The sequence below is a fragment of the Aquarana catesbeiana genome, linkage group LG02 (genome assembly GCF_042186555.1).
Source record: "Aquarana catesbeiana isolate 2022-GZ linkage group LG02, ASM4218655v1, whole genome shotgun sequence".
In the NCBI taxonomy this organism is placed as follows: domain Eukaryota; kingdom Metazoa; phylum Chordata; class Amphibia; order Anura; family Ranidae; genus Aquarana; species Aquarana catesbeiana.
In genome coordinates this window covers 774,172,864-774,437,714 of record NC_133325.1, presented here as the reverse complement: position 1 = coordinate 774,437,714, position 264,851 = coordinate 774,172,864, and the positions used below count along the sequence as shown (strand labels likewise).

The 264,851-nt window shown below is 43.8% G+C and overlaps 2 protein-coding genes across 11 annotated transcripts; both read left to right on the top strand.

Annotated features, from left to right (window-relative positions):
- Window positions 1–102,501: 102,501 nt before the first annotated feature.
- On the top strand, window positions 102,502–233,492 carry LOC141129359 (nectin-1-like). 9 transcript variants are annotated; one of them, XM_073617346.1, is made up of 7 exons: window positions 102,502–102,659; window positions 119,487–119,831; window positions 126,730–127,035; window positions 159,662–159,770; window positions 174,200–174,308; window positions 204,077–204,189; window positions 232,694–233,492. In XM_073617346.1, the coding sequence occupies exons 1-7, from the start codon at window positions 102,602–102,604 to the stop codon at window positions 232,743–232,745; spliced, it is 1,092 nt and encodes a 363-aa protein (XP_073473447.1). In that variant the 5' UTR covers window positions 102,502–102,601; the 3' UTR covers window positions 232,746–233,492. The 9 variants fall into 9 exon arrangements, with proteins under 9 accessions (XP_073473447.1, XP_073473448.1, XP_073473442.1 ...); XM_073617347.1 differs by lacking the exon at window positions 159,662–159,770 and adding an exon at window positions 189,292–189,434 and having other exon boundaries at window positions 232,694–233,491; XM_073617341.1 differs by lacking the exon at window positions 232,694–233,492 and adding an exon at window positions 222,571–223,179.
- Window positions 136,120–142,973, top strand: LOC141129360 (E3 SUMO-protein ligase ZBED1-like). 2 transcript variants are annotated; one of them, XM_073617352.1, is made up of 4 exons: window positions 136,120–136,665; window positions 136,756–136,794; window positions 136,899–137,156; window positions 138,586–142,955. In XM_073617352.1, exons 1-3 carry the CDS (start codon window positions 136,483–136,485, stop codon window positions 137,034–137,036), a joined length of 360 nt encoding a protein of 119 aa, XP_073473453.1. In that variant the 5' UTR covers window positions 136,120–136,482; the 3' UTR covers window positions 137,037–137,156; window positions 138,586–142,955. The 2 variants fall into 2 exon arrangements, with proteins under 2 accessions (XP_073473453.1, XP_073473452.1); XM_073617351.1 differs by having other exon boundaries at window positions 136,140–136,665; window positions 138,586–142,973.
- Window positions 233,493–264,851: the final 31,359 nt, after the last annotated feature.

The window sequence follows — 264,851 nt, the reverse complement described above, 5'->3', positions numbered from 1 at the left end:
CTCCTTTACATCTGTGTTGTGCAGCAGAGCCCTCCTTTACATCCCTGTCCCCAGTGCAGCAGAGCCCTCCTTTACATCCGTGTCCCCAGTGCAGCAGAGCCCTCCTTTACATCCGTGTCCCCAGTGCAGCAGAGCCCTTCTTTACATCTGTGTCCCCAGTGCAGCAGAGCCCTCCTTTACATCTGTGTTGTGCAGCAGAGCCCTCCTTTACATCCATGTCCCCAGTGCAGCAGAGCCCTCCTTTACATCTGCAGAGGTGATCATCTCCTTCATGTGCAACGGCAGCTACACAGTTCCCGGCTTCCACGTGTGTTCAGTGGAGAGAGGAGGGGCCTCCGATCGATCCGTGCAGCCAATAGGCTTCCGTGTACAAGAGAATACTTGTACACTGAAGATAGAAGACTATTGGCTGCCCCTCCTCTCTAAACTGAAAACAAGGGGAAATGTACTGGCAGAGGTGACGGCGGGCATTTTTTTTGTAGTCCGGCGGCCGTTTTTTCCCTAAAACATTCCCGATTTTCCCGGGACAAAAGCAAAATCCTGGGAAATGAATCGGGACGAACTCCGATCGGGACGAGGGTCCCAAAATCGGGATTGTCCCGGGAAAATCGGGACTGTTGGCAAGTATGCATTTAGGCATCTAGAGGTGGTGAAGACACCTTGCTGAAGTTCAAACTGAGCATCAGAATGGGGAAGAAAGGGGATTTAAGTGACTTTGAACGTGGCATGGTTGTTGGTGCCAGACGAGCTGGTCTGAGTATTTCTGGGATTTTCAAACACAAACATCTCTGAAAAAGAGAAAATATCCAGTGAGCGGCAGTTGTGTGGAGGAAAATGCCTTGTTGATGTCAGAGGTCAGAGAAGAATGGGCAGACTGGTTTGAGATGATAGAAAGGCAACAGTAACTCAAATAACCACTCGTTACAACCAAGGTATGCAGAATACCATCTCTGAATGCACAACACATCAAGCCGTGGAGCAGATGGGCTACAGCAGCAGAAGACCACACCGGGTTGCACTCCGGACAGCTAAGAACAGGAAACTGAGGCTGCAATTTGCACAGGATCACCAAAATTGGACAATAGAAGATTGGAAAAACATTTCCTGGTCTGATGAGTCTCGATTTCAGTTGCAACATTCAGATGGAGGGTCAGAATTTGGAGTAAACAACATGAAATCATGGATCCATCCTGCCTTGTATCACCGGTTCAGGCTGGTGGTGGTGTAATGGTGTGGGGGATATTTTCTTGGCACACTTTGGGCCCCTTAGTATCAATTGAGCATCGTTTAAACCCCACGGCCTACCTGAGTATTGTTGCTGAACATGTCCATCCCTTTATGACCACAGTGTACACATCTTCTTATGGCTCCTTCCAGCAGGATAATGCACCATGTCACAAAGCTCTAATCATCTCACCACTGGACAATGAGGTCACTGTATTCCAATGGCCTCCACACTCACCAGATCTCAATCCAATAGAGCACCTTTGGGATGTGGTGGAATGGGAGATTGGCATCATGGATGTGCAGCCTACAAATCTGCAGCAACTGTGTATTGCTATCATGTTACTATGGACCAATATTTCTGAGGAATGTTTCCAACACATTGTTGAATCTATGCCACGAAGAACGAAGGCAGTTCTGAATGCAAAAGGGGGTCCAACCCAGTACTAGCAAGGTGTACCTAATAAAGTTGCCGGTGAGTGTAGATTTGTACTGGGAAATGTCTGCTGATCCAGTGGACTGATAGAGAGTGTAGTTTCAATATGTTTGTATTGGTAGTCAGTTGCCAAAGCCACAGGTGTAGGGGCCAGTCATGGCGACCAGGTGGTCCTCACATCCTCCATGTTTCCCTCCCTGCCCCTGCATAGGAAAGGTCCATCTTTGGCAGAGTCCAGAAATTGGCATCTTCAGGTAGGATTGCAGGTTCCAGCAATCTCTCTCCCTCTCCCTCTCCCTTTCCCTCTCCCTCCCTCTCCCCAGCCTGGGCCTTTCTCCTCGTCTCAAGGCTGCTCCACGCTTCCGGTGTCACTCGGTAAGTGAACAATGGAGTTTGGCACTCAAAAAAGACCAAGAAGACTCCACATAGTGTAAAAATCCTTTGGGTCTAATAAATATAAAACGTAGCACTCATAAATTAAATAGCGCCTATTGTTTGGTGTGTCGGCCGTACACAACCAAAATACGCGTCCATCGGGGACAGGAGAGTGGTTAGAGCGTCACTCCGCCCTTACGTGTTTTGTCACAAATTACGTCGCCCTGGGGCATCGGTGTGCGCACTGCATCACCACCTTAAACACATTACCAACAACCAAGCCTCGTCCTGAGTCCAGACCTGCTTGAACCGCAGCTCAGATAAGAAATGCCTGGTCTAAGCATATATCCAAATATAAGGTTAAACATATCTTCACCTGCATCAAAAATATTTAGAATTGACCAGTGACAGAACCACTAATCATTAGATGAATTAAAAGTGCTTTGTTAATAGTACCACATGAGTCTCGGGCTGCCGGGTCTAAAAGGACATTTAGGTTATGTGGTACTATTAGGAAAAGCACTTTTAATTCATCTAATGATTAGTGGTTCTATCACTGGTCAATTCTAAATATTTTTGATGCAGGAAAAGATATGTTTAACCTTTATAATTGGATATATGCTTAGACCAGGCATTTCTTAGTTTAGCTGCGGCTCAGGGTGGCCAGTACTCAGATTGAGGCTTGGTTGTTGTTATCGCATTTAAAGTGGTGACGCAGTGCGTCAGCACAACGTCATTTGTGACGAAAAGCGTAGGGTGGAGCGACGAGCTGACGTCACCACCACTCTCGTGTCCCGACGGACGGGTGTTTTGGTTGTGTACGGCCAACACACCAAACAATAGGCGCTATTTAATTCTTAATTTATGAGTGCTACGTTTTATATTTAATAAATCCAAAGGATTTTTACACTATGTGATGCCTTCTTGGTCTTTTTTGAGTGCCAAACTCAATCGTTCCCCTACTGAGTGACACTGGAAGCGTGGAGCAGCCTTAAGAAGAGGAGAAAGGCCCAGGCTGGGTGATAAGCCACAGGCGGTACTTCACCCCCTATAACAAGGGGTCCACAGGAGCTGGTAAGCGGTTTCTTCAGCTGGTGTTGGATTCACAATGGTTTTGGTGATGGAAGATAAATTTGTTCATTAATAGATCATCTTTATAGATCACCTGTTCATGGACTTTTTGCACATATTATTATTCAATACTGTTTATGGATTGATGCATTTTGGCACTTTATTTAATCTTTTCTACATTTATATATTTCATGCATATATGAACTTTTCACCAATTAGCGCAGTTCCGTTTTTTTTAAATGTATTACTGTTGGTGTTTGTGTTGCACACAGAATTGCTGCTTTGATTTATATTATTAGTTTAGGGGTTTAGTGTTACTTACCAGTGCAGTTTTTTCTTTTTTTTTCTTTGTAATAACCTCTACCTGCCTACATGCACCTTCCATGGATAAGTGTACAGGTGCAGTAGGGTGTCAGTGTTGAATGTATGAATACAGTAGGGGCTTGGTAGTTAAGTGTACTGGCGTAGTAGAAGGTCAACAGTAAAGTGTACAGGTGCACTAGAGAGTCAGCGGTTAGATGTGGGGGCGAAGAAGAAGGTCAGTGGTAAAGTGTACAGGTGTAGTAAGGGCTCAGTAGTAAAGAGTACGGGTTCAGTAGGGTCAGTGGTAAAGTGTGCACTTGCCATGGAGAAGTGTACGGGTTTAGTAGAGGGTCAGTGTTAAAGTGTACGGGTTTTGTAGAGGGTCAGTGGTAAAGTGTACGGGTTTTGTAGAGGGTCAGTGGTAAAGTGTACGGGTTTTGTAGAGGGTCAGTGGTAAAGTGTACGGGTTTTGTAGAGGGTCAGTGGTAAAGTGTACGGGTTTTGTAGAGGGTCAGTGGTAAAGTGTATGGGTTTAGTAGAGGGTCGGTGGTAAAATTTATTAGCACAGTAGGGGGTCAGCGGTAAAGGGTATAGGTGCAGTAGGGTATGAGTAGTAAAAAGCACCACTGCAGTAGAATGAAAGTGGTAAAGTATACCGGTGCAGAAGGGGCTTAGCAAAAAAGTTTTTAGGGGTGCAGTAGGGGTCAATGGCAAAGTGTATGGGTTATGTAGAGGGTTAGTGGTAAAATAGACCTGTTTAGTAGGTGGTCAGTGGTAAAGTGTACAGTAGGGGCTCAGGGGTAAAGTGTATAGGCGCTGTAGGGGGTCAGTAGAAAAGTATAGGAGGGCAGTAGAGGGTTAGTGGTATAGTGCACACGGGCAGTAGCGGGTCAGTTTTAAAGGGTGTATGTGCTTTAGGGGATCAGTGGTAAAGTGTACATGTGAATTGGGTATTCCGCAGTAAAGTGTACAATTGCAGTAGGGGCTCGGTGGTAAAGTATACAGGTGCAGTAGGGGTTAGTGGTAAAGTATACAGGTGCAGTAGGGCTTAGTGGTGAAGTGTACATGTGCAGTAGGGGGTCAGCAGTAAAGGGTATGGGTGCAGTAAGGGCTCAGTGTTAACATGTGCAGGCACAATAGGAGTTCAGTGGTAAAGTGTACAGGTATAGTAGTCTACCATAGAATTAAAGCCCAACTCTGGGCACAAAAAAAATACCCTTTTTGTAGGTCCCGCCCCCTTTTCGATACCTAAAAGGCTTCCCAAAGCTAAACACTTTCTGCCTTAAAGTGTCTTCTGCTGTTGCCTGGGCACCCTCAAGGCCTGACTGCCCGTACCCCCAGGTTCCCTTCTTCTATTTTAGTATTCCTGGTACTCTTTTTAAAGGAAGAAACTGCAGCTTTTTTTTTTTTTTTTTACTCCATCATCTCATCGGGCCATCAGGAGCTTCACAAACAATTCTGCACCATTTATAATACACACATGGTAATACACAATAGACATGCGCAGTTCCGAATTAGTTTTTTAACAAATTTTGTTAATTCCGCAAATTGCAAATTTCCGAAATTTTTGAATTTCTGAAATTTCGGATTTTCGGAACTCGGAAATTCAAAAATCTGAAAAAAAAGAAAGAAAATCAGTAAAATTCGAAATAATAACTAACTATTAACTCTGAACGTAACGAATACAAATTTATCTGAAGTTACGAATTATCCGAAACAACGAATGCCGTTTCTAAACAAATGGAATGGAACAAATTAATAATAGGTTTTATTATTATTGTTATTTATTATTATTAGATTGTTACGTTCCATTAGTTTAGATACGGCATTCGTTATTTCAGATAATTCATAACTTTGGATAAATTAGTATGTGTTACGTTCGCTAACAGCAAATTTGAAAGGAAATTCCAATACTTATAATTTAATAGTTATTATTTCGGATTTTACTGATTTTCTAACTATTAAATTATAGGTATTGGAATTTCCTTTCAAATTTGGCTGTTAGTGAACGTAACAAGTACTAATTTATCCAAAGTTATGAATTATCTGACATAACAAATGCCGTATCTAAATGAATGGAACGTAACGATCTAATAATAATAAATAACAATAATAATAAAACCTATTATTAATTTGTTCCATTCCATTTGTTTAGATACAACATTCGTTATATCGGATAATTCGTAATGAGAACGAATTTATCTGAAGTTACGAACTATCTGAAATAACGAATGCCGTATCTAAACGAATGGAACGTAACGATCTAATAATAAAAAATAATAATAATAAAACCTTTTTATTATTAATTTGTTCTATTCCATTCGTTTAGATGCAACATTCGTTATTTCGGGTAATTCGTAACTTCAGATAAATTCGTTACGTTCACTAACAGCCAAATTTGAAAGGAAATTCCAATACCTATAATTTAATAGTTAAGTTATTATTTCGAATTTTACTGATTTTCTTTCTTTTCTTTTTTTTTATTGGTGTTTTTATTCTTTGTATATTTATTTATAATTATGTTTAATTTGTATGTAGCACCGTGGCCCTGTGAGATACGACATTTTCGTTCTACTGTATGTTCTTACGTGTAGTAGAATGACAATAATGCTTGACTTGACTTTTCAGATTTTAGCATTTTTGAATTTCCAAATTTTCAATTTACGAAAATTCTGAAATTTGGAATTCGAAAATCCGAAATTCGGAAATTTGAAAATCCGAATTTTCGGATTTCCGAATTCCAAATTTTCAAAAAAAGCAAAAAAACGAATTAAACGAAGATAAACACACTTTTTTGTCAGTGCACATGTCTAATACACCATGTTTTTGGAGCCTGCTTTGGATTTCATTTGACTCTAATGGGACTTCTAATCTGGAAGGTTTGGCCGAACCATAATTCATTAAACTTTTTAAAAGTTAGCTCATAGTGGTCAGTGGCCAAGTGCATGGGAGCAGTGGTGGTTAGTAGCAGAGTACCAGCGTAGTGGCAAAGAGCAGTGTATGTGTATGTGGTGGCAGTAGTGGTCAGTGGTGAAAAAAAAAAAAAACAACAATATTTTGTACTTTCTGCTATAAAACATCCAATAAAAAAAAAAAAAATGTCTTCAAAAATTTAGGCCAAAATGTATTCTGCTACGTGTGAAAGTCATAGCATCTACATGTGTGTGTGTGTATATGTGTGTATATATATATATATATATATATATATATATATATATACACAGTGGGGACGGAAAGTATTCAGACCCCCTTACATTTTTCACTTTGTTATTTTGCAGCCATTATTTGCTAAAATTATTTAAGTTCATTTTTTTCCTCATTAATGTACACACAGCACCCCATATTGACAGGAAAACACAGAATTGTTGACATTTTTGCAGATTTATTAAAAAAGAAAAACTGAAATATCACATGGTCCTAAGTATTCAGACCCTTTGCTCAGTATTTAGTAGAAGCCCCTTTTGATCTAATACAGCCATGAGTCTTTTTGGGAAAGATGCAACAAGTTTTTCACACCTGGATTTGGGGATCCTCTGCCATTCCTCCTTGCAGATCCTCTCCAGTTCTGTCAGGTTGGATGGTAAACGTTGGAGGACAGACATTTTTAGGTCTCTCCAGAGATGCTCAATTGGGTTTAAGTCAGGGCTCTGGCTGGGCCATTCAAGAACAGTCACGGAGTTGTTGTGAAGCCACTCCTTCGTTATTTTAGCTGTGTGCTTAGGGTCATTGTCTTGTTGGAAGGTAAACCTTCGGCCCAGTCTGAGGTCCTGAGCACTCTGGAGAAGGTTTTCGTCCAGGATATCCCTGTACTTGGCCGCATTCATCTTTCCCTCGATTACAACCAGTCGTCCTGTCCCTGCAGCTGAAAAACACCCCACAGCATGATGCTGCCACACCTTAACTGCTTGCCGCAAAAAAATAACATACCTGGTTGTCGTTTTGAGGAAGTAGTTGTACCGGGGCTCGGCCATTACCACGAGCAGCGGAAGGGGCTGTGTGTCCCCCCCTCTTCCGCCGCTCCGCCCAGTTCTCCCGTCCCATTGGGAGACCCGAGCGACCAGCCATCATGTCCGCCGGCTGGCCAGAGTCCCAAACAAAGCTGGAATCGGCTTCGATCGGGTCTCTGATGTAGTAACCCCTGGATCGACGCCACAACGTCACTTCCGGTTTACTCGGCTGCCACTTTGCGCTGATTTGAAAAAAATCCACAGTATTTCAAAATGGCGATTATGGTGTTTTTAATAATTTTAAGTGCAAAGGAGGGATTTTGGGTCTTTTAGATCCTCTATCCCTCCATAAAGAGTACCTGTTACTGCCTATTACTGTCACAAGGGATGTTAACATCCCTTATGACGGGGGGCGTGGCCTAGCGCGGCATGTGAACAGACCTGTTCACCGGAGCTCCCGCTGTTGATCCTCCTAACGATCCTATCCTCGCTGTTCCCGGCGCCTGAAAACCGCAGTGTTCGGTAGCTACAGCCTCCCTGACACCCCAGGACACAGATACAGCTGCAGTGTGGGGGTATGATGACCCGTGGAAACCGCGGTGAAGCCGCGGCCTCGGCCGCTCCGGACTTCCAAGATGGCGCCTGGACATCTCAGCCGCAGAGAACGCCACGAGGCCAGGACAAGAAAGCAGACCAGGGGGGTAAGTCACAGAAACCCCCTAAGGCCAAAGACCAACCCAGGGATATGCTATACTATGCACAGAAACTGACAGGCTCTGCAGACTCCACACAGACTAGCACACAGACCCCAGCAGTGTCCATGGAGCAGGCAAGCAGGGATGACACAGACAGGCCAGAAGACACAAACATCATGGAATCTGTTCCGGATCCTATGCCAGGCCTGTTTGATTTACAAGTGGAAGACAGTCCCCAGCCTACACTCAGTGAAATCTTACATGCAGTCCATAGATGCACTGCCTCAGTAGATGATCTTAAGGAAAAATTTGGGGGACTGAAGGAGACCGTCTCTCTCCTCCGCCAGGACATTCAAAAAATCAGGGAGAGAACCACAGCGGTGGAGGGGAGAGTAAGTGACATAGAAGATCAGATGCCTCATTTAACCAGAGATGTACGGGGGGCTGCACAACACGCACACCAGGCCTTTGAAAAGACTGACGACATCGAGAACCGCCTGAGACGCAATAACGTTCGCATAGTGGGGCTCCCGGAGAAGGTGGAGGGCAGAGACCCCACAGTGTTCGTCGAAGAGTGGCTGCAGGAAATATTTGGTAAAGAGGCCTTCTCTCCCCTGTATGCGGTGGAACGGGCGCATCGAGTGCCGCCACGACCTCTACCACCTGGAAATCCCCCTAGAGCGATGCTGGCCAGGCTCCTTAATTATCGTGACCGTGAAGTAGTGCTACGACTAGCCAGAGAAAAAGGGGCTGTGCAGTTTAACGGAACCAAAATCTCCTTTTACCCCGACTTCTCAGCCGAAGTGCAGCGCAGGAGATCCAAATTTGCGGACGTCAAGAAACGGCTGCAACGCCTACAGCTCAAATATGCAATGTTATTCCCTGCCAAGTTGTGAATTACAGCTGGGGATCAAAATCACTTTTTTGAAAACGCGCAAGATGCTGCAGGATGGCTAGACCGAAATGAGCAAGACCTGCGTCGCCGCAGACGCGACAATGAAGATGGATGACTTCACTTGTTCCATTCGCCACAGGGATAAAGGGCGCCCACACTACACCGTCACTGTTACTCCTTACACAGAGGACTTTTCCTTACCACCTAGCACCAGCGAGGAAATTTCAATGTTATGAGCTCACTGCAAGTGTCGAATAACCACTTGGGTGGATGGCGGATATGCTCCGCGACTGAACTTCACGTGTTGCCACTGTTGTTATGGCTTAAGATGTTGTGCCCTGTTGGCACGGTTGGGGCCTATCGAGCCTCGCACAATCTGATACCCCTCCGCGTGGCACAACCAGCGTGGATTGTTTCACAAGTCCTTTTTCTTTTTCTTTTTCTTTTTTCCTGGACCTACTACTTGGTTCACTTTACTCTGCAATTGAGTATACAGTTTTTCTGTGACATTTTGTTGCTTCTCCAGTGTCTGAACTGCATCACCGACATGCCCTGTGACCCAGGTGGCCGGCTGGCCACTTTAGTTTATGAAGGCACTGCTGACTGGAGATCCCCGGAACTGCTGCAAGACAATATGAGACCTTGCTACACAGATAGGAACTGGACTGAACTTCTGCAATGTCTGATACACCCATAGTGACCTGGAATGTTCGGGGAGTGAACGATCCATTGAAAAGGTCCATGATCTCAACCGGACTGCGGAAATTCCATCCGGCTGTGATTGGCCTGCAGGAAACCCACCTGCGGGATGATACGGTTGGCTTCTTGCAATATGCATGGGTCGGCAAGGCCTATCACTCCACTTACTCCGCTTTTTCGCGCGGAGTAAGTGTACTGATACACAAAGCCCTAGTGTACCAGGAGCTAGACTCCTTAGTAGACATATCTGGTAGATTTGTGTTTTTGCACTGTAAATTGTATACGATTACCTTGATATTAGCTTTTGTATATGTGCCCCCTCCATTCTCCAGAGAGGTATTGCATTTGTTAATTTCCTATTTAGCTAACAAACCGGATATTCCGGTATTAATAATGGGTGACTTCAATTGTTACTTAGACCCTAAACTAGACTGGCATCCACCTGTACAGCCCCCTGGGGGTGGACGGGGCACTGCTCTCAGTCGTTTACTTGCAGAAGTAGGATGGATAGATATTTGGCGCAATCGTAACCCAGAACGCAAGCAATTTTCCTGTTTTTCCAAGACACATGGGTCGCTATCATGTATTGACTTATGCATAGGTACCCCAAATCTGGTAAGCAACATATCCAAAGTGGAATATTTTCCACGAGGAGTGTCGGATCACTCCCCACTGACTTTGTGGTTAACTACTAGACCCCCCAGCAACCTACCTAAAGCCCCGTGGAAGCTGAATGCTTTCTGGTTAAAACTCTTTGTCTCACAGGAGGGAATAGCAACTCAGATTGAGGTTTTCTTCAAAACACACAGATATCTACACGATGCCCATTTGAAATGGGAGACTTTTAAGGCACATCTGAGAGGGATTTTTATCCAGGAAATACAACAGGTTAAACACAACTCCTCGGTCCTGCTAGAACAGGCTGGGGACTTGGTAAAGCAACTAGAAATTGCCTACATAACTGACCCTACCGACTCCACCAGGGAGGCATGGATGTCGGCCCAGGACTCCCTGGACCGACTGAGATCCTCCACTGCGGAACGTAAAAGGTTCTTCACGAAGTTAGCATTTTATGAGGGGGAGAAGATGGGCCGCCTACTGGCAATCACCAGCCATCGGAGCCATTCGGGCTGCCAATGGGAAAGTAGTCAATTCCCCGGAACTTGTCATATCCGAGCTGGCATCCTTCTATGAAGACCTATATAGGCCGGGGGATGCCTACTCGGATGCAGAACTAGCAGAAAATATGTCCAAGATTGATTTGCCTTCATTATCGGCAGCAGTACAGAAACAATTGGATGCCCCAATAACCTTGGAAGAGCTTCAGGTGGTGGCCTGCTCTTTTCCCACGTGTAAGGCACCGGGTGGGGATGGCCTCCCTATGGAGGTATATACTCAGTATGGCGAACAGATACTTCCTGAACTATTAAAAGTATTTAACGCCTGCCTGGACACAGGCAGACTTCCCGAATCTATGGCAAGGGCAAATGTGATTTTACTTCTTAAACAGGGGAAGGATCCGGTTGACCCCGGCTCCTATAGACCTATTTCATTGCTCCAGAGTGATGTAAAGATTCTTGCAAAGGTCCTGGCGCTTCGGGTCAATGGGGTCATCTCCTCCATTATACACCAAGACCAGGCGGGCTTCATGACCCAAAAGTCCACAGCCACCAATTTGAGAAGACTGTTCCTTAATATGCAACTGCAGGCAGATAATGTGGGTCAGAGAGCACTGCTATCCCTAGACGCCAACAAGGCTTTTGACAGCGTTAGCTGGACATATCTCTGGGCAGTATTAGACAAATTTGGATTTGGGGAACGGTTTATAACATGGGTTAAGCTGCTGTATGCGTCCCCTCAGGCCAATATTCGAATGACAGATAGGGTCTCGCATGCCTTTGCTCTGGGCAGGGGGACGAGGCAAGGTTGTCCTCTGTCCCCACTGCTCTTTGCGATCGCGATAGAGCCCCTAGCAGCCCTTATAAGAGACAGCGACCGGATTCAAGGGTTCCATTATGGAACTCTGCATGAAAAAATAATGTTGTACGCAGACGACATGTTACTCTTTCTGGGGGACCCGAGCAACTCACTGTCAGAGGCAATGTCTATAATAAAACTGTTTGGTCACTACTCCGGGCTAACCATAAACTGGTCCAAGTCAGCCCTGATGATGCTGGACGGAGATCATGGGGTCGCGCTTCCTGACCATTGCCCCATCCCTCTAGTTGCTAGTTTCAAATATCTGGGCATACAAATAGCGCCCAGGATTGGAGACTACTGCTCCCTAAACATATACCCCCTGCTTTCACGTTTTCGAGATAAAATAAACACATGGAATAACTTAAAAATGTCCCTGGCAGGTAAAGCCAACTTAATTAAGATGATTCTAATGCCCCAATTATTATACTTCCTGCACAATACACCGGTAGTAATCCCCCTAAAAATTTTCAGAATAGTAAATACCCTTTTTCGTAAATTACTATGGAATACCAAACATCCCAGAATCAAGCTAGAACAGTTGCAGCAGTCTAAGGACAACGGGGGGCTGGCGGTTCCCAACCCCTGGTTGTACTACATAGCGTCCCAATTGCAGCAGTTGGTTGGCTCTATGGCTCCAGAACCACAGGGCTCAGCAGCGCGGTTGATGCTGATTGCTTCTGGAGCAGAGACCATCCCTATGGGTCTTGAGGCCCAGCTGTTTGCGAAATCCAACAAAAAGGCCCCAACCCTGTCACTGGTACAGAAAATATGGAATAAGGTCAGACAAATCCAGGGGGTGCAAGGGTTCACGGATTTCAGTCCAATATGGGACAACCGCTCCTATAGTGAACTGGGAAAACTAAAGCAAAAGTCTAGATGGTGTAAGCACGGGGTAAAACTACTTTCTCATATATTTGGGGACGGTAAACTGCTCCCTTTCACAGAACTGCAAGCCAATTTTAACCTACCGAATAATATGCTTTACTCGTACCTTCAGTTGCGACACGCGGTTGCTGCGCAGGGGAATGCCGTTGAGTGGACATTGTCACCCACTCCGGTATTTCATGTGCTACAGTCTAGTAGGGAAACCAAAGGAATCATATCCCAATGCTACCAGATGCTGCTGGTGAGACACTTGCGGGCTTATCCATGCAAGGCGGCTCCTGCCTGGGAGAGGGATCTTGGCCAAATCACAGATGAACAGTGGGAGGAGGCTCTTCAGTCCATATCTAATTGCTCCCTTAATGTAGCACAAAAGGTTTCCCAACTATTCATAGTTTTGAGGGTACATTACACCCCTAAGAAGTTGCACAAGATGGGCAGGGCGACAACCCCTTTATGTTCCTGCTGTCAGCTGCATGATGGAGACCTTATTCACCTTCTATGGCGCTGCCCGAAGCTCCATCGGTACTGGAATGGGGTGCTGGGCACGCTCAATGAAGTATTTCAGACAAAGGTTCCCACTGATCCTAAGTGTTGCTTGCTGGGAGTCCTGGAGGAGGAGATCCCGGAGGAGATGGATAGGGTCGCTTTCTCTAGGGCTCTATTTCAGGCCAGGAAACTTATCCTAATGGGGTGGAAATCCACACTGCCACCCACCAGGGGCTCCTGGGTGGAACACATGGGACAAACCCTTATCAGGGAAAAACTAATATACCAACACAGGGGATGCCCAAGTAGGTTTGAACGTATCTGGTCAAAATGGCTAGACACACCGGGACTGAGCCCAAGAGAGTTGGTGTTGTCTAGACTCCTGCAATCTCTTTAATCTAGATGAGGGGGAGCGAAACAGACTGTATAACAATAACAATGTGGGCGGTGATAGCCAAAACAGGGAAAGCTGTATTGTAGATGTCTGGAGAAATGCAACAGATTGGGCGGCACAGTGGTGCAGTGGTTAGCACTCTCACCTAGCAGTAAAAAAGGGTCGCTGGTTCGATTCCCAACCACGACACTACCTGCCTGGAGTTTGCATGTTCTCCCTGTGCCTGCGTGGGTTTCCTCCGGGTACTCCGGTTTCCTCCCACACTCCAAAGACATGCTGGTAGGTTAATTGGCTTCTGTCCAAAATTGGCCCTAGTATATGAATGGGGACCTTGGATTGAGGGTAGGGATTGATGTGAGTGTGCGATGTTCAGGGTTAGGGACAAGGGTCAGGGTTGTAGACCCACACTCACTCAGGTTGAACTGGATGGACTGGTGTCTTTATTCAACCTTACTAACTATGTAACTATGTAACTATGACAAAATAGATGGAAAAATTACTGTATACATGGACGTGAACCTAATTGGTATTAATGATGTAACTGTAAATGCAACATGAACAGTGATTATTGCTGGACTACATGTGAACGTTCAATAAAACCTTCTTTGATTTAAAAAAAAACATCCCTTATGACAGCAATAAAAGTAATCAGATTATTATTATTTTTTAACAATTTTAGCCCCGGAAGAATTTGCCCCCTTCCTGACCAGGCCATTTTTTGTGATACCGCACTGCGACAGTCGTGCGACGCTGCACACAAACAAAATTGACGTCCTTTTTTTCCTACAAATAGAGCTTTCTTTTGGTGGTATTTGATCACCTCTGCGGTTTTTATTTTTTGGGCTATAAACAAAAAAAGAGCGACAATTTTGGAAAAAAAAAAAATATTTTTTATTTTCTGTTATAAAACACACCCAAAAAAATAAAATACAATTTAAAAAAATCTAATTTCTTCATCAATTTACCCCAATATGTATTCTGATACATATTTTTGGTAAAAAATCCCCCAATAAGCGTATATTGATTGGTTTGAGCAATTCCCGTTTTTAAACTTAAAAATCATCTTTTGAACAATAAACTCTTAATTTTAAACGGACTTACAGTATGAGGATTCCTTGTTTCTCCATACATATTTTGTTCCGTTGGATACTTATGTAAAGAACAACGTGGATCCAGTGGGAAGGGGCTCGCTGAACCTGAGACGGGGATCCCGGGACTCCAGTATTCCGGCCACAGGATTGATTCATGCCCTTCACCCCTGCAGGGGTTGGGCTTTCTGGTGAGTGAGGGCACAAGAGGGGGCCTGCCAGACACGGACACACTAACACTGAAATTCGTTGGGGATCACATACCTGTCTGATATACCTTCATTGGACAATTTATATTGGACGTTTTTGATTGCATGACATACATTAATTTATTTTTATACTTGTTTGATTGCACTTATTTATTAATTATTATTCTCATTTTTTGATTAATTCACCCTTAATATACATTTTTACACTTTCACATTTTTATTTACATTTTTTATTATTCAATTCAGGAAGATCACGGATGTCTATTTGGCTCACTTACATTTATTTTATGTATTGTTTATGATATTGGGCACGTGAGTGGGAATTTTAATGTTGTTACCACTTTTTATGTCACTTTTATCCATCTTGTACTATGTATGATTTTGCATTTTTTCACTTATGGTAGTGACTTGCATATTCACACCTTATGTTATTAACTTAAGGGATTCATTTATAGGATTTTAGTTTAATTCTTTCACATACTTTGGTGCACACCGCACATTTATTGTTTATTATTTTTCATAATTTATATATTTTTTATTTTTTATTCATATTTTCTTTTTTCCCATTTTCTGGTGGGTTGTGCTTTGCGTTTTTTGATTTTTTCATTATCTGTGAACAGCGCCATTCCCCTATTAGAACATTTTGGTTATGTGGATTTCACTTCGGTGTTTTCATTTTGCTTGGGGGGCTGCAGTTCCTTGTTATTATTGATCCTAAGCGCAGAATATTTGATTTCTAATTTACACCAATATGTATTCTGCTACATATTTTTTGGTATAAAATCCCCCAATAAGCGTATATTGATTGGTTTGCGCAAAAGTTATAACGTCTACAAAATAGGGGATAGTTTTATGGCATTTTTATTTTTACATATATATATATATATATATATATATATATATATATATATATATATATATATATATATATATATATATATATATATATAGGTTGAAGTGTAGAGGAGAACCGCACACAGCTTTCAATCTAGTGCCAGCAAACAGGTCCTCCCACCGACCTTGTATATATAAGAATGAAGTTACAAAGGTTGCTGCACTTAAAAATGTGATGCTTTATTCCATCAAATCTTTGGGGAAAGATTACAAAGCAAGTAGAGTCATTCCAAACAAAATAGTTACAGTCATCTGTTCAGACAAAGATCACGTTTTGGGCTGATTTGTTCACTACCTTCCTTAGATCAGTCAGAACACATCTGAAGGTTTTCACCACAATCTACTTTATATGTGTTTCACAAGCATCATCACACATGGAATCAATATGGTTAATCATTCTCAGTTTCTATCCAGTCAATGTTGCTGAATACTAATCTTATACCATGGACACAGAAAATAGCTAATCGCACGGCCGATAATCTCAATATCTCATTGTCATCCTGCAATTCATCCTATTTTCAGATCTGAAAGACATATATGTACATAAAAAAATATATATCTTCAATAAATAGATGTAAAAATCTGTTCAATCACAACACAGAACCAATAGCCTTTTAAATAAACAGATAAAGATCTAAATCTACGTTTAAACCGTGTAGGGCAATTGTATTCAAAAAATCGATCCAGTGTACCTCTTTTTTTCTGAGGGTTAATTCACGATCACCCCCTCTTCTGTTTCTTTCAATCCCCTCCAGGACCAAATATTTCAATTGTGACACACTATGTCCAAATTCAACAAAATGTCTAGCAAGTGGTAGCGGTGTCAATTTATCCCTAATGGAATATTTGTGTCTTGTGATTCTATCCTTCACTTTCTGTGTAGTTTCACCAATGTAGACTAATCCATATGGACATTTGATGGCATATACTACAAATGATGACTGACATGTATAGTGTCCCCTAATATAGGAATATTGAAACCTTTATGGGGGTGTGTGAAAAATTTACCCTTGATCATGGAGTTACATTGAATACATGATAGACAGGGATATGAACCTAGATTTTTTGGTCCCAAAAACGTTGTTTTTGGTGTTGATGAAAATTGATCAGATCTAATTAATCGATCGCGTATTGTTCTACCCTTCCTGTAGGATGACATAGGAGGACACCAGAACTCCTGAACCATGGAATAACTGGTTCTGAGTAGGTTCCAATGTTTGTTAATTATTTTAGAATTTAGGAATTTGTTCAGTCGATTTTTTTTTGGGGTCCTAATACTATCCACACTGGACCGTTCCTTTTTAACCAAGGCTTCAGGATATTTTCTATCAATCAATTTCGTCTCCATCTCATCAAGCCTCTGCTGAACCCTCATCAGCTGACTCCTTGGGATGGAGGCAAAGACATTGGGGGGATGAAAACGATTGAAATGCAATAGTTGATTGCGATCAGTAGTTTTCACATAAAGGTCACTTGTAATTGTCATGTTTTCAAGTTTTAACATGGTATCGAGAATGTGTGATGATGCTTGTGAAACATATACAAAGTAAATGATTGTGGTGAAAACCTTCAGATGTGTTCTGACTGATCTAAGGAAGGGTGTGAACAAACCAGCCCGAAACGTAATCTTTGTCTGAACAGATGATCGTAACAATTTTGTTTGGAATGACTTCGTTTGCTTTGTAATCTTTCTCCAAAGATATAGATAGATAGATAGATCTATATACACACACATATATTATATATATATATATATATATATATATATATATATATATATATATATATATATAGATCTCTCTCGATAGAGAGAGAGAGAGAGAGAGATCTATATATATAGAGAGATACAGTATCTATCTATCTAGATCTATCTAGATCTATCTATCTATCTATCTATCTATCTATCTATCTATCTATCTATCTATCTATCTATCTATCTATCTATCTATCTAGAGATATATCTATCTATCTATCTAGAGATATATCTATATATATACATATATATATATTTTTTACTAGTAATGGCGGTGATCTGCGACTTTTAGTGGGACTGCGACATTTTGGCGGATAGATCGGACACCTAACTGACATGTCTGATACTTTTTTGGGAACCAGTGACATTATTACAGTAATCAGTGCTAAAAAATATGGACATTGTACTAATGACACTGGCAGGGAAGGGGTTAACACCAGGGGCGATCAAGGGGTTAAATGTGTTCCCTCACTGTGTGTTTTAACTGTATGGGGGATGGGCTGCCTGGAACAACACACAGATCCATATTCCTGCATAGCAGAAAGACAGGACCTCTGTGATCTCCCCTGTCAGAATGGAGATCTGCCTTGTTTACTATGGCAGAACCCTGTTCTGTCACTGTGGGGAACGATCGCCGGACCCGCTGATTGGCTCCCCCGCTGGCCAGTGGGCGCTTAAGCACATGTCCACAAATCGCCGTGTATGAGCCTGACGTACACCTACGACAATTTGCACAGCCGAGCCAACCTGCCGCAGTATAACTGCGGCGGCTGGTTGGCAAGTGGTTAAAGAGACAGTGTAAAATTAAAAAAAAAATTTCTTATTTATTTTATTTTATAAGCGCCGCCTTTCCCGCGTGTTCGCGCACCGAAGAAAACGCATACGTAAGGCTTGCCCGAAAATGTAAACTGGGTTCAAATCGGAAATCACACATGTGAGGTATTGCCGTGATTGTCAGAGCAAGAGCAATAATTCTAGCTTAAGACCTCCTCTGTAACTCTAAACTGGTAACTGTTAAACATTTTTAAAGTGTCACCTATGGAGATTTTTAAGTACCATAGTTAGTTGACATTCCACAAGTGTGCGCAATTTTATACCATAACATATTGTTGGGTATCTATTTACTCTGCGTAACATCATCTTTCACATTATACAAAAAAATTGGGCTAACTTTACTGTTTAGCTTTTTTTAAATTCAGTGAAGTGTATAATCTCAAAAAAAAAAAAAAAAAAAATGCGTTTGAAAGACCACTACGCAAATACTGTGTGACATAAAATATTGCAACGATCGCTATTTTATTCTCCAGAGTCTTTGCTAAAAATATACATACGGCTTGGGGGGTTCTAAGTAATTTTCTAGCAAGAAAAAAAAATGTTTTAACTTGTCTAAGTGTCAAAAGTAGGCTTGGTCTAGAAGTGGTTAAAGAAGAATTCCAGGTACATAGGTACATTGTTCCAGCCAGGACCCAAATCCGCTTCTAATTTGCATACTTTTAGATGGATGACTCCAAAGCACTGAAGCTTTTGGATCAACATGCCAGCCAGGCAATCAGCATTTTTAAAAAGATGGGGTCAGCAGTGGCAGCCTCCATACTATGCCAGCACAGGTTTTCCTAAGCATAGTTTGATACTGACTGCATTACTGCAAATTCACCACAAGATGGCAGCAGAGAGTCAAGCAGGAAAGCTGAAACCAATGAATGTGGAAATTATTTTTACCATTAATACCTCTTATGCAGCGTATACACAAGTGGACTTTTCGACCGGACTGGTCCGACGGTCTATCCGACAGACTTTGGATGGACTTGCATACACACGATCACACCAAAGTCCGACGGATTCATATGTGATTACGTACGACCGGACTAAAATAAGGAAGTTGATAGCCAGTAGCCAATAGCTGCCCTAGCGTCAGTTTTCGTCCGTCGGACTAGCACACAGACGAGTGGATTTTGACAAGATTCAAGTCTGTCGGAAAGATTTGAAACATGTTCCAAATCTAAAGTTCGTCAGATTTTCTACCGAAAAAGTCAGCTGCAGGTCCGATGAAGCCCACACACGGTCGAATTTTCCGCCGGACTCGGTCCGTCGGACCAGTCCGGTCGAAAAGTCCGCCCGTGTGTATGCGGCATTAGGGCTCAAAGAAACAGATGCTAAAAACACTATGGGGCAGTTTTTTATATGGATCTGAAATCAGCTTTATGATAGCCAATGTATGCATACACAAAACAGGATTCTGCAGCGTATTTTAGCACTGCCTTCAGATCATAAAATCCCAAATCTTTAAAAATGTGCACACATATATATGTACATAAGTGTAAATGAATTCTAGTGGCTGGAATAAATTATTACCCTAGCCACTATGGCTACTTGAATGAACTTATACGTGTATGCTTCCAAAACACTGCACATAAACACAGGTAGCAATGCCTTTTGTTGCAGGTGCAGCAAATTTAACTTGGCTTGTCAAGCTGATAGGTGACATGGCTGATATTGGCCATTCAAATCAACAGGGCGGTGCCACAATCGTGGGCCAAAAATTTACCTCACAGTCATGGTGCTAGAGTTACATTGATAATTGGTGTTTGGCAAAAAAAAGTATGTACCGCATAGAACCCAGGGGTCAGGAGTGCCCATCTCACAGAGCACAAGGGTCAGGAATGCCCATCTCACAAGGCACAGGGGTCAGGAATGCCCATCTCACAAGGCACAGGGGTCAGGAATGCCCATCTCACAAGGCACAGGGGTCAGGAATGCCCATCTCACAAGGCACAGGGGTCAGAAATGCCCATCTCACAAGACACAGGGGTCAGGAATGCCCATCTCACAAGACACAGGTGTCAGGATTGTCCATCTTACAGGACACAGGGATCAGGAGTGCCCATATCACAAGGCACAGGGGTCAGGAGTGCCCATCTCACAAGGCACAGGGGTCAGGAGTGTCCATCTCACAAGACACAGGGGTCAGGAATGCCCATCTCACAAGGCACAGGGGTCAGGAGTGCCCATCTCACAAGGCACAGGGGTCAGGAGTGTCCATCTCACAAGACACCGGGGTCAGGAATGCCCATCTTACAAGGCACAGGGGTCAGGAGTGCCCATCTCACAAGGCACAGGGGTCAGGAGGGCCCATCTCGCAGGACACAGGCGTCAGGAATGCCCATCTCACAAGACACAGGGGTCAGGAATGCCCATCTCACAAGGCACAGGGGTCAGGAATGCCCATCTCACAAGACACAGGGGTCAGGAATGCCCATCTCACAAGGCACAGGGGTCAGGAATGCCCATCTCACAAGACATAGGGGTCAGGAATGCCCATCTCAAAAGACAAAGGTGTCAGGAGTGTCCATCTTACAGGACACAGAGATCAGGAGTGCCCATATCACAAGGCACAGGGGTCAGGAGTGCCCATCTCACAAGGCACAGGGGTCAGGAGTGTCCATCTCACAACACACAGGGGTCAGGAATGCCCATCTCACAAGACACAGGGGTCAGGAATGCCCACCTCACAAGACACAGGGGTCAGAAGTGTCCATCTCACAGGACACAGGGGTCAGGAGTGCCTATCTCACAGAGCACAGGGGTCAGGAGTGCCTATCTCACAGAGCACAGGGGTCAGGAGTGCTCACCTCACAGGACACAGGGATCAGGAGTGCCCATCTCACAGGACACAGGGGTCAGGAGTGCCCACCTCACAAGACACAGGGATCAGGAGTGCCCACCTCACAGGGGTCAGGAGTGCCCACCTCACAAGACACAGGGGGTCAGGAGTGCCCATCTCACAGCACACAGGGGGTCAGGAGTGCCCACCTCACAGGGGTCAGGAGTGCCCACCTCACAAGGCACAGGGGTCAGGAGTGCCCATCTCACAAGGCACAGGGGTCAGGAGTGCCCATCTCACAAGGCACAGGGGTCAGGAGTGTCCATCTCACAAGACACAGGGGTCAGGAATGCCCATCTCACAAGACACAGGGGTCAGGAATGCCCACCTCACAAGACACAGGGGTCAGGAGTGCCTATCTCACAGAGCACAGGGGTCAGGAGTGCCTATCTCACAGAGCACAGGGGTCAGGAGTGCTCACCTCACAGGACACAGGGGTCAGGAGTGCCCACCTCACAAGACACAGGGATCAGGAGTGCCCATCTCACAGGAGTCAGGAGTGCCCACCTCACAAGACACAGGGGTCAGGAGTGCCCATCTCACAGCACACAGGGGGTCAGAAGTGCCCATCTCACAGCACACAGGGGGTCAGGAGTGCCCATCTCACAAGGCACAGGGGTCTGGAGTTCCCATCTCACAAGGCACAGGGGTCTGGAGTGCCCATCTTACAGGACAGAGGGGTCAGGAGTGCCCATCTCACAAGGCACAGGGGTTAGGAGAACACATCTTACAGACGTCAGAAGTGCCCACCTCACAGAGCACTAGCGTCAGGAGTGCCCATCTCACAGAGCATAGTGGTCAGGAGTGCCCATATCACAGGGGTCAGCAGTGCCCATCTCATAGAGCACAGGGGTCAGGAGTGCCCATCTCACAAGGCACAGGGGGTTAGAAGTGCCCATCTCACATGGCACGGGGATCTGAAGTGCCCATCTCACAAGGCACGAGGGTCTGGAGTGCCCATCTCACAAGGCACAGGGGTCTGGAGTGCCCATCTAACAGGATACAGGGGTCAGGAGTGCTCATCTCACAAGGCACAGGGGTCAGGAGTGCCCATCTCACAAGGCACAGGGGTTAGGAGAACACATCTTACAGAGGTGAGAAGTGCCCACCTCACAGAGCACTAGCGTCAGGAGTGCTCATCTCACAGGGGTCAGCAGTGCCAGTCTCACAAGGCACAGGGGGTTAGGAGTGCCCATCTCACAAGGCACAGGGGTCAGGAATACCCATCTCACGGGGCACAGGGGTCAGGAGTGCCCATCTACCAGGACACAGGGGTCAGGAGTGCCCATCTCACAGTACACAGGGGTCAGGAGTGCCCATCTCACAGAGCACAGAGGTCAGGGGTGCCCATCTCACAGAGCACAGGGGGTTTAGGAGTTCTTAACACAAAGCACAGGGTTCAGGAGAGCATAAGGCAGGACAGAGGACAATACAGCAGGAAAATAGAATGCATTAAGGTGAAAAACCTTGACGGTTTACAAGGGTCAGCAGTGGCAGCCTCCATACTATGCCAGCACAGGTTTTCCTAAACATAGTTTGATACTGACTGCATTACTGCAAATTCATCACAAGATGGCAGCAGGTAGTCAAGCAGGAAAGCTGAAACCAATGAATGTGGAAATTATTTTTACCATCAAAGGGGGTTCCGGCCGCAATATTTTTTTTTTTTAAGTCAGCAGCTACAAACACTGTAGCTGCTGACTTTTAATAAGGACACTTACCTGTTCAGCGAGCCCGTGATGTTGGCCCCCCGAGGCCGTCTATCTGATCGGCCGCCGGCGCCTCCATCTTAACGAAGGGTAACAGGCAGTGGAGCCTTGTGGCTTCACTGCCCATTTCCTACTGCGCATACGCGAGCGGCGCGGCGCTTTGTGAATGGCCCTGTGATTTTCTGGGACACCTACAGAGGAGGAAGTGCCGCGGAATAGGAAGAGGCAAATTAGGAAGACTGCCTAGCAACAAGGGTTTCAGGTAAGTTAAAAAAAGTTTATTTTATAAAGATTTTTAATGCAATTTTTTATTTTAGGTTGGCCCTCCACTTTAATACCTCTTAGGGCTCATAGAAACAGACGCTAAAAACACTATGGGGCAGTTTTTTATATGGATCTGAAATCAGCTTTATGATAGCCAATGTATGCATACACAAAACAGGATTCTGCAGCGTATTTTAGCACTGCCTTCAGATCATAAAATCCCAAATCTTTAAAAATGTGCACACATATATATGTACATAAGTGTAAATGAATTCTAGTGGCTGGAATAAATTATTACCCTAGCCACTATAGCTACTTGAATGAACTTACACATGTACGCTTCCAAAACACTGCACATAAACACAGGTAGCAATGCCTTTTGTTGCAGGTGCAGCAAATTTAACTTGGCTTGTCAAGCTGATAGGTGACATGGCCTATCAATATTGGCCATTCAAATCAACAGGGCGGTGCCACAATCATGGGCCAAAAATTTGCCTCGCAGTCATGGTGCTAGAGTTACATTGATAATTGGTGTTTGGCAAAAAAAGTATGTACCGCATAGAACCCAGGGGTCAGGAGTGCCCATCTCACAGGACACAGGGGTCTGGAAATAGCTCCCAACTGTCCCTGATTTCGGGGGACTGTCCCTGATTTGGAGCAATGTCCCTCTGTCCCTCATGCCTCCTCATTTGTCCCTCATTTTGGTCTGATCTATAGAGTTGTATATAAAATGCACTTTTTATCTTTCAAAAAGTGTTTTCCAGTGCTAAACTTTTCATCTGATTTCTAAATTGCTGTATTTGTAAATTCCAAAAGCCAATATAAAGGAATAATAGTGGTTAAAAAAAAAGCACTTGTGGGTTTAACCAATCCTGTTTTTTTGTACAATTCTCCTTTAAGGGGCGTGGTAAGGGGCTTGTCCTATGCCTGCATACTTTTGCTGATAGGTGTCCCTCATTCCCATCTCAAAAAGTTGGGAGGTATGCATACCTTCCAACATTTTGAGATGGGAATGAGGGACACCTACTAGCAAACGTATGTAGGCATAGGACACACCCCCTGCCACACCCCCTTAAAGGAGGCTTAACTGATAAAAGGTTAATTAAATCCACAAGGGCTTTTTTTACCACTACTATTTCTTTATATTCTCTTTTAAGATTTACAAATGCAGCAATTTAGAATTGGATGAAAGGTTTGGCACTGGAAAACACTTTTTGAAAGATAAAAAGTGCATTTTATATACAACTATATAGATCAGACCAAAATGAGGGACAAATGAGGGGGGAGAGGGACAGAGGGACATTGGTCCAAATCAGGGACAGTCCCTCAAAATCAGGGACAGTTGGGAGCTATGACATACATAAACGCATATAAACACACATGCATACATACAGAAAGCCTTTTAAAAATCAGCAGTGCTTTACCTTACCTCTTCCTGACGGGTACTGCACTGTAGGGGGAGACAAAGAGCACAGCACACACTGTGCTTTCACTTTAGATGTAATCAGTGTGAAGAGCTCCCTGCACAGTGCCGATTACAGTTCGGTTGGGGATTGGGGAGCCCGGTCTCAGCCGCCCTTGCCGCTCCTCCTATCAAGGTATACAGGGGGCCCAGCATAGGGCCTGGTTGCTATAGTTCCACCACTGAGCTGGCCCCCCTTTTAAACTGGGCCCAGTACAGGAGGGCTGACTGTATTGCCTTATCAGCGGCCCTGGGTGTTCTGACAGTGTGGACTGACTCACTTTTAAAAAAATGAACCAGTCTTAGATCATTACTGACTATGAAACCCCTGCTGCTAAAGCCGCAGACTAAACTTTCACTGTAAAAAAAAAAAAAAGATACAAGCCACCTGCCTCCTAGCCTACTCCACTGCTTTGTCAATGTAAAGGCGCCACACAATTTCTAATGCTTGCTGCAGGGTAAACCTCGCATTCAGCCCTGAAGTCTGTAGTCTATTCCTGTGCTCTAGCAATAAAAATATATTTGTGGCTCTGTCTTTTCTATGTTATCATTTTCTGACTGTAATCTTGCTAAATGTAAAATAATTTTAAAAATATTGAACGAAAAAAAAGAAAATTGTGTCTATTGTATCTCAGAAAATATACTTTTTATTTAAAGATAAAACTTGCCTCACCTCTCCCTTTCGTATTGCAGCCTAACTAAGATGGGAGTAGGCCATCCTCTCTCAGGTCCCCCCCCCCAGTTGGTCGGTCGGCCCCCGCACTTACCCCGTCTAGGTTGAGGGCTACCCCTGAGCGGCAGCTTCACCCCACGTCTCCTCCTTGCTCGGCTTCATGGCGGCGCGGATTGCCCCTCGTCACCTACCCTCCTTGGTCTTGGCGTCCAATAGAATCGCTTTTCCTCTCGGCCAATTGGGTCTCAGGACCCGCTTCCTGAGCCAGGATTGGCCGGGAGGAGAATCAGGAAGACAATAGCGATTAATAATTCACTATGTTGGTATAAAATAAAGCACTTAGCAATTTTGCACAGCATCTTTAGCGTGTTTTTTTTTTTTTTTTTTGCACAGTCGCATTTTTTTTAGCAATTTTTGAACAGATTATCGCACAGTGCTAAATCATCTACATATATTTATAGTATGAGCGTTCATTGGCATTGTTTTATTTGAGCACAAGCTCATATTTGCACCTAGCAATTTTGCACGGCATCTTTAGCGGTTTTTTTGCACAGTCGCATTTTTTAGCAATTTTTGCACAGATTATTGCACAGTGCTAAATCATCTATATTTATAATATTAAGTTGCGCTGATCACTTATTTATTTTATACCAATTTAGTGCACTCATACACTTTAGATCTAGCTGCAATTTATCAGAGTACTATATTATACATTCACTTTGATAGCGTAAAGGACCTTACTTACAATGATTCACTATGGTCATACAACTGGGTGAAGCCAATTAGAGCCTCAGGCTCTAATCACATGCTTCTAAGAAAAAAAAAAACCCCATTGGAATCCATGTGTCCGGCGCCCAGCATGTAGATTAGGGGCAAGGCGCATAGATTACGGGGGCCGCGCGCCCTATATGGATGGGCCGCTACTGATATTGTCACTCAAATATTACACTTTAATTTCTATCTAACTTTGTGCAGACCAATGTGTGTGTGTGCCGGGGGGGGATACAGGGTGGAGGTTTGTAAAAGGGCACAATACGGGGGAAAGACCATTGTCAGTGCTGAGGAAGGATCTCCCTCATACATCATACTCTATTCAGCCAATTTCGTTACCGGAGATGGAATCCTCCGATAGAGAGACAGGATTTTTTTTTTTTTTTTTTTTAGAAGCGACCCTAGAGAATAAAATGGCGGTTGTTTCAATTTTTTTATGTCACACGTTCAATAAGCGTATATTGATTGGTTTGCGCAAAAGTTAGAGGGTCTACAAAACAGGGGATAGTTTTATGGCACTTTTCTTATTCATTTTTTTTATTAATAATGGCGGCGATCTGCGATTTTTATTGTGACTGCAACATTATGGCGGACACATCGGACACTTTTAACACTCTTTTGGGACCATTGTCATTTATACAGCGATCAGTGCTATAAAAAAGATTACTGTGTAAATGACACTGGCAGGGAAGGGGTTTAATACTAGGGGGCGATCAAGGGGTTAAGTGTGTCTTAGGGAGTGATTCTAACTGTGGGGGGGGATGGGCTACAACTCACAAGACAGCGATCACTGCTCCCGATGACAGAGAGCGGTGATCTCTGTCATGTCACAAGGCAAAACGGGGAAAAGCCTTGTTTACATAGGCATCTCCCTGTTCTACGGCTCCGTGACACGATCGCCGAGAGACCGGCGGAAATGGAGTCCACAGGTCTCGCGGGCACGGTCACGCTGTACGCGGCGTGCGCCCGCTAGCCCCGCCATTTAAAGGGGATGTACAGGTACGCCCATTTGCCCATTGTGCCGACGTATATCAGAGTACGGCGGTCGGCAAGTGGTTAAATATATATATATATATATATATATATATATATATATATATATATATATATATATATTTTATTACATTTTTTTCAATTTTACACTGTTTAAAAAAATTAAAAATTTGATCACTTTTAGACTCCGTTTCCACTTGTGCAACTTGGCCTGCGACTTGGGACTGCAAAGTCGTACCCCGTGATTTTCAATGAGCACCGTTCATATTTGTGCGACTTCAAGGTAGTCCCTGCACTACTTTGGTCCGACTTTGATGCAACTTGAGGTCCGTATACCTCAAGAATACACAGGCATTGCTTCAAATCGCGGCAAAAAAAACCAAAAACCTAGTGGAAACCTAGGCTGAATGCTATCGCAAGGATTGTAAACATCCCTTGCAATAATAATAATAAGAAAGCAAGCTAAGTGTTGTATGAGAGCTGAGAACTGACTGCCACATCCCAAAAATTCTGTAACAAAAGGAAAGAAGGACCCCCAGCCCCCTCCCCCCCCCGGGACTTTATAGTCAAACCAGACAAGGAGAGAGTAAAATCAAAAACTTTTATTTTGACACATCAAAATAGTGATAGCGGTCACCAAGATACAAAAATTAAGAACTTAAAGCGGAGTTCCACACAAAAATGGAACTTCCGCTTTTCGGAACCCTCCCCCCCTCCGGTGTCACATTTGGCACCTTTCAGGGGGGATGGGGGTGCAGATACCTGTCTAAGACAGGTATTTGCACCCACTTCCGGCATAGACTCCCATGGGAGTCTACGCCTCTTCCCGTCCCCACCGCGCTGTCTGCTGGGAACACACACGGGTCCCAGAGACAGCGGGGACAAGTTAGGAAGCGCAGCGCGACTCGCGCATGCGCAGTAGGGAACCGGGAAGTGAAGCCGCAACGCTTCACTTCCTGATTCCCTCACCTAGAATGGCGGCGGCAGCTGCCGAGAACCGAGCGGGTTCTCGGCGTCGCCTGCCGCCATCGCTGGACCCTGGGACAGGTAAGTGGCCATCTATTAAAAGTCAGCAGCTGCAGTATTTGTAGCTGCTGGCTTTTAATTTTTTTTTTTTTTGGGCGGTTTAGGTGGACCCCCGCTTTAATATCTATACAAAACTTTAATATATTAAGCTTAGAATCTGGAACATACAGTTGGTTTCAAAGACCCCAAATCTCTCCTCTACCCTTAAAAACAAAAGATTAAAAAAAAGTGACGTCATGACGTTGCTCTGGTCCTCCAAGGGCATGAAGACATTGCCGACGTCGGATGGTTCCCGGGCTCGGCGATCGCCAACGTAAGCCCGGGAAGTGGCGAGAGGGGGGGTACGCTGCTTCTAAAAGTGATCCTACGGGGAATCCGCCACAGGGATCACTTTTATCTGATGCCTAAGAGAAAAGAAAACACCCGCATCTGACTGCAGCCATAACTCCTCCATCAAAAAAGATTTTTTTTTTTACAGGTGTACACTTTAGCATTTACAATGCATGATGTCTTCCTTGGGGTTGCAGCCTCTGGCTTTTTTTATTTCACATTGAAGTTTTGGCCTTCCTAATTTCCATCTTGAGGGTGGCTGCACCGCCTTGCAGAGAAGCAATGTTGATGCAGGAAGCAATGAGTGGCTTTTATCATAACAGAATGTAAGGGGTGTCATTTAAAAAAAAAAATAATGCATAGTTATTCATCAATTGAAACTGTATGTAAGTTCATTCTGTATGAATGGGGCAAAATCAAATGTTTCTAAGGCTACATTATCTGCAGTTTAATGTGTAACTAGGGAAAATACCACACTTTGGCCACTAGATGGAGCTGAGGTAGCATATTTACTTCTTATGATATTCAGCACCATCTATTGGCTTTAAAGTGGAGGGCCACCCTGAAAAAAAAAAAAAAAAATCATCAAAAATCCTAAAAAAAAATAAAAAAATAAAAATTTGAAAAAAAAAAATTTAAACTTACCTAAACCCTTGTTGCTAGGCAGTCTTTCTAATCTGCCTCTTCCTTTTCCACGGCGTGTTCTTCTCCTCGGTGAGCGGCCCCGTTGTCTTCTGGGAACTGTGTGTGTCCCCAGAACACCCAAGAGCCGAGGGACGGGTCGGCCTCGGGCGACCGACATCGCGGGCACCCAAGACAGGTAAGTACTTATTTAAAGTCAGCAGCTACAGTGTTTGTAGCTGCTAACTTTTACATTTTTTTTTTAAGGCCGGAATCCCGTTTTAAAGGGGTTGTAAACCTTCGTGTTTTTTCACCTTAATGCATCCTATGCATTAACCACCTCAACACCGGGCATTTTCACCCCCTTCCTGCCCAGGCCATTTTTCAGCTTTCAGTGCTGTCACATTTTGAATGACAATTGCGCGGTCATGCAACACTGTACCCAAATGAAATTGTTATCATTTTTTCCCCACAAATAGAGCTTTCTTTTGGTGGTATTTGATCACCTCTGCGGTTTTTATTTTTTGCACTATAAACAAAAGAAGAGTGACAATTTTGAAAAAAAAACAATATTTTTTACTTTTGGCTATAATAAATATCCAATTTTTTTTTTCTTTAAAACAAATTTTTTCCTCAGGTTAGGCCGATACGTATTCTTCTACATATTTTTGGTAAAAAAAAAAAAAAAATCGCAATAAGCGTATATTTATTGGTTTGCGCAAAAGTTATAGCATCTACAAAATAGGGGATAGATTTATGGCATTTTTATTTATTTATTTATTTTTTTACTAGTAATGGCGGCGATCTGCGATTTTTATCGTGATTGCGATATTGCGGCGGTCATATCGGACACTTTTGACACATTTTTGGGACCATTCACATTTATACAGAGATCCGTGCTATAAAAATGCACCGATTACTGTGTAAATGTGACTGGCAGGGAAGGGGTTAACACTAGGGGGCGATCGAGGGGTTAATTATGTTTCTAGGGAGTGTTTCTAACTGTAGGGGGAGGGGACTCACAAAGGGAGGAGACCGATCGGTGTTCCTCTGTACTGGGAGCATACCATCGGTCTCCTCTCCTGACAGGACCGGGGATCTGTGTGTTTACACCTACAGATCCCCGGTCCTGCTGTGTTACCGGGCAATCGCGGGTGCCCGGCAGACATCTAGGCCACCGGGCATGAGCACCGGGTGCCCAGTGACACGGCGGGCGCGCGCGATTGCCGTTGGCGGCGCGCGCCCCCTGGAGGGCCGGGAAAGCATATGACGCCCTCCCGCAACGAGAGCTGCGCCGCCTGGCCGCCAATTGACAGCCGGCGGTCGGCAGGCAGTTAAAGTGAAAAAACACCTGGCAGTGACTGGTCCCCCAGCCCCCCTCCGTAGTTGATTGGATAGATTGATGGCAGCGAAGACATTGGCTCCCGCTGCTGTCAATCAAATCCAGTGACGCGGGCGCCGGGGCCGAGTTCTGCACTCAGCCTCTATAGATGCCAAATGCTGGACTGGGAAGCGCGCCCGCAAGGTAATCCCCCGGGAGAGCGCTCCTCCTAGGGGGTTGTCTGATGTGGGGAGGAGCTGTGAGAGCCGCCGAGGGACCCCAGAAGAGCAGGTTCGGGGCCACTCTGTGCACAACGAGCTGCACAGTTGAGGTAAGTATGATATGTTTGTTATTTATTTATTTTTTTTAAACGAACGCTTGCAATCACTTTAATGTGTTAGTAACCAGATTTAACCAGTACAGTGCGACGTTTCCTGAACATCAGCCAATATCACAATCTCATGTGCATATTGGTTGATGTTTAGGAAGCGCTGCACTAGATTGGTTAAAATTAGTTACTAAACGCACATACACTATATTGCCAAAAGTATTGGGACACCCCTCCAAATCATTGAATGCGGTGGTTTAAAGCACGCCCCCCACTGGACTCTAGAGCAATGGACACGTGTCCTCTGGAGTGACGAATCACATTTCTCTGTCCGGCAATCCGATGGACGTGTCTGGGTTTGGCGGTTGCCGGGAGTATACTTGCCTGACTGCATTGTGCCAAGTGTAATGTTTGGTGGAGATTATGGTGTGGGATTGGGCTTGGCCACATAGGTGTGCGCACAGGGTGTGCCTGAGCACACCCCAATCACCCCGTGTGGTGCAGATTGCCCCTGTTTTGACCCCTGATATTTCATCAAAGCTCCCTAACGGGGCTCCTAAAAGTATTGTAAAAAAAAAAAAAATGTAAAAAATTATAAAAAATAAAATCTACTGACACCAATCTCTGCTCTGTTGACACCATCAGTATATATACACGTGCACACACATATGTGTTTGAGCTTTGGGGTGCACACCCTAATGCAACAGGCTGTGCACACCTATGATGTCACCCCCTAGTTCCAGTGAAGGGAACTCTTAAGGCGTCAGAATACCAAGACATTTTGGACAATTTCATGGTCCCAACATTGTGGGAACAGTTTGGGGATGGCCCCTTTCTGTTCCAACATGACTGCACACCAGTGCACAAAGCAAGGTCCATAAAGACATGGATGAGGGAGTTTGGGGTGGAGTCCTGACCTCAACCCCATAGAACGCCTTTGGGATTAATTAGAGCGAAGACTGCGAACCAGGCCTTCTCGTCCAACATCAGTGCCTGACCTCACAAATGTGCTTCTGGAAGAATGGTCAAACATTTCCATAGACACACTCCTAAACCTTGTGAACAGCCTTCCCAGAAGAGTTGAAGCTGTTATAGCTGCAAAGGGTGGGCCAACTCAATATTGAACCCTACGGACTAAGACCGGGATGCCATTATAGTTCATGTGCGTGTAAAGACAGGCGTCCTAATACTTTTGGTAATATAGTGTATATGGAGAACAAGTTTTGAGCCATAATATAGTGGTGATGGCTTTCATGTACTGAAGAGCTGGAGGACGATTCACTGGGAAGCTGGAGCTGCATGAGTTTGGACCTGTGTGTAACATGCTAGAAAAATTTCAGCAGCCGCCATATTATTCTCCCGGACCTCTGCCTATAGAAAATACATAATGTTTCGAGGTTCTAAGTAATTTTTAAAAGCAAAAAAAAAAATACAGATTTTAACATGTTGGTGAAAAATGTCAAAATTGCCGTAGTGGTCAAGTGGTTAACAAAAAACTTTACTAACTGTATAAGAAGTGGAAGTCTGGCTCAGAGTGATTGTAGAAACAAATGACTCAAACTATCCCAGACCTCTTCTTCAGAGATGTAAACAAGCGACAGCCTCATATAGAGTCACATAAAACCTCCAGACAAAAAATATATCCATAAAAGGGTAAGTGTATTATATCTGAAAATGCAGCAAGCTATTAGACGTGCAGATCGAAAAAATACGTTTCATTTCAATTTGTTATTTAAATAATTTAGTTTAGTTAAATTAGTATAATTCATGTTATTCGTTTTCTAATTAGATTCAAATTGCCATTCAAAATTGGAATTTCGGTGGTGGTTATATTTTTTTCTATTTTATTCTATTCTATTCTGTTTCTATGCAATTATTTTCTATTCCATTCTATTCTCTTTCCTTCTGTTCTATTCTAATCTATTCTATTCAAAATTATTCTATTTCGAAATTGACATTTCGGAAGATAGTTACATTCTTTCTATTTTTATTCTATTCTATTGTTTTTTTCTATTCTCTTATTTTCTATTTTGTTATATTTCATTTTCTTCTATTGTTCATTCTATTCCTTTATATTCTCTTATTTTCTATTCTATTATGTTTCATTCTATTCTTTTCTGTTCCTTTCTATTCAAATTCAAATTTATTCTCTTTGAAATTAGAATTTCAGAAGATGGTTATATTCTTTCTGTTCTATTCTTTTTTTTTTCTATTCTTTACTATTCTCTTATTTTCTATTTCAATATATTTCATTTTATTCTATTGTTTATTCTATTCCTTTATATTTTCTTATTTTCTATTCTATTATTTTCTATTCTATGCGAATTGGCATTTAAATTTAAATTTATTCTATTTCAAATTTCAGATTTCGCAACACCGATCTAGGTAAAGAGTCTCTGACGGAGACTCTTTACCACGTGATCAGCCGTGTGCAATCATGGCTGATCACGATGTAAATAGGAAGAGTCGTTGATCGCGAGTAGAGGAGAGCCGATCGGCTGCTCTCCTGATAGGGGGGGGTCTGTGCTGATTGTTTATCAGCACATGCCCCCGACAAATCGAGGAAAGTTGGAAGCCACACACCGGTATAATGATGAATGCTTTATTTAAAAAGCTGAATCATGAAGAAACATAACAGCAGAAGCGTACAAAAGCAGCTGACGCGTTTCACACTACAATGAGTGCTTATTCATAGCTCATGCCCCCCCTCGGATCCCACCCAGGACCACCAGGGAAGCCGCCCAGGACCACCAGGATGGCCATCCACACTAGACCACCAGGTATGCCCCCTAGACCCCCAGGGAAATACCAATCAGTGCCCACTCCAATGCCTACCACTGTCTGATGTAAGGGGGGACTCCGCCGGCAATACCTGATGTAAGGGGGGACTCTGCTGGCAATGCCTGATGTAAGGTAAGAGTCAGCTGAAAATGCCTGATGTAAGGGGGGGACTCCGCTGGGGACACCTGATGGCATCTGGTGGCAGGCGACGCGGCAGGTGACACACTCAGGGCTTTCACTGATTCTGCATTATGGTGAGTTAAATAATTTCATTCTATATTACAATGTAATAATAGAAATAATGCACTTCAATCATCCTGACACCATAACAACCATGGTGCCGGGATGATTGAAGCGCCAACACCAGGTGTTTGGAGTATCTTTATCTGCTGATTGTTAAACTTTCTGGAATACGCATATTTCTACTGTTGTGTAGGATCTGGGGCTGCTGTCCCTCCATCCCTCTTTCTTTTTCTCTTTCTTTTTCTTTCTCTCCCTCTTTCTTTCTTTCTGTCTTTCTTTCTCTCCCTCTTTCTTTCTTTCTCCCTCCATCACTCATTCATCTCATACCACGCCCCTTCCAAGCCACGCCCATTTAAGACCCGCCGCCGAAACCATGCCCGTTTTTCACCGCATCACGCTTTGCCGCATCTTTCTGTTACTGTATGCCCCGCCTACAAAAGAATGCCACGCCCCCTAATTATAGCAAGGCTCCGCCTACATGCAAAAAAGTGTCCCAAATTTTTTTTTGCAATGTTGGCAACTATGCCACCACTGCCACCCATGAGTGCCCATCAGTGCCACCTATCAATGCCCATCAGTGCTGCATATCAGTGCCACCCATCAGTGCTGCCTACCAGTGCCCGGTGCCGCATATCAGTGCCCATCGTCAGTGCCCGCTCATTGGTGCCACCTCATCGGTGCTGCCTTATCAGTGCCCATCAGTGCCGCCTTATCAGTGCCCATCAGTGAAAGAAAACTTACTTATTTACAAATTTTTTTAACAGAAACAAAAGCAAAAATTTTTGTTTTTTTCTAAATTTTCGGCCTTTTTTTATTTGTTTAGCAAAAAATAAAAACCGCAGAGGTGATCAAATACCACCAAAAGAAAGCTCTATTTGTGGGAAAAAAAATGATAAAAATTTAGTTTGGGTACAGTGTAGCACGTCCGCGCAATTGTCATTCAAACTGCGACAGCGCTCTAAGCTGAAAATTGGTCTGGGCAGGAAGGTGTATAAGTGCCCGGTATTGGAGTGGTTAAATTTGTTACTATTGTAATAACAAAAAATTTGTCCGAACTTTAATTCGGAACGAACCGAACCGCACATGTCTACAAGTTATGAATGTGTCACAGACAGCAGAGGAGCAGCCGCCATATGTATAGGATGCAATTTTTGGTATAACGTGAAAGATGTTACTCCGAGTTAATAGATACCTAACATGTCACGCTTTAAAATTGCGCACACTCGTAGAATGGCGCCAAACCTGGGTATTTAAAAATCTCCATAGGCGACGCTTTAAAACTTTTAACAGGTTACTAGTTTAGAGTTACAGAGGAGGTCTAGTGCTAGACTTATTGCTCTCGCTCTAACGTTCGTGGCGATACCCCACATGTGTGGTTTGAACGCCGTTTACATATGCAGGCGCGACGTACGTATGTGTTCGCTTCTGCACGCAGGGACAGGGCAGGGGTGCTTTAATTTTTGTTTTTGTTTTTAATTGTTCATTTTATTTTTATTTCTCTTATTTTTACACTTTCTCTTTAATTTTTTTTTTGCTTTGATCACTTTTATTCCTATAACAAGGAATGTAAACATCCCTTGTAATATGAATAGTGCATGACAGGTACTCGTTACAGAGAGATCTGGGGTCTATAAGCCCCCACATGTCTCCTCTAGGCTAAAAAGACTAAGATCAAAAAAAAAAAAAAAAAAAAAAGGTCTCAGCCTTTTCAGCTAAAAACACGTCCGTGTTTACATCTGCTGAGGCCGAAAGTGACGTCATAACGTTGCGCCCGGCCTCCGAAGGTCATAGAGATGGCTGGGGACTATCTGGTCCTCGGTCAGCTCTATGGTAAATGGCCGCCACTGGCTGATTCATTCTCCGGCTCGCCGAACGCACGGGCGAGCTGGTAGAAGCAGCGGAGGGGCAGCGGTTTTAACGCCTGTAAAAACAATCAAGCGACTGAACAGCCACTATGATTGTTTGTTTTTATTTGCAGGGAATCGCCGGCAGAAAAGAATATCTGAATGATGTCTGTAGCTGCACCCATCATTCAGATATCTCCACTCAAAGTCCAGGACGTCATATGGCGGCCTTGGGCGGGAAGTGGTTAAGGGCATTTGGCGCACACACATGTGGATTTACATCCTTTATGGCTATTAAGTGCTTTTTAGTCCTCATCCATTATTTTTAACATTAAAAATGAAAGTTTTTGTGCCTGGAATTCAGCTTTAACCACTTCAGCCCCCCCGAAGATTTTACCCCCTTCCTGACCAAAGCAGTTTTTGCGATTCGGCACTGCGTCGCTTTAACTGAAAATTGCGCGGTCGTGCGACGTTGTACCAAAACTAAATTGACGTCCTTTTTTCCCCACAAATAGAGCTTTCTTTTGGTGGTATTTGATCGCCTCTGCGGTTTTTATTTTTTGTGCTATAAACAAAAAAAGAGCGACAATTTTGAAAAAAAACGCAATTTTTTTTTACTTTTTGCTATAATAAATATCCCCCAAAAATATATAAAAAAACGATTTTTTTTCCTCAATTTAGACCGATATATATTCTTCTACATATTTTTGGTAAAAAAAAACAAAAAAACGCCCCTTCCAAGCCACGCCCATTTAAGACCCGCCGCCGAAACCATGCCCGTTTTTCACCGCATCACGCTTTGCCGCATCTTTCTGTTACTGTATGCCCCGCCTACAAAAGAATGCCACGCCCCCTAATTATAGCAAGGCTCCGCCTACATGCAAAAAAGTGTCCCAAATTTTTTTTTGCAATGTTGGCAACTATGCCACCACTGCCACCCATGAGTGCCCATCAGTGCCACCTATCAATGCCCATCAGTGCTGCATATCAGTGCCACCCATCAGTGCTGCCTACCAGTGCCCGGTGCCGCATATCAGTGCCCATCGTCAGTGCCCGCTCATTGGTGCCACCTCATCGGTGCTGCCTTATCAGTGCCCATCAGTGCCGCCTTATCAGTGCCCATCAGTGAAAGAAAACTTACTTATTTACAAATTTTTTTAACAGAAACAAAAGCAAAAATTTTTGTTTTTTTCTAAATTTTCGGCCTTTTTTTATTTGTTTAGCAAAAAATAAAAACCGCAGAGGTGATCAAATACCACCAAAAGAAAGCTCTATTTGTGGGAAAAAAAATGATAAAAATTTAGTTTGGGTACAGTGTAGCACGTCCGCGCAATTGTCATTCAAACTGCGACAGCGCTCTAAGCTGAAAATTGGTCTGGGCAGGAAGGTGTATAAGTGCCCGGTATTGAAGTGGTTAAATTTGTTACTATTGTAATAACAAAAAATTTGTCCGAACTTTAATTCGGAACGAACCGAACCGCACATGTCTACAAGTTATGAATGTGTCACAGACAGCAGAGGAGCAGCCGCCATATGTATAGGATGCAATTTTTGGTATAACGTGAAAGATGTTACTCCGAGTTAATAGATACCTAACATGTCACGCTTTAAAATTGCGCACACTCGTAGAATGGCGCCAAACCTGGGTATTTAAAAATCTCCATAGGCGACGCTTTAAAACTTTTAACAGGTTACTAGTTTAGAGTTACAGAGGAGGTCTAGTGCTAGACTTATTGCTCTCGCTCTAACGTTCGTGGCGATACCCCACATGTGTGGTTTGAACGCCGTTTACATATGCAGGCGCGACGTACGTATGTGTTCGCTTCTGCACGCAGGGACAGGGCAGGGGTGCTTTAATTTTTGTTTTTGTTTTTAATTGTTCATTTTATTTTTATTTCTCTTATTTTTACACTTTCTCTTTAATTTTTTTTTTGCTTTGATCACTTTTATTCCTATAACAAGGAATGTAAACATCCCTTGTAATATGAATAGTGCATGACAGGTACTCGTTACAGAGAGATCTGGGGTCTATAAGCCCCCACATGTCTCCTCTAGGCTAAAAAGACTAAGATCAAAAAAAAAAAAAAAAAAAAAAGGTCTCAGCCTTTTCAGCTAAAAACACGTCCGTGTTTACATCTGCTGAGGCCGAAAGTGACGTCATAACGTTGCGCCCGGCCTCCGAAGGTCATAGAGATGGCTGGGGACTATCTGGTCCTCGGTCAGCTCTATGGTAAATGGCCGCCACTGGCTGATTCATTCTCCGGCTCGCCGAACGCACGGGCGAGCTGGTAGAAGCAGCGGAGGGGCAGCGGTTTTAACGCCTGTAAAAACAATCAAGCGACTGAACAGCCACTATGATTGTTTGTTTTTATTTGCAGGGAATCGCCGGCAGAAAAGAATATCTGAATGATGTCTGTAGCTGCACCCATCATTCAGATATCTCCACTCAAAGTCCAGGACGTCATATGGCGGCCTTGGGCGGGAAGTGGTTAAGGGCATTTGGCGCACACACATGTGGATTTACATCCTTTATGGCTATTAAGTGCTTTTTAGTCCTCATCCATTATTTTTAACATTAAAAATGAAAGTTTTTGTGCCTGGAATTCAGCTTTAACCACTTCAGCCCCCCCGAAGATTTTACCCCCTTCCTGACCAAAGCAGTTTTTGCGATTCGGCACTGCGTCGCTTTAACTGAAAATTGCGCGGTCGTGCGACGTTGTACCAAAACTAAATTGACGTCCTTTTTTCCCCACAAATAGAGCTTTCTTTTGGTGGTATTTGATCGCCTCTGCGGTTTTTATTTTTTGTGCTATAAACAAAAAAAGAGCGACAATTTTGAAAAAAAACGCAATTTTTTTTTACTTTTTGCTATAATAAATATCCCCCAAAAATATATAAAAAAACGATTTTTTTCCTCAATTTAGACCGATATATATTCTTCTACATATTTTTGGTAAAAAAAAACAAAAAAACGCAATAAGCGTATATTGGTTGGTTTGCGCAAAAGTTATAGCGTCTACAAAATAGGGGATAGTTTTATGGCTTTTTTATTATTATTATTTTTTTTTTACTAGTAATGGCGGCGATCTGCAATTTTTATCGGGACTGCGACATTATAGCGGACACGTCGGACAATTTTGACACATTTTTGGGACCATTGACATTTTTACAGCGATCAGTGCTATGAAAATGCATTGACTACTTTAAAAATATCACTGGAGCGTGAAGGGGTTAACACTAGGGGGCTGTGAAGGGCTTAATGTGTTTCCTAGTGTGTGTTCTAACTGAAGAGGGGAGGGGACTGTGCAGGGGAGATGACAGATCGCTGTTCATACTCTGTATGAACAGACGATCAGTCTGCTCTCCCCTCAGAGAACCGGAAACTGTGTGTTTACACACACACAGATCCTGGTTCTCCCCGAGCGATCGCGGGAGCCCGGCGGTGATCGCGACCGCCGGGCACTCGCATCGGCTCCGTGGGCGAGCAGGGGGCGCGCGCCCGCACCACCGGCGGCGCGCACGCGCCCCCTAGAGGCCGTCTACGTTACCAACGTAGCATGACGGCGATTCGCACAACCGGGCCATGTTGACACAGTATAGCGGCGGCTGGTTGGCAAGCGGTTAAATGATGTATTATTATTATTACAGAGTTACATTAATTTGCATCTTTTATAACTGCCTGGAGTTCAGCTTTAACCACTTGCCGACCACTACACGTCGATATACGTCGGCACAAGGGCAGCAGTGGGCAAATGGGCGTACCTGTACGTCCCCTTTAATTGGCGGGGCTAGCGAGCGCGCACGCCGCGTACAACGTGACTGTGCCCGCGGGAGCTGCGGATTCGATGTCCGCTGGTCTCCCTGCGATCTTGTCACTGAGCCGCAGAACGGGGAGATGCCTATATAAACAAGGCATTTTACTGTTCTGCCTTGTGTCATGACAGGGATCTTCTGCACTCTGTCATCGAGAGCATTGATCGCTGTCATGTGAGTGGTAGCCCATCCCTCCCCCCACAGTTAGAATCACTCCCTAGGACACACTTAACCCCTTGATCGTCCCCTAGTGTTTAACCCCTTCCCTGCCAGTGTCATTTACACAGTAATCAGTACATTTTTATAGCACTGATCGCTGTATAAATGACAATGGTCCCAAAATAGTGTCAAAAATGTCCGATATGTCCGCCATAATGTCGCAGTCACGATAAAAAACGCAGATCGCCGCCATATTAATACTAATAAAAAAAAAAAAACTAATAATAAAAATACCATAAAACTATCCCCTATTTTGTAGATGCTATAACTTTTCCACAAATCAATCAATATATGCTTATTGCGATTTTTTTTTTGTAGGAAGAATACATATACAATGATAAATGGTTTTCAAATTTTTTTTACAAATAAATATGTGTGTGTGAGGCGTGAATTTGTATTCAGCCCCCTTTACTCTGATACACATAACTAAAATCTAGTGGAACCGATTGTCTTCAGAAGTCACCTAATTAGTAAATAGAGACCACCTGTGTGTAATTTAATCTCAGTATAAATGCAGCTGTTCTGTGAAGCCCTCAGAGGTTTGTTAAAGAACCTTAGTGAACAAACAGCATCAGAAGGCCAAGGAACACACCAGAGAGGTCAGGTGTATATATAAAAATATCCCAAGCTGTGAACAACATCTCACGGAGCACTGTTCAATCCATCATCCGAAAATGGAAAGAGTATGGCACAACTGCAAACCTACCAAGACAATGGTGGGTGCTGCATTCCTGGCAATGGGGGTGCTGCATTTCTGTCAATGGGGGTGCTGCATTTCTGTCAATGGGGGTGCTGCATTCCTGGCAATGGTGGGTGCTGCATTCCTGGCAATGGGGGTGCTGCATTCCTGGCAATGGTGGGTGCTGCATTCCTGGCAATTGGGGTGCTGCACTGATGGCAATGGGGGTGCTGCATTCATGGCACTTGTGAGGCTGCAGATGGGCACTGACCCTTATTTTGCTTCACCGTTCTTTATTTAAAATTTAAGGGTTTTTTCCTGAAACTTCCCTCTTAAAGTGAATATATATGTGGTTATATGCCAATAAATACGGTATATCCAAATAACATGCCCGAGCTCATCTCTTTACTCACACACAGCCACAAAGGCGAGAGAATTCTTGTTGGGCCGTGTATTAGTGCCCTCACGCATGTTCACTTCATCAAATTTGGCCCTCTTGGAAAAAAGTTTGGACACCCCTGGTTTAGATTAAAGCATATTCATGTGCAAAGCCTTGTACACACGGTCAGATTATTGGACGAATTTTCATCAGTTTTTTGTTGGATGCTAGTCTCAAATCAAAAATGAAGAGGGTACTCACCATCAGAAAATTTTTCGGACGACAGAATTCAACGTCAGAAGCGACGTAATGTGTTGAATTGTTTTGTATGTGTTCTTTCATTTCTGAGAATGCCCAGTCTTGCTCTTCAGATTTTTTTTGGCAGATAACCGTACTAATGAAAAGAAAATCTGACGTTGTGGTCACATCAAATGTCACAACATTTTTGGAGCCTGCACATCCAGTTTTTGTCTGACGAAAATTCGTAATCTGCTGTCAAAAGCAGCATACTAACGATCAGAAAATCGGCAGATCGTTCAACAGATGAAATGTAACTTCAGATTTTCTGACGTGTGTACGGCTTTAGAAAGGGCCAAGTCAAAGTCCAGACCTAAATCCAATTGAGAATCTGTGGCAAGATTTGAAAATTGCTGTTCACAGACACTCTCCATCCAATCTGACAGAGCTTGAGATATTTTGCAAAGAAGAATGGGCAAAAAATGTCACTCTCTAGATGTGCAAAGCTGGTAGAGACATCCCCAAAAAGACTTGCAGCTGTAATTGCAGTGAAAGGCGGTTCTACAAAGTATTGACTCAGAGGGGCTGAATACAAATGTACACCACACTTTTCACATATTTATTTGCACCAAATGTTGAAAACCATTTATCATTTTCCTTCCACTTTACAATTATGTGATAGACCAACTTTGTGTTGGTCTATCACATAAAATCCCAATAAAATACATTTATGTTTTTGGTTGTAACATAACAAAATGTGGAAAATTTCAAGGGGTATGAATACTTTTTCAAGGCACTGTATCAACCCAACACACATAGGTGTACACAGCCTATTGCATTTAACGTGTGCACCCCAAAGCTCAAACACATACTACCGATCACTCTTGATGAAAGGGAAGGGGCCGGTAAGTTACATATTTACCGGCACCTTCCCCCACTCATCCTAAAACCTCCCTGCAGCAAGATCCGGAGAGAGAGGAAAATAGGGAAGCCGGCAGCGCTGCTGGGGAAGGAGGGGGGAGCCAGGGCAGCATGGGGGAATTTGTGCTGCACAGGTGATTAGGGTGTGCCTGGGTACGCCTGGCACACCCTGTGCGCGCGCCTATGCCAACACCTCATATTCCTGATATGTGGTTGCTGTGCCATGTGCGTGTATGAGAAAGAACCCTGTTCTCTTTGTATTGCTTCCTTTATGTGAATTTCCTGGTGTTCCTGCCAGTCCCTCTGCTTTTCTAAGAAAAACTGACCACACTAAGCATGAGAGTACAGCGAGGTCAGTTTTCTGGCTTGTAATGGAGCCGCCTGGCACCCCGACTAGATGCTTCCTTCCGCCAACCAGATGGAGAGCTAATACCAGCCTTTACACAGACAAGATGGCAGGTAAAAACCAAAGGAATGACTCTTTATTGAAACTCGGACACATACTTTATACACCACAGGAGGACATCCCCTCCTGATCATATTAACCTAATAATACAAACTGTAAACAAAAATATAATTAACACAACTAAGGAACGACCAACATATACTATAAACATTAAGTTAATTAAACAACTTGCCACCTGGGTGACTAAGTACCCACCCAGACTATTTGGCACCGAGCCCCTCACCCTGGATACAAAGTACAATACACAATATCAGAAGAATAAACTTCCCACAATGGTTTGCTATCAGACAGACAAAACAATAGGACAATGGGAAGACACAGCACCTTAATAAAACCGACTATAGCAGGAGACCTACTTACAATAAACAAATTCAGAGAGAGACCCCATGATGAGATTAACCTCTTCTATGAGTCTCACAGTATGAAGCAGTCACTATTGGTAATAGGCAGTAAACAGGGACCCCAGGCCTAGAGTCCTAGAGGTTGTGTGTCTTGGGGAGACATGGACTTGGATCCAAAATAACATTACTCCAAGGGTCCCCCCAGGCACACACCTCACAAAGAGTAGTGTTCCTTTAAAAGCCAGGGCCCATAGTCAGTAAGCAAGAGATCACCCTGCAGTTAGGGTTGCCACCTGTCCGGGATTTACCCGGACAGTTCGGGCTTGGAATCATGTGTCCGGATTTCAGACTGCCTGAAACCCGGACACATTATTCAGACTGGACTATGGCTTCCCAGCAGGGTTGCTGGCTGCAGTTGTCTAAGCCGAGATTGTCTGCTAAACTCTCTTTCATGCTGCCCAAAGCCATCACTAACAATCCCCCCCCCCCCAAACATACACAGAGGGGAGAGGAGAGAGGGTTCGTTCTGCACCTCTTTACCCCTCTGTGTCTGCCCACACTCCAATCCCCGGTGCGGCGCCTCGGAAAAGGAAAGTGGGGGCTGCAAATTTGAAGTCCAGCAGCCTCAGATACATCTGGATGAGAGGTGATGACTGCCAAGGGGTGAGTGAGCTCACCATCCATCTCTGTCTGTGATTTGAAATCTCCCCCTTCTCTCTCCTGCCTCTGAGTGAGTACACTAAGGTAAATCAGGGTTCTCAGAGCACCCCTTACATCAGAGTTCCTCTTTACATCAGAGGCCACAGTGTTCCCCCCCTTACATCAGAGTCCTCTCCGTACATCAGAGTTCTCAGTGTTCCCCCTTAAATCAGAGTTCCCAGAGCATCCCTTATGTCAGAGTCCCCAGAGTTCTTCCTTACATCAGAGTCTGCAGAGTCCCCCCTAACAGTGAAAGAGAACTCTGCGAGTTCAGATGTAAAGGGGAACTCTGTGGACTCTGATATAAAGGGGGACTCTTGTTATTAACTTCATAGGATTAGAAATGTTATTATATTAGCAAAATACATGTATAAAAAAAAAAAATTGCTCCACTAAAGTGTTCGGGTTTGACTTGAAGAAAAGGTGGCAACCCTACCTACAGTCCCTTCCAAAAGCCTGTGTCCCGGGTGAGTCTGTCACATGGCTGTGCTGAGAAGTCAGCCTGCTCTCCTCCAATGATCACACTTGTCCTGACACCCCCCCACCCCCCCCCATTGCATAGCCATTCATTGGGAAGGCCAAAGTGTGCTGCTGTTTCTTTTTCTCTCTAATCCTTATGCAGCTGAGAATAGAGGGAATGTGATCAGTTAAAAAAAAAAAAAAAAAAAGGGAAAAAGAGGTATTTATAATGTTTTTATATATCTAAACACAAATGTTTTATCTTTCATTTCAAGGTGAGGGTTCACATATATTTTAATCATCACAGATACCAGTTATACTATTGTGTATTCATTTTGATTGAGCCATCTGAGGATCTGCTGCCATCTGTGAGTTTTCACAGATGGCACCATGACTCACGGTTTACATTTTGTTTTTGTTTTTTTCATACAAACCTGTTGTCTATGTTGGCCAGTCACATGACAGTGCTGTTTTTCTATGACCCATATGACCGGTCACATGACAGTGCTGTTTTTCTATGACCCATATGACCGGTCACATGACAGTGCTGTTTTTCTATGACCCATATGACCGGTCACATGACAGTGCTGTTTTTCCATGACCCATATGACCGGTCACATGATATTCAAATTATTATCTTTGTTACTGGCTGTTGGGATAATTTTCATCTTTTTTACATTAAATATAAGTGTTGCCTGTCCCCCTGCTCAAGGGCTACCGTCCTCTTGGCATGTTGATACCAGCCCACAGGTTCTTCAGCATTAGAATTTGCTTAAACCAGATGTTGTCAATAGCCCATGCCGTAAAAAAGCGTTAAAATGACGTTCTAGGTGAGAACTAGGAGTGCGCTCTTGTGCACATTCCTAGATCTGAGACCTCTGGTCTCCCCTAGTGATCGGGAACCAATTTGTGTGTTCCTATTCAGGATTGTAGCCTAGAGTTGCCACCTCATCCCTTTAAACCTGAACACATATGAATTACACAGGTTCTGAAGGCTAATTAAATGCAGATAAGGCACCAAGTGAGTTTATTTACCACCTTAATCAGCCACAGAACCTGTGTAATTAATATGTGTTCGGGTTTAAAGGGATGAGGTTGCAACCATATTGTAGCCTGACTGTGCGATGTATACAACCTACTACAGCAACACTGACATTAGGGGCTCATTCACTTTGGGGAGTAGTAAAACGCAGCGGTTGGGACGCATTTTTACTGCCACCTAACTGCTCCTCCTTTAGATGCAGAGGCAGTGGCCGGGGGCGGTGTACACATGCCACAGCTGCAATGCTCTCTGTTATATTACCTTTTATTTATTTTTTTTAAACAATAAGCTTTTATTGATGCTTAGAGATAACAATTGTACAATCATACTAACATTTGTACAGAAATATCATATAAAAATATAACAATGTATAATTGAATTCAGTGGTTGAGTATTTTATTGGTAAAGCCAACAAGGTGGCTTCGTCATCAGCCGATCATTACCACGATAATCTATTTAGAAATACTCTGAGATATATAAAAATCTACTCCTTAATATGGAAAAAGAATGAGATTTAATTATAGGTCTTCAAGGAATACTCAAATGCCGCGTACACACGGGCGGACTTTTCGACCGGACTGGTCCGACAGACTTTCCAGCGTACTTTCGATGGACTTTTGACGGACTTTCTAACGAACGGACTTGCCTACACACGATCACACCAAAGTCTGACGGATTCGTACGTGATGACGTACACCGGACTAAAATAAGGAAGTTGATAGCCAGTAGCCAATAGCTGCCCTAGCGTCGGTTTTTGTCCGTCGGACTAGCATACAGACGAGCGGATTTCTGGGTCCAGCGTAGTTACGACGTAAAGATTTGAAGCAAGTTCCAAATCTAAAGTCCGTCAGATTTGCGACTGAAAAAGTCCGCTGAAGGTCCGGTGAAGCCCACACACGATCGGATTGTCCGCCGGCTATGGTCCGTCGGCGTCCGTCAGACCAGTCCGGTCGAAAAGTCCGACCGTGTGTACGCGGCATTAGAAATAAGTATAGTAACAGAAATGAAAAGAAAGAGGAAAGGAAGGATAGGTAAAAAATAGGAGAGAGATATTAACTATTCACGTTTCTTTATGTATTCAAGGTCTATCTCTATGTGAAAGAGGCATAAGAGTCAGAGTATTTAAAGATGGTCCATGGCTGCCATATTTTATTAAAGTTTTCTGTATTCCCCTGTGCTGTTGCCCTGATCTCCTCCATATCTCTTCCAGCCATTCCTTAATTGTGGGGGCGGCGGTACTTCTCCAGTGCCTCGATATCACTGTTTTTGCTGCTGTGATTAATATTATATTACCTTTTATACCACCTGCTGATTTTGGCGGGCACAGTTCCTGCTGAATGCAACCCAGTCAAGTGAATGAGGCCACTCTACAAGCGTTCCGCAACCGTGTGCAATGCACAATCTAGTGCAGGGGTTAAAGCAGGCGGTGAGGCGGTGATACAACACCTCTTTGCCACCTATCAAATGCTCTCTGAATGGGTATCACTCTTCAGAGGCCAAAGCTATTATGAACAAGCCTTTGCAAAGAAAAAAAGTGGGTTTAGCTGGTTCCCGACCAGCCACCGTCATTGTACGTCGGGCGCGTACATGGCGATCTGTGGGTGCGCGCCCATTCGCTAGCGGGGGAGCCAATCAGCGGGTCTGGCAGACTCGACGTTCACCGGCCACCCAGGATCGCTCCACAGAGAGGCAGAACGGGAATCTGCCAGTGTAAACAAACAGATCCCCGTTCTGTCAGGGTAGTACAGTGAGATTGTCTGTTCCTAGTGATTAGAAACAGCAATCTCACTCTACTTCCATTCAGTCCTGTCCCCTCACAGTTAGGAAACGCCTCCCTAGGGAACATTTAACCCTTTGATCGCCCCTATTGTTAACCCCTTCCCTGCCAGTGCCATTTATACAGTAATCAGTGCATCGGTCTGTTTATAAATAAAAGCAGCTGGGGATTCCATTCATCTATACCGGGCCCTTATCCTGGATAAGGGTCTGCTATAGATGGTAATGGTGTAGTCCAAAAAATAAAAATGCATGTGGTTCCTCCTCTCAATCCACAGGCAATTCTTAGGCCCTTTACATCTGGTATGAATTTTAAAGGGGATCCCACATCCCAGACTCTGGTCTGATGAGGGTTTTAAGGGGAACCACCATGCAAAAATCAAGAAAAGGAAAGAGTGATGCCCTCCAAATATCAATAGCAGACCATTATCCAACCAAACAGCCTGGCAGGCCAGAAAAGGGGGAGGACAAGCATGTCGCCCTTGCCCTCCTGAACTGTACCAGGCCACATGCCCTCAACATGGGGGGCTCCGTCCTTGTAAAGCACCTTGTCCCTATGTTGATGAGGACAAGAGCCTTTTCCCCACAACCCAGGCCTGGTAGTTGTTGGGGTCTGGAGGTGGGGACTTATCTCTTATAACAATTATGGGGAACCCAGATACCAGGCCCTCCATGTAATGAGTAATGGGTACAGTACACCTACAGTCAGTGGCAGCTGGTGAAGTTTTAGGATGGGGGGGTGCCAGACCCCGCCCTTCCTTTTTGACCCCTCCCACTTGGTGAAAACGAGCGTGGTTTCAGTGAAATAGTGGGCATGGCTTAAAGGGTGTGGCTCTAAGGGGGTGTGGTTAGCATGTGAGATGAATGAGGGATGGAAGGAGAGGGAGGGACAGCAGGCCCAGATCCTACACAACAATAAAAATGTGTGTATTCTAGAAAGTTTAACAATCAGCAGATAAAGATTCTCCAAACACCTGGTGTTAGCACTTCAATCATCCCGGCACCACGGTTGTTATGGTGTCAGGATGATTGAAGCGCATTTTTTCTATTATTACATTGTAATATAAAATGAAATCATCAACTCACCATAATGCAGAATCAGTGGGAGCCCTGAGCGTGTCACCTGCCACGTCGCCTGCCACCAGATGCCATCAGGTGTCCCCAGCGGAGTCCGCCCTTACATCAGGTTCCCCCAGCAGAGTCCCTCCTTACATCAGGTGCCCCCAGCATAGTCCCTTCTGACATCAGGTGCCCCCAGCAGAGTCCCTCTTTACATCAGGTGCCCCCAGCAGAGTCCCTCTTTACATCAGGTGCCCCCATTGCGGCATGGGCCGCCACTGCCTACAGTAATCATTCATAACAAAATATAAACTGTAAATAAAAACACAAACACGATTTTTGGCAAAACTTCATTTGAAAAAAATATTCCATGATGTAGATTTATGTTAATAACAATGCCTGATGCCCACTAATCACTTGGCCCCCGGAAGATTTACCCCCTTTCATGACCCGGTCATTTTTTGCATTATGGCACTGCGTTACCTTAACTGACAATTGCAAAGTCGTGTGACACTGTACCCAGATAAAATATATGTACTTTTTTTCCCCACAAATAGAGCTTTCTTTTGGTGGTATTTGATCACCTCTGTGTTTTTTGGGGGTTTTTTTGCGCTATAAACAAAAAAAAAGGCCGACAATTTTGAAAAAAAAAATATTTTTTTACTTTCTGCTAACACATTCAATAACATTTTTTTTAAAAAAAATCGAATTTCTTCATCAATTTAGGCCAATATGTATTCTGCTACATATTTTTGGTAAAAAAAAAAAATCCCAATAAGCGTTTATTGATTCATTTACGCAAACATAGCATCTACAAACTATGGGATAGATTTAAGAAATTTAGTCCGGTGTACGTCATCACGTACGAATCCGTCGGACTTTTGTGTGATCGTGTGTAGGCAAGTCAGGTCGTTAGAAAGTCTTTTGAAAGTCTGCCAAAAGTCCGTCGAAAGTCCGTCGGACAGGCTGTCGGACTTTTGTAGCTGAAAAGTCCGACCGTGTGTACGCGGCATTAGGGACATCATTCTCCCAAGAACAGAAGAATAGATTTTAGTATTTAATCAAAAGGCATCAGTAGTAAGCAGATATCAGGAGGGGGGATACAAAATCCTTACCAGATGGTATAGGACGCCAAATGTGCTACATCGGATTTACCCCCAGGTGTCAGAGGTATGTTGGAGATGTCATGAAGAAGAAGGGACAATTCTACATATCTTCTGGGAATGTATGAGAATAAGAGAGTTCTGGGAAGTGGTTGCAGAAACGACTAAAACAATAACAGGATTCTCCTTGGGAAATAATCCGGCAACTTTTTTATTGCTAGATTTCAAGTTATCAGCGGAAACATTTTAAAACTGGCTGCTAAGACACCTTTTAACAGCAGCTAGGGCATGTATCCATGTTCTGTGGAAAAAAGACAGCTCTCCAACTAGGGCGCAATGGCTGGCCAGAATTGCAGAAATACAACAAATGGAAAATCCTACTTTGACAATGAAAGACCAAGATGAGAAGTACCGGACAACATGGGACCCCATATTTGAACTACAGGGAGAGAATGGACTGAAGTGGGGAGAGATGGAGGGGAGAGAGGGAGAGGTCGAGAGGAGTTCTTTTTTTTTTTTCTTTTTTTCTTTTTTATTACTCCGGGTTAGGGAGGGGGTAAAAGGGGATTTTTTTTTTTTTTTTTTTTTTTTTTTGGAGCAATGGGTTAATAGTAGAAAAAGGGAATTCACAGGGAATTAAAGTGTCAATTAAAGGTAGCATATGATGTGCAGATGAATAGATTTACTTAAGACGTATTAAGCTGGCACTATATGAGTGCAATGAATTGTATTGTGAAACCCATGAAAAATAAAGAAAAAAAAAAATAGATGCAATGCATGAATCTATCTATTGGTGCTAGAGGGGGTGGCAGGAGAGAGGGTAGCGGCGCCTGTGCGCCCTTATGGACGCATCGCCACTATTGTTCACCCTGTATTATCATGCTGCATTTCAACAGTAAAGTTATGTTAACTGTTCTAAACCTGATCTGAAGTTATTCAAATGACAGTGTAAAGAAGGAGAGAAGCACCAGGCCAATCCTAGTGCAGCATCGTTTTAATATAAAGTTGCAAAGTAAAAACTATATAAAATGCACTCACATAGTGCTCGATGGGTGAGGGCTTGCCAGGTGCAGCAGTGGAAGAGGAACAGGGGAGTGCCAGACTGAGTGCAGTATTAATCATGAATTTTAATAAAAACAAGTAGCAACTCATAAATGAGATGACTGAGATCAGCATGTGGTTAAGTTGCCAGTCCCGGAAGCTCAAGAGAATGTCCTTTTCGCCTTGTCTGCCTGGGGTGCTGATGGTATTGTTGCAAGGGTCCAAAAGTAACTGGGAACCAGGAAGCAGGAAGCAGCAGGCAGCTGATCATGGCCATGACCAGTGACTCGGTTGAATTGATGATAGGCAACTCCTATCCTTATATTGATTAGTGGTTCCAAATTAATAATAACTACTGCAGTAGGGAACAGACGCAAAAGATACACTCAGCATCTTTCCAAATTACTGTTCTGCTTTATTATGACGCAATTGAAGGTTTTTATGCACATGATTACGTAGGTATCACATTAATATTACAATTGTACGTTTATGGTAACAAGGGGCGTTACATAGGCAGGCTTATTCTAATCAGGACTCAAAAGAATTTAAACATTTACTGAAAACATTATTAGTGCCGTGTGCACAGTGAGGGCAGAGTGCAATACATACAAAATACAATACAATTATATACAGAACTTACAAATTTCCATTACAGTCTCCCCTCTTTTGATCAATATTTTGATCACTAACCATACCTGCTATCACCTTTAACCTGGAACCTCCACACGCTTAGGTGGAGGTAGTCCTGGCCAAAGAGGCAAAAAACTCCATTGTGGAGAAAATAATAGCTGAGCAACTTTTTCATTACCAAATGACTTTTCATTGTGAAAAACAAATGATTGATAAGACATATTTACAGAGTACTGGCTGTACACTCCTGTGGCCAGAATGGCCTTCTAGCCTAATTGTTGGCATGCTGACTTATCAGCATATGTAAACACAGACAATTCTACATAAAATGGAAGACGTACAAAAGACAAATATGACTTCAACATGGCTAAACTATTTTTCAAATATATATATCCCTTACAATTAAAGTAACTGAATCAAAAAGTACCCTAGACTGTGATCACAAGAGGGAAACAAATCAAACAGAGATTTCTTTAATTTAGTCATTTTTGCAGTGTCTGGTGTGGATCCAGGTGACTTTTCCTTCAAGTTTTGCAAAAACTGTACATGAAATAGATGCTGTATTGAGTCTCCAAACATTTCCTTATATATAAATGTCTCTTAAAAATCCACAAGTCACCTGGCTTTAGTTTTAGATCCTTCCAAACTTTTAGGATCTGGAATTGGGGAGAAAACACATAAATGAGTTTGTCAAAAACCTTAAAAGATCAGCAACATTCTCTATGAGATCCGAATGAAGGACTTCAGCTGCTGAGACAAAATATAAGCAAGTGAGTAACACACTCCCAAACAAAATCCCATAGGGAGAGAGTCCAACATCCCCCTTAGGGGCTTCATAAAATATAAGAAAACATTCAGGCAAAAGTTTTCTAGTTTCTTACTCTACTTTGTCTGATACATTGTAGACAGTAGGGGGTGTAAAAATAAAACCTCAAAACTTCTAGTAAGGACTCTCCTCTAAAAAATGATTTCCTCTGTTACTCTCTGTACTCCCTGGCACTCTGTACTTACAAACTACTTCTGATAACACTTTTTACTGTGGCCTTTGCAGTAGCATTTGCCACTGGACATCCAGAAAACATGTCCATACAGACAAAATGCATACTTGTAAGATCCTAACTTGGGCATCTGGATATATCTTTTATGTAATCTCTGGGAGGGATGTTCAGCTTTTGGTAACACCTTTGGTAACAGGTAAAACAAGAAGTGGTATGTTATAAAAACAACTGTGGAGAACCCTGGCTCTATCCCATGCTCATTTACTAAGGCAGCCATAACTGCTTGTGACTGATGACACGGTCCATGTGTCAAGCTGAAGGGAAAAGAGTGGTTGGCAGACATAAATAATCACCTTTTCCAAAGTCCTGTTTCATAAGAAGTTGCCCCCTGTGGACCACTTGTTCTTCTCGTTCTGGGGTCCTTAAAGTTGAATTATTAATCCCAGCTATACTGGGCCAGAACTAGGGTGGAATCTGTGAGTTGCACAGACCCATCAAGTGTCCGGGGCTGTAAATGCAGCATCCTTAGTCACCTGGTCTGCTTCCATGTGTGAAAGTTAATATGGCTACCTCAGCAAGAACCTGGAAGGCTGAAAACAGCCGATCAAATTAACTTAGCATGCTTTATTGGTTTACCTGCCGAAGTAAACACAAACTTCTGGCCCTTTAAATGGAACCAAAAGCTCTCTATATCTTGACTATCTATATAAATATACACTCTTTTTACAGCTCACAGGCTTTGCTAAAACATGGAGCTCTGTTTCTTGAGCTGGGGAAAAAGGATCCAATGACTTTGAAATACAGAGTATCCTTCTGGGTGATAAACTGCATCCTCAAATCTACAAAAAATGTAATATCTGGGTCTTCAGGGAGTGTGTCCTGCACTGGGCTCACAGCAGCTGATTTCTACACCATCAATTTAACACATGTGTCTTTTCCTTTCTTTTGAATAAATGTACGCATTTGTCATGGTTAGATTTGTACATAAACAAACTCATATTTTAAACCTTTCATTAAACAAACATTTAGTTAGCTGTATATTTGCTGCACAGAATGTCGGACCATTAAAAATTAAATGTTTGACCAAAACAATATCTAACTTTGTCTAATAGCACCTTTGCATAAAAGCTACAGCTCTGATATATCGGGGTGAACCCTTCATTACTGGGTCCAGCTTGCATAAATATATTACAATGTCTTGTTTTCTATCACGCTATTTGTGTAAGAACTCCAGTCTCATGTTTCAAAAGACAACTTTTTCCTGGCAATATTATAATAAATGATAACAATACCCTGCGGTCATGGAGAGATGCCCATAAATCCAAAATATTCTTCTGCTTATACCACTGTATTTACAAGAAAAAGGGGCACATCATTTCACAATCCACACATTCTGCTTTGGATTTCAAAAATAAAAATAAATAAAAACAAAAGGACCAACAATCTGTATGATGGACCAGAAAGCATCAAAAACTATAAAACAACTGGCTGCAGGTGACGTCTATCCTAACAGGGTGTGTGGACTTGATGTGATGGGTCTGTTATATTTAAATTTTATTTATAACAACTCTCACATCATGGACCGCACATCAAGTTATTATCAAGAACCTTGAAATTTCATTTTTGTAGAAAAACTTTTTATGTATCCCATTCATCTTGGCTTTGTTAAATATTATGTCAGCTGTATTCCAAATAACAACCTCATCTTAATCTTTTTTTTCTCTCAATAAGGGCTTATTGAATAAATGTAAAATTACAAAATTGTTATCTTAATCTAAACTAATCTCATTCATTACAAATTTCCCCATTAACCTCGACTTCATTTCCAACCAAAGGTTGTCTAAACCAGTTTCAATATATCTATATTATTAATAAAATTGTTAAACTCATATTAGAAATTAATACTCATTATTACTTAATTTTACTTAATTTCCCTTTTTTAAATGCACTGTTTCCACTATCAAAGGATATTCAATTTGTGTAATACACGGTTAAATGTAACCTTCATTTTACCATGTTTGGAAAACAGATTCAAAATAATTGTGATCACATTGTTTACCATTAGATTCGTTAACCCGGCACATTTTGTTATAAATGTTTTGTCTAAAAAACAGAAATTGGCAATGGTGTCCTTCCAGCTTATCACTGACCACATTCTTTCAGGAGAGCACAAAGGAGGGGGTCACATCTGCGTACATGACACACACAAGCAATAGAACTAAAGGTCCCAGCATTCGCACACATACACCAATATCTCTCTAAAATAACTTACATTTTTCCCATTTGTACACAACACATGCATATCATTCTCTCACTTTCTTTTAACTCTTTAATATTTCCCTGCCTAAATTCTGCTTTCCTTATTTTGTTTAAATAACTTTTATATCTAGCTTCTATGATCAGATGGGGAGCCACAGTGCTCATCCCATCTTCCCTCTCTGACAACATATAAAGTATTCTGTTTTACCTCTCATTTCTCTGTTTCTGACTTTAATAGTTGTAGTGCCTGACCCCAAATTCATCCCACAACTTAACATGAAAATGTCCCTTTCTGTCTAGTGTTAATTGTCACCCTTGATCCATCCTGCTCACATAGATAGCTGTTTCTCTAGCTGTTTACTCTGCATGATTCTTAGTCCCTGTGGACCTTGGTAACCCAGTTACCCATTGTGGATCCCTGTCCACTTTAGCCATAAATCTAGGGGCTCAGTATAGGCGGAACCGCACCTTTGGTTCATATATAGCGCTCCTCTTGCGCTGGGCATTTTTGAGGGTCTCTTACCCTTCATTCCCTTACTTAATTTAATGCCCATAATGACTGGCCAGTCTTCTCTCTTCTCTACTTGTGCCTATACCCTCTTGCCTCTAAACTACTTTATCTAGCAGATGTACTACATATACCTGTGAACAGTACTATTCTTCCCTTTCTTATTTATAACACTCCGATGGACAGTAGACAGGGACAACATAACATATAACCACCAATCAATACAGTTCGATTAAGGGGAGTAAAATAGGTACCCTTTGTCCCGAAAATGCCTTACCGATCAAGGAAGTCTGATAACTCAAATGTAAGCAAAAGGCTTACCTCAGCCGGCTGATTATCAGAAATTCCCGGATCGTCTCAAGCTCCTCGTTTCGGATACTCAGGGTCACCTGGAATCCCCTCCTAAGGCAAAGCTCGCCATGCTGACTCGGTTGAATTGATGATAGGCAACTCCTATCCTCATATTGATTAGTGGTTCCAAATTAATAATAACTACTGCAGTAGGGAACAGACGCAAAAGATACGCTCAGCATCTTTCCAAATTACTGTTCTGCTTTATTATGACGCAATTTAAGGTTTTTATGCACATGATTACGTAGGTATCACATTAATATTACAATTGTACGTTTATGGTAACAAGGGGCGTTACATAGGCAGGCTTATTCTAATCAGGACTCAAAAGAATTTAAACATTTACTGAAAACATTATTAGTGCCGTGTGCACAGTGAGGGCAGAGTGCAATACATACAAAATACAATACAATTATATACAGAACTTACAAATTTCCATTACACCAGCGTGAACCGCAAGATGGCGCCGGGCCGGATGTGACATCACAGGAACAGGAAATTCAACTATTCACAAGTACAAGGGGCGGTAGTGCATTTTGAAGCATTAGCTTCTTCATCAGACCGTGATTGGCCAACATATACAAGTTAAAGAAATAGATCTATCTATCTATCTAGCTATTTCTTTAACTTGTCTCTTTGATTGATGGGTCTGCTGACCTATTAGATCCTTTTCTTCCTGGTCTTCCTGTATTTAAGACTGTCAGATATGTTGGCCATCGCGGTCTGAGGAAGAAGCTGATGCTTCGAAATGCATTACCGCCCCTTGTACTTGTGAATAGTTGAATTTCCTGTTCCTGTGACGTCACGTCCGGCCCGGCGCCCTCCTGCGGTTCACGCAGGTGAAGGCCGTAATCAGCTGCATGTTGCTTCCCAGTTCCTTCTGGACCCTTGCAGGAATACCATCAGCGCCCTTTGGGCTCCTTCTGCTAATGTCGTGTTCGGTGAGCATTGATTCCGAGCATGCGCATTTGTACTTGGACTTTTGTCCGACGGACTTGTGTACACAGAAGGTGTGTGATTAGAAAGTCCGACAACACACATTTGTTGGCCGAAAATTTGAGAACATGCTAGCCAACATTTGTTGGTGGAAAGTCCGACAACAATTGTCCGATGGATCATACACACGGTCGGACTTACCGCCAACAAGCTCACATCCAACATTTCCTGTCGGAAAATCCGATCATGTGTACATGACATAAGGGTGCCGTCTCCACCGGGATCACACAAGAGAATGGACTATCCATGGACTATGTATTTTAACATAGGTTTTAATATATTCATGTTTGTATGTTCACACACATGATTTATGCATACACAAGTGTATATATCTAGCGCCGCTGTTCACCTTTTTTTTTTTTTTTGCAGCAGTGAAAGAGGCCGCCGATGGATCCCTGGATGTTCGCCATGAGCGCCGTGTGTCAGCGGGAGCTGAAGCCTCGAGGAGACTCAGGGAGACTTCCAGAGTGTCCTTGAGGCTTCAGCTCCTGCTGACACAATGGCGCTCATGGCGAACATCCAGGGATCCATCGGTGGCCTCTTTTACTGCGGCACCTGGCAAGCCCTCACCCATTGAGCACTATGTGAGTGCATTTTATATTGTTTTTACTTTGCAACTTGATATTAAAACGATGCTGCGCTAGGATTGGCCTGGCGCTTCTCTACTTTTCCCTGTCCTCTTGTTTTCACAGTCTCCGGGTCCCCAGCCCGCGCCTAAAGCATCGCCATCACTAGCAGCGCCAACACCAGAAACCTTCTGATCGGGTTTACCCCTTATGCCACGTACACACGATCAGATTTTCCAATGGGAAATGTTGGATGTGAGCTTGTTGGCCGTAAGTCCGATCGTGTGTATGATCCATGGGACAATTGTTGTTGGACTTTCCGCCAACAAATGTTGGCTAGCATGTTCTCAAATTTTCCATCAACAAATGTCTGTTGTCGGATTTTCCGAGCGTGTGTACACAAGTCTGTCGGACAAAAGTCTAAAGTACAAACACGCATGCTCGGAAGCAAGGACAAGCCAGAAGCGGTCGGTCTTGTAAACTAGCGTTCGTAATGGAGAATTAACATTCGTGACGTGGAAAATGATGAAATCTTGAAATGCAGCGCACAATTCTCTTCTTCTTTAATGGGATAATAATGAAGCTGCTTTGCTGGTGATACTGATAGAGTTTTTGCAAACAAATTTTCAAAGGCTTTTTTTTTCTAGTGATATCAAGAATAATATTATTATGTTTGTTTTTTTTTATTATTATTTGTGCAAGTTACCACAACACCATTATCCCGTAGTTTTTAAGATCAAAGATACAACTATGTTGGTGTCCCTTGTTAATTTTACATTGTATTTTTTTAAATGTAACTGCCGACTCCCAAACTGTCATTTGAAGTAAAACACATAGCCAAGTATTATTCTCCACAATTTTTATTGTGCATTAAATAAAAAAAAAAATTGGACATGATATCTGCCAATAGAAAATAACGAAAAAGTGCATTCTATGCATCCAAAAATATAGAAAATTTACCAAATCAAATCATTATTATTCAACCAAAAAATAACGTCAAAGCAATAACTCCAAGGCCAATAATAAATAACACGTAATCTCCTCCGATTCTGCAACATGGCTGGTTGATGAACGGCCGTTCAGAAACGAACTGAAAAGCACGAAATGAAAAGCGATAAATGAAAAACGCAAAAAGAAAAGCGCAAATCAACACTCACCAAACCTCTACTAACACGAAATTAGCAGAAGGAACCCAAAGGGTGGCGCTAAAGAGCTGAAAAACCACGTAGAACGTCTAGTACCTCACTACGTTTGTAATTGTTGGCCAACATTTGTGTGACCGTGTGTATGCAGGACAAGTTTGAGCCAACACCCTTCGGACAAAATTTCACGGTTTTGTTGTCTTGAGACTTTTTTTTTACCAGGAGTGACTTTCATTCATCTTTTATTCATTCATCTTTTAAAGATTGATAGTTTCATACATAATTAACACTATTTATGGGCTCTATACACCACTCTGTAGTTCCTAGGTTCTAGCGCTGAGTTTCACACTGGCTTTGTGTTTTTTTCCTCTTTAAGTGACAATGTGCATGAGGTCTGCACTAGGTGCTCGGCAGAACACCATTCTGTTACTGGGAGTGAGGTAACAGAGGTACGCTGAACTGGTGGAGTGGGTGCAGGCTCAGCGTCCCCCCCCCCCCAATGCAAAACAATACAAAACAATACTATGCCAAACTATGCTGAGGCACCTATGTTGTGAGTTTAATCAATCTTCATATGGCATAGTATTGGTTTGCTCTGTTCCCCGCACAGCCTGCAGACCGCTTTTGCCCAATGAAACGACAGTGATGCACTGTGTCATCTGTTGCAGGGCGGATTTAAGTGGCTAGCTGGGCTGGGTTAAGGATATTTGACCCCTCCCAGCCTGTAGACCGTTTTTGCCCAATGAAATGACGGTGACACACTGCGTCATCTGTTGCTGGGCAGATTTGAGTGGTTAGCTGGGCAGGATTAAAGCGGGGTTCCACCCAAATTTTGAACAATATCTGTATGTATTCTCTTCCTTGCCTAGATGCTGACATGCCGTTTAAAAAAATTTAAATCGCCGTAATTACCTTTTATTTTTCTATTCTTCTTTGCACTTCCTGGTTCTCCTCCCGTGGGTGTAGGCGTGTTTCTAGCCTCTCCCAGACTCCTGGGAGCTAGTCTCAGGCTTCCCAGGATGCCACTGAGCATGTGCGGGAACGAGCGGTGAATGCTGGGAGCACAGCATTCACCACATCCAGGAAATAAATGCTTGTGGGCTTCAAATGCCCACAATGAAGATGGAAACCGCCTGCAGTGAATAATATAAGTTATTCTTTCCGACGAAATCTGACACAGGCGGACACACAATATTACACACAATATGTGAGTATGTAATGCTGAGAAGAAAAGTTTGTGAATGAACTAAAAAAAAAAAAAAACGATAGATAGGTGGACCCCCGCTTTAAGGATATTTAAGCTCATTGCTTTGTTGTGTGGCCACGCCCTCTGTGGAAGTCCGTAATGACAAAACCGTTCAGGGCGTGACCAACACGACATCCCGGAAGTGACGCTGTGCGCTCCACTGCTCTCCACCGCCCACCCAGAAGTGTTCACAGCCATCTGCAAGGAAACGCTGGTTCTGTCCTGGACGGCTGATAACGGTGATAGCGCCCTCTGGGTCACACACTTTACCTTGCTTGTGTTTTTAATCTTGACGTACGCAGTTTTACTAAGGGATCCGCTTGTTTATGGGGGGTTTTGACTTCAATAAACGAGGTTACGCTATGTGCCGACTTTCTTGTATTTTATGACACAAACTCTGGAGCCCCTATACTGGTGGACCTTGATGGTGATTTGGACTTAGAATCTGAGTGGCTGTAATTCATTCTACCATAACGCTGACTTATTTTGAGATTCTGGTGAGACTGACCCCCTGGGGGAGAGTGCTACACAAGGTGGAACTTGCTCACGTTTTTTGGTGAAAGGTGCACCTTCTGACCACTTACATTCTACAATCAATCAAAAAAACTTTCTATGAACTGTCTGCTTTACCATCTACTGCTTATAGACTTCTACGTGTGGGGAAAACCACACGCTGTGATATTGCGTTCTTATCACGTTTAATTTCTAGCGCTGTTTTGGTATTTTAATAATTTAGCGTTTGAACTGCTTATTGTTATACTACTGTTTGGCATTTTTCTCTGCTCTTTTTAACAGCTGCTTATTACCGTGCAAATATTAGGATTGCTATATTTCAGGGATTTTACGTATTTCTGCTAACAGATTTGTGGGATTGATCTGGCGCTGAGCAGGTGCTTATTTTAGGCCTTGTTTAGGCACCTCTCCTTTTTAGATAATATATTGTGCTTTTTGTGGCCTTTAATGTATTGTTTGATGACATTTTGCAATTAATAAACCATAGCGCTAATATCGTGCGGCATTTAAAAATTGAGACAACCACCGTTTTATTTTTCAGCATCTACATAATGTTTGACCTAAAATGATTTAAAAAAAAAAAGTTTTGGCAGTGAAAGGGTTAAAAAAATACAAATAGACGCTTTTTATTCCATTAGTAATGGAAGAAATTACAGGATTAGTTTGGAAGGGCTTGGCAGGTGTTTTTCTAATAGAATACAGATTAAAGTTAAAGAAGGACGTTAAACCAAAATGTATATAGGGGTCTGGGCGGGAAGATCTCCCTGTGTATGGCTGATATGGGTGCTCTTATGACCAGGGGTGTAACTAGAAATAGCAGGGCCCCATAGCAAAATGTTGTATGGGGCCCCCCTGCAAACCCCCCCCCCCCCCACAGCTGCCCTAGTTTTAATGCAGCGTGACCTGTGCCACATACAGCGTGCCCTGTGCCCAATACAGCGTGACCTGTGCCCCATACAGCGTGACCTGTGCCCCATACAGCGTGACCTGTGCCCAATACAGCCTGGTCTGCCTGTGCCCCATACAGCCCCACCTATGCAGAGGAAGAGGCAAGCCGCCCGGATCAGCAGAGAGCGGGATTGCCCGCTGTAATAGCTTTCATTTAAATTTCCTGTCTTCCCGGGGCTGATCGTCACATAGCCCCACCTCTTGGCCCGACGCCTTTGATGACGTCACATGTCCCGCATTGGATCGGCGTTCTGTCTATCAAAGGCACCGGGCCAAAAGGTGGAGCTATGTGACGATGAGCCCCGGGAACACTGGAAGTTCTAATGAAAGCTCTTACATCGGGCAATTCAGCTCTCTGCTGATATGGACAGCTCGCCTCTTCCTTTCCTCTCTCTTCCCCTGGCTGTGAGACTGTGCCGGCGGTGCTTTCATCCTCACTGGGCCCCACTCGGCTGCGGGCCCCATGGCGCCCGCATGGATGGTAGTTACGCCCCTGATTATGACATCACTATTAATAGAAATATACACGGGTACAATAAGTATTGAACACGTCACCATTTTTCTAGGTAAATATATTTCTAAAGGTGCTATTGACATGACATTTTCACCACATGTCGGTAACAACCCATGTAATCCATACATACAAAGACACCAAAACAGATAAGTTCAGAAATTAAGTTATGTGTAATAAAATGGAATGACACAGGGAAAAAGTATTGAACACATGAAGAAAGGGAGGTGCAAAAGGGCATGGAAAGCCAAGGCACCAGCTTAAATCTATCAGTAATTAGAAAGAAATCCTGCCCCTTGTCAGTGCAAATTAATATCAGCTGGTTCAGTGTCAACTGATGGCCTAAAAAAGGTGTCTCATCACCAAGGTGTCACACAAGAAACATCTCATGATGGGTAAAAGCAAAGAGCTCTCGCAAGACCTTCGCGACCTTATTGTTGCAAAACATACTGATGCCAGTGGTTAAAGAAGGATTTCCAAACTTCTGAATGTTCCAGTGAGCACGGTTGGGGCCATAATCCGGAAGTAGAAAGAACATAATTTCGCCATAAACCGGCAACAACCAGGTGCTCCTCACAAGATTTCTGAGAGGAGTGAAAAGAATTATCAGAAGAGTTGTCTAAGAGACAAGGACCACTTGTGGAGAGCTTCAGAAAGACCTGGAATTAGCAGGTACAATTGTTTCAAAGATGCATGCTCACCACGCAAGACTCCATTGTGGAAGAAGAAGCATGTTGAAGCTCGTTTAAAGTTTGCTGCACAACATCTAGACAAGCCTGTGAAATACGGGGAGAATACAGTCTGGTCAGATGAGACCAAAATTGAACGCTTTGGATGCCATAATACACACCACGTTTGGAGGTCAAATGGCGCATCACCCCAAAAACACCCCCCATACCAACAGTGAGGTTTGGAGGTGGGAACATCATGGTGTGGACATTTCAGGAAGACAACGATCCCAAACACAATGCCAAGGAAACTCCCAATTGGTTTCCAAGAAAGAAAATAAAGCTGCTAGAATGGCCCAGCCAATCACCTGACTTGAATCCAATAGAAAATCTATGGAAAGAACTAAAGATCAGCGTTCATAGAAGAGGCCCACGGAACTTTCAAGATTTGAAGACTGTTTGTGTAGAAGAATGGGCCAAAATCACACCTGAGCAATGCATGCGACTAGTTTCTCCATACAGGAGGCATCTTGAAGCTGTCATTACCAAGAAAGGATTTTGTATGAAGTATTAAATATATTTCAGTTAGCATGTTCAATACATTTTCCCTGTGTCCTTCCATTTTATTACACAGAACTTTATTTCTGAACTTATTAGTTTTGGTGTCCTTGTATGTATGGATTGCATGGGTTGTTACCGACATGAGGTGAAAATTTCATGTTAATACCACCTTTAGAAATATATTTACATAGAAAAATGGTGACGTGTTCAATATTTCTTTTATCCGCTGTGTATACTTTATCATTATTATGTAACAAAGTCTTCTGTTGGTTACGATAGTTCCTCTATGATAAGATCTTATAAAAACAAAAAGATCAGACTATTATTAACTGCTTCAGCCCTGCAAGATTCTAGCCCCTTCCTGACCAGGGCACTTTTTTGCGATTCGGCACTGCGACGCTTTAACTGACAATTGCGCGGTCGTGCGACGTTGCACCCAAACAAAATTGACGTTCTTTTTTTCCCCACAAATAGAGCTTTCTTTTGGTGGTATTTGATCACATCTGCGGTTTTTATTTTTTAAACAAAAAAAGAGCGACAATTTTGAAAAAAGCAATATTTTTTACTTTTTGCTATAATAAATATCCCCCAAAAATATATAAAAAAAATATTTTTTTCCTCAGTTTAGGCCGATACGTATTCTTCTACATATTTTAGGTAAAAAAAAAATTGCAATAAGCGTATATTGATTGGTTTTTGCAAAAGTTATAGCGTCTTCAAAATAGGGGATAGTTTTATGGCATTTTTATTATAATTTTTTTTTTTTTTACTAGTAATGGCGGCGATCTGCGATTTTTATCGTGACTGCAACATTATGGCGGACACATCGGACACTTTTGACACTATTTTGGGACCATTGTCATTTATACAGCGATCAGTGCTATAAAAATACACTGATTACTGTTTAAATGAAACTGGTAGGGAAGGGGTTAAACACTAGGGGGCAATCAAGAGGTTAAGTGTGTCCAAGGGAGTGATTCTAACTGTGGGGGGGGGCTTCGACTCACATGACAGCGATCACTGCTCCCGATGACAGGGAGCGGTGATCTCTGTCATGTCACTAGAACGGGGAAATGCCTTGTTTATCTCCCAGTTCTGTGGCTCTGTGACACGATCGCCGGGAGACCGGCGGACATCGAGTCCACGGGTCCTGCGGGCGTGGTCACGCTGTACGCGGCGGGCGCGTGCTAGCCCCGCCAATTAAAGGGGACGTACAGGTACGCCCATTTGCCCACCGCTGCCATTGTGCCGACGTATATCGGCGTGCGGCGGTCAGCAAGTGGTTAATCTTGATGTCACCTGGAGCTTTCAGTAAATTTTGAATAATAATCTTTATATGGAATTAATTAAATATAGGAAATAAAAGAGCAGTTCCTTATAAACACAAAGGGGACGTTGATGGGTGACAACTATATCTGGCCATTTATGGAGTTGCGGTGGACAGGATGCTCATTGTTTGCTCACCAGGGTACTTCCAGGCTTGTTTTTAATAATATAAATGGGAAATTTTACAACCTTTGGACCATTATAGTCCATTGTAATAAACTACTCATTAATCACTAGAAGAGATCCATCACTACATTACTGGCAAATGGCTTTCTCCCCAAATAATGAAGAAAGTCCCTTTTTATGACAATGGCAGGTCTAATATTACCCTATGGAAGAACGCTCACGTTGCAATCACATCCAGTGCTATGAGATTTGGGAATTCTAGTGGTCCCATAAAAGTCTAAATAACTATTTAAAGTGAATCAATTTAGAGCTGTAATAGACAGGAATACTTAAGTGGTGTTCCGGCCGAAATTATACCTTTTAAATAAGAATACCCCTATAATACACAAGCTTAATGTATTCTAGTAAAGTTAGTCTGTAAACTAAGGTCTGTTTTGTTAGTTTATAGCAGTAGTTTGTTATTTTATAAACTTACAGCAGGCCGTGGCCATATTAAGTGTGGGCATCTGAAGCCAGACTGTATTTCTTCCTGGATCTCATCCTTACAGATCTCGCACATGCTCAGTGCAGCACAAGCAGTGTAATAGGTTTCAGGTCAGGTTTCCATAGCAACGGCAGTGTCAGAGGAAGTTGCCGCCCCTTCCCAGAAGGCATTGCAAAGAGGAAATTATGTGATGGGCCACAGCTTGGGAGGAGGAAGTGAAAAATGAATACAGCAGATATACAGTAGGTGCTGAGAAAAAAAATTAAAAAATATCCAATTCGTTTACAGTGCAGTTTAGTGAGGGATGCTGAAGAGTTGTAAAAGTGGGTGGAACTCCACTTTAGTTGCGTTTGTAAAAAAAAAGATTTAACTGCAAAAGCGGGCAAAAATAAACTCAATTAGAGTGATTTCTCTCCAGGCCAAACGTTATATAGCCATCGTCAAAAGTTTTGAGAATGACACAAATAACAATTTTCACAAAGTCTGTTGCCTCAGTTTTTATGATGGCAATTTGCATATACTCCAGAATGTTATGAAGAGAGATCCGATGAATTGCAATTAATTGCAAAGTCCCTCTTTACTGTGAAAATGAACCTCATCCTATAAAAAAAACATTTCCACTGCATTTATGAAGAAGGCTTCAGGGTGCCAAAGAAAGTCCAGCAAGCTCCAGGACCGTCTCCTACAGTTGATTCAGCTGTGGGATCGGGGCACCACCAGTGCAGAGCTTGCTCAGGAATGGCAGCAGCCAGGTGTACATTGGCACAAACAGTGAGGAGAAGACTTTTGGAGGATGGCCTGGAGTCAAGAAGGGCAGCAAAGAAAACACTTCTCTCAAGGTAAAAAATCAGGGACAGGCTGATATTCTGCAAAAGGTACAGGGATTGGACTGCTGAAAACTGGGGTAAAGTAATTTTCTCAGAAAAATCGCCTTTCTGATTGTTTGGGGCGTCCAGAAAAAACCTTGTCTGGAAAAGAAAAGGTGAGCGCTACCATCAGTCCTGTGTCATGCCAATAGTAAAGCATCCTGAGACTATTCATGAGTGGGGTTGTTTCCTAGCTAAGGAAGTGGAGTCACTCACAATTTTGCCTTAGAGCACAACCATGAATAGAATGATACAAAAACAGAACACAGAGGAAGCTGAGGGGAGTGGGATGTGATGTGCACAGGTGTAGGGGAGGGGCCTTCCAGCGGGGCAGAGGAGAAAGCGTCGGACCCGACTGGCTGCAATGAAAGACGGCGAGGCAGCGAGGGGTGAGAGCCAGCGCTGTCTCAGGTAATGCTACATACCAGACCGAAGCCAGAGACGGGCGACGCAATCCTGAAGGGAAAGAGCCGTGAGCATCAACAGACTGGGCGGTAGGAAGCTGTTTTACCCCCGCCCAGAACGAGTGCAGCTGCTTACGGAAGTAGCGGCTTGCGGGAGTAGCGGCTTACGGTGATGGAGATGGTCCCCCGGAGCTTGGTCTTTTGAAGAACCCCCCCCGGCCTGCGCCCCCCCCCCTCTAGTGATCCTCCCTACACGAGATTCATCTTTTCCCCCTCACCGGCAGTATATGTGACGGACACAACCGAACACAGAGATAACAGCCTGGCTACCAGAAGGACGGCCAGAGGAGGAAGCGCTGGGAAAACACAGCACCTGAAGCAGCATTTAGAACACCTCATACCAGCAGGTACAAGTAACCCCACAACAGAAGTGCGGCAAAAACTGGGAGCTATTCCAGAGTAAAGACACCCCTTAAGCCTCAAACCAAATCAGCAGGAGTGACCCCACGGATATTCTGATGACCCCCGACCAGAATGTGGACTAAGGTAGGACTATTTTTGGTCTGAATAAATATAATCTGTATGATACGGTGGGGGTCTCAGGAGGAGTAATAACAGAGAGGCTGAAAAGGAGCAGAAGTATTAAATAATAGGTATAAGAAGCAGGTGAAGCAGAGGAGAGCCGAGGAGAGGGGGAGGAGAATATGAAAAGCCGCTCCAATAAGGTAACGGAACCAAAAAAGTCAAGAGACAGTTTAAACACCAGCACCATTCAAAAATATTTAAAAGACCCCCAAGTGAAAAGCCCAGTTATGGATAATAAACAACAAAGTACCAAAGACAAAAAGAAAGACCCTCTGAAAAACAAAGGAGCAGTAGGGAGGACACCGAGAGGTAATATCTCCCCGGAACATGACCTGGACTTAAGTTCGGAACCATGTGTAGAGGTATTACCAACGAAAATGGAGATCCAGGAGATGTTCGTGAAACTAGAAAAAGTGTTAAAGGCAGAGGTCCTTAATTTAAGGACAGATATGGGGCATCTTTTAAAAAGGGTGGAAGTGGTGGAGGAAGTTACTGAACAACACACGGTTAAGATAGAAGATCTAAAAACCCAAATCCAAGATCTCCAGGCGGGTCAGCGGGAGCTACTGCTGAAATTGGAAGAACAAGAGAACCAGAATAGAAGACAGAATCTTAGGATTAGAGCACTACCAGAGAGAAGAGGGGAAGATCTATTCGCTATAATGAAGGAATTGTTCAATCCACTGTTGGGCAGAGATAAAAATGAGGACTTAAAAGTCGATCGGGTTCATAGGGTGAGGAAACCCCCAAATATGAAAGAGGAGATACCAAGAGACATCATAGTAAGATTCCATCAGTACGAGGATAAGGAGAAAATTTGGAAAAGTTTGAGAGGAGCCCAACCAGTGAAATACAACAATAGCGATATACAGATATTTGCAGATCTTTCTCCCAGAACTCTAGCAAGAAGAAGACATCTAAAACCATTGCTGGAGGTCTTGAGGAGGGCAAACCTGAAATATAGTTGGGGACACCCGCTGGCGTTGGTAGTAGTGAAAGAGGGAAGAAGCTGGAGACTAAATCAACTTAAGAACTAACAGGACTTTTGTAGGAATCTGAATATTGAGGTTCCCCTAATTACAGGCGAGGTTTTCGGTTGATGGGGGGGGGGGGTGGGGGGCGGGAGGGAGAGAGTAAAGTAGGAAAGGGGGCAACAAGCAATAAGCTCCTAAAAAAAAGGAACAGATGACATTCTCCTCCCGCCCTGGTCCTTAATAGTGGAGGGGAAAGAGGAGAAATAATAATCTGCGCCCACTGGAAGAGCCAAACCCTAGTGCACAGGGAGCCGGAGGCAAGGTGAAAAACAGGTTAGACGCCACGGTCCCAAGGTCTGGAGACGCTGAGGGGGGTGGAGAGGGGAGGGAGGGGAGGGTGGGGAGAGGGGTGTGGAAGGGGGGGGCGGGAGTGGGGGGAGGGGGGAAGGGGTGGAGGAGGGAGAGTAGGGGGGGGAACCACTGCAGATAATACTTTTGTTATTGGCTTTCCTATACTCGGTAGTTTCTGCCCTCCTCGATTGGTTGATTGTGGACAACAGTATGGGAAGGGTATTTTGGATAATGGGGAAAGAGAGTGGTGGGGGAGTGGAGAGAAGGGAGGAAGCACACAGAGTAAATAATAATGGAAGTTAAATGTCTATCGTACAACGTAAAAGGTTTAAACTCTCCTGGGAAGAGAAATATGGTGTTAAAAGAGATGCAAAGTTATGGTGCAGACATAGTTTTCTTACAGGAGACACATCTGGTTCAAGAGGAAGGAATTAAACTTGAGACAAGGATGTACCCTACCTGGATATATTGTGATTCACCAACCAAGAGGGCGAAGGGAGTAGCTATCGGGTTCGCACAACGGATAAAAAGTACAGTCATAGATAGGAGGGTGGATATAGAGGGGCGATTTCTGTTCATTAAGGTACAACTGGGGGGTAAGATATATACGATGGCCAACATTTATTGCCCAAATAAAGACCCAGCCAGATATCTCTCCCGGACCCTGAACAGGTTGGTGGAATTCAGTGAGGGGGCAGTGATACTGGCAGGAGATTTTAATTTGTGTATGGATCCGGCCTGGGATAGGTCATCTGGAACAGGTGGAGAGGCTTATTGGGTCTCGGGCGGAAACTATATGATATTCACTTGGTGGATGTCTGGAGAGTCCAACACCCTAAGGAGAGAGAATATACTTTCTTCTCCCCTGTCCATAGGACCTACTCTCGGCTGGATTACTGGTTTGTGGATCATGCTTTGTTAGATGCAATAGTAGGATCGAGGATAGAAATTATGACCTTATCGGATCACGCTCCCGTAACAATGATAATAAAGCTAGAAGGTCTACAGAAGATCCCCTTTTCATGGAGGTTAAACGAAAAGTTACTTGAGAAGGAGAGTATTGTGGAAAGAATCCAGTCAGAAATTGACGAATTCTTTCACAATAACGATTCAGAGGAGATACCCGGGATAATAGTATGGGAAACTTTTAAAGCTTATATAAGGGGGGTCCTAATTTCGATTGGTGCAGGGGAGAAGAGAGGAAGAAGGAAAAAGATAGAAGATCTCATAGCAAAAATACACCAACTTGAGCAAATTCACAAAAACAGGGGCAAGGAGGAAAAAGAGGTACTTACAGAAATAATTATAAAGCGAGATGAATTAAGGGAAGTTGTATCAGAAGACTCCTGGAGAAGTAGAAATAGACATCTTAAAAATATGTACCAGAAGGGGAATAAAGTAGGGAAACATCTTGCAAATACAATTAGGAAAAAAAAGGAGGAGAATTATATAGAAAAAAATCAGAGATAGAAAGGGTGAAAGTAGACACACTTCTAGAGAAATAGGGGAGGAGTTTAGACAATATTTTACGTCACTCTACTCTGTGGGGAAGAAGGGAAAATATAGGAATAAGGAAGTAAAGATGCGGGAGTTTATTAAAGAAGCAGATCTACCATCACTCTCAGAGGCAGAGACAACGGAATTAGAGAGACCAATAACACAGGAAGAGATAATGCAGGCGTTAAAATCAACCCCTTCATGGAAGAGTCCAGGGCCGGACGGCTTTACTGTGAGTTTTTTTTAATAAGTTTAAGGAGTCCCTGATCCCGCGGCTGTGTCAGTTGTGGAATGAGATAGGGAAGCAGGGGGATTTGGGTAGAGACGCCTTACTAGCGTCAGTGACATTGATTCCCAAGGAGGGCAAGGACCGTACCTTGTGTTCAAGTTACAGGCCAATAGCATTATTAAATGCCGACACAAAATTGTACGCCAAGGTGCTTGCCCTCCGATTAAAAAAGAAAATGCCCTACCTGATCCATCCAGATCAGGTGGGATTTGTTCCGGGGAGAGAGGGCAGAGACAATGGGGTGAGATCCCTATTGATAATGGAAGCGTGCAGGGCGGGAAGATCCCCAGCCATTCTCTTGTCAATAGACGCCGAAAAGGCATTTGACAGAGTCGACTGGGGATTTATGTTTACTGTGCTGGAGATGATAGGAGTAGGTCCAATAATGTTAAAGTGGATCAAAATACTCTATAAACAGCCGACAGCATATGTAAAAGTGAATAACCTGCCGTCAGCCCAGTTTACCATGGAAAATGGGACTAGACAGGGCTGCCCTCTCTCCCCGCTTTTATTTGTCCTCGCGTTGGAGCCCCTTCTCGCCCGGATTCAGAGGAGTCCGGACATGAGCGGGTGCAAGGTAAGTGGGGAAGAACACAAGCTGGCCGCTTTCGCGGATGACTTACTACTCTATATTTCAAACCCTAGAATCTCCATTCCTAATCTGTTAGTAATACTGAGGCAATATAGTGAGCTCTCAAATTTTAAAATCAACTTAGAAAAGTCAGAAGCCCTAAAAATAAACATTAGTAAACAAGAAGCCAGTAAATTAGCGGAAGTGTTTCATTTCCCATGGAAAGATCATATAAAATACTTGGGGGTAATCTTGACAAAATCCAGAGAGAATCTTTACAATTTAAATTTTATACCCCTCCTGAATGAAATCAGAACAGAAATAAAAAGAATAAGCTACTGCCCTGTCTCATGGTTAGGACGGGTGAATGTGGTGAAGATGGTTTTAGCGCCAAAGATATTATATAAGATGCAGATGCTCCCAATTCCCCTAGCAAAAAATATTTTTAGAAAATTATCAGAAATAATAAGTAAATATGTCTGGGATAAGAAAAAACCTAGAGTAGCATATAAAGTATTGAGTAGAGGAAAAGCACAAGGGGGGTTAGCGATCCCCGACTTTAGAATGTATTACAAAGCAATTATTTTAGCACGGGCACTAGAATGGGAGAAAAGTAGAAAAAGTAAAAGATGGGTTAGTTTGGAGATGGGGTTAAGCAACACGCAGTTAAATCACATGGTTTGGAACCCTCCCGGTCAGAGGAGACTAGGGATAGGAACGCACTTTATTACACACCTTACACTGCAAGTATGGGACCAGATTCACCAAAGTAACAAATGGGAATATAATTCACCCTTGATTTTTCTAAAAAAACAATATACTTTTCCCTCCCGGGATGGAAGAGGTGGGGGGAAATTGGATATTAAAGAAGGAAGCACAAGTAAGAGATATCATCACAGGGGGGGAATTTGTACACAACAGGAATTAGAGTCACAAAGGGATTTAATGATATTAAATGGGTGGAGTTATAGGCAACTCAAGCACTTTATTCAAGGCCTGCCGGGACCTTTAAGGGGAAGAGAGGACCTCAGAGAGATCGAGAAACTATTCTGTAAGGAGTGGGTGAAGAGGAAGATTTCTGCATTTTATAGAATCTTGAAGAGTAAAGAGGCGTTGGAACCACCACCATATTTGAAGAAATGGGAGGAGGAATTGGGTTTTGGGTGTAGTACAGAAACAGCGAAAAATATTCTGGAGGCCACATATGGATCCGCATCAGATACGAAAACAATAGAAAGCAACTATAAGTGTCTGTCTAAGTGGTACTTGACCCCAATAAAACTGAGTACATTTTCATCGGAAAATTCACCAAATTGTTGGAGAGGGTGTGGGGAAGTAGGTGGCATGGCACACATTTGGTGGAACTGCCCCAAAATTAAACTATTTTGGAAATAAGTGATTAAAATATGCGAAGAAATAACGGGAAAAGGTATAGCATATAACCCATGGGATTGCTTATTCCACGGGTCGGAAGGAGGGAAAAAAGGGTATAGGTCCTCGCTAACTCCAATATTGTTAAACGCGGCAAAAAATGTGATCCCTAAGAAATGGCAAGAAACAGAGGGCCCGAAACCCAGAGACTGGTTCAATAGAGTAAATGAAATGTACCTAATGGAAAAAATAGAACTAGAAGCCCAAGTGGAAAGACAACAGGAGGAGGACAAGGGCAAATGGGGTCCCTGGGTTGCATTCAGGAAATCTAAACGTTACGTGGAAATAATGTTACTGTAACAACCAGACTTTTGATAGAAAAGGAGAGTATGAGAAAGAAAAGAAGGAGAGAAGAGGGGTAATGTCTGCAGAGGTGGGGAGGGGGGGGGGGGGGGTAGGAGGGGTAAGGGTGGGATGGGGGAGCAAAAGAGATGGTAGCACTATGTAATTAAATTTGATGGTATGTAAAAAAATAAATGTTGTTGTAAACTTTAAAAAAAAAAAAAAAAGAATGGTACAAAAACATCCTCCGAGAGCAACTTCTCCCAACCATCCAAGAACAGTTTGGTGAGGAACAATGCCTGTACCAGCACGATGGAGCACCTTGCCATAAGGCAAAAGTGATAACTAAGTGGTTTGGTGAACAAAACATTGAAATTTTGGGCTCATGGCCAGGAAACTCCCCAGACTTTAATCCCATCGAGAACTTGTGGTCAATCCTCAAGAGGCGGGGGAACAAATTCTGACACCCTCCAAGCATTAATCATGCAAGAATAGGTGGCCATCAGTCAGGATGTTACCCAGAAGTTGATTGACAGCATGTCAGGGCTAATTGCAGAGGTCTTGAAAAAAAAGAAGGGTCAACACTGCAAATATTGACTCTTTGCATAAACTTAATGTAATTGTCAATAAAAGCCTTTGACGCTCATGAAATGCTTGTAATTATAGTTCAGTATACCATAAGAACATCTAACAAAAAAAGATCTAAAAACACTGAAGCAGCAGACTTTGTGAAAATTAATACCGGGCACTTATACACCTTCCTGCCCAGACCAATTTTCAGCTTTCAGCGCTGTCGCAGTTTGAATGACGATTGCACGGTCATGCTACACTGTACCCAAACTAAATTTTTATCATTTTGTTCCCACAAATAGAGCTTTCTTTTGGTGGTATTTGATCACCTCTGCGGTTTTTATTTTTTGCTAAACAAATAAAAAAAGGCCAAAAATTTTGAAAAAAATAAAAGTTTTGCTTTTGTTTCTGTTAAAAATTTTTGTAAATAAGTAAGTTTTCTCTTTCACTGATGGGCACTGATAAGGCGGCACTGACAGGCACTGATAAGGCGACACCAATGAGCAGGCACTGGCAGGCACTGACGATGGGCACTGATATGCAGCACTGATGGGCACTGGTAAGTGGCACTGATGGGTTGCACTGATATGCAGCGCTGATGGGCATTGATAGGCGGCACTGATGGGCACTCATGGGTGGCACTGGTGGGCACTGATAGGCGACACTGATGGGCACTGAAAGGCTGCAAAGATGGGTTCTTATGTGTGGCACTGATGGGCACTGATAGGTGGCACTGCTGGGCACTGATAGGTGGCACTGCTGGGCACTGCTGGCCACTGATACGTGGCACTGATGGGCACTGATACCTGGCACTGATAGGCATCCCTGGTGGCACTGGCAGTGGTAGGCATTGTGATTGGGCACTGACTGGCAGCTGCCTGGGCATTGATTGGCAGCTGCCTGGGCACAGATCAGTATTTCCCTGGGGGTCTAGGGGGCATACCTGGTGGTCCAGTGTGGATGGCTTCCCTGGTGGTCCTGGGTAGGATCCGAGGGGGGCCGTGCTGATAAACAATCAGCACAGCCCCCCGTCAGGAGAGCAGCCAATCGGCTCTCCTCTACTCGCGTCTGTCAGACGTGAGTGAGGAAAAGCCGATCACCGGCTCTTCCTATTTACATCGTGATCAGCCGTGATTGGACACGGCTGATCACGTGGTAAAGAGTCTCCGTCAGAGACTCTTTACCTAGATCAGTGTTGACACCCCGCAACAACGATCGCTGCGATGCGCGCCCCCGGGGGCGCGCAGCGGCTCAATATCCTGGCAATGTCATATGACGCCCAGTCAGGATATTGAAACCACTTTACCGCCGTCATTCTGCTATATGGCGGGCGGCAAGTGGTTAAAAAAGGGGGAAATAAAAAATGAAGATGACCTCTGATGTCGGTGTAAAAATGTATGTGATAGCCACGCATGGTAGCCCAGAGAACACCAGTCCAAACAGAGAATGCCCGTTCAAACAGTAAGGAGTGTGGATACTCCCCTGTAGCCACCGTTTGCCACCAACGTCACGCCAGGAGATGTGGGAGAGAGGGCAGGTGTCAACCTGAGCAATAACCGCCCGGCGAATGGCGCCAAACACATTCACTCATCCATAACGCCGGATATATATCCCAGAAAGCCCGCGCACCAATGTCAGCCAGATCGACGTCACATGCCCGGAACTGGGGGTGTGGTGTTGACTCGCAGAAGAACACCCACCCAACTCCTCCACTAATAGGTAGGGAGGGGAGGGGGGATCCACAATATGCGTAACAACGCCACGCCGGCAGATATGGAAGAGAGGGGAGGCGTCAACCTGAGCGATAACCGCCCAGCAAATGGCGCCAAACACACTCACCTGTCCATAGCGCCAAAACACTCAGAAAGCCGGCGCCCTGACGTAAGCCGGATCGACGTCACGTGCCCGGGACTGGGGGCGTGGCATCGACGCGCAGCGGGACATTCACCCGACGCCTCCACTAGAGAGTAGGGAGGGAAAGGGGGGACCCACTGTGCGCGTCGCAGCTCCCGGGGCACGACCAGCCACATCAGCACTAAGCAATCTACTCAGCCCACACGCCAAGGCACCGCGCCATGAATGCATGAGTATATACTGCATATATGTATACAACATATTAACCACTTAAGGACCAGCCTCGTTTTGGATTTTAGGTGTTTACATGTTTAAAACAGGTTTTTTTGCTAGAAAATTACTTAGAACCCCCAAACATTATATATTGTTTTTTTTCTAACACCCTAGAGAATAAAATGGCAGTTAATGCAATACTTTTTTTTTGCACCGTATTTGCGCAGCGGTCTTATAAGCGCACTTTTTTTGGAAAAAATTCACTTTTTTGAATAAAAAAATGAGACAACAGTAAAGTTAGCCCAATTTTTTTTTATATTGTGAAATATAATGTTAAGCCAAGTAAACTGATACCCAACATGTCACTCTTCAAAATTGCGCCCGCTCGCGGAATGGCGTCAAACTTTTACCCTCAAAAATCTCCATAGGCGACGTTTAAAAAATTCTACAGGTTGCATGTTTTGCATTACAGAGGAGGTCTAGGGCTAGAATTATTGCTCTCGCTCTACTGGTCGCAGCGATACCACACGTGTGTGGTTTGACCACCATTTTCATATGCGGGCACTACTCACGTATGCATTCGCTTCTGCGCGCAAACTCGTCGGGACGGGGTTTTTTTTTTTTTTTATTATTATTTATTTTACATGATTTTATTTATTTTTACACTTTTTATTTTTTATTTTTTTAATTGTGTCACTTTTATTTCTATTACAAGGAATGTAAACATCCCTTGTAATAGAAAAAAGTATGACAGGACCTCTTAAATATGAGATCTGGGGTCAAAAAGACCTCAGAGCTCATATTTACACTAAAATGCAATAAAAAAAAAAAAAAAAAAGTAATTTAAAAAAAATGACATTGAAAAAAATGTGCCTTTAAGACGTATGGGCGGAAGTGAAGTTTTGACGTCGCTTCTGCCCAGCAGTGTCATGGAGACGAGTGGGCGCCATCTTAGCCTCTCTCGTCTCCAGGCACAGAAGGGAGACAGACGCGGTCGCCTCCGCCGCTACCGACGGCTCCGGTAAGCGGGGGAGGGCACCGGATCGCGACGGGAGAGGGGGAAGGAAAGAGGAAGGAAAATGATAAATGGTTTTCAATATGTTTTACAAATAAATAAGTGAAAAGTGTGGGGTACATTTGTATGGCGCCCCCCGGAGTCAATACTTTGTAGAACCGCCTTTCTCTGCAATTACAGCTGCAAGTCTTTTTGGGGATGTCTCTACCAGCTTTGCACATCTAGAGGGTGACATTTTTGCTCATTCTTCTTTGCAAAATAGCTCAAGCTCTGTCAGATTGGATAAAGAGCGTCTGTGAACAACAATTTTTTTTAGTCTTGCCACAGATTCTCAACTGAATTTAGGTCTGGACTTTGACTGGGCCATTCTAACACATGAATATGCTTTGATCTAAACCATTCCTTTGTAGCTCTGGCTGAATGTTTAGGGTCGTTGCTGGAAGGTGAACCTCTGCCCCAGTCTCAAGTCTTTTGCAGACTTCCCATCTTCCCATCAACTCTGACCAGCTTCCCTGTCCCTGCTGAAGAAAAGCATCCCCACAACAGGATGCTGCCACCACCATGTTTCACAGTGTGGATGGTGTGTTCAGGGTGATGTGCAGTGTTAGTTTTCCGCCACACACAGCGTTTTGCTTTTAGGCCACAAAGTTCAATTTTGGTCTCATCTGATCAGAGCACCTTCTTCCACATGTTTGCTGTTCACGTTTTTGGTTGTAACATGACAAAATGTGGAAAATTTCAAGGGGTATGAATACTTTTTCAAGGTATTGTATATTTAAACAGATCAGAAAGAAGCAATAGGGGAAGTTTATCGTTGGGGTGGGGGTTACATACACTACTTAAGATGACATGAAACAATTCTGTAGAAGTTGATAAGAGAATGTGACCTCATTGTTCCAAAACCTCAGACTTACTGATAATGAGCAGGAAATAGGCAAGAAAGGGGGGTTAATCTATTTCTTTTGCCACTGGAACAAGGAGTATATTGGATACTTTTTTTACGTTTAATCATAAGGAATCATTTTGGGTGATTATTTAGGCTGAAGGTCAATTAGTCAGAAATACACTATATTGCCAAAAGTATTAAGACGCTTGCCTTTACACGCACATAAACTTTAATGGCATCCCAGTCTTACATAGTTACATAGTTACATAGTTAGTCAGGTTGAAAAAAGACACAAGTCCATCCAGTCCAACCATAAAAAAAAACAAAAAAAACAAAAAAACAATATACCCAATACTATACCCACAGTTGATCCAGAGGAAGGCAAAAAACCCCAGCAGAGCATGCTCCAATTTGCTACAGCAGGGGAAAAAATTCCTTCCTGATCCCAGAGAGGCAATCGGATTATCCCTGGATCAACTTTACCTATAAATGTCAGTACCCAGTTATATTATGTACATTTAGGAAAGTATCCAGGCCTTTCTTAAAGCAATCTACTGAGCTGGCCAGAACCACCTCTGGAGGGAGTCTATTCCACATTTTCACAGCTCTTACTGTGAAGAAACCTTTCCGTATTTGGAGATGAAATCTCTTTTCCTCCAGTCGTAAAGAGTGCCCCCTTGTCCTCTGTGTTGACCGTAAAGTGAATAACTCAACACCAAGTTCACTATATGGACCCCTTATATATTTAAACATGTTGATCATATCCCCCCTTATTCTCCTCTTCTCAAGAGTGAACAAATTCAGTTCCTCTAATCTTTCCTCATAGCTGAGCTCCCCCATGCCTCTTATCAGTTTGGTTGCCCTTCTCTGCACTTTCTCCAGTTCCCCGATATCCTTTTTGAGAACTGGTGCCCAAAACTGAACGGCATATTCCAGATGAGGTCTTACTAATGATTTGTACAGGGGGGCAAAATGATATCTCTCTCTCTGGAGTCCATACCTCTCTTAATACAAGAAAGAACTTTGCTCCGTAGTCCGTAGGGTTCAATATTGAGTTGGCCCACCACTTTGCAGCTATAACAGCTTCAACTTTTCTGGGAAGGCTGTCCACAAGGTTTAGGAGTGTGTCTATGGGAATGTTTGACCATTCTTCCATAAGCGCATTTGTGAGAACAGGCACTGATGTTGGACGAGAAGGCCTGGGTCACAGTATCCGCTGTGCAGGCCAGTCAAGTTCCTCCACCTCAAACTCGCTCATCCATGTCTTTATGGACTTTGATTTGTGCACTGGTCCAGATCATTTGCACAAATTGTCAACTGCCTGTGAACTCCTCGCTCCTTTTGAGGGTCAGGGTGCATCCACTGTCCTTGCCCCTCTCCTGCGCGTGTTGACACAGGGACCAGGTGTCTTCCTCAGGGGGATTTCCTGATTTACTGATGGCCTATCTTATTTCTTGAGTCCCTAAAATGCCAGGACAGTACAAATACCCCCAAAGGAACTCGGACTAAGGGGAAACTCTAATGTGATGGAGGGATGTCTGACATGAAGGGGGACATCCGATGTGAAAAAGGGTTTCTGTTGTGAAGTTAATTTCATCAAGGTGGTTGTGTGCATCGCCCCAGGTTCAGATTTCCCACAGGTCAAATTGATTTTTTTTCATTAAAGCTTCCTTTGGAAGCTTTAATTAGACCAGTTGTTAATTTCTTGCTATTCTGCAATAAAAGCAATTCATTCTCTTGTACCGCAGGGAGACATTAATGACTTCTATTGTCAGCACAGAGGGGAAGATGTGATGATCTTGGATCTTTTTGTTATTTTAAAGCTACCTTTGCATTTTTAGTAATGATACTGTACTTTACTTTAGGCATTTATATAGCGCCAACAGTTTTTACGCAGCCCTGTATCACTCCCTGCCCTTAAGAGCTTACAATATAAAGTCCCCACATCACATACATACATACAGTGGTGTATTTTGGTTTTGTGCTGCCCTAGGCAAGACTAAAATCGGGCGCCGCCCCAGCTAAATTTGACCCACCCCAGCCACGTATACCGTGTCAGGGTCTGATAAGGAAGCTGCAGCCGTTCACAGTGCATAGCTGTGGCTTCCTCGCCAGACCCTGAGACATTATTCCTACAAGTGCCACATATGTGATCAATGGGGCAGGTCAGCAAGGCAGAGGATGAGGAGGCACTGATGGGCACTGATGAGGAGGCACTGATAAAGAGGCACTGATGGGCTCTAATAGGCAGCACTGATGAGGAGGCACTGATGGGCTCTAATAGGCAGCACCGATGAAGCTGCATGGATATGCGGCACTGATGGGCACTAATAGGCAGCACTGATGAGGAGGCACTGATGAAGCTGCATGGATATGCGGCACTGAAGGGCACTGATGGGCACTAATAAGCGGCACTGATGGGCAATATTACGGTGCACTGATGAAGCTGCACTGATATGCGGCACTGATGGGCATTAATAGGCGGCACTGATGGGCACTATTATGCCCCGTACACACGGTCGGATTTACCAACGGAAAATGTTCGATGGGAGCCCTTTGTCAGAAATTCCGACCGTGCGTAGGCGCCATCGGACAGTTTCCATCGGAATTTCCGTCGCACAAAATTTTGAGATCTGGTTCTCAAATTTTCCGACAACAAAATCCGTTTGCGTAAATTCCGATCGTGTGTACACAATTCCGACGCACAAAGTGGCACGCATGCTCAGAATAAATTACGAGACGGAAGCGCTCGGTCTGGTAAAACTACCGTTCGTAATGGAAATAGCACACGCTGCAATTTTTAACCACTTCAGAATTTACCCCCTTCCTGACCAGAGCACTTTTTGCGATTCGGCACTGCGTTGCTTTAACTGACAATTGCGCGGCCGTGCGACGTGGCTCCCAAACAAAATTGACGTCCTTTTTTTCCCACGAATAGAGCCTTCTTTTGGTGGTATTTGGTCGCCTCTGCGGTTTTTATTTTTTGCGCTATAATCAAAAATAGAGCGACAATTTTGAAAAAAATGCATTATTTTTTACTTTTTGCTGTAATAAATATCCCCCAAAAATATATAAAAAAACAATTTTTTTCCTCAGTTTAGGCTGATACGTATTCTTCTACATATTTTTGGTAAAAAAAAATCACAATAAGCGATTATTGATCGGTTTGCGCAAAAGTTATAGCGTTTACAAAATAGGGGATAGTTTTATGACATTTTTATTAATAATATATATATATTTTTGTTAATGGTGGCGATCAGCGATTTTTATCGTGACTGTGACATTATGGCAGACACATCGGACATTTTTTATACATTTTTGGGACCATTGTCATTTATACAGCAATCAGTGCTATAAAAATGCACGGATTCCTGTGTAAATGACACTGGCAGTGAAGGGGTTAACCACTAGGGGGCGGGGAGGGGTTAAATCAGTACTAGGGAGTGTTTTATAACTGTCAGGGGGATGGGCTGTGTGTGTGATGTCACTGATCTCTGCTCCGATGACAGGGAGCAGAGATCCAGTGACACTGTCACTAGGCAGAACGGGGAGATGCTGTTTACATCACCATCTCCCCATTCTTCCTCCCTGTGAGGCGATCACGGGTATCCCCACGGAGATCGAGTCCGCGGGACCCGCGACCCGACTCACGTAGCTTGCCGCGGGCGCGCGCGCGTGTGTTAAATTTGGTGTTATCGCTCTCACTCTCTCATACTGGTCACTGGAAGTTCAACATGGCACCTCATGGCAAAGAAGAGGATCTGAAAAAAAGAATTGTTGCTCTACATAAAGATGGCCTAGGCTATAAGAAGATTACCAAGACCCTGAAACTAAGCTGCAGCACGGTGGCCAAGACCATACAGCGGTTTAACAGGACAGGTTCCACTCAGAACAGGCCTCGTCATGGTCAACCAAAGAGGTTGAGTGCACGTGCTAAGCGTCATATCCAGAGGTTGTCTTTGGGAAATAGACGTATGAGTGCTGCCAGCATTGCTGCAGAGGTTGAAGGGGTGGGGGGTCAGCCTGTCAGTGCTCAGACCATACGCTGCACACTGCATCTAATTGGTCTGCATGGCTGTCGTCTCAGAAGAAAGCCTCTTCTAAAGATGATACACAAGAAAGTCCGCAAACAGTTTGCTTAAGACAAGCAGACTAAGGACGTGGATTACTGGAACCATGCCCTGTGGTCTGATGAGACCAAGATAAACTTATTTGGTTCAGATGGTGTCAAGCGTGTGGGGCGGCAACCAGGTGAGGAGTACAAAGACAAGTGTGTCTTGCCTGCAGTCAAACATGGTGGTGGAAGTGTCATGGTCTGGGGCTGCATGAGTGCTGCCGGCACTGGGGAGCTACAGTTTATTGAGGGAACCATGAATGCCAACATGTACTGTGACATACTGAAGCAGAGCATCATCCCCTCCCTTCGGAGACTGGGGTCGCTGGGCAGTATTCCAACATGCTAAGGACCCCAAACACACCTCCAAGACGACCACTGGCTTGCTAAAGAAGCTGAGGGTAAAGGTGATGGACTGGTCAAGTATGTCTCCAGAACTAAACCCTATTGAGTATCTGTGGGGCATCCTCAGATGGAGGGTGGAGGAGTGTAAGGTCTCTAACATTCACCAGCCCTGTGATGGAGGAGTGGAAGAGGACTCCAGTGGCAACCTGTGAAGCTCTGGTGAACTCCATGCCCAAGAGGGTTAAGGCAGTGCTGGAAAATAATGGTGGCCACACAAAATATTGACATTTGGGCCCAATTCGGACATTTTTACTTAGGGGTGTACTCACTTTTGTTGCCAGTGGTTTAGACATTAATGGCTGTGTGTTGAGTTATTTTGAGGGGACAGAAAATTTACACTGTTATACAAGCTGTACACTCACTACTTTACATTGTAGCAAATTGTCATTTCTTCAGTGTCACATGAAAAGATATAATTTATTTAGGCCTCTTTCACACTAACGATCCGTATGTCCATTTTTCATCCTTCCGTTTTCGGATGAAAAACGGACATACATGAATCTCTATGGAGCGTCGGATGTCAGCGGTGACATGTCCGCTGACATCCGACCCGCTCCGATCCGAAAAGTGTAACGGAGGAAAAACCTACTTTTCCATCCGTTTTCGGATCGGATCGGGTGACACTACGGTCCGTCATCATCCGATCCCCCCATAGGGGAGAGGGGCGCTCTGACAGGTCCGTCGCTGCACAGTGTGCAGCGATGCACCTGTCATCTTCCTGCTCAGCGGGGATTGGCGCAGTCATCCCCACTGAGCAAGCGGATATTCAAATTTTTGTGCAGATTCACCCATGATATTTTTTTTAAAACTCAAATTGCACTGCATTGCCTTTGAACGATGGCCGGCAAACTTAGAATGACTAATGAAGGGGCATTTGGATAAGCGAGCCCCTGCACTATGAAGAGGAGCACAGAGCAGTCAAAAGGGTCGGTATACTGGAAACTGCTGCAGACAAATAGTACAGGGAGTAAGTAGGGGCATTTAGAAAACTGTACTTTAATTTAAAGCTAGTGCTTTGATTAACCAACCCCTTTGTTGCCTTTTGTTTTGTTCCTAATATTGGGGCTTTTTTGACTTTCCTTTTATTATGTGGATGAGTTGTGGTCAGCCGCCATTTTTGTTGTTCTGCAAGGCTTCCTTTCTTTCATTTACAAAATATGGACCTCTAATGCTCCAGGGCTGCCCACTATCTCTCCAGAGAGAGAGAGAGAAAAGGAGATAGAGCACATATGTCAAACAGAAGGCCCACGGGCTGAATGCGGCCCACCAGGACTTGTCGTGTGGCCCGCACACCCAGTTTTTGGGTGTTTCCATTATGAAAGTGGCCCATACAACAGAACCGTACCGCTATATTCAGGGTCCTGCTTCAGATGTGGGACCATAGAAAATGGAACGGTTCGGTTAGGGCGGAGCTACGATACATTCCACTGATTGGCTGACAGAAAACCCTCTGCTGTGCTATGCTGAGGTATTTTTTCTAAACCCTGTATGGCCCCTTGTGGTCAAAGGAGATAGAGCACATATGTCAAACAGAAGGCCCACGGGCTGAATGCGGCCCACCAGGACTTGTCGTGTGGCCCGCACACCCAGTTTTGCCGCCAGAACATGGCGGAACTCCATTCCACTACCTCTGGCTCTGACTTTTCCCTGTCACTTATAAACACAGGGGTTGGGGGTTGCACACTGTGCATAGTGCACCCCTAAACCCTGCACTCTGTACACAGCAACCCCCTGAACACTGCACTCTGTACATATCATACTCCTGAACTCTGCACTTCTAAACCCTGCACTCTGTACACAGCAACCCCCTGAACTGTGCACCCCCTTTGATGGTGGATGTCTCTTGGACGCCCATGCATCACCGCCCGTACATGAAGCTGGGGGCGTAGCTTTTCGGGCCCTTGTGGGTATATCTCGACGTTCAGCATGGCTGGGATTCTGATTCACAACTTGACGATTGGATAGAGCGGTCGCATCTCTAAGAACAAACTGACAACCATTGGATATTTTTCACTCCCTTGAGGTACAACTTTTTTACTTTCCTGACACCTATTGGGTTTGTTACATTGTTTTTACACACATGTAATACTTATAGCATTTCTATATTGCCCCGTAGTCTCTCTGCCCATACCAGCTTTATAACCATGTTGGTCTGCATTCATGCATTTACCATATTCCATATCTCAGATAGTCCTTCATACCAACATACTCTAATAAGCTTAATTCACTTTTATGCCTCGTTTCCACTGAGCGGATCGGTTCGGTACGGTACGCTATTTTGGGTGTTTCCATTATGAAAGCGGCCCATACAACAGAACCGTACCGCTCCATTCAGGGTCCTGCTTCAGATGTAGGACCATAGAAAATGGAACGGTTCGGTTAGGGCGGAGCTACGATACATTCCACTGATTGGCTGACAGAAAACCCTCTGCTGTGCTATGCTGAGGTATTTTTTCTAAACCCTGTATGGCCCCTTGTGGTCCCACTTGCAGTGGAAACGCTCACCAGAATAGACTGGACCATTCTAGGCCATTCAAACTGTACCGACCCGAACCGATCCGCTCAGTGGAAACGAGGCATTATTTACATCTTTATGTATATATAAATTAAATGCTAGAACCTTACCTTCCCGCCGACCGAACGCACATATGCGTCCTCGGCTTTCCGGGGTTATACCGGGATGATGCCCGCAGCTGCAGGCATCATCCCGGTACCGTTGTTTTCAGCGGGCGATCGGCTACCCGAATATAACAACCGATGCGGCTAAAAGCCGCTCGGCTGTTATACCGGAGGAGCGGGAGGGGACATCCCCCCCCTCCCGCCGCCTCCCGCCGCTGTTACCGGGCCTCCCGTGCGATCGGGAGGCCCGGTGTCCATTCGGGAATCTCCGGCGGCTGGGGGCGGGCTGGAACGAAGCTGTGAGCGGCTTCGTTCCAGCCTTCTAATTGTAAACGCGGAAGCGACGTCATGACGTCACTTCCCGTTTACTCGGCTGCCAATGGCGCCGAATTTAAAAAAGTACACAGTATTCAGAATCGCCGTTTTTGGCGATCTGAATACTTTGAAGTGTAAAGGAGGGATGGGGGGTCTTTTAGACCCCCCATCCCTCCATAAAGAGTACCTGTCACCACATATTACTGTCACAAGGGATGTTTACATTGCTTGTGACAGCAATAAAAGTAAAAAAAAAAAAAAATTTTTTAAACACAATTTATAAAAGTACAAAAATAAATAAAATAAATAAATAAAAAAAAAAAAAAATTTTTAAAGCGCCCCCGTCCCCGCGAGCGCGCGCAGCAAAGAAAACGCATACGGAAGTCGCGCCCGCATATGTAAACGGTGTTCAAACCACACATGTGAGGTATCGCCGCGATCGTCAGAGCGAGAGCAATAGACTCTTCTAGCCCTAGACCTCCTCTGTAGCTCAAACCTGGTAACCGTAAAAAATTTTTAAATCGTCGCCTATGGAAATTCATAGGTACCATAGTTCGTTGCCATTCCACGAGTGCGTGCAATTATAAAGGGTGACATGTTTGGTATCTATTTACTCGGCGTAACATCATCTTTCACATTATACAAAAAAATTGGGGTAACTTTACTGTTTGGATTTTTTAAAATTCATGAAAGTGTCACTTTTCCAAAAATTTGCGTTTAAAACACCGCTGCACAAATACCGTGTGATAAAAAATATTGCAACAATCCCCATTTTATTCTTTAGACTCTCTTCTAAAAAAATATATATAATGTTTGGGGGTTCTAAGTAATTTTCTAGCAAAAAATACGGATTTTAACTTGTAAACACCAAATTTCAAAAATAGGCTTAGTCATGAAAGGGTTAAGCTCATTTTGCAATTATGATGCCCTCTGATATATGTGCATCCTTGCAGACATTTTCCAGACACGATTATAAGAGGCTAAGTGGAGACCGTAGTGAGAAATACCCCTATCCAGACCGTGCTGATCCTCCGGATGTTCCCCTGTTGTGACCTTTGTTTGTTCCGCCTCCTCAGCTCCCGAGCTGGATGCACTACACTGCTGCCATCTTGATATCCAGAGTTTGGTGATTTATCTCAGACCTTCGGTAAGTAGGAGTTCTCTGTTTCAGACCTCTCTTGCCAATTATTCCGCCTGTCCCCACTTATCAACAACATACATTTATTGATCTTATTACTTACATTGCAGATACAACATTCATGCATCCGCCCCTGAAGAAACGAACAGGGTCTGCCGGTACATGCTGGGTATTATTGATGTCTGCATTATGTTTACATACTTCCCTGTCCACATGTATGTACATTTTATTTTCTTATTCTGTATGTGTATTTACTGACCCAGCAACTTTCAAGTTTTATTGTTGCTCATTGATGTATAACATTTGTAATAAATCTTTGTATATTTACTTTCATCTGTGTTGTGTACATTGGCTATTATGCCGGGTAACTCACAATCATTGTTGTTGCCGCTCCGTTACATAACATTTTGAAACAAATAAATTGATTTTGTCTTAGTGTTCGCTGTGGACATTGGCTAAACCTCTCTCACCTCATCTAAAGTCCCAGGGCTATTTTTCTTGTTTTTTTTTGTGCACTATTAGGGATGGAGGTGTCAGAGGGGTCACACCAGACCTTAATCTCCTTTCTTTTTATGTCAAACAGAAGGCCCATGGGCTGAATGCGGCCCGCCAGGACTTGTCGTGTGGCCCGCACACCCAGTTTTGCCGCTAGAACATGGCAAAACTCCATTCCACCACCTCTGGCTCTGACTTCTCCCTGTCACTTATAAACACAGGGGTTGGGAGTTGCACACTGTGCATAGTGCACCCCTAAACCCTGCACTCTGTACACAGCAACCCCCTGAACTCAGCACTCTGTACGTATCATACTCCTGAACTCTGCACTTTGTATATAACAAGCTCCTGAAGTCTGCACTATGTACATACCGCACTCCTGAACCCTGCACTCTCTACGTAGTGCACCCCTGAACTCTGCACTCTGTACATAATGTAATCCTGAACTCTGCATAAGGCACCTCTGGAACTGCACTCTGTACATAGAGTATCCCTGAATCCTACACTCTGTATTATAATGCACACCTGCACTCTGCACTCTGTATGTAGAGCACTCTGTACATAATGTAATCCTGAACTGTGTACATAGAGCACCCCTGAACCCTGCACTATGTACATACTGCACTCCTGAACCCTGTTTTTTTCAGTTTCATACTTACCTAAGTGGATGCAGCATTGGTCCGATGCTGCATCTGTCCACCGGCGCCTCTGCACTGAGAACTGAGCAGTCGAACATCAGCAATGGCTCGGTTCTTGCAGCTTCCCAAGCAGAGAGCTGCAGACAATCAGCAGCTCTCCACTCTGCTCCTCCTCGCTCACTGGAGCACTGAGCTGTGGAGGGTCTGGGAGGGGTGGTCTCAAGCTCTCAGTGGCTCACTGACAGGCTGAGACGGGTATCAGTCCAGGCAACGCCCACAGATATCTCCAGCCTACACTATTGAACGCCTTATTGGCGTCCAGGGATGGTAGGGCCCTACTACCCCTGTTGTCTGCCTGTAGTTGCACGTTGAGAAAAAAGGCGTCTGAGATTGGTGGCCGTGGATTTTTGCGGCATAAAACCTGCCTGGTCTGGGTGTATGATGGAAGCTATGATCCAATTGACCCGGATTGCCAAAACCTTGGCTAGGATCTTGACATCACTTTGGAGGTGGGAGTTGGGCCTATAGGAGCCCAAGTCAACTGGATTATTCCCAGGTTTAAGTAGTAATATCACATTTGCTCTAGCCATTGATGGCGGGAGGTGCCCCCTCTCAATGGAGGCGTTGAACACTTCCAGCAATTGTGGCAGTACCTGTTCCCCATATTGGGTAAGGACCTCCATGGGGAGACCATCCTCCCCTGGGGCCTTGCACGTGGAGAAGGAGCACGCCGCCTTCTGCAGCTCCTCCAAAGTCAGCGGTGCCTCCAATAATTGTTTGGCTCCCTCTGATTAAGGAGGGTAAATCAATGCTGGACATATAATTTTTCAGATCAGCATCTGAGTAGTCATCCCTCGCCCCATAGAGGTCTTTATAGAAGGATGCCAACTCCGAGATGACCATCTCTGGGTCATTAACCACCCTGCCATTAGAGGAGCGGATAGCCGGGGACTGTTGCTGAGATCTAGCTATCCTCGCCAGTAGGCGCCCTGTCTTTTCCCCTTCTTCGTAAAAAGCAAGTTTGGTGAAGAATCTCTTACATTCTGCAGCGGAGGATCTCAAGCGATCCAGGGATTCCTGGGCCGACATCCATGTCTCCCTTGCAGAGTCCTTAGGGTCTGTAATATATGCAAGTTCCAGTTGCCGTACCTGGTCTCCCACCTGCTCCAACAGAGCCGAGGAGTTCTGTTTAATGCGTGTAATTTCAGTAAGAAAACATCCCTCTAAGGTAGAGAAAGACTCCCATTTTTTAATCTTATCAGGGTACTTACTATGGGATTGGAAAAGGCTATAGATTAGTGTTGTTATTCGGTCTGGTGAGGTGAATAATTTAAACCAGAAGGTGATGAGTTTCCAGGGGGCCTTGGGTAGCAAGGTAGGGGGCTGGGTAATCAGCCACAGGGCCAGGGAAGAGTGATCAGATACTCCACACGGGAAATATTCAACCTTGGAGGTACGATCAATTATGTTGGGTGTGCCCACACAGGGATCTATATGTGACAGGGAACTGTGGGTTTTAGAGAAGCATGAAAATTGTTTTGTGTCAGGGTTGCGTATGCGCCATATTTCCATCCATCCTACCTCAGACAGCAGGCGGTTAAGAGCCGTACCTCTGCTGCCCTTGGGGGGGGGGAGCCTATCCATTCTGGGATCTAGATAACAATTAAAATCCCCCATAATCAGTAATGGAACCTCAGGTTGGCTCGCAAGGTACGACAACAACACTGCAGCATGTCCCTCAAACGGTGGTGGGATATACACAAAAGCTAAAAGCATGGTTAGGGTGTACAGTTTACAGTATAAAAATACATATCTACCAGAGATGTCCACCAGCGAGTCAAGCTCCTGATAGACCAGCGCTTTGTGTATCAATACACTCACCCCCCGCGAATGGGCCGAGTGAGTGGAATGATATGCTTTACCCACCCATGCATATTGTAGAAACCCCACATTGTCCCCCAGGAGAGGAGTCCCCTGTAGGCCAATAATGGCTGGGTGGAATTTGCGCAAGCAGGAGGAGATCATGGTCCTTTTTGGGGGATCATTCACCCCACGGACATTCCACATTACTATACGTGTGGATACCATTGCAGACATATAGTTACATACTGATCAGGAGGCCTAGAGGAGGTCACTGGTACGTTTGTTACCCAACTGATCCGGGCACAGTGATAACCTGCATTGGTCAACAAGAGCAGATGCATTAGGCATAACATTGCCCACAAGGGGGTTGTGCATTGGAAGAACATTTTGTGCAAGAAGCAGTCAATCTCGCGCAAACGGCAAAAGGGTAAGGGAAAAAACAACCACATGCGGTGAAATAACGGATACCCTGGGTTATGGCCATACTTAACCGTTCATAGCTAAAACCTCCCAGGGATTGTAGGGTGAAAGTTCCAGTTTGTCTATTTGCGCCAACCGGGCGCCGACACAACTGCCATGTATCCCATGACTTCTGGTGGCTGACATGCAGCCAACACGGCAACATCACCCGCGTGGGCCTGTGTCAGCAGTAAAACTAGCAAAAAAGATGGAAAGGCGGTTAGTCGCTCACTGTGTATAAACCATAGAAATAGTTCCTCTGTAAAGAAGCAAACTGTGTAGGGAACTTCGTGCCCAACTTTCTCCTATTTCGCTTGTGTCAGAGCATGAGTCATCTTCACGCCGTCGTCAACAAAGATCCTGCTCGCTTTGATCCAGCCAGACCGCCACGTCTTGTGCGTTTTCAAAAAACTGGTTCTGGCCCCCAGCTGTCACTCTCAACTTGGCCGGGAATAGCATCGCATAGGATAATTGCAGCCTTTGTAGCCTTTTCTTGACATCTGCAAATTTCGATCGTCTACGTTGTACTTCTGTGGAAAAGTCCGGGTAGAATGAAATTTTGGTGCCATTATATTGTACGGTGCCCTTCTCTTTGGCCAGACGCAGCACCACCTCCCTATCCTTGTAATTCAAAAGTTTGGCTAGGATCGATCGTGGATGGTTGCCAGGTGGGAGGGGTCTTGGGGGTACCCTGTGTGCCCTTTCCACAGTGTAAATTGGAGAAAAGGCTTCTTTGCCAAATATATCTTGCAGCCATCCTTCAACAAATGTTGTGGGGTCCCTGCCCTCCACCTTTTCTGGGAGCCCCACTATGTGAACGTTATTGCGTCTCAGACGGTTCTCGATGTCGTCCGTTTTGTTAAGGACTTGGAATGCTTGCTGAGTAGCCACTCTAACATCCCTGTTCAGGGGGGGCAGCTGGTCTTCCACATCACTCACCCTGCCTTCCATTGCTGTGGTTCTCTCCCTGATCTTCTGGAGGTCCTGCTGCAGGAGGCTCACTGTTTCCCTCAGCCCTCCAAACTTTTCTTTCAGATCATCCACAGAGGTAGTGCATTTATGAACTGCGTGCAGGATTTCACTAAGCGTGGGCTGGGCACTGTCCTCTGAAGGGGGATCAAATATTCATGTGCTCTGCCTGAGAATCTAGTGGCACTGTGTCATCAAGCATGCCTGCTTCCTCCCTATCTTCCTGCATTGCCAGACAGTTTCTGTGCATAATAATTTGTACTTCAGGGGCTTGTTGCTCTTACCCCCCTGCTCTGGTTTCTTCTCCAGGCCCCGTTGTGCCTTAGGAGGCTGTGACTACCTTGGCCAGCTTGGGGCGCTGCAGCGTCTCCTCGGTTCCCCCGGGGTCATCTTCGGCTCAGTTCTGGAATCCAATGGTTCCCGGCAGCTCAGGGTTCTGGGCGAAAATGTGTGTGAGGAAAGGATCATTGAGAGGTTCACCAGCGGGAGCTCCGTGCAGCACGTCTGCTCACATGCCTCGTCAGGCCACGCCCCAACCCTCTTCCTTTCCTTAGTGTCATCGGGAGTTGAAGTTCAAGAACAAAGCTGTAGTGCAGACTAAGTCTCTTTTTGGATAACGCCTCCCACAATCCTCCGCATTTCTCCTCAGAGTCTCTAGCAGTCCATGTCTTCAGTTCGCCCCCTAGTGGATGGAGGGTGGCTTAACACTTGCTGCTCTGTGATCTGTGTCAGCAGCCAGACCTGCAACCATGACTGTAAACTGTCTCTGAATCCCTTCCCCAAAAATGAGCAAAAGCAGCTTTGCGCACAGCAAACTGGCAGTTAGGTCCATGCTGTTACTCCTCCCCTGCCAATTCTGCAGACCAGGCTAGGCTTAAATAAAAGCTTGAATTCCTTTTTGCACATTTACTAATGCACATAGTTTGAAGATAATGAAACAAGGGACACTGAATGTGAACTTTTCTGTTGTAATGGATCCAAGCCCATTGTGATAATGTCACCTGGGCTCCGCCCTATGCGTTGTGTCCATTTACATCCTCAGGGACACGAATTAAAGTGGTTCTAAAACCTTAAGGTTTTTCACCTTAATGCATTCTATGCATTAAGGTGAAAAACCTTCTGTGTTGCCCCCCCTTTTCTTACCCAATCCAATCCAGTGATGTGCATGAGAGCAGTGGCTCCAGCAGCTGTTTCTATCCTCATTGGACAGATTGATTGCAGCAGGAGCCATTGGCTCCCGCTGCTGTCAATCAATCAAATCCTGTGACATGATAGTAGGGGACAGGTCCGAGTTCCTGTCTGTGTCAATGGACGCAGCAGCAGGACTCGGGAGGAAGAGGAGGGGCTTGGAGTGCCATTGGTGGACCCCAGAAGCAGAGGACTGGGGCTGCTCTGTGCAAAACTATTGCGCAGAGGACCGGGGCTACTCTGTGCAAAACTATTGCACAGAGCAGGTAAGTATAACATGTTTTTTATTTTTAGGAATACTGAGAAAAAACATAGAGTGTACCATAGAGCAGCTACAAACTTATAAACACTGCCATCTGCTGGTTGAAGAATATCTCTCTACTAAATACTAATGTATAGTAGTTGTTGCACAAGATACAATTCTGTATTTCAACAGGAGGCCCCATCCACATGTTACTAGCTAACGTCGCCTCAGTTGCAGGATCCTTGACGCATATCTACCTTGACAAAGGGGTTGTTTGACACAGAGACTTTGCTTCCATATATTTCAGTAATTCTCAAGACAGGGAGTGCTGGCTGTCTTTCTTACATGTTGCTCCATTTTTACACAATAATTACATATCACCCTTGCCAAAACATGAAAACTATCATCTGCTAGTACATCTGTATTTTCTTAACACAACCAAAGTTTAGTCTAACTGCCTGGTAATCAGACTTCTGAGGCCCCAGCGGTTATGGGCAGAAGGGTTCTTTTAAATGGTCATCTGTTTGTGACGTTCCACAGAGCAGGCTGCTATTAGAAATCATTGAACCCTGTACAGCTTACCCGACAGGGCCCCCTCCAAAGTTTAGAGGCACCTTTTGGGTTATAGGAGTTTTACAGAGCAGAGACATGTTGCTACAACTTACTGACCATACATTATCTGAATTGTAGATATAATAATTTTTAGCAGGGGTTCCGTGAAGCCTGAAAATTATTTTATGGGTTCCTCAATGGCAAACCATTAAAAAAGGCCAATTTAGGTCCAGTTCACACCAGCCACATGCAAAAACGCTCAGTTTTAGCGCGTGCGATGGAGTCTGTTTTGCCAGTTGGTGTGATGCTCTGTTTCAGCAAACTGAGTTTTTTTTTAAATTTTGTAAGTATTATAGAGAGTGTACAAAGCTACATTCCATTCAATACTCCGCATTGCGGCTTCTTGCGCTTCCATAACCAGTAGTGCCATTTGATGCGCCATAGAAAAATGCTGCATCACACCAGCGTTGTGCCCCATCGTTGGTGTCAGTGGGAGGAATAGTGTCCCATCATTACTATTAGTAGGAGGAATGGTGCCTCAGCATTGGTGTCAGTGGGGGGAATATTGCACCATCTTTGGTGTCAGTGGGGGGAATAGTGCCCCATTGTTGGTATCAGTGGAAAGAATAGTGGCCCATCATTGGTGTCAGTGGGAGGAATAGTGCCCCATAGTTGGTATCAGTGTGAGGAATAGTACCTCATCATTGTTGTCAGTGGGAAGAATAGTTCCCCTTTGTTAGTATGTGTGGGGAGAATAGGTTCCCATCATTGGTATCAGTGGGAGCAATTGTGCCCCATTGTTGGTGTCACTGAATGAATAGTACCTCATCATTGCTGTCAGTGGGAAGAATAGTTGCCCATTGTTGGTATCAGTGGGAGGAATGGTGTCCCATCATTGGTGTCAGTGGGAAGAGTAGTGCCCCGTCATTGATGTTAGTGGGAGAAATAGTGTCCCATCATTGGTGGGACAAATTTTTCCCTATTGTTGGTATCTGTGGGAGGAATAGCGCCCCTTCATTGGTGTTAGTGGGAGGAATACAGTAGCGCCCCATCATTGGTATCAGTGGGAGGAATAGTGTCCCATCATTGGTATCAGTGGGAGGAATAGTGTCCTATCATTGGTGTCAGTGGGAGGAATAGTGTCCCATCATTGGTATAAGTGGGAGGAATAGTGTCCCATCATTGGTATCAGTGGGAGGAATAGTGTCCTATCATTGGTGTCAGTGGGAGGAATAGTGTCCCATCATTGGTATCAGTGGGAGGAATAGTGTCCTATCATTGGTGTCAGTGGGAGGAATAGTGTCCCATCATTGGTATAAGTGGGAGGAATAGTGTCCCATCATTGGTGTCAGTGGGAGGAATAGTGTCCCATCATTGGTATAAGTGGGAGGAATAGTGTCCCATCATTGGTATCAGTGGGAGGAATAGTGTCCCATCATTGGTGTCAGTGGGAGGAATAGTGTCCCATCATTGGTATAAGTGGGAGGAATAGTGTCCCATCATTGGTATCAGTGGGAGGAATAGTGTCCTATCATTGGTGTCAGTGGGAGGAATAGTGTCCCATCATTGGTATCAGTGGGAGGAATAGTGTCCTATCATTGGTGTCAGTGGGAGGAATAGTGTCCCATCATTGGTATCAGTGGGAGGAATAGTGTCCTATCATTGGTGTCAATGAAAATAATTTTTCCCCATTGTTGGTATCAGTGGGAGGAGTAATTCCACATTGTTGCTATTAGTGGGAGGAATTGTTTGCCATTGTTGGTGTCAGTGGCTGGATAAAGGCAAGCAAAGGGCCACATCTGCCCCCCAGCCACAGTTTGGAGACCACTGATTTAGAGGAAGACAACAAACCCTGATAAAGCATGATCCAACTTGCTCCAATGGGGAAAGCTTCCCTCTAGAATCCTGTAAGCCAATCTATTACTCCCTGGATCAACAATATACAGTGTTATTTCCTATAAACTGTAGCTGGTTATGATTTGTGCATTTTGAAACCATCCAGCATTATTTATGATGAAACAATACTCCTATTTATCTGGAGTCATCACGGACAGTGCCATTCTTGCATCAGGCTGGGTTTCTGTCCAAGGCTACACAGAAGCCAACGGACGCTTCTAGAATGTCTGTCTTATCCTAGCAGAATCCAGGGAGTTGCGATGCAGAAATTTCCTCCTTCTGTAAGTGACCAGTACATTAACCCCTTCACTTCCTCCTTCATATGTGTATGACCTGTACATTAACCGCTTGCCGGCCGGCTCACGCCGATATACGTCGTCAGAAGGGCACGTACAGGCAGATTAACATACCTGTACGTTGCCCTTTAAGAAACGGTTCGCCGCAACCTCTGAGTGTGATCGCGGGTCCCACGGACTCGATCTCCGCGGGGATACCCGCGATTGTCTCACGGAGAGGAAGAACGGGGAAATGCTGATGTAAACAAGCATTTCCCCGTTCTGCCTAGTGACAGGACACTGATCACCGCTCCCTGTAATCGGGAGCGGTGATCAGTGTCGTGTCACACATAGCCACGCCCCCCCACAGTTAGAATCACTCGCTAGGACACACTTAACCCCTACACTGCCCCCTAGTGGTTAACCCCTTCACTACCAGTGTCATTTACACAGTAATCAATGCATTTGTATAGCAGCGATTGCTGCATGAATGACAATGGTCCCAAAAATGTGTCGAAAATGTCCAATGTGTCTGTCATAATGTCGCAGTCCCAATAAAAATCGCAGATCGACGCCATTACTAGTAAAAAAAATAAATAAATAAAAATGCCATAAAACTATCCCCTATTTTGTAGACACTATAACTTTTGCGCAAACCAAACGTTTATTGCGATTTTTAAAAAATTTTTATTGCGATTTTTTATTTTTTACCAAAAATATATAGAAGAATACGTATCTGTCTAAACTGAGGGAAAAAAAACTTTTTTTTATATATTTTTTGGGTATATTTATTATTGCAAAAAGTAAAAAAAATAATGCTTTTTTTCAAAATTGTTGCTAATTTTTTTGTTTATAGCACAAAAATTGAAAACCGCAGAGGTGATCAAATACCACCAAAAGAAAGCTCTATTTGTGGGAAAAAAAGGACGTCAATTTTGTTTTGGAGCCACATCGCACGACTGCGCAATTGTCAGTTAAAGCGATGCAGTGCCGAATCGCAAAAAGTGCTCTGGTCTTTAGCCAGCCAAATGGTCCGGGGCTTAAGTGGTAAATGTATCTAGTGCCGCTTTTCCAAGATCTCTTTGTAACCTACTCAGCACCGCCCGTTTTATTCATTTACAAAAATTGTGACAAAAAATTAGGATTATTAATAGACACTAGAAGCTGTTAAGAGTTCCTGGAAGCTAGTGGGTGGTAGCGGCGGCCCATCCATTAGGGGCGAAGGGGCACGGCCCCCCTAATCCATGCATCCGGCCCCTAATCTCCATGCAGGGCACCGGACGCATGGATTTCAATGTTTTTTTTCTTTCTTTGAAGCACATGATTAGAGCCTGAGGATTTAATTGGCTTCACAATAGGGTGGGTTCAGGGCACAGAGAACTTCACCCTGAGCCCACCCAGTTATGTGACAATAGCGAATTAATATTCACTATTGTCTTCCTGATTCTCCTCCCGGCCAATCAGGAAGCAGGTCCTGAGACCCAATTGGCGAGGGAGTCTTAGGACTCCTGGCCAATCGGGTCTCAGGACGCACTTCCTGATCGGCCGGGAAGAGAAGCAACAGCCCCAGCTCTTCCCTGGAGCAGGGAGCAGTATCAGCTTCCTAAAGGTAAGGCCACTGATCGCCACCGTCTGTCTCCCACGGGGGGGGGGGGGGTAACGCTGCTGTCAATCATATCCAATGACGCGGCGCGCCGGGGCCGAGTGATACAGTGAACGGCTATGGCCGCTGGCTGTATCATGGGAGCGCGCCCCTGCAAGCACTCAACACCATGTGAGGGAGCTCGCATGTAGGTGTTGAGTCCTTGCGGGGGGAGGCGAGACAGCCGCCGAGGGACCCCAGAAGACCAGGTTCGGGGCCACTCTGTGCAAAATGAGCTGCACAGTGGAGGCAAGTATGACATGTTTGTTATTTAAAAAAAAAATAAATTATCTCTAGCGATCCTTTAAGCACATAGACACAGTAACTGAATAAAGACCCGGTGGACAGAACATTTGGAACTGTCTAACTGACACTGACATCACTAGTAACACTAATACAGTGATCAATGATAATAATATACACTAGTGATCAATGATAATAATATACACTGTCACTGTACTAATGGCACTGGCTGGGAAGGGCTTAACATTTGGGGCAATGAAAGGGTTTACTGTGTGCCTAACAATGTGTAAAGTGCGCAATATGTGCTGCTTTGACTAATAGATGTGGCTGATTTTTCTCCCTCTTTGCAGGGAGAAAAAATATACAGCCACATCGCTGCTCTCTGTAGAGCCCTGTGTTGTTAGTAAACACAGAGCTCTGTGCTGTGATTCACTAAGCCAATCAGCATGTCTTGGCCATAAATCATTGGCGGAGACCTGCTGACCGATTTATGCTGTACTGAATGACATCACAGATGTGGCGGTGGGCACGTGTGCGCACCCCCTACCCAGAGGTGCTGGATCCTGTACAGGTACATGAGCCGCCGCAGAGCGGACCCACGCACTGCCACAATATATATACATGGGGCGGTCCACATGTGGTCAATGACATTGGCTGTATGTTTTGGGGTCGTTGTCCTGCCTCAGAATATATTTGGGGCCAATCACACGCCTCCCTGATGGTATGGCATGATGGTTAAGTATCTGCCTGTATTTCTCAGCATTGAGGACACCATTGATCAGGCAATGTTGAGGACCATAGACGCAGTGGTTGGCCAAGTAAACTTAATGCAGCAGATGAAAGACACATCATGCTTATTTCCCTTCCACATTGGAAGATGTCCAGCAGTGCCATCAGCACAGAACTGGTGGAAACCAGTGGGACCCAGGTACACCCATCTACTGTCCAAGATGTTGGGAACAACCTACCTGCCAAGTTCCTTCAAAAACTGTGTGTAAGTGTACCTATAAGACAGGGGCGGCCTGTCCATTAAGCGTGCACGGGCGCCGCCCCCTCTCTCCAGCCACCCCCTTTATGCCGCCGCCACCCCTATTCATGTGTCCGGCCCCTTTTAGGAAGCCGGGCGCCTGAATTACAGTGGCGGGGGTGTTTTTTTTCCGCACCTGATTAGAGCCATAGACTCTAATAGGCTTCAAAAAGGGTGGACTCGGAGAGCAGAGCATTGCACTCGGAGCCCATCCAGGTGTGTTAGAAAAGCAAATGAATATTTGCTTTCTAACACGCTTTCTAGCGCGGGTCTGATACCCGTCACCTGATTGGCTGAAAAGACAGGCACTGCTATTGGATGCCTAGCAGGAAGCAAGAAGTGACACACGGAGGACACAGCTCGCCGCTGCCTGCCCCGCCACCAAGATGGGGTAAGTGCCGGTCAGACAGCGGCCGGGGGTCATAGTGGCTGCATTTGTTAGGGCACAACCCTCAATGAGGCGATTGCGGGTATCCCCGCGGCGATCGAGTCCGCAGGATCTGCGACCCAACTCACGCGGCGCAGACGGTGCGCACGCAATGGCACGGCGGCAAATTAAAAGGGACGTATGGGTACACCCATTTGCCCAGCCGTGCCATTCTGCCGACGTACATCGGCGTGCGCCGGTCAGGAAGTGGTTAAAAAAGATACATTTAAGTGTTCTTGCATAGCAAGGCCACTTACTGTTATCTCACATATATATTATTATTCTTATTATAGCCAAATTTACCACCCAACTCCTCCCACAGTTTTTACACTACATAGACAAGTAATATACCGAAACGTGCGGATTGTTCCCGATTGGTGTACTATTACTTTGTGGAACGTTTTGCCGTATCGTCGTTTTTGCGGCGAAATTGGTCACATAGGAATGAATGGCGAAATGTTCAAAACTAGAGTGGGAGGTGACAAAAGCTGACAACCCCATGATCAGCCAAAACATTATGACCACCCCATGATCAGCCAAAACATTATGACCACCCCATTATCAGCCAAAACATTATGACCACCCCATGAAAAAAATAATAATAATTTAAAATTAATTTAAATTAATTTGAAAAAAAATCATTTTTAACCACTTAAGGACCGCCTCACGCCGATGTACGTCGGCAAGGCGGCACGGGCAGGCAAAATCACGTACATATACGTGATTTGCCTCCCGCGGGTGGGGGGTCCGATCGGACCCCCCCCCCGGTGCCCGAGGCGGTCCTGTTTTGTCCCCCGGCGATCGGAGGTGAGGGGGAGGCCATCCGTTCGTGGCCCCCCCCTCGCGATCGCCGCCGGCCAATGGGAACATTCCTTTGCTGCTGTATGCTAAACAGCAGCAAAGGAAATTATGTCATCTCTCCTCGGCTCGGTATTTTCCGTTCCGGCGCCGAGGAGAGAAGACTGTAATGTGAGTGTAACACTACACACACACAGTAGAACATGCCAGGCACACAAAACACCCCGATTCCCCCCCCGATTGCCCCCCGATCCCCCCCCCAATCACCCCCCCCCCTGTCACAAACACCAAGCAGTTTTTTTTTTTTTTTTTCTGATTACTGCATGGTGTCAGTTTGTGACAGTTACAGTGTTGGGACAGTTAGTGGTAGCCCCCTTTAGGTCTAGGATACCCCCCTAACCCCCCCTAATAAAGTTTTAACCCCTTGATCACCCCCCGTCACCAGTGTCACTAAGCGATCATTTTTCTGATCGCTGTATTAGTGTCGCTGGTGACGCTAGTTAGGGAGGTAAATATTTAGGTTCGCCGTCAGCGTTTTATAGCGACAGGGACCCCCATATACTACCTAATAAATGTTTTAACCCCTTGATTGCTCCCTAGTTAACCCTTTCACCACTGATCACCGTATAAGCGTTACGGGTGACGCTGGTTAGTTAGTTTATTTTTTATAGTGTTAGGGCACCCGCCGTTTATTACCGAATAAAGGTTTGGCCCCCTGATCATCCGGCAGTGATATGCGTCACCCCAGGCAGCATCAGATTAGCGCCAGTACCGCTAACACCCACGCACGCAGCATACGCCTCCCTTAGTGGTATAGTATCTGAATGGATCAATATCTGATCCGATCAGATCTATACTAGCGTCCCCAGCAGTTTAGGGTTCCCAAAAACGCAGTGTTAGCGGGATCAGCCCAGATACCTGCTAGCACCTGCGTTTTGCCCCTCCGCCCAGCCCACCCAAGTGCAGTATCGATCGATCACTGACACTTACAAAACACTAAACTCATAACTGCAGCGTTCGCAGAGTCAGGCCTGATCCCTGCGATCGCTAACAGTTTTTTTGGTAGCATTTTGGTGAACTGGCAAGCACCAGCCCCAGGCAGCGTCAGGTTAGCGCCAGTACCGCTAACACCCACGCACGCAGCGTACACCTCCCTTAGTGGTATAGTATCTGAACGGATCAATATCTGGTCCGATCAGATCTATACTAGTGTCCCCAGCAGTTTAGGGTTCCCAAAAACACAGTGTTAGTGGGATCAGCCCAGATACCTGCTAGCACCTGCGTTTTGCCCCTCCGCCCGGCTCGGCCCAGCCCACCCAAGTGCAGTATCGATCGATCACTGTCACTTACAAAACACTAAACGCATAACTGCAGCGTTCGCAGAGTCAGGCCTGATCCCTGCGATCGCTAACAGTTTTTTTTTGTAGCGTTTTGGTGAACTGGCAAGCGCCAGCGGCCTAGTACACCCCGGTCGTAGTCAAACCAGCACTGCAGTAACACTTGGTGACGTGGCGAGTCCCATAAGTGCAGTTCAAGCTGGTGAGGTGGCAAGCACAAGTAGTGTCCCGCTGCCACCAAGAAGACAAACACAGGCCCGTCATGCCCATAGTGCCCTTCCTGCTGCATTCGCCAATCCTAATTGGGAACCCACCGCTTCTGCAGCGCCCGTACTTCCCCCATTCACATCCCCAACCAAATGCAGTCGGCTGCATGAGAGGCATTTTCTTTATGTCCTCCCGAGTACCCCTACCCAGCGAACCCCCAAAAAAGATGTCGTGTCTGCAGCAAGCGCGGATATAGGCGTGACACCCGCTATTATTGTCCCTCCTGTCCTGACAATCCTGGTCTTTGCATTGGTGAATGTTTTGAACGCTACCATGCACTAGTTGAGTATTAGCGTAGGGTACAGCATTGCACAGACTAGGCACACTTTCACAGGGTCTCCCAAGATGCCATCGCATTTTGAGAGACCCGAACCTGGAACCGGTTACCGTTATAAAAGTTACAGTTACAAAAAAAAGTGTAAAAAAAAAAAAAAAACACAAAAAAAAAAAAAAAAAAAAAAATAGTTGTTTTATTGTTCTCTCTCTCTCTATTCTCTCTCTCTATTGTTCTGCTCTTTTTTACTGTATTCTATTCTGCAATGTTTTATTGTTATTATGTTTTATCATGTATGCTTTTCAGGTATGCAATTTTTTATACTTTACTGTTTACTGTGCTTTATTGTTAACCATTTTTTTGTCTTCAGGTACGCCATTCACGACTTTGAGTGGTTATACCAGAATGATGCCTGCAGGTTTAGGTATCATTTTGGTATCATTCTTTTCAGCCAGCGGTCGGCTTTCATGTAAAAGCAATCCTAGCGGCTAATTAGCCTCTAGACTGCTTTTACAAGCAGTGGGAGGGAATGCCCCCCCCCCACCGTCTTCCGTGTTTTTCTCTGGCTCTCCTGTCTCAACAGGGAACCTGAGAATGCAGCCGGTGATTCAGCCAGCTGACCATAGAGCTGATCAGAGACCAGAGTGGCTCCAAACATCTCTATGGCCTAAGAAACCGGAAGCTACGAGCATTTTATGACTTAGATTTCGCCGGATGTAAACAGCGCCATTGGGAAATTGGGGAAGCATTTTTTCACACCGATCTTGGTGTGGTCAGATGCTTTGAGGGCAGAGGAGAGATCTAGGGTCTAATAGACCCCAATTTTTTCAAAAAAGAGTACCTGTCACTACCTATTGCTATCATAGGGGATATTTACATTCCCTGAGATAACAATAAAAATGATTAAAAAAAAAATATGAAAGGAACAGTTTAAAAATAAGATAAAAAAGCAAAAAAATAAGAAAAAAAAAAAAAAAAAAAAAAAAAAGCACCCCTGTCCCCCCTGCTCTCGCGCTAAGGCGAACGCAAGCGTCGGTCTGGCGTCAAATGTAAACAGCAATTGCACCATGCATGTGAGGTGTCACCGCGAACGTCAGATCGAGGGCAGTAATTTTAGCAGTAGACCTCCTCTGTAAATCTAAAGTGGTAACCTGTAAAGGCTTTTAAAGGCTTTTAAAAATGTATTAATTTTGTTGCCACTGAACGTTTGTGCGCAATTTTAAAGCATGTCATGTTTGGTATCCATGTACTCGGCCTAAGATCATCTTTTTTATTTCATCAAACATTTGGGCAATATAGTGTGTTTTAGTGCATTAAAATTTAAAAAAGTGTGTTTTTTCCCCAAAAAATGCGTTTGAAAAATCGCTGCGCAAATACTGTGTGAAAAAAAAAAATGAAACACCCACCATTTTAATCTGTAGGGCATTTGCTTTAAAAAAAATATATAATGTTTGGGGGTTCAAAGTAATTTTCTTGCAAAAAAAAATAATTTTTTCATGTAATCAAAAAGTGTCAGAAAGGGCTTTGTCTTCAAGTGGTTAGAAGAGTGGGTGATGTGTGACATAAGCTTCTAAATGTTGTGCATAAAATGCCAGGACAGTTCAAACCCCCCCAAATGACTCCATTTTGGAAAGTAGACACCCCAAGCTATTTGCTGAGAGGCATGTCGAGTCCATGGAATATTTTATATTGTGACACAAGTTGCAGGAAAGAGACAAATTTTTTTTTTTTTTTTTTTTTTCTTTGCACAAAGTTGTCACTAAATGATATATTGCTCAAACATGCCATGGGAATATGTGAAATTACACCCCAAAATAAATTCTGTTGCTTCTCCTGAGTATGGAGATACCACATGTGTGAGACTTTTTGGGAGCCTAGCCGCGCACGGGACCCCGAAAACCAATCACTGCCTTCAGGCTTTCTAAGGGCGTAAATTTTTGAATTCACTCTTCACTGCCTATCACAGTTTCAGAGGCCATGGAATGCCCAGGTGGCACAAAACCCCCCAAATGACCCCATTTTGGAAAGTAGACACCCAAAGCTATTTGCTGAGAGGTATAGTGAGTATTTTGCAGACCTCACTTTTTGTCACAAAGTTTTGAAGATTGAAAAAAGAAAAAAAAAAATTTTTTTCTGGTCTTTCTTCATTTTCAAAAACAAATGAGAGCTGCAAAATACTCAATACTCAATATATTCAAATGGAGCCACTTGTGTCCATCATATGCAGCCACTTGTGCCCAGTATATGCAGCCATTTGTGCCCATTAAATATTCATGTTCGTGTCCCATAGACTTTAACGGTGTTCGCACTAATTTTTTGCCTGTTCGCATGTTCTGGATGCGAACCAAACCGGGGGGTGTTCGGCTCATCCCTAGCCATGAGGTGCCATGTTGAACTTCCAGTGACCAGAATGAGAAAGTAACAGCGATAACACCAAATTTAACACACAGTCAGCTTGCTATCAGAATCCGTTTCACCTGGACAGAAAGGGTCTGGGGTAAGAAGGAAGAGTGAGGATGATTTATACAAAGAGTAGAGCAGTCAGAGAAGCCATATACAAGTGTTTTTAACCCCTGAAATGCCGTGCAAGCTGTTTTGGGAGGGGGAACCAGATCCGATAGCAAGAGTCAACTCGCTATCAAAATCCGCTTCCCCTGGATAGAAAGAGTCTGGGGTAAGAAGGAAGAATGGGGATGATTGATACAAAGAGTAGAGCAGTTAGAGAAGCCATATACAAGTGTTTTTAACCCTTGAAATGCTGTGGAAGCTATATTGGGAGGGGGAACCAGATTCGATAGCAATAGTCAGCTTGCTATCAAAATCCGCTTCCCCTGGACAGAAAGGGTCTGGGGTAAGAAGGAAGAGTGAGGATGATTGATACAAAGAGTAGAGTAGTCAGAGAAACAGATGTGCACAGTGGCTGCGTTTAAAGATTTTTTTTTTCAGATTTTTTCAGTTTGTTTGCGCCCCCCCAAAAAATTTTCAGCACCATCTGCCACTGGGAGGGGGTAATAATAAATTAGATGAAATGAATAGAAGGTGTAACAATAATATAAAATAATAGAAGGATTAACAATGAATATAAAATAATAGGAGGTGTAATAATAAATAAAATAATAGGAGGGGCAATAAAAAAATTAGATAAAATAATAGGAAGAGATGATAATGATGACGTGTATACTGATAGATATATAATAGGTGGTAGGAATAATAATAATAATAATAATAATAATAATAATAATAGGGACTGTGGGGAGAATTTCCAGTGTTCAATAAATAATATTAAATAATAGGCAGGGATAATAATGAAGACGTAGAAGGGGTAAGAATAAATTAGACACATTAATATGAAGGGATAATAATGATGATGTGTGTATAGTTTATATATATATATATATATATATATACATATAGATATATATATATATATATATATATATATATAGATATTATATTATATATATATATAATATCTATATGTATATATATATATATATATATATATATCTATATAGATATATATCTATATAGATATATATATACACACATATAGATATGTTAGAAATATATATATATATATATATATATATATATATATATATATATATATATATATATATATATATATATATATATATATATATGGTAGGAGTAATAATATTGTACCAGATATATATTTTATAAGGAGTGATAATATATACATACATATATAGGAGTGATAATATATACATATATATTTGTGTGGATGGACTAATAATATTGTACAGGGGACGCGCACGGGGGAAGGGACGGTAGAAGGATGATTAGCATTCGGGGAAGAGTAGGAGGAGCGGCAGTGCAGAGGGCTGGAGAGGCGGAGTTCCGATCTCCGCCGAGAGACAGGGGGAACAGACTTCGACGGGGAACCATTCTCGGCACAACACCGGCGGCATTAATGTTCAATATGTCGGTCCTCCGACATAAGATCTCCGCTCAGAGCCGTGTGTGAAGAGCAACCCCCCCCCACATAGATTTATTCTTTCCCCATCAGTCACCAAGTTCTTCCCCATCCCGCTCTCTACTCCCCCCTCTGTCTGATCCTAAGTGGAGGAGAGGACGTTCCGTTGCCGCCCAGTAGGTGGCGCTGTGTACACCTGTCTCATAGGGTTGTACAGTGGTGGAGTTGCTCCGAGTTGTTCGGTCCGCTCTCTCCGCTCCGCTATGATCGGGCTCCGCGCTCTGCTGGCTCTGGGGATCCTCTGCTTGGTGCGGGGACGAGGTAAGGAAGGAAGGGGGGATACAGGCGGTGGGAGGGGGGACTTCATAGGTATAAAGGCTGCATGGTCTGTGGCTGGAGAGGGCTTCCTGGGGGTCCTATCATGGGGAGAGGGGGGGCCCCTGTACTGGGATATACTGGTATAAAGTACTATGAAAGGGGGATCAGTCTATGGCCATATACAGAAGGTTTTCATGCCATCTCCCAGCAAGCTGGCCAGTCCGCTCTACCTGCAGTCCAATCCTGAACGTTCGTTAAAGTAGCGATCGCGAGACGCTTGTACGGAGCGCGGAGCTTGCGCCCACCGAACTGCTTAGGGGACGGGTTTCCGCACTCACGGACCTGAAGGCTTGCAGCCTCCCCTTACACTTACCCCCGAAGGGGTGAGTTGAATAGTAAAGGAAAGTTAATTAGGGGTGAATGGCGCTACCTTACCAGGGTACCTTGATTTATAATATAATGAACCTCAAAGGGGAAATAAATACAAGTAAAATGAGTAAGTAAGTGTACTTAATGCAACCCCTTTAGTTACTCAGATTCATTGGATAATGGATATCAGTATCCAACATAACCTGAGTAAACTGTACTAACGTGTCAGTTTTATACCTTCATACAGGTGTACACCGTGTAATTGTCCATCATAAAATGAATATAGGTGACAACTTAAAAAATTAATATATGACAATACAAAATAAATTAATGTATGACAATACAAGATAAATTAAACACCACTGTTTGTGCCACGAAAGGGGATCAGTCCTAGAGGAATCACCCTTCTCGGAAACGTTGTGCAATCTACTATCTGAGTGGCATTAATCAGGATATCTAGATCCTATGTTGATCCCCAGGTGTATCCAAAATGTGTGTTTATGCATAAAATAAATTAAATAAATATAAATACATGTATCATGAGTAGTCCCAACTTAGGCATACAGTGCAGAGAAATGTGATAAAAAAAATAGTGAAAAAATGAAAAAATATAAAAAAAATATATATAAAAATATATAAAAAATATATAATAAAATATATAATGAATATTTGTATGTATATCAAAGTCCAGCATCAAGCAGCAAAAAGCAAAAAACAAAAAACAAAACAAAGCATCTGTGGTAGGTGATTTCGTGAGAACAGCTGATCAGATCCAGTGACTTGCGGTGCTCCCCCTCAAAGATCCCCACTCACCAGCTCCCTGCACCCCTGCAGGGGTAGTAGGCATGTAGTACCAGGCAGCAATATGATGTATATGGGTTCTCAGGGTCCCCCGCTCCAGCTGTGAAGTATCCTTCAGTATATCCTCATATGGAAGAAACAGGGCTCCATAGTGTGATACGTTTTAAATACTTTATTTAGCTATCATACCAGCACATAGGTTGAGATAAATAAATAGCTCAAAGAAATAAATTAAAAACAGACTTTACCTAAAAGAGCCAATTGGTCACACAGCGTATAATCTGTTTAGTATGGAGAGAGCCCGTGCATCTAGAACCATCAGCTGCGCAGCGTGCGCCTCAGCTGCGTTCCACACTCTCCTACTTCCGCGTGTGACGTCAGTGCGTAGCTCCGCCTTACGCGTTTCGTCATCGACGTTATCAAAGGCGTTGGCCAAAATGTTCAGCTGCCGAGTTGAACCCAAATTGAAATCAACTTGAAGACGAATCTGTCAATGAAATAAAATTTTTGGTACAGCAATTAAAAAAATATAAAAAAATTTAAATGCCCATTTTCTAGGGTAATAGGACGTTTTCCACCAAAGCATTATTAACCACTTCAATTCCCCCCCTCCCCCTTCCTGACCAGAGCACTTTTTTGCGATACGGCGCTACGTCGAAATAGAGCTTTCTTTTGGGGGTATGTGATCACCTCTGCGGTTTTTATGTTTTGTGCTATAAACAAAAAAAATAAGAGCGATAATTTAGTAAAAAAAAAAATATACTTTTTTACTTTTTGCTATAATAAATATTCCCCAAAAATACGTAAAACTTTTTTTTTCCCCTCAGTTTAGGCCGATATGTATTCTTCTACATGTTTTTGATTAAAAAAAAAAAAAAAATTGCAGTAAGCGTATATTGATTGGTTTGCGCTAAAGTTATAGCGTCTACAAAATAGGGGCTAGTTTTATGGCATTTTTATTATTAATATATTTTTTTTATTAGTAAGGCTCCATTCACACTAGTGCGTTTTTTGATGCATTTTGCATTTTGCAGAAATGCATGGGAATTTTTTTAACATGGGTTCCTATGGAACATGTTCACATCGATGCCTTTTTGTATCTCTGCATTTTTGGAAAGGGTCAGGGACTTTTTTTCATGCAAAATGCAGCGTTTTGCATGTAATAGAATTCAATGGACAAGCATCAAAAACGCAAGTGCACCGTTTTTGCAGCGTTTTTACAGCGTTTTTGATGCGTTTTTGCTGTTTTTTTTTTTTTTTGACTGTATACAGTCAAAAAAAAAACTCAAACGCTACAAAAACGCTGCTCAAAAACGTGGCAAGCATAAAAAAAAAAAAACTCCAAAAACGCTCAAAAGCAACATGCATAGGTGTGAATCCAGCCTAATGGCGGCGATCTGATATATATATATATATATATATATATATATATATATATATATATATATATATATATATATATATATATATATATATATATATATATATATACACACATACACAGTCAGGTATATATTGGGACATGGACACAATTCTAATCTTTTTAGCTCTATACACCACCACAATTGATTTGAAATGAAACGAACAGGATGTGATTTAACTGCAGACTTTCAGCTTTAATTTGAGGGCATTTACATCCAAATCAGGTGAACGGTGTAGGAATTACAACAGTTTGTATTTGTGCCTCCCACTGATTTGGATCAGAATTGTGTCCATGTCCCAATATTTATGGACCTGAGATTATATATATATATATATATATATATATATATATATATAATTTTATTTTTTTTATAAATGGTGGTGTCTGCGCTGTGTGAGAGAAGGTGTACAAGAAAGGCAAAAATGAAGGTAAGTGATGTGGAAATAATCTCAAACATGAATCACATCAAATTGATATAATCCTGATAAAAAAACGTGACAAATCAATTGGAGTAATCAAGTGAATAAATATCGAATGAGACAGATTAACGTGAATGTCATGAATGAGCGTGATGAAATCCTGGTTTAAACTATGCAAATCTATAGACAAAGTCAAGTGAATAAAATATTAAGTGAACCAAGAAACATAATCCAGTGGAAAAAAAACAAAAAACATATAAAATAATGCAGTGATGGGTTAACAACTCCAAAAAAATGCCCTTGTAAACTCCCGGCAAATCTTCAGTCATGACACCTGTTGGGCTGCAAGCAGCTCACCTTACTGCCTTTGAAGGTATACAGCATGGGTCAATCGCAGACGCACAATGGGATGGCAGATGCAGAGTATGATGATCACCACCTGGCTGTGTTCAATCACTTGGATCATCTCAGTAGCCGGTTTAAGGCTTTTAAAATAACAGCATAGGCGTCAATCCAACGAACGCCGAGTTCGTAAGCCCCTGTGTGTGTGGTCCTGGGTCTGCTCTTGCTCAAACACTACCAATAGAAAACTCGATAGGTGATTTTAAAATCTAAAAAGAGAGAGATGCCCGTCACATAATCCCGTTTGTAAAACAATTTATTATAATGACAACCATAAAAAAACAAACTCACATTTGTAATGACACAAAATGCAGCCAACCACGAGCGCCGAGCTCGTCTCCTTCAGTCAGAATGTGAATGTACCTAGTGCTCCAATCCCGACGTGTATCGTCACATCACGTGACTTCATCTGCGATTTTATTTTTTCATTTATTTATTTTTTATCTTATCGTGACTGCAACGTTATGGCGGACACATCGGACGCTTTTGACACTATTTTGGGACCATTGTCATTTATACAGCGATCAGAGCTATAAAAATGCACTGCTTACTGTGTAAATGACACTGGCAGGGAAGGGGTTAAACACGAGGGGGGCGATCAAGGGGTTAACTGTGTTCCCTAGTTAGTGTTTCTAATGCCGTGTACGTTGTATGTGTATGTGTTTTGTAAGCGCGTCGGGACCCCGCGGGGTAAAAGGACCGCGCTATACCGCAGATGGACACCGGCGGCAAAAAAGCGCCCTGAGGCGATTCAGTTCGCATAGGTAGCGCTATACAAGTCATTCATTCATTCACGGCCGGACTTTCGACGGACTGAACTCCGAAGGGCTTGTCGACGGAGCTCCGACGAAACAGACTTGCCCACACACGATCACACCAAAGTCCGACGTACACCAAACTAGAATTTATTTATTTATTTATTTCTACACCCGTAAGGCAAAAGGCATAATGAGCTAGTATGCACCGCATACTAGCTCATTATGAAATACTTACCTTAGAACGAGACGTCGGTATCTCACCCTGTCCACGCCGAGGGAGCTGACATTTTTGCCTCGGCGTGTCTTCCGGGTTTTGCGGCTCCGGCGCTGTGAGTGGCCGGAGCCGCAATTTGCACGCGGGAGATTTCTTTTCGGCAAGGTCCGGGGTCAGCCGGACTTTCAGTCGAGAATCCCCGGAGCGCATGCGCCGCTGAAGTCAGCAGCTCATTGCAAGAGGAATATCTCAAACCGTACAGGTTTAAGAGATATTCTTTTTACCTACAGGTAAGCCTTATTATATATATATATATATATATATATATATATATATATATATATATATATATATATATATATATATATATATATATATATATATATATATATATATATATATATATATATATTTATTAGTTTTTTTTTAATATAATATTAGCAATGGGTGTAGCTACAAAGTGCTTTAAAATTTTTTGCTTTAAATAGATGCGGTTAAATAGGGTCCGAACTTTCTCACACTGCACTGTACATGGGTTAGACATTGAGCTTGTATCCTGTAATTAAATTTCCACAGGTGATAGTTTTACCGACGCCTATAAACTTTAATTACATGTGGTTTTCTGTCTGAGTCTGCCTTAGGGCCCTTGCACACTGGGGCGGTTTGCACACGCTATTGCGCTAATAATAGCGCCTGCAAACCGACCCGAAAGTGCCGCTGCTTTGTCTCCAGTGTGAAAGCCCTCAGCGATGCGCTGGCAGGATGGTAAAAAAAAGTCCTGCTAGCCGCATCTTTGGAGCGGTGAAGGAACGCTGTGTATACCGCTCCTTTACCGCTCCTGCCCATTGAAATCAATGGGACGGCGCGGCTATACCGCCGGCAAAGCGCCTCTGCAGAGGCGCTTTGCGGTGGTTTTAACCCTTTCTTGGCCGCTAGCAGGGGGGTAAAACCGCCCCGCTAGCGGCTGCATACCGACGGTAAAGCGCCGCTTACAATGGCGGCGCTTTACCGCCGACAACGCCCCCGCCCCAGTGTGAAAGGACCCTTAAAAGAGAAGTACGGGGTTTTCTTTTTTTTTTTTTTGGCTAATCCTACTTACCTCGGTGGATGGAGCATCAGACCGATGCTGCATCTGTCCCCCGGCGTCTCTTCACTGAGAACCGAACCACCAAACGCCGCCGATGGCTCGGTTCTCTCACCTCCCTGAGCGGAGAGGTGCTGCCTGTCAGTCAGCAGCTCTCCTGCTCTGCTCCTCCATGCTCATTGGAGCGCTGAGCTGTGGAGGGGCGGGACGCTGAGACTGCCATCAGTCCAGGCACCTGGTGGATCCAGTCTTGGGAAGTTGGGATGGCGCGATGCCTGGACTGATCTTGGTGACGTCAGCAGAGAGTGGACTTCAGACCACACTCCGCTGAAAGCGGGTCACCGGAGTTCATAACGAATTGCGCTCCTGTGACCCAGAGGAGAAGCCCAACCTAAAAAGCTCAGGCTGGACTTCTTCTTTTATAGAAGAACTTACAAGGAGCCTGTTGGGCAAATAGCAACTGTTGAGACAAGAAACACTTTGGTAAAAAGTATGTAATGTACAGCACAGCTTACAAGGAGTCATGGTCAGGAGTTTATAACTTATGCCATACTGTATAGATTGCAGGGCCCAAGAGTATGTAACTTATAGAATGCAGGGGTCAGGTTTATGTAATGTATGCCATACTGTATAGGGTGCAGGGGTCAAAAGTATGTAACAACAAAGCCTGGGGAATGCCCAGGAAAAAACCCAAGCCTACTTACCAACCAGCTCACGGACAACCGAATTAACGTATATGTAATGGATATGTAAAGTATGCCATACTGTATAAAGTGCAGGGTTCAAGAGTATGTAACATATAGAATGCAGAGGTCAGGAGTGTGTAACGTATGCCATACTGTATGGGGTGCAGGGGTCAGGAGTGTGTAACATATGCCATACTGTGCAGGGGTCAGGAGTATGTAACAACAAAGCCTGGGGAATGCCCAGGAAAAAACCCAAGCCTACTTGCCAACCAGCTCGCAGACAACCGAATTAACGTATATGTAAAGTATGCCATACTGTATAAAGTGCAGGGTTCAAGAGTATGTAACACATAGAATGCAGGGGTCAGGAGTGTGTAACGTATGCCATACTGCATAGGGTGCAGGGGTCAGGAGTGTGTAACGTATGCCATACTGTATAGGGTGCAGGGGTCAGGTTTGTGTAACGTATGCCATACTGCATAGGGTGCAGGGGTCAGGAGTGTGTAACGTATGCCATACTGTATAGGGTGCAGGGGTCAGGTTTGTGTAACGTATGCCATACTGCATAGGGTGCAGGGGTCAGGTTTGTGTAACGTATGCCATACTGTATAGGGTGCAGGGGTCAGGAGTGTGTAACGTATGCCATACTGTATAGGGTGCAGGGGTCAGGTTTGTGTAACGTATGCCATACTGCATAGGGTGCAGGGGTCAGGAGTGTGTAATGTATGCCATACTGCATAGGGTGCAGGGGTCAGGAGTGTGTAATGTATGCCATACTGCATAGGGTGCAGGGGTCAGGTTTGTGTAACGTATGCCATACTGTATAGGGTACAGGGGTCAGAAGTATGTAATGTATGCCATACTATATAGATTGCAGAGGTTAGGAGTTTGTGACATATGCCATACTGTATAGAGTGCAGGGGTTAGGAGTATATAACTTGTTGAATACTATGTAGAAAGGAGGGGACCAGACCCTGTAGTGTATGCCACGCTGTATAGAGTGTAGAGGTCAGGAGTATATAATGCATGCCATACTGTGTAGAGTACAGGGGTCAGAAGTATGTCATGCACAGACTAGCGTACACGGTAAAGTGATCAGGAGTATGTATTGTATGCCATACTGTATAGAGTGCAGAGGTTAGCAAATGTACTGTATGTCATACTGTATAGAGTTAGGTTACAATATAACTTATGCCATACTGTATAGGGTACAGGGTCAGGAGTATGTAATGTATGCCATATTTTATAAAGTGCAGGGGTTAGGAGTATGTAACCTATTTAATACTATGTAGAAAGCATGGGTCCAGAGCATGTAATATATGCATACTGTATAGAAAGTTGAGGTCAGGAGCATATAATGCATGCCATACTGTATAGAATGCAGGGGTCAGGAGTATGTAATGTATGCCATGTTATATAGAGTGCAGGGGTCAGGAGTATAATGTAAAGCACAACAGTCAGGATTGTGTAATGTATGGCAAATTGTATAGAGTGCAGGGGTCAGGACTATGTAACACACAACACAGTGAGGTTGGGTTAAAAACACTTACAAGATGGAAGTGATAAACAGTAGAGGTCGACCGATATGGGTTTTTCTCTGGCCGATGCCGATATTTAGAAATCTCGGTGGCCGATGGCCGATATGTGATGCCGATATATTAGGCCGATTTTTTTTTTTTCTTTTTTTTTCCCCCCTTCATCTTATAAAATCTAACAGTTAGACCCCTTTCACACTGGGGCATTTTTCAGGTGCTTTTGGGCTAAAAATAGCGCCTGTAAAGTGCCTGTTAAAACGGCTCCCCTGCAGTCTCAGTGTGATATCCCGAGTGCTTTCACACTGAGGCGATGCGCTGGCAGGCGAAGTCCTGCAAGCAACATCTTTGGAGCAGTGTATACCACCACTCCTACCCATTGAAATGAATGCGCACCGCTGCCGAAGCGCCTGCAAAGCGATTCGGCAGCGGCGCTTCAGGGGCGCATTTTACCCCTTTCTCGGCTGCTAGCTGGGTTATAAGCGCCCCGCTAGCAGCCGAATAGTGCCGCTAAAATGACGGTAAAGCGCCGCTAAAACTAGCAGCGTTTTACAGTCAACGCATGCCCGCTCCAGTGTGAAAGCAACCTTAAGTGATACAGAATTTTTTTTACATTTAAACATTTATTAAACAAAACAAACCTCCAATCAGTTCACTTGTATGTAGAATTTAGAAAAAAAATAAACTATATCTTAAATATTAAATATACAAAAACAGGTAATCAAAACTTTTGGACGAAAAAAAATGGGCTAACTTTACTGCTTAGTTTTTTTTTATTTATTAATGTATTTTTAAAAAAAAAAATGCGTTTGAAAGACAGCTGCGCAAATACCGTGTGACATAAAATATTGCAACAACCGCTATTTTATTCCCTAGGGTATATATATAATGTTTGGGGGTTCTAAGTGATTTTCTAGCAGAAAATACAGGATTTTTACTTGTAAGCAACAAGTATCAGAAAAGATTAAGGCCCCTTTCACACTTATACGACTTCAAAGTCACCGCGATTTTACTGCGATTTCGCGGCCGTGATTTTGCCGCGATTTTACCGCGATTTTGGAGCAGTACTACTTTGTACGACTTTGCCACATTTTTGGCATTAACAAATGAAAACATACAGTAGTTGGTATGAATCATAAGGAGGAACTCCACGCCAAGTTTTAAATAAAAAAACTGGCATGGGTTCCCCCCCAGGGGCATACCAGGCCCTTAGGTCTGGTATGGATTGTAAGGGGAACCCCCTATGCTGAAAAATCGGCGTGGGGGTCCCCCCAAAATCCATACCAGACCCTTATCTGAGCACGCAGCCCGGCCGGTCAGGAATGGGGGTGGGGACGAGCTAGCGCCCCCCCCCCTTCCTGGACCGCACCAGGCCGCATGCCCTCAAGATGGGGGGTGGATGCTTTGGGGCATGGGGGGCGCCCTGCGGCCCCCCACCCCAAAGCATCTTGTCCCCATGTTGATGAGGACAAGGGCCTCTTCCCGACAACCCTGGCAGTTGGTTGTCGGGGTCTGCGGGCGGGGGGCTTATCGGAATCTGGGAGCCCCCTTTAATAAGGGGGCCCCCAGATCCCGGCCCCCACCCTATGTGAATGAGTATGGGGTACATGGTACCCCTACCCATTCACCTAGGGAAAAAAGCGTCAATAAAAAACACAGTACACAGGTTTTTAAAATAATTTATTAGGCAGCTCCGGGATCTTCTTCCGACTTCGGGGGTCTCTCCGGCGTCTCCTCCCGGTGCCCTGATCTTTTGCCGGCTCCTCCGCTATCTTCTGCAGCTCAATTGCTAGCGGTGGTCCGGACTTCTGCCTTCTTCTTTTCTTCCAGAGATGTTGACACGACGCTCTCTCCAGCTGCAATGGTCTCTGAACGCTCCGCAACGGACTTATATAGGCGGTGACCCCGCCCCCTTATGCTGTCACAGTCCCTGGGCATACTGTGACGTTTTAGGAGGTGTGGTCACCAGGTGATGACCACGCCCCCTTGTCGGCACAGTCCCAGCATGCCCCGGGACAGTGACCTCATAAGGGGGCGGGGTCACCGCCTATATAAGTCCATTGCGGAGCGTTCAGAGACCATTCCAGCTGGAGAGAGCGTCGTGTCAACATCTCTAGAAGAAAAGAAGAAGGCAGAAGGCAGGAGGCAGAAGTCCGGACCACCGCTAGCAATTGAGCTGCAGAAGATAGCGGAGGAGCCGGCAGAAGATCAGGACACCGGGAGGAGACGCCGGAGAGACCCCCGAAGTCGGAAGAGGACCCCCAAAGTCAGAAGAAGACCCCGGAGCTGCCTAATAAATTATTTTAAAAACCTGTGTACTGTGTTTTTTATTGACACTTTTTTCCCTAGGTGAATGGGTAGGGGTACCATGTACCCCATACTCATTCACAAAGGGTGGGGGGCCGGGATCTGGGGGCTCCCTTATTAAAGGGGGCTCCTGGATTCCGATAAGCCCCCCGCCCGCAGACCCCGACAACCAACGGCCAGGGTTGTCAGGAAGAGGCCCTTGTCCTCATCAACATGGGGACAAGGTGCTTTGGGGTGGGGGGCCCGGCAGGGTGCCCCCCATGCCCCAAAGCACCCACCCCCCCATGTTGAGGGCATGCGGCCTGGTACGGTCCAGGAGGGGGGGGGGGGTGCTCGCTCGTCCCCACCCCCTTTCCTGATCGGCCGGGCTGCGTGCTCGGATAAGGGTCTGGTATGGACTTTGGGGGGGACCCCATGCCGATTTTTCGGCGTAGGGGGTTCCCCTTAGATCCATACCAGACCTAAGGGCCTGGTATGCCCCTGGGGGGGGGAACCCACGCCGGTTTTTTCATTTAAAACTTGGCGTGGCGTTCCCCCTCTGGATTCATACCAGACACCTGTCAGCACTGCTTGTCGCTCATCGGGAAAGGAAAAAAAAGTTTTCCTTTCCCGATCTGCGAGCCAGGCTTGTGCTTACAAAGTCGTACTGAAGTCGTGTCTATATTATTCAGGCACGATTTGCATGCTACTTCAGGGTTTAACATTGAGGTCTATGGAGTACAACTCGCATAGAAGTTGGACCAAAGTAGTGCAGGGACTACTTTCAGGTCGGCTCGACTTAAAGTCGTGCCAATATGAATGGTAGTCATTGAAAATCATGGAGAATGACTTGTCATACGATTTTGCAGTACAAAATCGTGGGACAAGTCGTATAAGTGTGAAAAGGGCCTAAGTAAAAAACACCAAATATCGGCCGATATATCGGTCGACCTCTAATAAACAGGCATATCAATGAATCCATAACGCCCAGCGGGATGCCTCCTAGGAGTGAAGACAGCTGCAGGTGGAAGTTTCAGCCAACCAGCGGTGGGAAACACTGTGTCTCTGATCCAAGATGGAGGACTGTGCTGTCAGGACCAACATGGAATCCAGGCATCCGGAAGTGACATCCGAGTGGGCGGGGCATGTTTCGGAGCATGCCCAGTCGCTCCTTCTTAAAGCGATGCATAGTAGTCCATTATGTGTCACTTACCTGACACAGGAGCCTGCGATGTCACCGCTGTCCCCTCTGCTACGGAGCGTCCATCTTCTTTCCGGGTATCGTGGCTCCGGCGCTGTGATTGGCTGGAGCCACAATGACGTCACTCCCGCGCATGCGCACGGGAGCCGCCACTAATGGCATATCGCTGTTAGCAGCGGCATGCTCAGTGCGCCTGCGTGCCGCTGTCTACGGCGCATGCGCCGTAGACAGCGGTGCCTGTCTTTTTGCAAATATCTCCAAACCGTGTAGGTTTAGGAGATATTTCTTGGACCTACAGGTAAGCCTTAATCTAGGCTTACCTGTAGGTCAAAGTGGTCTGTAAGGGTTTACAACCACTTTAGTCTCCTTGTTATCCAGAGCGCCCTATTCGTCACACTCCTTGAACACAATGGGGGGTTGATGTACTAAAACCGGAGAGTGCAAAATCTGGTGCAGCTCTGTATGGGGAGCCAATCGGCTTCTAACTTCAGCTTGTTCAATGAAGCTTTGACAATAAAACCTGGAAGCTGATTGGCTGCCATGCACAGCTGCACCTGATTTGCACTCTCCAGTTTTAGTAAATCAACCCGCATGTAATACAGAGTGCAGTGTTTAGGATTATGTGCCCCTTACATTGCTAATCTGTGCACGGGGGGAGAAGAAAATTCACTGGTGTTTGTGGTCAGTGGGGGGGAAATTCCATACGTCATTGGTCGGGGGTGAGGTTTACGGAACTCCCTGCATTTTTGATAAATACAAGGGAAAAACTGCTCGGTGCCATTGGTCAGTAGAAGGAAATAAAGATGCCCCACCACTGATGGTGAATGGGATCAAAAATAGACCTGTGCCTGTAATGGGGGAGAATGCTGCCACGCCAATGTTTTCTCATGGGGAAGAAATGCCCAACTACAAGTCCCAGCACTAGGGTTGCCACCTCATCCCTTTAAAACCGAACACATATGAATTACACAGGTTCTGTAGCTGATTAAGTTGACAATTAAACTCACTTGGTGCCTTATGTGCATGAAATTAGCCTCAGAACCTATGTAATTCATATGTGTTCAGATTTAAAGGGATGAGGTGGCAACTCTACCCAGCACACTATACCTGCCTTTCTCCTCTCTCTGTGGAACTACAAGTCCCAGCACACTATACCTGCCTTTCTCCTCTCTCTGTGGAACTACAAGTCCCAGCACACTATACCTGCCTTTCTACTCTCCCTGTAGAACTACAAGTCCCAGCACACTATACCTGCCTTTCTACTCTCCCTGTAGAACTACAAGTCCCAGCACACTATACCTGCCTTTCTCCTGTCTGTAGAACTACAAGTCCCAGCACACTATACCTGCCTTTCTCCTGTCTGTAGAACTACAAGTCCCAGCACACTATACCTGCCTTTCTACTCTCCCTGTAGAACTACAAGTCCCAGCACACTATACCTGCCTTTCTACTCTCCCTGTAGAACTACAAGTCCCAGCACACTATACCTTCCTTTCTCCTGTCTGTAGAACTACAAGTCCCAGCACACTATACCTGCCTTTCTCCTCTCTGTAGAACTACAAGTCCCAGCACACTATACCTGCCTTTCTCCTGTCTGTAGAACTACAAGTCCCAGCACACTATACCTGCCTTTCTCCTGTCTGTAGAACTACAAGTCCCAGCACACTATACCTGCCTTTCTCCTGTCTGTAGAACTACAAGTCCCAGCACACTATACCTGCCTGCCCATATCCCTGGAGCAATATAGGGAGGGGGGGGGGGGGGCTCTGGATGAGATGCAAACCCAAGAGCGGCTCAGTTCAGCGCGGCAGATGCCGGCGGCTGCGATTCCCACATTAACCACTTCAGCTCTTCCACTTGTAGAACCTTCCTAGACCTGAGTGCTTATTAATTCAGCTATAACCCAGGACGCAGGGCGCTACGACGCACACCATTTTGTGGGTTGTTCCGTGTAATGGTATGTGTTTTGAAGGTGCGTTGGGGTGCTATTCACAATGGATGGCACTCTATTGCAACTCAAGGGATGCAAATGGATCAACTCGAATTCAAGCATTATTTAAAATGTTGTGTATATCTGACACACTGATAAAAATGGCGAACAAAAACTAAAAAAGTTTACATATAACAGTATTTATAAAAATTAGAGGAATTAAAAAAAAAAAAAATTACTTGAGGGAGGAAGGGAGTGAAGGAGTTACCGGTAATTAGAGTAGACTTTTTATTTTTCAGTCGTGGCTTTCCAGACCACTCCTGGGAATCGTTCAAGTGTTGCCACCTGTGCACTCTCTATGGACAGGAGCTGATTTTAGATTACTGCTGTGTACCCCGAGGGCCTGGTGATGATAAGGGCATATGTGCCGGGAAGCTGTTTATGTGCTGAGAGAGTGCCTCCCCTAAATTTGTATTATTATATATTATATATTATTATATATATTGTATTAAATTTGTATTTGTATTATTCTTTTGGTGGTATTTAATCACCACTGGGTGTTTAATTTTTTTTTTTTGCAAAGTAAAAAAAAAAAAAAAATCAGAAAATGAAAAAAAAAAAAAGGTTTTCTTATTTACAAAATTTTACTAACAGAAACAAAGTAATTTTTCTCTTTCACTGATGTGCACTGATAGGTGGCACTGATGGGCACGGGTAGGCAGCATGGATAGGTGGCACTAATGTGCACGGGTAGGCAGCACGGATAGGTGGCACTGATGGGCAGCATGGATAGGTGGCACTGATGGGCACGGGTAGGCAGCACGGATAGGTGGCACTGATGGGCAGCATGGATAGGTGGCACTGATGGGCAGCATGGATAGGTGGCACTGATGGGCAGCACGGATAGGTGGCACTGATGGGCAGCACGGATAGGTGGCACTGATGGGCAGCATGGAAAGGTTGGAACTGATGGGCAGTATGGATAGGTGGCACTGATGGGCAGCATGGATAGGTGGCACTGATGGGCAGCACGGATAGGTGGCACTGATGGGCAGCACGGATAGGCGGCACTGATATGTAGCACTGATGGGCGTCATCGGCTTTTTCCCAAGATCGGTGATGCGCCGTGTCCCAGGAGAACAATGCACCACCGATCGCCACACTGCATGCCCCCACTGGCGCGCAAGCGCAGCGAGAGTTGGACAATGTCATATGATGACATTCCAGAACAAGAGAGCCGCCGCCCATCATTTGTCAATACGGTGGGAGGTGGTTAAAGTCGTGTTCCACCCAAAAAAAACAAAATGTCATTAAAGTTTTGCCTTTTAGTTACACTTTAATAACCACTTGAAGACCAGGTCTTTCCTGATTACTTAGAGCATACATACATACATACATACATATATATATATATAATAAAGTTTGAGAGGTTGCTGCACTTAAAAATTTTTTGCTTTCATTCCATCAAATCTTTAGAAAGGATTACAAAGCAAACAAAGTCCTTCAAGGCAAAATAGTTACGATCATCTGTTCAAAGATTACGTTTTGGGCTTGTTCGTTAACACCCTTCCTTAGATCAGTCAGAACACATCTGAGAGTTTTCACCACAATCATTTACTTAATATATATACACAAGTATCGTCACACATGGAATCAATATGGTTAATTACTCTCAACTTCAGTTCAACTAATGTTTATAGATACAAATTTTATACCATAGACACAGAAAATGGCTTATTCAAACGACTACTGGTCCCATTATCACATTGAATGGATGAACTAGAAGTTGACAATGTGATAATGGGATATATATATATATATTATCTATCGCACCCAGCCTTCGATTATAAATAAAAAAATAAATAAATAAAATTTTATATATAATTAATATATATATATTTTTTTTTTTTTTTTTGCAGAGACCCTAGAGAATAAAATGGCGGTCGTTCTAATTTTTTGTGTCACATCGTATTTGGCCAGCAGTTTTTCAAACAGTTTTTTTGGGGAAAAATACACTTTAATGAATTTTAATGCAAAAGAAACCCAATATAATACCCAATTTGTTGGTAAAATATAAAAGATGGTGTTACACTGAGTAGGTAGATATCTAACATGTCACACTGTAAAATGACAGCAAACCACGATACTTAAAAATGTTTACAGGCTACCAGTTTAGAGTTACAGAGGAGGTCTAGGGCTAGAATTCTTGTTCTCACTGTAACGTTCGGAAGAGATGCCTCACATGTGTAGTACGTGCGGGACCTACAGTATAGACGGGGGCTTCTTATGTGATAAGGGTCCTCTGATATAAAGGGGAGCTTTATATGTGATGAGGGGGACTCTGATAAAAAGGGGGCTTCTTATGTGATGGGGACCTCTGATATAAAGGGATGCTTCTTATGTGATGGGGACCTCTGATATAAAGGGGGGATTTTTATGTGATGGGGGGGGGTTCTGATTAAAAGGGATGCTTCTTATGTGATGGGGACCTTTGATAGAAATGGGAGCTTTTTATGTGATAGGGGGGTCTGATTAAAAGGGGGCTTCTTATGTGATGATGGCCCTCTGATGTAAAGGGGGGGCTTCTTATGTGAGAGGGGACCTCTAAAATAAAGGGGGCTTCTTATGCGAGAGAGGACCTCTGATATAAAGGGGGCTTTCTTATGTGATAGGGGACCTGATATATCTGATATATGGGGGAGCTTGTCATATGATGGTGGACCTCTATATCAGAGGGCCATTATCACACAAGAAGCCCTCTTTATATCAAAGAGGAGCTTTGTATGTGATTGGGAACCTATGATATAAAGGGGAGCTTCATATGTCATGGGGTAGCTGTGATAAAGGGGAGCTTCGTAATGTGATGAAGGACCTCTGATATAAAGGGGTGCTTGTTATATGATGGGGGACCTCTGAAATAAAGAAGAGCTTTGTTTGTGATGCGGGATCTATGATATAAAGGGGAGATTCTTATGTGATGGGGGACCTCTGATATAAAGGGGAACTTCTTAGGCAATGGGGGGGCTCTGACAAAAAGGGGGCTTTTATGTGATGAGGGGCCTCTGATATAAAGGGGAGCTTGTCATATGATGGTGGACCTCTGATATAAAGGGGGGCTTCTTGTGTAATAATGGACCTCTGATATAGAGGGGGGGCTTCTTCTGTGATGAGGGACCTCTGATAAAAAGGGGGGGTGTCTTATGTGATGAGGGACCTCTGATATAAAGGGGGGCTTATTATGTGATAGGGGAGCTTTTGTATGTTATGAGGGGCCTCTGATATAAAGGGGAGCTTTGTATGTTATGAGGGACCTCTGATATAAAGGGGAGCTTGTCATATGATGGTGGACCTCTGATATAAAGGGGGGCTTCTTGTGTGATAATGGACCTCTGATATAGAGGGGGGGCTTCTTCTGTGATGAGGGACCTCTGATAAAAAGGGGGGTGTCTTATGTGATTGGGCATCTGTGCCATAAAGGGAGGGGGCTTTTTATGTGATGGGGTAACACATGATATAAAGGGGGCTTCATATGTGCACCACAGTGATGATCATTTTTGATTATTGAATTCTTTTTTCAAACATTTTTAAACGACTTTTTGATTTCTTTAGAAGTGTACCAGTTCTCAGTCCTCTGTGATTGGCTGAGGTTCGTGGCTCAGCATGGCTCTTCCAATCCACAAAGCTGTTGCTTATTCCTCTCCCTCCCTGTTTTTTTTTTTTTGCAGTGATCGTAGAAAAGAATGTGCAGGCCTGGGTCGGATCCGATGCTATTCTGAAATGCACCGTTAAGCTCTCAGGGGGGACAGAAACTCAGGAGAAGGTAACCCAAGTCACCTGGTGGAGGAATGAAAACGGACAGAATGTGGACTTTCTCACCTTTGGGGAAGAGAACAAGTTGCGGAAACTGACTCCTTTTGCAAAATCGAAAGTGGATTACCTGGGGAATGAACATACAGATGGATCAATCAGGATCCGGGATGTCTCCTTGAACGATGAGAGTGTCTATACTTGTATCTTCACCATCTACCCATTGGGAACTTTTCAGAATACAACCACTCTAACTGTACAAGGTGAGCGCCGCATGGAAAACATATCGGTGTTGGCCTTGTGAAACGATTGATGAAAGATTGCTGTGAATATATTTTATGGAATGATTGTTGGGCCTAGTTTATATCTGTGGATCCAAGGCCAGTAGAAATAGACGGTTGAGCCGTCTAAAGGCAAAACTTTTCTTTTTTTTTGGATAGAATGCGCACGGAGGGATTAGAACCACTGTCAGTTTTTATTGCAGTCTGGGCCCCCATTAGGGAGATTCCCCCTCTCTATTTGTCCTGTTTACCATTATCATTGAAAGTGAAAGTAAAAAAAAAAATCCCAAATTTTGGGTTGTCCCCAGAAAAGTAATGGAGGATATATCTTCCAGTGGGGACACTAGTTCTGGTGACCTGGGGGTCCCTATTTTGTAGGGATTTCCTTTCACTTCCTGTTTGGCTATGGGACAGGAAGTAAAGGGAAATCTCTGCAGATGGTGAAAAAAAAATCTGACGGGTTATAACCCTCCCTTACTCTATCCAAAATTGGGGGGGGGGGGGGGGGAGTTTTGCCTATAGTTTTACTTTAACTGGTGATTGCTTGGTCATGCAACAACTTACCCAAATTAAATTTTATATAATTTTTTTTTTCATTCACGCAAAAAGAGCTTTCTTTTGGTGGTATTTGATCAAAGAAGAAAATGTAGCCAGCAATTCTAGTAAACCAAATAGAAAGTCTTTATTGATACATACAGGTACGGAACAGGAACAATAAAACACTAACGCGTTTTGGCACAAAAATGCTACGATCAAGGCCTTCAGGCCGAAACGCGTTGGCTATTTTATTGTTCCTGTCTCGTACCTGTATGTAGCAATAAAGACTTTCTATTTGGATTACTGGAGTTGCTGGCTACATTTCTTCTGAGACGTCTAGTATCATAGATGGATACCTTTTCAGCCTGAGCACCCAATGAAAGGCTCCAGTCCAGACTCAAGAACCTCCCCCTGCTTTCGTGTCTTTTTGTCTCTGTGATATTTGATCACCACTGGGTTTTTTATTATATAAACAAAAAAAAAGACTGAAAATTTAGAAAAAAGATATTTTCTACTTTGTTATAAAACATATCCAGTAAAACCTAATTTCTTCAGAAGTTTAGCCAAAATTTATTCTGCTACGTGTCTTAGTTTAAAAAAAACAAAAAAAACGAAAACACCCAATTAGTTTATATTAATTGGTTTGTGTGAAAGTTATAGTGTCTACAAACTATGATATAAATTAGTGGCGCACCAAAATGAAAACTTCAGTGCTGAAACCAAAAATTCAGGATGCACATGGCTAAAACCAAAATTTATGCTTAAAAAAATAAATGAAAAAATAAATATAAAAAAAAAAAAATATATACAATATATATATATATACTATATATATATATATATATATATATATATATATATATATATATATATATATATATATATATATATATATATATATATATATTTATTTATTTATATATATATATATATATATATATATATATATAAATATAATTATAAAACCAGGCCATTTTTTGCGATTCGGCGCTGCGTCACTTTAAAAAAAAAAGCAACAATTTTGAAAAAACAATATTTTTTACTTTTTGCTATAATGAATATCCCCAAAAATATATATATATAAAAAAAAATTTCTTTCTCAGTTTAGACCGATATGTATTCTTCTACATATTTTTGGTAAAAAAAAAAAAAATCGTATATTGGTTGGTTTGCGCAAAAGTTATAGCGTCTACAAAATAGGGTATAGTTTTATGTCATTTTTATTTGTAATGGCGGCGATCTGCGATTTTTATCAAGACCGCGATATTATAGCGGACACAGCAGACACTTTTGACACTATTTTGGGACCAGTGACATTTATACAGCGATCAGTGCTATAAAAATGCACTGATTACTGTGTAAATGACACTGGCAGGGAAGGGGTTAACACTAGGGGGCGATCAAGGGGTTAAGTGTGTCTTAGGGAGTGATTCCAACTGTGGGGGGGATGGGCTCACTACAATATGACAGCGATCACTGCTCCCGATGACAGGGAGAAGTAGGTCTGTCATGTAGCTAGGCAGAACAGGGAAATGCCTTGTTTACATAGGCATCTCCCCGTTCTGCCGCTCCGTGTCACGATCGGGGCCCCCGGCAGACATCGAGTCTGCGGGCACAGACACGGAGTACGCGGCGGGCGCGCGCCCACAATGCCGCGTCTCAAAGTGGACATACAGGTACGCCCATTTGCGCTGCTGTGCCATTGTGCCGACGTACCGTCGCTTTTAAGGAGCTCCGTAAGCGCTGCCCATTCAATTCAATGGGACAGGGTGTTTTCGGAGCGCTTTTTACAGGGCTCCAAACCCGCCCCAAAGATGCTGCTTCCAGGACTTTTTCTAATGTCTGCCCCAGGGTAAAAGCACTCATTGCAAATAAATGGGAGGCAGTTTTCAGGCGCTAAAATGCTTGAAAACTGCCTCAGTGTGAAGGGGGTTCTAAGGAGAAGAAACAGCCAGACCACTGCTCTGTGTACAGAGTTCTGTGTGTTTGTAAAGACAGAACTCTGTGATTGGCTACAGCCGATCAGCAGGTTTCAGCAAAAATAAATTTAGCAAAAATCGTTTCAATCGTTGGCTGAAACCTGCTGACAAACTGTGATTGGACACAGCACGGGTCCGCAGGTGATGTGTGCCCGTAAATCGCTTGATGACTGTAATATATATATATATACAGTGGGGACGGAAAGTATTCAGACCCCCTTAAATTTTTCACTCTTTGTTATATTGCAGCCATTTGCTAAAATCATTTAAGTTCATTTTTCCTCATTAATGTACACACAGCACCCCATATTGACAGAAAAACACAGAATTGTTGACATTTTTGCAGATTTATTAAAAAAGAAAAACTGAAATATCACATGGTCCTAAGTATTCAGACCCTTTGCTCAGTATTTAGTAGAAGCCCCCTTTTGATCTAATGCAGCCATGAGACTTTTTGGGAAAGATGCAACAAGTTTTTCACACCTGGATTTGGGGATCCTCTACCATTCCTCCTTGCAGATCCTCTCCAGTTCTGTCAGGTTGGGTGGTAAACGTTGGTGGACAGACATTTTTAGGTCTCTCCAGAGATGCTCAATTGGGTTTAAGTCAGGGCTCTGGCTGGGCCATTCAAGAACAGTCACGGAATTGTTGTGAAGCCACTCCTTCCTTATTTTAGCTGTGTGCTTAGGGCCATTGTCTTGTTGGAAGGTAAAATTTAGGCCCAGTCTGAGGTCCTGAGCACTCTGGAGAAGGTTTTCGTCTAGGATATCCCTGTACTTGGCCGCATTCTCCACACATACCGCTTAGAATTAAGGCCAAAAAGTTCTATCTTGGTCTCATCAGACCAGAGAATCTTATTTCTCACCATCTTGGAGTCCTTCAGGTGTTTTTTTAGCAAACTCCATGCGGTCTTTCATGTGTCTTGCACTGAGGAGAGCCTTCCGTCGGGCCACTCTGCCATAAAGCCCCGACTGGTGGAGGGCTGCAGTGATGGTTGACTTTCTACAACTTTCTCCCATCTCCCGACTGCATCTCTGGAGCTCAGCCACAGTGATCTTTGGGTTCTTCTTTACCTCTCTCACCAAGGCTCTTCTCCCCCCGATAGCTCAGTTTGGCCGGACGGCCAGCTCTAGGAAGGGTTCTGGTTGTCCCAAATGTCTTCCATTTAAGGATTATGGAGGCCACTGTGCTAATAGGAACCTTAAGGGCAGCAGAACTTTTTGTGTAACCTTGGCCAGATCTGTGCCTTGCCACAATTCTGTCTCTGAGCTCTTCAGGCAGTTCCTTTGACCTCATGATTCTCATTTGCTCTGACATGCACTGTGAGCTGTAAGGTCTTATATAGACAGGTGTGTGGCTTTCCTAATTAAGTCCAATCAGTATAATCAAACACAGCTGGACTCAAATGAAGGTGTAGAACCATCTCAAGGATGATCAGAAGAAATGGACAGCACCTGAGTTAAATATATGAGTGTCACAGCAAAGGGTCTGAATACTTAGGACAATGTGATATTTCAGTTTTTCTTTTTTAATAAATATTCAAAAATGTCAACAATTCTGTGTTTTCGTGTCAATATGGGGTGCTGTGTGTACATTAATGAGGAAAAAAAATGAACTTAAAGAGGAGTTCCCATTTAAAAAAAAAAAAAAAAAATTAAAATATGCAGCTACAAAAACTGCAGCTGCTGACTTTTAATAATCGAACTCTTACCTGTCCCAGGGTCCAGCGATGCAGGGGATAGAAGCCCCGCTTGTCTCCCCCTCCCCGTTCGACAGCGCCGGCATTGCAAATGTGGGCGCCCGGCTGTGGCGCCCACAGTTGCAATGCCACACACACATACACAGTGGCAAATCGGCTCTGCTGTGATTTTACACAGCAGATCTCGATCAGCAGGTGCCGGCCAATAGATTACTGCTGGCACCCGGCGATCATCCAGAACACGTACAGGACCGGGATCTGCGTATACAAACAAGGCGGCGCTCTTTCCTGTCTAAATGGATTCACTTTCCCTGCAAAACAAGAAATGAAATCGATTACTTCCCTTAGTAAAAGCAGCACATACAATACACCAAAACACTGGCTAGGCACACTTTTAACCCCTTGATTGCCCCTGATGTTTAACCCCTTCCCAGCCAGTGTCATTAGTACAGTGACAGTGCATATTTTTAGCACTGATCATATTTATAGCGAAAAAAAAAACCGCAAAGGTGACCAAATATTACCAAAAGAAAGCTCTATTTGTGGGGAAAAGAATGGCATAAACTTTTTTTTTGGGTACAGCGTTGCATGACCGCGCAATTGTCAGTTAAAGTAATGCAGTGCCATATCGCAAAAAATGGCCTGGTCATGAAGGGGGGGGGGGTGTGCGGGGTAAATCTTCCGTAGGTCATGTGGTTAAAGAGGAAGAATACTCTGCTGTTTTTCTTTTTTGTTTTTCTTTTTACCTGCAAAGTAAAGGCATAATGTGACACTTTCTCATATAAGCACTGCGCTATTGAACTGAATATAAATATACGTGCTGCTACTTAAAACGCAAAATAATAAAACAAAGGGTGAACAACAATGTAAAAAAAAAAAAGAATCAATTGTGAAAATAGCGCAACTCTTCACAAAGTGGAAAATTTTGAACACCGTAGATCCTTCACCAACACTCTGAGCATCAAGTTTCGGTTGCCGTGTAGCCACACCCCTGACATGTTTTGTTACTTCCAACTTCAAAATTTTCAACTTTGTGAAGAGTTGCACTATTTTTCACAATTGATTCTTTTTTGATATTTGAATTTATTTATGATAGACAATTATTTTTGAATTTTTTATGGACACGTTTGAATAATTTTGATTTTGCGTTACTGTGATTGCGTAGATTGACACTACATTGTTTTTCACCCTTTTGTTTTACAATATGACGCTTACCTGCAAATGAAGCCCCCCCTGTCGTCCCCGCTGGAGGCCGCATCCATCTTTGCCTGTCCTTCCTTCCGCGGACTCTGGCCGCGTGACGTTGCTCCTGCGCATGTGCGTGGGAGCCACCAGTCACGGCACAGGGCTCTGAAGAAACGGCACCAGCGGCCGTTCCTTCAGAGCGTGTGCACCAATGACATAATCAGCGCAGTATACAGTAAATAAGAGATATTTACAGTACCTATAGGCAAGTCTATAATAAGGCTTACTTATAGGTACAAATTTTACCTCTTTTAACCACTTAAGGACCAAAATGTTTTACCCCCTTCCTGACCTGGCCATTTTTTGCGATACGGCACTGTGTCACTTTAACTGACAATTGTGCAGTCTTGCGACACTGTACACAAATAAAATTGATGTCCTTTTTTTTTTCCCTACAAATAGAGCTTTCGTTTGGTGGTATTTGGTCACCTTTTGCGGTTTTTATTTTTTGCGCTATAAACCTAAAGACAGACAATTTTGAAAAAAAATATATATATACTTTTTGCTATAATAATAATAATAATAATAATAATAAAAAAAGAGAAAAATAAAATTTCTTCATCAGTTTAGGCTGATATATGTATTCTTCTATATATTTTTGGTGAAAAAAAAAAATCGCAATAAGCGTATATTGATTGGTTTGCACAGAAGTTATAGCGTCTACAAAATAGGGGATAGATTTATGGCATTTTTATAATATTATTATTATTATTATTATTATTATTATTATTATTATTATTATTATTTTTTTTTACTAGTAATGGCGGCGATTCCAATTTTTTTTTCTTTTTATTGGGATTGCGGTGGACAGATCGGACACTTCTGACACCTTTTGGGACCACTGACATTTACACAGCGTTCAGAGCTAAAAATACCCACTGATTTACTGTATAAATGTTACTGGCAGGGAAGGGGTTAACACTGGGGGGAATCAAGGGGTTAAATGTTCCCAAGAGTGTTTCTAACTGGGCGGGGGGGACTGCCTGGAGGAGGAGACCGATTGCTGTTCATACTTAGTATGAACAGCAGATCTTTCTCCTCTCTCCTGACAGAACAGAGATCTGTTTGTTGACATTGACAGATCTCCATTCTGTCTCTCTTAGGAGCGATCGCGGGCTCCTGGCGTACATCGCGGCCGCCGGCCACGCGCGTCGGCTCCTTCGTCTTGCCGCCAGTGAACGCGCGCGCCCCCTAGTGGTCTTAAAGTGGCCGATGTACAGCTACGTCAATTTTGCCCAGGGGGGCCAACCTGCCGCAGTATAACGGCAGCGGCTGGTCCTCTAGTGGTTCATAGAACATAGGTGAGTCTACTGAGTCCAGTAGCGGGTCGGTCCCAATCATCTGTCTGGTTGCACATTATAATAGTTCTTTTGGCACTATCTAGTGAGATGACTTACATACTGTATCTTTGTGGTTTCAGCTAAACCGGACGTCCGCGTGGAACCTCCACCAGATCCGGCGGTGGCGAAGCTGCCATATCAGACTGTGGCTATTTGTGTGGCCGGAGCAGCCAAGCCAGCGGCGAATATTACTTGGTGGACGGACGGGTTGGATTATAATTCATCGGAGCGTGCATTTCAGAACGGTAACGGGACGGTGACCACCGAGAGTCAGCTAAAAATGGTCCCGGGGGCCGGAATAAAGGACCGTATTGTGACTTGTATCGTCTCACAAGGGTTGGCGTTACCGCAGACCGAGAAGAAGCTGAATATACAGAACCTTCAATGTAAGTAAGACAAAGACTGGACTGTGCTGTGGGAATAGAGACCTTGTACAGCAGGGGAGTCATTGTTGACTTTTCATGCAAAAGTTTCTATTTGTGTCAGAACTATGATTGCACGGAGTACAGTAGAAGCAGGCTACGGACATTCCAATGTCCACAAAATCCTATCCAGCAGTAAATGAGCCTTAAAGGGGTTGTAAAGGTTAAAAAAAAAAAAAAAATATCATACTTACCTCCACTGTGCAGCTCATTTTGCAGAGAGTGGCCCCGAACCTCGTCTTCTGGGGTCCCTCGGCGGCTCCTCCCATCAGCTAACCCCCCTCTGGGAAGCGCTCTCCCAAGGGGGTTAGCTTGCGGGCGCGCTCCCGTGATACAGAGGCGAACGCATACACAAGTCGCGCCCGCAAATGTAAATGGTAATTAAGACCACGCATGTGAGGCATCGCCGCGATTGTTGGAGCGAGAGCAATAATTCTACCACAAGACCTCCTCTGTAACTCTAAACAGGTAACCTGCAGAAACTTTTAAAGCCTCGCTTATGGAGATTTTTAAGTACCATAGTTTGTCGCCATTCCACGAGCGTGCCCAGTTTTAAAGCGTGACATGTTGGGTATCTATTTACTCGGCGTAACATCATCTTTCACGTTATAGAAAAAAATTGAGCTAACGTTACTGTGTTTTTTATTTATTTATTTTTTTGATTTTTTGTTTTTGTTTTTTTTTTATTCATGAAAGTGTATTTCTTCCAAAAAAAAATGCATTTGAAAGAGCGCTGCGCAAATACAGTGTAACAAAAAATACTGCAACGATCGCCATTTTATTCTCTCGGGTCTCTGCTAAATATATATATATATACCGTATATACTCGAGTATAAGTCGAGTTTTTCAGCACATTTTATTGTGCTGAAAGTGCCCCCCTCGGCTTATACTCGAGTCAAGCACTTTTCTGCAGCAAAAAAATGTCATTTTCCGAACCGAAGCTGGGGTTCTTAGCACCAAGTGGCCCCAAGATACGGGGCCCCAAAATCGGTTCGGAAAATGTCATTCTCTGCTGCAGAAAAGTGCTTGACATTTTCTGAACTGACTTTGGGGCCCTGTATCTCTGGGCCATTTAGTGCTAGGAACCCCAAATTTGGTGTACAAACCCAGTACCACAACATATCCAGAGCTGGAGTTCCTAGCACCAAGTGGCCCCGAGATACGGGGCCCCAAAATAGGTTCGGAAAATGTCTTTCTCTGTTGCAGAAAAGTGCTTGACATTTTCTGAACTGATTTTTGGGGCCCTGTATCTCGGGACCACTTGGTGCTAGAAACTCCAGCTTTGGATATTTTATGGTGCTAGTTCCACTGGGTTTGCACACCAAATTTGGGGTTCCTAGCATTAAGTGGCCCCGAGATACGGGGCCCCAAAGTCGATTAACTGTGTCCATCTGCAGCAATGTCATTTCGGGACCCTTTGGGTTCAGAGACCCCAAATTTTGGCTGCAGCTAGGGGGCATCTAGGAACCCTTAACTACCAAGTTTGACGTTCGGGGGACCTATGGCTGCAAATGGGCACAGTGAGGCTGCAAATGGGCACAGTGAGGCTGCAAATGGGCATTGTTGACCCTCTTTTCCACTTACAGTAGCTGCGCATTTCTCACCCTCGTCTTATACTCGAGTCAATAAGTTTTTCCCATTTTTTTGTGGTAAATTAGGTGCCTTATACTCGAGTATATATATATATATATATATATATATATATATATATATATATATATGTAATGTAAAATATCAGGTGTACAAAAATCCGCCCACTCATACACCCAAAAACGCTGCGCTGATGGAAAAAAAGTTAAATCTGAGCTGCTGCTTAAATAATAACAAACATAAATTAAAAATTGATTCACCATAAACTCACCCCAAGTGAACTCAAATTAGCAGCGCTAAACCAATCCCTAACCACAAAGGGTCATAAAGTGAAAAATTATGACCACAACACACTGGTTTACTGATTTGAGTTGATGCTGTGACAGTTTGCTGTGCTGTGCTATTTCTGAGCTTGCAGTGATTTTTAAAGAAGTGAGTTCAATGGTTGAGGGATTTGTTATTTTAAAATAAATATCAATACTTTATTGCACTATTGGAGTATTTTCTTTTTTTCATGCGGAGAGAGCTCTTTGGCATCATACTCTGGATATGTAAAGGTGTACCATTGGAGATCATATATTTCCCCTTATTGTGTGGGATAAAAGCTTGGTGGCCCTGACACGAGAGTGTGGGCAAAAGGAGCTGGTGAGTTTATTTACCTAAGGGGAGTGGATTCACAGTCACAGAGGTGCGGTGGAAGATTTTATTAAGTGGAAGATCTGCACTACATTACGTCACGGAATTTTTTTGGATTATTCATTTTTTTGAATTGTTTGTGGACACATATTTATTTTTTCATTCTATATATTTTTTATATTTTTGTGGACTGATTCACATCGATTCACACTGCTTTTTGTTTATATATCATAGTTTGTGTGCACAGTTATGTTATTCACTTTAGTGGTTTGCGCACCATCTTCTGTGATCTCTTGATCATATCACGTGATGCACATTAATGGGGAGGAGTGATGTTATGATCATATATTTTTTGGTTGATATAAATTTTCATGATTTTTCACTTTATGACCCTTTGTGGTTAGGGATTGGTTTAGCGCTGCTAATTTGAGTTCACTTGGGGTGAGTTTATGGTGAATCAATTTTTAATTTTTATATATATATATATATATGTATATGTTTGGGGGTTCCAAGTAATTTTCTAGCAAAAAATACGGATTTTAACTTGTAAGAAACAAATGTCAGAAAAAGGCTTCGGCATGAAAGGGTTAGAACTTTATTTTCATTTTTTACTTGCTATTTTTTTTACCACAAAAGTGTAAAAAGTTTAACTTTTGTGAGCAGAGGGGGTGCCCCACTTCAAAGATTGTTTGTTTTTAATTTTTTTTTTCCTGTAGCTCAGCTTTAAAGAAAACCTTTCACAAGAGAACAAACAGCATAACATGAGCTTGATGAGAAAGTCTTCTGAGAATACAGATTTTCTGACACAGACAATGTGCCTATTCTCTGCATAGGGGCCCGGAGCAGGTGTTGGGTTGGGCCCCCCCCCCCCCCCCCCCCGGGGATTTCTGAAGGTGAACAAACAGCTTAAAAACAACAATTAAAAAAAAGTATTTTTTCGACTTAACTAAAGATTACAGAAAGAGCAAAGAGCGCAATGTGATGTACGCTAGATCTACTCTCATTACATTGAAGGCCCGCAGGAAGACCATAGAGAGGGTCAGCAGGAAGATTTTGTACTTTAATTATACTAATTAAGTGAAGTGAACCATGATGACAATACAGTAAGGAGCAGAAGGGGGTTCCTTGTGGTGGGGGCGACCAGTCCCTGGGGGGGGGGGGGGATACGCTTGGTTACCCCCCCCCGTGTCCCCAGCAAGGCCTAAAGTGTAGTTTCACATTTGCAGTCAAATTTGGGAAAGCCCCACTATATGGTCGTGTTCCCATTCGCACGACATGCTGGAAAACCGTTCCGAAAAAGGATCTTTAACCTTTTTAGGCCCCCCCCGTTCACATCTGGCAGTTTGGGTTCGCGGGCAGAATCGCCCCGCAAGTCTGTCCAGAAAGGGGCATGACCGAAAAAAAAGGTCCGCTGATCGGCACTTGACCAGCGTGTCCAGACAATGACTGAGGGCACTGACAGGGGTCATAGATCAACATTTGCAAGAGATAAAATTCCCTACATTATCAGAAGCAACTGTAACTAATCTGTACTTGGCAAACTATTTGAAAACGGTTTGAATTTGAAAACAATTCGAAATTGAAAACGATTCATATTAGAATTTCGTCTGAATTTTTTTTCCTTATTTCGGATTCGTTTAAATTCGGTACTATTCTAAATTAAAAGATCGCTGCGCAAATACAGTGTGACATAAAATATTGCAACGACCGCCATTTTATTCTCTAGGGTCTCTGCTAAAAAGTATATATTTAATATTTGGGGGTTCTAAGTAATTTTCTAGCAAAAATAAATAAATAAAATGATTTTTACCTTTTTTGTAAACAACAAACGGTATTGAAGTGGTTAAGGAAGGGAAGGATCCAGCATTGTGTTCCAGCTTCAGGCTAATATCATTAATAAATGAAGACATTAAAGTGGTCTTCCGGCCGAAATTATACTTTTTAAAATAAAAATACCCCTATAATACACAAGCTTAATGTATTCTAGTAAAGTTCGTTTGTAAACTAAGGTCTGTTTTGTTAGTTTATAGCAGTAGTTTGTTATTTTATAAACTTACAGCAGGCCGTGGCCATCTTAAGTGTGGGCATCTGAAGCCAGACTGTATTTCTTCCTGGATCTCATCCTTGCAGATCTCGCACATGCTCAGTGCCAAAAAGCCAATTTTTCCTCAGTTTAGGCCGATGCATATTCTTCTACATATTTTTGGTAATAAAATTAGCGTATTATGATTGGTTTGCGCAAAAGTTATAGCGTCTACAAAATAGGGGATAGATTTATAGCATTTTTATTATTATTATTATTTTTTTTTTTTACTAGTAATGGCGGCGATCTGCATTATTTAGTTTTTAATCGTGACTACGACATTATGGCGGACACATCGGACACTTTTGACACATTTTTGGGACAATTGGCATTTATACAGCGATCAGAGCTACAAAAATGCATTGATTTACTGTAAAAATGTCACTGGCAGTGAAGGGGTTAACATTAGGGGGCGATTAAGGGGTTAATTGTGTTCCCTCGTGTGTGTTCTAACTAAAGGAGGGAGGGGACTAGCTAGGGGAAGAGAGAGATCACTGTTCATACTTTGTATCTTCTCCCCTCGGAGAGCCGGGATCTCTGTGTTTACACACAGAGATCCCGGTTCTCGCCGTGTCACGAGCGATCGCGGGAGCCTGGTAGGTCATCGCGACCTCCGGGCACTCGCATCGGCTCCAGGGGCGAGCAGCGAGTGTGCGCCCCTAGTGATTGCGGGAGCCCGGCGGTCATCGCGACCTCCGGGCACTCGCATCGGCTCCAGGGGCGAGCAGCGAGCGTGCGCCCCTAGTGGGCACAAAATAGAATGCAACGTAACATGACGCCGATTCACGTAGCCGAGCCATGTTGCCACAGTACAACTGCGGCGGCTGGATGGCAAGCGGTTAAATTATACGCAAAAATATTGTCCGAAAGGCTGAAGCACTATATTCCAGATTGGATAGAGAAGGATCAAGCAGGCTTCATTCCTGGGAGGGAAGTGAGAGACCATAGATTGAGAACAATTCTTTTAATGCATAGAATTAAGAAAAGCACAAAAAAAAAAGTTCTTTCTCTGTCAGTTGATGCAGAAAAGGCTTTTGACAGATTTGTCTGGGATTACATGCTTGCCACTTTTGGGGTCGGGCCCGCGCATGTATACATATATTCCAAACCATCTGCTCAGGTGCGAGTGAATGGGACCCTATCGTGTCCATTTGCTTTATATAATGGAACATGGCAGGGATGCCCACTCTCCATCCCCATTATTATGTGTGCTATCTCTAAAGCCCCTCTTAGCAATGATACGGGCCAGTCAGGAGATCCAGGGGGATAGAGATGGCTGGGCTGGAACATAAGGTATCTGACATTATGCTCTATATATCTAACCCAAGACAGACATTGCCTAATATTCTAAGGGAAATGGAAAGATATGGGGAAATTTCAAATTCAAAGGTTAATGGAGAAAAATCTGAAATCTAAAATATTGCTGTTTCCCAAGGGGAGTTCAGGGATCTTAGATCCCGGTATCCATTTGAATGGTTAGTAGGGGGTGGTGGGTGTATTTTTGCTGGAAAGGGTGATTTGGAGGGGGATCTGCTAAGAGGAGAAATATAGGGGGAGGGGGGGTTGTACTAGGAGGGGGGATTTGGGGAGGATTTATACTAAGAGGGGATATTTAGGGGGAGCAGATTTGTTCTGGGTTTGGGGATTTGGGGGAGGGTTTGTACTGGGAGGGGGATTTGGGGGGAGGGGTAATTTGTTCTAGGAGGGGGGATTTGGGGGAAGGATTAGTATTAGGAGTTGGGATTTGGGGGAGGGGGAGTGTTGTGCTAGGAGGGGAATTTGGGGGGGGGGACTTATACTAGAGGGGGGATTTGAGGGGAGAATTTGTACTAGGAGGGCAGATTGAGGGCGGGGGGGGGAGACTTATACTAGAGGGGGGATTTGAGGGGAGAATTTGTACTAGGAGGGCAGATTGCGGGGGGGGGGGATTTGTACTAGGAGGAGTATTTGGGAGGGGGGGGCAAGTTGTTCTGGAAGGGGGGATTTGGGGGAAAAATTTGTGCTAGGAGGGGGGGGGACTTTGGGGAGAATATTTGTGCTAGAAGAGGGATATGGGGGGAGGGGATTTTGGGGGAGGATTTACTGTAGGAGTTGGAATTTGGGGAGAGAGGGGATTTGTGCTAAGAGTGGAGATTGGGGGGGATTTGTGCTAGGAGGGTAGGAGGGGGGATGGGGGGGGATTTATGATCGGAGTGGGGAATTGGGGGAGAGGAGCTGTGCTAAGAGGAGAAATTTGGGGTGATTTGTACTAAGGGAGGCGAATTGGGGGAATGATTTGTGCTAGGAGGGGGGGTTTGGAGGGAGGATCTGTGCTAGGAAGGGGATTTGTGTGTGTGTGTGTGTGTGTGTGTGTGGGGGGGGGGGTGGCGCCTTTCTCTGAACCCTCTCCATTTCCGGTACATCCTTCCTGAAGACTGGTGCCCAGAACTGGACAGAATACTCAAGATGTGGCAGGACCAGAGTCTTGTAGAGCGGGAGAATTATCGTTTTATCTGGAGCTGTTGATCCCCTTTTTAATGCCAATATTCTGTTTGCTTTGTTAGCAGCAGCTTGGCATTGCCTATCATCTACTAGGAAACCCAGGTCCTTTTCCATCCTAGATTCCTCCAGAGGTTTAAACTGAATTAAAGCGGGGGTTCACCCACACCGCCAAAAAAAATAAAATATTAAAAGCCAGCAGCTACAAATACTGCAGCTGCTGACTTTTAATACATGGCCACTTACCTGTCCCAGGGTCCAGCGATGTCGGCAGGGGACGCCGAGAACCCGCTCGGTTCTCGGCAGCTGCCGCCGCCATCCTAGGTGAGGGAATCAGGAAGTGAAGCGTTGCGGCTTCACTTCCCGGTTCCCTACTGCGCATGCGCGAGTCGCGCTGCACGTCCCAAGTGGTCCCCGCTCTCTCCTGGGAGCTGTGTGTTCCCAGGAGACAGCGTGGTGGGGACGGGAAGAGGCGTAGACTCCCATGGGAGTCTATGCCGGAAGTGGGTGCAAATACCTGTCTTAGACAGGTATCTGCACCCCCCTCCCCCCTGAAAGGTGTCAAATGTGACACCGGAGGGGGGGAGGGTTCCGAAAAGCGGAAGTTCCATTTTTGTGTGGAACTCCGCTTTAAACAGAATTGGTCCCAGGACAGATCCTTGGGGGACATCACTTACAACTCCAAACCTTTCTGAGAATCCGCTATTTATCACCATCCTTTGGACCCTCCCCTGTAGCCAGTTTTCTATCCAGGTACTCACCCTATGGTCCATGTCAACAGACCTCAGTTTGTAAATCAAACGTTTGTGGGGAACTGTATCAAATGCCTTTGCAAAATCTGGATATTCCATATCCACAGGCCTTCCTTTATTTAGAGGGGAGCTCACTTCTTCATAGAACTATAATAGATTGGTCTGGCAAGAATGATCCTTCATGAATCCATGCTGATTACTATTAATGATACTGTTTTCATCAGCAAAATCCTGGAAATAATCCCTTATCTTCCCCTTCAATAGCTTACATACTACTGATGTTAGGCTGACTGGTCCTGTAGTTCCCAGGGATATATCTCGGGTGCAGAGCCACCCCTGCCCCAAAGCACATCCCCCATGTTGAGGGCATGCGGTCTGGTATGGTTCAGGAGGGGGGGGCCCCCTCCCTTTCCTGACCTGCTGGGCTGCATGCTCGGATAAGGGTCTGGTATGGATTTTGGGGGGACCCCACGCCATTTTTGAAAATGTTAGCATGGGGGGTCCCCTCCAAATCCATACTAGACCCAAGGGCCTAGTATGGACCTCTGGGGGGGGACCACACGCTTTTTTTTTTTTTTCACAATTTTTTTTTTTTTAGCCGGCAATTCTTTTTTTTTTTTTTTTTTTTTTTACATTCAGCTGCAGTGGGAAAGCTCCCTGACAGCTGAAGACTCATCGGTTGTTAAGGACGCATCGGCTGGCTTCCCGGCCCCCTCCTGAGCAACCAGTTATATACAGTGAATGTACAGCCAAAAAAAACACACAAATCACAAAATGCAAATCGCTGCAAAATCGCTGTAAAAATGTGGTACTTGCGTTTTGGATGCGGGTCTATTAAAGTCTATTACATGAAAAACGCTGCATTTTGCGCGAAAAAAGTCCCCCGACCCTTTCCAAAAATGCAGAGGCACAAAAATGCATTGATGTGAACGTGTTCCATAGGAACTCATGTTAAAAAAATTTCCTGCATTTCTGCAAATGTAAAATGCATCAAAAAAGGCATTAGTGTGAATGGAGCCTAAGCCACTATAGGTTTATACAGTGCATCCAGAAAGTATTCACAGCGCTTCACTTTTTACATATTTTTGTTATGTTACAGCCTTATTCCAAAATGGATTAAATTAATTATTTTGCTCAAAATTCTACAAACAATACCCCATAATGACAACATGAAAGACGTTTGTTTGAAATCTTTGCAAATTTATTAAACATAAAAAACGGGGAAAATAATTCACATGTACATAAGTAGTCACAGCCTTTGCTCAATATTTTGGTGAAGCACCTTTGGCACCAATTACAGCCTCAAGTCTTTTTGAGTATGATGCTACAAGCTTGGCACACGTGAAAGAAGTTTGTTTGAGATCTTTGTAAATGTACTTAAAACAAAAAAAACACATGTACAGTACATAAGTATTCGCAGCCTTTGCTTAATACTTTGTTGAAGCAGCTTTGGCACCAATTACAGCCAACTATATTTGGGCAGTTTCTCCTATTCTTTTTTGCAGGACCTCTCAAGCTCCATCAGGTTGGGTGGGGAGCGTCGGTGCACATCCATTTTCAGATCTCTCCAGAGATGTTCAATTGGGTTCAAGTCCTCGCTTTGGCTGGGCCACTAAAGGATATTCACAGAGTTGTCCCGTAGCCACTCCTTTGTTATCTTGGCTGTATGCATAGGGACGTTGTTCTGTTGGTAGAGTTGAACGATTAATCGTATAGAGAATCGTGATCTCGATTTCCCCCCCCCCGCGCGGTCTTTTTCGGTGTTCCGTGATGTAGCCTGGACCGGAGGAGAAGCCGCTGGAACCAGTGTGGAACGTAAATGGCGCTGATGGCCCCGATACAGGAACTGACGAAAGCAGAGCAGAGAGCGCGATGCGCCGCGGTGGATGCCTGGGCGTGGGTGGAACCACACTTATTCGTCAGAGAGACCCCGGCCGGGAAACACTGCAGTTACTGCGCACTTGTGTTCCATTCACAGAAGCAGGACCTGGAGGTTGCAAGAAAAACCTGGCCAAATCTCAGACCCTTTTAGGGAAGGAAATCAAAATCTTGAAGGTAACCAGAATGTTTGTGGTGTGGTGAGTAACAGATTGGCAAGGCATGATGGTGTAATATTTGATTTGACAGTTGGTGTCTTCATTCCAGGAGCTGAAACATGAAAACATTGCCTTATATGATTTCCAGGTGGGTGATTAAAGTGGAGTTCCACCCACTTTTACAACTCTTCAGCATCCCTCACTAAACTGTGCACTGTAAACTAATTGGATATATTTTAATTTTTTTCTCAGCACCTACTGTATATCAACTGTATTCATTTTTCACTTCCTCCTCCCTGGCCACGGCCCATCGCATCATTTCCTGTTTACAATGCCTTCTGGGAAGGGGCGGCAACTTCCTCTGAAACTGCCGTTGCTATGGAAACCTGACCTGAAACCTATTACACTGCTTGTGCTGCACTGAGCATGTGCGAGATCTACAAGGATGAGATCCAGGAAGAAATACAGTCTGGCTTCAGATGCCCACACTTAAGATGGCCACGGCCTGCTGTAAGTTTATAAAATAACAAACTACTGCTATAAACTAACAAAACAGACCTTAGTTTAGAGACTAACTTTACTAGAATACATTAAGCTTGTGTATTATAGGGGTATTTTTATTTAAAAAGTATAATTTCAGCTGGAACACCACTTTAAACCCATCTATTTTTAGTATCAATAACAAAACGATCTATTGATTTTCACTGACATCTGGCAATGTGTCCTCTGTATTGGATGGGATCAGCGGCCCCTCTTTGATGTACGTAATGTGCGCACCAGCATTGATCCGATGGCCCATCATCATGGCATGCTTTTTCCAAAACAAATGTGAGCTTTATAATATATTATGACTGCTTGCTTGGACTTGATATATCCAGAAAGCCCATGACATAGGAGGGGGTAATCTCAAGTCCTCCCTATGTCACCATGCTGCACCACCCACAGATCTACATTTTAAAATGGTTGATGATAAAATTTTTTATCAGTTAAATGCAACAAGAAAAAAAAAAAAAAAAAAAAAAAACATTATATATATAATTTATAATTTTGCTTATTTATTTTTTTTTCTTGTTGAGTTTAACTTTGATATAGATTTTTCTTATTTAAATTAACCATTTTAAAATGTAGATCTGTGGGTGGTGCATGGTGACGTAGGGAGGACTGAGAGATTATATATATATATATATATATATATATATATATATATATATATATATATATATTAAATAAAATGAGAGGGAGATATATATCCAATTATCCATCTATATTATATGTATCAAGGCTTGACAAACCCCAGGTCGCAGAGTAGAAAATGGAGCCTGGGCTGTTGTCAGCCTCAGTGACTAGCCTGAAGGGGCGCAACATTGCCAAGCAGGTGTCCCAATGTTTTCTAATGCAATGGGCGGGGAGGGGCAGCATCATCAGTGCGCTGAGCAGTCTTGTAAGTGCCGTATCAGTGCAGCGACCTAGTTAGTGTCCCACCAAATTTCACACAATAAAAATCTCAAAGTTACAAAATCAATAAATCCACATTAAGTGTACAAGAAAAAGGGGAAGAGTCATGCAACGTGCTCTTGTAAGTCACCCTTCACTTACAGGAGCATGTTGCATTGGACTCTATCACCTTTTTTTACTTTTTCTTATAGACGTAATGTAGATTTATGGATTTTGTTTTTTTGAGATTCTTGTATGAATTTGGTTATATCTCAGAGGATTTATGGGTTGTGCTGCGTCTTTTATACATATTTTGCAATTTACTATAATGGTCATTTTCCCAGCGTTTTTAGCCCATTAGTCCTCCAGCGCCAGATTTATTGTGTGACTTAAAAAAAAAAAAAAACACACACTTTGATTTGTTGCCTTTTTAAATGTCAATGCATTAGCTGCAAGTGTTTTTAAACTGAGGCGGATAACAGTGTGCTCTCTGTTTTCTCTATAGGTAGCACATAACATGTTTCCAGTCCACCACACCCAGTTGAATATTAAGAGAAAGACCGCTGCAGCAGCACTTTAGCGAATGTACACAGTCACACAGAACTCTTTACCCCAGCTGGGGTCTTCTGTATCAGCACAATCACTGGTGCCTGCCTGCACCAGATAAATATATTTTCAAGGACATTTAGTCACAGGAGAGAACTGAGAAGCATACGTCTTGAGGTCTGTTCACAATCTCGAGATAAAACACAAACACTCCTTGACGAAGTCATATCGGGTATAGCACGGGCCAAATGTACTTGTGTTAACTAGATAAGAACAGCAGAAGTTGCAGTCGAGAAGTTAGAAACAAACTAAACAGAGTAGAATAATGAGTGAGGCAGAGGCCGCAAAGGCAGAGCAATGTGCAAGTAAGTCTGATAAAAACTTGGATGTCTTTGTTCCAAAAAGTGGAGCTTATTCCGAAGTGTGGGCTTATTTCGGATTCAAACCAGATGATGAAACTCAGCGAACCATCTACTGCAAGCAATATTTAGCCATTGTTTGTGCACCAAAGGGTAACACCACCAATCTGTTTAATCGCCTGAAAAGTAATCGCATACAACAATATGAACCGGTACGGAAAAACAAAACCGGCGCTCAATCGCAAAGTATCTGCAACCAGACAAGACAAACGTCGATTAAAGTAACATTATTTAATGCAACACCGTACCCAACAACCTCTCTCAGGCGCAAAGAAATAACAGAAGCAATCACATTTCACCTGGCTAAAGACATGGCTCCCGTGACCACTGTTGAAAAAGAGGGGTTTAATCTATCAAGTACCCTCTCGTAATTATTTTTCACATGTTGCAATCCCTGCTCTGTACGTCAAATGTCATGAAACAGTTGAAACAGAATTGCGAGATGTACTTAATTTTGCAGGAACTTCAGATTTATGGTCCAGCAGAGCAATGGAACCATACATGAGCATAACGTTCCATTTCATTAATGATGATTTTGAGATGAAAAGTCAGTGCCTACAAACTGGGTTTTTCCCTGAGGACCACACTGGCGAAGGTTTGGCGCATGGATTAAAGGATGCTCTCATAAACTGGAAATTGGAGGAGAAAAATCTTGTTTGTATCACAACATTGTAAAGGCCATATCCATAAATCACTGGACACAACTGCAGTGTTTTGGCCATAGGCTTCATCTCACAATAGAGAATGCAATGAAGGACCCACGAATTGAGCGTGCTATGGGTTTGTGCAAAAAGCTTGTCTGGTGTTTCAGCTACAGTTGGAGGAGGAAGAGGGAGCTTTCTGAGGCACAAAAACAACTCTGTTTACCAGACCACAGGCTCAAGACAGAGTGCCCAACAAGGTGGAGATCTAGGCAGGCTATGGTGAGGAGGATACTTGAGCAGCAAGCTGTCATTACCTATGTCCTCTCTTCTGACTGCAAGGCTAGGCACCTCTTGCCAACATGGCAAGACCTAGAGGTCCTAGAGGCTGTGGACAAGACTCTCGCCCCACCGGCAGACTTCACAGATGCTCTTTCAGGAGAGCAGTATGTCAGTGTCTCTTCTGTGAAACCTGCTCTCCACCTATTTCAGTCTTCTGTTTTGGCTGTTAAGGAAGATGAGACTGATCTTATTTGCACAATGAAATCAAAGATCATGGGGTATCTGGAGGAAAAATATCAGGACCAAAAAACACAAGACCTTCTCGACATAGCCACAACCCTCGATCCCAGGTTTAAGATGACTTACGTTAATGAGGATAACAAAACTGCTGTCCAGAACAGACTAAAAGATGAGATGTCAAAGCTAACAACGGATAAGGAAAGCCCCCCTACAACTACTAGTAGTGGTAGTGGTCCTGCAAGTGAAAAGAAGACTCGAAAGACTCTAGGTAGCTTTTTCAAAGCAGCACAAAGTGAAGGGGCACAGCAACAACAATCCGAAACCTTTTCCATGGAGCTACACTCTTATCTGTTCTTAGGAAACACTGACAGTGAAGATGATCCATTAGTCTGGTGGAAGGCTCACAAGGAGCAGCATCCGAGATGGTCTGCACTGGACAGAAAATACCCTTGCATTCCTGCAACCAGTTCCCCTTCTGAAAGGGTTTTTAGCACAGGGGGCAACATTGTCACTTGTCGCCGTTCTGCACTGAAGCCACAAAATGTGGATAGGCTTGTGTTTCTAGCTAAGAATCTTTAAATCTGTTTATCTGACATGATACCTGAATGTTTGTTTGAATGTAATTATAATTTATTTCACGTTACATTGTTTTTTCATTACATTCATTGTCATTTCTTTAAATTTGTTTGATTGAAGCAAGAGTATTATGGCTTATTTTGTTGCCATTTGGTTTGATAACCTAATGTTCAGAAGTTATAACTCTTTAAAATAAAAAAAAGTTTTTGAGAATCGTGATCTTTATTCTAAGCAAAAGAATCGTGATTCTCATTTTTCCCAGAATCGTGCAGCTCTACCTGTTGGCAGATGAACCTTCCCCCCCCAGTCTGAGGTCCTGAGCGCTCTGAAGCAGGTTTTCATCAAGGATGTCTCTGTACATTGCTGCATTCATCTTTCCCTCGATCCTGACCAGTCTCCCAGTTCCTGCCACTGAACAACATCCCCATAGCATGATGCTGCCACCACTATGTTTCACTGTAGTTATTGGCCAGGTAATGAGCAGTGCCTGGTTTCTTCAAGACATAATGCTTGCTGATCAGACCAAGGAGTTCAAGCTTTGTTTCATCAGACCAGAGAATTTTGTTTCTCATGGTCTGAGAGTCCTTCGGGTGCCTTATGGCCATCGTCTTATCATACAGGCCTGACTGGTGGAGTGTTACAGACAGGCCCGGACTGGCCATAGGGCACACCGGGCGTTTGCCCAGTGGGCCGCGGTCCCTGGGCTGCATGTTGTAGGAAGAGCGGCCTTTTGATGACACAGCGGGAGGTAAGCGGCGACCGCGGTCAGGACTGGGTTAACATAGACCGCGGCCGCCGCTCACCTCCCGCTATACAAGCATTCCTAAAGCAGAGCCAGCGCCAGCACACTTAGGTGCAGAAGGAGGTGGAAGAGAAGGCTCCTGTCCTGTGGCATGCAGGGGACAGACATAATCCATGCAAGATAACTGGTGACTCTTCTACGGTGACATGAAACGGGACATCCCAAGAAAACGTGAAAGATAGGAAATGCCTCCACCATGGCAAACAATGGCGCTTACCAGATCACGGTGGTCCCTTATTACGGGGACCACACTGAGCAGATGGCTATTACCCCAGCCCGGGATCTCTGTGGCATACACTGAACTCCTCAGCCTCAGCAGTGATGGTCCTCACACAGGTCAGATCAGGCACGATAATTGGATCCCCATAGAACAACAAAGGCTCACACTCACAAGTGTACAATTGTGTGTACAGTGTACAGATACAATTCTGTCTTGGAGGTCTAACTTCCTTGGACTTCATGGCTTGGTTTGTGCTCTGACATGCACGATTAACTGTGGGGCCTTATATAGACAGGTGTGTGCCTTTCCAAATCATGTCCAATCAACTGAATTTACCACAGGTGGACTCCAATCAAGTTGTAGAAACATCTCAAGGATGATCAGTGGAAACAGAATGCACCTGAGCTCAATTTTGAGTCTCATGGCAAAGGCTGTGAATACTTATGTACATAAATACAATAATAAAATCTCTTGAAGCTTGATGTTTAGCACTCAAGTACGTGAGCTTCTTTTTAGGCAGAGTTGTGCATTTTGACCCCAGCAGACTTCAATAGGAGCACCTGAAAGACGCTCAAGTAACAAAAAAAATGAATAGATGAATGTGGACATGTATTCCATAACACATTATACAAAAAGGAAAAGAAAAAACACCCTGTGACAGATGTGACACATTAAAATGTCTATTACTAAAGTTCGGAATAATCCGAAGAATGGTATAGACTTAAAATCTCTCTGTTGTTCTTGTAATCATCCACTCCCACTTAAAGACTTGCACTCCCTAGCTGCATTTGCCTCCCACTCTGTTTGGCATAACTCGCCTCAACCCGCACTTATTAGGGGTTAAATTAGATCTCCAAACTTCAAACGTGTATATCATTCAATCAATTCCTTTTTCCTCAAGAAATGATTGTTTCACATGCAAATGAAAAGACGCTCCAATAGTGTTATAAAGTATAAGCAATTTATTGACAATTAAAACAATCTCACACCATTGCACTCACATGTGTCAAATTTAAAACAAGCCAAAGGTAAACACATCAGGAAACTCCATGCACTGGTAAATCTATCTACAGCGGTCGCAGCGGACCCAGGGTAGTGCGGCAGCTATATTTGTCTCGCCCGCTCCTCGTCCCAAGCCTCCACTATCCGATGCAGCGTGTCACGTTACAACGTACTCCATCACGCTTCAGATGCTTGCCGTATAGCCACACCCCGACATGTTTTGTCACAAACTACTTATTCATGGGATTAATAAATAAGACGTTTGTGACAAAACATGTCGTGGCTATACGGCAAGCATCTGAAGCGTGACGGAGTACGGCCGGGCGGTGGTTCAGTTATCCTGACTGGGCGTCATATGACGCCCTGCAGGATAACAGCCGGCGCGCACCCGTGGGGGCGTGCATCGCGGCGATCGGTGGTGCGGTGTGTCAGTGTGACACACCGCTACACCGATCTCGGTAAAGAGCCTCCGGCGGAGGCTCTTTACCATGTGATCAGCCGTGTCCAATCACGGCTGCTCACGTTGTAAACAGGAAGAGCCGTTGATCGGCTTTTCCTCACTCTGACAGACGCGAGTAGAGGAGAGCCGATCGGCGGCTCTCCTGACTGGGGGTCTGCGCTGATTGTTTAGCAGCGCAGCCCCCCCTCAGATGCCCACACTAGACCACCAGGGAAGCCCCCAGGACCACCAGGAAAGCCCCCAGCATGTGGATGGCCAGGTACATCCCCCATGGCCATCCACATGTGAAAAAATATGCCAATCAGTGCCCACAAATGGGCACTGACTGGCACCTCTGTGGCACATTACAAAACAGGGATGTCCATCAGTGCCCACCTATCAGTGTCCATCCGTGCCACCTATCAGTGCCACCCATAAGTACCCATCAGTGCCGCCTACGGGTGCCCATCAGTGACGCATACCAGTGCCACCTATCAGTGCCCATCATCAGTGCCAGTCAGTGCCACCTCATTGGTACCACCTCATCAGTGCCGCCTTATCAGTGCCCGTCAGTGCAGCCATATCGGTGCCCGTCATTGAAGAAGAAAACGTACTTCTTAACAAAAAAATGTAACAAAAAAAGAAAAACTTGTTTTTTTTCAAAATTTTCGGACTTTTTTTTATTCGTTGTGCAAAAAATAAAAATTGCAGAGGTGATCAAATACCAGCAAAAGAAAACTCTATTTGTGGGATCAAAATGATAAAAAATTTGGGTACAGTGTAGCATGACCACGCAATTGTCATTCAAATTGCAGCAGCGCTGAAAGCTGAAAATTGGCCTGGGCAGGAAGGTGTCTAAGTGCCTGTTATTGAAGTGGTTAAACAGCTCAAAAACGCCTATACACAAAAATACACCCCAAAAAATAAAAAAAAACGAATATGAAAAACGGCCAACCACGCTCAGCTCAAGTATGAATGGAGCCTACAGGCTAACTCCTGGCTTTGACTGGATCTCAGTGGCTTCAGAACCTAAGAAGTGTCTTGTAGACATGTGCGATTAGTTTTGTACAAATCGAAAATACGAATTTTTAATGCATACGAATTCTGTACGAAATATGAAATTTTCGTTTACGAATTTCGGATCCAAATTCATAACGAACATTCGTAATTGTTACGAAAAGTTAACGAACCTAAAAGTTAAAAACCCAGGAAGTCAGCACAGCACAGGGATGGTGGGAACCCCTCATGATAAATTCATCATAACGAACTTTCGTTATTTTAGCGAAAAGTTTACGAAACTAACAAAAATTCGGATTCGTACGAATCCGAATTGAATTTCAGACACGAATTACGAAATACAATTTTTTTTTTTTTTTTAACACGAAACGAAACAAATTTTTTGACGGGGCACATATCTAGTGTCTTGTATAAGCACCAGAATGCCTTTACCATTACAAAACATGTTCAGTTGAATGCAATTAACTACAAGTTGTTCACCATCTATAGATTGGAGACCCCTTCAGGAGGAAGGTTTACCAAAATCCCAGTTTGCCAGCCTTGGAATGATTTAAGCTTGTGAGAAGGAGCACCAAGATCTGCCTCCTAGAAACCCCATAAGAATACATGGAAAGCCTAGCAGGCAAATGGTGAAAACATGGAAGTGAAACTGAGACATAAATACATTTTGGGCAGATCCCGTGTTTTGTCAATATACACACAAATGGTATTGACAACAATCACTCCACCTTTGTTTGGGAAAACACTAGGCAAGAACAGACCTGTGCTTTAGGTAATCCAGAACAGGTTTTATTTAAAACTAAACTCAGTTTCATAAAAACCTTCATTTAACCACTTGCTGACCACCGCACACCGATATACGTCGGCACAATGGCAGCGGTGGGCAAATGGGCGTACCTGTACGTCCCCTTTTAAGAGCCGCGTACAGCGTGACCATGCCCGCAGGACCGGCAGACTCGATGTCCGCCGGTCTCCCGGCGATCGTGTCACGGAGCCTCAGAACGGGGAAGTGCCTATGTAAAACAAGGCATTTCCCCGTTTTGGCTTGTGTAATGACAGAGATCACCGCTCCCTGTCATCAGGTGTGGGGGAAGTGCCAAACATGACAAAATGTGGAGAATTTCAAGGGGTATAAATACTTTTTCAAGGCACTGTATGTATGTATGTATGTGTGTGTGTATGTGTGTGTGTATGTATGTATATATATATATATATATATATATATATATATATATATATATATATATATATATATATATATATATATATATATGTGTGTGTGTGTGTGTTTGGGGCTCCAAGTAATTTTCTAGCACAAAATAGCGATTTTTACTTGTAAACAAAAAGTGTCAGAAAAATGCCATGCCAGGTCAAGTGGTTTAAGCAAGTTGATACTGACCTTTCTATCTCGGAAATCATGGAAAGATTTTTTGCTTTCTGAAGATATTTCACTTTCATTTGCTATCAGTAAGTCACTTTTGTCCACAAAATCTGCCAGCCTTGTAATCTCCAATTTAAACACAGAGCAGAGTGCTGAGACCCAGCCTGAAAAAAATCAGTGCTTCCAGTTTTTGAGGATGAACTTCTCCATAATGCATGTAGCTACAGAGACCAGGAAAGGCTAGTTTGAAAGCCTATTTATGGCATGTAAGGAATTGTTAATTGGGTTTGGTCTACACATGCTGGTAGGTTAACTGGCTCCCGTCTAAACAGACCCTAGTGTGTGTATGTATTGAGATAGGGACCTTAGATTGTAAGCTTCTTGAGAACAGGGACTGATGTGATTGCACAGTATGTAAAGCACTGTGTAAATTGCCAGTGCTATATAAATACCTGTAATAAATGTATAAAATAATAATAGTCCATAGTCTGGCAACTTTAATTGTAAATTTACTGAAAAAAAAAAAAGCTGGACTATCCTTCTGGGTCCCTCAATTCTTAAAAAACCTGCAGGTGATGGAAGTCCTCATCATAGAAATAAATATTTACTATAGAAGAAGCCACGTGTAAATAACGTAAAACATATAGAAGTTTCTATGGAAAACACCCATCACATGTTTTTACATGTTTCCCTTTTACACAATGTTTTTGTTCTCAGAATTTTCTCATGTTTTGAAGTGGTTGACGGATCATTTGCCTGGGTGTGACTAGTATTCAGTTTGGGTGCATGCAAGAAAAAGTTGGGTGGAAAATTATTTTTAATGATGATTTGTAGCTGGAATCGATGCATCATTGGAGGTGACATAGTTGACCTTTTAATTCCCAACTCCAGGCACGTTTATTTTCAAATAAGGACCCCCGGCCAGTTAACAAAATGTAAAAAGAGCAGCTCTTTCTGCAGTACTTGCTTTCAATCTAAAGTTTGCTTTTTGGCCACAAGATGTCCTCAGTTTTCCATATTGGAATGACACCCAGTGTTATTCAACCCCTGAAGACTGAGGACATACCATCAGTGAACCGCACTGAATGCGCGACGGCTGGTGTGTGCTGGGCAAAAAACGGTGCTGACGCGCCGATCTTAGCACATCACGCTGTTACTTTTTTTTTTCACATAACTTTATTGAAATGTCATAAGTGACATTGCAATACAGCTCTAAAGAAAGGGGAAAGGTCTGGTGTCCCCAGTAACACACTTCCATCCCTGTAACATATAATAAAATGAAGGATTCGCCCCGGGACTTTAAATGACCACTTCATTTAAAGTCCCTGAGCGAATCCTTCGTTTCAGTACAGCTCAACTCGCTGCAGCTATGTGGTGGTGCGGTGGTTTGCATCGCAACCTGCTGTGCTGAAAAGATGTACCGCATGCACAGCAATACTGTGGTGTGAACTGATTCCATAGGGGAAGTAGGGTATTACCATTGCCTATATAAAATAGTTGGCAGCATAGCCCCCAACACACGTGGCGTGAAAAAGCCCTATTGAAGGGGCATCATAATCCCTCCATCCAGGGATTGAATCCACACAAACTCTTTGTTACTAGGAGAGCGCCGCCAATCATTATGTAATCATTATATAATTACCCTGATGCTCTTTGCAGTTCCAAGGGGCCGCCACTGCTAGAGAAGAGGAGGAGCAAAAAAGGAGATTGTGTGTCATGTAACCAGTCGGAAGAAATTTTTCTATATACGCACACATATACAGTGTATATGTGCATGAACAGACACATGATAAAGAGGGGGGATTTTTATATAAATATATATATATATATATATATATACACACACAGTATCTCACAAAAGTGAGTACACCCCTCACATTTTTGTAAATATTTCACTATCCAGTAAACATTTCCTAAAAGGTGCACGTTTAGGAAATATTTACAGTACCTATAGGTACAAGCATACCAGGAAGGTTTACTTTCTCTTTAAGAAAGGAGGTGCACAGAAAGAAAAATGTTGGTGGTACCATTGTTGGTGACCTTTTGGAAATGCCACTTGCCTGGCTGCCGTGTCATCTGACTGTAATGCTTTCTGAGTTACAAACCTTAAGCAAGCGATCAGTAAGTGTAGGTAAAGCGGTACTTAAAGCGGAGTTCCGCTTAAAAAAAAAAAAGCAGCTACAAATACTGCAGCTGCTGACTTTTAATAATCGGACACTTACCTGTCCCAGGGTCCAGCGATGCGGGGGAACGAAGCCCCGCTCCTCTCCCCCCTCCTCTCTGCAGCGCCGGCATTGTAACCGTGGACGCCCGGCTGTGGCTTCACAGCCGCGCACCCAGTGCGCAAGCCACGCGGCGCGCCGTGACTGGCCGGGCAATCATTTGGGAATTGTGACGTGTCCCAGATGATTGCCGAGAGGGAGGGGGGGAAGAGGTGATCTCCCTTCCGGTGCCGCGGTGCGCCGGGAGGAAGTGGGAGCTGGAACCCTCTAAAAAGAGAGTATTCGCCCCCCCCCCAAAAAAAATGACATGCCAAATGTGGCATGTCAGGGGGTCACCTTCCCTTAAAGCGGAAGTTCTATTTTTCTATTTTTGGGTGGAACTCCGCTTTAACTCCCAAAACAACCCCTCATGTATTTTTTTTCTCCCCCTACTTACCTGCAGTACTGCTGAAAGAGCATACCCCCCCCACACAGCAAATCCAGCATTGTCCCACTGCGATCAGCTATTTGGGTGCCACACAGCAGGTTTGGTCCTCTTTAGCTGATAGCCTCTTCTAGGTACACGCAGCCATCTTTAATCATGCATCAGGTCCCCGCCCCTTTGGCCACTCTGTGTGCTGATCCCGCAGTCTCCTGGGAGATGTGATGTAAGTATCCCAGGAGGCTGCAGGACCAGGTGCTGGTCTTTCTGGCCTAGACTGGAATGGCGGCAGGGGGCGGGGCTAAATAAAAGAAAACAAATTCCAACAACTCTATTCTGCTTTTTGCAGTTAAAGCGGAGTTCCACCCAAAGGTGGAACTTTCGCTCATCTGACTCCTACACCCCTTCCGGTGCCACAATTGGCACCTTTTAGGGGGGAGGGGGGGACAGGATACCTGTATCCTTTCCCACTTCCGGGAGCCTCAGCCGCAGCTATTGAAGTCACGTCTGGGGCTCCCTCCTCCTTCCCCTGTCGCCGGGCCAGTAGGAGAGATGAGCGGGCCTCGGGCATGCGCAGTAGGGTTCCCGGCGTGAAGACGAAAGGCTACACTGCCGTGTACACTTACCCGCAATGGCGGCGGCAGCGCCCGACAGCTGACAGCAACATCAGCTGCGGTGCCGACATCGCTGGACTCCACGACAGGTAAGTGTCCTATTGTTAAAAGCCAGCAGCTGCAGTATGTGTAGCTGCTGGTTTTAAAGTTTTTTTTTTTCTGTTTTTTTTTCTCTTTCTTTTTTTTGGGCAGACCTCCGCTTTAAGTGTACTTGTGCCGGATTAACAACCAGCCATTAAAGCGCTTGATCTAGCTGACAGCCAAGGCAATTGGCACTTGCCTAAAGGGGGGTCAGCGGTTGCAGTCTACATGTTCCTTCAATGCGAGTTTTCCTTTAGGGCCCATGCCAGTCCCTTGCAGTGTACTGGATTTCAAGCAGCTGCTAATGCACCACAATGGAATGAAAATCTCACCTGCAGCATTTATGGTAATGCAGCACCCCACAACCTACACTAGTGTGTTACCATGCGTTGTGTACTGGGGTGCTCTTGAAAATGAATGCACTGATGTGCATGGTGCGTCGTACCGCGTGTCACTGCCATGAGGTTTTCTCCATATAAAGAGCCTCATAATATTCCTAACATGCACTTTTATTGAGTTAACTTTTTTCTTGTTTTCTTGTTCTTCGGTTACAGCCAAGGACCATCTGAAAAAAATCGTGTTTTTCCTGCTGTGTGTGGGCAGTCCTCCTTCACACATCATTTGCTGGCACTGCCACCCTGGGCCTCTCGGGGGGAGATTAGTATATGGGTAATGATCCGAGACGTTTGAACACAAAGGTCTCCATTCACAGCTTTATCCTCTTGTTTTTTGTCATTTATTTATTTTTTTTTAATTTACATCGTTGTTTTAAAAGGCACATAATACGCTTTTGTTTAGCCTGCTTTGTATGCGGAATTCTCCGACCATTACCAAAGTGAACTAAACTGTATCTGAGCACCACAAACTGAAAACACTATTTAATTCCTTTTTAGTATTCAAAGCAAACTCCCCCCATCCATCCGAGTCTCCATGATTTATTTTTTTGAGAAATCGCGTTGAAAAACACCCCACCTAGCATTTCTAGCGGTGGCCATCTTGAGTAAGGGCAGATGATTAATGCAGCATTTTACTTTCTGGAACCCATCTACCCTCAGCTCAGGCATGCAGACAGGAAGGCGCTTAGCGGAGAAAGCCCCTCCTGAACGTCTCCAGATGAATTTAAAAAAAATATATAAAAAAAGACCCATGAAGATTCCTGGGATGTACAGTAAGGGGGAAAAAAAGTATTTGACCCCCTGCTGATTTTGTATGTTTGCCCCACTGACAAAGAAATGATCAGTCTATAACAATGTTTCTCAACTCCAGTCCTCTAGGTGCCCCAACAGGTCATGTTTTCAGGTTTTCCATTATTTTGCTCAGGTGATTTGATCAGTTTCACTGCCTTAGTAATTACCACAGCCGTTTCATCTGAGGGAAATCCTAAAAACATGACCTGTTGGGGCGCCTTGAGGACTGGAAATGAGAAACACTGATCTATAATTTTAATGGTAGGTTTATTTTAACAGTGGGAGACAGAATAACAACAACAAGGCATTTTCCTCCACACAACTGCCGCTCACTGGATATTTTCTCTTTTTCGGACCGTTCTCTGTAAACCCGAGAGATGGTTGTGTGTGAAAATCCCAGTAGATCGGCATTTTTTTTTTTTTAAATATTCACACCAGCCCGTATGGCACCAACAACCATGCCACGTTCAAAGTCACTTCAATCCCCCTTCTTCCCCATTCTGATGCTCAGTTTGAATTTCAGCAAGTCATCTTCACCACGTCTAGATGCCTTAATGCATTGAGTTGCTGCCATGGGAGATTGGCTGATTAGCAATTTGTGTTACCAAGCAATTGAACAGGTGTACCTAATAAAGTGGCCGGTGGGTATGTATACACAGAGGTTTATAAGTTCCGTGAGAAGACCGTTTAGACTACCAGGTGGGGGCGCACACGCGGGTTTTTTTTTTCCAAGCTTTTATGATTCAGTAGGAAGATTGACAATACCTACTGGTATTCTTTATTGAGCTCCTGGCTATAACATACATGGCAGAATTTTGATCATATAACCTGATCTGTTCAGTGGATGACGGTCTACCTTTGCATATAATCTATGCATATTATATGTGTGTGTGTGTGTGTGTGTGTGTGTGTATATATATATATATATATATATATATATATATATATATATATATATATATATATATATATATATATATATATATATATATATATATATATATATATATATATATATATATAGTTTACCAGGGTTATGGCTGAAGCTATCAGACATAACCCCAATATATATATTTTTTTCAGCCGGTGATTCTTTTTCTTATAAAAGCGATCCGAGTGGCTAATTAGTCGATGGATTGCTTTTAGAGGCAGAGGGAGGGGTTAGTCCTCCTATAGCATTTTTTAAAGTGGAGTTCCACCCAAAAGTGGAAGCTCCGCTGATCTGGCCCCCCCCCCTCTCCGGTGCCATGTTTTTGACAGGTACCCTTCCCCACTTCTGTTGGGCCACGCCGCTGCGCGGTACATCAGAAGTTTGGCCCCCCCTCCTCCTCCTTCCCTTGCTGCCGGGGCCAGTAAGAGAGCGAAGCGCGCTTCGCGCATGCGCAGTAGGGAACGCTTACTAAGCTGGTTTCCCTTACTACGAATGGCGGCGGCAGCACCCGAGAGCCGACGCTGCCGTTTTAGCCAATAAGGAGGGAGAGTCTCGGCCAGCTGAGACACTCCTGCAACATTGCTGGATCGAGATGGGTTCAGGTAAGTATTAGGGGGACTGAGCTGGGCTGCTGCACACAGAACACTTTTTTTTATCACGAAATGCATTAAGATAAAAAAAGCTTCTGACTTTACAACCACTTTAAAGTTGAACTCCTGTCAACCCCCCCCCCCCCATTCAGTAAGGCTGTGCATGGGATCTTCCCAGCACAAGACCGTTCCAGCACCCCCACGCTCCAGTGTTCTTGAATAGTGGACTATTCCTGATGTCATTACACCCAGAGCAGGCTCCATAGACCAGGAGCAATCCACTGCTGGACTGTGGGGGAGCTTAATTTTCTGGAGGATTGAAGGATTGGGTGAGTCAACCCTGGATAAAACAAGCAGTTGACCCTTGGGGGGAAAAAAAGTTGTAAACACAATAGTTTATCATGCCTAGAAAGTACTTCAAGTAAATTTAGTTTTTAACATTAGATTTTGAAACAAATTAACTATACCCAACGAAAACCAAATTCACGATTTATACAGTCAGGGGAAAAAAGTATTTTATCCCCTGCTGATTTTGCATGTTTGCCCCACTGACAAAGAAATGATCAGTCTATAATTTTATCCACTTCAATACCGGGCACTTTCCCCCCGTCCTGCCCAGGCCAATTTTAAGCTTTCAGCGCTTTCGCATTTTAAATGACAATTGCGCGGTCGTGCTACACTGTACCCAAACTACATTTTTATCATTTTGTTTCCACAAATTGAGCTTTCTTTTGGTGGTATTTGATCACCACTCGTTTTTTATTTTTTTGCTAAACAAATGAAAAAAGACCAAAAATGTTGAAACAAAAAAAAAGTTTTTCTTCGTTTCTGTTATAAAATTTTGTAAATAATTACGTTTTCTCCTTCACTGACAGGCACCGATAAGGTGGCACTGATGAGGTAGCAATGATGGGCACTCATGATGAGGCACTAACATGCAGCACTGATGGGCACTGATATGCAGCACTGATGTGCATCAATGGGCTGCACTGATGGGCACTGAAATACTACACTGATGGACACTTATAAGTGGCACTGATGAGCACTGGTAGGTGGCACTGATGGCTCTGATAGGCAGCACTGATGAGGAGGCACTGGCAGGCATTACTGATGGGAACTGATTGGCACCTCTAAACGGCACTGATTGACAACCCTGGTGGTCCTGGGTGGGCATACCTGGTGGTCCTGGGTGGGCATCCCTGATGGGCCCCCTGTCAGGAGAGCAGCCAGTCGGCTCTCCTCTGCTCGCGTCTGTCAGCGCGAGTGGAGGAAAAGCCGATTCACGATTGAACACAACTGATCACATGGTATAGGGCCTATGTCAGAGGCTCTTTACTGGGATCGGTGATGCGGTGTGTCTGACTGACACACCACACTAATGATCGCCACTTATCCTGCTAGACGTCATATGACATCCAGTCATGATAACTTAACCACTTTGTGCACGTCATTCTGTTATATGAGGGGCAGGAAGTGGTTAATGGTCGGTTTATTTTAACAGTGAGAGACAGAATAACAACAAAAATATCCAGAAAAACACATTTCAGAAAAGTTATAAATCGATTTTCATTTTAATGAGTGAAATAAGTACCGTATTTATCGTGGTATAACACGCACTTTTTTCCCTTTAAAATCAGGGGAAAATCATGGGTGCGTGTTATACGCCGATCCCCGCTATTTTGTGATCTATCGGAGCAATCGCCGCCGACATTGACATAGCGTGTATTTTTAAATATGGCGCCGCAAGTTTCGGAGGGACTCGGCGGCGCTCGTTCAGCTGAACGAGCGCCGCCGAGAACACAGTGACTGGGCGGAGCCGAAATACACATAGCCGAAGGTTCTCGGCGCCGTTCACAGTCCCGCCTAGTCCCGCCATTGGACCTGTGTTATGTCCATCATAGGGACTGGGCGTGACTGTGAACGGCGCCGAGAAGAGCCGAGAACCCTCGGCTATGCGTATCTCGGCTCCGCCTAGTCACTGTGTTCTCGGCGGTGCTCGTTCAGCTGAACGAGCGCCGCCAAGTCCCTCCGAACTCCGCGGCGCCATATTTAAAAATACAAACTAAACTTGTGTATGTCGGCAGCGATCATAAAATGTACACTGGGGACAAGGCTGCACTGGGGACAAGGCTGCACTGGGGCAAAGCTGCACTGACAAGGCTGCACTGGACACTGGGGCAAGGCTGCACTAACAAGGCTGCAGATGAACACTGATGAGGCTGCACTGATGGGCATTTAAATGTAAGTTTTTTTTCCTTAAACTTCCCTCCTAAAAGTTTTTTTCCTTAAAATTCCCTCCTAAACTTGGGGTGCGTGTTATACGCCGATAAATGCGGTAGTTGATCCCCTATCAATCAGCAAGATTTCTGGCTCCCAGGTGTCTTCTATACAGGTAATGAGCTGAGATTAGAAGCACTCTCTTAAAGTATAAACAACACCTGTCCACAGAAGCAATCAATCAGATTCCAATCTCTCCACCATGTCCAAGACCAAAGATCTGTCCAAGGATGTCAGGGACAAGATTGTAGACCTACACAAGGCTGGAATGGACTACAAGACCATCGATAAGCAGCTTGGTGAGAGGGTGACAACAGTTGGTGTGATTATTCACAAATCGGAGAAACAGAAAGTAACTGAATCTCCCTCAGTCTGGGGTTCCATGAAAGGTCTCACCTTGTGGAGTTTTAATGATCATGAGAATGGTGAGGAATCAGCCCAGAACTACACGGGAGAATCTTGTCAATGATCTCAAGGCAGCTGGGACCATAGTCACCAAGAAAACAATTGGTAACACACTATGCTGTGAGGTACTGAAATCCTGCAGCGCCCTCAAGGTCCCCCTGCTCAAGAAAGCACATGCACAGGACCGTCTAAAATTTGCGCTAATGAACATCTGAATGATTCAGAGGAGAACTGGGTGAAAGTGTTGTGGTCTGATGAGACCAAAACCAAGCTCTTTGGCATCAACTCAACTCGCCGTGTTTGGAGGAGGAGGAGGCATGCTGCCTATGACCCCAAAAACACCATCCTCACCATCAAACATGGAGGTGGAAACATTATGCTTTAGGGGTATTTTTCTGCTAAGGGGACAGGACAACTTCCCTGCATCAAAGGGACGATGGATGGGCGAGAACCTCCTTCCCTCAGCCAGGGCATTGAAAATGGGTCGTGGATGGGTATTCCAGCATGACAATGACCCAAAACACATGGCCAAGGCAACAAAGGAGTGGCTCAATCAGAAGCACATTAAGGTCCTGGAGTGGTCTAGCCAGTCTCAAGATCTTAATCCCATAGAAAAAATGTGGAGGGAGCTGAAGGTTCAAGTTAGCAAACGTCAGCCTCGAAACCTTAATGAGATGATCTGCAAAGAGGAGTGGGACAAAATCCCTCCTGAGATGTGTGTGAACCTGGTGCCCAACTACAAAAAAAAAAAAAAATTAACAGCCAGCAGTTACACATACTGCAGCTGCTGGCTTTTAACAATAGGACACTTGCCTGTCCTGGAGTCCAGCGCTGTCGGTATCGCAGCTGATGTTTCCATCAGTTGTCGCGTGCTGCCACCGCCATTGCGGGTAAGGGTACCCGGCAGTGTAGCCTTACGGCTTCATGCCGGGAACCGTATTGCGCATGCGCGAGGCCCCGCTCCTCTCTCCTACTGGCCCGGTGACAGGGAGAGGAGGAGGAGGGAGCCCCGCTGTGATTCGGACTACCGGAAGTAGGAACAGGATACCTGTTCCCCACCACCCCCCCCCCCCCCCCCGAAAGTTGCCAATTGTGGCACTGGAGGGGGAAAGGAGACAAATGAGCGGAAGTTCCACTTTTGGGTGGAACTCTGTAATGATTAGAAATCCAAGGAATGTGCTTAGAAGGAAATGTTTCAGATAATATTCCATTAGTGTATGGGCAGCTTTTGGCACAGAGTTTTCCATTGGTTTGTACTATGTTGTTTTGTCTGGTCTCTAGTTTGGTGCACGTGGGTGGTGTGAACAGGTGATACTTTTCTTTAAAAAAGACAAAAAAAAAAAAAAAAAAAAGCAAAATAAACATCGTCCTACTTGAGTGCAAGTGCAAACAGATGTACAAAACCGTTACGCTTCGGGAGCTTGAGAGGAAGCAGATAAATCATTGATGGGTGACATAACCCTTCCTTTTCACTTAAATATCACCACACAACCCTCTGTTATCTGTGCCTACCAGAGTTTTAAAAACCAATTTCAGTTGGTCTCAATGCACTTAATAACTGCCAATATCTCTCCGGATAACTGCGACCTCCATAAGCCAGCCAGATTCGTCCAATTATTTGACCCCCCCCCCCACGTTAGCGGTTTGCTCCTCGCTTCACGCTTTTTATCCAGACATCTGGAAATATAAAGGGGGTTATGTAGGGTGATAGGGTGTAAATAAGTCTTTCCTGAGCAGTAGTATTTTACGAAGTTTATTATATATGTTATAAAACTAGGGGCTTTTAAGGCACAAACCTGAACAAATATCACACAACCCACTTAAAAACGTTCTTATATTTATTAGAAACAGTGGAGGGGGGTTAACAAAGCAATGTGCTAGCACAAGTTTGCACCACTCTTCTAAACCTAAAAAAATTTAGCAGATGATGCTTCTAATAAACAAAAGGGGACGCAAGTTCTCTGTTCTGCCGTGTCTTACAAACACGGCATAGAGAGAATGAGAGCTGGAGCTGCATGATGCTCTCTCTCTGCAGTCCCTACTTAACTTGGAGCGGGAGGGAGGAGGAGAGTGTTAAACCTGTGCAGGTGCTGCTCATGCTGTGTGATCACTGCACGGGCAGAGCGAAGGATGTGACTCTTCTGCTGATCACGCACATGGTTGCACCTGGTAGGGATCTGTGGCAGTTTTTTATATGGGAAAACTGCCACATACTCTAAAGTAATCAGGTGCAGATCTGCGGTAGTTTCTATTTCACGCTGAAATAGAAACTTGGTAGATGGCAGAGAGCGACCTGGAACAAGTCTACCTGCTTAAATAGCATGTCACTTCTGACATTATAATGGCGCATAAAGCTTAGGTAATTCCCATGATCAGTTTGCGGCCAGACCAGAGCCTTGTATAGTGGGAGAATTATCGTTTTTACTCTGGAGTTGATCCCCTTTTTAATGCCAATATTCTGTTTGCTTTGTTAGCAGCAGCTTGGCATTGCATGTCATTGCTGAGCTTATCATCTACTAGGACCCCCAAGTCCTTTTCCATCCTAGATTCCCCCAGAGGTTCTCCCCCCACTGTATAGATTGCATTCATGTTTTTGCCACCCAAATGCATTATTTTACATTTTTCTACATTGAACCTCATTTGCCATGTAGTGGCCCACCACATTAATTTGTTCAGATCTTTTTGCAAGGTTTCCACATCCTGCGGAGAAGTTATTGCCCTGCTTAGCTTAGTATCATCCGCAAATACAGAGATAGAACTGTTTATCTTATCCTCCAGATCGTTTATGACCAAATTAAACAGGATTGGTCCCAGCACAGAACCCTGAGGAACCCCACTACCCACCCCTGACCATTCTGAGTACTCCCCATTTATCGCCACCCTCTGAACTCGCCCTTGTAGCCAGTTTTCAATCCATGTACTCACCCTATGGTCCATGCCAACGGACCTTATTTTGTACAGTAAATTTTGTATGGGGAACTGTGTCAAATGCTTTTGAAAAATCCAGATACACCACGTCTACGGGCCTTCCTTTATCTAGATAGGTGGTTCTCAAGTCTTGTCCTCAGGACCCACTAACAGGCCAGGTTTACAAGATAACTGAAATACATCACAGGTGATATAATTTGCTGCTCAGTGATTGCAGTATTCTAGTCTGCATCTCCCCAAGGTAATACTTAAAATCTGGCCCGTTGGTGGGTCCTGAGGACTGGAGTTGAAAACCACTGATCTAGATGGCAACTCGCCTCCTCATAGAATAGATTGGTTTGGCAAGAACGATTCTTCATGAATCCATGCTGATTACTGCTAATGATACAGTTCTCATTACCAAAATCTTGTATATAGTCCCTTATCATCCCCTCCAAGAGTTTACATACTATTGATGTTAGGCTAACTGATCTGTAATTCCCAGGGATGTATTTTGGGCCCTTTTTAAATATTGGTGCTACATTGGCTTTTCTGCAATCAGCTGGTACCATTCCAGTCAGTAGACTGTCAGTAAAAATTAGGTCTAGAAATTACTTGACTGAGTTCCCTAAGTATCCTTGGATTCAAGCTGGTGATTTATTAATGTAAAGTTTCCCTAGTCTAATTTTAATTCTGTCCTCTGTTAACCATGGAAGGTGCTTCCTTAATTTTTTAAAGATATTTTTGGAGTAAAAATCTATCTAAAGATAGTTTTCTGTTGGTAAACTCATTTAATGAATCCAAGCTCTGCAAGCTGAGATAACTTGCACTGCATTGATGCATTCACACAATTTCACAATAACCATGAGATAAAACAAAGTTCAGGAATATTCCTTTATCCCATTGTTTTGCAAATCTATGTACACTACATATTGTATGATTGAATTGGTTCTGATATCGCTGTTTTACTAACCTGACAGCTTATTATTCTAAATAGGAAACCTTCATTTTTTTTGCAAATATTAAAGGTTCTAACTACCACCAAGAATAAGTCTTTACATTTTAAAGAGCACCTGTCATTTCAGATCCATCATGGTAGCGCCTGTTAGCGGGCATCCAATCACCTAGTGCCGCCACGTCCCTCACCTTGTTGTGTCACTGCCACATCACCAGCCCTCCCATTAAAGTGAATGGGACTGTCGGTGAGTCAACAGCGGATCAAAGGAGGAGCCACTGCAGGACAGAGATGACAGTTGCTCTTTTAAAAATTATAATTTAAACCAAGTTGATTTAGATCAAAGCCTTTTTACTAGTGATTTAAATCAAATCCACCCTGCTGCAGAGCTTAATTATAAATCTTTATTGAATAAAGTCTTAGGACAAAATGCTTTGGGCAGCTGTTTGCCAATAGTTACTGTATGCTGCATATATGGAGACCCAGGGGAGTCAGATGACTGGAGGAATCTGGCTGGATTGGCGATGCAGGAACACTGGCAGTGTACATGGTTTGTCTAATGGTACAGTAATGGTGGCACAAATGGGCTTGGGCTTCCTAGGCACGTTGGGCCTCAGGGAATCCACCTGGATAACCTCAATGGGGATCTACTATTAGATACGGTATATTGGGCTTCAATTAATATACTTGGGTCCAATTAAACACAGTTCTAACTAAGTAACAGCAAGCTGTTGAGGACAGAAGCAATAGTATTCTAAGCAGAAAGAGTCTTTGATAAATGTTTAGTCTCTGCAAAGATGGCGGAAGATCACTGCAATCATAACGCCAATATATGTGCTCACTGAAAATGCACTGTATTTTTTCTTTAAATGTATTTAAATATAAGGGGAGTCCATTATTTTTAAGGCTTTTGGATCCAAACTGTCCTTTACTGGTGTGAATTTGAATTGCATTTTTGTGGAACACCATAGATAGGTCCTCCCATTAGTAACCATTAAATAAGGCTGGCATTAGACCGCTTGTAGATATTAGATGGAGACTGGAAGTGTGACCACCAAAGCTGTTAGCCTGATAAATCCTGGAAAGTGTGTTGTGACATCACAAGGTTGGCCCTGCTGACTAAGCACGCTGAGTGGGAGGAGAACATATACGTAACTAGGTCTAGTTCCCACCTAATTTTGGCCAAAAAAGTATTGAGTAAATGCCCCCTCATGTATATGGGCTGTCCTAGGTAGGACTGAGAACATAGGAACAGGGAGCAATCACTGACCCATCATACGAGAGATATTAAAAACCTTTTTTTTCTTTTTTTGGAAGCTCTTGTCTTTGTATCCTCGTGGTTCGGGTAATGCTTGATCGTGTTGTGTGGCTTGCAACTATCAGGCTCTGTATGGCTTCGCTAAGACCCTTCGTCTTTATCTTCTAGATCCGCCTGACTCCGTACGAGTAGAGGTGAGGACATTAGACAATGGGGCTGTTCAGTTTATCTGTGTAGAAGACTCCAGTCCACCAGCCACCAACTTCACATGGAAAAGGTGGGAAATTGTTAGGTGTATCTTTATTATTGTATTGTTCTGAAACACTTTAAAGCCCTGTACACACGAGCCGAATGTCGAGACATCGACCAGTTCAATAAAAAGCGACCGGCATTCGGCCCGTGTGTATGTCAACTGGACAAAACTGGTATGTCAACTGGAAAACTAGCAGCCGACCGGCTCCAGATCATCGCTCTCAGCCAACGGCTGAGAGTGCTGACCAGAGTTTCCTGGCGGGGGGGGCTTCCCCCTGTCAGAACACAACAGCTTAGTGGGGGAGATCACTGTATGTCAGGTACTCACCAAGGCCGGAATGCTGAGAGCGGCTCCCCTAGCAACTAGGTGCGAGATACCCCTGAAGGTGGTACAGAGGGTATCAGGCACGGAGAGGCACGGGTTGCCAGCAGGTGTGCAGGTCACCAAGGTTTCACTAGACGTGTAGAACCCGTGTAGCATGGACTGGTTGCTAAGCTGGAGAGAAGACTGGCAGGGACTCCAACACTTGACCTGGAACCAGGAACAGAGCTGAGGAGAAGCACAGGGTTAAACAAAACAAGTCCTTTAGCAGGCCGAGGGTCAAACACTAGGTAAGCGTGGTAGCAAGCACAGGTTGAAGCAAGGCAAGTCCGTTGAGCAGGCCGAGGGTCAAACACCAGGTAATCGTAGTACAGGTTTAAGCAAGACAAGTCCGTTTAGCAGGCCAAGGGTCAAACACTGGAGAGAGGATCAGCAGAAGAGTCGTAATCAAGCCGGGGGTCAAACACTGGAGAGAAGATGAGCAAAGAAGTCCTTAATCAAGCCGAGGGTCAAACACTGGAGAGAGGATAAGCAGAGTAGTCAAACGGTCCGGGTCACAATAGGCAGGAACAGGTATGCAGAGGATAAATGGGAACACTGGAAGCTGAGAAGACAAACCAGCAATGAGTACAAGGCATAGCTGCCTTTATATAGGCCCGCCAAGGGGACGTCCCGCTGTACATGCATGCGTTCGTGTGCCCACGTGTGCTAACCCGTTCGGTTCACGTGCTTGTACCCGTCGATCGTGTGCCCGTACGTGCTGATGTGTGGCTCTACCGCGCAGGCGCACCGGGACGCGCTGATACTGACAGGCTCCGCCTGTGTTAACCCTCTGACACTGTACTAACATTGGATTGTTAGTACAGCAGCTCTGACCAGAGCTTTCAGTTTTCAGTCAGACTTAAAAATAGAACTGTAACAAGTCTATGGACTTTCAGAACCATTGCATGGGTACATTTTACAGCAGCATTAGAAGACACTCAGGTATGCTGCATGCACGTATACTGACAAGTTACCTGCTGACCGAAAACAAGAAGATAGTTGACCTCATCAGTCTGCTGCAACGCTTCTACAGTGTCTAGTAATTGGCTTGGGGTGGGGAGGTGACCGGCTGCCTTGCATAATCGCAGTAGGGAAAAGTGAGGTGACCAACCTAGTTCTGGCATCTGGCTGCACTGTGTAAATCTCAGGACAGGATGGACAGAAAGTTAAATACTTTGGTTGAAACTGCTCTCATATGTGCATTTCATTTTTGTATCTAGTTGCCTGCCTGGAGTTACACTTTAAACTTGTTAAGCTACATTGGAATAATGGAATAGATTAAAATCCCTATTAGGCTTCCACTGTTATCTGTGTCCCCAGTGAGGGAAGATTTCCCCTCACTTACTCCTAATTACACCCAAGACATCGGGGAGGCAGAGCATTCAGCTCAACGCAATCTTATCAATTTTGTAGAGCAGTGGTCTCCAAACTGTGGCCTACAGGTCAGATGCAGCCCTTTGCTTGCCTTTATCCGGCCCTTAAGGCACCATTCCATCCACTGACACCACCGATGGGGCACTATTCCTCCCATTGACACTAATGATGAGGCACTATTCCCCCCCATTGACACCAATGATGAGGCACTATTCCCCCCCATTGACACCAATGATGAGGCACTATTCCCCCCCATTGACACCAATGATGAGGCACTATTCCTCCCATTGACACTAATGATGAGGCACTATTCCCCCCCCATTGACACCAATGATGAGGCACTATTCCCCCCCATTGACACCAATGATGAGGCACTATTCCCCCCCCCCCCCCCATTGACACCAATGATGAGGCACTATTCCCTCCCATTGACACCAATGATGAGGCACTATTCCCCCCCATTGACACCAATGATTAGGCACTATTCCCCCCATTGACACCAATGATGAGGCACTATTCCCCCCCATTGACACCAATGATTAGGCACTATTCCCCCCATTGACAGCAATGATGAGGCACTATTCCCCCCCATTGACACCAATGATTAGGCACTATTCCCCCCATTGACAGCAATGATGAGGCACTATTCCTCCTATTGACCCCACATCTCTCCTCTAGGCTGGAAAGCCTGACATAAAAAAAAAACAAAACAATCTCAGACTTCCCAGCTAAAAACACGGCAGTGTTTTAATCTGCCAGTGTCGTCGGTCTGTCAAAAGAGGCAACTCGTCAAAATCTCCATTCACGTCACTTCCGGTTACTCTCCAGCATCAGTAATTTGTCCAAACACCGGCAGCGTATACGCTACGGTACACGCTATAATGAGTAAACATTGTTAGTCCCGGCTGCTTATAACCAACAAAATGGCCACCTCCAAGGTGGCGACAACTTTTTTCCTCCTTACCCGGTGTTCTGTCAAAAAGGCCAACTTGTGTACCGTATTGTATACGCTGCCGGTGTTCTGTGAAAACGGGTAACTTGTCGTGATCTCCAATTACAGCTGCTGAAAAGTCACCTGAAGTGACGTGATTGGAGATTTTGACGAGTTGGCTCTTGACAGAATGCCGGAAGTGACGCCATAACGCCGCGCCCAGCCTCCGAAGGTCAAAGAGATGGCCGGGGACCATCTAGTTATTATAAACGAGGAGAGGGACAGGGGTTCTCTAGTCCTAATTCTAGGGTGACAACACTGCTCTTCCTTAGATACAATATAGTAAGTGAGTGAAATAAATATGGGGGTGGGTTTGAATTTCCCCCATTTATTATAAATAGTTATTGTGACAGACCACTGTCACTGTGTGTTTTGGAAGGGACTGTGGTGCTGGCCTCCTGCCTACAGACTATGGCCTGGCCTCCTGCCCACAGACTATGGCCTGGCCTCCTGCCCACAGACTATGGCCTGGCCTCCTGCCCACAGACTATGGCCCAGAAGAGACTGAGAGACTTGGGGACAAAATGGCATTGAGATAACGTAATGTAATATAATATAATGCTGCATCCCTTCTCCCCCATCCCCCCCTCTTGTTGCTGTGTTTAATTGTGTTGGGTCATGGCATGTAGATAAAGGCCTGGAGACGTCTCCCAGCAGGGGATGTGTAAGGAGGGGCTGCCTGCTTATCATAATCCCTTTATGTGTTTCAACTGTAGTTCCTATTTCCATGTACAAGTGTTGAGTTCCCATTGGTTCTTCCTTGTCCCCTACCCGCTCTATGATAAGGCTAAGGGAAGTGTCCCTAACTGTGTTTTAAAGGTCTGTTTTTTGTATTTAACAAACAGTTTATGCTCTGCATGTTTAACCCTCAACACCTGTGTGGCTTGTCTCGTGATTGAGGGGATAAGGGCTGGTTATGGTGAGTCTGCAGGCTGTGGGTGCTTTTGGAGGACAGGAGACACAGGTCTGGTGGAGGTGCCCAGCAGAGGTATCCGAGATCCATCACAGTTATTATATTATCTATTCCTATAATTAGCTAGTCTATCAGAGCTCTGATAAGGCTCATGGTGATGATATACCGTATATACTCGAGTATAGGTTGATCCGAATATAAGCCAAGGCCCCTAATTTACCACAAAAAACTGGAAAAACGTATTGACTCGAGTATAAGCCGAGGGTGAGAAATGCAGCAGCTACTGTAAGTGGTAAAAGAGGGTCAACAATGCCCATCTGCAGCTGCATACCTCCCTGTGTCCTGTGTATACCTCCCTGTGTCCTGTGTATACCTCCCTTTGTCCTGTGTATACCTCCCTGTGTCCTGTGTATACCTCCCTGTGTCCTGTGTATACCTCCCTGTGTCCTGTGTATACCTCCCTGTGTCCTGTGTATACCTCCCTGTGTCCTGTGTATACCTCCCTTTGTCCTGTGTATACCTCCCTTTGTCCTGTGTATACCTCCCTGTGTCCTGTGTATACCTCCCTGTGTCCTGTGTATACCTCCCTGTGTCCTGTGTATACCTCCCTGTGTCCTGTGTATACCTCCCTGTGTCCTGTGTATACCTCCCTGTGTCCTGTGTATACCTCCCTGTGTCCTGTGTATACCTCCCTTTGTCCTGTGTATACCTCCCTGTGTCCTTTGTATACCTCCCTTTGTCCTGTGTATACCTCCCTGTGTCCTTTGTATACCTCCCTGTGTCCTGTGCATACCTCCCTGTGTCCTGTGCATACCTCCCTTTGTCCTGTGTATACCTCCCTGTGTCCTGTGCATACCTCCCTGTGTCCTGTGCATACCTCCCTTTGTCCTGTGTATACCTCCCTTTGTCCTGTGTATACCTCCCTGTGTCCTGTGTATACCTCCCTGTGTCCTGTGTATACCTCCCTGTGTCCTGTGTATACCTCCCTGTGTCCTGTGTATACCTCCCTGTGTCCTGTGTATACCTCCCTTTGTCCTGTGTATACCTCCCTTTGTCCTGTGTATACCTCCCTGTGTCCTGTGTATACCTCCCTGTGTCCTGTGTATACCTCCCTGTGTCCTGTGTATACCTCCCTGTGTCCTGTGTATACCTCCCTGTGTCCTGTGTATACCTCCCTGTGTCCTGTGTATACCTCCCTTTGTCCTGTGTATACCTCCCTTTGTCCTGTGTATACCTCCCTGTGTCCTGTGAATGCCTCCCTTTGTCCTGTGCATACCTCCCTGTGTCCTGTGAATGCCTCCCTGTGTCCTGTGTATACCTCCCTGTGTCCTGTGTATACCTCCCTGTGTCCTGTGTATACCTCCCTGTGTCCTGTGTATACCTCCCTGTGTCCTGTGTATACCTCCCTGTGTCCTGTGTATACCTCCCCTGTGTCCTGTGTATATCTCCCTGTGTCCTGTGCATACCTCCCTGTGTCCTGTGTATACCTCCCCTGTGTCCTGTGTATATCTCCCTGTGTCCCGTGCATGCCTCCCTGTGTCCCGTGCATGCCTCCCTGTGTCCTGTGCATGCCTCCCTGTGTCCTGTGAATGCCTCCCTGTGTCCCGTGCATGCCTCCCTGTGTCCCGTGCATGCCTCCCTGTGTCCTGTGCATGCCTCCCTGTGTCCTGTGAATGCCTCCCTGTGTCCCGTGCATGCCTCCCTGTGTCCTGTGCATGCCTCCCTGTGTCCCGTGCATGTCTCCCTGTGTCCTGTGTATGCCTCCCTGTGTCCCGTGCATGCCTCCCTGTGTCCCGTGCATGCCTCCCTGTGTCCTGTGAATGCCTCCCTGTGTCCCGTGCATGCCTCCCTGTGTCCTGTGAATGCCTCCCTGTGTCCCGTACATGCCTCCGTGTGCCGATCTGCAGCCACCATTGCACCGATCAGCGTGTCATGTAACGGACATCCTCATACCACGGACGAGGATGAGAGAATGTCTGTGATAGGCTGAACACTGACTGCTGGGAAATTAAGTGTTCTGCCTATTACAGACGAGGAGGAGGTGCGGCTTTTGAACACTGGAATGGCCGCCGTATGTTTTTGACATGCTGGCCACCGTCTGTCTACATGACACGCTGATCGGGTAGGCAGACGGCAGTGACTTGAGTATAAGCCGGGGGGGCACGTTCAGCCTAAAAAAAAAAAGGCTGAAAATCTCGGCTTATACTCGGGTATATACGGTAATAACAATTTTGGGGATATAATTAAGCACGATGCTTAAATAAGCAAAAATCTCATTTATTTATAAAAGAAAGTAGAAATGCTAACCTAAACCCCCCCCAAAAAAATACTACAGAGCTATTAAAATAAAATAAAAGAACATAGATGATACTTTATGTAAGGTCGTCCTCTGTATTCGCTATCTCTCGGCTGGGCTCAATGGGAAAGAGGGAGCCTCATCATTTGCCCTCACTTTTTAAAGCATGTTCAGACACCACCCACACAAACGCCCTCTGCCCGCCTGCGTAGTCCTCTGTCCAATGAAACTCCATACCAGCCCGTCCTTCCTAATCACCAGGAAGTATATTCTTCCCCCCCAAACATCTTCCAGGAAACATGCTGCAGTCTCCACTAGTAGGCACTGCTAATATCATCATCAAACCATTTTGACCCAGGTCAGCACTCCAGCAACAATTGGCCTTTGATGTCCTGGTTGTAGGTAGGCGAATTGGGCACTTTAATCTTCCCATCACTGGGTGGTCTGAATCAAAGCTTATCTGTTCCCATACCCCACCGCCAGGGGGTATGGATGAATTCTATTTTCCAGATGAAGATTCCGATATGCATTCTTCAGTTACACCCCCTGCTGGGTAATCATTCTCTGCTGGCATTCCAGGCCAGGTTTAATCAGGTTTAAACTGATATAAAACCAAAAAAGAAAAAGTTGCCTTCCAACAGTGAGCATTGTCACCCTATGACAGGCAAGATCAGAAGGTAAAAATGAAGGAAAAAAAGCCTAGCTGCGAAAGCCCTTCCTCCCGATGTAAGAAAAAAAATTCCCATGAAGACTCCTGGGATGTATGGCATCATTTTGGCCTAGGCCAGAAACCAGGAAGCAACTGAAGAAAAAGCTTAAAACAAGTAAATATAATACGCCTACATATTTATCTACTAATGCTAGTAGCATAAGTGCCGGTTCACACAGGGGCGGCACGACTTGCAGGTCGCCTCAGCGAGGCGACCTGCAAACGACTTCTGAGGCGACTTGCAAAACGACTTCTGTATAGAAGTCTATGCAAGTCGCCCCAAGTCGCCCCCAAAGTAGTACAGGAACCTTTTTCTAAGTCGGAGCGACTTGCGTCGCTCCTATTAGAACGGTTCCGTAGCACAGAACGGGAGGCGACTTGTCAGGCGACTAGGTCGCCTGACAAGTCGCCCCTATGTGAACCGAGCCTAAAGATTACAGATAGTTAAAGTGTTTGTTACCCCAACACTTCAAATTCCTGATATGTGCCTGCTGTACCATGCACTTGTATGAGAAAGTATCCTGTTCTCTTATCATGGGAAAAACACATGAATGTGAGTAATATAATTGCTGTCACCCCGAATGGGTCACAATATGGGAAAATCCGCCCTCAGTGGGGTTATTCCTCAGCGGAATTACAGTCATTTAAATTTATTTAGAAAATATTTTTATTGAAAATGTAGCAACAAGACATAAACACACATAAATGTTTAAAATATGAGCTCCGGTCAGAGATGTGTATCACCATTCAATTTTACAATTTTATAACCATACAAAGATATATATTGTTGTCTGGAATGCAAATGATCAACGCGTTTCGATATGCATGGCCAAAGTCTTCCTCAGGGGATTAATTTGCTGTCAAAAAATATACAGACATTGTTTATGAAAGACAAAAACAGAACATTCCATAGCTCAACTCCCCAACCAGTCTGCTGACCAACCGAATTAACCCCTCGAACAGTCTGTTAAAAACAGGGGTTTAGTAAGCACGCATTTGCAAACGCATGCGAAAGCTGCAAGGCTTCTTCATGCACCCTGTAAGTATTGCTTGCAGTCCTAACACTACTGAATTTATAAGGGTCTTCACAGTGGAAGCACATGCATAAAATGGATAGATGAGGGGCAGGTGAGCCTGGAGGCAGCCCAATCCCCCTTAAAGGAACAGGAGCACACTGGACACCCAGAAATAGCACAGTGGCAGCAAAGGTGCCCAGTGTTTCCCCGGTCCATATTTACACCTGCAACAAAAAACATGGCCCCTGCCCCACCTATAACTGGCCTTCACAGCAAGGAGCAACGCGTTTCGACGTGCGTGGTCAAAGTCTTCCTCAGGGGATTTATTTGCTGTCAAAAAATATACAGACATTGTTTATGCATATCAACAGTAAGAATTTCCATAACACAAGGTCCCTCGTATACATAAGGGAAAATTGTAGAACGGCATAGTTACCAATGCAAGGTGCACATGAACGATCTCCTGACCAGGGTTCCTTTAAAAGTCAATCAGCAATCCCGTGCATTCGTGTCACACACACTCCAAGGGAGAGACCCACTCACATGTGACTAACAAAGAACCACGCTAAATGCAGCCAACGATGGGCGGAAAAAGAAGAAAATCCCGACGCCTGCAGCAGAGGTTCTAATAAATATCTAAAAAGCTACCATATGCTTGGATTATGGACTAACAAATGGGTCATAATCTTTTGTATTGATGGAAAGGTCTATAATGAACTAGTTATCACAGTAGTCAAAAAGTGTCGTGAACTGAGTAAATAAGTATTGCTTAACCACTTGCCGACCAGCCGCTGCAGTTGTACTGCGGCAGAATGGCATGGCTGGGCGAAACGAGGTTATGTAACGTCGCTTTGCCCTGTGGCCACTAGAGGGAGTGCGCGCGCCCCCCAGAACCGATGCGAGTGCCAGGCGGTCATGATCACCGCCGGGCTCCCGCGATTGCCGCTGACACACAGAGAGCCGAGATCTGTGTGTGTAAACAGTTTCCAGTTCTCTGAGGGGAGAATACAGAGTATGAACAGCGATCTGTCATCTCCCCTGCACATTCCCCTCCCCCCTTCAGTTAGAACACACACTAGGGAACACATTAACCCCTTGATCGCCCCCTAGTGTTAACCCCTTCACTGCTAGTGACATTTTACACCGTAATCAGTCTATTTTTATAGCACTGATCGCTGTATAAATGACAATGGTCCCAGAAATGTGTCAGAATTGTCCGATGTGTCCGCCATAATGTCGCAGTCCTGATAAAAATCGCAGATCGCCGCCATTACTAGTAAAAAAAAATAAATAAATAATAATAATAAAAATGCCATAAAACGATCCCCTATTTTGTAGACGCTATAACTTTTGCTCAAACCAATCAATATACGTTTATTGCGGGGTTTTTTTTTTTTTTACCAAAAATATGTAGAATACGTATCTGCCTAAACTGAGGAAAAAATGTGTTGTTTTTTTTTTTAATATATTTTTGGGAGATATTTATTATAGCAAAAAGTAAAAAATATTGCGTTTTTTTTTTTTTCAAAATTGTCATTCTTTTTTTGTTTATAGCGCAAAAAATAAATACCACCAAAAGAAAGCTCTATTTGTGGTAAAAAAAAAAAAAAAAGGACGTCAATTTTGTTTGGGTGCAACGTCGCACGACCGCCGCAATTGTGAGTTAAAGCGACGCAGTGCCGAATCGCAAAAAGTGCTCTGGTCAGGGAGGGGGTAAAATCTTCCAGGGCTGAAGCGGTTAAATACTGAAATGTGAATAAAAATGGACTGATAAGAATGTGAAAACGCGTTGCTTAGTGAAGGGTTTACGTGTTGAGTATGAATAGCAAATAATCAAAAAGCAAAGAAAAATGATCCTGGTGGGAAAGCAAACAACAAAACCAAAGTCAGGTGTGAGATGTAAACATGTGATATAGGTGAATGAACAATGAGTGAAAATTCTTGAATATTATATGAATGCTGATGTGGAAGCCATAGGAAAGAAGGAAGGGAAAAAAAGCTGAATCAGAATTAAGTGCTCAAAAAATAATGATTTAAAAAAAAATTCATTTTTATTATCATAAAAAAAAAAATAATAATAATAATTTGAATGTGAAAAGACTTAAAGTGGGGTTCCACCCAAAAAACAAAAATACCTGAAAAAATTCTAAAAAAAAAAAAAAAAAAATTTGGATATTTTTTTTTTTTTTTCACTTACCTCTAAATGCCTGTTGCTAGGGGGTCCCTCGTAGTCTGCCTGTTCCTTAGCCTGGGCTGGTGACATCACTTCCCCCTCGGCACAGGAAGGGCTCAGCTCTGCTCCCTCCCTCCTGTCAATCATCTGGGACCCATTACAGGTCCCAGGTGATTGAGCGGCCAATCACGGCGCCGCTCGCGCATGCGCAGTGGGTGCCAGGCTGTGAAGCCACAGCCCGGCGCCCACAGTTGAAATGCCGGCGCCGACGAGCGGAGGGGGGGGGACGAGCGGGGCTTCGATCCCCTGCATCGCTGGACCCAGGGACAGGTAAGTGTCCAATTAAAAGTCAGCAGCTGCAGTATTTGTAGCTGCTGACTTTTATTTATTTATTTATTTTTTTGACGGCCCCCCTGGGTGGAACTCCTCTTTAATGTGGTGAGATGTTTAGAATTCCAAACCAATCCCACTATAGTGTGTAATGTGTCAAATATTCCAATATAGCTATATAATCATAATTAAAAATTAGTAGCTTGGAATGGGGATCACAGCAGCCAATACATAAGGCATTTATAATGAATGCCAGATTGAAAAAGGCACGGTCCCCATACAGCCGTATATAGGCCCAGTAAATATAAGGAATATCTGTTAGAGAAATTTAAAACCTATATGAGAATCCAAATAAGAGAAGGACTCAAAGGGTTCTGCCTGCCGGATATACAGAACAGAAAGAAAGACAAGGCAAGTATGCCCCAGCAATGGCTGGTCGCTACATCATGTGTAACAGGAAAATAACTCACCTGTATTGGAATTTTGGTATATATATGTGTGCCGACCTTCTCCTCCGAGCACTGGGGATCAACTATGGATCCCCCAGTAGCTCGGATGTTTTATAACTGTGCTAATTTAACCACTTCAGCCCCAGAAGAATTTACCCCCTTCTTGACCAGAGCACTTTTTGCGATTCGTTTACGTTTGCTTTAACTGACAATTGCGCGGTCGTGCGATGTTGCACCCAAACAAAATTGACGTCCTTTTTTTCCCACAAATGGAGCTTTCTTTCGGTGGTATTTGATCGCCTCTGCGGTTTTTTTTTTTTTTTTTTTTTATAAACAAAGAGCGACCATTTTGAAAAAAACGCAATATTTTTTTACTTTTTGCTATAATAAATATCCCCCAAAAATATATAAGAAAAACTAGGGCTGCTGAAATGAATTAATTAATCGTTAATTTTTTTTGATCCATCAAAATTCTTTTGATTGGTACTCACCTCTCCGCCGGCTTCCAGGGAGTCCCGCCGGAGATCCGGTGACGTCACGGACATCGACGTCACTGGACTCCTCCCCCCCCTTCCCCAAGTGCCTCCATCTGCTAACGAAGGCAAGGGGGGAGGTGTCCGGTGACATCACGGACATACCAGCCTGGACAGTGATGGTAAATTATGGATGTGGTTAACTGGGATCATTCATAGTGTATACATATATAGTGTATACCACATTTACCACTGACTAATGCAGAGTTGCAATGCAAGGAGATTAGCTAAAAGTAGTTGGATCTGTAGGTGCGTTATAATTAATCAAAATTAGTCAAATAAAAAAAAATCAATTTATCGAACACGAAAATTTTAATCAGTAACAGCCCTAAAAGAAACAATATTTTTCCTCAGTTTAGGCCGTTATGTATTCTTCATATTTTTGGTGAAAAAAATCGCAATAAGCGTATATTGATTGGTTTGCGCAAAAGTTATAGCGTCTACAAAATGGAGGATAGATTTATAGCATTTTTATTATTTTTTTTTTTTACTAGTAATGGCGGCGATCTGCAATTTTTATCGTGACTGTGACATTATGGTGGACACATCGGACAATTTTGACACATTTTTGGGACCATTGGCATTAATACAGCGCTCAATGCTATAAAATTGCATTGATTATGGTAAAAATGTCCCTGGCAGTGAAGGGGTCAACACTAGGGGGCGCTTGAGGGGTTGACTATGTTCCCTGGGAGGTGATTGTAACTGAAGGGGGAGGGGACTGACTAGAGGAAGTGACGGATCGTGGTTCCTAGCTAATAGGAACACACGATCTGTCACTCCTGTCAGAACAGGGAAGTGTGTGTTTACACACACTCCTCCCTGTTCTGTCTCTCCTGCTCACGATCGCTCGTGGCCGGCAGTTATTGCGACCATTGGCCACGAGCACCGGTACCCCCGCTGTGCAGCGGGCGCGCGCCTGCTATGCCGACCCCGTGAGCCGACATATAGCTATGACGGCTCGCGCAGGGGAGCCAACCTGCTGCAGTATAACTGCGGCGGTTGGTCGGAAAGTGGTTAAGCACAGTTAGCTGCAAGTGACGAGAGAAACCTCCCACTCCCATCGCCAAACACACATCCCGCGAGGCGATGCACGTGGCTCCCTCGGCGTTCTGGAAGGCCGGAAACCCCGATGTCACTTCCGCCACAACAGCAAGACGGAATGACTTCACGCGCACACGCGGGAACCCAAACGTCCAAAAGTGATCCGGGACGCCGCCGGCAGGGGAATGGCTCCATCTTGTGGGTGAAAAGGTAAATTTCACCCGCCTATGGAGCATATGTGGAGCGATGGATGGCCCTCTCCCCCTGGGGTGAAGACACAAGGGCGGGGAATCCCACACAGGAGCCGGTTATTCAGGAAACACGGGGATCTGAAAGACAATGAATGGAAAAAAACGCAAAGCAATTTAAGTCAAACAATTTACTGTGACATTACTAGACATTAATTACATATTACATAATGTGACTACGCCAAAAACAGGTCAATTACCTCTACTTGGATAGTCAAAGAGTTATATGCATAACTACTATACCATGATTAATAGTTTTAATTATAATGTTTAAAAAGAGCAATGCTTTATATTATGGCTATGAAATTTATCATAAATAGAACTTATGGTATGATAAGAAAAAACTACAATAGAAGTATCTATATTGTAGTCAGGGGCGGACTGACCATTCGGGCACTCGGGCACTGCCCGAGGGCCCCATGCCACTAAGGGGCCCCATCAGGGTTGCCAGCCTCAATAAAACCAGGGACAGTATGTAAAAATCTGTTTTTTTTTTTTTTTTTTTTTTTTTAAATCCCAAGATTATAGCTGCCCCGCCTCTCCAGTACCTTTTCAGTGTGTGTGTGTGTATGTGTATACTGTGTGTGTGTGTGTGTGTATATTGTGTGTGTGTGTGTGTGTTTACTGTGTGGCCCCATAATATCCTATTGCCTGGGGGCCCCATAATCTCCTATTGCCTGGGGGCCCCATAATCTCCTATTGCCTGGGGGCCCCATAATCTCTTATTGCCCGGGGACCCCATAATCTTCTCTTATTGCCCGGGGGCCCCATGAGTTGTCAGTCCGCCTCTGATTGTAGTACAGGGTTTTCACTGTGTGTTGCCTGATGAGAAGCCTTTTAAAAAGGGTCCAAAGGAAATGGAATCATTTAGACCTGGAGGTATGGTGGCCTGAAGTCTGAAGATCCACCTTTGCTCGAGCTGGAGTAAGGTCTTATTCCAGTCGCCTCCTCGATCAGGAATATGACCACAATCCAATGCCATGAAAGAAACTTTTGGTACTTTGTAGTTGTGTTCAACTACAGTCTGTCTTCTGACCGGAGAAGACATGTTCTGACCGGAGCTCATATTTTAAACATTTATGTGTGTTTATGTCTTGTTGCTACATTTTCAATTTAAAATCTTTTCTAAATAAATTTAAATGACTGTAATTCCGCTGCGGAAAAACCCCACTGGGGGAGATTTTCCCATATTGTATCCTGTTCCCTTTGTATTGCTTCCTTTATGTGAAATCCCTGGTGTTCCTGCCAGTCCTTCTGCTTTCCTAGTAAAAACTGACCACACTAAGCAGGAGAGCACAGCGTGGTCATTTCTCTAGCTGTGCTCACCAATGATCAGACTTGTCCTAACACACCTCCCCCCGCTGCACAGCCATTTACTGGGAAGCCTAGTGTGCTGCTGCTTCTCCTCCCCCAGCTCTTATGTAGCTGAGAACAGAGGGAATGTGATCACTTATAAAAAAAAAAGGGGGAAAATAAAGTATTGATGATGTTTTTTTTTTTTTTATATATCTTCACAAAAATGTTTTGCCTTCATTTCTATTTTAAACTGGGTTGTTTTACAAGGTAATCCATTTAAAATAACTTTAATGAAGATTGAGAGTTTTAAAGAAGTAAGAAAGTCTTATGATGGCACATGGTCAGCCTGAACCCCTAGCAATAGTGATTGTGACTGGTTCAGTCTTACCCATGTTACCAAGGAAAAGCCCAACTAGAGGACATCTACCTTTAGCCACAGACAAGGTATCCCCACCCAGTTTTGGTTGAAAACAGGTCAATCAAGTGACTGCTCCTCATGTCTATGGGCTTCATAAGGTGGGACTGAGAACAAGGGCCACATGGTGTTGAGAACATGGTCTGATCGCTGACTGATATGTATGCAATGAGAACCCCTTATTTTTGGGAGTGCTCAATGTTGCATCCTCACACAGCCAGACATATCAGGTGATGCTTGAACACGTTGCCATTTATCAGGCTGTGTATGACCACCCTAAGAGCCCTTGTTTTTATTTTTTAGATTCACCAGATTCTGTACGAGTGGAGGTGAGGACATTAGACAATGGGGCTGTCCAGTTTATATGTTTAGAAGACTCAAGTCCACCCGCTACCAACTTCACATGGAGAAGGTGGGAAAACTACTATTAAACTGTTGCATTTTTGTTATTGTACTGCTTTTTTTTTTTTTTTTTTTTTTTGTGGTATTTTTTTCAGTTTTTTAAACATTTTAGGTGGTACACTTTGGGTTATACTGCTGCCTACTGGAGGATTGGACACTGACGAGCAGGTCAGCCCAGGGTATAACCTCTTCCATTGCTAGTGTCCTATGAGGATTGACAGCTTTTCTTCCAATCGGTTTTAAAGACTAACCTGTGACTTTTTTTAGCATTTTTTTGTTTCTTCACTTGTCCTCAAACAAGACACTTCTTTACAACGCTGCTTGAGGTTTCTCCTCCAATTTGCAGCTGTTCAGCACATTCTTCATCTGCCTGGCTTTTGGGCTGGTCTGGATGTTGCAGAATGAGCTGGAAGTGACCTTTGGGCACTGGGTTCCATGTGGGGTGCTTGTCATGGGGTTCCTCATCCTGGCATATGATTTGGCAGGTCATCTTGATTCCCAGGTTGCAACATCAGTGACTGGTGGACAGTGTTCTCCATAATACATCACGTTGTGACCACAGTCATCTTCCTTTTTCTTCTTTCTCCTTTTTTCTTGTTCTACTCCTGCTCCTTATTTTTCTTCTTTCTTTCTTCTTTTTCCTCTGTCTTCTTTCTTCTTTCTTCTTTCTTCTTTTTCCTCTTTCTTCTTTCTTCTTCTTTCTACTTTCTTCTTTCTTCTTTCTTCTTTCTTCTTCTTTCTTCTTTCTTCTTTCTTCCTCTTTCTTCTTTCTTCTTTCTTCTTTCTTCTTTCTTCTTTCTTCCTCTTTCTTCTTTCTTCTTCTTTCTTCTTTCTTCTTTCTTCTTTCTTCTTCTTTCTTCTTTCTTCTTTCTTCCTCCTTTCTTCTTTCTTCTTTTTCCTCTCTCTTCTTTCTTCTTTCTTCTTCTTTCTTCTTCTTTCTTCTTCTTTCTTCTTTCTTCTTTCTTCTTCTTTCTTCTTTCTTCTTTCCTCTCTCTTCTTTCTTCTTTTTCCTCTCTCTTCTTTCTTCTTTCTTCTTTCTTCTTTCTTCTTTCTTCCTCCTTTCTTCTTTCTTCTTTTTCCTCTCTCTTCTTTCTTCTTCTTTCTTCTTCTTTCTTCTTTCTTCTTTCTTCTTTCTTCTTCTTTCTTCTTTCTTCTTTCTTCTTTCTTCTTTCTTCTTTTTTCTTTCTTCTTTTTTCTTTCTTCTTTTTTCTTTTTTCTTTCTTCTACTTTATCTCCTTCTCCTCCTTCTTCCTTTGCAAAATGGAACAAGACAGTACAGTTACAGTACAAAGGGGATCTGAGGGCCCTGCTCGTGAGAGCTTACAATCTAAAATGGAGGATCAGTTGATACAAATGGTAATAACTTTGAGCTGAGGGAGAAAATAAAAGTTCAGTTGATTAGTTAGAGGCTGGATAGAGATGGGTTTTCAGGGATTGCCTAAAGGTGGACATAGTAGAACATAGTCACACAGATTGGGGTAAGGAGTTCCAGAGGATAGGAGAGGCTCTGGAGAAGTCCTTGAGGTAAACTTGGGAGGCGATGAGCTAGAGAGCAGGAGGTCTAGGGAGGAGCAAGAGAAAAAGGTTTGGTTGGTATTTCAAGATAAGGTTGGTGACCAAGCTCAGCGCAGAGTTGTGGATGGCCCTGTGGGTGGTTAGTATTTTGAATTTGATTTGTTGAGTGAGTGGAAGCAGAAAGGGGTGGAAGACACGGAATGATTGTTAAAGTGAATCAGTGGCAGCAGCATTCATGATGGACTGATAGGGGGGTAGCCCATGTAAAGGTGAGCCAATGAAGAGGGAGTTGCAATAGTTGAGACAAGAGATGACCAGAGAGTGAATATTCTATTGTGAATGCTACATTTTGCTCTGTCTGGCTGACGGTTAACTTTCCTTGGTTGGAGAATACAAGCAATATACACTCATCAGCCACTTTATTAGGTACACCTTGCTAGTACCGGGTTGGGCCCTCTTTTGCCTTCAGAACTGCCTTAATTCTTTGTGGCATAGATTTAACAAGGTGTTGGAAACATTCCTCAGAGATTTTGGTCCATATTGACATGATGGCATCACACAGTTGCAGATTTTTTAGACTGCACATCCATGATGTAAATCTCCAGTTTCACCACATCCCAAAGGTGCTCTATTGGATAGAGATCTGGTGACTGCAGAGGCCATTGGAGTACAGTGACCTCATTGTCATGTTCAAGAAACCAGTGGTGAGATGATTGGAGCTTTGTGACATGGTGCATTATCCTGCTGGAAGGAGCTATCAGAAGATGGGGACACTGTAGTCATAAAGGGATGGACATGGTCAGCAACAATACTCAGGTAGGCCGTGGCGTTTTAAAAGATGCTAGATCGGTACTACGGAGCCCAAAATGTGCTAAGCAAATATCCCCCACACCATTACACCACCAGCCTGAACCATTGATACAAGGCAGGATGGATCCATGCTTTCATGTTTACGCCAAATTCTGACCCTACCATCTGAATGTCGCAGCTGAAATCGAGACTCATCAGACCAGCCAACGTTTTTCCAATCTTCTGTTGTCCAATTTTTATGAGTCTTTGATAGGGCTGCAACTAACGATTATTTTCATAATCAATTAGTTGGTCGAATATTGTTTCGATTAATCGGTTAATAATCTTAGAAAAAAGTGTGGTGTATAATTTAGTTAATATGTAAAGTTTTAAAAAAGGGCAATTTATTCTTAAATATCTCTATGCGGTGGTAAATATAAATAACCAACTATATGGTTAGGGAGCAAAATATCTAATCCACTCTGAGAATAACAGACAGAAGAGATATACTGTATATACTATTAGAGGAGATATACTGACTATATTGATCTGTGTGGCCACCATAAGGCTCGTTACACACCTATGCAGTTTGCTTTTGATCTGTTTCTGCAGTGCTTTTTGCTGTGCGTTTTGATTTTTGCGCACGTGATTTTGCTGCGATTTGCGTTTTTGCAATTTTTTTTTGGCCAATTTGTTCTTGGGCAGATTAAAAAACACAAATTGCTGCAAAAACGCATTACATGCTTTTCTGCAGCTTCTCCATTGAAGTATATTGAACCAAAAAAGCACCGTTTTGCCTTAAAAGTCATTGACCCTTTCCAAATACGCAGCGGCTGAAAAAGCATAGATGTGAACGTGTCCCATAGGAAACCATGTAAATGAACTGTAGTGCGTTTCTGCAAAAAGCACCAAAAAACACATAGGTGTGAACCAGGCCTAAGACGTTTAGTAACATAATGGGGTTAAAAAAACTAAAATTAGCCCTTTATAGTACAAAAAAGCAAATAATCACTACTGTAAGGGGATCATTTTTTTTTTTTACTGTAGAACTGTGAAAGTAGTATTTACAATAGCAATTATTTGCTCTTTTTGTACTATAAAGGACTCATTTTAGTTTTTTTTTAACCCCATCATGTTACTGGCCGATTAATCGATTATGAAAATAGTAATCGATTAATTTCATAATTGATTAGTTGACGATTAATCGATTAGTTGTTTCAGCCCTAGTCTTTGAGAATTGTAGCCTCAGTTTCCTGTTCTTAGCTGACAGGAGTGGCCTGTGTGGTCTTTTGCTGCTGTAGCCCTTTTGCTTCAAGGTTGGATGTGTTATGTGTTCAGAGATTATATTCTGCATACCTTGGATGTAATGAGTGGTCATTTGAGTTTCTGTTGCCTTTCTATCATCTGGAACCAGTCTGCCCATTCTCCTCTGACATCAACAAGGCATTTTCCTCCACACAACTGCCGCTCACTGGATCTCTTTTCCGGACCATTCTCTGTAAACCCTAAAGATGGTTGTGCATGAAAATCCCAGTAATTTTTGAAATACTCAGACCAGCCCATCTTGCACCAAGAACCGTGCCACGTTCAAAGTCACTTACAGTATTTCATACCCCTTGAAATTTTCCACATTTTTCATGTTACTACCAAAAACATAAATGTATTTTTTTATTGGGATTTTATGTGATAGACCAACACAAAGTGGCACATAACTGTGAAAGTGGAAGGAAAATGAGTCCACCTGTGTGTAATTTATTCTCAGTATAAATACAGCTGTTCTGTGAAGCCCTCAGGTTTGTTAGAGAACCTTGGTGAACATCATCATGAAGGCCAAGGAACACACCCGACAGGTCAGAGATAAAGTTGTGGAGAAGTTTAACGCAGGGTTAGGTTATAAAAAAATATCCCAAGCTTTGAACATCTCACGGAGCTCTGTCAATCCATCAACCGAAAATGGAAAGAGTATGGTACAACTGCAAACCTACCAAGACATGGCCGTCCACCTAAACTGACAGGCCGGGCAAGGAGAGCATTCATCAGAGAAGCAGCCAAGAGGCCCATGGTAACTCTGGAGGAGCTGCAGAGATCCACAGCTCAGGTGGGAGAATCTGTCCACAGGACAACTATTAGTCGTGCACTCTACAAATCCAAAGACATGCTGGTAGGTTAATTGGCTTCTGTCTAAACTAGTATATGAATGTGAGTGAGGGACCTTAGATTGTAAGCTCCTTGAGAGTAGGGACCGATGTGAATGTACAATGTATATGTAAAGCGCTGCGTAAATTGACGGCGCTATATAAGTACCTTAAATAATAATAATAATCTGGTCTTTATGAAAGAGTGGCAAGAAGAAAGCCATTGTTGGAAAAAAAGCCATAAGAAGTCCTGTTTGCAGTTTGTGAGAAGCCATGTGGGGGACACAGCAAACATGTGGAAGAAGGTGCTCTGATCAGATGAGACCAAAGTTTTTTGGATTAAAAGCAAAACACTATGTGTGACAGAAAACGAACACTGCACATCCTCCTGAACACACCATCCCACTGTGAAACATGGTGGTGGCAGCATTGTGTTGTGGGGTTGCTTTTCTTCAGCAGGGACAGGGAAGCTGGTCAGAGTTGATGGGAAGATGGATGGAGCCAAATACAGGGCAATATTAGAAGAAAACCTTTTGGAGTCTGCAAAAGACTTGAGACTGGGGCGGAGGTTCACCTTCCAGCAGGACAACGACCCTAAACATACAGCCAGAGCTACAATGGAATGGTTTAGATCAAAGCATATTCATGTGTTAGAATGGCCCAGTCAAAGTCCAGACCTAAATCCAATTGAAAATCTGTGACAAGACTTGAAAATTGCTGTTCACAGACGCTCTCCATCCAATCTGACAGAGCTTGAGATATTTTGCAAAGAAGAATGGGCAAAAATGTCCCTCTCTAGATGTGCAAATCTGGTAGAGACATCCCCAAAAAGACTTGCGGCTGTAATTGCAGAGAAAGGCAGTTCTACAAAGTATTGACTCAGGGGGGCGCCATACAAATGTACCCCCCACACTTTTCACATATTTATTTGTAAAAAATGTTGAAAACCATTTATCATTTTCCTTCCACTTCACAATTATGTGCCACTTTGTGTTGGTCTATCACATAAAATCCCAATAAAATACATTTACGTTTTTGGTTGTAACATGGCTAAATGTGGAAAATTTCAAGGGGGATGAATACTTTTTCAAGGCACTGTAAATCCCCATTCTGATGCTCGGTTTGAAATTCAGCAAGTCGTGTTCACCACATCTAGATGCCTAAATGCATTGAGTAGCTGCCATGTTTTTGGCTAATTAGCAATTTGTGTTACCAAGTAATTGAACAGGTGTACTAAGTAATAATGTGGCCGGTGAGTGTGGGTGTACCGGGTGTGTGTTGGAACCCCCCTCCTGGATCGATCGGGGTTATCATTGAGCAAACTGAAGGTTTGATACATTAACTTTTTTTTTGCCCTTCCATGAGTTTAGAAAGTTTGGAAGGGGGAAGATAAATGCAGAAGGAAGATTGAATTTTCAGAATTTTCTTCTAAATTGGGGTAAAACAAGCAGAAAATAAGATTTTAGGGCTGAAAGAAAAAAACGCTTTTTTCTTTATTTTTATTTTTTTAAATGCAAATGCTTGTCTGCAGGAGGGTTAACATAGGAAACATCTGGCACGGGGGAAACTGCTTATCTGAGACCTATAAATTCTGCCAAAACATTCATTTATTATTTATTATTCTGTATTACGTGTTCAATGAAAGGAAAAATGATTCATTCAAGAGGAAGTGCAGAGAGCTGATATGGCATGTTTATCTACTTCCTGCCCGCCATACAGCAATATGACGTGCGCAGAGTGGTTGTGTTATCCTGACCGGACGTCATATGACGTGATCAGGATAACAAGCCGGGGCGCAGCGCTGGCGATCGTTAATGTGGCGTGTCAGTCTGACAAACCGCAACTCCGATCTGGGTAAAGAGCCTCTGAGCAGTGTTCATTTCAACGACTAAAACATTTTAGTCGACTAAATGAATACTATTTTAGTCGACTGAAATACGACTAAAAACTAAAACAATTGCGATGACTAAAATACGACTAAAACTAAAATGGCATTTTAGTCAAAAGGCTATGACTAAAACTAAATTGAAATTTGACTTCAAAATGAACACTGGTCTGTAGTGCATGTTCATACCTCAATGCCATAAATAATATTAGATTTTTCACTCCAGCAGTATATAATGAGTTTGGAAACTGTAGAGAAAGGTTAACTAATGCATTACAATTTAATTACACCCATTAGATTTTAGACAACGAAAATCAGTTTTCGTCGACTAAAATGTACTGGAGATTTAATCAACTAAATACGACTAAAACTAAAGCAATCACAGAAGACTAAAATAGGACTAAAACGCTAAGACTAAAACTGAATCGAAAATTTGCTGCCAAAATTAACACTGCCTCTGACAGAGGCTCTTTACTACATGATCAGCTGTGTCCAATCACAGCTGATCACGATGTAAACAGGAAAAGCCGCGTACCGTCCTTTCCTCACTCGAGTAGAGGAGAGACGATCGGCGGCTCTCCTGACACGGGGGTAATAATATGATATATAATATAATAATCCGCGCAGCCCCCCAACTCCTCCCCCCCCCCCCCCCCCCAGGATGCCCACATAGGACCATCAGGAATGCCCACCACTGATGACGACCAGGTATGCCACCCATGGCCACCAGGGATGCCAATCAGTACCCACAAATAATGCCAATCTGTGCCCATCAGTAATGCCTGCCACTGCCCATCAGTGCCGCCTATCAGTGCCACTCATAAGTACCCATCAGTGCCGCCTATCAGTGCCACTCATAAGTACCCATCAGTGCAGCCTTTCAGTTCCCATCAGTGTCGCATATCAGTGCCCATCATTGCCACTTATGAGTGCCCATCAGTGCTGCATATTAGTGCCCATCATCAGTGCCACCTTATCAGTGCCGTCAGTGCAGCCTCATCAGTGAAGGAGAAAACATACTTATTTACAAGATTTTATAACAGAAACCAAGAAAATTTTTTTTTTTTTTTCAAAATTTTTGTTCTTTTTTTATTTGTTGAGCAAAACCCCAGACGTGATCAAATACCACCAAAAGAAAGCTCTATTTGTAGGAAGAAAATGATAGAAATTTAGTTTGGGTACAGTGTTGTATGACCGCGCAATTGTCATTTAAAAAGCGACAGCGCTGAAAGCTGAAAATTGGCCTGGGCAGGAAGGGGGGAAAGTGCCCGGTATTGAAGTGGTTAACATTTTTTTAAAAAAATATGAAGTTTTCCAATCACTTTAAATCAGTTAGATAGAAGCAATAGAGGATCTTTTGAAAGTTCACCCCCCAGCCAATGAAATTACTTTCCTCGTACTCCCCCAGCTGCTCCATCAGAGCCCTTATAAAATGCCCAGCACTTCGGGATGTGAGGAAAGATGTCTTCATCATCTAAGACCCCATACACACTATTTAGGGCTGGGAGATTTTCTTAAAAAAAAAACTTGATTCACGATTCGAATCAATTTTTTTTTTTTTTTTGGACACCGCGCGGCGCGGTGAAAAAAAGAAAATCTAAAAAAATCTATTTTGCTTAAATTTTGAATCGATTTGACCTCTCAACTCAATTAAAGAATTAGATCGATTTTTTTTTTTCCCCAGCCCTACACACTATACAACTTTTGTTGTCAGATTTCCTTCAGATTTACAAAAACCATGTTGTGCAAGGGCCGGCCTGATTGCGTACAAATTAAAACTCTTAAAGGGGTTGTAAAACCTCGTGTTTTTTCACCTTAATGCATCCTATGCATTAAGGTGAAAAAACACCTGGCAGTCACCGGCCCCCCAGCCCCCCGTTTTACTTACCTGAGCCCCTTCATCTCCCCGGCGGGGACACGCTGTCCCTCTCTCCCCGACATTCGTGTCTATGGAAGCCGAATGCTGGACTCAGGAAAGTCTCGGTTCACACTGATGCGATGCAGGAACCAGCGTGATTCCTGTGCGGGATATCGCATCGCATCTCACTCGCGGACAGTTCTCACTAACATCTGCTAACTGCTACAGGTGTCAATAGAAAGTTAATGACACCCCCAGATCGGTTTGCAGGACGGAAGACCCACGCGATCCGATTCCAGTACGGACCAAAAAAATGGTCCCCCACCATTTTGGTGCGAATGCAGTGCGATATCAGCCCTACAAATGCATGGCTGAATTCGCATTGCACAGACATCGCATGTGATGTGCGCAGCAATGCAGTTCGAATCACATGCGATGTCTGGCATCGCATAAGTGTGAACCCAGCCTAAGGCCCCATTCACACCTGAGCGTAGAGTTTTTGAGCGTTTTTCAGGCGTTTTGTTGCGCGTATTTGCGCGTTTTCATGCTGCGCTTTCTGGCGTTTTTGAGCTTTGGCGTTTTTTTTTTTATTAGCCAATTGGAAAAACTGGTCATCTGTTTCATGATTTGTTGCTATGTTTTTAGATTTTGTCACCTGCTTCCTGCTCCAAAAACGCCCAGATCTGCCTGATTCGAGTGACAAAAAAGGGTCCAGAACTTGTTTGAGCTTCAGGCGTTGGACTTCAGGCGACTTGGAGTGCAGATGTGAACCATCTCCATAGAGCAGTGATGGTGAACCTTGGCACCCCAGATGTTTTGGAACTACATTTCCCATGATTCTCATGCACTCTGCAGTGTATTTGAGCATCATGGGAAATGTAGTTCCAAAACATCTGGGGTGCCAAGGTTCACCATCACTGCCATAGAGCATAATGGATTTTTTTCCCCTTAAGGGATTTGTAGCTTCAGGCTTCAAGCTACAAAACGCTCAGGTGTGAATGGGGCCTAAGGGATGACCCTTCAAGAAGAACTGCAGTCTGCTTACATAATCTGTAATAAAAACATCTTTGCCATTCTGAAGCTTCCCTCCAACCAATTTGCATGTTATTTTATATATACTGTGATTCTGTACTTGCCAAATATACTGCAGAAATCTCCCTCCACTGAGTCTGGCTGCAACCATTTTAACTGTGGGCAGCTGAAGCTGCTGCCTGTTTACTTCCTGGTTTTACACCAAGACACAGAGGCACACCTCCTGCTCTGCGGCACTCATTAGCCCTCGTATGACTCATCCCCCCTCCCTTCCTGGCAAACTCTCAGAAGAGTGAGAGAGAGAGCTGTACATGATGTCATAAGCCTAGGCTAATGACCAGATAAGAAACAGGAAGTGGGCTGTATAAGGTATTTACTGGCAGAAAAAAGTTTTACCATCCAAAGTTAAAACAACAAGGGCAGAAGATTTAATAGATGGAAATGACTGAAGGTTCACTTTAAGGTATAGCTAAAGGCATTTAGTTATAGAGTATGGAAATTTCCCTAGGGGGTTTGTGTTGCAGCAAAAAAAATCCAAAATATTATCTAAAAAAGTTTACTACAAAAATTAGTATGTACAAACACAACTGTCCGTCAAGACAAGAGCTCTAAAATCAATGGCTAAAAGGCATAAAATGCAAAGTTACACAATGGTACAATGGACAAACACATGGTAAAAAAACTGTAAGAGGTCATACAGGAAAAACCCCAACACGTTTCGACCATAATATAGTAGTGGTCTTCTTCAGGGGGAAAAAAATATGAACTTCTAAAAGATGCAATACATCAGTCAGTACAATAAAAACCAAGCAATGACATCAATTGGTTAACAGGGTTACAGAATAGGTAATAGCTTACAGTTATTTTACCATGTCTATGTCCATTGTACCATTGTGTAACTATGCATTTTATGCCTTCTAGCAATTGATGTTACAGCTCTTGTCTTGACGTACAGTTGTGCTTGTACATACAAATTTTTGTAGTAAACGTTTTTCATATAATATTTTGGATTTTTTTGCTGCAACACAAAACCCCCTAGGGAAATTTCCATACTCTATATGCTTACATTGGGGTATGCAGCCAATTCTTACTCCCACCACGGTATCTTTTCTTTGTTCCCAGCAATTGTTTTTTTTTCAACATTTTGGATAGAGTGGAGAGGGATTGGGACATCTGTCAGTTTTTATTGCTGTCTGTGCCCCCATTAGGGAGATACACCCTCTACATTTGTCCTGTTTACCATTATCATTGAAAGTGAAAGTAAAAGAAAATCCCAAATTTTGGGTTGTGCACAGAAAAGTAATAGAGGGGAAATCTTCTGATGGGGACACTTAGTTCTGGTGACCTGGGGGGTCCCCGTGGAATTCCCTTAATTTTGCAGGGATTTCCCCTCACTTCCTGTTATGGAACAGGAAGTGAAGGTAAATCTCCACAATGGGACCCAGATGGCGAAACAAAATCTGACCGGAGTTTTAATCCTCCCTTGCTCTATCCAAAATGAAAAGAAAAGTTTTGCCTATAGTTCTACTTTAAGGAGGTGTGTTGGCTGGACACAGTGATAAGGACACGTCCTCGGCAGGGAAAGGGTTAATGGAGTTTTGTATGAGGCTTTAGACTGTGAGAGAGACAGGCAAAGAGCTCAAATACAGGGTTAAGCAGAGTGATGACCTCTTTTGGTTTGGTGACACTCATTCGCTGTCCAATCAGCTGGCTGGGGGTGGCTTGCTGACCAGACTGTATTGAATAACTGCAGTAAAAAAAAGTTGGGTCACTGACCTGGCTTTGGTTTCTGGAAGAGGTGTCTAGATCAGAGGGAGGGTGTGCACATCACAAAAATGGCTGAAGAGAATTGTATGTGTGTGCATTTCACCTGGTTATTGAACTGTCTGGAGCACATGATTCCCAGCCTTAGTCTTCAAGTACCCCCAACAGGCCATGGGTTAAGAGCGCCCATGTTGCGGCGCTTCCGAAGTGCTTTTCATTTCAATGGGCAGGGTGTTTTGGGAGCGCTCCCAAACTGCCCCAAAGATGCTGCTTACAGGACTTTTCCTAATGTCCCACAAGTCGCCGCAGTGTGAAAAGTCACACTGAAAAAAAGGGGAGGCGGTTTTCAGGTGTTATTTAGAGGCCATTTCTAGCGCTAAAATACCTGAAAACTCCCTCAGTGTGAAAGCAGTCTTAGGCTTTGGTGGTCAGTGGGTGGAAAAAAATTACACATCACCTGTGGTCAGTAGGATGAGGAATGGTGCCCCATGGAATGGTGTCAGTGGGTGCCCCATCATTGGTGTCAGTGGGAGAAATAGTGCCCCATCGTTAGTGTTAGTGTGAGTGGCAGGAATAGTGCCCCATCATTGGTGACGGTGGGAGGAATAGAGCCCCATCATTGGTGTCGGTGGGAGGAATAGTGCCCCATCATTGGTGATGGTGGGAGGAATAGTGCCTCATCATTGGTGTCGGTGGGAGGAAGGAATAGTGCCTCATCATTGGTGTCGGTGGGAGGAAGGAATAGTGTCCCATCATTGGCGACGGTGGGAGGAATAGTGCCCCATCATTGGTGACGGTGGGAGGAATAGTGCCCCATCATTGTTGACAGTGGAGGAGTAGTGTCCTGTCATTGGTGTTGGTGGGAGGAATAGTGCCCCACCCATCATTGGAGCACAGGTGTGTCAGGAGGAAGGTGTCTCTGGAGCTGCTCCAGGTGATCTGTGTGAGAGGGGAGTGGTGGTGAAATCTCTCCCAGCTCTCCTGGCCCCTTTCTGGGGAAGCCATGGAGGCCAGTGGGGCCTCTTCTGTTGGAAGCTCTCAGCTATCTCCTGGGCCCTCGGGTGACATGCCTGCTCCTGTACAAGCCATGGCTGGGGATCTCTCTACCCCTGGTGAGGATGAAGGTTCCGAGGCCATCGGGGAGCGAGTGGTGGCTGGGATTAAGGTCCTGAATAGGGAAAGAGACAAGCTCTACAAGCTCAGAGCGGAGCTGAAGCGTTTGCGAAGGCAGCGTGAGGGCTTGCACAGCCAGAAACGTGGGTCCATGGATTCAGGGATCAAACTGGCTAAAGTCCGGGTGGAACACCAGGAGACCATTGTGGCCATGATGGGATAAGGAGATGGGCCCTTCAAGGAGAAGTTTAGCAATGAGCAAAGGTTTGGAAGGATGGCAAAGTTGGAGGAGGAGACCCCCAGTTCTGACCCCCTGCCCCCTCAGGGAGAGGTAAGCAGCCCCATGCCTTCCCAGGACTCAGGAGGCATGCTGAGGGCCATCCAGGTAATGGAGTCTCCTATGCGGGGGGGATCAGCTGGCGCTTGGTGATGAGGACATAACACATAATGTGCCTGATAATGTCAAGCCCCAAGCAGGGGATGAAACTGTTTTTGTGTCATCTAACACCATGAGCAATGTTGAACGTGTGCCCAGTGACACTCTAGTTACTAATGCACTGCTGCTGAAGACTCTACAGTGCAGCATCAGGAGACAGCTGGTATTGCAGCAACTGTGACTCTTCCTGATGGGAAATTGAATGTGTGTGTGACTGATAGCAATTGTGCAAGTGTGATGGTTCACCCATAGAGTTTCTGTTGAGAGGGGGTATACATAAAAATCCTCAACCGGTTTCGAGGCAAGAGACCGCTTCTTCAGGAAGGGATGGTCTATGAAAACAAATAATGCATTTACACAAAGCATAATAAACACAGCAAAGGAATTTAACAAAGGGTTACATTAAATATTAAAATAAGGAGACCAGCAATCGACATGGCTCAGCAATTCCCCCCACGGCGGACATGGGGGATTGTAATTAACAGAATCGAATTGAAAGGTAATGTTGGAATTAAAAATTTAAAAGCTAAAAAGAAGCTTGGTACACACAAGGGTGTGATGAAGTGACGGGTAGGCCGAACCAGTGATTGTTTGAAAAGAAGGGGGGTGAATGAGATGGTCTCCTACAAACCCTTTTTGTGATATTTTACTATTTCCTATGTTCTCCTCCCCCCCTTTTTTTTCATTCCTCTTTTCCTCCTCTTGTTCTTTTTTTTTTTTTTTTTTCCCCCTTCCTCCCCTCTCTTTCCTTTCCCTCCTTCCCTTGTCCTCTCCCTCCCCCTGTACAATTTTTTCTTATGATGTCCGAAATCAATGCTGAGACTGTGAAGTGCTATTTCATTTAGGTGACTTGAATCCCTACTCCTGTGTTAGGATTGGTGACATTCTGGGATCCACATTCCCAGAGGCCATACATTAATTTGAATTTTATTTAGCTTCATACTGTAATTTATAATGTATGTCTGCAAAGCTTTTGCTGTAAGGGAGGCCCGCTCCTCCTGTATATTCAGCCCATGTGTTTATGGTGGCTAACCTAACAGCCTGGTGAGTTATTTATTATTATTTTTTTAAATATACATATCCGTTGATGATCAGGGTGGTTATCTGTTTACCCTTGCTACCTTTCTCTCCCCCCTTGCCCCCCCCTCCCTCCCCCCGGCTCCGGTTCTTTCCCAGCCCCCACACACTTACCCCCACCATCACCCCAACCCTCCGCCCCCCCAATTTCCCTTCCCCACCCCTCTCCCCCCCCTTTTCTTCCCCTCCCGCCTGGTTTTTCCCTCCCCCCCCCTCTTTTTAATTTTTGATAAATGGCTGCGTATATAGGTGATGGGTTGTGCCTCTTAGGCCCTCTCTGCTGTTTTATGTAAATAGTTTTCTAAAAATTTGTTGGTAGTGGATTATGTATATATTGTAAATATTCTGAACATGGATGTGTATTCCTTGGATTTCTGTTGAAGTTTTGTACTATGGTTTTGTTTTTTGCTTTTGTATAAAATCGGTTGCTTAAATCTTTTCAATAAAAGATCAATAGTGTCCCATCATTGGTGTCAGTGGGAGGAATAGTGTCCCATCATTGGTGTCAGTGGGAGGAATAGTGTCCCATCATTGGTGTCAGTGGGAGGAATGGTGTCCCATCATTGGTGTCAGTGGGAGGAATAGTGCCTCATCATTGGTGTCAGTTGGAGGAATAGTGTCCCATCATTGGTGTCAGTGGGAGGAATAGTGTCCCATCATTGGTGTCAGTGGGAGGAATGGTGTCCCATCATTGGTGTCAGTGGGAGGAATAGTGTCCCATCATTGGTGTCAGTGGGAGGAATAGTGTCCCATCATTGGTGTCAGTGGGAGGAATGGTGTCCCATCATTGGTGTCAGTGGGAGGAATAGTGCCTCATCATTGGTGTCAGTTGGAGGAATAGTGTCCCATCATTGGTGTCAGTGGGAGGAATAGTGCCCCATCATTGGTGTCAGTGGGAGGAATAGTGTCCCATCATTGGTGTCAGTGGGAGGAATAGTGTCCCCATCATTGGTGTCAGTGGGAGGAATAGTGTCCCATCATTGGTGTCAGTGGGAGGAATAGTGTCCCATCATTGGTGTCAGTGGGAGGAATAGTGTCCCATCATTGGTGTCAGTGGGAGGAATAGTGTCCCATCATTGGTGTCATTGGGAGGAATAGTGCCCCAAGGGACTGATATAGTCTGATATAAGCAAACTGCCACATCTTGCTCGCAGAGGACAGTTTGGAGTTTAGTAGGAAATATTAGCAGCTACAGGTTGCCTAATATAGGTGTGTATCATTTTTTGTTTTAATGACGGTGCATGTGTTATATCTGGGAATTCCATAGAATGAAAATGAATAATACTTTTGTATTGTTGTAATTTTCCTCCTGCATTTGGCTCATAGCCGGTTTCCCTATCCTTGACATGCATTAATCATATTGGTGTTTTTTGTTTGATTTCAATGCAGGAAGGATACATTTGATTCCAGTGAAGTGCTGGGAAATGAAAAAACCTTATCTAATAAAAACTTTCCAAATGGACTTTATATCTGTGAGGTCACTAATCCGATTGGAAAATCATCAGGATCTCTTTATTTTTACAAAGTCTCAGGTAATTTTTTACTTTTGTTCTCGAATTGTGTAAGTGGGGAGACTTGTGGAAGCAGACCCCACAATGTGCCAGATGGAGGAGATGAGGAGAGGAGGGGGTAGTGCTGTAGTAATTCCTGTACTAAGGTGATAGGGATGTTCCTCCATAAATACAGTACATGATTAAGTGTTGTCACCCTACGACAGGAAGTGTGTTACTGGCAGGATCACTAGATTGAAACAAAAGCCGAAAAAAAAAAAAAAATTGCGCATCCACCACATAAGGACCGAGAAGCTTTTTTTGTCCTTTTGTTTGGATATACCTTAATGTTGGCTCTCAAATTTTTGTGCCCACAAGAAAAGTTTAAAGCGGAGTTCCACCTGGAAAAAAAAGATTAAAAGTCAGCAGCTACAAATACTGCAGCTGCTGACTTATAAAATAAGGACACTTACCTGTCCAGGGCGCCCGCGATGTCGGCACCCAAAGCCAACCCGTCCCTCAGCTCCGGGTGGAGGCACCGCCATCTTCAGTAAGGGAATCAGGAAGTGAAGCCTTGCGGCTTCACAGCCTGGTCCCCTACTGCACATGCGTGAGTCGCACTGCGCGTTCTGAGTGGTCCCTGCTGTCATCTGGGACACGGATACTGCGGCGATCTTTCGCCGGAAGTGGGAGCAAATACCTGTATTAGACCGGTATCCGCTCTCCCCTCCCCCCCTGAAAGGTGCCAAATGTGACACCGGAAGGGGGGAGGAATCCGGACAGCGAAAGTTCCGTTTCTTGGTGGAACTCTGCTTTAACCACTTGCTTACGTAGCATTTTTACCCCCTTCCTGCCCAGGCCAATTTTCAGCTTTCAGCCCTGTTACACTTTAAATGACAATTGCGCGGTCATGCTACACTTTACCCATATGACTTTTTTATTTTTTTCACACAGAGCTTTCTTTTAGTGGTATTTAATCACCACTGTTTTTTTTTCTTTTTTGCTAAACAAACTAAAAAAAACTAAAACAAAAAAACTAAAACAAAAAAACAAAAAATTATTATTATTTGTTATAAAAGTTTGCAAACAGGTAATTTTTCTCCTTCACTGATGTGTACTAATGAGGTGGCACCAATGAGACTGCACTGATAGGTGGTGCTGATGGGCACTGATATGCGGAACTGAGGGCCACTGTTAGGTGGCACTGATAGGCGACACTGATGTGCACTGATAGGCGTAACTGGTAGGTGGCACTGATGAGCATCACTGGTAGGTGGCACTGATGAGCATCACTGGTAGGTGGCACTGATGAGCATCACTGGTAGGTGGCACTGATTAGCATCACTGGTAGGTGGCACTGGTGAGCATCACTGGTAGGTGGCACTGATTAGCATCACTGGTAGGTGGCACTGGTGAGCATCACTGGTAGGTGGCACTGGTGAGCATCACTGGTAGGTGGCACTGATTAGCATCACTGGTAGGTGGCACTGATTAGCATCACTGGTAGGTGGCACTGGTGAGCATCACTGGTAGGTGGCACTGATTAGCATCACTGGTAGGTGGCACTGGTGAGCATCACTGGTAGGTGGCACTGGTGAGCATCACTGGTAGGTGGCACTGATTAGCATCACTGGTAGGTGGCACTGATTAGCATCACTGGTAGGTGGCACTGATTAGCATCACTGGTAGGTGGCACTGATGAGCATCACTGGTAGGTGGCACTGATTAGCATCACTGGTAGGTGGCACTGGTGAGCATCACTGGTAGGTGGCACTGGTGAGCATCACTGGTAGGTGGCACTGATTAGCATCACTGGTAGGTGGCACTGATTAGCATCACTGGTAGGTGGCACTGATTAGCATCACTGGTAGGTGGCACTGGTGAGCATCACTGGTAGGTGGGTAAAAAGTGCACCAAAATTGGTGTCAGTAGGAGGAACCATGCCCCATTGTTAGTATTAGTGGGAGAAATAGTGCCCCTTCATTGGTACACTGATGTGGCACTGATGAGCATCACTGGTAGGTGGCACTGAAGAGCATCACTGGTAGGTGGCACTGATTGTCAGCACTGGTGGGCACTGTTGGGACTGCCCTGATTATCAGTGCCAATGTGCCTTTACCAGAAGACGGTTATCGGTTCTCCTCTACTCACGCTGTCAGCATGAGGAAAGAAAGGCCGATAACCGGCTTGTGTTTACTTCCGTGATTAGCTGTCATTGGACACAGCTGATCACGTGTTAAAGGGCCGCTGTGATTGGCCCTTTACTTCGATCTGTGATCAGCTGAGTCTGATAGACTCAGTGATCACACTGCGCACCGCCCGCGCAGGTAAAAATATGTAAATGTATTATTTTTTGCTGACGGAGCCTGTAAAGCATTGCACCGCTCATCAGCAGATCGATGATCCCATGCAGGTCTCCTGCAGATCTGTCAGTGTATCGTACCTCGTACAAAGAAGCAGTGGTCAGTAGGAGAAGGAATAGTGCCCTGTCCTTATATCAGTGGGAGCTGGGTTGCCGTATCAGTGGGAGGAATTGTGCCCCATCATTGGTATCAGTTCGTGGAATAGTGCCCCGTTGTTGTTAGTGGGAGGAACAATGCCTCTTGGCTTGTATCAGTTGGAGCAATAGTGCCCCATTGTTGATATCAGTAGGAGGAATATCCTGCGTTGGAGGAATAGTGCTCCACCATTGATATCAGTGGTAGGGAATAGTGCCCCTTCATTGGTACAATTGGGAAGAATAGTGCTGCATTGGGAGGAATAATGGCACTTGCTTGTTATCAGTGGGTCGTCAAAAGTGCACCAAAATTGGTGTCAGTAGGAGGAACGATGCCCCATTGTTAGTATTATTGGGATAAATAGTGCCCCTTCATTGGTACAAGTAAGAGGAATAGTGCCCCATTGTTGGTGTCAGTGGAAAGAATAATGCCTCTTGGTTGTTATCAGTGGGAGCAAAGTACCCCATCATTGGTGTCATTGGGATCAATAATGCCCCTCAGTTGGTATCCGTGGGAGGAATAGTGCCCCATTGTTGGTATCAGTGGGAGGAATAGTGCCCCATTGTTGGTATCAGTGGGAGGAATAGTGCCCCATTGTTGGTATCAGTGGGAGGAATAGTGCCCCATTGTTGGTATCAGTGGCAGGAATAGTGCCCCATTGTTGGTATCAGTGGCAGGAATAGTGCCCCATTGTTGGTATCAGTGGCAGGAATAGTGCCCCATTGTTGGTATCAGTGGGAGGAATAGTGCCCCATTGTTGGTGTCAGTGGGAGGAATAGTGCCCCATTGTTGGTGTCAGTGGGAGGAATAGTGCCCCATTGATGGTATCAGTGGGAGGAATAGTGCCCCATTGTTGGTGTCAGTGGGAGGAATAGTGCCCCATTGATGGTATCAGTGGGAGGAATAGTGCCCCATTGATGGTATCAGTGGGAGGAATAGTGCCCCATTGATGGTATCAGTGGGAGGAATAGTGCCCCATTGATGGTATCAGTGGGAGGAATAGTGCCCCATTGTTGGTGTCAGTGGGAGGAATAGTGCCCCATTGATGGTATCAGTGGGAGGAATAGTGCCCCATTGATGGTATCAGTGGGAGGATTAGTGCCCCAAAGGTCATATAAAAGCTAGCAGAAGGCCTGCATCCAGAGAACATCATTCTAGATTCCTAACAATCGGCTTTTTTCAGTAAAGCACTTAAACTGGACTGGAAACCATTTGGAACTCATTCCTATCTTCAGATCTTTATTTATGGAGACCGTTGTCCGGTCTTTTGGAGGTTTTTCTAGAAATTGGTGCAGTAAGTGGATGGATTAGGGTGGATCAGATTTAGTTGAATTGTTTTCTTTACAACTTCCATCTGAAGGATGTTTTTATTTGGGCGTTTTAAAACATCTGCTGTGCTCTACAAAGTACAGGAAATGTGTGGGGTTTTCATGTTTTGTTTTTTTCGTTTTTGTTTTTAAACTAGTAAATGTGTACCTGATAATAGACATAATGTTTCTTTTGGCTCCTGAGTGAATATAGACAGTGAGGAGAGGACTGCCGGACAATGTAGAGCATATTTGGGGTGCCAGAAAATGTAATGTTTGGAGTAGAGAATGCTGAAGGGTAAAGTGTAGACCAGGGGGTCTTCAAGCTACGGCCCTCCAGTTGTTCAGGAACTACAATTCCCATCATGCCTGGTCTTCTCTGTGAATGTCAGAATTTTCTAATGCCTCATGGGACGTGTAGTTCCGCAACAGATGGAGAGCCGTAGTTTGAAGATCCCTGGTGTAGATGGTTAAGCAGAGAGCTGTTCGAGATTACTTATTATTATCAAGGGATCCGCGCTTTAGGATGTAAAAAAAAACTGCTGCCCCCCCTATAAACAGGAAACACCTAGGTGAAACCCAAACAACAATAAAACACTAAAAGATAGGGAATGACGCTGTTATAAAAAATGTGTATCAGTACAATGACTAGTCTTTCCTGTTAAGGATATAAAGTGGCAGGTGCTAGATATGTGCGGAAAAAACAAAAAAACAATGAACAATATGCATATGATAAGAATTCAGTCACTGTACCTGAATATGTAAGTGGAAAACACACAAAAACAAAAGTGACATATATTTATAAATCTCGTATGATATAATGCGTGTCAAGATAGTCTGTTTTTTTTTTTTTTTTGCACATATCTAGCACCTGCCACTTTATATCCTTAACAGGAAAGACTAGTCATTGTACTGATACACATTTTTTATAACAGTGCCATTCCCTATCTTTTAGTTTTTTTATTGTTCAAGATTACAGTTCAGGATCTGCTGGGAAGTGCAAAGGTTGGGGGAACAGGTGCCGGAGACGGGTGCAGAGACTGTTTAGGGTTACTGCTGAGGAAACCACGTGCGGTGGGCACGTGGACACCAATAATAAAATGGCATGGGCTACATTTAGATTTTGCTATGGAGACTTGTTTGTAGTGGAGTGTAAAACCCAAGAAGGGGCCTCCAGACATGTCCTTTCCTGGAACTCTACATTTATTCCTGATGGAGGAATATTCCAGCAGTGAAAGTAAGATTAAAGCTGGGAGCACACTGTGCAAGTTTTGGGCATTTCCTTAGGAGACGGACAAAATTCTTTACATGGGCGGACCCGTCAGTCACCACCTGGCCGAAATCCTTTGATTGAAAAATCTTTGAAATTGTCTGGAATGCTTGATTTAAAGTACCCTTGCTGACTGACATCCAGTCTCCAGTTTGGACCCCAGCTAAAACATGCCATTGATTTTTTTTTTTTCATGGACTTGATAATTGTAATGGATTTCGCAGACAGCATAAACTGACCTCTTGAAGGTGAAGAAGTGGAATAGTATAGGATTGGTTCTGGAAGTGGAGGGAGCACATTGGAGCTGGTGAAGGGGCAAAGTACAGGGTGGATGCTGGAGGTGGAGAGGAGGCAGGGTACAGGGTGGATGCTGGAGGTGGAGAGGAGGCAGGGTACAGGGTGGATGCTGGAGGTGGAGAGGAGGCAGGGTACAGGGTGGATGCTGGAGGTGGAGAAGAGGCAGGGTACAGGGTGGATGCTGGAGGTGGAGAAGAGGCACGGTACAGGGTGGATGGTGGAGAAGAGGCACGGTACAGGGTGGATGCTGGAGGTGGAGAAGAGGCACGGTACAGGGTGGATGGTGGAGAAGAGGCACAGTACAGGGTGGATGCTGGAGGTGGAGAAGAGGCACAGTACAGGGTGGATGCTGGAGGTGGAGAAGAGGCACGGTACAGGGTGGATGCTGGAGGTGGAGAAGAGGCACGGTACAGGGTGGATGGTGGAGAAGAGGCACGGTACAGGGTGGATGCTGGAGGTGAAGAGGCACGGTACAGGGTGGATGCTGGAGGTGGAGAAGAGGCACGGTACAGGGTGGATGCTGGAGGTGGAGAGGAGGCACAGTAATGGATATGTGGTAGGGGTGGAGATGAGGCACACAACAGGGTGAATGCTGGACCCGCTGGGTCCTTTTGATCCAGTGCATTCACACTACCTTATTCGTTCCAATGGGGGAGGAGAGCCATAATTCGCAGAACCACTGAAGGCTGCCATGAGTCAGGCTCCCCACCGTGGCAGACAGACTGTTGTTCTCATTGGAATAAAAGCGTGGTAATGGTAGTCCATCGGCACTTCTCCGACTGAAAGCCCGTAGTTTGCAAGAGACTGGCATTGCACCTGCAATCAACCGGTGAAAAAAATAAAGATAATGTTACTTTTTTTTTTTTGTTACAGTGGCTTGAAAAAGTATTCATACCCTTTGAAATTTTCCACATGTTGTCATATTATAACTAAAAACGTAAATGTATTTTATTGGGATTTTATGTGATAGACCAACACAAAGTGTCACATAATTGTGAAGTGGAAGGAAAATGATGGTTGAAGGCCATTCTAACACATGAATATGCTTTGATTTAAACCATTCCATTGTAGCTCTGGCTGTATGTTTACTGTAAGACAGGGGTCTCAAACTGGTGGCCCTCCAGCTGTTGCAAAACTACAAGTCCCATCATGCCTCTGCCTGTGGGAGTCATGCTTGTAAATTTCAGCCTTGCAATGCTTCACGGGACTTGTAGTTTCGCAACTGCTGGAGGCCCACCAGTTTGAGACCCCTGCTCTAACAGGTTTTCTTCTAAGATGTCTTCTAAGATTGCCCTGTATTTTACCAACTTCCCTGTCCCTGCTGAAGAAAAGCATCCCCACAACATGATGCTGCCACCACCATGTTTCACGGTGGGGATGGTGTGTTCAGGGTGATGTGCAGTGTTAGTTTTCCACCACACATAGTGTTTTGCTTTTAGGCCAAAAAGTTCAATTTTGGTCTCATCTGACCAGAGGACCTTCTTTTACATGTTTGCTGTGTCCCCCACATGGCTTCTCAGAAACTGCAAACGGGACTTCTGATGGCTTTCTTTCAACAATTTTACTAATTTATAATATTATTTATTAAGTGACCTCTGAAGGCAATTGGTTCCACTAGATTTTAGTTAGGGGTATCAGAGTAAAGGGGGCTGAATACAAATGTACCCCACACTTTTCACATATTTATTTGTAAAAAATTTTGAAAACAATTTATCATTTTCCTTCCACTTCACAATTATGTGCCACTTTGTGTTGGTCTATCACATAAAATCCCAATAAAATACATTTCGTTTTTAGTTATAATATGACAACATGTGGAAAATTTCAAAGAGTATGAATACTTTCTCAAGGCACTGTAAATGTAGTCTTTACGTTGTTTTTTTTTTTTTTTTGTTTTTTTTTTTTAGATTTCTTTGAAGGGGTATATCGTTGTTATGGCAGCAGCTAGCTGGCATAACCCCGGTATCCCCATTTTTGTGCGGCGGTCGGCTTTCAGATAAAAGTGGTCCCTGCGGCGGATTCGCCGCGAGATCACTTTTATCGGTGGTGGGAGAGGGCCCCTCCCGCCGCGATCCGGTGCCCTCCGCCGCTTACCGGAGCTGTCGGTAGCGGCGGAGGCGATCGCATCTGTCTCCCTCCCGTGCCTGGAGACGAGTGAGGCTAAGATGGTGCCCACTTGTCTCCATGACACTGCTGGGCGGAAGCGACGTCAAGACCTCACTTCCATCCAAGCCTCTTAAAGGCACATTTTTTCAAATGTCATTTTTTTTGGATGACTTTTTTTTTTTTTTTTTTTATTGCATTTTAGTGTAAATATGAGATCTGAGGTCTTTTTGTCCCCAGATCTCTTATTTAAGAGGTCCTGTCATGCTTTTTTCTATTACAAGGGATGTTTACATTCCTTGTAATAGGAATAAAAGTGACACATTTTTTTTTTTTTTTTAAACAGTGTAAAAATAAATAAAATATTGTAAAATAAGTAATAAAAAAAAAAAAAAAAAAAAAAAAAGTAGCGAGTAGCGCCCGCATATGAAAACGGTGGTCAAACCACACATGTGAGGTATCGCCGCGACCGGTAGAGCGAGAGCAATAATTCTAGCCCTAGACCTCCTTTGTACCGCAAAATATGCAACCTGTAGAATTTTTTAAACGTCGCCTATGGAGATTTTTGAGGGTAAAAGTTTGACTCCATTCCACGAGCGGGCGCAATTTTCAAGCGTGACATGTTGGGTATCAATTTACTTGGTGTAACATTATCTTTCACAATATAATAAAATTGGGCTAACTTTACTGTTTTATTTTTTTTTTATTCAAAAAAGTGAATTTTTTCCAAAAAAAAGTGCGCTTTTAAGACCGCTGCGCAAATACAGTGCAAAAAAAAAGTATTGCAATGACCGCCATTTTATTCTCTAGGGTGTTAGAAGAAAAACCATATATAATGTTTGGGGGTTCTAAGTAATTTTCTAGCAAAAAAACTGTTTTAAACATGTAAACACCTAAAATCCAAAACGAGGCTGGTCCTTAAGTGGTTAAGGTATGTCCGGGCACTGTATGGTGTCTGTTTCTTATTCAAGTCATTTTGCAGAATACAGGGACACTTTTTAAACTGGAATGTTGGCTGCTATAGAATTCAGAATAGAGTTCAGTTTGTACGTATTGAAAAATAATTTCTTCTTGAAATGATTTATTGTGCGGATTTTCCATCTGTCGTCTCATATTTCCACGTGACAAAAGTTTCCTGGTAGAGCTTTGATGTGGAAACTGCAATTTGAATTTTGTTTTGTTTATTTGAAGGTTTTTCCCCTGTTTTAAATACGATATTCAGACTTTTGAATAGCGAAAGTCATTCTGAAAGAAAAAGAGATATATGAACATAACAGCAACCAAATACTTCACTGGGGGGGGGGGGGGGTGTAAGGGTACAGATAAACGTCCTCTGTTGTTTTTTTGGGGGGGGGGATTCCTGTTAATAATGACTATAACTACAGCACATGATACATTAGTGTGATGGTCAATGGGAAGAATATTTGAAATAAGGTGATCCCCGCGCTACATTGTGTTTTGTGCTTTGTATAGACTGCTGCTGGTAAAAACGGATGTGTGTTCCTTTTAAGGTGTATAAGTATACATTATATAACCAGCGCTGTCTGGACAAATAAAGAAAATGTATAATCTTAAATATGATTTATACTTGGAGCCCTTTCACACTGACAGCGCGGCCGCGTTAGCGGTAAAGCGCCGCTAGTTTTAGCGGCGCTTTACCATCGTTTTAGAGGCGCTTTGCAGGCACTTCGGTGGCACTGCCCATTGATTTCAATGGGCAGGGGTGCTTTAGGAGCGGTGTATACACCGCTCCTAAAGCGCCCAAAAGATGCTGCCCCAAAGATCCTGCCAGCGCAGCGCCCCAGTGTGAAAGCACTCAGGCTTTTCACACTGGGACTGCAGATGAGGCCTTTTTCAGGCGCTTCACAGGCGTTATTTTTAGCGCTAAAGCGCCTGAAAAATGCCTCCAGTGTGAAAGGGGTCTTAAAGTTCTGTGATGTGGTCACAAGGTGTTTAAATCATATTATACATACAATGTTTGTGCAATTAGTCAAAAAAAATTTATATATAAAATATTTTAAAGTACATTCGGTGCTTAGTGTGAAATAATCCTTGATGAGCAATAATAAGTCCTTGCAAATATGGCTGATGACAATCTTCAAATATCCGTGTGATCAATAAAGTGGCAAACCATGCTCCACTCTTATGCCGCGTACACACGAGCGGACTTTACGGCAGACTTTGCCCGGCGGACGGGATTTTGTCAGACAATTCGATCGTGTGTGGGCTCCAGCGGACTTTGTTGGACGGACTTAGATTTGAAACATGTTTTAAATCTATCCGTCGAAATCGAGTCCGGTCGAAAAGTCCGCTTGTCTGTATGCTAATTCGACAGACAAAAAGCCACGCTAGGGCAGCTATTGGCTACTGGCTATGAACTTCCTTGTTTTAGTCCGGTGTATGTCATCACATACGAATTCAACGGACTTTGGTGGATTGTGTGTAGGCAAGTCCGTTCATTCAAAAAGTCCGTCGTAAAGTACGTCAAAGTCCGCCGGGCAAAGTCTACCGTAAAGTCCGACCGTGTGTACGCGGCATTACAGTGGCGACGGAAAGTATTCAGACCCCCTTAAATTTTTCACTCTTTGTTATATTGCAGCCATTTGCTAAAATCATTTAAGTTCATTTTTTTCCTCATGAATGTACACACAGCACCCCATATTGACAGAAAATCAGAATTGTAGACATTTTTGCAGATTTATTAAAAAAGAAAAACGGAAATATCACATGGTCCTAAGTATTCAGACCCTTTGCTCAGTATTTAGTAGAAGCACCCTTATGATCTAATACAGCCATGAGACTTTTTGGGAAAGATGCAACAAGTTTTTCACACCTGGATTTGGGGATCCTCTGCCATTCCTCCTTGCAGATCCTCTCCAGTTCTGTCAGGTTGGATGGTAAACGTTGGTGGACAGACATTTTTAGGTCTCTCCAGAGATGCTCAATTGGGTTTAAGTCAGGTCTCTGGCTGGGCCATTCAAGAACAGTCACGGAGTTGTTGTGAAGCCACTCCTTCGTTATTTTAGCTGTATGCTTAGGGTCATTGTCTTGTTGGAAGGTAAACCTTCGGCCCAGTCTGAGGTCCTGAGCACTCTGGAGAAGGTTTTCGTCCAGGATATCCCTGTACTTGGCCACATTCATCTTTCCCTCGATTGCAACCAGTCGTCCTGTCTCTGCAGCTGAAAAACACCCCTACAGCATGATGCTGCCACCACCATGCTTCACTGTTGGGACTGTATTGGACAGGTGATGAGCCTGGTTTTCTCCACACATACCGCTTAGAATTAAGGCCAAAAAGTTCTATCTTGGTCTCATCAGACCAGAGAATCTTATTTCTCACCATCTTGGAGTCCTTCAGGTGTTTTTGAGCAAACTCCATGCGGGCTTTCATGTGTCTTGCACTGAGGAGAGGCTTCCGTCAGGCCACTCTGCATCTCTGGAGCTCAGCCACAGTGATCTTTGGGTTCTTTCTTTACCTCTCTCACCAAGGCTCTTCTCCCCTGATAGCTCAGTTTGGCCGGACGGCCAGCTCTAGGAAGGGTTCTGGTCATCCCAAAAGCCTTCCATTTAAGGATTATGGAGGCCACTGTGCTCTTAGGAACCTTAAGTGCAGCAGAAATTTTTTTGTACCCTTGGCCAGATCTGTGCCTTTAAAAAAAATGAACTTAAATGATTTTAGCAAATGGCTGCAATATAACAAAGAGTGAAAAATGTAAGGGGGTCTGAATACTTTCCGTCCCCACTGTAGGTGCCCTCACTCACCAGCTCACAAAAGGTTAATCGCCTGTGTTGAAATGGGATCTGTTGTTCCCCGAGCAATAGCTGTATGGCTTTTTTCCTGGTTCTCCAACAGGTGAGTTAGAGCTCCTTATATGGATATAGGGAAATAGAACCAAGGGGATTCCACAGCGTGATTTCGTTTTTTATTGGTTAAAAAAAGCATGAAAACAAAATACGCACTTACAATATCCTCCTCTTGCATGTGAGCATGTAAAATCACCACTCTGGAAGTTCGACACCGCGATCTACGTTCCAAAGAGCGGATGTGACTTAACCGGTAGTAACCACTCGCTCCACCCCGTCTAGCAGGCACGAGTAGAGGAGAGCAGTTCGGTTCGGCTGATTGTTTATCATCGCAGCCCCCCCCCCAGGACCACCAGGGATGGCATCCCTGGTGGCAATGTAACACGTAATGCCAATCAGTGCCCACCAGCAATACCTGCCAGTGCCTCCTAATCAGTGATGCCAATCAGTGCCATCTATCAGTGCCACTCATCAGTGTCCATCAGTGCCACCTATCAGTACCCATGCATGGCCATCAGTTCCCACCTATCGGTGTCGCCTATCAGTGCCACCCATAAGTATCCATCAGTGCCGCCTTTTACTGCCCATCTGTGCCACCTCTGAGTGCCCATCTGTGCCGCCTATGAGTGTCCATCAGTGCTGCATATCAGTGTCCATCAGTGTCGCATATCAGTTCCACCTCATCTGTGCTCATCGGTGCCACCTTATTAGTGCCCAGCAGTGTAGCCTCATCAGTGCCCATCAGGGAAGGAGAAAACGTACTTATTTACAAAATTTTATAACAGAAACTAAGAAATTTTTTTTTTTTCAAAGTTTTCGGTCTTTTTTTATTTGTTTAGCAAAAAAAAAGCAAAAACGCAGAGGTGATCAAATACCACAAAAAAAAAACTATTTGTGGGAAGAAAATGATAAAAACTTTGTTTGGGTACAGTGTAGCATGACCGCGCAATTGTCATTTAAACAGCAACAGCGCTGAAAGCTGAAAATTGGCCTGGGCAGGAAGGGGGGAAAGTGCCCGGTATTGAAGTGGTTAATGTGAGATCTGGGGTCAAAAAGACCCCAGATCTCACATTTACACTTAAATGCAATAAGAAAAAAAAATCTTTTTTTTTTTCACTAAAAAAAGATTTCCCCTTTAAGACCATAGGGCGGAAGTGACATTTGATGTCGCTTCCGTCATCCAATGTTATGGAGCTGAGTGGGGGCCATCATTCCCATGCCTCCGCTGCTACTGACAGCTCCGGTAAGCGGTGGAGACGACCGGGGCATGGCGGGAGAGGGGGAACCTCTCGCGCTGCCAATAAAAGTGATCTTGTTGCGAATCCGCCACAGAGACCACTTTTATCCTAAAGAGGACTGCCCTCGGTTTCTGAAAATACTGGGGTTATGGCAGCTATCTCCTGCCATAACCCCGTTATTCTACGTCAAAGTACCGACGCACAGCTGTTTGCGGTAAGTGGTTAAAGCGGAGCTCCAGCGCCCCCGACCCCCCCCCCCCCCCACCAAAATATTTTAAGTCAGCAGCTACAAATATTGCAGCTGCTGACTTTTAATATAAGGACACTTACCTGTCCTGGGATCCCATGATGTCCGTACCCCAGACGATTTTTCAATCAGCTTTAGGGTGCTGCCACCGCCATTCCTTGTAGGGGAAACTGGCACTGAAGTATTGCAGCTTCACAGCCAGCTCCCTACTGCGCATGCTGCTGCTTCTTTTTTCATTGTCCAATCACAGGCTGGCGCATAGCTCCCAACTGTCCCTGATTTCGAGGGACTGTCCCGGATTTGGAGCAATGTCCCCCTGTCCCTCTTTCCCCCTCAATTGTCCCTCATTTTGGTCTGATCTATATAGTTGTATATAAAATGCACTTTTTATCTTTCAAAAAGTGTTTTCCAGTGCTAAACCTTTCATCTGATTTCTAAATGGCTGCCTTTGTACATTTTAAAAGCCAATATAAAGGAATAGAAGTGAATATTCACCAGTCCTCAGGAAGGACTAGAAATGGAGCGAGTACAAAGAAGGGCAACAAAGCTAATAAAGGGTCTGGAGGATCTTAGTTATGAGGAAAGGTTGTGAGCACTGAACTTATTCTCTCTGGAGAAGAGACGCTTGAGAGGGGATATGATTTCAATATACAAATACCGTACTGGTGACCCCACAATAGGGAGAAAACTTTTTCGCAGAAGGGAGTTTAACAAGACTCGTGGCCACTCATTAAAATTAGAAGAAAAGAGGTTTAACCTTAAACTACGTAGAGGGTTCTTTACTGTAAGAGCGGCAAGAATGTGGAATTCCCTTCCACAGGTGGTGGTCTCAGCGGGGAGCATTGATAGCTTCAAGAAACTATTAGATAATCACCTGAATGACCACAATATACAGGGATATACAATGTAATACTGACATATAATCACACACATATAGGTTGGACTTGATGTGTCTTTTTTTCAACCTCACCTACTGTGTAACTATGTATAAGTGGTAAAAAAAAGTTCTTGTGGATTGGTTTAACCTTTTTTTTTTTGGTTAATTCTCCTTTAAGGGGGCGTGGCAGGGGGCGTGTCCTATGCCTACATACGTTTGTTAGTAGGTGTCCCTCATTCCCATCTCAGAATGTTGGGAGGTATGGGCTGGGGGACGGACAAGACCTGTAAGTAATACTAAAAGAGGAACTGCAGTCTGCTCACATAATTTGTAAAAAAAAAAAAAAAAACATCTTTGCCATTCTGAAGCTTTCCCTACAACCACTTTGCATATTATTTTATATATACTGCGATTCTGTACTTGCCAAACATGCTGCAGAAATCTCCCTCCACTGAGTCTGGCTGCAGCCATTTTAACTGTGGACAGCTGAAGCTGCTGCCTGTTCACTTCCTGGATTTACACAGAGGCACACCTCCAGCTCTGCAGCTCTCATTGGCCCTCTTATGACTTATCCCCCTCCTCTCCCTTCCTGGAAAACTCTCACAGAGTGAGAGAGAGCTGTGCATGATGTCATAAGTCTAGGCTAATGACCAGACAAGGAACAAGAAGTGGGCTGTATGAGGTGTTTACTGGCAGAAAAAAAAAAAATTCTTATCCAAAGTTAAAATAAAAAGAGCAGAAGATTTAATAGATGGAAAGATGAAAAAATTACTGAAGTTCAGCTTTAACTGCAGCCAGGACGGATCTGCGTTTTAAGCCAGGATTGAAATGTTCCATTTTTAGTAATTCAAAACCTTCTCATTCTTTCTAGCCTGGCATTGTTCGCTATAAAAGGGCTTGTTTCCAAACTTCGCAAGCTGGCAGTTCTTATAGTATAAAACGTAACTCTCACAAAATGATAAAAAATGTAATTATTCATATTTTGCGTGTTCTGGTTGCATGTTATGTGGAAGTATTAACAATATTCTTTTTTTTTCTTCTAGATTCTTCTGCCTGTCTACATGGCTGCTTGTGGCCTTTTTTTATCCTCCTCCTGGTGTTGGGTGCCTTTTTTTTCTGGAGGTACAAAAATTCCAGAAGAAAGAGAGGAGAACGAGTAAGTTCAGACGATTCTCCTTGTTCTTATGCTGAGCACCGTAATTAGCCATACACATACCTCCCAACTTTTTGAGACGGGAACGAGGGACACCTATTAGCAAAAGTATGTAGGCATTGGGCACTCCCCTTGCCACGCCCCCTTAAAGGAGAATTAACCAAAAAAAAAATATTAGTTAAACCCGCAAGTGCTATTTTTTTACCACTGCTATTCCTTTATACTGGCTTTAGAAATGTACAAATGCAGCAATTTAGTAATTGGATGAAAGGTTTAGCACTGGGAAACAATTTTGAAAGATAAAAAGTGCATTTTCTATACAACTATATAGATCAGACCAAAATGAGAGACAAATGAGGATGAATGAGGGACAGAGGGACTTTGTTCCAAATCAGGGACAGTCCCTCAAAATCGGGCAGTTGGGAGGTATTGATACATGGAACATACAGTGGAACCTCGGATTACGAGCATAATCCGTTCCAGGAGAATGCTTGTAATCCAAAGTACTCACTCGCATATCAAAGCAAGTTTTCCCATTGAAGTCAATGAAAACTAAAATAATTTGTTCCGCATTGACTTCAATGGGATGCAATACTGCATGCGGCCAGAGGCGGGGGGGGGGGGGACGGCCGAAAAGGCCCGAGGACACTTCGGCTGACCTCGGCAAACCTCGGAAAGACTTCCTACCCAAGATTTGCCGAGGTCAGCCGTGCTGTCCTCGGGCCTTTCTGTGCATTTTCGAATGGCGACGTTCAGCTCTGCTCGGCTCCGGTGCCCCCACGTCAGGCCAAAAGCGGTACTGCACACTGCTTTGGCCTGAATCGTGCTTGTGTTGCGAGACAACACTCGCAAACCGAGTTAGGATTTTTAAAAATACAGTGCTCGTATTGCAAAACGCTCGTTAACCCCGTTACTCGCAATCCGAGGTTCCACTGTATTGTTATTCTTTGACATGGTCATTGCCTTGGTGCTGAATCAGATCAAGGCAGTGTTCATTTTGCCATCAAATTTCGATTTAGTTTTAGTAATCGTTTTTGGACTAAAATGCCATTTTTGTTCTAGTTGTATTTTAGTCATCTGAATTGTTTTAGTTTTTTAGTTCAATCTGTTTATTAGAGATGAGAGTTGTACAGAAATGAAAATGACAAAGAAAGGAGAGATACAAAGATCTCAGGTTTTCGTACAGGTATAATATAAATTGTGTTGACAATGCTTGGGGGAAAAAAAATCAAATAAACATATCGCACATACACTATATTATCAAAGGTATTGGGACGCCTGTCTTTACATGCACATGAACTTTAATGGCATCCCAGTCTTATGCCCCGTACACACGGTCGGACATTGATCGGACATTCCGACAACAAAATCCTAGGATTTTTTTCCGACGGATGTTGGCTCAAACTTGTCTTGCATACACACGGTCACACAAAGTTGTCGGAAAATCCGATCGTTCTGAACGCGGTGACGTAAAACACGTACGTCGGGACTATAAATGGGGCAGTGGCCAATAGCTTTCATCTCTTTATTTATTCTGAGCATGCGTGGCACTTTGTCCGTCGGATTTGTGTACACACGTTCGGAATTTCCGACAACCGATTTTGTTGTCGGAAAATTTTATATCCTGCTCTCAAACTTTGTGTGTCGGAAAATCAGATGGAAAATGTGTGATGGAGCCCACACACGGTCGGAATTTTCGACAACAAGGTCCTATCATACATTTTCCATTGGAAAATCCGACCATGTGTACGGGGCATTAGTCCGTAGGGTTCAATATTGAGTTGGCCCACCCTTTGCATCTATAACAGCTTCAACTCTTCTGGGAAGGGCTGTCCACAAGGTTTAGGAGTGTGTCTATGGGAATGTTTGACCATTTTTCCAGAAGGACGAGAAGGCCTGGCTCACAGTCTCCGCTCTAATTCATCCCAAAGGTGTTCTATCGGGTTGAGGTCAGGACTGCAGGCCAGTCAAGTTCCTCCGCCCCAAACTCACTCATCCATGTCTTTATGGACCTTGCTTTGTGCACTGGTCGTTTTTCAGAGGTTGGGCTTGGCCCCTTAGTTCCAGTGAAGGGACTTCTTAAGGCGTCAGCATACCAAGACATTTTGGACAACTTTATACTCCCAACTTTGTGGGAACAGTTTGGGGATGGCCCCTTCCTGTTCCAACATGCCATCAGTAAATCAGGTGTGATCAATTTTCAATGATTGGGCACAAAAGCTTGTAGACGTTGTAACCTTCACACAGACCAAATAATATACACTGATTTGGGTTATTTTTACCAAAGATATAAAGCAGTATAACTTTTGGCCAAAATTTATGAAGAAAACTTACTAATTAGCAAAATTTTAAAACGGAGACAAAGAAAAGTGAATTTTTTTTCAATTTTCAGTCTTTTTTTATTTATAGCGCAAAAAAAAACAAAAACAGTGGTGATTAAATACCACAAAAGAAAGCTCTATTTGTGTGAAAAAAAGGACCCACATTTCATATCAGTACAGTGTTGCTTGACTGAGTAATTCTCATTCAAATTGTGAGAGCACCGAAAGTTGAAAATTAGCCTGGTTAGGAAGGGATAGAAGTGCCCAGTGGGCAAGTGGTTAAAGTGGTTATACCAGGATGACGCCTGCAAGTTGCAGGCATCATCCTGGTTTCATTTTCTTTCAGCCAGCAATGATGTCCACCGGCTTACCATAGAGCTGAACAGGGACCGGATCTTCCTCTCAGTCATCTCTATGGTATAAGAAACCGAAAGTGATGAGTATTTCATCACTTTCGGTTTCTGCAGAATGTAAACAAGCCATTTTTGGCTTGGAAAAGCATCTGGTCAAACCGATCTTGGTTTGATCAGATGCTTTCAGGGTTCAGAGGAGAGATGTGGGGTCTAATCTGTGTCCCAGGGTTGATGAATTCTTTGATCTCTTTCTTACCTAGGAGAATTCTGCAGGCCATGCATGTGCCACACCTGAAAAAATCCATGCAAGTACTCTTGATGGCTCTGTGCTCTTAACACATTGTTATGGATGATATGTTTCTTTAAATGCAACTCTATGGTTCATCTCTGTTGTACTTCATCCTGTTCCTGCTGGGTCTTTCAGTAAACATGGCTTCTGTACAGTAACTGCTTGTGCTGTCTCGTTACATATATCACTTCAAACATGGTGTCAGAAGATTTCACCAAAACCATTCTGGATGCATTAGAAGCTTTCTTCAGACCCTCTAAAAATGTCATATATGAAAGATATATATTTGGCTGCTGTAAGCAAGAAGAAGACTGTGAATCAATAGACAGGTTTGTCACACGGCTAAGAGAAAAAGCTGCAAGCTGTGAGTATGGCTCTCTGAGAGATGAACTTATTCGTGATAAAATAGTTTAGGGTATCACCAGTGACAGCTCACGCCGCCACCTGAGGAAACATGATTTAGATCTACAAACAGCCATTGAGATATGTCACACTGCAGAACTTACTGACAAACATATGAAAGCTATGGAGCAGGATAAACTGATTGACAATATCAATGCAGCCTCTAAACAACAGCAAAGCTTCAAAAACTACCAGCATAAGTTTCAGCACAAGGGTCACCTACACAACTCACCTGGGAGGAAGCCTGCATCATGCAAGTATTGCGGCAATGTGCATGTACGAGAGAAAGAAAAGTGTCCTGCGTATGGGAAAATCTGTACTGCATGTGGTAAACCAAATCACTTTTCAAGAGTGTGTCTCTCTAGTAAACTGGAAGCAAGGAAGCTGCACACAATTGAGCAAATGTCAGATCCGGAGGACGCACGCCTGCTAAGCACGGATATGGTTTACTCCTCGGAATGCATTGGTGCTGTAAACACAAAGGGCAAAAAATGGTTTGTAAACCTCAGATTAAACAATATAATCCAACCCTGCCAGATGGACTCGGGTGCAACGTGTGATGTCATGAGTATAAAGGACAAAATGAAACTGGCACCCAGAGCACCCCTTCAGCCTAGTAGCACCAAACTAAAGTTGTATTCAGGAGAACTAATGGAATCATTGGGGCTATTCCAAACAGAATGCAGCATACGTGATTGTATACACAAACTGAATTTTGAGATTGTTGATGCCGATCAGAAACCGCTATTATCGGGTTCAACATGTGAGCTCCTTGGACTGATGCTGTTCACCATTCCTGCTGAGCCACATAATGTTGATAATCAGTCTGCACAATCTCTGACTAGGCCACTGAAAAAACAGCAAATTCTTCACGCCTATAGTGATGTGTTTGAGGGCCCGATAGTCTTTGTTCCAGGAGAGGTTTGTTTTGAGCTTGATCCTACCATTCAACCTGTACAATGTGCCTATCGCCATTAAGCCTTAGGTTAAAGCTCAACTAGATAAATATGAAGCTTGAAGGACATCTAACTTCAGTATCAGAGCCTACAGATTGGATCAGTAACATGGTTGTTATCAGAAAGCCTGAGAAGATCAGAATATGCATTGATCCCAAGTTTCTGAATATGGCCCTGAAACGGTCACACTACTTAATGCCAACACTCGATGATATTTTGCACAAACTACCTAAAGCACGTGTCTTCACACTTGTTGATGCTAGAGATGCCTTTTTTACAGTGCAAACTGGATGAAAAGAGTAGCTACATGACCACGTTCTGGACTCCTTGGGGCAGAAAGAGATGGCTCAAACTACCATTTGGGAGTTTCTGTAGCACCTGAGGTATACCAGCAAAAGCAGCATAAACTATTAGGTGGTCTTCACGGAATTGAGCCAATAGCTGATGACATTCTTATAGTTGGCTGCGGTAATACAGATGAGGAGGCTGAGCAGGATCATGATGAAAAGTTAATAGCACTACTGGATCGTTGTAGGCAGGTGATGCTGAGGCTTAGTGTAAAGAAATTGCAGTTCAAGGTGGAAGAAGTCCGTTTACATGGACATATCCTGTCTTCACAAGGCTTAAAAGATGACCCGGATAAGATTAAAGCCTTTGTGGAAATGCCACAGCCTACTGATGCCAAAGCGGTACAGAGATTCATTGGCTTTGTTACATACCTAGCAAAATTCCTGCCACACTTATCTGAGGTGTGTGTGAGCCATTAAGGCGACTTCTGGACAAAGATGCAGTTTGGCACTGGCTTCCCAAGCATGACCGGGCAGTAGAAGATATAAAACGCTTGGTCACCTCTGCGCCAGTGTTGAAATACTATGATGTCGCAAAGCCTGTTACGATACAAATTGACTCCAGTAAAAATGGTCTAGGTTGTTGCCTTTTGCAGAAAGGTCAGCCAGTTGCATATGCGTCCAGAGCTCTTTCCACAGCTTAGCAAAATTATGCTCAAATTGAGATGGAATGTTCAAGCATTGTATTTGCTTGTCAGCGTTTCCATCATTATCTTTATGGACGGGATTCAATTACAGCTGAAACTGATCACAAACCTCTGATAGCCATATTTAAAAAGCCCCTTTTGTGTGCTCACAAGCGTTTGCAGAGCATAATGCTTACATTGCAGCATTACAACCTCAATGTTGTCTACAGGCCAGGATGTGTAATGTATATCAGCGATACCCTGAGCAGAGCTACGTCAGATAATGTGGCACCTGGAGGTGCGCATGATCATCGTACAATTTGTCTGCTACAACAGGAACAAAATTTCTTTGCTGATATCAATCAAGCGGACTGACTTAATGTCACAGATCAGTGACTACATAAACTCATACAGCACACTAACAGTGATGCAACTTTACAAGCTTTGAAGTCTATTGTTTTGAGTGGGTGGCCAGATGAAAAAGAGGCAGTACCTGAAATTGTAAGGGAATACTGGTCCTTTTTAGAGATGAGATCAGCATACAAAATGGAATCTTGTACAAAGGTTCAAGGGTCATCGTGCCAAAGTCACTGAGAGCAGAGATGTTATTACGCATACACTCCAGCCATATTGGTGGTGAAGCATGCTACAGACAAGCTCGTGATACTCTTTACTGGCCCAACATGCATGGAGAAATCAAAGACTTTGTCAGTAATTGTCCCACCTGCAATGAATATGCCCATTTACAACAAAAAGAAACCATGATGTCACATGAGATACCTAGACGTCCGTGGCAGATTATCAGTATGGACTTATTCAACTACGCAGGCAAGGAATACCTGCTATTAGTCGATCATTATTCAGACTTCTGGGAAATAGACCTTCTTCCCGACTTATCCACTGAAACTACAATTAAGAGGTGCAAGGCTCAGTTTGCACGTCATGGCCAACCAGATACAGTGATCTCCGACAATGGCCCTCAGTTTGCAAGCCTACAATTCAGAAAATTTGCCACTGAATGGGAGTTTGAGCATGTTACTTCCTCACCACGTCATCCACAGGCTAATGGCAAAGCTGAATCAGCTGTAAAGATTGTTAAAAATGTATGCAAGAAAGCACAAAGTGATGGTAAAGACCCATGGAAGGCCATTTTACATTGGAGGAACACTCCGACTGAAGGCATGGATAGTAGTCCGGCACAAAGACTGATGTCAAGGAGATTAAAGATCTCCTTACCGGTAGCAAATGGGCTGCTTGAACCCTCTGTCATACAAGGTGTTACAGAAAAGTTAAGGATTAAGAGACAAGTATCAAAGGCACGATATGACACATCAGCCAGAGATTTGCCAGAATTAAATATTGGGGAACGAATCCGTATAAAACCATTACCTGGAGATCGAACAGGCCGTTGGAAAATAGGTACTTGTCTGCAAAAGGTTGCACCACGCTCCTATCTTGTGCACGTTGAAGGAACTCTCTATCGCCGCAATCGAGTGGATTTGAGAGTGGCAGAGCAGCCTGAATCTCAGTATCCCGTTGATAGATTGGACTCACCCAGTATCACAAGTATATACTCACCCATTGACAGTGAGGCATGTACAGAGGCAATGCCTCATACCAACGGCAATGACAGTTCTGGGAAAGCAAGTATAACCGACAGCTGTCGAGCACAGAGCATGCCAGTACGTGATGAGAGGAGCCCAGTAACTTCAGAGAGGTCTAAAGGAATCCTTGCACAAGTGCTAGTCTTCACCCGTAGTGGTAGATGTTCAAAACCACCTATGAGACTTAACCTATAGAATGTGGTATTGCTGTGTTTCTTTTGAATTTCACAATGTTCATTTATTAACACCAAAAGGGGAAGATGTTATGGATGATCTGTTTCTTTAAATGCAACTCTATGGTTCACCTCTGTTGTACTTCTTCCTGTGTGGTGTTTCCTGTTCCTGCTGGGTCTTTCAGTAAACATGGCTTCTGTACAGTAATGGCTTGTGCTGTCTCTTTACATATATCACTTCAAACACACACCATTTAACTTCTTATTCTGCACTTAGTTCAATTTCCAAACCCAAATCCCTGGCTTTCTTAATATGAACTTGGGTTCCACAGGCATCTCGGTTTCTAGGAACTGATCTCCTTTCAAGACGTCCCAATGTCTGGCAACTAACTTCCTTAATCTGGATTAATGTGAATTATATTTAAATACCGAAGCCAGTTGGAAGCCCTTATCGGAATTAACCTGCTTTTTATCCTTCAAAATCTACTTCCTTGACATTCTTTCAACAATCCTTATAACTTTACCCAGATGCTCAGGTTTATAGCCCTCCTCAAAGAACTGAGATGACTGTAAACCTGCTTCCTTCCTTGTTGTCCTCCAACCTGCCAAAGTTCCTTCTTGGGTCTCATTCAGACGCCTGTAATTTTTTTTTTTTTTATGTACACCATTGAAGTGGTTGTAAAGGCTGAAGGTTTTTTACCTTCATGCATTCTAAAAAACCTTCAGTGTGCAGCTCCCCCCTCAGCCCCCCTAATACCTACCTAAGCCCGATCACGATCCAGCAATGTGCACGAGACCTGAGGCTCACCCGGGTCTCTCCCTCCTGACTGGCTGAGATGCAGGAACCGTTGGCTCTTGCTGTCAATCGCAGCCAGTGAGGTGGGGGTGGGGCTGAGCCACACTCGCTGTGTCCTTTGGACGCAGAGGGTCAGCTCGGGAGTGAGTGCCCCCACAGCAATCAGCTTGTTATGGGGGCACTTGGCAGGAGGGAGGGGCCCAGAGTGTTGGCGAGGGACCCGAAAAAGGGAGGATCGGACTGCTCTGTGCAAAACCACTGTACAGAGTAGGTAAGCATGACATGTCTGATATATATATTTTTTTTTTTTTTAGATAAAAACATTTCCTTTACAATCGTTTTAACGACTTCCGAACCGCTGCATGCCGATATAGGTCCTTATTTTGAAGGGGCATATCTGCCATAACCCCGGTATCCTCGTGTTCGGCCGGCGGTCCGGTTTCCGATAATAGTGGTCTCTGCGGCGGATTCGCTGCAAGATCACTTTTATCGGCGGCGGGAGAGGCCCCCCCCCTCCCGATGCGCTCCGGTGCCCTCCGCCGTTTACCGGAGCCGTCAGCAGCGGCGGAGGCGATCTGATCTTCACTCTTGCTGGGCATGGAGACGAGTGATGGGAAGATGGCCCCTACCCGTCTCCATAACAATGCAGGGTGGAAGCAACGTCACTTCCGCCCAACGCTCTTAAAGGGCCATTTTTTTTATATTTATTTTTTTAAAGGACAATTTTTTTTTTTTTTTTTATTGCATTCAAGTGTAAATATGAGATCTGAGGTCTTTTTGACCCCAGATCTCATATTTAATAGGTCCTGTCATGCTTTTTCTATTACAAGGGATGTTTACATTTCTTGTAATAGGAATAAAAGTGACACAATTTAAAAAAAAAAAAACAGTGTAAAAATAAATAAAAAGTAAAATAAGGAAAACATTTTTTTAAACACGCCCCGTCCCCCGTCGCGTGCAGAAGCAAACGCATTTGTGAGTAGCGCCCGCATATGAAAACGGTGTTCAAACCACACATGTGCGGTATCACCAAGATCAGTAGAGTGAGAGCAATAATTCTAGCCCTAGACCTCCTCTGTAACTCAAAACATGCAACCTGTAGATTTTTTTAAATGTCGCCTGTGGAGATTTTTAAGGGTAAAAGTGTGTCGCCATTCCACGAGCGGGCACAATTTTGAAGCGTGGCAGGTTGGGTATCAATTTAAGACATAAAAAGAGAGAGGGGTGCACCGGCCATGTGCATTATCTTTTGTAAAACATTTATTGAATAAAATAGTAAAAGAAATTACTCACAAGCAGTTGTACAGTCAGGTGCCAAAAAACACGAGCAGCTACAAGCAGCAAGTAGTTATAGTGATGAGCGAAGCCTTACAAAGGTCTTAGAGGAACATACAGGCATCACTACTAGCTAACGCGTTTCGAAGGGCACGTCCCTTCTTCATCAGAGCTCTGATGAAGAAGGGACGTGCCCTTCTTCATCAGTAGCAAAAGACCAGTAGCAGAGGACAAGACCTAACCACATGTATGAACGTAATAGTACAGGGGAAAGAGAGGACCCCCCCCCCCCCCGGGAAAGGAAGTCACGGGACGGACCAAGCTGCTTATATGTATGAATGTGCCCACCGAAGTACACCGCTTGGTAATGGTTTTTATGCATTGTATGTATTGTTTGTACATGTTGAATTTGTGTAACAAAATTTATATATTTTTTTTACTGCTGGCTTGATCTGTCTATTAATGACCCTAAGGGGTTCCTCACCGTACCTTCTGGTACCAGGTGGTTTTTCCATGAAGTACACCGCTTGGGATATGTAGGATCAGCCATGGCGTATTTTGAGGACAACCTGTGGGAATGTAGAACACCCTGTGCAGGAATTTCAATTGAATCCATTTATCCCTAGCAGATATCATGAGTGGAAGATATTATTGTGTGCCCTCCTCCCAGGCAGATCACTGTGCCACTTATCATATAAGCGGGATACTTTTGTCGTGTCTGAGTAAGCTATGCAGTGGTATAGCGAGGAGAGAGGTTTGCGTTGACAGAAGGCTGTAAAAAAATTACTGAGGATATTATTTATTTATATTATTGTTTTCTTGGTGTTCCCGCATACTTATTGAATACTTGCTATATAGATGCATTTAAACATAATTCGTTTTTATGATAGTTTTTTTTTTTTGTGTTATTTTACGCACTTACAAATGCATATACATTATACATGTGTTTTATATGTGGAAGCGCACAAAGCTTTTTGGATGTATCTAGATCTATAATTTACAAAATGCTTGCATATACGTTTTTTTTTACGGCCTTGTGAATGGGGCCTTGAATGGGTGAATTTCCGCTTTTGTATGTCCATCACCCAGCCATAAAGGTGGCAGCTGGTGTTTAAAATATAGCTGTTACCTGCTGCACTGTTTTCTATAAAAATTGTTAGATCCAGGAAATTGAAACTTTGTGTGCTTATATTTGGGGTAAACTGCAAATTACAGTGTTTTTTGTTCATTTTCGCTAGAAAAATTTCCAGTTTCATCCTGAATCTCTTTCATACAAACACAATATCATCTACGAACCTTTTCCATAAGACAAGGCTCCCGTCCAGCTCCCCACTGGGCCAGGTGAATTTGGACTCCCAATCAGCCATATATAAATTGGTGAAGCTGGGTGTGAACCTCATCCCCTTGGCCAGTTCCAATTTACTTAATTAAATTGAGTAGAGTTCACCACCCAACTTTTCGTCCTATAGAAAAGGTTCATAGATGATAGCATGTTAACACGGAAGGGATCCGGGATGGAACTGGATATTTTTCTAAAGAAGGTGTCAGACCTTTTGTGCTTGGTGCTTCCATACTTCAACTAATTCAACAATTCATTTATGACAACTTGACTGTGTGAGGGCACAAAAGATTCAAGTGGGCAAGTTGGAGTCATTAGGATGCTATTTAGTTGGGTTGGAAAGCCTTAGCCATTCCTTCTTACATCAGTTTATAGATCAATTGGGATATTTTTTTGTGTACGTGTTTCATTAATCATCATAGGGTAACACAGAGGTTGCTGAACAAGTTGAATGAACTTCATTTTGTATTCAGATTGAAACACAATAAGATTAGCAGTTGATGAGATCATCTATTCCTTTCCATTTGGCATGTGGTGAAATATCATTTGACCTAGCCTACAGCATCTAGCATTCCACAGCAACCGCTCATTTAAGTACTAACCAGACCACAGTACTAACTAAACAGGCATTCATTGTGGTGAAACTGGGGATCACATGATTCTTCCGGTCATCCATTAAAACTGAAGCGTTGGCAGCAGCAATTAATCAGGCCCCGATCACACTTGGGTGTAGCGGATATGCGGGCGGAAACTAGCGTTTCTGCAAACCTGCAATACAATGCATCTGCAGTGCCATTATTTCCTAATGGCACCCCAAATGCGGGTAGCAGTCGCACGTTTTGCCGTGCATTTTACGCGCAACGCAGGACATGCATGGCTCATTGTCCAAAATTTGCTACATGAGCTTCTTTTATGGCATTTTTTGGAGCGGAGGGTGCCACTCCCAAAACACGCTAAAAGGCACAAAAATGCAACGCGGTTGTGTTGCTCAGGCATAAAGGGTTTGGCTACAGCTCTCGCTGCAATACTCACCCTAACTCGAGTGCTGTTCCTCACAGACCTAACAATATTGATATCCAGCACCAGTCCTCTGCAGCATTCAGAACTGCCCACTGCCCGGTCATTTGACTTTCATTGACGACTTTCTGTGTTCTGTGTTGGGCCTTCAGGAGGGGTGACAACATCCTTTCCCGCTGTACTGGGACTACCTTTTCCAAAAATATTACATTCAGGGCCTCAAGGGGACCCCTTCATTAAGGCAATAGTGAAGTGGTTACTATTGCCTTGATGAATGGGTCTCCTTGAGGCTGCAAGTTTGCATTTTCTTGTGTGACAACAATAAATTCTTCCCGTTGAACTTATCCTGGGGACATACCTCTTAGAGTCTTATCCTTTGGTAAAGCTTCAGCGCCATCCTGATTTGGTCTATATACTATATAGAGTGCACTGTGCTGCACATGGCCTACATTTACCAGCATTCTTAGACCACCTCAAGCTGTACTTTCCAGAAGGGCATTTATTTGGTAGGAGATGGGCAGTGCCAGGCAGGACTAGCAGCTGATGGACAAGCTAATTGCTTGTCTGTGAGGGGTGACAAGGAAATTGCGCATGTTGCCATTGGAACACAGCGCTGTAGTCCAGCCAACGTGAGGGTGACAATGCTGCCATGATTTATGAAGAGCCAGGTGAGCATTGTCACCCTATGAAAGGTAGTGACCTATGGGACACAGGTCTGGCAGGATCAACAGGTAAATAATGGGGGGACACTTTACTTTAAAAGTGCATAAAATATCTTTATACTTCTGATAAGAAATATGTAAAGAATTACAAGTGATATCGACATTTGCCTTGTTCCTTATATGTTTTTTTTCTAGCTAAAATAGCGCTGACTTATTATTTATGCAACCTGCTTATTTCCGACTAACGCCTAAAACAATACTTAAAAGAACTAACAAAAGTTTACCATATTAGGAAATATTGTGAAAGGACACTGGTTTTTTGACAATAAAGCTGACGATGCACCATGAGTCACCAGTGTGCCTTAGCCAATGGCAGCTTGCCAAATACTGCTATAAAATGACATGTGTAAAAGGGTTTCTGTGTGACTCTGCTGGAACTCCTTGCTGTGTAAAGAGTTCACCCCTATGTATTGATACATTTGTAATAAATCTGTCTTCTAATCAACATGACCAGAGTTGACTGATCAGTGAGAGAATGGAATTTTACAGACATTATGGTCCTTTCGAGCCAGAAGTAAGGAATAGGTGGTGGATCGAACGGTTCTGTCCAAAATATCAGTGAGTATCAGACTACCTCTCGCCGAGACCTAGGTCCTCCCACTCAAGTTAAGTGGTAAAAAGAGGCTGGTCGGTTCCGGGATCCACACCTGACTTCTACTCCTGGACTTCTGATCCAGTCCTCCGGGTCTGTGAAAGGTAAGACAGATTTTTTTCTTTTCTCTTCTACACAAGGTGATTTGGGTTTTTATTGAGTATGCCGGCACTGTCGTTGATCATAAAAAATCTAAGTGACACAGGGGCCGAAGACAGAGGCACTTGGGGGCGTTGCCTATGGTAAATAGACGTAGCCCGCTGTCCGAGACAGATTACAAAAAATTTAAGGTACCGAAAGATGATAGATGATTGATAATTGTTGTGAATAGTGACTACAAGTAATCTGGATAGATTACAGAGAGTCACAGTGGCCATTTCAGGTTTTTTTTCTAACTGAGTGGTGGTTGGGACAAACAGGAAGTGAATGTATGAGCAGGAATCAATCTAACTTGATCAGAAACACTTCCCCCATAAATCGATTGTTTTTCTCTCGAGAGCAATATTTCCTGCACTGTTCCTTTTGCTACATTTGTTAAATCATGAGACTAACTCTCACTCTTTCCTCCTCATGTTTAACATTACTGCTAACTTTATGTGTGGGGAGTCTTGATATTTTTGCTTTTCTGTGATCCAAGGGTTGCTAGTCTGGTGGTTTACAGGTTGATAAAAGGCCTGCTTTATGATCTGTCTGGCTGCAAACTTGTGGTTAAAAAGAAAAAAAAAAATGGACTCACTCACTCCCCCCCCCCCTCACGGACACCTAAGTGCACTTCCTCTTTTGTGTGTAAAAAAAAAAAAAAAAAAATTCTGATCAGAACGTTAAGAATACTGTTTGTTTTGACCAACTGTACTTTATAGTAAATAAGGTAAAGGTATAAGTTGTTTTATATGTATATATATATGTGTATGTAGGTATGTGTGTATATATATTTATGTATATATATGTATATATATATATATATATATATATATATGTGTGTGTATATATATGTATGTGTGTATGTATGTATGTGTGTGTGTGTGTATATATATATATATATATATATATATATATATATATATATATATATATATATATGTATATTATGTATGTATGTTTATTTCCTGTTTGGAGAGTTTGGACTTTGTTTGCTGTTTTATATATATTTTGGCAAAGTTCGAGAGTAGAATTACCAGTCTTGTATTCTAAACTCAAGGGAAAAAAAAGTATGGATTAGAAATGGCGGAATACTGGTTTGAACACGCTAGAATTAGAGTAGAAGGAAGGAGAACAAAAGAGAAATTCCAAGCCCAACTGCCCCTTGTGGACAAAGAGGCAGACAAAACAGTCAGCCCCTAACTATGACTGTTTTTAAACCATGGACTGAGAGTGACGTGCAGAAGGCTACCGAGCATATTAAACATGCTAAGTTTGGGGCCCCAGAAATTATTGAAAATATGGAAGGTCTGAGGAACAGTTATAGGCTAAACGGGGTCGAAGTGGAAAGGGCCTTAAGGAGGGTTCTAGGATCAGTTTGGGCATCAGTAAAGGGAAATTGGGACCCCTGTGTAGCCACAGTGCCCCCTCAACATAGAGGGGAACCACTGGCCCTTGATAGCCAAGATTTGACAGACAGATTGACTGCCTTCTATCAGAGATGCAATCTCCGATGGGTATAACGAACTGACTGGCAAAAGATTAATATGACTGTACAGGAAGACAAGGAAAGTGTCAGTGATTATCTAAATAAACTACGAGAAGTTTTTAAAGTGTTCTCTGGGCACCCCAAAGCTGAGGATGTTAATAGTGCATATCAACAACAGCTAAAGATAGCTTTTGTTAATGGATTAAAACAGGATCATAAGGATTACATTGTTAAAAACATGGTTACTTACTGAACTGCATCAGTTTTAGATGTTTTGCAATATGTTAAGCATTCTGAGAAGTATTTGAAAGCGATGGAAAAAAAAAATGTGAAAGTAAAGTTTTTTGTGCAAGGTGATTGAGCCCAGCACGACACCTTTCCTGTATGACAATACTTTTGACACAACCTCACTTAACAATACAGAGATGTACTACATTAAACCCATCCACACTAATACCACTTCCTACTGATGGTCATAAACATGATTGTACTGCTGCCATCACTGAAAAGTAGGGGTGTAACGGACCGTTGCCGAACCGTGATCCGTACGGATCAACCTCCGCGGATCGGCACACCCGCGATCCGCGGAGCACTCTGCGGCCTCGGCCATAGGAAAGGCCGCGGCTTCTGCCTAGCTCCGGAGCAGCGGCCATCTTGGTACACCCGGAAGCGGCCGCTGTCTCGACAGGAAGTGACGTTTCGTCGCCGCCATCTTGCTACACCCCACACTCCTGCACAGTACAATAATGATAGAGTGAGAAGGGCGCAAGCGGACATCTTGTTACACCCACCGGAGTTTTAGATTTAAAAACCATTTTCAACACAAAACCGAGCTTATATGCATAAATACAGTATTTGTAGATCGGACAGACTGTTTAGATGTTAGATTTTAAAAGCAACAGCAAACCTGCTGACCTTACATGGTTGCTAATGTGACAGAACACCTCTGATTTTCACATTTAATGTTAAATGTGAAAATCAGAGGTGTTCTGTCCGAAAATGATCCGATCCGTGACTCTGATCCGAGGATCGATCCGATCCGTGAGATTTTTGATCCATTTCACTCCTACTGAAAAGGTACTGCCATGAAGTGATTGGAAAGATGTACCGTTATCTAACCCTGACATGACACTTTTTGTTGATGGCTCCAGTACGAAAAATCCAGATGGCACAAGTGTAACTGGATATGCAGAAGTGACACATGACAGAACAGGAAATCATAGAGATAGATCATACAGTCATATGTATCCCCTGGGGAGAAACAATATTGGAAAACAAAAGGTTGCACAATAATATATAACATCTACACATCACCTGAAGGAAAGCTGGTATTGCCAAAATCCTTATTTAGGTATGCAGCAGTATTGACACATGGAGTAACTCATGTGTCAAACAGGGGGATGACTGAGATGTTAAATAAGGTATGTACAGCCTATGGCTTCACAAACTACTAAAAAACTTTTTGTTCTCAATGCATTATATGTGCAAGACACAATGCTCAGGGAGGCAAAAGACCACGGAAAGGGAAGTTCCCCACACCGCAATATCCATTCCAACACATTTGCATGGATTTTATTGAATTAGTCAAATGTGAAAAGGAAGAAATATTGTTTGGAAATCATTGATGCATTGACCAAATGAGTAGAGATATTCCCCACAGGAAGTGCTGACGCCTTAACAGTATCCAAAGCCTTACTAAAATATATCATTTCACAGTTTGGGATACCAGAGAAGATTTATAGTGATAATGGTCCACATTTTGTAAATCAGACCATAAAACACCTAACAGAAGTGATGGGTAAGAATCACTGTGCATATCACCCTCAGTCAGCAGGGCTCGTAGAAAGACATAATGGGAAAATAAAGAGCAAGCTAAAAAAGGCTATGGAAGAGACAGGGAAAAATTGGATGTACTGTCTCCCACAAGTTATTTTAAGCATGCACATCACCCCCACTAAGGAGGGGCTGAGTCCATTTGAAATGATGTATGGTAGACCTTATAAAATACCTTTATTACCAAATGAAACCCACACAGAGGAAGAGGGGAGAACCTTAGCAGAATACATGTCAAGGTTATTAAAACAGAAACAAATTAACCAAGAGTGTTCCATTCCAGAAGGACAAATCGGGTGCTCATCAAGGTAATCAGAAAGAAGTATTGGCACTCCCCTAAGTGGGACGGGCCATATCTGGTACTACTTACTACTCCCACTGCAGTAAGAATTGCTGAAAGGACTACCTGGATTCACCAATCCCACTGTTAAAAGGTAAATATAGGCAGAGTAGGGACAGAGAGACTGAAGGAGGGGGAAAGTCCAAATACAAAGGGAGGCAGATAAAAGGTCTGCTTGTCTCAACCTTGGTGAAGAAAAGGCCCTATCTAGGCCCCCCTCACTTCAGATAGGATGGTAGGGATTTTGTTCCTCGTGAGAGTATTGGTGACTCTAGGAGAGGCCTCTATACGGGGAGGTAGGAGACACGGGAGGATAGTGGAACCAATCAATTGGGAAGAGACAGGAAGAGCATTGAACCTCACCTTTGTTGAAGGAACCACCAGTACTATACAGGTGGATTTCTGCCAGATGACAGATTGTGGAGATAAGGTAGAAGCAAGCAAGTTGACCTGAGCAGATAAATACGTGTGCTACCTGGCAACTACCGGGTGTACTACTTGGGATTCAGTCATGTGGACAACTGCAGCCCAGGATTCGGGATATGAGATCCCAGCAGCAGGAGATTTAAAGAATAGATTAACCATAACTGAAGCGGCCCACTCTCCCTGTACAGAACCAAAGAATTGCAATATATTATTGATTTTCCTGAAGGACCCCAAACTAGAAGATCAGAGGTTATACCGTGTAGGAGCCTGGATATCAGGAGCTGACCCTTTGGGAAAATTCTTCCTTGAAGTTAAACCAAAGAATTAGACAAACAAGAAGAAAGAATTAGATAATAAGGACCGACTTAAAGTAGAGGTATTAGGACCCACAGTAAGATTCACCAATCTCACAGTGGAAGAAGCTATAACATTAGAAACAGGATACCAGGATAAGAATGAATGGCTTGAATGGGTTATCTATACTGCTAACATCCTAAAAAAAAAGAGAACTGCTTGGTCTGTGCAGGAGCCAGAACCCAGCTGGCTACAGTGCTTTTTCCCTTAAATAACAATATAGGTCCAGATGGTTTAGGGTGTATGCTAAAGCTATATCAAAAAACATACAAACCTGACACCAACACTCCCTGTCACACGTTAAGTTTATTGTTTCCCCAGGTTCAGAGACCTCAGATACCCCCCTGCTGTCACGGCATACCCTGGCAACTTTACTTGTTTTGCACTTCCGGGGAATGAGAGTGGCACAGATTTGGGGTCTTTACCGGATGACTACTGCATGGAGAGGATTAACAAAGGGAGGGAGAGGGTGACAACTGGGTTGAGCACGACACCCAGAGGGCGGACGTCTGGTGGTTATGCGGAGACAAGAGGCTCAGAGCAAGCATCCCAGCCAATTCCCGAGGGGATTGTGCACTGGTACAGCTGGCAATGCCTCTGCGCTTACTGTCAGAGTCCCCTTGGAAGAAGGGTCACCGGAGGAGCAGAAGGGACACCTCTCCTGCAGGGTTTTTTGACCCCCAGATCTATATAGATGAGATTGGGGTTCCGCGTGGAGTGCCAAGCGAGTTTAAGGCTAGGAACCAAGTGGCAGTTGGATTTGAGTCTCTTCTCTGGTGGGTGACAGTAAACAAAAATGTTGACTGGATTAACTATATATACTATAGGTTTGTAAACTACACCAGGGATGCAGTTAAGGGATTGACAGAGCAATTAGCCCCTACCTCTCTGACGGCATGGCAGAATAGGATGGCATTAGATATGGTCCTAGCAGAAAGAGGAGGGGTCTGTAAAATGTTTGGTGGTATGTGTTGCACCTTTATTTCTAACAGTATAGCTCCTGGAGGAACCATGACTAGAGCCCTCGAAGGATTGACAGCTTTATCTAATGAATTAGCGGAAAACTCGGGTAATGATGATCCATTCACAAATTGGCTTGAAGGTTGGTTTGAGAAATGGACTGGACTTGCCAAGGTCAAGGACTTGCTAAGGTCTGAAAACCCAGTTGTGGAATGGATCTGCACTGAAGTAATAAATTGAGGAAGCAAATATAGATATCAGAGGAGGGAATGATAAGAAATATGTAAAGAATTACAAGTGATATCAACATTTGCCTTGTTCCTTATATGTTTTTTTTCTAGCTAAAATGGCCCTGAATTATTGTTTATGCAACCTGCTTATTTCCGACTAACGCCTAAAACAATACTTAAAAGAACTAACAAAAGTTTACCATATTAGGAAATATTGTGAAAGGACACTGTTTTTTTGACAATAAAGCTGACGATGCACCATAAGTCACCAGTGTGCCTTAGCTTGCCAAATACTGCTATAAAATGACATGTGTAAAAGGGTTCCTGTGTGACTCTGCTGGAACTCCTTGCTGTGTACAGAGTTCACCCCTATGTATCGATACATTTGTAATAAATCTGTCTTCTAATCAACATGACCGGAGTTGACTGATCAGTGAGAGAATGGAATTTTACAGACAACTTCATAGATCATCTCTAAGAGCCCTTGAACAGTGTGTTTTCTTGATTCAGTGTATTTTAATGCATTTTAGAGTTCTCCTTTACTGCATGGAAATTGCACCAAAATGCAGCTAACTTTTATTTAAAAAAATAGATAGATGTGCACGTAAGAGTGGACCTTGGATTTTTTTTGCAAAGTCCTTCTTAAATTCTTTTGTCTGTTTGACAATAAGCCAGAAATAGAAGATTTTACAGCAGTGCATAAAATTGATTTTTTTATAGCTATGGTGGCCATAATAATTAGATGACCGCCTTTTGATCCTTTTTGCTAATGGTTTGATTGGCAGCAATTTCGTCTATTTGAACTACCTAGGTTTAACCTTTAGCAGCAAAGACATTACCCATACTTCTGTTAGAGGGAAACATTTCACTCGTAACAACCTTGGTATATCCAGTGCTGTTACATAGGGGGGAGACCTCAGCCCATCTAGAGTGATTTAAAGCTTACACAGCATTTCCTTTCATTGCCTTTCAGCAGCTTAACAACATATAGGCAAAGTGGAGTTTTACTTTAAAGAATTATAGTTTTTTTCTTTAAAGATTTAGTTCTTGATGGGACAAAGTAGATGTAGTTCCACCATCTTAGGTACAAATTGTCTGTGATGTCAGACAAGGCGCACCCTCCCCGGCTTGATGCACTGTCAGCTGACACCATAACTAGTAATTAGAAGGCTGCTTCGATAATGAGTGCCGAAGCAAGCAGCGGCAAGGGCAATGCAGAGAGAGAGGAGTAGCTTGCCTCAGGCTATTCCTGGGATCTGGAAACAAACTCCATGCTAGCTTTGGTGTTGGCCGGCCATGCACCATGGAGGCAGCCCCATCTCTGACATTGCAAGCATCATGTTTCAGGGCTCCTAGGAAGATGAGACAAAGTACTTCATGTGCTTTTTCCCATCAAGAACTAAATGTAAAAAAAAAAAAAAAAGAATTCTTCTTTCAATGTGGGCAAATTTGCAATGCTCGGAAGCAGCAATCAATGGTAGAATTTAAAAATAGTTTGGATTCTTTTTCTTCAAGTAATTCTATCCACAGAAGGACATCAGGAATGTATTGATTTTTACTGCTCAGAGGCAAAAGTAGACACAAATTGGTTTGCTTTCTTGTCTTCTTTTTAAACCTAGTTACCGTATATACTTGAGTATAAGTCGAGATTTTCAGCATTTTTTTTGGGCTGAACGTGCCCCCCTCGACTTATACTCCAGTCACCGCCGTCTGCCTACATGATCAGCGTGTCATGTAAGCAGACAGCGGCCGGCGTGTGATACTACAGTTCGGAGGCTATTCCAGCTTTCAAAAGCCGCGCCTCCTCCTCGTCTGTGATGGGCTGAACACTCCATTTCCCAGCAGTCAGTGTACAGCCTATTATGGACATTCTCTCATCCTCGTCCGTGGTATGAGAATGAGAGAATGTCCGTGATAGGCTGACTGCTGAGTGTTCTGCCTATCACAGACAAGGAGGCGGCGCGGCTTTTGAACAGTGGAATGGCCGCCGGCTGGTAGTATCACACGCTGATCGGAGGATGGAGATCGCCACAGGGAGGATGGAGATCGCCACACGGAGGGACACATGCACATGTACAGGACACAGGGACATAGGACACATGCATATGTACAGGACACAGGACACATGCACACTAACATGTACATGTACAGAGACACAGGACACAGGGACACATGCACATGTACAGGACACAGGGACACATGCACATGTACAGGACACAGGGACACAGGACACATGCACATGTACAGGACACAGGGACACAGGACACATGCACATGTACAGGACACAGGGACACATGCACATGTACAGGACACAGGACACATGCACATGTACAGGACACATGTAGGCTGCACAGGACACGTACACAGGGAGGTATACAGCTGCAGATGGGCATTGTTGACCCTCTTTTTCCACTTACAGTAGCTGCTGCATTTCTCACCCTCGTCTTATACTCGGGTCAATAAGTTTTTCCCACTTTTTTGTGGTAAATTAGGGGCCTCGACTTATACTTGGGTCGACTTATACTCGAGTATATACGGTAATTCAAAATCTGTGCAACTTTACAAGATAGAGAGTTGAATAAACTCCTGTATGTGTGTGTGTATATGTGGGGTATGTATATATGTGTGTGTGTGTGTGTGTGTGTGTGTGTGTATATATATATGTATATATATATATATATATATGTATATGTGTGTGTGTATGTATATATATATATATATATATATATATATATATATATATATATATATATATAGTGGAGATGCGACCCCATGTCACTGGTGCATATAAGCAGTGTGTGCCTGATTTTGGTCTGGCCTAGGAGTCAGGAGGGAGGGAGTGCAGCACGAAGCTGCAAGCACAGAGGTCAGCTTGTTTGTTTCCGGTTCCTCTCTTTTCCCCCCAGCAGCGTGCATGCTTGGGACTGTAGCCCGCACCCTGTGGAGAACAATTAAGCCACCAATCTCCGGGACTACATTCCCCATGATGCCCCTCTAACGTCTACTGATTGGCCCTCCACTTTGGCCAATGGGGAAGGATGAAGAGCGGGCAGGAAGCCTTCTCTTCTCCCGTACTGCCGACTCGACAGCACCCGCTACATCTGCTTCCTTGATGGTGTCTCCCAGATGCACTCGCACCCCCTTGCCCCTAATTGCGGAAGCCCATGCAAGCAAGACTTACTGCGTAAATACAGTGCGACATAAAAAAAAAAAATCAAAACCCTCTAATTTATTCTCTAGTGCCTCTGCTTAAAAAATATATAATGTTTGGGGATTCTATGTAGTTTTCGAGCAAAATAATTTTTTTTTTTTTTTTTTTTTGCATGAAGGAGAGGAATATCAGAATTGCCTGGGCTGTAGTTGTAAATAAACTCTATTGTAAATAAATGTATATTATCGTCTCTCATATTTCTGGTGCTAATTCTAATTTACTAAAGATGCATTTTACGATTTCTAGGGCAGGAGAGAAACATATTTGTTTCTTTTAGATTTTGGCTTTTTATAGTTGAATGATTTTTAGAGCTATCTATGTAAGCTTGGATGGACACGATACATCATGTTTTATATCCCTGGGTTGGAAAGAACATAGGTCTGGAGATGTTTGGATGATGTCACCGGCTTAAAACGGTTTTGCATCATTAATCTGGTGGATCAAGCATATGGCGTCCTAGGACAGACTGCTAATGACTGTAATCTATACCCATTACGGCAACAGACTGTGCTCTCACCTGCCTCGCTTTGTTTGCATTATAGCTTGTTGTCTTCAACAGGCTCACGGCAACAAAGAGCTCTTGGCATTGCCATCCCCTGGTGTTACTGGTGTTTGTGTGATTACCGGGCTGGCAGCTCCTACACACCAGAGGATTTCCCCGGTTTCCTTGGTTTGTTGTGTACACTAATTGATCTGGGATTAAAGAGCCACACCAAAAATCAATAGTCCAGATACAATTTTATTCCAATGTGAGGTCAAGTAAAAGATCCAGCGAGCAAGCCAATGTGTTTTAGGGGCCCAAGCTTACCCCTTCATCAGGGCTAAGAAAATCCAACAAAGGCGTATTTAAATCAATAAAATATGTGGTATCGAATTGGACTTACATAAAATAATATTTTAGTCAGTCCAATGAAAAAAACACACATTTTATTGATTTGGATACTCCTTTGTAGTATTTTCTTAGCCCTGATGGAGGGGCGAGTTTGGGTTCCCGAAACACATTGGGGTTGATTTAGTAAAAGGGAGAGAACAAAATCTTGTGAAGCTCTGCATGGTAGCCAATCGGCTTCTAACTTCAGCTTTTTCAATTACTTGCTGCCAAATCACATACCTAGTATGTCATTTGACTTCAAGTGGTTGTTACTGGGGTCCGGTACAGTTTTTTTTTGGAGCCTGCGATTGGCTCTCTTGTAATAGCAATCAGAGCAGCTAACTAGCCGCTCGATTGCTATTACAAGCAGCAACCGTCCCCGCCTTCCGCAGCTTACGCACGCTCTCTCGTCCCACCAGGAGACCCGAGCTACCAAATGGTATGTCCACCGGCTAGTCGAAGACGAAGAATAATCCGGGATCGGCTTTAATCGGGTCTCGGCTATGGTAGCCCCGAAGCGATGACATGACATCATTGCCGGATGTCACCGGCGCTGTGACGGACCCCCGTACTCAAGATGAGTCTGTCTACAGTAAAGGCTTCCTCTGTCAGGTACCACACGATCCAAGATCCCTCAGAGCACCCAGTCATTAGCCGTAACTCAATGTAGGGTGAAAACAGCAGACTGTTTATTCAAAACACAGGTACGGAGAGGTAACACTCAGGGACAATGCCCCCTCCCTTGGATTCAGGGCAGGGTAAACTGTCCAATCGGCAAGAAGGAACACACAGGCATTCATATTTTTGAACTTTGGAACACCCTTATCAGCAGGGAGGGCTGTTAGAGGAATCCTCCCCCCCCTCCCTTCTCTGCCCTGCCCCCCAGTTTACATGCCAGTAACACAAATACCAACATCCATCCCATAATACACTTCTTCTAAGGCATACAGACACAACAGAACAATGGGACACAGCCACACCCCAAACAATCCCAGCAAAGAGTCCAACAGCATGAGACAACACACACACAATATATATATATATATATATCTATATATATATATAGATATATATATATATATATATATATATAGATATAGTATTCCAGTTTGGCTGTACAGCAAGTCCACCAGCACAGATCAGACTGGGGTTCTCGGTCACCCTGTGCCCCTAGTGGGGGTGATTTACACATAGGAGGGGCCGGGGGAGCTGGACAAGGAGTTTCCAGAGCTCTCCAAGGCAAGCTGGGTTCCACAAGCCCCCCACCCATAGTGACTCCCGTCACAGGCGCCATTTTTTGAAAATCGAAAGCGTTCAAAAATGCAGATCTTGGCGTTTTTTAATGCTTTTTAAGGGCAGAGGAGGGATTTGGTGTCTTATAGACCCCAGATCCCTCCATAAAAAGTACCTGTCACATGCCTATTGCTGTCACAAGGGACGTTTACATTGTGACAGCAATAAAAGTGATTAAAAAAATAAATAATTAAAGCAAAGGTGTTAAAAAAACAAAACAAAAAAACCATAATAATAAAAAAAAGTAAAGTGCCCCGTCCCACCATGCTTGTGCTGAAAGGTGAACACGCGCATTGGTCCCGCACCCACGCAAACAACGATCATCCCACACATGTGAAGTCTCCCTGTAAACGTCAGAAAATGGCCAGAAATTCTAGCCCTAGACCTCCTCTGTAACTCAAAACTGGTAACCTGTAGAAATGTTTAAACATCGCCTATGGAGATTTTGAAGGGTAAAAGTTTGTCGCCATTCCACGAGCGGGCGCAATTTTGAAGCGTGACATGTTGGGTATCAATTTACTCGGCATAACATTATCTTCTCGTAACATTGTCTTTTTTTCCACCTTTTATTTATGAACTGTTTTTATCTGCATACGAGATGGGGGAGGAGAAACTGCAGCACACTGATCTTTCCAGTGAATAGCTGTGTGTGTGTGTGTGTGTAGATATACAAAATACACTTTTCTCCCTCTTTTATTTATAAAGTTTTTTAGCCACATACGAGATAGGGGAGGAGAAAACACAACACACTGATCTTTCCAGTGAATGGCTGTGTGTGTGTGTAGATATAAAAAAAAATAATGTACACTTTTTTCCACCTTTTATTTATAAACAGTTTATAGCCGCATACGAGATAGGGGAGGAGAAATTGCAGTTCACTGATCTTTCTAGTGAATGGCTGTGTGTGTGTGTGTGTGTGTGTGTGTAGATATATAAAAAAAATAATATACACATTTTTTTCCCTCTTTTATTTATAAGCTGTTTTTAGCCGCATATGAGATAGGGGAGGAGAAACCACAGAACACTGATCTTCCCAGTGACTGTGTGTGTGTGGAAATAAAAAAATAATATACACTTTTTTCTCTCTTTTATTTGTAAACAGTTTTTAGCCGCATACGAGATAGGGGAGGAGAAACCACAGCACACTGATCTTTCCAGTGAATGGCTGTGTGTGTAGATATAAAAAAAAATAATATACACATTTTTCCACCTTTTATTTCTAAAGTTTTTTAGCCACATACCAGATAGGGGAGGAGAAACCACAGTACACTGATCTTTCCAGTGAATGGCTGTGTGTATGTAGATATAAAAAAAAAAATGTACACTTTTTTCCACCTTTTATTTATAAACAGTTTATAGCGGCATACAAGATAGGGGAGGAGAAACTGCAGCACACTGATCTTCCCAGTGACTGTCTGTGTGTGTGTGTGGATATAAAAAAATAATATACACTTTTTTCTCTCTTTTATTTATAAACTGTTTTTAGCCGCATACGAGATGGGGGGAGGAGAAACCACAGCACACTGATCTTTCCAGTGAATGGCTGTGTGTGTAGATATAAAAAAAAATAATATACACTTTTTCTCTTTTATTTATAAACAGTTTTTAGCCGCATAAGAGATAGGGGAGGAGAAACCACAGCACACTGATCTTTCCAGTGAATGGCTGTGTGTGTAGATATAAAAAAAAATAATATACACATTTTTCCACCTTTTATTTCTAAAGTTTTTTAGCCACATACCAGATAGGGGAGGAGAAACCACAGTACACTGATCTTTCCAGTGAATGGCTGTGTGTGTGTGTGTATGTGGGGGGTTGTCAGAAGAAGTCTGATCATTGGAGGAGAGTACACAGAGTTTCCAGCATAGCTTGAGAACTGACCACACTGTGTTCTCATGCCTGGTGCGGTCAGTTTTTAATAGGTTTTGCAACGTGTATACAGGACTCTCCCCCCCCCGTTGTGCTATTGTATTTTGACAGTTCCCCCCCCCACCAACTTCACAATACACAGGTCAGTGGCTGATCGAATGTTGGTTCTCTAGCAGGACCATTCAACAGAAGCCGGTCTTTAGGCTCCATTCACACCTATGCATTTTTTTTGTGCGTTTTCAGTTTTGCAGACACACACTACAGTCCATATAACATGGTCTCCTATGGATGTAGATCTCATCTGTGCTTTTTATGGAAAGGGCCAGGGACTTGTTTCTGGTTTTTGGTTTCATAGACGTCAATGGATCAAAAACGTGTATTGAAGAATGCAAAATGCACCTGAAATATACAAACTACAACCTACATACAACCTTAGACCGGCTTCCTCTGAACATAAAGGGACACACACATCAAAGTTTACCAAATTCTGGGTGAAATCCTATACCTGTATACTCAGCTTTGCTTTTCATTTCTTAATATAACTACAAAGCTCCTTTTAAATAACAGAGATTTATTTCTGCTCAATTCACTTCAAAGATCTTTGACTTCAGATGAGTTAAAAAAAAGAACAAAGTATTTTGGTATTTCTAAACTATGTGTGGAATTAAAAATAGAAGACGTTGTCCCTGTAAAGTACACAAAGTACTAAGATTATAAAAATGGAGGTTTAATGTAGAACTCCGGATTGGACTTGATTACGGATTGTTTCTGCAGAGAGGACATTCAGATAAATAAAGATTTCTTTTTCAATGAAGAGAGGAACGGGGGGGGGGATTCGGGTTCAATGTCTGGAGTTCTGCTTTTATTTCGGGAGGTGAAGTGTAACCCCCGGTACATGTCCTCCTCTTTAAACCCCGCTTTAAATGTCTCCACAACCCTATCCCTGATCTGTCTGATCTGTGTCTTGGCCTTCATGATGCTGTTTGTTCACTAAGGTTCTCTAACAAACCTCTGAGGGCTTCGCAGAACAGCTGTAGGTATACTGAGATTAAATTACACACAGGTGGACTCTATTTACTAATTAGGTGACGAAGAAAATACTTGCGCGTTGCTCTATATGACAATCATTGATTAGTAAGCCAAACAGCTGCTACCATTACCACTTGCCTACCAGGAACTTACCCCCCCTTCCTGCCCAGGCCATTTTTCAGCTTTCAGCGCTGTCGCACTTTGAATGACAATTGCGCGGTCATGCAACACTGTACCCAAACACAATTTTTTATCATTTTCTTCACACAAATAGAGTTTTCTTTTGGTGGTATTTAATCACTGCTGTTTTTTTTATTTTTTACAAAAAAAAAAAATTGAAAAAGAAATGTTTTTTGCTTTTTTTTTCTGTCAGTAAATTTTGTAACTAAGTAATTTTTCGCCTTCATTGATGTGCGCTGATGAGGCAGCACTGATGGGCACTGATAGGCTGAACTGGTGGGCATTGATGAGGTGGCACTGATGAGGAGGCACTAATATGCCGCACTGATAGGTGGCACTGATGGGCACTGTTAGGTGGCACTGATAGGCGGTACTGATGAGGAGGCACTAATATGCCGCACTTATGGGCACTGATAGGTGGCACTGATATGTGGCACTGTTAAGTGGCACTGGTGGGCACTGATAGGCGGCACGGATAGGCGGTACTGATGGGCATTGATGGGTGGCACTAATGGGTGACACTGATGGGTGTTACTGATGGGGATTGATTGACAGCAGTGATGGGCATTGATAGGCGGCACTGATTGCCAGCACTGACTGGCATCGCTAATGGGCACTGATTAATGGCACTTGTGGGCACTGATTGCTGCCACTGATGGACACTGATAGCTGTCATGGTGGGCAATGGTAGGCACTGATTTGTGACACTGTTTTACAATATTGTAATCAGGGCACTGATGATCAATGCCCTGATTACATTCCTAGATGTCCCCCTGTGAGGAGATGCCACTGATCGGCTCTCCTCGCCACACACTCTGTCAGTGTGAGGCGAGGAGAGCCGATTACTTCCAATTTGCGAATAATCGCACCAAATGTTATCACCCTCTCACCGAGCTGCTTGGCGATGGTCTTGTAGCCAATTCCAGCTTTGTGAAGGTCAACCATCTTGTCCCTGACATCCTTGGACAGCTCTTTGGTCTTGGCCATGGAGGAGAGATTGGAATTTGATTGGTTGCTTCCGTGGACAGGTGTCTTTTATACAGGTAACAAGCTGAGATTAGGAGCACTCCCTTTAAGAGAGTGCTCCTAATCTCAGCCCGTTACCTGTATAAAAGACACCTGGGAACCAGAAATTTTGCTGATAGGGGATCAAATACTTATTACTCAATTTATAACTTTTTTTGAAATGCGTTTTTCTGGATATTTTTTTTGTTCTTTTGTCTCTCACTGTTAAAATAAACCGACCATTAAAATTATAGACTGATCATTTCTTTGTCAGTGGGGCAAATGTACAAAATCAGCAGGGGGTCAAATACTTTTTCCCCTCACTGTATGATATTTTTGATATGATATCCTTGTAATGTACCGGATAGATAATACTTTGGTGGATATAAACTAGTAGGCGTAGTACTTTTCTTTGGACGGTCTGGTTGGAAGACACACGCTCAGTTATTTATCTCCTTGTTTTTCAGGTGGAAACGCGTTGAACCCGTGGATATGGGAGAACCTGAAGTCTTCAGATAACTTGGTGACGTTAAGAAGACTGTCGGTGTTTCAGCCCATTGATACCAACCTCTAAAATGTGCTTATCGGACAGACTGGCTCTTTTGTTGGCACAGTTGAAGTTCTCCTCCATTCCAGCATTGCTGCTAATTCAAGTTGCCCCAAATCAGCATTAGTTCCGTCACGGGATCACACACATTTTTGTTTCTTATTTATTTTTTTTTAATTTATTTAAAAAAATCCACTCACTCCATTCACTCCATTGAATATAAAAAAAAAAGTGCAGAAAGTTTTTGAAGAACCCTCATGTGTTGTATCTGTGTGTATATACACCATATTACCAAAAGTATTGGGACACCGGCCTTTACACGCATATGAACTTTAACGGCATCCCAGTCTCGGTCCGTAGGGTTCTATATGGAGTTGGTCCATAAAAACATAGAAGAGTGAGGTTCAGGTGGAGGAACTTGATTGGCCTGCAAAGAGTCCTGACCTAAACCCGATTAGAACGCCTTTGGAATGAATACGAGCGGAGACTACGAGCCAGGCCTTCTCGTCCAACATCAGTGCCTGACCTCACAAATGCGCTTCTGGAAGAATGGTCAAACATTCCCATAGACACACTCCTAAACCTTGTGGACAGCCTTCCTAGAAGAGTTGAAGCTGTTATAGCCGCAAAGGAAAGGGTGGGCCAACTCGATATTGAACCCTACGGACTTGTGCGTGTAAAGGCAGGTCCCAATACTTTTGGTAATATAGTATATGTGTGTGTGTATGTATATGTGTATGTATATATATATATATATATATGTGTATGTATATATATATATATATATATATATATATATATATATATATATATATATATATATAGTGTGTATATGTATGTGTGTAAAATTATTTATATATATATATATATGCACAAGGGGCATTACTCCATTCATTCTATGAATGAAACCTGATCTATGAATGGAGGGGGGGTACCTTTCTATCATCTGCTCGTCCTCCAATCATAATTGGGTATTGTTTTCCAAGTGAGTTTTCACCACATTCACCAATGTAAGGGGAAATGCCCCGCCCTACTTGAGTTTAGTAAATCAACCCTAAAGTGTTTAGCTAAATGAAGAGCTTTGGGCATCCAGGAATCAAAGCCAACTGTGGGACCACAAACGATCAGCCAAGCATAAACCCTGCACAAAGTACAGCAAATCAGTTCCTATGTGCGCAGGGTTCAGCTGACGGATTGGATTTCAGTTGGTTGCTACAAAATACAGACATGCAGACTTTGTACATAGTACTGATGTGACTGCAATGGACATCCAGGAGTCAAAATGGCCGCTTCCAACAACAATCCATCGTCCGATGTAAAATAATGACCTGTTTCGACTGGGTCTGGGTCTTTGTTAAGTTCAGCCAGAGTTAACCGTCGGTGGAACTGTGGGGGTTATTTACTAAAACTTGCATGATGCAAAATCTGGTGCAGCTCTGCATATAAACCAATCAGCTTCCAGGTTTTATTGTTGAAGTTTAATTGAACAAGCGGAAGTTAGAAGCTGATTGGCTATCATGCACGGCTGCACCAGATTCTGAGAGCACCAGTTTTAGTAAATCTCCCCCCTGTATGTCTGTATTGACTTCTGCTATTGCTTGGATTGTGTCATCCAGGGGTCACATTACATTCCACATAGATAGATATAACTGGATTCTATTCCGAGAGGCTTCAACGTTCCATGGAAAATATGTTGACGTAAACGTCTAATGATAAGATACTACATGTAGCATGGGCTGACCGGGGCCATTTTTGGGGTTGAGGAAAATTATTCGCATTAGTGATACAAAGAAGCTTTTAGTGCTGGTGTTAAAGTGGTGTTCCACCCCAAAAAAAATAAAAATGCATTAATGTACCTAAAAAAAAAAAAAAAAAAACATTTGGAAATATTTTTTTTTACTCTCACCTCTAAATGCCTGTTGCTAGGGGGTCCCTCGTAGTCTGCCTCCTTCAGTGCCTGGTGACATCACTTCCCCTCGGCACAGGAAGGGCTCAGCTCTGCCCCCTCCCTCTTGTCAATCATATAGGACACGTGACAGGTCGCAGATGACTGAGCGGCCAATCACAGCGCGCGGTGCCGCTCGCGCATGCGCAGTGGGTGCCCGGCTGTGAAGCCACAGCTCGGCGCCCACAGTTGCAATGCCAGCACCGCTGAACGGAGGGGGAGACAAGCGGGGCTTCCGATCCCCCGCATCGCTGGACCCTGGGACAGGTAAGTGGCCAATTAAAAGTCAGCAGCTGCAGTATTTGTAGCTGCTGACTTTTAATTTTTTTTTTTTTTTTTTTTTTTAGTGGGAACTCCTCTTTAAATCGGAACAACGAAAATTGTCTGCAGGACAAAACCATTCCTTGTTCTTTAGAAGTATCTTTTATTGTTGAACTTTCTTTCATGTTTGTAGCTATAAATTTCTACCTCCAACAAGTGCATTGTTAAGTCTGTAAGTTGCATTAAACTCTAATACTTCTTGTGGCCTGCTTGACTTGTAAATTGATCTTCACTTAAAGTGGTTGTAAACCCGTTACAACCACTTTCACCTACAGGTAAGCCTAGATTAAGGTGCTCGAAATATCTCCCAAACCTCCACGGTTTAGGAGATATTTACAAATAAGGCGATCGGCGATGTCTATGGCGCAGGCGCTCCTTAGACTCGTGCCATGACTGGCGGCTCCCGCACGCATGCGCGGGAGTGACGTCATCGCGGCTCAGGCCAATCACAGCGCCGGAGCCGCGATACCCGGAAGGAAGATGGACGCTTCGTGGAAGAGGGGACAGCGGTGACATCGTGTGCTACGGTGTCAAGTAAGTGACACATAATGGGCTAGTATGCGATACATACTAGCCCATTATGCTTTACCTTAGCAGGGAAACAAAGAGGAAGTAAAATCCAGGGGTTTATCAGGGTTTACTTCCTCTTTAATCCTCTTTTACTTCCTACTTCCTCTTTAATCTCAATCAATTAATATGTTAATCACTACCGAGAGAGGGCGTTGCGTTTTGTATAGCCGCAATGTTTGAAGGCAGTTTCAATTTGTTTTTGTTTTTTGTTTAACAAAATACAGATTCAACGCTCTTTAACAATTTAACCACTTCAGCCCCAGACCATTTGGCTGGTCAAAGACCAGAGCACTTTTTGCGATTCGGCACTGCGTCGCTTTAACTGACAATTGCGCGGTCGTGCGACGTGGCTCCCAAACAAAATCGACGTTCTTTTTTTCCCCACAAATAGAGCTTTCTTTTGGTGGTATTTGATCACCTCTGCGGTTTTTATTTTTTGCGCTATGAACAAAAAAAGAGCAACAATTTTGAAAAAAACACATTATTTTTTACTTTTTGCTATAATAAATATCCCCAAAAAATATATAAAAAAAAAACATTTATTTTCTCAGTTTAGGCCGATACGTATTCGTCTACATATTTTTGGTAAAAAAAATCGCAATAAGCGTATATTGATTGGTTTGCGCAAAAGTTATAGCGTGTACAAAATAGGGGATAGTTTTATGCCATTTTTATTAGCGATTTTTATTGTGACTGCAACATTATGGCGGAGACATCGGACACTTTTGACACATTTTTGGGACCATTGGCATTAATACAGCGATCAGTGCGATTAAAAATGCACTGATTACTGTAAAAATGTCACTGGCAGTGAAGGGGTTAACACTAGGGGGCAGTGAAGGGGTTAATGTGTGTCCTAGTTTGTGTTCTAACTGAAGGGGGGGAGGGGACTGTGCAGGGAAACTAACAGATCGCTGTTCATACCCTGTATGAACAGACGATCTGTCAGTTCTCTGCTCAGAGAACCGTAAACCGTGTGTTTACACACACAGATCCTGGTTCTCCGTGTGCCCCGAGCGATCGCGGGGAGCGAGCGGGGGGCGTGCATGCGTGCCACCTAGTGGCCGTCTGTTACCGACGTAACATAACGGCGATTCACGCAGCCGAGCCATGTTGCCGCAGTACAACTGCGGCGTTTGGTCGGCAAGCGGTTAAAGAGAAAGGGGCATCACAAATCTCAGGTTGAGGCAGCATTAAATTTGTACCCTTTTTTTTTTCTTTTTTTTTTTAAAGAAAATTATTTTTTTACATTTTTTTTTTTTTTTCTTTTAATGTTAACTATTTTTCTTTTGTTCCGATATCACCTTTTTTTTTTGGTGATTCTTGAGTTTGGTTTCGCTATGGTGAAATAAAAAAAAAAAAGAGGAGAGTATGGGGAACATTATATGGAGAACATTTAAAACAGCTAAAAATGTTGATATAGCATATTAAAGCTTCCATATAGCATTTTGGGGATTGGGCCAAGTTCCAACAGTTGCCATATGACAATGGAGGAAGAAAGATGGGGGATGGAAATCGGACAACCTGGCTGAAGGGCGTAACCATTCAAATTGTTAAACGTGTCAATGGGAAAGGGTCTCATTATGTCACAGTATATCTGTAACAATTCTGATCAAATGTCCTTAATACTCAGATTGACAAGATGAGTATTCATTTGAATGCATAGGTCTTAAAAGTACTTGTACTCCTGCTCAGAATAGTCACAAGGATTTGCATTAAAAGGGGGCTGACTTATACAAAGTATAGAGATTGGGGATGTAGCTAGTCCTTAACTAGGAATATGGAAGCCCACCAATCAGAGCCACGCCATGCCAACCAATGAGTCATCAGCCTCTAATGATATACACAGACTAGATGGGAGGGAAACACACACCCCATGGCAGAGCAGTCACGTGAATAGAACCTCTAGGGAAATGGTAAATATAGAAAATCTCCCTTGTACTTGTATCTAAATATGTTGGACTTAAGTCTTTTATATCCTACTGTCTGTAGATTAATGTTTTCTGTATTCCTTCATGTAATCCATGATTTTTACCCTTTCCCTGTACCAATAGATAGATTGTGTGTATTAGTCCAGGCCTACTTTACTATATACCAATACATTTTTGTTATTGTGTTAAAGCTTTCACTCATGGTCAAAGAACTCTCATTTAACCCAGATCATATCTGGGAGATATTAAATCTCAAAATACAGTGGAACCTCGGATTGCAAGTAATTTTTGTAATTCTATTTCGAGAGGCTTTTTAAAAAACGTAAGTCTGTTTGCGAGTGTTGTTTCGCAAAAATGAGCATGATTCAGGCCAAAGCGTGTGCAGTACCACGTTTGGCCTGAGGTGGGGGGGCGCCGGAGCCGAGCGGCGCCATTTGGAAAGTCTGACATCAGGAACGGAGTCTTTCTGAGGTTTGCCGAGGTGTCCTCGGGCCTTTCCGGCCGTTTCCGAGGCTCTCCGGCGCCCCCCACCTCTGGCCACATGCGGTATTGCATGCCATTGAAGTCAATGTGGAACTAATTATTTTTGTTTCCATTGACTTCAATGGGGAGACTCGCTTTGATATCTCCTGGAACGGATTATGCTCGTAATCCGAGGTTCCACTGTATAGTAAATGGGTAACAATAGGGTACAGGATCTGACGCGTTTCAGCTGTCATAATAAAGCTTCAAAAGAAAGATTTGTATTTCTGGATTCTGGCTTTCTATGAAAAGCTTAGAGAAGAACTACAGGCAACATATATTTTTTTTTACATTTTGGATTGAATAAGGGAGGGTTATAACACCTGACTTTTTTTTTTTTGCCATCTGTGCCCCATTTGGGAGATTTTGCTTCACTTCCTGTCCCATAGCCAAAAAAGTAAGTGAGAGGAAAAGTGAGGGAATCTCTGATGTCCCCATTGCAAGATTTCACCTTTTATTCCTGTTCTGGCGACAACCCAAAATTTAGGATTTTCTTTTGCTTTCTTGGTGATAACAGTAAATAGAACAAATAAAGTGTTTGAGTCTCCATCATGGGAGCACAGAAAGCAATAAAAAACTGACAGCGGTTCTAATGCTTCTCCACTCTATTCAAAACTAAGAAAATAAGGTTGCCTTTAGTTTTATTTTACATTGATCAGCACAAGGTCATTTGAAATGTTAAGGAATTCCCATAATAGAAGAGGCATTATACTTACCTTTAGCAGCTTGTTTGTTGATATACCAACTTTTCTTGTCCCCAACCGGTACAAGTCTAATATAAACAATGTCCGCATGCGCTGGATCTCTTCGCAGCCAGCAAGTTCACGTCACTTCTGTGAATACCTTACAAAATAATATCCAAAGCCGGAATTTAATAGCCCTTACAAAAAAATAAAAAATCATTTAAAACACGGGGACACAACTTATTGGGTGAAGGTTATAGATTGCAGCCCTTCTTAGATTATATTGCAATAAAAATCAGAACCATCATCCTAAAAAGTGTGACAGTAGACCACAATTAAAGCTTCAAATTATAGTGATATTGCATAACATGTATAGAGTCCTTCAGCTTTAAGAGGAAATGGTGGTTAGGAGACATAAATCCAGACTGGAGACCACCACCTTTATCACCACCACACACAGCCTCTTACCAGATATTGTAGACCCCTTATTGCAGGGGGTCAAACACGCTTAAAGTTATCCCAGGCAACCTCCAGGATGGCTCCCTTCATCTGATGTCTCCTCAGTAAAATTCAAAATCTCAGTACCACACCAGTAAAGGAACTACCATGAATCCACTTAGATCCGCGATAAGTATTTCTGTCCAGTGAGCAGGTAGATGATCTCCAGGGTGAGGTTTAGTATCTTCTCAGTCATGTGAATCCAGTCCTCCTTGGTCCTCATTGATGTGGTCATGTGATCTAGCAAGTAGAGAGAAGACATTGCTGGAACTGGCAGCAGAGGAGAAAAACCCATCTAGATCACATGACACCTCAATGAGGACGGAGGAGGACCGAAGTCACATGACTGAGAAGATACTAAACCTCACCCTGGAGATCATCTACTTGCTCACTGGACAGAGATACTTATTGCGGATTCATGGGAGTTCCTTTACTGGCATGGTACTGAGATTTGGAATTTTACTAATCAGACATCAGATGAGCTGTCCTGGAGGTTGCCTGGGGTAACTTTAAGTGTGTTTGACCCCTGTATTAAAGGGGTCTACAATATGTGGTAAGAGGCTGTGTGTGGCGGTCTCTAGTCTGGATTTATGTCTCCTGTCTAACTACCATCTCGTCTTAAAGCAGAAGGACTCTATACATGTTATGCAATATCACCAGGGCTTTTTTTCTCAGAGAATAGGCGCAGGAACTCAACCATGCCCGCCACACACACATGCCTGCCAAATGGCATTAAATAGTAGCTCTTCCCTTTGCATACAACCCCCTCCCTCCACTGCCCTCATCTTCTTCCCCCTCCTTAAAAGCTCCACCATCTGTCAAATTTCTTACCTTTGTTGCAATATTAAGCTGAAGCACCTATTCGCCTGTAGAACCTCCCAGCATACTATACTATACTACAGTCACTTCAAGGGAGATCATGCAGTAGGAGCATCAACAACTGGTCATCAGGGAAAAAATGGAGACCACAGAGGGTGCAGCCTACCACACACCCTCTCCTGCCCATGACTGCACTGAACCCTGGGCACCTGTTCTGTATCTTCCTTGTCCCTGTCCGGCACTCAGTGGGATCTGCACAGGGGATCTGACCTGTGGGAGCTACTGGGAGATAAGCTATCACTTGTAAACACAGAAGCTGGACTTCAGTGTTACCAAGTGATAGTGGTGAGCAGGGAGCAGAAGACCTGAGCCAGAGGTGGTGGAACTGAGTTCCCCCTAGTTCCTGCTGAAAAAAAGTCCTGAATATCACTACAATTTGAAGCGTTTATTATGGTCTACTGTCACTCTTTTTAGGATGATGGTTCTGATTTTTATTGCAATATAGTATAAGAAGCGCTGCAATCTATACCCTTTACTGTTTAAGTTTGTGACCAACAAATGTGCTAGTAGCTTCCAGTTTTTTGTCAGCTGTTCAAGCGTGGATATACTCTTTTTGTTTTGGTTTACAACTTATTGGGTGATGACTGGATAATTGAGCAGCTCTGTGAGAAGACAGTGCTTTGAAGGTGTAAATTCACACCAGCTGGTGTGCAGTCCAGCAGGTTCAATGCAGTGGCGGTGCACCGATCTCGGTGCATTGCACTGTTCGCTTTTTTTTTTTTTTTTTTTTATGAAATGTATTGAAATGTCACACAGACATTTCATAAAGTTCAGTTGGCCACTGTGCAATGTGAAGCAGTGGATTGCCTCGCACTGTGCTCTGCTGAAAAAATGTACTGCATGCAGTATTTTATTTTTCAGCGTGCACCACCGCAACTTACACTGGTGTGAACCAGGCACACAGAAGACCAGACATTTTGTCTTTCATGAGGTGGGACTGTGCTGCAAAAGCCACCCAATGTAGCCCCACTGCATCTGGTGTGAATGAACCCTGATGGAGAAGGTGCTGGTCTGTGACAGAGAAGGAACGGCTCTGTGAGAAGACCGTTCTCAATGAGAAAGAAGGAAAGGCATTGTCAGGGAGAAGGAGCTGCTCTGAGAGGGAGACAGTGCTCCATGAGAAGACCCTCCTCTGTGAAGGAGACGGTGCTTCATGAGAAGACCCTCCTCTGTGAAGGAGACGGTGCTTCATGAGAAGACCCTTCTCTGTGAAGGAGACGGTGCTTCATGAGAAGACCCTTCTCTGTGAAGGAGACAGTGCTCCATGAGAAGACTCTTCTCTGTGAAGGAGACGGTGCTCAATGAGGGAGTCAGTTCTGTGTGATGAGAAGAAACAGCTCTAACAAGACGGTTCTCCATCAGGGAGACAGTGCTCCATGAGACTACAGTTCACTATAATGGAGAAGAAACAGCTCCGTGAGAAGGCAGTTCTCTGTGATGGAGACCGTTCTATGTGAGAGAGAAGAAGGGGCTTTGTCAGGGAGAGTTAAACTATCTGTGATAGAGAAGGAGCTGCTGTTTGAGAAGAAAGTTCCCTATCAGGGTGAAGGAGCTGCTCTGTTAGAAGACAGTTCTCTGTGATGGAGAAGGAATGGCTCTGTGAGGGAGAAGGCATTGATCCGTGAGAAGACAATTCTCAAGGATGAAGGAGGACTGGCTCTGTGAGGAAGACGGTTCTCTGTGAGGAAGATGGTTCTTTGTGAGGGAGAAGGGGCTTTGTCAGGGAGACAGTGCTCCATGAGAAGACAGTTCTTTGTGAGGGAGAAGGAGCTGATCCGTGCAAAGACAATTCTCTGTGATGGAAAAGGAATGGCTCTGTGAAAGAGACAGTTCTCTGTGAGGAAGACGGCTCTTTGTGAGGGAGAAGGGGCTTCGTCAGGGAGACAGTTCTCTGTGATGGAGAAGGAACGGCTCTGTGAGGGAGAAGGCGCTGATCCGTGAGAAGACAATTCTCTGTGATGGAGAACAAATGGCTCTGTGAGAGAGACGGTTCTCTGTGAAGGAGAAGGGGCTTTGTCAGGAAGACAGTGCTTCATGAGAAGACCATTCTCTGTGATGGTGACAGTTGTTTGTGAGGGGGAAGAAGGGGCTTTGTCAGGAAGACAGTTCTCTGTGGAGGAGACAGTTCTCTGTGGAGGAGACATTTCTTTGTGGAGGAGCTTTATCAGGGAGATAGTGCTGGAATAGACCTGGGCTGCACTGGGAATGATTAGCAGGAGCAGATAGAGAATTTCTCCACCACTGTCCATGAAGAGCAAAGCTGTGAGCTCAGTCTCTACAGGCTGTAGAGACTGAGTGGTGTGGTATGTACCACGTCACTAAACATTCCTGGAATGTTGTCACAGTGGGTGGTTGTTTAGCAATAAACACATCTGACAAAGCTGTGCCATGGAGCAGAGGACCTCTGACTGTAGAACCATGTATTCTACTGTAGCTTTCAGTTAGCAGAGGTGAAGGACAGAGAGATTGATCTCCAGGGAAGGAATCTGCAACTGAGAACTGCATAGGATAAAAGCATGATATGTCTAATGCCGCGTACACACGACTGGGCTTTCCGTCAGAATAGACTCCGACGGTCTTTCCGACAGAGTTCCGCTGAAACGGACTTGCCTACACACGATCACACCAAAGCCCGATCGTTTAGAACGCGACGACGTACGACGGGACTAGAAAAAGGAAGTTCAATAGCCAGTAGCACATGTCCTATTTTTAGGTCCGTCAGAATTTTAGAAAGGAAGAAGTCAGATGAAGCCCACACACGATCGGAATGTCCGACGGAATGATTCCGTCAAAGCTTATCTGCCGGAAAGTCCAGTCGTGTGTAGGCGGCATAAGGGAAAGTTCATTAACCCCCTTCGTGAGACTGCTAAGACTAGTACTGTCTATATTGTCTGGATATGGCTATTTGCGTCATCCCATTCTTCAAGATATGATATATTTTTTTATATATTTTGTTTTATTTTACATTCTACATAATTTGAGGGATACGTTGCATCCTTATTTTTAAGTGATTTTATTTGTAAGCGCTATCCAGTGCTGGCCTCTTTTTTTAGATATACTGGTTGGATAATAAGTATTTGACTGGTCAGATGGGTCAAATGCCTGTTTACCCCTCTTCTGTGCAATAGTTTTTCCTGCCAGCTCATACGTCCCTACAGAATTTAAGGGCTGGAGGGTGGAACCACAGCATGTGACAGGGGGAAATTCAAACCATTCAACTAGCCAAATACTTGTAGCAGCTGGGGAGAAGAGAAGAAGCAGAAAATCAACAAGCGGGCTTCCAGAAAGTTTATTCTGTTCTATTACGGGTATTCTTTAACGACTTCTGGTTTTAGGAGGACATCATACGACTCGTCATCACTCGCCTCCTGTGCACTGCAGCTTGATCTGTCACCTGATGTATCTACAGATCAGTGTACCGGGCTGGCGCCAGCATTGTGTGATCGCCGTGACCAATTACAGCGATCACATGGCAATTGTACACATACACAATGAACGGCTTTCATTCATAGACATTTATTGTGTACTACTGTGTGGTCTCTGTGATTGTTCACAGTGATCACATGGTACAGACAGCCAATCAAAGCGCATTGTACCATGTCCATGTGATAGCTGTAGCCAATTGCAGCGGTCCCAATAGTACATAATGGCTATGAAAGGATGACATTGATAAAAAAGAATTGCTTATAACAGTGATCATCACTGTTATAAGCAATCATTGTGTTAAAAAAAAAGTAAAAAATCCTGATTTACCTCCTCAGAGTAGTGCATTGTCACTATAGTAACACTGCACTGCTCTGGTCACAGTATGTAACAAAAAAAATATATTAAAAAGAAAAAATTGAGGTTTGAGATAATAGTGAGACGATTGTCCCGTGCTACTCTTTTATTAGGTTTTTGACAATGTTTCATATGTGTATGTATTTATCACTCCCTATTTTCCTGTTTTGATGTTTCATGTACTTTTTTCTTGATTTGCTTGTTAACCTTCTTACAATTATAATAAAAATGATTGAAAGTAAAAAAAAAAAAAAGGTTGTAAAAAAAAAAAAATTTTTTTTTTTTTTGAATACACGTAGAAAAAAAAAAGGGGTAATATACACATTAAAGTTTCTAAACCCACAACAGTAAAATCAGTCTGTACAGTATATGCAGTAAAGCTTGCTTGTTATACTAACTGTGGAACTTAAAGGGTAATCCTCCGCATTGTGTAAGAAGACTGTCCTGTCTTCTCTGATCCTCCCCTTCCACAGTCCACAGTCCCCAATCCATCTGCTGATAGAACAGAGCCCTGAGGGCACTCTGCACATGCTCAGTTTGGTGTGTATTGTTAGAGTGTTTTTTTTTGTTTTTGGGAGAGTGCATGTGATCAGTCAATCAGCACTGTCCAGACAGAAGGGTCAGGGGTCCTGCAGTCTCATAGGACAGTCAGAGCAGAATGAAAACCCCTCCTTCAAGCTTTAACCAGACACTGATAGAAGTCACAAGACTGCTATATACTGCTGATGAGAAAAAGGTATTTATCAGTTTATATTTACTAAAATAATTGCATTTCCATGTTCTGTGTACTGTGGGGGGTGGGGGGAGTCAGATATAGTGAATGCAGGCTCCTGGGTTTAGTAACACTTTAAGTTAGGTTGGAAAACATTTTCTAAAATTAGAGAAAATGACCGGGTGATCCTGCCAGAAATCCAGCATCCTGTGCACTAAACTAAACAGGCAATGATATCGGCTCTTACCAGTTATCTTCTCTGAACTACAACCCCCCTTCTCCTGTATGTTATAGAGATGAAGGGGGGGGGGGGGGCTGTAATAGAATCAGGAGAGCAATTTACAGTAACAGTGCTGCTTCTCCATAAATATAGTGCAGTAAGTAATGCTGGTCTGGGCCTGTGTGGGCTTCATCGGACCTGCAGCAGACTTTTTCGGTCGCAAATCTGACGGACTTTAGATTTGGAACATGTTTCAAATCTTTCCCACGGACTCGAGTCCGGTCGAAAAGTCCATTCGTCTGTATTCTAGTCCGACAGACGAAAACTGACGCTAGGGCAGCTATTGGCTACTGACTATCAACTTCCTTATTTTAGTCCGGTCATATATCATCACGTACGAATCCGTCGGACTTTGGTGTGATCGTGTGTAGGCCAGTCCGTTCGTTGGGAAAGTCCGTCGAATAGACCGTCGGACCAGTTCAGGTCGAAAAGTCCGCCCGTGTGTACGCGGCATGACGGTTGTCACACTAGGACAGGAAGTGTGTTACTGGCAGGATCACCAGGTGATAATTGAGAGAAAATAAGCCTAAAAAACAAATGCAGCCACCACATCTGAGGACTGGTAAGCTACAATCGGGATTGTGTCTTTTGTTTTCTTAGGCTTTGTGTGGAGTGCACAGGTCTAAATCGGTGAAATATTTAATGGGCTGTTATGAGTAACTGAACTTTCGCCACCAACCTTACCTTTTAACTAACATTTAACAGAAACCTTAATGAATATTAACGTTAATGATTATTGCAGTTAAAGGGACCTTGTTACCAACTTAAAAAAAAAAAAAATTGGCGGTAAAAGCACAGAAAAAAAAAGTCATTTAAATGCCTACTTTCAGTGTCTTTCCTTTCCATAATTGATGTTTTAAGGACTTGCAATATGGCTTTGAATGTTCTAGCAATTTTGACTACTCTAGGAAGAGTCGTGTCCCTAGCACAACCCTCCCCCCTCCCTCTTGCACATCATAGCTCTCTTCTTTTCTGGGAGTATCCAAGTACTCTGTGCTGGCCCAGCTCCTCCACCCCTCCCCTCACCTCCCTACATCACCTTTTTATCTAGCTCTTAGGCAAGGAGTGAAGGACAATACTGTAGAACAGGGTACGCAGCCCAGGGTTCCATGGAACACTAAAGTTCCTCCAGAGGTTGATGAATGGTCAAACATTCCCATAGACACACCCCTAAACCTTGTGGACAGCCTTCCCAGAAGAGTTGAAGCTGTTATAGCTACAAAGGGTGGGCCAACTCAATATTGAACCCTACGGACTAAAACTGGGATGTCATTAACCGCTTCCGGACCAGCCGCCGCAGTTATACTGGGGCAGGTTGGCTCCCCTGCACGAAACCACGTAACTGTACGCGGGCTCGCGAGGTCCAGATAGCAGGCGCGCGCTGCACAGCGGGTTGCCGGTGCTCATGGCCGATGGTCGCGATGACCGCCGGCCACGAGCGATCGTGAAGAGGAGAGACAGAACAGGGACGAGTTCTGTTCTGTTCTGACAGGAGTGACAGATCGTGTGTTCCTATTAGCTAGGAACCATGATCCGTCACTTCCTCTAGTCAGTCCCCTCCCCTTCAGTTAGAATCCCCTCCCAGGGAACACAGTTAACCCCTTCACCGCCCCCTAGTGTTAACCCCTTCCCTGCCAGTGACATTTTTACAGTAATCCATGCATTTTTAATCGCACTGATAGCTGTGTTAATGCCAGTGGTTCCAAAAATGTGTCAAAAGTGTCCGATGTGTCCGCCTTAATGTCACAGTGATAAACGCTGACCGCCGCCATTACTAGTAAAAAAATAATAATAATAAAAATGCTATAAATCTGTCCCCTATTTTGTAGACGCTATAACTTTTGCTCAAACCAATCAATATACGCTTATTACGATTTTTTTTTTTTTTTTTTTACCAAAAATATTTAGAAGAATACATATCAGCCTAAACTGAGGAAAAAAAATAGTTTTTTTTTAATATTTTTGGGGGATATTACTTATTATAGCAAAAAGTAAAAAATATTGCTTTTTTTTTCAAAACTGTCGCTCTTTTTTTTTGTTTATAGCGCAAAAAATCAAAACCGCAGAGGCGATCAAATACCACCAAAAGAAAGCTCTATTTGTGGGAAAAAAAGGACGTCAATTTTGTTTGGGTACAGTGTCGCATGACCACGCAATTGTCAAAGCGACGCAGTGCCGAATTGCAAAAAGTGCTCTGGTCAGGAAGGGAGTAAATCCTTCCAGGGCTTAAGCAGTTAAAGTTTATGTGTGTGTAAAGGCAGGCGTAACAATACTTTTGGTAATATACTGTAAGTTCCCACTGACACCATTGATCTTTCTAGCTTTCTGTAAGCGTGGGGGGGAATTCTTCTCAATGACCACACTTCTAAGGAGCATTCTTCCCAGTGACCTTCACACTAATGTATCATGAATTTTTAGTAGGGGTTTCCTGAGACTGGAAAGTTATTTCAAGGGTTTCTCTGTGTTTTCTCTGTACTGGTACAATAACAAGATTAATCTGGTAAAATACAAAAATGTTTATTCTATAACAAAATACAAAAAATATTTTAAAATGGATATGTGACAATATATACACCACACATAACTGACAACAGGTATCCCCGTGGAGTTTCTGTTAGGGTGGGGTATAAATAATTCTTCTAAAATTCCTCTACCGGTTTCGCGGTATAAACCGCTTCTTCAGGAGGATAGGAGGTCTAAAAGGAAACCATACATTAAAAGCATACATACAAAAAAATTATTATTAGACAATAATTGCAAGGCCTAATAAATGTTACAATCAATGTTCATACAAAGAAGTCTGCTCACCCGGATGGACTGGAAAACAGCTAGCTAACAGGATCCCAAAATATCCCCCAACGGTGAACAGGGGGGATTGTAGATGACCATCTCTAATAGGGGTAATAATGATCAAGATTGATCCTAAGTCTATGAGTGTTAGAGGTAATGGGGTCCAATGGTGAAAGAATCAGAGTGGTATACCAAGAGTGTGGGGGAGGGCAGGAGAGGATGAGGGAGGGAAAGGGGGGACCGTCTTGACACCCGTGCCGCACCTGTTGTTACTCCCTACAGTCAGATTCTTTCCTTATGGGACATATACCCTGATCTGCTATCTGTATCTGCAATACTTCAGTGGCTTCTGCAACTTGGCAAGCCACACATAACGGCATATATATCTCACCAATTCAAGTCTCTAGTCCATTCAGCCCCACCAATTTGCTACATCAATGTATCCTTAGTATGGTAAGCTGTTTATTGAATATTAATCACTTGGTGTGGTGCAATGCTTCTACTCATTTTGATTTCCTCCTTGGTTTTTCCAATCCCTTCCCCCCTTTACCTTTGCCCTTCCCATCTTTTCCTTCCCTTTTTCCTTTCCCCTTCCCTTCCAACCCTCCCAACCACAACCCCCCTCCCCTCCCCCTGTCACGTACCTGGTAGGTAGAGCCCGGAATGCAGGGAACGGCCTCACGTATACCTCCGACTCGGGAACCCCTGGTAGTGATGACAGGGGCTCGAGAGTACGAAGGGGCACAAGTGCCTGACTGGAAAGCTGGAGCAGAGGGCTGGATCTTGTAGTCAGCCGGGAGGTGTCCTGTAGTCCGGCAGCAGGATGCAGACAGCAGGAAGGTGACTTGTAGTCCAGCAGCAGGATGCAGACAGCAGGGAGGTGACTTGTAGTCCAGCAGCAGGATGCAGACAGCAGGGAGGTGACTTGTAGTCCAGCAGCAGGATGCAGACAGCAGGGTACAGGCAGACCGGGTCAAGACACAGACGGGCAGATCAGGTACAGAAGGGCAATCCAGGAGAGTAGTCAAAGTCCAAAGCCGAGATCGGGGCAGGCAGCAAACAGGGTAGTCAAGAACAGTCCAAACAGGTAACAGGTTTCAAAGTACAGAACACAGGTAGCAAGGCGGCAGGGGTCTCAGGAACGCTGTAGACCAGACAGCAAGGCAGCAATGGAACAGTCCCCTTTTTAAAGCACATCTTTGGCGCCAAGTGCTGTCATAGGGGGCGCGCGCCCGTGTGCCGCTATTGGCGCTATTGCACATGCACGTGCGCCGGACGGCACTTCTGTGCACAGGCATCCTTTTAATCTTCCTTTTGCTAGAATGCTTGCGAGAAGGCTTTTCCTGACATTTCCCCCCTCCAATGGGCAGCCTCAGGATGCCCAACTGGGCCACTTTACTAGGATGGGATCTCTTAAAGGCTAGAATTAGTCTCTTGGCGTGGATGTTAGTCTCTGGTTCCCAAGAGTTATCCTCAGGACCGTACCCCTTCCATTTAACTAGATACTGAATCTGGTTGTGTCTCTTTCGGCAAGCTATGATTAATTCCACCTCAAATTCTTCTTCCCCGTTGATGAGCACAGGTTCAGGAGGACCAGTGTTTCGGTTAAGGAAGGGATCCGGAGCTGAAGGCTTAAGGAGAGCCACATGAAAAACTGGGTGAATACGAAATGACTCTGGTAGTTTTAATTCATAAGCCACATCATTGATTTTTCTTACCACTGGGAAGAGACCCACAAACTTAGGGCCCAATTTCCTGGAAGGGCATGCCAACTTCAGATTCAGGGTAGACAGCCAAACTTGATCTCCTGTACCGAACATTCTGGAACGTTGTTGGACAAAAACAAGGGGTGAAAACCATAGTTCGCAGAAAATGGAGACTGATTAGTTGCAGAGCGAACTCGGCCAGAGGTAATAGGGGAAAAACAAGAATAGCATCGTAAGTATTGCTCCAAGGTCTGCTTTGTTCGTTCGGTCTGACCATTAGTCTGGGGGTGGTAAGCAGAAGAGAAGGAGAGGTCAATCTTCAGGGATCCACATAGGGCTCTCCAGAACTTGGATGTAAATTGTACCCCCCGATCAGATACGATGTTTGCAGGTATACCGTGGAGCCTTACAATCTCTTTAATAAAGATCCCCGCGGTCTCGGAAGCAGAGGGGGTACCCTTCATGGGCAAGAAGTGAGCCATTTTGGAAAGTCTGTCAACCACTACGAAAATAGTGGTGTAGCCTTCGGATGGTGGTAATTCAACAATAAAATCCATGGAGATCATCCTCCATGGTCTCTCTGGAACAGGAAGAGGTCCTAGCAACCCCCAAGCCTTGGTTTTGCTGCCCTTGTTTTGAATGCAGGTAATGCATGATTCCACATAGTGTTTGCAATCCTCCCATAGCTGAGGCCACCAGAATGTGCGTTGGAGAAGTTCGGAGGTCTTGTGTATCCCAAAGTGGCCGGCTAATTTGTGATCATGACAAGATTTGAGAACAGCAACCCGTGTTTGTTGTGGAACAAAAATTTTATCCTTGTGCCATAATAATTCGTCTCTGGACTGTAGAGTGACATCTGCTGGAAGGGGAGTTGTTGAAGATGCCTGTCTGATTTGAGACAGCAGGTCTCCTTAAAGCATCAGAAAGTTCCCAGGAGCAAGAATGGTGTCTGGGAGCGAAGGAGCTTCAGGTTCACTGAACATCTGAGACAGAGCATCTGGTTTGGTATTCTTTGATCCCGGCCTGTAAGTAATGTGAAAAGTGAACCTGGTGAAGAAGAGTGCCCATCTGGCCTGACGTGGTTTCAATCTTTTGGCAACCTTCAGGTACTCTAGATTCTTGTGGTCAGTGTACACCAGAATAGGGTGGGCCGCTCCCTCCAGGAGGTAGCGCCATTCCTCAAGTGCGGCTTTGATTGCCAGTAGCTCCCTGTCCCCAACATCATAGTTCCTTTCGGCTTCGGTTAACCTGCGGGAGAAGAACGCCACTGGATGCAGTAAAGCCTTGGAGCCTTGTCTCTGCAAAAGTACCGCCCCCACTGCTATCTCGGAAGCATCTACCTCCAGTATGTAGGGTAAAGCTGGATCGGGATGCTTCAGGACGGAGGCTGACACAAACTGGTCTTTCAAGGAGGTAAAAGCAGCTTGAGCCTCAGGGGACCATTGGAACCTGGTGCCTTGCCGAGTCAGTCTTGTGATGGGAGTGATGATGGAAGAAAATCCCCTGATGAATTTGCAATAGAAATTTGCAAAGCCCACAAAGCGCTGTACTCCTTTTTTATCCGTAGGGGCCGGCCAATCCAAGATAGCAGTGACCTTCTGTGGATCCATCTTGACTCCATCTATGGAAATGATCAGACTCAGAAACTGAATGCTTTGGTGTTCAAACTCGCGCTTTTCAGGTTTAGCGTACGGGCCATGTTGGCGGAGCCGGGTTAGAACTTTTCTGACATGTTCTCGGTGGATAGACAGGGAAGAGGAGAAGATCAGGATGTCATCCAGATAGACTATGATGAACAGATCAAGGTAGTCTCTAAAGAGATAATTCACGAAATGCTGGAAAGTTCCCCCATATTCCTTTCCCCTCTCCCCCCCACTCTCTTCCTCCTCCCCCCTCTTTCTCCTGTTCTTTTTTTTTTCTTTTCTCTCTTCTCTTTTCTTTTCTCTCTTCCCCCCCTATCCCCCTCCTTTCCCTCCCTCATCCTCTCCTGCCCTCCCACACACTCTTGGTATACCACTCTGGTTCACCACTGGACCCCATTACCTCTAACACTCATAGACTTAGGATCAATCTTGATTTTGATCATTATTACCCCTATTAGAGATGGTCATCTACAATCCCCCCTGTCCACCGTTGGGGGATATTTTGGGATCCTGTTAGCTAGCTGTTTTCCAGTCCATCCGGGTGAGCAGACTTCTTTGTATGAACATTGATTGTAACATTTATTAGGCCTTGCAATTATTGTCTAATAATAATTTTTTTGTATGTATGCTTTTAATGTATGGTTTCCTTTTAGACCTCCTATCCTCCTGAAGAAGCGGTTTATACCGCGAAACCGGTAGAGGAATTTTTGAGGAATTATTTATACCCCACCCTAACAGAAACTCCACGGGGATACCTGTTGTATTCATTTTAAAATATTTTTTGTATTTTGTTACAGAATAAAAAATTTTGTATTATACCAGATTAATCTTGTTATTGTACCAGTACCGAGAAAGTCCATTCAATTCCTCTGGGTATTTTATGTGTATTGGCCAGCCTTGGCAACTGTCCCCACATATTCTAACCCCCCCCCCTTTTGTTTAAATATCAGTCTGGATGATGGTACTCTTATACTTACATACTATTGTATAATATGTGAGGCTATACTCAACACTCCATCCTCTGTGTTGAAAAGGTTGAGGAAGGCTGCTATAGAGTGTCACTTTAGTGGTAACTGCGAGTCTGCTGGGGCTGCTGACATCACATCCAAGATGGCTTCACCCAACCGTTGCTCAGGGCTTTTGGATGTCTACACAAGGCAGGATTTTACAGGTAAATAATATGTATAATATACAATAAATACACATATGCAGCCGTGACCAAAAATATTGGCACCCCTGCATTTCTGTCAGATAATGCACCTCTTTGCTATTACAAATGTTTAGGCGTTCTCATGTTTTATTTCTTCTGTTTGTATTGGTATGACACAGAAAAGTGGAGAAACATAAAAGCCAAATCTGACACATTCCATGCAAAACTCCAAAAACAGACCAGACAAAATGATTGGCGCCTGCTCCAAATTGTAAGACATAATTACATTCCAAGTTTGTGATGCTCCTGTAATTTGTAATTAAACTCACCGGTATGAATTAACAGGTGCTGACAATATAGAAATCATACTGGCAACCAGTTAACCACTTAAGGACCGAGCCTCTTTTTTAGATTTGTTGTTTACAAGTTAAAAACAGGTTTTTTTTTTGCTAGAAAATTACTTAGAACCCCCAAACATTTACATTTTTTTTCTAACACTCTAGAGCAGGGGTGTCAAACTCAAATTCATCAGGGGGGCGCATCAGCAGTTTGGTTGCCCTCAAAGGGCCGGTTGTATCTGCACTCCACCATAGTGTTCAGTCTGAGCATTTTCCAATAAAGTTTTCTTGTGCTACATAGAGAGCTCAGGGTTCAGTAGTGTGCTGCGTAGGGAGCGCAGGGTTCAGGAGTGTGCTGCGTAGGGAGCGCAGGGTTCAGGAGTGTGCAACAAATGATTTTCACCCCTCCTCCTTGGTTCTGACCTCACCGACCTGACCTCAGGAGTGAGCTGCTTTGGGAGCACAGGGTTCAGGAGTATGCTATGCACAGTGTGCAACAAATGATTTTCACCCCTCCTCCTGGGTTCTGACCTCACCTCTAACACCCTAAAGCAGGGGTGTCAAACTAAAATTCATCGGGGGGACGCATCAGCAGTTTGGGTGCCCTCAAAGGGCCGGTTGTATCTGCACTCCACCATAGTGTTCAGTCTGAGCATTCTCCAATAAAGTTTTCTTGCGCTGCATAGAGAGCTCAGGGTTCAGGAGTGTGCTGCGTAGGGAGTGCAGGGTTCAGGAGTGCGCTGCGTAGGGAGCGCAGGGTTCAGGAGTGCTCTGAGTAGGGAGCGCAGGGTTCAGGAGTGCGCTGCGTAGGGAGTGCAGGGTTCAGGAGTATGCTATGCACAGTGTGCAACAAATGATTTTCACCCCACCTCCTGGGTTCTGACCTCACCGCCCCCCCTCCAAAAAAAAAAAAAAAAAAAACTCTGACATCTGTGCTCTCTTCTTCCTACCTGACCCAGCTCTCAGGCTGCAGCCCGCTGGATAAAAGAAAAACATAGCCGCCGGAGCTGTCAGGAACCTCGGACACTGACAGCAATGCCTGGAGGACCGTGCATGCACTCAGCTCACAAACAGCCGGCGCTGCTAGAGGGACTGAGGAGGAGAGAGAGCGGGAGATGTTCCCTTGAAGACCGAACGGCCGGGCCGCGCATGCGCTCACACAAAGCCGACACCGCTGGCGTGATGGAGGAGGTGTACTCTCATTGACTGGGAGACCTGCCAGTGAGAAAAATAGACAACGGCGACAAAGAGGTGGCAGATGGGGGACGATGCACGGGCCACATGACAAGGCCTGGCGGGCCTTGTGTTTGCCACCTATGCCCTAGAGAATAAAACGGTGGTCGTTGCAATACTTTCTGTCACACCGTATTTGCGCAGCTGTCTTACAAGTGCACTTTTTTTTGGAAAAAATAGACTTTTTTGAATTAAAAAATAAGACAACAGTAAAGTTAGCGCATTTTTATATGTGAAAGATAATGTTACGCAGAGTAAATTGATACCCAACATGTCACGCTTCAAAATTGCGCCCGCTCGTGAAATGGCGACAAACTTGTACCCTTAAAAATCTCCATAGGCAATGTTTAAAAAATTCTACAGGTTGCATGTTTTGAGTTACAGAGGAGGTCCAGGACTAGAATTATTGCTCTCGCTCTACCGATCGTGGCGATACCTCACATGCGTGGTTTGAACACTGTTTTCATATGCGGGCGCTACTCACGTATACGTTCGCCTCTGCACACGAGCTCGGTGGGACGGGGCGCGTTTAAAAGAACATTTTTTTTTTAATTTATTTTACCTTTTATTTTTTATTTTTACACTTTAAAAAAAAAAAAAAATTGTCACTTTTATTTCCTTGTAAAAGAAAAAAAAAGCATGACAGAACCTCTTAAATATGAGATCTGGGGTCAAAAAGACCTCAGATCTCATATTTACACTAAAATGCAATAAAAAAATAAAATAAAATAAAAAATTGTCATTTAAAAAAATGATAAAAAAAAAAGAGCTACGGGCAGAAGTGACGTTTTGACGTCGCTTCTGCCCTGCAATGTCTTGGAGACGGGTGGGGAGCCATCTTCCCCTCACTCGTCTCCATGCCCAGCCACAGAGAGGACCCGATCGCCTTCGCCGCTGCCGATGCGGCAGAGGGCACTGGAGCGCGGCGGGAGGGGGTGCCTTCTCCCGCCACCAATAAAAGTGATCTTGCGGCGAATCCGCCTCAGAGACCACTTTTATCTTGTAGTGGACCGCCGGCCAAACACGAGGATACCGGGGTTATTGCAGCTAGCTGCTGGCATAACAACGATATCTGTCCTCAAAGTAAGGACATATATCGGCGCGTGGCGGTCCGGAAGTGGTAAAATGGTGAAAAATTGACTCAACCTTTCTGTTGTAATATGTGCTGGGACCTCTGCGCTACTATATGAACGTGCAATAAAAAGTTCCAATGTGGATAAAGCTACCAAAAAACTTATAGAAAGTGATGCTGCAAAATCAATAGTGCACACTGTAACACCATAAAGTAAATATTGTGAATAGGATTTCGCGCACACACATATAAATCAATAATAATCTATAAATAATGGCTGGTGTATCACGTGATCTAAGTGTAACCATAACTAAAAACAAAAACAAAAACAAAACAAGTGTCCAATAGTGGTAAAATAATAATGGATACTGGCTCCAAACTCCTGGCCAGGTAATCAAGTGATCAAACAGCTGTGTAACGTGGCTTTAGTGGTGATGTTTTCAAGAATATAAAATTCACGGCTAGACTTGTTCTCTCTATGTGAGTGCTCCCATTGCCCTTACCTGCAGGGGCTTAAGATAAAGCCTTGATGTGTGTAGTCTGGGGATGTCTATCCTCTAGGTTTCCAGGTGATGTCCTCTGGTTCCAGGTGAAAAGGCACCTTGGCTGCTTCTTGGTAGGGATGATTCTATATCCTTGTCTTCCAGTCAAAAACAAGAGAGAAGAAAGGGGGCTCCCAATAGTGTATTACGTTTTTTTAAAAACAATTTATTTGGGTAAAAATGTATAAAAAGGTGGCATACACACTGTGGGTACAGCGTGGAGATGTAACAGAGAAAGATGGCGGCGGAACGCCGTCACCCAGTGCAAAGCTTCCGGTTCACAGGAACAACACCCGGGATCAGCGTCGGATGTTGTACATGATAGGCTAGCGGGATCCTACGCGTTGCGTCACGTGACCTCGTGACTTCATCAGTCTGTTGTGTATCTCTGTGTGCCACATGGACCATGGAAAAGAGAAAGAGCAGCAAAGAATTATCTGAGGATTTGAGAACAAAATCATGGACAATCTCAAGGTTACAAGTTCATCTCCAGAGATCTTAATGTTCCTGTCCACTCTGCGCAACATTCTCAAGACGTTTACAGCCCATGGCACTGTAGCTAATCTCCCTGGACGTGGAAGAGAAAAATTTGTCAAGGAGTTTGCTAAAACTTATCTTTGGGAGAATGTGCTGTGGACAGATGAAACAAAATTACAGCTTTTTGGTAAAGCCCATCATTCGACTTTTTTCATAAAAAGAAATGAGGCCTTTTAACGAAAATAATTCAGTCCCTACAGTCACACATGGTGGAGGTTCGCTAATGTTTTGGGATTGCTTTGCTGCTTCAGGCACTGGATGTCTTGACCGTGTGCATGACATTTTGAAATCTAAAGACTACCAAAGAATTCTGGGGTGCAATCTACGGCCCAGTGTCAGAAAGTTGGGTCTCTGTCAGAGGTCATGGGTCCTACAGCAGGACAATGACCCAAAGCACACTTCAAAAAGCACCCAGAAATGGTTTGAGACAAAGTGCTGGAGAGTACTGAACTGGCCAGCAATGAGTCCAGATCTAAATCCCATAGAGCAGTGGTCATCAGCCCTGTCCTCAGGACCCCGTAACAGGCCAGGTTTGCAAGATAACTGAAATGCATCACAGGTGATATCATTTGCTGCTCAGTGTTTGCAGTATTCTAGTCTGCATCTCCCCAAGGTAATACTTAAAACCTGGCCTGTTAGTGGGCCCTGAGGACAGGGTTGATGACCACTGTCATAGAGCACCTACTGAGAGATCTCAAAACAGCAGCTGGGAAAATGAACCGTTCCAATCTAAGGAGACCTGGACCAGTTGGCGAAAGAAGAGTGGTTCAAAACTCCAGTAGAGAGGTGTAAGAAACTTATTGATTGTTACAGGAAGCGATTGATTTCAGTTATTTTTTCCAAGAGGTGTGCTACCAAACATTAAATTGAGGGTGCCAATAATTTTGCGTGGAATGTGTCAGAGTTGGCTTTATATTTCTCCACTTTTCTGTGTCATACCAATACAAACAAAAGAAATAAACATGAGAATGCCTAAACATTTGTAATTTGCATCAATTTTCTCGGGGCGAAGTGGTGCATTATCTGACAGAAATGCAGGGGTGCCAATATTTTTAGCCACGACTGTAATCTTATGGAAAGTATTCAGTTGATATAAATGGTCTGGCAACAAGGTCTCTATAAAGTGGTTGTACACCCTGTACAACCACTTTACCTATAGGTAAGCCTATAATAAGGCTTACCTGTAGGTGCCTGAAATATCTCCTAAACCTCCATGGTTTAGGGGATATTTACGAAAGACCCAAGCGCCGATGACTTCTGCGCATGTGCCAATGTCATCGGCGCATGCGCACTTTAGAAAGGGCACATCGTGCTGTTTCTAAAAGGGGTCATGACGAGACTGTCGGCTCCCGCACGCATTGCGCGAGAGTGAAGTCACGCGACTCCGGCCAGTCACAGAGCCAGCGTTCGCGGCCCGGAAGGAAGAGGGGCGAAAATGGAGGCTCGATGCTAGTGGGGACAACAGTGACATTGCGGGCTTCGGTTTCAGATAAGTGACACATAATGGGCTACTGTGCGATGCATAGTAGCCCATTATGCTTTACCTTTGCAGGGAAATAAAGAGGAAGTAAAACCCACCAGGGTTTACTTCCTCTTTAGGGGCTTGATCACAACGTGTCCGTGGAACTGAAATTTTCTGCACACCACCGCAAATAGATGACGTGCGGGAAAAAACGCAGCTCACTGGATATGGTGTAAACAAGCCCTAATACAGTATCTTCAAAATCCACAATGTGTCTTTGCATAGTACATACAGTGCTGTGAAAAAAGTATTTGCCCCCCTGGCAATCCACTAAATCTTCTACGGTTAATATTTTAGCGTTGAAAACCAACTACAAGGTTTTAACTAGATGGTATCTAGTTTCGGCTAGATTTGCCAAAATACTTCCCTCTTATCACCCAAATTATTTTAGGGGCGGTGCAGATGGTGGCACGCACCTGCGCATTTGGTGGACTTGTCCCATAGTCTCCACATATTGGACTGAAGTGTTTTGAATACTGTCTGTTCTGTTTGCGGTCTCCTTTTCACGTTATCCCACCATAGCATTATTGAAAAAAGTCCCCCGAATTTGACATCCTCGCAATTCAAACTACTCTTATACATGACAACTGCTTCTAAGCAAACCATTACTAAAGCTTGGGAGACTTCTACTGTGTGTCTCCTTGAGACTAAAAATAGAATAACACGATTTATTATTCATAGTAAAATAGAAGCTACCCTGCTTGACCACATGCCACACCTTAAAATTTGTTTCTCACCTGTTCATGAATTACTTTGGATTGCGGCATGATGTGTTGCTTTTTGAGATCTTTTATATAGGGTTCTAACTGCTCAACAGTCCTATGTCTTCTTTGTTGTATTTTTCGTTTCAAGATTCACCAGTTGGTGAAAGGTCTGGACTACAGGCAAGCCAGTTAAACAACCAGACTCTTCCACTAAGTAGCCATGCTGTGGTCATAGATGCAGTATGTGTCTTAGCATTGTCCTGCTAAAATAAGCAAGGCGCTCCCAGAAAAAGACATTGTCTGAATTAGAGCATATGCTGCTGTAAAAACCTTTGAGCATTGATGGTGCCTTTCCAGATGTGCAAGCTGCCCATTCCATACACACTAATGCACACCCATACCACCATAGATGCAGGCTTTTGAACTGAGTGCTGATAATAAGCCAGATGGTGCATCTCCTCTTTAGTCAGATAGACAAGGTGCCCATGATTGTCAAAAAGAATGTCAAATTTCAATTCATCTGACCACAGAACAGTTTTCTACTTTGCAACAGACCATTTCAGATGACCTTTGGCCCAGAGAAGATGGCGGTGTCTGTGAATTGTGTTTTTGGAAGTATTCCTGAGCCCATGCAGAGATGTCCATCACAGAATCATGCCTATTTTTAATTCAGTGCCGTCTGAATTCCTGAAGATCACAGGCATCCAATATTGTGTTTCAGCCTTGTCCTGTGCGCACTGAGATTTCTCCAGATTCTCTGAATCTTTTGATATTATGTACTGCTGATGATGATATATTTAAAGTCTTTGTAATTTTACGAAGAACATTATTTTGAAATTGTTCAACAATTTTTAGACACAGCCTTTCAGAGATTGGTGAACCTCTGCCCATCTTTACTTCTGAGTCCCTGACTCTCTAAGATGCTTTTTTTTTACCCAGTCATGTTACTGACCTGTTGCCATTTAACCTAATTAGTTGCAAAATGTTCTTCTAGCTCTTTGTTAGTACGCCTTGGCATAATATACAGTAAGTTAGGTTTACTGTAACAATACACATATGAGCCAGGTAGGCAAGGGGAGGTGGAGGGAAAGGAAAGGGGCGCAAAGGTGTAATGACCATAAACCGGGAGACAGTCTTGGAATAGATATGAGGGTAGGGCCTTGCACAGAGGATAGTCAAGAGACATAGTTGTCAAGGCCTCCCAGAACAGCGGACCGAGAGAAGAAAAAAAAAAAATGGAGAGAGAAATCGAACAGAATAGAAAGAAGAAGGGGAGAGCAAAATAGGGACATCGGGGGGCACTCCAGTCAGAAACCCATGGCATTCGGTGCCTATAACAGTGCGGGACATGGAAGTATAGGTATATTGTATCCACGGGGCCCAGATTTTTTGGAATTTCTTGTGTATCTAGGAGAATACTTTTATCAATGACTTCTTTTCATTAATAAAAAAGCCTGTGGTAATGAACTTCCGTAAAGGAAACAAACTGTTGTTTCCAAGCTTTTGCAATGTTTTTTTTTGCCACCAGTAGAACATGGCCAATTTAAATTGGGATCTTGTGAGATCTGGAGGTTTCAAATGCAAAAGGACACACCAAGGGTCTCTGGGAAAGGGGCAGGTTAACAACGTTCGTAAGTCTTGCATTCTGTTTTTATGTTGATTTTACACAGCGTCCTGAATTTTTTGAAATTAGAGTTATTTATAACCCCCATAGTTCAGCTCCTCTTTTACCTTTTTCAATTTACCAGATGAATCTACCACTGGACTTTGTCACTTATGTTTTTGGATGCTGTCTACAGTATCTGCATGAAATTTTTTTTTCATTTTTTTTCATCATTGTCGGCCCTTCACTGATGTAGTCCATCAGTTCTACATTGCCATGATGCACAATGGAGCATCCTCCGATGCTCACACCTCATAGCCCATACACTCTTGATATGTAATGTCTACTATGTATCAATGTAATATCATTTACTGTATGGTCTACTGTAATGGTTTTTTGCATCACTACCTGCTCAACAATCTATGATACTAATGTTGATTTATGTATCATATTATGTTCATCATATTATGTTCTATATGTTTAGTGCTGTGAAAACTCATAACAAACATACACTCGATTACTAAAAGTATTGGGACTCCTGAACTTTAATGGCATCCTATTCTTAGTCTGTAGGGTTCAATATTGAGTTGGCCCACCGTTTGCAGCTATAACAGCTTCAACTCTTCTGGGAAGGCTGTCCACAAGGTTTAGGAGTGTGTCTATGGGAATGTTTGACTATTCTTCCAGAGGCGCATTTGTGATGTTGGACAAGAAGGCCTGGCTCATAGTCTCCGCTCTAATTCATCCCAAAGGTGTTTCATCGGGTTGAGGTCAGGACTTTGTGTAGGCCAGTTCCTCCACCCCAAACTTGCTCATCCATGTCTTTATGGACCTTGCTTTATGCACTGGTGCGCAGTCATGTTGGAACAGGAAGGGGCCGTCCCCAAACTGTTCCCACAAAGTTGGGAGCATGAAATTGTCCAAAATGTCTTGGTATGCTGATGCCTTAAGTGTTCCCTTCCATGGAACCCCTGAAAAACAACCCCACACCATAATCCCCCCTCCACCAAATGATTTGGACCCGTGCACAAAAGTCCATAAAAACTTGGATGAGCGAGTTTGCGGTGGAGGAACTTGACTGGCCTGCACAGAGTCCCGACCTCAACATAATGTATTTTATATCTATGCATGTTTTGACTTTCATTTCTATTTTAAACTGAATGGGTTATTTTACAAGGTGATCGTTTACAATCACTTTAAGGTGCAGATTTGTAATAAATGTATATAATAATGACACAAGAGAATATGAAAACACTGCGCTCTAATAGCAAAAATAAAATATATGTGAGCCAGCAGCTGCATACATTGTGACAAACAATAACTGGTAACTGGGAAAAAAATGCAGCGCTAAGAAATATTGGGAAGTTAGGGTGTAGTGAAACAATTAAGTAAGAGATGCTGTACTGAACAGTAAAGCATATGTGCAAAAACCATAAGTGAAATGAAATGAACAAACACAGTATAAAGTGTCCACATATGGTAAATGGATGATTCCAAACTCAAATTAATAAGAGGAACTGGTATGGACCAAAAAATGATGTGAGACTGGAAATTAAAGTCAATGGTGCATGGTGTGGATCTGTGACTGTAAGTCAACAACGGGGTACAGAACTTCCGTAGCTGTAAACCAACATCTCGATATGGGGCATCAGAATGAAAACATCAGGAAGTAAGATAAGATGGGTACTCTTACCAGATGACGTGGACTCCACTGTCATATGACATGGAGTCAATGGTGCATGGAGCCAAACCTAGGCTGGAAAACGATATCCGGAATGGGGGAACCTCTGTCTCACTTCTCGACTTCTCTGGTGGGGTGAAGAAACATCAGGAAGGGCCGCCAACTGGATATCAGCCAATAGACCTCAAGGATGTGTTCCAAGGAGAAGCCGGGGACAGATTTGATCCAGACCCCGTGATGGAAGTAGGGCTACTGGAAGGCAGTTTCTTGCATCGGGGTAATATTCAAATAAAAAGTAAAAAGCTTCTGCATAGTGCAGGTAAACCAGGGATTTTTATTTCTAAAAATACCATACAAAAAATGGATAAAAGTGATCACAATTGAAATAAAATCTAAGCAGCGTAAGGAAGGGGAGATCGCTCGACGCGTTTCGACCAAGAGGGTCTTTAACAGGGGCATGAGCTTCCCCCTTCACGCTGCTCCTATATATAAATATCTAATCCAATAAGATAACCCCTATAGCCAATCACAGTGGAGCTACAAAGGTCAAGTAATCAGGAACTGGATCCTGTTGATCGCTGGGCCAATCAGAATCATGAATAAAACAGCCGGTTAATGTAGGACCCAATAGCGCAGTCTAATAGTGAGACTGACGCCTGGAGACCTCCCCACCGCATGGCAAACAATAGTGGACATCACTTCCTGGTAATGCATCACTTCCTGGTCATGTGATGTGGTGTGAAGGGGCGGTGTCCCGGCTCCCTGACCCAATCAACAACCACCAAAAGGTGCACAGGATGGGAGAGGGTAGTCACGGAAACCGAATCTCCTCAGTAGGGATGAGCTCCGGCGTGTTCGCATGGCGCACGTGCCGAGCCCGCCAGGAAGTCGGCACGGGGCAGCGCTAATCACAAGCAGTGAGACATTTCCCGATGTGCGGCTGCAGAGATCGGGAAATGTCTCCCTGCCTGTGATTAGCGCTGTGCAGTGCCGACTTCCTGGCGGGCTCGGCACGTGCGCCATGCGAACACGCCGGAGCTCATCCTTACTCCTCAGCTCAAGTCCCGATCACATGATCGGATCTGGTGCTGTCACATGGCTAAAAACATCAATGTGAAAATAAACAATAATAATGGCAAACACTAGATGGCAGCACTAAAGTGAAATAGTGCCAGCAAGTGGTGATAAACCAAAACAGAAAATAAGCATTACTGAACAATACTAAGCAGCATTACCTAAATCGGACACAAGATGTCCCAAATAGATCTATACCAGTACATACAAAATATACATAGCAATGAAAGAAAAAATTATAAAAATATTAACATGGCTGTTAGGTAATCTATTACAAATAATCAATATATTGAATTGAATAAATGAATAAATAATAAATGTAATTTCCCAATATAAGATTGGAAAATTAGGAAATAAAAACATGGAACAAATTGGTATTGTAAGGAAAAGGAATAAATGAAAAAAGACACTGATAATAACGCAATAATAAATCAGCAAAAAAAAAAAAAGGGGAGGGGGGGGGGCAAATGAAACCCCCATACCTTAAAGGGACATAAAAAATGAACAAGCAGAAATGGAAAAATCGTACATGAAAAATACATGACTACTAGGATGTATTGATAAACGAGTTTAGGTCCCACTCGACGTTCATCCCAAACGGAAAGAAGGACCTCAACTCATAGATCCAGTAGGTTTCGAGGCGTGATACGCCATGTAATCGCGATTCACCCCTCCAGTGTGGGACAAATCTGTCTATGACCTGGAAGAGGGTGCTTGAAGGGTCTCTATTATGATTTTGCAAATAGTGTCTCGGTACTGTATGTTTGCTCTTTCCCCCTTTAATGCCGGTGATATGCTCATTGACACGAATGGAGAAGGTCCTGATGGTACGTTCGACATATTGTTTATGACAAGGACATGTTATCAAATAAACAATATATTGAGATGCACATGTGGCAAACTCCTTCATGTGATATACACGAGACGTTACTGTGGATGTAAAGGTCAGTAGCTTTTGTCTGCCTGCACTATTGTGGTGGCATACTTTGCACTTATGGCAAGGGTAAAAACCCTTGCAGTCTTGGAAGAAGGATATCTTTTTGGGTGGATCGATAACATTAGGGGCAATCTGCCCCTGAATGGATCGTGCACCTCTAAAAATCACTGGTGCTCGTTTGGAAAGAACGGGACCCAATAGTCTATCATTCAAAAGCACCCTCCAATGTTTCTTAAGGATGCTTTTGACCTGTTTAGACTGTATAGAATGCGTGGTGGTGAAAGCCCACTTAAAACTAGAGTCTGAGGTATTTTTGGGACGCTACGTCAATGTGGCCGTTCTCTCCACAGGCAAGACGGCATTAATCTCCTCATCCAAATGGTCTAGTCCATAACCCTTTTCAAGAAATCTTTTCTTGAGCAACTGTGATTGGATGAAAAAATCGGATGTTTTTCTACAGTTGCGGCGTAGCCTAAGGAATTGCCCACGTGGGATTGCTTTAAGCCATTGTTCTTGATGGCAACTCTCGACCGGAATGTACCCATTCCGGTCGGTGGGTTTGAAATAGGTTTTGAATTCCAAGTGGTCCTCCATGGCCATAATCTCTAAATCAAGGAAATGAACATGAGAGGAGCTGGCCTCATAGCTTAGGGAGATACCCCTATCATTGGAGTTTAGGATGGTCATATAGTCATCCAGGGACTGGCGATCTCCATCCCATAGGAGGAGGATGTCGTCTATGTACCTGGCCCAGAGGACTAACTCCGGCCTCCGTTCAACATAGACGACATCCTCCTCCCATTGTGCCATAAAAAGATTGGCGAGGCTGGGCGCGAATTTAGTGCCCATAGCCACGCCTCTCTTCTGTAGGAAGAACTGGTTCTGAAACCAGAAGTAATTGTGCCGAGTGGCAAAACGCAACAGTTGCATAATAAAGTTACGCTGTAGGAGGGGAAGTTGAGAATCCCTAGACAAAAAATTCTCGACCGCTTCAAAACCAAGCCGATGGGGTATGCACGTATAAAGTGCCGCCACATCGGCTGTGGCAAGGAGCATCCCTTTTTTGAAAGGCGTGGATTCTAAAAGTTTGATGGTGTCCCTCGTATCCTTTAAATACGAAGCGGTAGATCTAACCAGTGGTTGTAAATAGTGGTCCACGTATTTACCAGTCAATCCCGCTGTCTATGGGTCGGCCAGGGGGATTGACTGGGTCCTTATGGACCTTGGGAAGATAATAAATTGTAGGGATACGAGGAGCAAGGGGGACCAAAAAGCTTTTTTCTTTTTTGTTCAGAATCCCTAAAGAAAAACCCTCATTAACAAGATGTAATAACTCTTTTTTATAAATGGTGGTCGGGTCATTAGGAATGACACTATATGTGTCAGTATCACTCAACAGTCTATACATTTCCTTAAGATAATTGG

Bases quoted from the DNA above. Each gene is read 5' to 3' on its own strand.
- LOC141129359 (XM_073617341.1), top strand. From the start codon at position 102,602: ATGATCGGGCTCCGCGCTCTGCTGGCTCTGGGGATCCTCTGCTTGGTG. The intron at 119,832-126,729 runs GTGAGCGCCGCA...TTGTGGTTTCAG, and splicing joins AACCACTCTAACTGTACAAG to CTAAACCGGACGTCCGCGTG. The intron at 204,190-222,570 runs GTAAGTTCAGAC...TATTTCTAACAG, and splicing joins GAAGAAAGAGAGGAGAACGA to TATAGCTCCTGGAGGAACCA.
- LOC141129360 (XM_073617351.1), top strand. From the start codon at position 139,795: ATGAAGGACCCACGAATTGAGCGTGCTATGGGTTTGTGCAAAAAGCTT.